This window comes from Lissotriton helveticus, chromosome 1_1 (genome assembly GCF_964261635.1).
Source record: "Lissotriton helveticus chromosome 1_1, aLisHel1.1, whole genome shotgun sequence".
In the NCBI taxonomy this organism is placed as follows: domain Eukaryota; kingdom Metazoa; phylum Chordata; class Amphibia; order Caudata; family Salamandridae; genus Lissotriton; species Lissotriton helveticus.
In genome coordinates, this window is record NC_136057.1 from 152,928,330 (window position 1) to 153,216,687 (window position 288,358).

At 46.4% G+C, this 288,358-nt stretch overlaps 1 protein-coding gene across 4 annotated transcripts; it reads right to left on the reverse strand.

Moving 5' to 3' along the window:
- Positions 1-1,579: 1,579 nt before the first annotated feature.
- CORO1B (coronin 1B) lies at positions 1,580-221,150 on the reverse strand. Of its 4 annotated transcripts, none has more exons than XM_078659251.1 (11): positions 220,812-221,150; positions 164,877-165,079; positions 118,469-118,591; positions 118,257-118,386; positions 93,589-93,770; positions 92,336-92,455; positions 69,273-69,377; positions 21,585-21,730; positions 19,296-19,353; positions 18,809-19,069; positions 1,580-3,643 (listed from the first exon to the last, which is right to left on the reverse strand). In XM_078659251.1, exons 2-11 carry the CDS (start codon positions 165,075-165,077, stop codon positions 3,518-3,520), a joined length of 1,452 nt encoding a protein of 483 aa, XP_078515377.1. In that variant the 5' UTR covers positions 165,078-165,079; positions 220,812-221,150; the 3' UTR covers positions 1,580-3,517. The 4 variants fall into 4 exon arrangements, with proteins under 4 accessions (XP_078515377.1, XP_078515385.1, XP_078515378.1 ...); XM_078659259.1 differs by lacking the exon at positions 220,812-221,150 and adding an exon at positions 218,931-219,070; XM_078659252.1 differs by lacking the exon at positions 220,812-221,150 and adding an exon at positions 188,850-189,293.
- Positions 221,151-288,358: the final 67,208 nt, after the last annotated feature.

Here is a 288,358-nt window from a genome sequence, read left to right on the forward strand (position 1 = left end):
ATTCCAACACATCATTCCTTCACTGCGGTTCTAGGATTTGTTTGAATTAGTAGAAGTTAAATCCTCTTGCATGCCAGTCTTGTCATTGGTTTCTTTGATGATAGAATTGTTACCACATTGCTTGATCATGTCCTCAATATCAGCAAAATGATTTTTAATCTCATTCGTCTTGCAACAGCTTTGCTAACACTTTACTCTAAGAAACGGATTGGATCAGAACCTCCATTGGTTCAGCAAATTCAAGATGATTTTTTTAGAGCACTCCTTACTCTGTGAAGTGTTGGATTTGACGTTGACTGTCAATGTCACAGTTCAATTGGCAGTAGTAAGGTGGACCATGTAAACAAATTGCCCATGTGCCACTTGTTTTCCTGCCCTTTAATTAAGTATTTTATGTTCTTTTCTCTCTATAATATAATTGAGCTTTTAACTAAGAATAATACTGCTCTCATTTGTAACAGAATCTAAAGTATTGAGGAACGAACCAGGGGTAGAAGCGGGAAAACCTTTTTGTTGGTCAACAAGATTAACAATGCCTTGAGGAGTTGACGAACTAGAAATAATTATAGCCAGAATATCTGATGCTCGTTTAAATGTGCAGGCAGGAGGGACATTGGTATCAACCTTCAAGATTTTAAGATAAGTAGAGATTTGGGGAACTGATAGAACAGCGGTACCTATACAGTCTCAGATTTTGCCTTTCTGACACTTTAAAGTTGCTTTATGGGATTTCTTAGGTCTGTGCTGCATTCAAACCCCTATACTAAGAATATCAAACTGAGAGCTTGTAGGTCTGAAGAGAAAAAACTTAATTTTCACCTTACTAAACACTTTGCCATATGTAATCATTGATCAAGCCTGATACCATACCTGTAAAGGATATCTTGCTTGCAGAGGCGAGATCGGTCGTGGGATGAAACAACTCTCCTTTTTGGCACAGTTCAGAATAACCACGGAGACTCCTCATTTAGGAGAGGCCAGCCAGTGTAGCTGACAGCTGTGCTCATCCAGGATTGACCAATTTAAATCTGTAAATTTTCAGAAAGTGATATCCACCATCAAGGCGGATACTATAACTACATGCAAAACCTCACTGGCAGCAATCTGGCAAGGTGGTCTCGGTGACCACATAATGGCATTTAACCCATATTGCCGCCCACTCTCTAATCTGGCAGTTCTGGGTCACAATCAAGAGTGAAAGAAGGGCAGGGAAATAAGAGCAAGAAACAAAAAGGAATTAATCTTAAATAATCTATACTGATGGTAATACTAAAAGCAGAGTACACTGCCATCACCCTTACAATGATTCCATTGCATGCTGCAACTTTCTCCAAGAAGTTCTGATACTTTTGAACCATCCACTAGCTTGGGAAGCTGTGCGTCAGGTCAACTCAGCCGGCTGCTGTCTCCACCATTTGCTCCAGGCTGTATTCAATTTATTTAGTCAGCAAACATCTTCATCTCGAAAAGGGATCTAAACAGGGACATACAGGATTGTATTTCTCTTAAGGAAAACTACTAGGTTGGTGTCTCCACTGCTGACCCAGGATATAAGTAACAAAATAAAAACCAACACATCTTTTAATATAAAGAGGTTTATTTTCCCAGAATTCTTTGCAGTTAGTTCAAAAGCAATGTACAACCTGCACGTCCTTTATCCCTGATGCTTACCTAAAAATTATATTTCAATATATATAAATTTATATATAAAATGAAAAGACTCATCCCAAAATCTTGTAATATTGAGTGCTATATTTGCAACCACTTCCACATACCCATCTATCCTGAAAATGCTTGTACCCACAGCTCTGCTGGGATTCAAATTTACTTGTACCCAACAGCAGTTAGGGACCCCCCATATCAAACACCAAAACTCTCATTCGCCCACCTCCAACAATCGCTGCACTACCTCCTTCTGGTAGCCTGCTAGATTAACAGCCACTGAATTAGAGTAAGAAAGGTAAGGGAAGATGTCATGTACTAGGTATTGTGCTGCATGGCTGCATGTGCTTCATGGCTTGGCGGCAATGCAGTCTGAGGGCATCACAATGACTGCTTGAGTGGGGAAAAGCAAAAGATTACTTGTTCTGCAATGGTACCATGCCACACGCCCACTGTAAACAACCGTTCTGCATAAAGGGTAGAATTGGGTACTGAAATTTCTACACTCTACGTTTGAAGAGGCTACACACAAAGAACTGCGCATTAAAAGAGGAGTGAGCAAATCACTGTGTTCTCCCTGGCACACTGGGTCTAAAGAGTGGGCAAAGCAAACAACCTTTTGCTCCATTTTAGAACATCTTGGCAACTAGTGGTACCTCTGCTAGGTGAGCATCAGAAACAGGAGCAGTGGAAAGGTAATATTGAGAGTGAGCTCAGCCAGCAACCTCTGTACAAAGAGAGGGTGGGCACAACTGGGTAACATCCAGTCATGTGAATACTGATGGGGGCTACCAAGCTAGGGTCCTTGACTAAAATATTTCTCCCGCTACACAGGAATCAGTGCCAGGACAACAATTCATATTTGGCAGTGTGTCTAAAGATGGTCACCACGCTGAGGGCATCAGAGGCTTGGGAAAGAGGACAAGATGGATGTCCTTTCCAATCACCCAGTGAGGTTTGAGCTGAAAGCAACTGTTAGAACGGCAAGGACTCAAAAACTTACTCTGTGGGCAACTGATACTACCCAATAATATTCTAACTACCTTCCCCACACCTAAAAAATGGAATAATACAATGCACTTTATCCCTTACTGTTCACCGGTCCCTTCGACTCAAAATGAACTGTTCCCTCATCTACAAGGCAACCAAAAACAGCAGGCGGGCCCAGGTCTGGCTTACAGGAAATCCCTTCAGAAAGCCAAGAATCTGAAAGCCTAATATGGCATGGCAGTTAGTTATGTTACGGTCAAGAGCCTGACTGTCCCTGTCCAACGGGCCTGTTGGAAGCTCTCTCCCCTCCTCCCACCCTTTTAATAGGCCAGTCTACCGTAATGTTAGGGTGGCAGCCGTTAGAAGCTTCAGCAAACAGTGCTATGTATACCAAAGGACCAAAAAAGAAAAATTAGAAATCATTCACTGCGCAGGACCTAGGAGCTCACTTGCACAGACTGTCATCTATAGTGAAGCAAACATTCCCTTTCAACCAGCAGACACATCCGTTTAAGTTTTACAAACAAGGGTGCACCTCCGCACACCTGAAGAGCCCCTGCCGACAAGCTGCTGCAAACACCTCAACAGGAAGGCTCCTCACAGTTCATGAGCTGAAAGAGACCAGCAGCAGTCATCTGTCACCTCCAGGGCCTTTTAAAATACACAGGGGTGGAATGTAGGGAAACACATGAAAACCTGCATGTGACGTCACTGGTCCCCCGGACGAGGAATGCATATCATTGAATACACTTTGGTTGTACATGATTTCCATAGAATGCGTGTAAGATTATAAGTCCAGGGACTATCCGTTTTTTTGTTTTTTCTTCTTTTCTGTAGAAAACGAGAAGGAGCGGGCTTGGGGGCTCTAAGCGTCTCCGTTCTGGATCTTACTGATTTGTTCCTCCAGCTGCTCGATGCGCTGGCCCTGCTGCTTCACGAGCAGCTTTAGAGACTTCACCTCTTTCAGAACTTCATCCAGCCGGTCGCCGTCCTGTACAGATGGGCAGGAAAAGAACAATGCAGAGAAGGATATGAATTTAACTGGAAGTGAAAATGAAGTAAGGAAAGGGAGTATAGAAGTGAGAAAGGAGCGGAAAAGTGGGAGGACCAAAATAGGGGGATAGGATTATTTGTGGGAGAAGAAGCGAGGGGAATTGAGAAAAGGAGCTGAGAGAAAATGGGCAAAACTAAAATCAAGGAAAAGAATGAAAAAGTGGAAATGAGGAAGGAGTGGAATTGTGGGAATGAGGGGGAAGACAGCAAGAAAAAGAATTGGATATCAGAGGAAAAGTGACAGGAGTCAAACAAATGTTTGAGAGGAAAAAGGTGGCGTGAGGACAGGAGACAGGAAAAAAATAGTAGATTATTATTTGAGAACGGACATAAAGTTGGCGATAAGACAACAAGGGAAAGAAAGGGGTAACTGAGTATGGTCGAAAGAGGTGCCCCAGAGGGAAAGGGGGCAAGTCAGACGGGGGAACTGATTGAATAAAAGACAAAAACTAGGAAAGGAGGGGCACAAGATGTAATGATTACCGGTCACCCTGGCTCAGCTGGGTATGTTTGAAAGAGCCACATTCTTGGGCTTTTTGATTCCTTTTGGCCAGATCCAAAAGCCACATAAGGAAATTATTACTTACCCTGTAAGCATATGTTTGTGGCATGTAGTGCAGTAGATTTACATGATGTTAAAGCGCCTGTTATCTAGTGCTGGGTCGGACATGTGTAGCTTTTTTTGTGTGAAGAAGTAGTAGTCTGAGTCACGAGGTATGCTTACTCCACCTATTACTGGTAAGGCATATGGACATCGGCTCCATAGTTAGATTGTTTCAACGTAAGAAGGGTGAGATAGAGATACAGAAATAGAAGTTTATACTACAAGTAAAAAAGAAATGCCTTTGTAACGACCAAAGGTCTCTGGAGAGGAAGGTGAAAGCATGTGAATCTACAACACGACATGCCATGAACAGATTCTTGTAGGGTAAGTAACATTTTCCGTTCATGGTATAAGAAGATGTAGATACACATGCAATGCACAGACTGTAAAGCAGATCTTCCCCATCAGTTGCAAGCCCAGAGGACATTTCAGAGGACTGAAAGTGTATGGAGCACAAATTAGCCAACTTTAGATTGTTGGCATGCCAGGACATCCACACAGTAATGCTTGGTGAAAGAAGCTCCCTTTCTGTGAGTAGAGTTGGGCCTGGGAGGGCTAGGCAGAGACTGTTTGGCTTCAGCGTAACAGTTCTGGATACATTTGACCAGTCTGGATACATTTGACCAACCATGTGCTATTACCACCTTAGTCTTTATGTGGCTTGGAAAAAGAGACTTCGAATTATTGTGTCTTACAGAAGGACTCGGTCAATGTAATACACGAGGTCCCCTTTGACATATAGTGTGTGAAGAGCCCTCTCTGTCACGGATTCTGGATGTGGGAGGAAAACTGGGAGTTTTACAGTTTGATTGGGGTAGAAATAGGAGACCACCTTGAGGAGAAATGCGTTTTTTGCCCTAAGGACTACCATATATGCATGAACCTGGAATAAGGGTTCTTGAAAGATTCAATGCCGTCTAAGGGTTGAAGTTCACTGCTGTGTAAGGAAGGTGATAGCCACTAGGAGAAGGCTACTGTGCAGAAAAGATAATGAAAAGGGCATGAGTGAAGTGGTTTGAAAGTAGGGCCCATAAGTCTGCTGCGAACTATGTTCAGACTCCACATAGAGGCAGGTGGCACCCTGAGTGGTGTTACTCTTTTCAGTCCCTTCGTGAACGACTAAATGGCTGTTACTTTAAAGAGTGAAGAGTGTTCTTTCTTCTGAAGATAGGCAGCAACGATGACCAAGTGAAGTCTAATGGAGACTTAGGCAAGGCCTGGCTTATGCAGGTGAAGCAGATAAACAAAATCTTAGACTGATGCACTGAGAGGGTTGATGTGCTGGGAGTGCAGTAGTGCAAAAATCGTTTCCATTTAGCTGCATAGGCCTGAATGCTTTCTTGAGAATGATCATACATTCTGACTTCAGGAGCCAATTAGCGAGATTTAGTTACTTGGGGTTCGGGTGCCTGAGCATACTCTGGCTCTGCGCGAGACGTTCTGACCAGTTGGGCAGGTTTTCGCCATGTTTGCTGAAGCCTCTGAATCATGAATGGATGAAGCAGAAGAGGCAGAAAGGCGTATTCAAATATCCCTGACCATTTCTTCCATAGTGTGTTACCTATGGACTGTGGGTATGGGTACCTGGAGATTAGGCTTAGTCATATAGCGTTTTCGGCAGTAGGAGAGGTCTATGTTGGGGAACCCGCACCAAAGACATACGGGAGGAGGACTTATGGGTAGAGTTCCAACTCGTGGACCTGTTGCTGCATCCTGATGACTAGGTCTGCAAGGTTGTCTACTCCCAGTAGAAAGTCTGCTAGTAGAAGAACATTGTGGTGGATTGCCCATCGCCAAATGCCCAATGACAATGCAGACAACTGTTGTGATGTGAGTGAGTGCCACCCTGAACCTACTGTAGGTAACACATGGTAGTCGTTTTATCTATCAAAATGAGAACACTTCGTGCTGAACATGAATGAGGAACGACCGGAGGGCTAGCTGGATGGCCATCAGCTCCATGTAGTTGATGCGGAGACACCATTGATGGAATGTCCACGTGCCTTGCGGTCAGGTTTTTGAAGTGTTCTCCCCACCTGTCGAGTAAAGCGTCTGTTGTGATGGTCTTCTTCGGGACTGGGTTGAGGAAGGGCTGGCTGCATGCAAGGACAGCGAGGGGGGAAGCTGCAGCTCACCATTAGATCCTACCAGCAACCCTCTGCTTATGACCACTGTGCAACAAAGCACCGCTGCAACTGGTGCATGTGTAACTTGACCACCCTCGACCTGAAGGATGCCTGCTTACACATCCCAATCCATTCTGCAAATAGCCAGTACCTCCGGTTTGTGCTAAGTGGTCAGCATTACCATTTGAAAGTGCTGACATGGGGTCGAGTTCCACCTTGTTGGAGCAGGATGGGGGGCTCCTGGTCGTCTGATCATGCCAACGAGAGGCCTTTGGGTGTCGAACGCTCTGGGGCAGACGCAGGTTTTTGCAAGTCGTGCGCCAAATGCTTTTTGGAGCTGAAGGATTCTTTAGCGCTGAAGCAGGTTTTGTGTCGGCTTGAAAAAGGTGGTGTTGGTGCCTATAGCCGGGGCTGGAGATGCTCTTTCGGCACCAGTGCTTGGCTCTGACTCAACTCGGAGGCCTTTGTTTGGTGCCAGCCATAGCGGACCAGAAGTCTGAGCATGGAGTTCAGGGCTCGTTTCCGGATCCGCTCAAGAGCTGTGTTCGTTCTGTTGGTGCCAGTGTGGAGGTAGAGTGGGTGTCATACTCACAGTCAATGTCTTCTCTTGAACAAGAGGCAGTTCCCCTGCCTCGGAGTAAGAGTGAGAGCTCGGTCTCTGGTTGTGGCTCTACCTCAGTATCTTGGTTCCCGAAGAGATAAGGGGTGTCATATTCCGGATGGTGCGCGGTGGTAAATCGAGCTTGGTGCAAGTCTCGACGGTTCTGCAGCATCTTTCGGATAGGAAGGTAAGATATGCAGCACAGGATGCCTTAATGTGCTCCAGGGAAAGACACAATTTAGAGATCCGATGGTGATCTGTCCAGGGGTATTTCGAATGAGACTGTGGACAGTACTGGAAAGAGGTTCTTTACATTATGGAGTCTACATTCTCAGTGGAAGAAGCAGAGTAGAATGTACTGGGAAGGGATAAGTGCCCCATGGGAGGGTGTGGTGGTGTAAGGAACTTGGCTGTTTAAGTTGGCAGTGTGACGAAGCAGAAGATTGTTTATGCGGATCGGACGGAAGAACCAAGAGGGAACGGTGCCATACAGCAGGGTGCAATGACCCGGAGCTCACAGGATGCAAGTCCAAACCAAATGGAGGAAAAAAACAATCTAACACAGGATCCGAGGATCATGCGCATTACCAGGAATATGTGGAGTCACCATACCTCATGACCTGAAGACGTTTTTGAATATAAACAAGTTGCACAAATCAGAGCCAACACTAGGTGGTATAACTATGCACAGCATTTGTATCTACAGCTACACTTGCCGCGAACAAATCATTGTCAAAATATTGCGGGTCTGTATTTAGCTTAAAAATCCTGTTTGTTCAGATGCCAGGATTACATTCTTGGCAAGCCTTTGTGGTGTGCGAGCAGTGCATCTTGTGAACCATCTTATGGACGAGCAGCCTACACATTGAAGCTACCAAGTTGGAGAACTGGTGACTTCTGTGTCATGATTTTTCCATTTAGCAGCTTCAGAGTGCTTCAAACTTTCGCACTGCAGCTTGGACAACACAGAAACCAGCGTCAGCATCAAGACTGATGTCCTTAGTAAATGTCAGAACCGATGCCCAAGTGTAAGCCCTGTGGTACTCTTCCCAATCACGCAGAGGTGCTTCCTTGCCGTGTGCGGTGTGTGCTAAGGGATAGGCTGGGGGCCTACGGGCAGCGATATGCTGTACATTCTTAGATGTAAAATGAGATGTTTGGCTTCGGAATTGACTTTCCATGAAGTGATGGACCAAAGGAAGCAATACATTGAAAGGTGTTTATGTCCTTTGTATGATCCACATAGTATCTCACCACAAGTCTCGTACCAACTATATGCAAAGTATGTTCCAGTCACAGGTTTGACACATTAAAAACTAATGTCAGAGGTAGCCTGCTTAAGAGGGAACAGGGAGTCTATGAACAATCTTATTCTTATGGCAAACCACAAAGCTTTTCCTAACAATAAAGCATGCATTTCACTAAGTTAATCAGTGGAAATAATGACGAAACAAAAGCATCTTACCAAAAAAAAAAAAAAAAAAAAAAAAAAAGGAATTTAAAATCATTTCTGGATAGATTAGGATGGAAATTTCCTTTACATACCCTCCAAACGCAAATACTTTACTGGTACAGGTTAAGGAGAATTATCAGGTTACCGACGATTGTGGAAATGCAGGAAATTGTGCACACCCTAATCTGTAACCCAAGGATTACGCTGATCACTGTTGCGCTGACAAGGCCAGCTCCTATACTCAATGGGGTATGAATAAGCGTTAGTACCCCAACTAGCTACGACTGGAGTAAGAATATTAAATGTACTAAATCAGAGTAATAGTGGTTGGTGAAGGCCAAGTTCCAGAGAAAAGTTAAGGTTAATAAAGTAACAATTCATTCAAGCATATACTTCTGAGGCAAAAATAGAACATTCAGCCAGATAGCCTCACTCCAAGCAATCAACACCTCAAATACTGCCGGAATCTAGCAACTACCTTTAGCTCAACCCAAACCAAAACAAAAATCCGACTACTCGCCAAGAACGACAAGCAGTCACTAGTCCAAATCTGGTTAAACAGTCCCCAATTTCACCCTATACAAAGTCTCTAAGATTCAATCTGAACACTATTCACATCCTGTATGAATACATCACCAAGAAAACCTATGAGGCCTGGTACCAAAAAGAGGGTGAGATAATTTCTCCCAGAAAACCACTACAGAACCGCTGTTCAAGTCCTTGTACTATTGCATCGGGATTCTGGAAACACTCTGCTCCAAAGCCTTATTGACTCCACTTTGGTCGCTCTTAAGAGCATCCTACATGCCTTATTAGGGGACTGAAGAAATATGATCACGTCACACCCTCCCTGATGGAACTCCAGTGGCTTACTTTGACCGCCCTCGTCATCTTCCAAACTTGCGGTTTCATTTACAAAACCATCATGAACAGTACAATTTGCACACCTGCCTATCTGACTGACAAGCTCACCAACTCTGGTGGTTTTCGGCAGCCGGGTCACCATGGAATGAACATAAGTCCAGAAATGTAAAATCCTTCTCCATTTGTAGACCCAGGTTCTTGAACATCATCCTTGTATCCATCAGGGATAAACAAACGTAAGTTTCACCATGCGCACTTACGGAGTTTAAAAATGTACAAAGCATAGGACCAGAGATGGAGCGGACAATGGAAAATGATAACCTTGTTTCCTAATATTTGTCCAGCAGCAAGCTTCTACATATTTAAACTTAACTGTAACTTGGACAAGGGTTTATTATTTTTTTAAGTTTAAAAAAAATATTTGACCAAAGTACTTTTCAAACCAATGGTTGCTACTTATTCACCTATATTCTATCATTCGGCGTATGGATTTTGCCCTTGATTCTTGGTAGCCAGTTTGGTGTTTCTGGCAAGCTTCCTGGACATGCTACAGACATCTGACAAAATCTGAGCAGGACAGAAGTGCCAACATCGGCATAAGAAAAATGCTACTTACCACAGTATGCATCTGTTCTTGGTATGTAGAGCTGTAGAATCTCATGCTATTCATAGATCGCCATCTAGTGTTCGGTACGGATGTTTGCACATTGTTTCTGCTCGAAGAAGTCTTTCCAGTCACAAGATAGGGGACTCCTCCTTTAGGTGATAGTGCGCATGGGCATCGGCTCCATCCTTAGATTGTTTTACCGTAAAGGGTGATGATGGAGTTAGTAAGAGTAGTAAAAGAGATGTCCATGTATCTTGTATCCAAGTAAGATAGTACTGCAACAGGTATAGGAACCCGAGGAGGCAGGTGGGCGCATGAGATTCTACAGCTCTACATGCCAAGAACAGATGCATACTGTGGTAAGTAGCATTTTCAGTTCGAGGCATGTGAGCTGTAGATCACATGCTATGCATAGACTATATAGCGGTTACATCCCAAAGCGGTGGCTAACCTGTAGCTGTTGCAGTTGTTTGGAATAGGGTACGTAAAACTGCCTGGCCCACACTAGCCTGTTGTCTTAGTAACACATCTATGCAATAGTGTTTTGTAAAGGTGTGTGGTGTAGACCATGTTGCAGCTTTGCAGATGTCATCTATGGGAATATTTCCTAAAAATGCCATAAAGGCCCCTAGTTTGCGAGTGGAATGCGCTCTAGGGGGAATTGTTAATGTGCATTTAGCCTTAATGTAGCATATTTGAATGCACTTAACTATCCAACTTGCAATACCCGATTTTGATATTGGATTGCCTTTATGTGGTGGAGCAAAGGCAACAAAAAGTTGCTTTGTTTTCCTAAAAGGTTTTGTTCTTTCAATGTAATACAGTAATGCTCTTTTGACATCTAATGTGTGAAGAGAATGTTCTGCCTCAACAGATTGGTTGATAGGAATTAGTCCTAATAAGAGTTAGTCCTAAGGACCACTTTGATTTGATGCATTTGTAAAAATGGCTCTTCTATGGTTAGTGCCTGAAGCTCACCCACTCTTCTCAGAGATGTGATGGCTATGAGGAAGGCTACTTTCCAAGTGAGAAATTGCAGTTCACATTTGTGCAATGGTTTAAAAGGTGAACCAATGAGCCTTGTAAGAACTATGTTTGAGATTGCACACTGAAGCAGGAGGAAATCCGCGAGGAATGATTCTTCTAAGTCCTTCCATAAATGCTTTATTAGCCGGCACTCTAAAAAGAGACAAATGCTGTCTGTTTTGTAGATATGCAGCTATTGCAGCTAGATGCAAGCATATGGATGGGTAAGGATTGATTTGATTGTTGTTACAGTAAACGACTATCCGCTTCGCTGCATAGCAAGCTCTTGTGGTAGGGCGCCTATCCTCTTTTATAATATTGATGCAGTCAGGCGGAAGATTAATATGATCAAACTCTAGGACTTCAGGTGCCAGATTGCAATGTTGAGATGACTGGGATCTGGATGTCTTATCTCTCCATGGTTCTGAGTGAGAAGATAACTTCAATAGGGTTGTGAACCAGGGTTGACAGGCCCATGTGGGAGCAACTAGGATTAGTGTCAAGGACTGCTATCTGAGCTTCTAAACCACCAATAGAATGAGTGGGAGAGGCGGAAACGCGTAAGCAAATATCCCTGACCAATTCATCCACAGCGCATTGCCTTTGGACAATGGGTGTGTATACCTGGATGCGAAGTTTGGGCATTTTGCGTCAAGGTGGGTGGCAAACAGATCTATTTGTGGAAAGAATGGGAGAAGGACTCGAGAGTGAAGTTCCCATTCATGGATCTGTTGTCGTCGATGACTGAGCAAATCTGCAATCTGGTTGTTTACTCCTGGAAGTTGTTTTGCAAGAAGATATATTTTTTACGGTATGGCCCATTCCAGATGGTCTGGGCTAGCTGTGAGAGCTGGAGAGAGTGTGTTCTCCCCGGTTTTGTATGTAGTACATTGCTGTCATGAGGTCTGTGCGAATCAGGAAAACTTTGTCTATCAGGTAAAGTTGAAAGGCTTTCAATGCTAGAAAAATTGCAGCAGTTCTAGATGATTTATGTGGATTTGCTTTTGCTGCAGAGTCCACATACCCTGAATGGTATGTTTTTGAAGATGAGCTCCCCAACCAGTGAGTGATGCGTCTGCTGTTAGGACTATCTGTGGAACCGGGTCGACGAATGGCCGCCCCTTGGAAAGGTTTTGTATGTTCCACCACTGCAGAGAGCGAGGAGTGCGGTCATCCACCAACACTAGATCTGATAACTGACCTTGAGCCTGGTTCCACTGACGTGCTAAGCATTCTTGTAAGGGACGAATTTGGAGTCTTGCATAAAGAACGATTAGAATGCAAGATGCCATAATTCCTAGCAATTGCATGAACACCCGAGCTGGTAATGAGTGCTGAGGCTGAAACTGCGCTATTAGAGTTTGCATGTTGCGTATTCTGACTGGGTTGGGATATGCTAGAGCTTTTTGAGCGTTTATTGTGGCTCCCAGGTACACTTGAGTGTTGGATGGTTGGAGATGCGATTTGGAGAGGTTTACTGTCGACCCCAGTTCGAGAAGCAGTTGGACTGTTTTTAGAGTGTGTATTATGCAGCTCTGTTGCGAGCTGGCTTTTATTAGCCAATCGTCTAGGCAGGGGAAGTCGTGTATGTGCGATCTTCTTAGATGAGCCACGACTACTGCTAGACACTTGGTGAAAACCCTGGGTGCTGTAGTTATTCCAAATGGGAGAACCTTGAATTGATAATGTGTCCGTCAACCACAAACCTGAGGTATTTCCAGTGAGCAGGGTGCATGGGAATATGGAAATATGAGTCCTTTAAGTCCAAGTTGGACAAAAAGTTTCCTTGCTGAAGGAGTGGGAGCACTTGTTGGAGTGGTCCGACTGAATGTACTGATTTAGTTCTCGGAGGTCTAGTATAGCCCTGAGAGAGCCGTCCTTTTTGGGAATTAAAAAATACAGGGAGTATACCCCAGTCCCTTGGTATTGTAATGGGTCTGGTTCTATAGCGTGCTTTTCCAAGAGAGAGAGAACCTCCTGCTTTAGGAGGGTGAGATGCTCTGGTGAAATTACATGTGATCTTGGAAGGATATTTGGGGGGAGTGTCTAAACTCCAGGCAGTAACCATACTGGATAATTTCTAGTACCCACTTGTCTGAGGTGATTGAATTCCAGACAGGCAGGAATTGAAAGAGTCGCCCCCTGACCGGAGTGGAATGATCGGGGGATAACGGAAGGAAGTCGCCTCTTGAAGAGGGGGATTGATTATTGCCCTTGTAAGAGGAGGAGGGATTTTCAGTGGACACCGTTTTTGAACCACATCTGTAAAAGGAGCAATGAAAGGACCCCTTAGTGGCAGGTAACTGCAAAGCCCCCCCATGGACTTTGCGACCTCAGTGTCTTTCTTCATCTTTTCCGTCGAGGTATCAGCAGCTGGACCTTATCGAACAGTTGATTAAGGATGGAGGTTTGCACCTCAGGCTTGAAGCCCGATATTCTTGGCCAAGCATATCTGCGTAATGGTATGCTGGTGTTGACTGCAAAAGCTGCTGTGTCTGCTGCATCTAGGGCACACCTAATGGATGTATTCGTAATAAGTTTACCTTCCTGAATAAGGTCATTAGCCTGAGGTTTGTATTCATCAGGTAAATGTAGTACGAGTTTTTCTAACTCATCGTAATGAGCCCTATCAGTGATTTGCTGTCTTTAAAGCCACTCTTTTTCCCGAGGCATTGATTAGCTTAGACTCCTAATCAGGAGGAGGGGCCCCACCTGTGGTTTGTGAGTTAGCTCTCTTGCGAGTGTTGGAGACTACAAGAGAGTCTAAGGGCAGCTGGCCTCTGTTGTAAACCAGGTCAGTAGGAGCGGGTTTGTATTTTTTGTCCACTCTAGGTGTAATTATCCTGGATCTTACAGGGTCTTTAAATACCTCATCCGTGTGCTTTAACATGCCTGTGAGCATTGGTACGGTGTGAGTAGCTCTTTGGGAAGAAGTGTTTCAACAAGGAAATCCTCTTCTAAAGGCTCTTTTATGGAGCTCCACCCCATGATATTGAGCGGCCCTATTAAGGAGCTCAATGTACCCGATGTTGTCGTCAGGTGGGGAGGGTCTGGAGGGACACAAATAAGGGTCATTTCATGTGATTGGGTCGGTTTGATAATCGTCCCAAGGATCAGTGTCCTGTTACCTATCCTGATCCTCATCCCTATCCCCATCTCCTTCATCGTGTGGGTCAGGCGAAAGTGGTGGTGGTGAATTTGCTGGTGAAATGAGAAAGTTAGGATCAATGGGAGAAAGAAGTGGAATATAAGGAAGAGAAGGGTTAGTACCCACACTTTTCCTTATCAGAGGAATGTGATAGTCCTCTGATAGGTCAATTTTTCGTTTCTTTGGAAGAGTGGCATGAATATGCCCTGTTTGAGGGTTAATTACCAGTTTCTTCTGCTTCGGATCCGAAGGCAGCACAAAGGACCGAGGTTCTTTAGTGGGAGAGTGTTTCTCCTTATGAGTTGGTTTCGGCATCGAAGGTTTCGGTTCCAAGCCTTTCAGTGTCGATGAATTAGACTTGTGTTTTGGCGCCGAAGGTGTTTGTGTGGCAACGGAGTGGGGCTGGCTCGAACCAGAGCCGGAAGGCTTGTCTTTTTCTTTCAGTGCCGGGCCTGAGGGCGGGGCGTCAAGCTTTTTGGCGGTGTCAACCTTGGCCTGAGGGCAGAGGAGGGACCGGAACCTTTGTCTTATATTGAGGGGGCAAAGAGGTATCTTTACTCACGGTACGCTGACCCGGAGTAATCTGTTCATCTTCTTACATGTCGGAGGTAGCTTCAGACACAGAGATAAGTTCTTCTTCCTGCTCGGCTTCTTGAGGTTGATGTTCAGTATCGGAATCTTCGCCGAAGAGGTCTGGTGCAGAGCTGCTCTGGTGTTGCATTTCGTGTCGTCGAGCTAGACGGTCACAAAGAGTTTTTTTCCAATCGAAACTATCGACATGCGGCGCAGTCATTCTCGTCGTGTTTCGGGGACAAGCAGAGGTTGCACACTTCGTGCAAGTCGGTGCGTGGAGACTTAGCATGACACCCCGGACATAGCTTGAATGGAGTCAGTTCCATCGACTGCTAGTGCGGTCGGCCCGGGTAGGCCCAAAGGCCTGCCACGAGTTTCCAGATTGAAGGTTTTCTGAAGTAAGACAAAGTGCGTCGGATGGGGAACCACAATCGATAACAATACTGTGGAGGGTAGTGGATTGCGCTTTAAAGGGGTCCAAAAACGGTACCGTACCTGGAGTGCAGCAATACACATCTGAACCCGATGGCGGAAAAAACTATCTAAGGATGGAGTTGATGCCCCTGCGCACTATCACCTAAAGGGAAGTCACCTACCTTGTGACTGGAAAGACTTCTTCGAACAAAAACAAAGGGCAAACATCCGGACCCAACACTAGATGGCAATCTATGGATAGCATGTGATCTACAGCTCACATGCCTCGAACACAATTTTTGTTTGCACTGCTTCCCAGAACGAAGAATGACACTGAAAAGAATAGGTAACCGTCTTGAGACTGATGTACTGAAATCTCCTCCCAGAGACTTGTTTGTAGTTTTGCATCCTCAACTCTGCCACAGGAGTAAACAACTTGTGAAAGGAATCACACAGAACATGACGATGCAACTCCCAGCCTGCAAGGATGTGACTTTGCCATCCACAGGATGACTGTGGGTTTCTGACCGATTTTATGCCATCAAGAGAACCTGGCTATATACTCTCCAAAACTAAAGCTTTGTGCTCTTTTTACATGGACAATATGTATTCCATGCCAAAATAGAATGCTGGGCTGTGTTACTGCCTCCCGCCATCAGCACCAGTTTCCCATGACTTACTGTGCTGAACAGCAAATTCAGTTGTTCAGTTATAGATGAGATGTCCTGGGATTCTGAAAGCGCTCAGCATAACACAGCATTCCCATTGCCGAATTGTATTAGTAGCTGGAGAAAGTCAGCATCTAACTGCGAAAAACAACCTTATCTTAGCCAAATTTCTAAAACGTCTGTTTAATGATTCTTCAGAGATTTGTGCAGGTAACAGGCGGACACAATCGGCAAATGGACACAAAAAATGTAGGAAGTCGCTGCCCAGAGCTTTAACACACCGCACTTCTGACCACGTGTTCCTACACTGGATACATTGCAACAATATCCAGAACATGAACTAAAAAGGCAGTGTTTTCTGTTGGTTGAAATTTTACATATTCACCAGGAAGTCTTTTGGACACGAAGCCGGAGTGGTGGCTTTGAATTTGGCCAGTGATCAAGGAAGAGTCCAAACACATTACTTCAACTAATAAATACTCATGGTTGAGAGGAAAGCTCTGTCGTTCTTTGGAACTAAACAGCAATGGGTGTTCACTACAGCTTAAAGATGGTGATGGGTTCAACCGCTCCTTTTGGAAATAAGAGAAAGAAGAACCTCTCCAAGATGGGAAAGCTCACACGCTGCTATGTCGAATAGAAGAAAGAGAAGGGTCGAAGTCCAACTGGACACAGGCCTTCCCTTCCAGCTCCCATTGGTCAGTAGTTGTGCCTCCTAAAGCAAAGGCTTGAAACTACTCTTCCTCTCCAAGGATATTGCATTAAGAAAGCGCAGGAGAAAGATCGGGGGCACATGCAAGAGGTAGATCCTTAGGCCAATATGCTTTATGGCTGTGTGGCATTTGAAAGAGAAAAGCGATAACTGAAGTGCTCCCAACACCTTGACAGTTACATCAAAAAGCAAGCCAATGTGGCACATTTGGTAAATGAATTAGCATGACACTCAATGGAGAAGCTGCAAAATACCAGACCAAGTGGAGTATTGTTCTCTCTCACTGCATTAGTTTAGTTTAATAGTTTATAAAGCGCTCACCTCACCCTGGGGCATCGCGGCGCTATCCAAAACAAGACAACCTACCTAAAGGGGAAGATACGAAAATACTCCAAGTTAAAATAAATAAGCTTTCAACTGTTTCCTAAAGCAGTTGTAGCTCGTAGTACGAAGTCCCAGCGGAAGTTGGTTCCAGTACTTGGGTGCCAGGTACGAGAAGGCTTTTCCTCCCGTCCTGACCAGTCGAATACGCGAGGACTGTAGCAAATGCTGAGTTGTTGATCTCAGATGCCTACTTGGGGTATATTTCTGTATTTTGTTCCGTAGGTACACTGGGCCAATCTCATTGACTGCATTGAAGGTCAGGCAACAGATCTTAAGGAATGATCTCTTTTTTACTGTCAGCCAATGAAGTTTCCTCAACAGTGGCGCTGAAGGAGAACCCGCCGGTTGGTTGAGGATCATTCTGGCGGCTGTGTTCTGCACCACCTGTAGCATGGCCAGAAGCGTCTCCCCGACTTCCGCCAGTAGGGCATTTCTATAGTCCAATCATGAGGTGACCATTGCTTGAACTAGGGTTCTCCGATGATGGAGCGGAATGTAAGGTAATATTTTCCTCACAAGTCGGAGGTCGTAATAACATGAGCTTGTAATTGCCGAGACTTGGCCTTTCATATTTAAAGCTTGATCCAGCTTTAGTCCCAGACTTTTCACTGTCCCTTTGGGTGATGGTGCAGTCCCTAACTCTTGTGGCCACCAATCATCTGACCAGACGTCTGTTGCTTTGCCTAATAACATCAGTTCGGTCTTATCCGGGTTCAACTGGAGATAATTTGCAGTCATCCAGTTCGCGATGGTAAGCATCCCCTTGGCAAAGCGAGTTTTGTCTAGAGTGGGATTCGATCCGATGTTAAAGATCAGCTGTGTATCGTCTGCATTTTAGAGTATTGAAATTTCTATTTGGGAGAACAGAGATTCTGCTAGAAGCAACTTGGGCAATGGATGCTGAACAATGGAGTTAGGGGTGAAGCCACAAAAACACCCACAGTTTAGGATATGTATTCACTAGGAGGGGAGCATCACGACAATTGTTGTCAATAATCTGTAATATCCCACAATTCTTTAGGGCAGCAAAATTGTGGAGCTGTCAAGAAGCCTGGCTTAAAGAATGAGCCATTCGCCATAATGAAGTTTTATGAAGTTCTAAGGCTAGTCCAATTGCAAAGGATCAACAAAACTAAATCTCTTCCCTGCTGGATGGAATTTAGAGGCTGGGGCAGGATAATAACTCATTGCGTGGGTGTCCTTGAAATGGGAACCATTGCAAGCTTTGGGAAAGGGAAAGCCAACTGTGATGCAGAGAGGACTCAAAACACATTCTGGGGTTGTCAAGTGGAGAAGCACACCTTCTATGTAGAAAACTGATATCACACAGACAGCTCGCAGCCGAGCAAAACTCTCCATGCACATGAGTAGGATCTTACATTATTCAACCAAGATTGGTACAAAAGCAATCAAACCTATTAGCCAGAATTACACACACTCAACCAATTTCATGATAACAATACCACAATGTGGGTCCTAAAATGGTTTTATTATAGACATACACGCACTCGGACCGCAGGAGACATAGGCAAACCTATTGATGAAGAAATTTATGTTGATTGTTCGAAGAGAAAATGAGGAGTTGCAGGGTGGCGGTGATAGCTATTGGAGTACGTCTACATTAGGCAAAACACCTTCGAAAAACCTTGAGGACTGTCAAGCCAGTAACAAAGCAATCCTGTCAGGGCCTTAAAAACAGGAGGAGTAGGGGTTTCCAAAGATACCTTTGGAACCTGGCTCCAGACAACAAACAGGGTGACCTGTTAGGCAACTATAAATATTGTTTACAAACATTTCGGATTATATTAGAGAGGGGAAAGGGGACAGAAGGTTGGCATAGAAGGTATTATGGAAGGAAAGAAAATAGAAAGAACAAGCAAGTAGACAGAAGAGATTGCATGGCAAATGCAAAGGTTTCCCTACCACATGGATGGCAGGGGCGGTAATACTTGGCACAGAGGCGTGCGCAGTCGGTGCCGCCAGCTTCCCTCCAGCAGCAGGCCGGTTCTCGTGCAGCACGTTTTTCTTGTTGACCTTCAAGTCACGCTGTTTTGTTGGCACGTAGCCCTCCCGCAAGGAGATTAGGATGGGGTCAGCATCTTTGCCTGCCACCCACTCTTCAGCCTCCATTGCAGGCTCAGGACCAGCTGTGTCCGGGTACAAGTCATCCTGGAACAGATCGGACTATGGAAGAAGCACAAGATGAGAGTAAGGAAAAGGCAGCAGGCACCCCAGAAGTCATTCATCCCTTTATCAAAATAATCGCTGAACTAAGAGCGGTGAAAAGGGAGTACAACGTTTTGAGGGACACCACCAAATGACAGGCATGCAAGATGCAATGTACTACTAGCAGCACACGAGTGAAGAGAAGCTATGAGCTAAGGAAATGATTTAGCCATCTTTAGCCTACCTTTCTTGGCACGGTCATTGTGACGGGCTCGCACTTCCGCTCGTGGAGCTTGTAAAACCTGCATACAGATGAGAGAGACACAGTGAGACATGTAGAGATGGATGAAATGGAAATACTGTGGGAGACAAATGGAGCAGAAGAAGTAAAGCAATATATTACAGAAGAACCAGATAGGCGGAACGTGAAGGAACTGAGAAAAGGGAAACAGCAAAGGAACTAGAGAAACAAGAGGCAAAATGGCAAAGAATGATAAAGAATGATAAGGACATCAGTATGCAATGCTTAAAGAAATTATGTAAATGAAGAGAAAGTGGAAACCTTATGGCTAGAGGAAAGTGAATCTGGTGAAGAAACAGTGTAGGGGGTTTAAAGGATCTTCTTCTGCACACTGTCCTTGTAGTTTCCGAGGGGACAGAGCCTTAGGTTCTCATAATAGATCTCCCAAAGAAAAGGAGCTCCAAACGGGGCCTTCTGGGCACGGGTGGCCCTGCACCCACTAGCACCATACAATGGACCCCTGGAGCAACCAACCTGAGATGGAAGTCACCAGATGAATACCTGGCATAAGCACCAGCTCCTGAGACTCCTCTCGCCTCTGGAAATATCTGGTTTGATAAAAATACACCAGAAGTGTGGGATAGGGGCACCATCTACAAACCTTGGACAGCTTAAGAACTAGATGGACGGTATTTGTATAGATAAGTGAACAATGCAACAGTCCCCTTGTATTAATGTGTGCAAACACATTCACGATCCAAATGGGATACTTGCTTCTCAGACTTTCTATGTTCCAAGTTTACCGGATGTGCTTGTGTAGCACACAGAGCGGAGCAATGAGCACTCTTCCTTGTGCAAGGCTCGGTCTACATAGGCAGTCTGATCCAGAAAAAGGCCAAACTTGCTTGCTGAGGTCAAAAATCAATTGGGTTTTCATCAGTTGCTCAATCGGTCTCTGTTGCCTTATTGAACTCAACAACTGTCAGTCGATTTCCACACTCCAAAAAACAGCTTCACATGCTTAGTCTTTACCAGACTTCACAGGATTTTTTTTAGGGGCAGTTCAAGTGAGCCCTCACACAAGGCATCCATGCCCACATCACACCCAATCTGAAGAAGCTACACTGGTTACCGATTCAGAAGAGATGCCAGTTCAAGATGCTTATCAACGCATACAAGGCCCTGCACTACGAAGGACCAGCATACCTCAACAAACGCCTGACCTTCCACCAACCGACCAGACACCTACAATCTGCCTGCCTCTTCCTCACAGACACCCTAGGATCCCATGAACCAAGAGCGGAGTACTCTTCTTCTCACACCTGGCGGCCAAAGCTTGGAACAACCTTCCTCTACACCTCAGGATGCTCATCCCTCCTGCAATTCAGGAAAGGACGGAAGACCTGGTTGTTCGAATGTACCAATCACGAAGCAGCATCTACCAAGTCCAGCGCCGTGAGACCCTCATAGGAGATGTGTTGTGCTTTATAAATAACTGATTGATTGATGCTCAGGTCTCTCGACTCGGACTTTTACCTATAGGTTCCAGGCGGAGCATCTGTCCAACAGCTGGCATCGCACAACAGGTCACTGTTCATGCTAACCCTCCGCAGGGACCACTGTGCCCTCAGGCTGCATACTCTTCTATCACTGAGAGCTACACCAATCACTGGCCTCCCTAGAGGCACCCAGCTCCAGCATCCTCGCTCTTTCACCGAGCAGCCAGTGAAAAAAACTGGCTGTACCAATCAGAGGTAAAATCAACTCTTCCTTCTAAACATATAACACTCAGAATTAAAGTCTGCCACCCCATAGCAAATCTTTATTCTATATGCATGTACGTTTAGGTTTGTGGCTCCATACAGAAGTGTCTCCTTCACATCTATAGGGCCCACAAACGAGCTGGACTACCCGTAATGAGCCAGTATTAGAAAATACACACAAATTAATACATACATTATTAAACAAGAATGGAATCCACTGAATCGAGGACAAGATGGCCAAGCTGGTTTCACCCAAGCAACTGTTTAAGCAAATGTAAACATTGAACAGTAAGAAATATCAATATAGGCAATATTTAGAGCCATATCCAGAACACGCGGCTGTAGGAGCAGTATGGTGCCTCTCTCTGTAAGGGTGTAATTACAGCAGCACTCCCAGATTGAGCATAGAAATCGCAGCATTTGGCCAGGTTCTCCCCATGGACCAAGAAGCATTTCAAGTCAGCAGGGGTCACTAACAACACTGCAAGATGACAGAATGCGCTTCAGGGAGTAGCAAGAAAGGCCTTACCTGGCAATCTCGCACTTGTTGACATCAAGGCCTCTCTTGGGCATGAAGCCCATTCCCCGCTGTGGCTCTTTGCTGCCATAGGTGCTGAGAAAGTGAATATACGGGGATTCGTCAGTCACCTCAAAGTACCGAATGCTGGAGTCACCCTGGAGGAAGCAGGAGGAAAAACAGGGTGAATCTTGTACACGAGCTAATCCTCTTCTTCTGCCTCTGCCATCAGTCACCATGAACCACAGCAACCTTGGTCCTCTACAGTGTAACCTGTAGCCTCACAGACACATTGAATTCAATTTAAACTTTACTACAATACGTCTGAACATTATACTATAGTGGCCTTTTCAGTTCTCCACACTAGCAGGGAGTGGTAAGAGGCCTGCTTAAATAGGTCTAATTCCCAGCCACATTACAGCAGCTATATTTCCATCATATGTCTTATTTTCTAATACATTTCAGGGGTACACATGTAAAAAAAAATCAGTAACCATAGTTTTACAGCCTTCATATGTAACAGGGCCATATGCTGCGCCGAATTTTGTAATCTATTAGTTGACTCATACTAAGGTTTTGTGGATTTCCGAGATGCAAGCCTTTAATAACCTACTAGTACATCTACCTGAAGTCCAAACTCCTCCTCATGTAGCTGCAAGCTCATTTTTGCATTTTAACACAACATAAATTCTTGTATAAGGAAAAGCAGTATGGCAATGTGTAACAGTGTTTTGCAACATCTACACCTCACCGGGAGGTTGGACGGGTCACATGAATTTACAAGACTCTTAAACTGCAGACATTGACATTTTAACTCACCCAACTCAAATAAACTACCACGCAAGATTTCTTTGGCACTGCAAACCCTAATATAGATTCAAATACTGTGCATCAACTTAAAAGCAGCGTTCTTCCATCTAAAGCAGAGGTGAGTGTGAAGGTTCACAGTACCATCTGGAAGTCTGCTGCCTCACTTGCCTGGCTAGCAACAGAGTTATGCCTTAAAATGTTATGAATGGAACTCCATTTGGCTGTCTTACCTACATTTTGTTGAGATCTGTTAAATGAGACACCTATGGTTGCTATTTGTTGTTGTTTATTATTTTTGTGTGAGCTAGCTGGTAATATGTCCGAATTCAGCTTTCTGCCAACCAGTCAACATTCTTTATTGCTTCATCATTAAGCCATACAATAGCACATATAATTTTTCTTATGTGCATTCAAATTACGTGCATCTGCTATAACATTATATAAAAAGTATACATTTCAATTAGAAACTAGATACTATATGCAGACATCCACCATTCCAATTAAAAGTAGCATTAGTCTACCTCTATATACACAATACAACAACATCCATATTCTGTTAGTAGAATTTCACCATCCATCTTTACATTGCCTCAAACAGCTGATTCATGTTTGTCCTGCTTACAATACATGTATGCCATTAATTTAATTTGGGGATGCATAATGAAAAAGATCTAATATCAATCCAGCGATTTTACCACGGTTTGGCAACAGACTAACAGTCAATATATATTAAAAGGTAGTAATAAATTGCACATGCAAATATAGTACAATCATTTCCTATTACCAGCAATAATTTAGGAACTCTGGCAACCATGCTATCATTAATAACAATCTTGCACAATATTTGTACCTTTGGCAGTGCTTCAAATGGAAAAAAATAAGTGCAGGTACTCACCAAAAGGAGCGGTGGACTGGGGGGTGGGATGTAGGGGGGACTAGGGGCAGAGCTAGGGGCGGGCTAGGTTTTCAACCGTTCCAAACTTTCTATGCAAGAAATCCAAGTGCAAAGTAAACAAGCATTTGCAATGCATTAGGTCTCGCATTTACGAGAGTTTAAGCTATTGGCATTGTAAGTGACAATGCCTATTATTTTTGTTTTTTAAAACCTAAATAAAATGCATTGTTAATTACAATTCTAATAGCTTAAACTCGCGTAAATACAAGACCTATTGCATTGCAAATGCTCGTTTCTGTTTGTATTTAGAACCTTTTTCCTCCATCCCGAGGCTGCATTTTGGAATTCACATGGGGGAACAAATGAAAGGAAGGCGAGGAGAGGGTAAGGGTGATATTTCAAAGGCATGGTTTTCTGCAAGTGAGAAGAAGCTAGACAGAAAGAGGGAATAAGAGGAAACAAGTAAAAGTGAGCAGTAGAAAGAGAAAGTTTGTGGAAAAGTTATTATAGAGGAAAGGGATAAGAAAAAAAGTAAATATGACAGTTAAATAAATGTGACTGTAGAAATATATGTAAGAAAGAGAGAGATCGAGAGAGAGCCAAAGAAAGGAGTAGTGTGCGGTGTAACATACATTTAGTAATTGCAAAAGAAAATGAGATTGAGGAAATTAGAGACAAGAAAAAAGAAATAATAGTGAGAATAGAACAGAGGGAATGTCTGAAAGTATTAAAAGGAAAGGTGCGGAAGATGACCAGAAAAGAGGGTGTAGGGAAAAGCGCAAAGGAGTGATTTGCAAAGCGAGGGATCTAAGAAGAAAGAGAGGAAGAGGAATGGCGAAGAGGCTGATGGCGGCAGTGGGATGTCAGGAGGGCTGCGGCATGCCTTTGTCCTTGATGAATGAAGCTTACTTCTTTGGGTTTTACATTTAAAATATACATTTATTTTTCCTTATTGATTTTGAATAAATTCTCCTTATAGAGACAAGGAAGTGGATCTATTATTCTACAAGTACATGGTATAAATAAAACATACATCAAGGACAAGTTCTAATCTCCAAGCAATACTGAAAACAGAATCTGCAAATGATACACAATTAACATCACGTTGACTAATAGCAAAACTTTCAAACACACACTTGCAGCCACAAACCCAGTCGTCACACATGCTACCATACACACACATAGCCGCATGTTAACTCTTATACATACATATAAATCAAACACAAGCAGTCTCACGCCCACCTGTTATGAAACTATCAATCACACGCACGGCCACACGTCCATTCGTTAATGAGCTGCCGTAAAAACATAGCCACTATAGTCACTAACACACATACTGCTAGAAACACAAAAACACACAAAAACAGCCACAAATGCAATCATCATAAAAAACGTCCCATATACATACATAGCCATATGTTCACTTCTCATACATGCTGACACACACACCACCCACCTATAAACACACACACACACACACACACACACTGTTTCTGTCACTATTGGGCATAAAAGTGAGTTATTCGCTGTCCTGTTCTACAGCAGGGCTCTGCCCTAGGACGTTCCCGAGTACTCCCCTTAGGCTTTAGGATTTGGAGGGGGAAGCTGTGACACCCTCTCTACCCACACCTCACATGCAGGGAATGTCACCTATTAAATATAATTTTAGGATTATGTTTGCTTCCTGCCATACACACACACCGTGTCTTGCCACAGCCGACGAATTTCAACATTGACAGTCCACAAAGTAACGTTTCTGTAACCTAAGAGTGCGTGCAGTTTCGGAAGGCACAATAATAGGTTAAGTAAATGAGCTGTAAAGTGGATAAGACAATTCCATCAAATATAATAATTGGAAAGCCTTGGTGCCACCACGCAGTGCTTGCTCATTTTAGGGGTCGGTGTGTGTAGGACAGTTAGTTTTGCACTGCAGGGCTTTCGTATGCATGTGAAAGTCACTACAAGCACTGTAAATAAGCGCTACATGTAAATGCAATTCAAATCCGTGAGTGCTGGGGGGTGGTCAATGACGTGAGTGAGATCCAAGAGCAGATCATAGGTTTCGGGGAAGAATATAGTTTTCAGGCAAGAAAAGCACATTTGTGTTGATTGTGGAAATAATACCTTTGCAAACAATGGCTTTGCAAATGGCTTGCGATCCTTGTCATTGAATACTTTTTCTGTCCTAAGATCAATAACTTTGACATTTGTGCTTATAGCTACTCTACTGTGTCCTTCTTTTATACCAGTTCCTCCTTTCAAAATACGTGGCTAATTAAAAAAATGTAAAAAGCCTACCTGTTGTGCTGTTCGGTAACTTTGCCCTACGGCTCTGAGAATATTTGCTGCAAGAACAAGCAGGAGCCGGCTCGGGCGCAGCACTTCTTCCAGAGACGTGCGCGTCCACAGAGCTGAGTCGGCTCGTGCACAGGCCAGTAGATGCTCGTGCACAGCTCTAGACTCCCTTGCCAGTGAACACGGCGACTATAGAACTCGCTGGCGGGAGCGCTTCGCGCTCCAACGCCAGCTCGACCTAAAAAAACAGAAGTATCTGTCCTATGGTTATGGCCCTAATAATCATTTATAAAGCATTTACTAATAAGGGTATGTTTAAAACCGTCTCTGAATGTTGCCATCAAAGCTAAACATGCTGGAAGTTTTAGAAACCCTTACTTATAATGACAAAGGAGAACTACGAGTCCCAGCATGCAAAAGCATAACCAGCCAAAATCTAGAACTGTCAATGTCTAAAGCATTCCATGGAGCTGCCTGGCGCATTTGGGTTAAACATGGTTTCCCATGTGAAACATGCGGTTTAAATGCATCAAACCAAAAAAAAATTGTGTTGCCTTTAAAGTGTTTTTTTGTTTGAGGGTAATCATAAAATTGGCGGCAAGTGTAGGGATTTACATTCAAGTAAAATGCCTAATTTAAATTGCTGATGAACACTCCTGTACAGTAATTTAAAACAAAGGCATGCTAAAAAGCTGTACTGCCCTGAAGAATGCGCCCCACACCCTAGTCCATTCGTTTTATGGTGATATCATCTCCTACTGTGCAGGATCAAAGGGTAAACAAAAGACACTGCCGCCCCACCACTGCTAGAAGAGTTGCAGAGAAGCACGACAAGATTGCTGTGTCCTGGTAACAAGAGCTGCTGTCCTGCTGCTCTTGTGCGATCTCAGCTCAGGATTGGAGAATCAGAGCAGCTCGTGTGAAAAGTGCTGCTGAGGCTCGAGAAAATGAGGAGCACCACCTGTGTCTAGGCAAGGTCCCCATGAGTACCGGTACTCTCCTTGACCTAAAATTAAAAAGGGCCGGTATGCAGTACCGGTGAGTACCGGTCCATTTAAAGCACTGACGTTTGGTAGTATCTAAGAGGAGCATTTAGCTGTTAAGGACGAGAACCCTCAATCACCCGAAGGTAACATGCTTTATCGTAGGGCTCCCTCCTCATACAAGGACTGTAAGGTACCTTGCATGGGTTACAACTCCCGAATGCACTGGGAGGAGCGGAGGTGTTTTAGATCAGCAGGATGGTAATGTTAGGGAGAGAGGGGCAGAGTGCAAAAAGAAAATAATAGTGGTTTAAAACTATCTCCAGGTGGGCAAACTATAACTTTAGTCAGATGCCCCCATTGGATAGGACTTACAAATATAGGAGGACAGGGGTTAACCACTACCCTATCTCAGTGGGTCAACATGTGTCAGCCCCTTAATGATTACCTAAAGTTCATGGGCATTTGACAGGACCAGAGATAAGCGGTCACTCTGCCTTCATAGTAAAATCAAATACCGGCCATACATTCAACTCAGTGGTTTACTGGGTGAATTATTCTTATCTTCAGTTTCACTTACGGAATCGATGTAGAAGGGCCTACTCTATTCTCGAGATATCAGTCCCCATCAACGTATAAAGAGCTGTTGTAATCTGAAAATCATCTCCGTATGTGGGCTATAAATATATGGTCGCCTTGTAATTCCATACCAGTCCAATCCAATATAGCACTGGTTTTATTGGTGCCAGACCAAAAATTGGTGTTAGGCCAAGTTCCATATAAAGTGCTGACAAAGGGGCACGAGGTCCCAACCTTAGCGGTGCACACAAAACAATTTCTGCCACTTGCAGCGGGTCAGGATTATCAATACCCCAAAGCACAGCCCAAGAGATCACAGCTGTTAACGATTTATGCTTATATATCTGGGAGTATGGTACTAATACTCTCAGCACCTTCTTTTGGCCTGAATTTCAATGCCACCCAAGATGACTATAATGACACTATTCTGGCCTTCGATATCTGGGCCTTCCGGCTAAAATTTTCCGTAAATCGTATCTCCAGATGTACATGCACAATGCGGTTGTCCTTTACCAAGAACTTCCTTCTTAATCCGGAGGGACGATCCTGCTGCCATACATTTAATCTGACTGCTGTTGATGGGGAGGGCCTTATCACTACAATAATCAGTAAAGATGTTTACAAATCTGTGCATCGTTTTCTAATTTTGGCCAATAAAACCACATTATCTGCCAATAGAAAAATCAGAACCTTCTGGCCAACTATTATGGGGACAACAACAGATGGTCATTTACATTATTTAGGAAATGTCTGAAAAGTAAAGGCACTAAAACACATCCCTGGTGTACACCTTTTTTCTACCAGGAATACTTTATTACATTGGCCAGTCAGTTCATACCCAACATTAGCCGTGTTGTCAGTATGAAGAGCCGTTATTACTTGTGTAATAGAATCCTCTATTAAATAGAGTAGAATGGGGACCCCCTCTCAAAATGATTTCAGGTCAGGGAGTGGAGGGGAAGAGAAATACCAAAACAGCTGAGAGACTCCCTCTTGACCTATAAGTACTTTTATCACGGGAAATACCTCTTAACCATAGGGCATACACAAAACATATCTGCACTTATTTTTGGAATTTACTCATTTATTTCATTTTTCTGTAAAAAACTTTTTTTCATTTCTTTATGTCTTTTTTTCTATATACAAAAGTTATTAGATGTGCATTATTCAAAAAACTCCTAGAAGATATTATATCAACACACTAAAGCCATCAATATATATCTAGAACATAAGTTACACAAATTCATATATTCCAAAAACAAAATCAATTCTGCTAAACCAGGTAGAGAGCCACACCACACAATCATACATACATTCTAAACATACAACCCATCAAAAGCAAACACTAAACATCCTGTCGCATTGTGTCTGTTGTCAAATATGTGACCGAAGTCATTTGATCTAAATATGAAGAAAATGGTCGACGCGTTTCGGTGGAAGAACAGTAGGGAACACCTTCATCAGGACCAGCCAGAAACAATTCAATATAGGATCTCCAGACCTGGATTTTGAGTCTTTTTAATACACATTATATCCGTCACACAGCAGTGAATATTTCATTTTACGTAGGAACATGAAGACAGTCCTATTCCTATTGGGTTTGACCTCATCTCAGCATCGATCTGAATAGTTACTGAACCCTGAATGTACTTGGTATAGAGGGAGACTTTGTTCATACTCTTCTTATCAGAGGGCAAAGGAGTTTATTACTTCAAATGTTGCACAAAAAGCAGATCGGGGCCGACTTATTCCGACTCCTTTAGGAAAAGCTTACTCTTCATGTGTAGTATGGAGGGGACGCCACACTTTCTACTTGGAGGCAGATCATCTCAGCATCATGTGACTCTGGGCAATAGCTCACTTAATCTCCCCAACGGCCCCCAGCGCCTTGAGACCCTTATGGGTGATTAGTTTGCGCTTTACAAATACCAGGTTAAGCGATATCCTAACGTGGCTAGGTCCTTCACAGATCTTAATGACATCGGGGGAGAGTTTCAGGCCTGTGCGCCCAAGAACCTGAAGGAGGTGCCTCCTGATAGAGCGCGAAATATTCTGGGAACAGAAGCTAGGTCCCGAGAGGAGGATCTCAGGGTTCTAGGTGGTGCATATTGGGCTACTCTCCTGCTGAGGTAGCGCACCGCTCCCATGAACAGCCCTGATCACTGTGGGCTTTGAAAAACATTAGAAGATCAATGGAATGACTGACTTAAAACTCTGAAACTACCTTTGTTAAGTCTTTGAAACTGGCTCTGAGGAACACCAGGTTCTTGTGAAAGTGTGAGACAGGCTTCTGATTTTGAAAAGTCTGCAAATTACTTACCTGACTAGAAGTGATAGTTCTTAAATAAAATAACCAGCCCAAGCCAACTCACTCAGTGTTCATTTACGCATTAACTTAGTGGACAGTCATTAGGTTGGTCCAGCATTCAGACAGATTCCAATCTCGGGCTGAGATCTTCCTAGTGGGAACATTATCCGAAGATAGTCTTAGAAGGATGTACATAAATAAATATGCCTTCTATTTAACATACAGCCTTCCAAGTGGACCTTCAGAAGTGTATGCTAAACTCTTGCCTCCTAAATCTAGTGCATTTTGCAAACTTTTCTGCCAGTGGCGAGGCAATAATCAAATTGTAAGACATCTATCTTTAATGGGGTTCAGCAGCTTTGTGCAAATTTAAAATATCCTCAGCTCCAAGACTTCAGAAGCCAGGCAGCGAAGCTTAGTGACCAACGTTATAACAATGAGCATCGTTGTTGTGGCAAGAATGTCTAACTTTCCTAGCCACTTGTAGGGATGTGAGTCTAGAGGACAAATTTCAAAGGGGAAGCCATAACTGAAGGGCAAATGTGAGTCAGACTTGTGAAGGGCATAACCTTTGGTCAGGCAGCCAGGCTGGCATCCTGAGCAGGGAGGGAAAACCTGTCACCAAACCAGTTTTTCAAGGGGAGTGTAGACCCCAAGGAGCCACATCTAGTGGATGGGCTAGAGAGCTCCACACACCAAGAGAAAAGCCTGTTCATATTGGAAGTGGGTCAAATAGTGCACTCTGGGATAGCTAGATGCCACACTTTCGAGGAAGTCGTCACCAAGTTGGTGGAATAATCGGTGGGAACTGGTAGTCCATAGGTTAATTAAGATGCTCTCTCCCACAAGGTTGTAACTGGTATAAAATTGGCATCCCTGGCACCCACACCTCAGATTACTGCTGGAACAAACAAAGACAGAAGGGCTGCAGCTGCTGAGAGGTTGCACCAAGACGGACAGCACCTGCTGCACCCTAGCACTCGCAAGGAGGATCGGACGAGCTTTTATGGATGTGGAGACAGACTCAAATGACTGAACCAACTCCAGCTTCCAAAGAAAGCAGAGTGTCTTCAAGGACTAGCTGGCTAGATCAGTTAAGCTACAGGACTATAAAAGATTAAACTAAAGGAGACTGCTTGAGAGTGTCCAACTGTTCTGTTGCTGGGCTTGTCTGGTCAACACTTGTGCATACTGGGAGATTGAGTCCAGACACGTGACTAGTGGTCAAAGTGGACTCCCCCGCCTTGCATTGCTGAAGGAAGCAGAAGAAACTACAAGGAAACTGCTGTAAAGTCAGTCGACCAGTGCCTATTTGCCCTACACTGAATCAGACTGGAGCATCATGGGATACCAAGTATTGAGGCAGGAGGCGACTCTGATGTATGTAGAGCCAACGGTTGGCCCCCAATGGATTCTAGGTACCTGTATCCCATGCATCAGGACCACTTCCACTGACTTCTATGTGGTCTGAAAGGAGGACAAGGAAACGGACTAGTGACTGTTCATGATAACAGGTAACTTTCTCTGGTCCTGTGGAATCGCCCTGGTAGGCTCCCTATCGGACTTAGTCAGTCACAGTAGTGGCTAAGGGCATTTCCAGTCCTTAGGGTTGTGACTAACTGTAGGAAGGTTGATCCCTGACTATGGTTGCCCCCAACTTTTTGCCTGATGTTTTGCTGGTTTTCTGACTTAGTTGACCTGAGCTCAGGCCCACTGCTCTCTCTGTAAAATGGATTCCATGTACCTTAGGTACATATCTAAATTGGATACTGAGTCACCTTATCAGTCCCTGTACAGTGTACCTTAGGTACCCAGGGCATAGGTGTACCCAGGGCCTACCAGGGGCTGCAGCATGTATTATGCCACCCCTGGCTGGCCATCCAAATCTGACACAACTGGCTGCTTGACAGCTGGGGCAAGGTGGTGTAATCACCCTTTGCTTTAGATATAGTATACCTATATCTAACCCTAAAATGGACACACAGATCTCCTATCAGTCACTCCTATGGCAGGCCTTAACAATCCTGAAGGCAGAGTGCTTGGAATCGTGTGAGATGGTGCTCTGGCATGAGCTGAGCCTGTCTGCGGCTTTCGGGATCCATCCCTTAGCCGTTTCCATGATATCGCATACCATATACTCTTAAGTGCATTATAATCCTCGCGGTTATGTGCCAACTCTGGTATCGCTTTATCAAAACATGTCGAGTAAGGTGTCATACGAATTGGAATACTAACCCCTCGCCAATTCTGGCGACGGGGTTAGCATTCCACCCTTCTAGAGGGACACGACATGTATGTAACCCCTAACCCCGGTTAAAGTCAGACAGAGCCTTAGCATCCACAAAATGGATGCTGCCACCGAGACACAAGTCTGCCCTCCTGCTGCTGGGAGTCCTCCCAGAGCAGGAGATAAGGACAAAGGGTTTCCTGCCAGGGGCGGTGCCAGCACCGTCCCAGACAGGGTTTTGTGTATTGTAGGTAGGCAGGGCTTTAGAGGAAGGTGACTGCACGTGGCACCCCGGTGCTCACTGTGCATAGGCTGGCTGGAACCAGTTCCAGGGTCACTCCAGACCCTGTGCTGGGGAAAAGCCCGCCAAGGAAGTGGGTGTAACCACCCCCCTCCTAGTCCCACCCATAGGGCAGGACTTAGTCGCGTGCCAGCCCCTTTTTACAGGATAAAGGTAGAGACTGGCCCCCTTCCAAATCAGATCATCTTTGAATCCTGAAACTACTTTCTGCGAAAGGAACTCAAGACTTCTTCCCAAGATTTCTCCCTTGTGACTAAGGAGTAGTCACCCTGCATCCGCAGGCACCATCTAAGAACACTGCGGTCTGCTGTAAGTCCTTCCTCCGGAATCCGACTGCCCAGCTCGACGAGAACCGGCTCCCCTGGCACCTCTGACCTCTACCCACCTCTACAGCCCAGCTGAGAACCGTGGGTGCGACGAGACCTCAAGGGACCGGCCATCTTCAAGACTGCACGACTTCTTTCCAGCAAGCCCGCCGAGTAATTTCCTGGTGAGTGCTTTGGGGTCCGAGAAGCCCCCACCCTGAGCAGCTCCAGCTCCGAAGTGCAGCCCCCCAGCATCTCCACGATCTGCGTGGGGCCCTTCTGCTTTCCGCTGCTCACCGCGTTGTTTGGCTACTAGCCCGTTGGCTTGTGGCCTTCCTGACGACGCCCGACGACATTTCTGCTGCTGGTCTGGTTGCTCCAGACTGGCCCTTGCTCCCTTCCCGAAGAGGAGCACCCTGGACCCTCCTGGTCCACTCAAGACGCCATTTTGAGTCCACCGCGTGGGCTTGAATTAGCCAAGGCTTGTTGCCCAATCCTGGGTAACTTCGACGCCAACGACTTCATCCTTCGTGGGACAGCTCGCACCTCCATCCTGGTCGCCGACAACGCCTCCTGGTCCGAGAGACTGCAGAGCCCAGCAGCGCCCACTCACCTGACTGCGGTGACTTCGCCCGGTGCCATCCTGGTGCCCACTTAATCACTGGCTAGTGATTCAAGAACTTGGTCCCCTCTGCTTTCAGGTTTTCTTCTTCCTTGATCCAGGCTTGGATCCATCGAACTTTTCTTCACTGGTCGCCTGCCAGCAACTTCTTCCTTCCAGGCTCCTGGTCCGGCAACGAGATCCCCGACGTCTTTTCAGACCTATGCAGCTGCAGCCCCTGGGCTAGGTAACTTCGGCACTCCGGTGTCCCAGCATAGCCTCACTATCCAAGGGTCAGGATCCACTGTCATTTTCTCCCTACCAGGTCGGGTTCGCCCGTGAACACTAACTTTGTGAATTCTAGCTTCCATAGACTTTGTCCCGCATCCCGCGTGAGAGTGCACACTCTGCACCCGAGTCCCCTAGGCCTCCTAGTAGTAATCTAACGATTCCCTAGTCCAGTCCTAGCGATTCCAAAGCCTATTAGAACTGTTACTTACCTGCTAGTAATTCGCATTCCACTTTTAGCGTATATGGTTTTTCGTGCCCCTCGGGCAGTTGTGTAACGTGCTAACTTAAAAGTATTTTCGTAAGAGTTTTGTTGTGTGCTTAGCACCCTGTCCTCATAAAGAGTACAGGGTTGTTGTGATTCTAATAAATACATTGTTTATTTTCATAACACTTGTGTGGTGTCCTTTCACTGGGTGTTCAAGGGGTAATGTGATGGTAAAACAGCTGGCTTAACACGCCCTCTAGAGTCTTAGCCTTAGACTGCTCGTATCCATGCTACTAGGATAGCTGGTCTATAAGGTTGACTTACAACCAATCATCAATAAGGGTTGTTTGGACTGATATATAGTGATCACTAAAATAGTGAACACTGCACATCAGGCCAACTTCTCACATTGGTGAGCAGCGGTTGGGATTTGAGCTTGCTGTTGTTTTACCACACATGCCCTAAGAATATCTTGTGAAAGATCACATAAGTACTAAAGGTACATATAACTTAGCTTAGAATACTCTGAGTTCTACTGAACCAGCTGTTGTAGCTCCTAGGGCCTAGCACACCCTAAACTACAACTCTAGCAAGGGATCAGTAGGCAAACATATAGTGTAGGTAAGTGCACCACTTACACCTCACTAGAAAAGCATGTCGACTCAGGGGGACTCTACTGAGACTCCCCTGGTCAGTGTTGACCCTCCACAGGTCACTTCAAGATATGCAGCTCTCAATTTTCAGGAGATGAGACAACTCTGTGTCTCCAGGAAACTGAAGCAGGGGTCTAACCCCACCCTTCCCTTTCTGATAGGTCTCTTAGAGACATATGATGCCAGAAAGCTCTCTCAGTTACATGAGAGCATGCCAGCCTTAGAGGGAACCTCTGGGGATCCAGACCTCCCCAACACTGATTCAGCAGTTGAGGAGGAGGATGAGGAGGTACTCTCTGGGGATGAGGTAGACAAGGGTCTTGAGGTAGTCAGAAGGCTAACTAGGACCAACTTAGACTTACTTGGGCTAGGATCTGGGGGCCCCCCAGTACTAACCCGAAGTGGGCCTAACCTTGGAGTTAGGAGAGATAGATCTCTTTCTAGGGACTCCAATAGATCTCTGCACTCTAATGCCTCTTCTCAGGGGAGAAGGAATCCTCCACAGAGGAGATTTACTTCCCCTCAGAGAAGGGAGCATGAGGCTAGGATGAGACAAGCTGAACTGAGGATTGAAAGGGAAGAAATTGCCCTGGCCAAAGAGAAGCTTGCCCTGGCAAGAGAGCAGCAGATGAGTGGGCTAGCTCCCACTGGTGGCAGCAATCTCCCAAGAGATAGAGAGAAGGGTTTAGATACTAAACACCTGACTAAAATAGTGCCCCCCTTTAAGCAAGGGGATGATATCCAGAAATGGATGGCTGCTCTGGAGAGGGCCTGCACTGTGCAGGGCATTCCCCAGAGTCAGTGGGCAGCTATACTGTGGCTCTCCTTTGATGGTAAAGGTAGAGATAAGCTCCTCACTACAAGAGTGGAGGATGCTAACAATTACCAGGTCCTGAAAAATGCACTGGTTGATGGGTTTGGTTTAACCACTGAGCAGTACAGGTTGCTGTTCAGAGACACCCAGAAAACTCAGTCTCAGGACTGGTCTGACTTTGTTGATTGTGCCACTAAGGCTTTGGAAGGCTGGCTACTGGGTAGTAAGGTTACTGATTTCAAGGGATTGTATAATCTAATTATGAGAGAGAGAGTCTTAAATAATTGTCAGAACCAGTTATTACACCAGCACCTGGTAGACTCTGATCTGACCTCTCCACAAGAATTGGGTAAGAGGGCAGACAAATGGGTCAGAACCAGGATTAGGCCCAAGAACCAAGGTGGTGACCAGAAAAAGGAATCAACCAAGCCTCAAGAGAAGGGTGGGAATAAATCTACAGATCAAACCCCATCAGGGCCCCAAAAATCCTCTGAGGGGGGTGGGTCCCAAAATCCTTCCAACAACCAGAAGAAACCTTATTGTTATCCCTGTAAACAGGTGGGTCATTTAAAAACTGACAGCAGTTGCCCAAAGAATAACAATAAGGAAAACATACCCCCAAGTAACATTCCCAAACCTCCTGTTACTACTAGTAGTAATCCCCCAGGTGGTGGGAGTGCCCCCGAGAATTTGGGTGCATTTACTTTGGGAGTTCCTGGGGACTCTGGCCTAACCAGGTCCCCTGACTTAGATACTCTTGTCTGTGAGACTGGCATGGGGTTTGCCAACTTCACAACTTGTCCCAACACTTTGGGCAAGTACAGACAGGAGCCCCTCATCAATGGTATAAAAGTTGAGGCCTATAGAGATACAGGGGCTAGCATCACTATGGTGACAGAGTCTAGTCCCCTCAAGGCAACTTTTACCTGGTGCCACATACCAGGTGACCAATATTGATGGAGTGCAGAGAGATCATCCCATGGCAGTGGTCAATCTCAGCTGGGGAGGTGTCACTGGCCACAAGAGAGTGGCAGTGTCACCAAACTTGCCTGTAGATTGCCTACTGGGGAATGATTTAGAGCTCTCAGCCTGGGCTGAAGTAGAGCAAGAAACCCATTCTAGAATGGTAAACATCCATGGTAAGGTTAGTGGGGCAGTGGTAGCCACAGCCCCAGTCCAAGATATCCTCCCTGGACAGGTCAGGAGGGTTGTGCCAGTCACAACCCAATCTCAGACAACTTCCTTCCCAGAACAGGTTGTCAAGGCTGTCATGGTAACAGCCCACACCCAAACTGAGCCCCCTCCTGAAAAGGTTGGGAGAGTTGTGATGGCCACAGCTCAAACTCAGACAGATGATAGTGTTGTGAAGCCTGAAACTATGGATCACTCCACTCAGACAGAGAGCATTGAGGAGGAAGAGAAATCTCCCTCCCACCAGACTTTAGGAACAGATCAGCCTCCTCAGGGAACTGATCTGACCCCTTGTGAAGCAACTGCCACAGAGGTAGTCAGGCCTAGCCTGGCAGAACCCCTGATGTCAGTGGACCCTTCCAAGGTGGGACCCAGTCTGGAGCAGGTAACCTGCCCCTCTCTACCCTGCCTCAGTCAGCCCAGGGCTGTAGAGGTCAGGGAGGCCAGTGTTGGACCCCAAAGGGCCCCCTGTCCAAAAGAATTTCCCAATCAGCAGATTAAGGGCACTGAAGCTAGTAGTCCTAGCCAAGTGAAAATAAAACACACTCCTGAGGGATCCCCCTTAAAATTAGTTAGGGACCTCCCACAGATGGACACTGTTGGGCACAGCCAAACTTGGGACCTGAGGGCCCCAGACCTGACCTGTCCCTCCAGTAAGCCAAACAGAGGGACCCAACCTCCAGCTGTAGGTAGCCAGAGGTTGACCCTGAGAGCCCAAAACAACTCAGTCTTGGAAAGAAAGGCCTCTATGGTGGATGATGATTGGAGGAAGCTGAGCCCAAAGTTAGTGGAGCCTCACTTCAGTACTCCATTTCAGCACCAGCCTTTTTCTTTGACAAAACACACCACAGGTAGAGATTCCCTATGGTGGAGACCCTCAGACACCCTTAGGGTGAGGGATTGCTTAGTGGACCATGACATAGGGGGTAACCATGCCAGTGCTGGTACTTCCTTAAATGGCCACTTAGGCAATATAGGCTTACCTGGACAAGGATAGCCTTATCTCCTTTCGTTTGGGGGGGGGTTATGTAGGAAGGTTGATCCCTGACTATGGTTGCCCCCAACTTTTTGCCTGGTGTTTTGCTGGTTTTCTGACTTAGTTGACCTGAGGCCCTGCTATTCAGGACCTCAGGCCCACTGCTCTCTCTGTAAAATGGATTCCATGTACCTTAGGTACATATCTAAATTGGATACTGAGTCACCTTATCAGTCCCTGTACAGTGTACCTTAGGTACCCAGGGCATAGGTGTACCCAGGGCCTACCAGGGGCTGCAGCATGTATTATGCCACCCCTGGCTGGCCATCCAAATCTGACACAACTGGCTGCTTGACAGCTGGGGCAAGGTGGTGTAATCACCCTTTGCTTTAGATATAGTATACCTATATCTAACCCTAAAATGGACACACAGATCTCCTATCAGTCACTCCTATGGCAGGCCTTAACAATCCTGAAGGCAGAGTGCTTGGAATCGTGTGAGATGGTGCTCTGGCATGAGCTGAGCCTGTCTGCGGCTTTCGGGATCCATCCCTTAGCCGTTTCCATGATATCGCATACCATATACTCTTAAGTGCATTATAATCCTCGCGGTTATGTGCCAACTCTGGTATCGCTTTATCAAAACATGTCGAGTAAGGTGTCATACGAATTGGAATACTAACCCCTCGCCAATTCTGGCGACGGGGTTAGCATTCCACCCTTCTAGAGGGACACGACATGTATGTAACCCCTAACCCCGGTTAAAGTCAGACAGAGCCTTAGCATCCACAAAATGGATGCTGCCACCGAGACACAAGTCTGCCCTCCTGCTGCTGGGAGTCCTCCCAGAGCAGGAGATAAGGACAAAGGGTTTCCTGCCAGGGGCGGTGCCAGCACCGTCCCAGACAGGGTTTTGTGTATTGTAGGTAGGCAGGGCTTTAGAGGAAGGTGACTGCACGTGGCACCCCGGTGCTCACTGTGCATAGGCTGGCTGGAACCAGTTCCAGGGTCACTCCAGACCCTGTGCTGGGGAAAAGCCCGCCAAGGAAGTGGGTGTAACCACCCCCCTCCTAGTCCCACCCATAGGGCAGGACTTAGTCGCGTGCCAGCCCCTTTTTACAGGATAAAGGTAGAGACTGGCCCCCTTCCAAATCAGATCATCTTTGAATCCTGAAACTACTTTCTGCGAAAGGAACTCAAGACTTCTTCCCAAGATTTCTCCCTTGTGACTAAGGAGTAGTCACCCTGCATCCGCAGGCACCATCTAAGAACACTGCGGTCTGCTGTAAGTCCTTCCTCCGGAATCCGACTGCCCAGCTCGACGAGAACCGGCTCCCCTGGCACCTCTGACCTCTACCCACCTCTACAGCCCAGCTGAGAACCGTGGGTGCGACGAGACCTCAAGGGACCGGCCATCTTCAAGACTGCACGACTTCTTTCCAGCAAGCCCGCCGAGTAATTTCCTGGTGAGTGCTTTGGGGTCCGAGAAGCCCCCACCCTGAGCAGCTCCAGCTCCGAAGTGCAGCCCCCCAGCATCTCCACGATCTGCGTGGGGCCCTTCTGCTTTCCGCTGCTCACCGCGTTGTTTGGCTACTAGCCCGTTGGCTTGTGGCCTTCCTGACGACGCCCGACGACATTTCTGCTGCTGGTCTGGTTGCTCCAGACTGGCCCTTGCTCCCTTCCCGAAGAGGAGCACCCTGGACCCTCCTGGTCCACTCAAGACGCCATTTTGAGTCCACCGCGTGGGCTTGAATTAGCCAAGGCTTGTTGCCCAATCCTGGGTAACTTCGACGCCAACGACTTCATCCTTCGTGGGACAGCTCGCACCTCCATCCTGGTCGCCGACAACGCCTCCTGGTCCGAGAGACTGCAGAGCCCAGCAGCGCCCACTCACCTGACTGCGGTGACTTCGCCCGGTGCCATCCTGGTGCCCACTTAATCACTGGCTAGTGATTCAAGAACTTGGTCCCCTCTGCTTTCAGGTTTTCTTCTTCCTTGATCCAGGCTTGGATCCATCGAACTTTTCTTCACTGGTCGCCTGCCAGCAACTTCTTCCTTCCAGGCTCCTGGTCCGGCAACGAGATCCCCGACGTCTTTTCAGACCTATGCAGCTGCAGCCCCTGGGCTAGGTAACTTCGGCACTCCGGTGTCCCAGCATAGCCTCACTATCCAAGGGTCAGGATCCACTGTCATTTTCTCCCTACCAGGTCGGGTTCGCCCGTGAACACTAACTTTGTGAATTCTAGCTTCCATAGACTTTGTCCCGCATCCCGCGTGAGAGTGCACACTCTGCACCCGAGTCCCCTAGGCCTCCTAGTAGTAATCTAACGATTCCCTAGTCCAGTCCTAGCGATTCCAAAGCCTATTAGAACTGTTACTTACCTGCTAGTAATTCGCATTCCACTTTTAGCGTATATGGTTTTTCGTGCCCCTCGGGCAGTTGTGTAACGTGCTAACTTAAAAGTATTTTCGTAAGAGTTTTGTTGTGTGCTTAGCACCCTGTCCTCATAAAGAGTACAGGGTTGTTGTGATTCTAATAAATACATTGTTTATTTTCATAACACTTGTGTGGTGTCCTTTCACTGGGTGTTCAAGGGGTAATGTGATGGTAAAACAGCTGGCTTAACACGCCCTCTAGAGTCTTAGCCTTAGACTGCTCGTATCCATGCTACTAGGATAGCTGGTCTATAAGGTTGACTTACAACCAATCATCAATAAGGGTTGTTTGGACTGATATATAGTGATCACTAAAATAGTGAACACTGCACATCAGGCCAACTTCTCACACTAACTCTAAACCGCGACCCCATAAGATCATGATTTATTGCATCCATTGGACCGAGTTCACCGCATTTTACTTACCGCTGAAAAATCATATTTCCAGGTTCCTGTTATTAGATTTTTGTCGTTCTAGTGTCTATTTAAAGCTAAAAACACAATCTATGTTTATAAATTGGTGTTACATTTTTATATATGATGTAAGTATTACATAGATAAGGTATTATTTTGATTTAGGATAGCACAATTATATGTAAATATCCACGATGCTAGGAAGACTAAGATTTAGATACTTGACCCAATAGGCTTCATTGTTTTTTAATTTCGAATTTAATTGACTAATTGTTAATGGGTGAGGCTACGGTATTTAAAAACTGAGCTCTCAGGCCTCTTACGATCTGGAGATGAACAGGTAAGCTGGTGTCTCTCGCAGTTGATGAAGAGTGTGAAGTTTGCAGCAGTATAGTGCATCTTTAGTATAAGCGATATAATGTGAAATATGGTATACAGTTTGATCGGCATGGGCTACAGTTCATAACAGCTAAATTGACGTATTTGGCAGTTGAGGAAGATGAGCATTTAGTTTCCTGTAGGATAGAGTATCTTTAGTATAAGGAAGAGAACAAGACTTGTGCTATATAGCTTGGTCGTTATGGAATTGTGTAATTTCCTCCTCCTTCAAATTCACTGTTACATTTTTCTGGCTTATTTTGCACATTTTTTTCGTTTTTGTGAGTAATTAAATATTGAACTATTTCAGAGAGACCTGTTGGCGTCGAACCTATGGGCAGGAATCTAGAGCGAAATGTTGTTAGTTAACAAGAACATACGACTATGACTTTACAAGTTAACACAAATACAGTTTTGTTATACATTTCTTTATATCTCAATTTTGACTGCAAGAATTAAGAGACAATTGACAGCATTTTAGAATAAGGGCTCAACAACGTGTAGTATCACTTAAACACAAAATAAGTTATAGCGTAAATAGGTAATTTCAGTTATAATTTGAAAAAATAGTTAATGAGAAAATAGTCATGTTGGAGGAGACTCCCACTTAGTAATTAGTAATAAATGTAATGGTTTATTGTAATTTTAAACAATATAACAGACTTCTTTTCAAATTATTATTAATCTATTTCAAATATTTAATTCTATGTTTAGATAACACGGAAGAATGAATCGTGGTTACTAGAGAAATTGGAATTTGGAAACATAAAAGATTTACTTGTTTTCTAACACTTGAAGGTACTCCTAGATGTGCAATACTATGTATGTGTATTAATACATAAAAGATCTAAGAGAAACAATAAAAGGTTAATGAACAACTACATATAAAGAGGTAACCCCGCCATATAATTGCAATATTTTCCCATATACTGGCTCAATATAAACTATATATTTGAAACTTTGAACTTTAGTCCACAGCATCAATGTACCATCTTTCTGAGCAAATAGACTTAACTCCCTAGAGCTAGCATAATATGATATGGTGGACAAAAATATGGACCCTAGATGAGCTTAAAATTTCGTTAATTCATGTCTCCCACTCTCTCTATACAAGTCCTGATTGCAATTTGAGAATAAATAGGAGGAAATTGTTTAATATAAAAAGTTATATGGTATGGACATCGAAAAAGTGTTGGATAAGAAAGTTATTGCTTAGAAGAGGCTAATGTAAAATACGATGGACTGTGTTGCACTATATTCCTATGAATCTAACTTGTCAAAAACAGAGTAGTTTAATTTCCCAATGGTCACCGAATTTTGTTCCCCTCTTTCTTTCCTCTGCCCAAAAAGTACAAGATTTGTATTTTGAGTTTCATATTTTCTGTCTTTTTAAATTGTGTATTTAGAAAAATTAGGTTGTACACATATATCGTTTTTTGTAGTTTTATTTTATAGTTTTTAATTTATAGTTTTTGATTCTTTTGACTTGTGTTAGAATTTGGACTTCAGCTTTTATGACTGTTTGATTTAGAAGTATACGAAGTATTGTCATATCATATTTTCTTTTGTTTAGGAATATTTTGTGCTAGTATGTAATGTCGACAGTCAGAGAACACATTTTATGTTTTTTGTGCAAACAGCCTTGAAGAAGCAAACAACTTGCGGAACACGTGTTGGCTTGGCCTTGGAAGTCATGCTCTGTAATGAAGAATTTTGATCAAATGTTAGAAATGAAGAAGCTGTGAAATGAAGACTTTACATGGACTTTTGCATTGCAACGTGTCTCCTTCTCAGTACAATAACTAAAGTTTGTCTATATGGATCATTGCCGGTGAGGAAAAAAGGGATATGAGAATTAGCGCTGGGCTAAGTTTCTACTTTACATTTGTGAACTATATTATATAACATGGTGCGGTCTCACAACCACACCACACATAATAAGCCGCTTACCTACATTGGTGAAGAAAGTTTTCAATTTTTTGGGGAGGGTCTTAGGATTTTGAGAACTCACTGTATAATCCCTATCGATCTAACATCTAATTCTAATGGAGTTAAGCAGCTGTAGAAGTTGACACAACCAAATGGTAACAAGCATTTGCAAAGCCAATAAGTGTATCTCACTATTTTAGAAGTGACAGTGCTTCTTTGCGGTCATGCCTGTGCATGTGGTTACATGCATAGGTCTGTGGCTGAATGAGAATCAGTCATCAGTTGGATGAACTAGTGAAAACATGGACGGATGAATGAGTGAGTGCCAGCGCATCAATAAATAATTACCGTGAAATATATCCATTGCAAAGTTGAGGTAGGAATTTACCTGCTGCAATGGGAGAACATTAGGCAATGAATAAACAACAATAATGCTGAAGACTAAAAGTATGTTCAAAGCCCAGAGAGGAAAAGCAGACACTGTGTGATCTAGGTGGTCATCTAGTGTGAAATACTAAACTTCGTTGATACCCGTTTTAAAATGAGTGACACTACCTCCAATAAGTTCTGTTTATATCCACAGGGCACCTGGGCAGTCATCTACGATGCCATCTGCTAGGGTGTGCCACCTATAAACCCACTTAACAGAACAGTGCCTACATTGATGTGAAAAGGGTACCTTGCCAGGGGCACAAAAATACCCTAAGAAGAACTTTCTTCCCATGCAAATGAACATTGGAAACTTTTCAAAGCTTGTTATAGGGCACCATACTATTGTCACCTCTTCAGGCTCACTCAGACAGAGGTACACTGCCGTACTGGAGAAATTAATCCAATTGACAATAGAATCCTGCCTGATAGGCCGAAGGAGTTTTGGCATTGTGAAAGCCACACCACCACTGGCCTATGAGCATGGTGCCCCTACAATGCATGGTACCAATGTATCTAATACTCAGTCTTTGTCTGCACACAGTCAAATATTTAGGGGGAAAAAAAGTTATTCCACACCTAACAGGTAAACAACGGAGAAGAGACACCAACATATTTTTGTTTAATATCAGCCTTCTCAAAACCTACATCAAGGACATTTCTATTGGCCGGGAACTATGTAGGGTACTGGCTACATATAAATGGTGACCTTTGAAACCAAGAGCAAGACTTCTAATCTGGGCTTCTATGCCAGACAGAACCATGTACTCTTGGACACATTATTGTTTTAGCCAGTTGGTCAGTTAACTAATTTTTCAACAGTGGTAGGCACCAAGAATTTCGCTGTCCATGAACAGTAATACAGAGGATATTTACATGTGAACATACATTTTAAATGATAAAAAAACACAACATATCCTGTACATCTACAGCAGGTACTGAAGTAAAAACATAGCTAAGACGACACTGAAAGCAGGCGTATATGACAGCAGCCTGCTGGTTCGAGGACAGGGATGGTGCTTCTTTTCACACAAGTGCCCATTCACACCAGCACACTTACACTCCAGTAATATGCACGATGCTGTGCAAATCTGCTTTAGTATTCTGGTGGGGTAAAGATATACAGACAGTCTCTGCGCCACAGCTTTTATGGAATTCAACTTAGGAACATAGTCATTATTTCCTACAAAGGGGAGGGTGGTGGGTGCAATAGAAATTGAGAAACATCAGCATTTCACTGTGCAAAGCGTCATCTGGAAGCTATCTGCAGCTGCAAAAGAATATAGCAATCTTCTCAAACTGTGTGGAATTTGGCATTTTGTTAAGCTGTAGACAGTTTACCTCCATCCAACTGAAGGAGAAAAGGAGGCAAGTTCTGGGATGACTCCGTTCGAGGAAGACCGAGAAGACGTATAACTTAAGAAGGGTGGCGCTCAAGGGCGAGTACCGAGTGGCTGAACACCTCAGCTGTAGAAAGCTCAGCCAACAAAAAGGGCTGAATCACAAGGCTTTCTAGTGAAGGATGTTCGGACTGGAATGGCGGCTCCCCTGGGCATATCCTTCTTGCGATCAGGCAGTTGACCGGAGTAAAAATTATGGTTTGGTCAAGTAGCCAACATGGGGTCTTAAAGAGCTTCATTAAATGCCAACTTTTTAATTTTTTTTATTATTATTATATTTGTTAGGGCGCACAAATCATCCTGGAGGGGTTCTCTCGGCGTTGAGTCCATAAAATGCAGGTCACAGTTCCATTAGAAGATTAAAGATCAAGGGCAGTTTAGGCATCAGAAAGCTTCTAAAAGGGGCAAGATGGCCGCTAGTGCACTGTAGAGTAAGTCGCATTTACTCCCTCTCCCGACCGGGAGAATGAAGAAGGATTATTATCTAACTGACTCAAATCTAGAAGTCCTGGGGGACTGAGCGAGGTAAAAGCTCTTTTCAATGGAACCGACTGACAAGACAGTTGTGCTTTGTAAACGTATGCAATGACACCCACATAGCCACCTGATAAATGTTTCGCATTCCAGAACAGATGTAACACCCTTAGCTCTGGTGGAAGGAGGCTGCAAGGCCCCTGTAGGCTGCTTCTTTCCCGGTGCTTAGCAGATAGTTATACAAGAACAATCAATCAGCAGAGCATCCCCTTTTGTATAGGCTTCCTCCGGAGAAACCCACAAAGAGTTGATTGTTCACTGATGTTCTTTTGTGTGATCAATATAAAAGCTTAGTGCCCTCTTTGGATGCTAACAATGAAGTCGCCCTTCCTCCTTAGAGGGATGATGTGAGGCAAACAATGACAGACGGGCGATAGCCTGTCCAACATGCAATGGAGTGACCAATTTCAACAGCTAGGAAGCTCGGGTCCTCAACATCAACTAATCTGGGAAGAATGTACTATAAGGTGGGTCAATAGAAACAACTTATCTTATCAGGCTTATCTCTTCCACCACACTCTTTAAAAATGAAGTAAAAACTATCCTCATGGCTAAATACACCTGAAATATTATCTTGACCACTGTTAGTACTCTACACCGATCTATACTACATGTTTGACCCTTTTTGATTATTTGTATGAACTGTCTTATTACTCACATGTTTGGCTTTGTAGCCACCTATTTGTACCATTCTGTACTCATGTCATGTTGGGCTTAGTTGCCACCTATTTGTATTAATTGACCTATTGATTTATCTGTTAACCATGCTCCCTCATGTACTTCTCTTTGTAAAGCGCTCTGATATCTGCAAGGATCTTGTCCGCGCTATATAAAACTTTCAAAATAAAAAAATAAATAAAATAAAAATAAATAAATAAATAAAGGCGGAGATGTGGCTGGTTTACAGGATAATACAGAAACTCCTAAAGAATACCGGATACAAAAATCCTCATCTTCAACAGCAAGTGTATACTGCGTGCACGACTTTGAAGGAGTGCTGGAAGCGTGTATACGGCGGCGTGAAGATAATGTCTCAGCGTACAAGACACGAGAAGGACAAGGATAGAGAGAAGCTCTTGCCGACAGTAAATGGCGCGAGTCAAGCACTGAGTGATAGCTCCCGGACCGGGACTATACCGAAAATGCCACTACCATACAAAAGATCAACACCCGCTTTGAGTGCGACTCAGAAAGCACAGCAGCGGAAAGCAGAAAAGGAAAAGAAAATAGGCTTAAAAGCAACACAAGCCGCAGCAGTACACAATGAAACACTCCAAGTAACGCAGAGTTTAAATAAAGACAATGCCAGGAGCGTACGGAGTATTGGTGGGACGGCAACCAAGGACGCCAGAGATGCAAACCTCAGACAGCCTACCTTGACAGAGACATTTAACATGAAGATATCGACTGGGGCTACAGTCAGACCCCCTGTGAGCCGCTCTCCCATGGGCGACGCCGAGTTCGATGCGGGAGGAGTGAAGGCCGTCCTCGAGGACGTCGGCGTCGGGATTGCTAAGCAACCAGGAAGAGCCGCGGTGAACGATACGCTTCCCGCGGGAATAGACGGAGCGGCAGAGAACCCAGAGAGCCGGAATATGAAGCAGTCGGCTATTGGTATGAACACCACGGAGATAACGGTGATGGGTGAGACGGAGGAGAACTTGCAAGGCACAACCCAGACCGGGAAAATATAGAACCGGAGCTCGGACCAACTAGTGACTGGCATGCCCCCTGGGAATTCAGCCGAGTTTGAGGAGACGGAGTCTGCGGGGACGGAGATTGGGAGGTTATCGGAGGTAGGTTGCGATGCCATCGCAGGGGCTGAAGGTATGAATAACGCCCAGATGATGGATGCATTGTTACAGGTAGAGGCAGAATTAAATAATGATGTAAGGCAGAAGCAGTGTGCAAAATGGGGGAGTCTCGCAAGTCTGGACACTCAGAGAGAACGTGAAGGGGATAAGTTTTACTCAGTTAATGAGGGGTCGGACTCCTCTAGTGAGGAGAAGGAAGATATAGAGACTACTAATATAAGCTTGAATGCCGAGGAAAGCAGTGGCTCTAAGGATATAAGCACTCAGAGAAGAAGGAAATCTGCAGCAAAACGAGGCTCTCTAGTAAATAGATGAGGAGAGTGGAGCCGCACAGCAAGCTACATTGGACCTGCTGGTCGATATGTTAAAACAAATACAGGGGGAAGCCAGGGCAGAGAGCCGTAGAGCAAGGCATAACACTAAAACAATACAGGCTTCTTCTATAAGAAAAATGAATAAAAAATATGAAGAGGTCAAGGAGAGCATAGTGCTGGTGGAGGAATGAACAGGAAGGCTCGAGGATGAGGTAACGGACTGGCAGGTGTTTAAGATGGAGCAGACAAAAGTCGTTGAGGATCTGCAGTGGAAAATCGAGGACTTTGAAAATCGCCAGCGCCGTAACAACGGAGACATCTTGGACTGGAGGAAGGGGTAGAGGGGCAGGATGCAAGAGGGTATGTCATTAAGTTATTGAAAGGAGCATTTCCGGAAGCACAGTGGCAGTGGGAGGTAGAGGTCCAAAGGGAACACAGGTTTCCACTAACAATAAAAAAGAAACGAGGTGGGAATCAGGATACTCTGCCAAGAGCCATGCTGATCTTTTTTGGCAATTTCTTGGCAAGACTAGAAATCATGGAAAAAGCCAGACCAGATTCTAAGAAAACCTTTGAGGGGGTCACGTTCTTTGCGAGACCGGACTTTTGTCATGTGACTGTGGAGAGGCGGTGGCGCCTCAGGCAATTAATTGCTCCTTTTCGCCTACAAGGTGCAGAGGCATACTTAATGTTCCCGGCGAAATTGAAGGTTATCACTGGAGGATATACTAGAATGTTTTTTTCAGAAGTAAAGGCGAGGGAATATCTAGAAGAGTTGACTGAACAACGTAGGGGGAAAAAATAACAGTAAAAGAGTGATGTATTGGATTTAAAATCTGCTGATAGAATCAGGAAAGCTACGGGGAGGAGAGGGAGGGCGATACTACAACGCGAGCAGTCACACATAGGTCATGTATGACCTATTTGCCTGTGAAAGTGGCGGGAGGGGGAGGGATGACTGTGGGAGGGCAGGGGGGGACTAGGAGGGGAGAAGGTTTGGTGATGGTTGGGTGGAGAAAACAGCACAAAATGATAAAATACATAAAGAAGAGGAAGCATGGGTATATATAATGAAAGAAGAGAGTTTTAAGATGGCAGGCAGTATGGAAAATCCTTGTAAATATACATGGCGTTAAGGGTGGCCTCTCTGAACATATGCGGATTGAATAACGGAGGGAAAAGGCAGAAGGCTGCAGCTATGCTAAGGAGGTTAAGGCTGGACGTGATATGCCTCCAAGAGACTCATATTGTGGGGAAGGACAAATTCATGTTGGAGCAGATGGGGTATGATGTTCTTGCTCATACAAATCAGGATAGTAGGACAAGAGGAGTAGCTATCTTAGCTAAGAAAGGGGCTGTCAAAATAAAAAGAAAAAAGGAGGATCAGGAGGGGAGATGGGTAATAGTGGAAGTGGAAACATCCGCTGGGCACTTCACAATTGTTTCTATTTATGGCTCTACTGATGATGAACCAGAAGTTTTTGAATATTTAGATTTGGAACTCGCATTGTGGCCAGAGCCTGTAATATGTTGTGGGGATTTTAATATCAATGGTTTGCATGGGCTGGGAGTTACGGGCGGGGGAGGGTATGCTGGGAGGAAAAGGAAAACTTGTAATGCGATAAATAACTTAGTGGAACAAAATGCACTGGTAGATGTGTGGGCTAATAACAATCCGCTAGGGACAGGGAGTACTTATTACTCAGCGCCACATAGGATGGTCGCCAGGCTGGATTTTTTTCTTCTGTCAAGTTCTAAGATAAATGGCGCCCAGATAGAGCGGCTGCCAAGGATTATATCAGATCATAATCCGTTGGTGTTAAGCCTCCCGCTGGCTATCAGAGACAGGGTAAAACAGTATACCTGGTCATTTGAGAGAAGGCTTTTAAAAGAAGGATACCTTAAATCGGATGCAGAAATGGATTGTACAGTTTTGGGTGATCAATAGGGGGTCCGCTCCAGCTAATATGGTCTGGGATGCGTTCAAGGCCGGAATTAGGGGGGAAATCTTGAGCTACACATTACAGAGGAATAAGAAGGAGAAAATCAAGATGGATATGTGGCTGAAGGAATTGGAGAGGCTAGAAGAACGTTTAACCCAGGCACTGCTAAATCATGAAGCAATAGAGGGGTTTTTGCTGGAAATAGAATTAAACAAAGCAGAAGCAGGGGAAAGCTCGGCACAGAAGGCGGCGGGGAACTTCCTGGCTAAGAAAGAAAAGTGCTATGAATATAATGAGAGAGTAGGCCACCTATTGGCAATCCGAATCAGACAAAAATTAGTAGCAGGAGAAATCAAGGAAATTAGAGATAGCACAGGCATAATTGTAGATAAGGTGGAAGAGGTACAGGAGGTATTTAGAGAATTTTATGGGAATTTATATGCACAGGGTTTAAACAATATAGGACTGGGAATTATGGAGTACTTGGCAGGAGTACCACACAACAGGTTACATGAGGAGGAGAAAGAGAAGTTAGATCTCCCTTTAACTTTACAGGAACTAAGAGTAGCAGTGACTAATCTCCCCGCTGGGAAAGCTACAGGGCCGGATCAAATACCGGCAGAGTTTTATAAAACATTCTGGGACACAGTGGGGGAGGATATGTTGGAGACTTTTAGACAGGCGCAGATGAGTAGGTTCGCGCCACCGTCTTGGGCAGGGGCAGATATAGTGGTGATACTGAAGAAAGATAAATCCCCATTAGTACCTGGGTCCTACAGACCAATCACCCTTTTAAATGCGGACACAAAAATCTTTTCTAAAGCATTGGCACAGAGATTAAGCAGGGTTATAGAGGGGTTAGTCAGTAAAACACAGCATGGATTCATTCCTGGAAAGGGGACCACCCAGCATACTAGACAACTGATCATTTTAGATGCTGCGGAGGTTGCCAGGGATCCTGTCGCGGCCATATTTCTCGACGCAGAGAAGGCTTTTGACAGGGTCTCCTGGGACTATTTGTGGAAGGTTATGGAGTGGTTTGGAATAGGCGAGGGTTACATCAGGGCAATTCAGGTCCTATATGAGAAGCCGACAGCGAGGGTGAGAATTAATAAGAGCTATACAAGGGCAATACAGATAAGACGTGGGACCAGGCAGGGTTGTCCCGTTTCACCCTTGCTGTTCGCTTTATATTTGGATCCCATGCTAAGAAGATTAGTTTGTAATAATAATATCCCCCCGGTCAGGTCGCACGACATGGATTATAACTTATTCGCCTATGCAGATGACGTGGCGCTCATTATTCCGGAACCAGGGAGGGCTATAATTGAGATAGAACAGGAGGCTATGAATTTCGGGGCAGTATCAGGGTATCTGATTAACAAAGGGAAGACTCAGATAGTTCAGAACAGATACACAACACACCAAGATGCTAGAGTAGTCCCTGAGGCGTTATATCTTGGGATTAGGGTGACAGCGGACTTAGATACCCTAGTAGGGGTGAATATGGAACCATTATTAGCTAAAGTTAAAAAGAATACTGAAAGGATTCACAATTTACATTTGACACTAATGGGACGCATAAATGTGATCAAGATGGTCACATTCCCGAAATTTCTTTATATCTTTAGAGCCATCCCTCTTCTTTTTGATAAGAGTTGGTTTAGTAGGCTGGAAGTAATTCTTAATAGACTGATTTGGGCACAAGGGAAGACCAGGAGAGCCTATAGATACATGACACTCTCTAGGGAAAAAGGGGGATGGGGGGCCCCAGACTTTAAACTTTATTATTGGGCCGCGGCCATGCAATATTTTCAAGGGCTGATAGGTGGTAGGGGAGAGACACAAAGGGATGACAGATCTACCTTCACAAATGTATATGGAGTACTGATAGGGGGGGAAGCTGAGAACGCTTTTTTAAATGTGATTGATTATAGTTATTATAAACACACCAGGTTCAAGACTCTAAGAGCGGCCTATAACATTTGGAAGGCGGTAACTAAAAAGCTTGGAATGGGGAGATACAGTAGATGTACTCGACTGTTAAATAACCATTCACTCCCGGGGGACATCTTTAGGGATGCAACTATGAGGGTTTGGGACACTAAGGGTATCAAGAAGATCGGAGATTTAATGGACATGGAGGGGGAGATATTACAATTCCAGGAGTTACAAAATAAATTTGAAATACCTACTAATAGTTTCTTTAAGTATCTACAGGTGAGAAGCTATTTGGTAAATAAAAAGGGAAGTCCTACAGGGTTTAACCATTGTAGAATATTGGATTACTTAGAACGGAGTAAGCATTGTACAATCCGACAGCTGTATGTAGAACTGTGTGCCCTTAAAAGCGACGACAGGGATAAACATGCTAGTAAGTGGGTGGAGAAAGTGGGGTCTAGCCTGGATGGATTTCAGATGTCTTTGGATTTAGGAAGTTCAGTTCAGTGTTCAGCAACGTTGCAATCACAGCATTACAAAACAGTGTATTCCTTCTATCATACCCCGGCTAGAATTGCACAGTGGGGAGGGATGTCAGGAATAACCTGTCCACGTTGTGATGCAAGTAACGCTGACATAGTACATGTTTGCGCAATGCCCACAACTACACACTCTGAAGGGAGCAATTGAGGAATTTTTGGAGGGCTCATTGGGGATCAAGATCAAAATGTCTGATGAATTAATAATGTTGGGGGTGACGGCAGGGGCAGAGGAATCCCATATAGAATTTTTGTTTATGACAGCTGCTGTCTTTCGGATCGGTATTGCGAGGGCATGGCTGGACAGGATACCTCCAACATTTCAAATCTGGGTAGCAAGATTATTGTCCACGTATAATTTGGAGAAAGCGATATACGACAGGAAGGGCAGAAGGGCAAAAATACGGGGAGGGAAGATATGGCAACCCATTGCTCGGTGGAAAGCTGGCCAGAATGGTTAGGATGCGGGGTGAAAAACTGCATGCATTATTGGAAAATGTAGTTTGCTTCTCTTTATTTTGTACTGCTTGAAAGTATTTTGTATTCTGTGTTTTGGGTTTTGCTTACTTGTGCTGTAACATGTACTGGGGTGAAAATATAAAAAAGAAAACAAAAAAAAAAAAAGATTAAAGATCAAACAACCATGTTTTCAGAAGTTTCTTGAAAAGGATTAGGTCTGAACAAGAGCGAAGGGGCAAGGGTAGCTGATTCCAGTATTTGGGGGCCAAGAAAGAAAAGAAGCTGCCACCATATCAGGCTTTATGGATAAGTTTAGGGCATAGTAGTAGTAGTAGTAGTAGCAGCTCGCTGAATTAGAGCCGACGTGCCAGTATATAGGGCTGCGGTTTATTTTTAAGATAATATGGTCCCGTCCCATGTAGTGATTTAAAAAACAAAAGTTTAAAGAGCGCACTTTTTTTTTTACTGGGAAGCCAATGAAGGAAGCATAACACAGGTGCAGATGGAGATCGTGGAGGAAGATTACAGACTAGGCAGGCTGCCCTGTTCTGTGCCACCTTAAGTCTGGAGAAAAGGCCTTCATTCATTCCGACCATAAGGGAATTCACATAGTCCAGGCAGCTCACTATTAACGCCTGGATCACGGTTTTCCTAACATTCTGAGGAAACCAATGAAAAGCCTTCCTAAGCATGCGCATCAGACCAAAACAGGTTACAGAGATGGATTTGACATGTTTGTTCATAGAGAATTTGTCATCTAAAAAGATGCCCAAATTTTGAACCAATTTGAGAGGTGTCGGGGGTGATCCAAGTTTGGCTGGCCACCAGTCAGTGGACTAGATTGAATGTGCCTTCTCAAGAAGTAGGACCTCCGTCTTACTAGAGTTGAGCGGAAGGAGGTTAGGAACCATCCATGATGCAATTTTTAACATACAGTGTTGGAATTTGACTTTGGTAAGTTCCGGATTAGAATCCATGGTGATGACCAGTTGTGTGTCATCAACATATGTGATTGTGTCACAGCCGCACGACCTCATAAGCCTGGCAAGGGGAGCCACATATATGTTAAAGAGAGTAGGGTTCAAAATAGATCCCTATGGCCCGGCACCCCTTTGTCCAGGGCCATGGATTTTGAGAGATAAGAATCCATATCTACACTACAAGTTCATTCTGATAAAAAGATTTCCACCCATTTCAAAGCTTTGCAGCTAACACCAATCTCCTCCAATCTTCGAATTCGAGTTGGGTGGGAGATGGTACCAAAAGCAGCTGATAGATCAAGGAGAACCAGCACAGCCGAATTCCCCATATCTAGCATGAGTCTGATTGTGTCGGTAACCTCCATTAGGGATGACTCCGTGCTAGGACATGCACAGAAGCCTGACTGGCAGGGGTCCAACTGAGAGTTGGGTTCCAAAAAAGACACCAATAGGTGGTTTACCAGTGACTCTGAAACTTTCACAATGAGAAGGAGCAATGCTATAGGCCTATAATTTTGCTAATCTGTAATGACGTGTAGCTTAGATTACTTTGTAGTAAATGCATCAGGTATTTTAGACTGTCCTTTCTTTTGTGATCTTCTTTGAGAGGTTTTCTTTAAGGCACCATTCTCTTTCATTTTGCTGTGTAACATTTTCTTGTTGTTTTTTTGGCTTCTCTTAGTACTGCCATTGTACTTTCTAGTAGTTTGAGGTGTGCAAATTCTAGGTCCTCAGGAGCCATGCAGCTAGGCGTAGGCTCTCGGGTTCTTGGTCAAGTACCTTTCTGTTTTGCACTGTTAATAGGTCTTTTCTTTTTGTAAGCCTGTGCACTGTTCCCTGTGTTATCTCATTTGTCTGGCCCACTGCGGGGCAATGAGAATCATTGTCATGTGGCTTATCTTGCATTTGTTGATCATTTTGTGGAGTAGTGGTATTGGGGGGGAAAGCGTAAGCAAATCTCCCTGACCAGTCTATCCATAGAGCATTCCCTAGGGCCTGCTTGCAAGGTTGCCTGGATTCGAAGTGTTCTTTTTTTGCATGGTGATTTGCAAATAGGTCAATTTGCGGAATCCCCAATTTCCTAATATTTTGTGCAGTTCCGATTGATTCAGTTCCCATTCGTGGGATGCGGACGTCTGTTTTCTCAGTCTGCCTGCCTCTACATTGTCCTTTCCCAGAAAGTGTACTGCAATTAGGTTTATAGTCTTTGGGATTGCCCATTTCCGTAGTTGTTGAACTAGCATTGAGAGTGCTAAAGACTGTGTTCCTCCTTGTTTGTTTATGTAAAACACAGTGGTTGTGTTGTGTTTGTATCAACACTTTCTTTCCGTAAAGCTCATTCTGAAAGGCTTTTAAGGCTAGAAACACTGTTTTTTAGCTCCAGGAAATTGATGTATTTTACCGCATCTTCCTGCTTCCACAATCCCCTTACCTTGAGACTGTTCATATGTGCTCCTCATTCTATTTTGGGAAGCATCAGTTGTCATGGCTACTGTTGGAGTTGGTTGTGTGAAAACTCATCCCCGTGCTATGTTTGTTTTGATCCACCATGCCATCTCCTGATGAACTGTTTGTGTGACAATCACTAGATCCTCCCAACTCCCTGTTGCTTGTGACCATTGCTCTTGAAGCCTTTCCTGGAATGGTCTCATGTGCAAGCAAATGTTGGGGGATTAAATGAATGCATTTACCCAGTAAAATGGAACCTAGAAGAAACTTTAGGAGGGTTACTGACCTTTCCCTCGCCCCTCTAATTCAGAAAGCCGCTATTGATTCAGCCAAAGATGTCGATATTGCTGCTTCCGAGCTAACAAATGCCACTACAGCAGCGGTAAATGTGCTGGCTCCTGTAACCCTTCGATACTCTGCCAGAAAGAGACCATCAGCCCGTGGTTTTCAGAGCCTTTAAGGCTCTTAAGGCAGGGGTGTAGGAAGCAGGAAAGGCTTTGGCGGGTGAGCTGGAACCCACAAGAGAGGGAAAAGCACAAATCTCTTCTTAAGGAGTATAAGGCGGAGGTTATTAAGGTGAAGCAAGAATACTTCGCCCATTTAACGACCACTCTTACCTCCCCGAGAGAACTCTTTAAGATAGTTGATTCATTGTGCACTTTACAGATGCCTGATCCCATAGTGTGTTCACAAGACCTCTGTGATAAAATCGCAGGATATTTTCACACAAAAATAGCGGATATTTACTCGCCCCTTGAAGTACAGAAGGCCTCAATGTCCCCTCCCCCTCCCAGTTCGGTCTTCTCTCCCCCTGATGCTGATGCCCCGACTACTACAGTGAGGCTGTCTGTGTTTCCACCGCTTTCCCTGCAGGAACTTGACTTGCTTTTAAGCAAGATGAGGTCAGGGTCTCCTTTAGACCCCTGTCCTCTCAAAGTTCTCAAGGACTGGAGAGATACCCTGCTGCCTCCGCTTCTGGATATTATGAACAGGGCAATGCAGGATGGTATTTTCCCCTCCCAGTGGAAGAGTGCTGTGGTCAAGCCCCTCCTTAAGAAGCCTACATTAGACCCGAGGTACTTAAAAACTTTCGCCCCATTTCTTTGCTCCCAGCACCAGCAAAAATGCTGGAGACCCATCTAAACCAGCATTTGGAGGCGTTTCTGGATTCCTCGGGTCTTCTAGATCAGTCCCAACACGGTTTCAGGAGAGGCCATAGCACGGAGTCGGCCCTTACGATAGTGCTTAACAACATCCGCACTGTGGTCGATCAGGGCCACACCTCCCTTCTGGTCCTATTAGACCTGACAGCCGCCTTCGATACCCTGGCTCCCTCGGTTCTTACATCTCGTCTAAGGGAGTTAGGGGTAGAGGGCGTGGCCTTGAGTTTATTGGCCTCTTTCCTGGATCAGAGGGAGCAGAGGGTCAAGCTGGGAAAATATCTATCTCCACCCACACCTGTGCAATGTGGGGTTCCACAAGGGTCGGCATTAAGTCCGACCCTGTTCAACATCTATGTGGCCCCACTTGCCAGGCTTGTGAGATCGTTTGGGATGGAGGTAGTCTCCTACGCCGACGACATCCAGATCTTGGTGTCCCTTTCTCACTCGGTGAACTCTTCCGTTCTTAACTTTAGAAACTGCATGGAGGCGGTTTCTAAGTGGATGATTTACAATTCACTAAAGTTGAATGGGGAGAAGACCGAGATTCTGGTTTTCGGCGGGAACACTAGCATCTGGTCGGCCGAATGGTGGCCCCCCTCGCTGGGAGTCTGCCCCACACCAACAGATTCTGCGAGGAACTTGGGAGTGATGATCGATCCTGTTCTCTCAATGGCACAGCAGGTTAATAGGACAGTTGCTACCTGTTGGGGCATTATTAAAATTCTTCGGAAAATTAAACATTACCTGTCCCCTCAGGCTCGTAAGCAGGTTGTCGTTGCACTTGTCGCTTCGCGACTTGATTATTGCAACGCTCTGTATGCAGGCGTTAATAAAGCCCTGGTGCAGCGCCTTCAGACTGTCCAGAATGCGGCGGCTAAATTTGTACTGGATGCCCCAAGACTCTCTCCTGCCACGGCTGCTAGGAAAAGCCTGCATTGGCTTCCTTTTGAGTCTAGGATCGCCTTCAAGACTCTTTGCTTGACCTATGGGGCACTCTCTGGCAAGGGGGCTGGTGGGGTGAGGAAATGGTTGCTTCCTTACTCACCGGGCAAAGACCTCCGCTCCTCAACTAAGATCTTGCTGGTGGTGCCTCGTGTTCGAAGAAGTAAATGGGGTGGGAGGGCGTTTTCCACGGTAGCCCCCAAGCTATGGAACAGCCTCCCCCTAGAAATTAAATCCAAACTGTCTGTCCTGAAGTTCCGGAAAGCTCTTAAAACGTGGCTATTCTCAAAGGCGTACCCGTAGTGCTGGTTACCTGGTCATTTTGATTGTTTTTATGATAGGCGCCTTGATGCCTTTGGGCTTAGTAGCGCGTTATAAGATTTATTTCATTTCATGAAGCCATCATTCCTAGAATCTTCCTCACTGTCAGAGCTTGCCCCTTGTGGTACAGATGCGTCTCCTGCAGCAGTGCCAATGTTCTCTACTCGCTTGGGAACACCTTCCCTACTATAGTGTTGATCTGTACGTCTAAGAACACCTTCTGTTCTGGCTCTGGCGACGACTTGTCCCAGTGTATTGAAAATACGAGTTGAACCAGTGTGTCTATCACTTGTTGTATATGCTGTTTGCAGATACTGTATGAGTTTGCTCTTATTAACTAGTCGTCCAGGTATGGGTATACATGAATCCCCTGCCTTCTTAGATGTGCGGCTACTGCCGCTATGCATTTTGTGAAAACTCTTTGTGCTGATTTTAGGCCGAATACTAGGACTTTGAATTGGTAGTGTGTTTTGTTGACGGTAGTGTGTTTTGTTGACCACAAACCTTAATATGTTTTTGTGCTTTCTGTTGATTGGGACGTGCAAGTATGCATCCTTTAAGTCTATGGTTGTCATGTAGTCTCCTTTTTGCAATGGAGGTATAGTTTCTTGCAACGTTGTCATTTTGAATATTTGTGTTTTTATGAATTTGTTGAGAAACCTTAGGTCTAGTATTGGACGCAATGTTCCGTCAACTTTTGGTATTAGGAAGTACGTTGAGTAAATGCTGTAGTTCCTTTCCCCTTGTGGTATCTCTTCTATCGCCTCTTTGGATAGAAGTTCTTGCACCTCCTATGGTAATTGGGTTAATTATTTTTCCGAATGTTTATTTTTGTTTGTTTTTTTGTTTGGAGGATGCTTTGTCAGTTCTATGCAGTAACCGTACTGTAATATGTTTAATATCCGTTTGTCTGAATTGATATCTCTCCATTTGTGGAGGAAGTATTTTAACCCGCCTCCAACTGGTGTAGCATGTAGGAGGAACTGTTTGTTTAAAGGATGAAGTCTTTTTTCTGATATAGTCTTTGGGGGCCCATGCATTGATGTTTTTGGTGAGTGGCCCACTGTTGCAATGCAGCCACTTTGCTGTGGTCTGTGGTCCTCCTGGTTGTATTTTCCCTCTTCCCTGAGGGCGCCCTCGAAAGGATTGTCTTCCCTGTTGGAATTGGCAATTGGGCTGCTGTCCTTGGCTTACCGCTTGGTAAGTTTGCTGATATGTTTCGTGTGAGGCTGTGGGTTGATGGTTACCTCTGCCTGCTAGTCTCCTTGAGGGTGTGCCTCTACGCATGCCTCTAAATTTAAGTGCTCCCATAGACCTTGCTGTTTCATTGTCTTTTTTCAGTTGATTCAGCTTTTCATCTACGACGCTACCAAACAGCTGTTCCCCATTGAACAGGGAGTTTAGTATGTTATTTTGCACTTCTGGCTTGAAACCTCATATTCTCAGACATGCATGTCTTCTCTCGGTAATGCCGATCATCATCTGTCTGCTAGGTATGTCTGCAGCGTCTAGGGCAGATTTTAAACATGTGTTTGCCATGTTCTTTCCCTCTTCCACTAAGTGGTTTGCCCTTCTTTGGAACTGTTCAGGGAGGTGTTTAAGTAGTTCTCCAACCTCTTCCTAATGCTGATGTGTGCCTGTTTATCAATGCAATTGAGTTTGCAACGCGCCACTGAATTGCTGCACTCCTCTCGACCTTTCTCCCCACAAGGTCCATACTCTTGCTCTCCTTGTCTGGTGGTGGTCCAACATTGGCACCTTTCCTAGCTGTAGACGTAATGATAGAGTCAGCTGGCACCGACCCTTTGATGTACAGTGGGTCCTTTGAAGAATGTTTGTATTTCTTCTCACCTCTTAGTGCGACTGCCTTGCAAGTGACAGGCTCTTTAAATGTCTCTTTCCCTTGATCCAGTATACTTGATAGCATGTGTAGAAACTGGCTCCTTGATTGTGTAGGAAGTAACATTTCTAGTAAAATCATTGTTGTGGCTTTTCCTCTTCATGTTGCACTCCATATGGGTCTGCTGCTCTCTTTATGACTAGTTTGTACATCCCAATGTCATTTGGTGGTGAAGGCCTCGAAGGATATGCGTCTACCGCCTCTTCTGGGGATTCTGGGTCAAGAACCTGCCATTGCAGGTCTTGAGCCTCCAAACCCACATATGTTAGTGCTTCATTGTCACCTTCCTCCTCGAAGAATTCAATTTCTTCTTCTCCGTCAAGCGGAGTCATTGGCAGCTGCCATTCTAGCGTTGCAAAATATTCGCCATCTCTGCCTCTATCCTCTTTTTCTCGATCTCGGATGTGCGAGTTTCGGCATCGAGACCCTCTGCCTTTCTCTTAGTGCTTGACGACGCCGACACTGTCGTCAAAGGCCGTTTCGGCCTCTCTCGTTTCGACGTTGAGGCGTCTCTTTCATGAAAGTCTTTTGACGTCCTTGATTTTTTCAAGAGTTTTCAGCATCACAGAGTCTTTGTCTAAGGATCCGACTGATTGTTTCTCTTTGGAGGCGGCTGCAGTCGATGACTGTTTGGACGCCGAGGCGCCTTTCGAGGTCTTTGAGACATTTTTTCATGTCTCATCCTGTCTTTTTGAGGTTGACGGCTCTCTTACCTCCTTCAAAGTCTTCTTATTGACCTCTACGACAGACATCTGTGTCCTCGTCCACTTCAGGGCCTTTGGCGATGTTGTCCTCCTCTTTGATGGAAAGGCCCAGATCTCGAAGCGACGGTGCTGGCCCCTGGGCCTGCATGTTGTAGTTGGCCCTTCTCTGTCTCTTGCACCCTCAAGGTCTTTGGGGTGAAGTCTGAGCATGCGTTGCAATCTTCACTTTGGTGATCCAATGGCATGCAAAAGTTGCAGACTGGATGCTGATCTTTTTGAGCGTTCTTAAGACAATTGTTGCAGAATTGGAAAGGTGTCTTGTCCATTACTGTGCATAGGGAGCCCCCTGCATGTGCATTCTCGTGTCGTTAAAGTTCCCTACTTTTCCCCTCTTCGGCGCTCTCTGGCTCGTTGGATGGGAGTCTGGTACGTCGAATAGCCTTTTTACGCTGTTTTGAATAATTTTTACCTATTTTCGTCGATTCTGCTCTTCAAATATCTGGAGCTCCTTCCGTATCGATCCAGACTCAACAGGCGGAAAAAAAGAATCCGAAAATGGCGAGCAAAGGTGGGAACTTACGGAGGAAGCACATCGATGTCACAGGAGGACACCAAATGGTGGTATGTCGACACCCATCAACAAAAAAAAGAAAGAAATACAACAATTCCGGACCCAACCACTAGATGGCGGAATAATGCACAGCATGTGAATCCAGAAAAGATTTACGCTGCAAAACCTAAAATTCCTACAAGACTATTGTAGTTCATCTGGCTCATGGTCCGTGCCAAGCAGTGCATAAAGTAAATTGTGTCTTTCTTGGAACTATCCTCCAATTGATATTGTGCCTCCCATCTAGACTTATGTATTGGTGAGACCCTGAGACACTGAAGTTGCCTGATCAGAGGTCAGCAATTGTGCCATAGGGGCAATTGGCATCTGCAGTGAGGGTCTTGGATGGGCCGGTGCCAGGGTAGACGTTGATTGGACCACTGGCGCTGATAGGAGTAGCATAAAGGCTATGAATGGCACTAAGAGAAAGCCCACTAGCGGAGGGTGGAACACTATATTGCATCACAAAAGGACCCAGGGTGTCAAAGGTGCTCCAGAGGAGACCATAGCACACCTGAATATCTCGAACATGGCGCTGAGATAAGGTGCCGGATCAGATTCCTGTGCCACAAAGCCTAGGTACGGCTGGGGAGGAACTTGACTAGTCTTAGAGCTGGCGAGAGGCGCTAGTACGGACACTTGGGCCTCTCGGTGTGCTGGCTCCTGTGGCAAGGGAGACTCGATCAATTTTGTCACGGACAAATAACGAGAGAGGCCTGGAGGACTTATTTCACTTGAGTTTACTCCCACGCCTCCTCTTCTTCTTCTTCTTGCGCTTTTGGTGGGAGGATCTGGAGATTCAATGACACCAGAGACCTCGAGTGGGGCTGCAACTGTGCCAATCTGTATTATCCTCTGTCCCGGCCATAAAAAGCTTAGCCTTTCTCTTTTTAATGGCCTTTGGATGCATGCTCTGGCACAACCCGCAGGATCTGGTGTCCTGGTCATGATAATTGCCCCTCACATGTGCCATAAGGCTTAAACCCTGACCTCTAGGGAGGGGAAAAGTTGTTGCACTTCAAACTTTTTGGGAACATGAACGATAGAAAGTGCTGAATGGAGACCTTGTGAGGCAAAAGAACAAGTTACTTACCTTCGGTAACGCTTTTTCTGGTAGATACAATATCTGCCTGTGGATTCCTCACTTTGTGAATATCCCCTTGCGTCAGCAACATTCGGAAATTCTTTTCGTAGCCTCGCGCCGACGTGGACGTCATAGAGACACGGCATCGCACGCGACTCTGCTGACGTCACCGACGCCTATAATAGGCCCACGCCGGCGTGATGACATCAGTTCCGCCCTTTTTTCCGTGCCATCGAGGCACACGGATGGACCAATGACAGTAGAAATGTACACAGTATACACAGTACACAATAATCAAGGTAAAACACACAGTGTAAAGCAAATGCAGGAAAGCAATTGAAACATTACCTTGACAACAAAATAAATAAATATTACATTACAGTAACTCTGGTATAGAAGAGTGGACAACGGGGAGGCGGGTGGGTCAGTGAGGAAAAAGAAAAAGCGTTACCGAAGGCAAGTAACTTGTTCTTCTGATAGATACATCTGCCGTGTGGATTCCTCACCTTGTGAATAGAGTCCCACAGCAGTCCCCACTCCCGGAGGAGGGTGTCCACTCTTCTAGACCAGGAAATCCTGGAGAACAGAGCGTCCGAAGTGACCGTCCCTCCTCACCTCGGAATCCAAGCAGTAATGCTTCGCGAAAGTGTGGAGGGAAGACCAAGTCGCGGCTCTGCAAATATCCTCTACAGGAACACCTCTAGCCAATGCCGAGGTTGAAGACTTAGCTCTTGTAGAATGAGCCCTTATACCCTCTGGTGGTTCCTTACCAGCCAAAGAGTAGCAGATCTTTATACACAATACGATCCATCTTGACAAGGTTCTCTTGTGGACAGCTCTTCCTCTCTTGCAGCCAGCAAACCCAACGAAGAGCTGATCATCCAAACGACAGTCTTTAGTTCTGTCCAAGTAAAAAGACACCGCCCTCTTAGGGTCCAGACGGTGTAACCTCTCCTCCTCCTTGGAAGGATGTGGGGGAGGATAAAGGGTAGGGAGGGTAATGGATTGACCAAGGTGGAAAGGAGTAACCACCTTAGGAAGAAAAGCAGCCCTGGTCCTAAGAACCATCCGATCAACATGAATGGTCAAGAAAGGGGGCTTGGAACTAAGAGCCTGAAGCTCACTTACCCTCCTTGCAGAGGTTATTGCAACGAGGAAGACTGTCTTAAGAGTCAAAAGCCTCAGAGGACATTTGTGAAGAGGCTCAAAGGGAGCACCCATCAGAAAAGTCAAGACAAGATTTAAGTCCCACTGAGGCACAATAAAAGGAGTAGGAGGGAACCTATTTGTGAGGCCCTTCAAAAACCTTAAAACTACAGGAGACTTGAAAAGAGAAGGTTGGTCAGGCAAACAGAGAAATGCCGACAACGCAGAAAGATAACCCCTAACAGTGGCAACAGCAAGCCCTTGCTGCGCCAGAGAAAGGGCAAACTGGAGAACATCAGACAAATGGGCTCTCAAAGGGTCAATAGAATTCCCTCCACACCAAGTGACAAATTTCGACCATCTATAAGAATAGATGGACTTAGTGGAGTCACGACTGGCCGACAAGATGACATCCACCACATCAGGCGGGAGAGAAAAAGAATTCAGGTTGCCCCGTTCAATCTCCAGGCATGAAGGTGCAATGTCTGGAGGTGGGGGTGTTGAACCTGCCCCTCCATCTGAGAGAGGAGGTCTGCCCTGAGAGGGAGACGGAGCGGTGGGTGGGAGGAGAGGTGGAGAAGATCTGTATACCACACCCTTCTTGGCCAGTCCGCGGCGACCAATATGACTTGGGCCCTGTCTTGGCGAATCTTCCTCAGTACCCGAGGAATCAAAGGTATGGGAGGAAACGCGTAAAGGAGTTGATTTCCCAACTCAACTGAAACGCGTCCCCCAAGGCTCCTTGCATCGATACTGGAGACTGCAGGAAGACAGGCAGTGAGCATTCTCGCGAGTGGCGAACAGGTCCACCCGAGGAGTCCCCCACATCTGAAAGATGTCGTGAACCACCTCCGGGTGAAGCCTCCACTCGTGGTCGGCAGAGAACTGCCGACTGAGACGGTCTGCACGAACGTTCAGAACCCCGGCCAGATGATTTGCCATCAGACAAATCTGATGGTCCTGAACCCAGGACCAGAGGCGCAGAGCCTCTCTGCAGAGACACTGCGACCCCACTCCTCCCTGTTTGTTGATGTACCACATCGCGGTCGTGTTGTCCGTCAGGACCTGAACCGAACGACCGTGAAGGGAAGAAGGCCTTGAGCGCCAAACATATCGCCCGCAATTCTAGAAGGTTGATGTGAAGCAACCTTTCCTCTGGAGACCAAAGACCCTTGACCTCCAGATCCCCCAGATAAGCACCCCACCCTAGAGTGGACGCATCCGTTATCACTGTGGCCACCGATGGAGGTAATTGGAAAGGCTTCCCTTGAGACAGATTGCCTTCCACGCCCCACCAAGATAGATCCGCCGCAGCTTCTCTGGAGATCCTCACTGACTCCCCGAGATCTCCGTTGTGCTGATACCACTGCCTGCGGAGGCACCACTGGAGCGCCCTCATGTGCCAGCGTGCATGGTTGACCAACATAATGCATGAAGCCATCAAACAGAGCAGGCGAAGGACCTTCAGGACTGGAGCGACCGCTCCATTGTAAAATAAAGGAATCATTTCCTGTATGTCGCGAATCCTTTGAGGAGGTGGGAATGCACGACATACAGTTGTGTCCAGTACAGCACCTATGAACAGGTTGCGCTGGGAGGGCACCAGGTGAGACTTGGGTACATTTATCGAAAAACCCAACCTGTACAACAACTGGGTTGTCTCTCGCAGATGATGGAGCACTATCTCTGACGACTCTGCTTTGATCAGCCAGTCGTCTAAATAAGGGAATACTGGAATCCCTGATCTTCTGAGATGCGCCGCCACCACTGCCATCACCTTGGTGAAGACTCGAGGCGCAGTAGTAAGTCCAAACGGAAGGACCGCAAACTGATAGTGCTGCGATCCCACCGTAAAACGGAGATACTTCCTGTGCGACTTCAGGATTGGGATGTGAAAGTACACATCCTGTAAGTCGAGTGACACCATCCAGTCTTCTTCTAGCAGCGCTTGAAGAACCTGAGCAAGGGTGAGCATCTTGAATTTCTCCTGTTTCAGAAAGATTCAAGATCCTGAGATCCAGGATTGGACGAAGTCTGCCATCCTTCTTTGGAATCAGGAAATACCTGGAGTAGCATCCCTGACCCCTTTCCTGCTCTGGGACCACCTCTATCGCACCCTTTCTTAACAGAGTCTGCACTTCCTCCTGTAGAAGCAACAGGTGTTCCTCGGTGCAAAAACCTTGGCAAGGCGGGTAATTGGGAGAGAATTCCCGAAATGGAAGGGCATACCCATTTTCTACAAGATTGAGAACCCAAAGATCTGATGTAACCGATTCCCAATCCTGTAGAAAATGGGTAAGCCGACCCCCCCCCCCCCACCGGACCCACATGATCCTGAATGGCGGATCTAGGACTGCTTTTCTGGGGCAGGAGGGTTGGAGGAAGTGGAGGAGGAAGAGGCTTGACGCCCACGAGGATGTGCTCTCTGTTTTCCCCTGTATGATCTGTACATGGAATTTTGCTGCTGCTGCTGTTGTTGCTGCTGCTGCTGACCTTGTCGGTAATTCCGAAAGGAAGAGCGACCAAAACCCCTGAATCTCTTGTTGGTCGAAGAGCCTCTTATCTGAAGACCTAAAGACTTAGCAGTTGCCCTACTGTCCTTAAATCTCTCAAGGGCTGCATCAGCCTTCTTCCCAAAGAGGCCAGACCCATCAAAGGGAAGATCCAATAAAGTTGCTTGAACATCCGCCGAAAAGTCCGAGGATTTTAACCAAGCAGACCTTCTAGTAGCAACAGCAGTGCCCATGATGCGCGCCACAGAGTCAGCAGTGTCCAGACCACTTTGTATAACTTGGCGAGCTGCTGCCTGTGCGTCTGAGATCACCTCCTCAAAGTCCTTCCTGTTGGCATCAGGAACCTTAGGAGTAAGAACACGCAAAGAATCCATAAGGGCATGCACATATCTCCCTATCAGACAAGTGGCATTTGTTGACTTTAATGCCATACTTGCAGAGGAGAAGGTCTTTTTAGCAACCTGATCTTGTTTCTTTGCCTCCTTTTCACATGGAACCTGGGGAAAGGCACTTACATTCTTCTTAGAACATGCAGCTTGAATGACCAGGCTCTCCGGCGAAGGATGAGAGGTCAAAAAAACAGGGTCCTCAGGAGCAACCCTGTACCTCCTGGCCACACTCTTAGAAACCGCAGGAGCTGACAATGGTTTCTTCCATACTTCCAAAATGGGTTCTGTCAAGGCATCATTGAATGGAAGTAAAGGTTCCACTACTGAATTTGGAGAATGTAAGACCTCAGTTAGAATATTGGATTTAAATTCCACAGTCGGCAAAGTTAATTGAAGGAGATCAGCAGCCTTCCTCATAACTAAATGATAAGGTTGAACATCCTTAGAAGGCGTACCAGAGCCTGAGGGCAACCCCCACTCTGGAGAGAAATCCAGACTTCCTGTGTCAGCCAACTCCTCAAAACAATCCTCATCCAATTCACCTTCCTCCATATCAGAATGTGAATCCAAGTACCTCCGTTCTTCCAAAAGGCGTTGAGCCTCCCTTCTGGATCTCTCCTTCACACATTTTGCTACCGGATCCACCATCGGCTCCGACGGATTCGGGATCGACGTCGGTATCGAACTCGATGGTTCAATGGGATGTACCTGAGGACGACTTGGAGCGGGCGACGTCGGAATCGGCGTCGATGGCCTCGGTGGAGCCGGAAACTGCCAAGGCGGCATCGGAGCCTGCATATAAGGCATAAACGGAGCCGGAGGGTAGGAGTGAGGAACTCCTAAATTGAAAGCCAGAGGACCCATGGGACCCAAAGGTGCACCAGAGGGGTACCACGCCCTTGAGAAGCCGCCATACATAGCGTTCAGAAACGCAGATGTGTCCTGGCCTGGGGTTGGAAAGGGCGGCTGAAAACCTTCAGGCTGATCTTGAGAAGTGTTCGGATTCAGCTCTTCGACAGGCACGGAATCCATATCCTCCTGAACCTCTTCCTCTTCTCGGGCCGGGGACGGCGCCGGATCCGGAGCCGGAGACTGCACTCGCGACTCCGAAGGTGAGGCCTCACCTTCAGGTTCAGAGACATCAAGAGTAACCACCTTAGAACGTACCGTGACCTTGACCCCGACTCCTTACCGGAACGATGTCGGGACTCATGTCTCCTCTTCTTATGCTTCTTCTTCGATTTCGAAGCATGATCTGAATTCGACTTCGAGGATGATCCTTCACGAGATCCAGACCTCGACCTTCGAGAACGAGATCGACGATTTCTCTTTCCCAGCTTTCAGTCTTGCCACCAGGAGTTTTGCTTCTCTCTCCCTCAGGGCCTTCGGATTCATCTTCCGACATGAAGAACAATCATCTACATCATGGTCAGAACTCAAACACCAGATGCAGTCATTGTGTGGGTCGGTTATAGACATAATTTTACCGCACTCCCTGCAGGGCTTGAAGCCGGTCTTCTTCGAAGACCTCGTCGAAGAAATTGGATATAGAGAAGCAGACAAAGGCAACAAAAAGGCAACAAAGTACCAGTTGGCTACTGAGATTCCCGATAACCGTTAGCGTCGACGACGCGGAAAAAAGGGAACTGATGTCATCACGCCGGCGTGGGCCTATTATAGGCGTCGGTGACATCAGCGGAGTCGCGTGCAATGCCGTGTCTCTATGACGTCCAAGTCCACGTCGGCGCGAGGCTACGAAAAGAATTTCCGAATGTTGCTGACGCAAGGGGATATTCACAAGGTGAAGAATCCACACGGCAGATGTATCTATCAGAAAGGGAAATTATGTTGGTATAACATACGGGGGGAATTTTATGGGCTCAGCAATGTCACTACGGGCATCAAAGTGGGGCGTCTCATACTGTCGGAGAAGAGCTATGGAACATTTTCTGAACCAGTCTAGCACCTACAAGTATTTAAGATGTGATAGTCTGCAGGTAGAACAATCAGAACATTAAAATGTAATGTCAGTTTTTCAAACAGAGCTTCAAATGTGACTGGCGACATCAAAAGATTTGCCTATAAATAATGAGGATCTATTGGAGTGACTATCAAAGAGCTATAGCAAAACTGGCAACTCGCCATACAGCTCAATAGCTATGAATATGCAAACCGCAAGAAGATTGGAAAAATTATTTATAGAAAAGCATCCAAAAGATTCCCAGTTTAAGAGTATCAACTCTTCACTGTTGATTGTGCCTAGGTCTGGCCCTTATTCTACTAAATGCTTTCACTAATAAAACAAAAATCATTAATTAGGTTTGTGACTGTGTCTGGCTGAAGAAACTGCATTAAAATTCTTTACTTTAAATACTTTAACCCGTTTGCTACTGCCGACGGGCAACGGCCGTCGCGAGCACTACCTCGGTAGTGCTGCGCACGTCCGTTGACCGAGGCGGCCCCGCCCACTTAATAGAACGTTCCGCACTGGCGTGGAACGTTCAGAGCAGCAAACTGGTTAAAAGAACTATGTGCAGATTACAAGAAGACTCTATGGCTTAACTATTGTTACTGCCAAATACAGAACTGAGCACAAAGAAGAAATCCGAACATAAGTCATTAAAACAAGTCACTTCATGATAGACTTTGCAGTCCGCTAAATACAAGAACAGTAAATGTTTTTAAGGCATGTACACGAGAGGAACCTAGAAAAAACATTAAGCAGAGCTAAAAAGAAGGAATTTTTAAGATTCAGGAGTCTTTACATCATTTTTTAGGCAGTTTGAAGAAGTCTGGCATGCAATCGATAAGCAGCAATCAATCTGTTGACTTTGCCATCTCTGCAAGGAAGCAACTGAACACATATATTGTTTATGCAGCAACTTATTAGAATTAAGGAAGCATCAAAAACTAATGTTAAGCTCAAACTCAGGAACTAGAAAAGACAATTGATCTGTGTTTTAAGTGACTATCAAATGAAGATATTGTCTATATAATTACATTTTTAGGGCCGGAGGAGCAATAATACAACATTTGACAGAAGAGTGAAATTAAATCCTTGTTGTAAACTAATGTTGATGTTTTGAACGATGTTATAATGATATAACTAACAATACGTATGGTATATGTTTTTAATAAAACTCATACAATAAAGTGGCATTGAATGAAAACAGGTAGGTTGAGCTACACTGTGCCTATACTCACCTGTGATTGTAAAGGCACTTTCACCTATCAGAGTGACTGTTCAAAAGTTAAGACTTAATTGAAGCCATGTCCACAGCATCATTTGGGCACTGAACAAGTGGACCTGCAACCGCACAAGCTGAGGAACTTTGTCACAAACCATTAACAAATTTGGATCATAGGACTGACATCACTTATTCATGTTGGCCTAACTGGCAATGGCTATGCCTTGAAAATAGGTTTGAAAGTAAATTCTACGCCTGGCGTTCAGCCTAGTAAAGAACAGTTTCACCTAGTAGAGAAGAGGCCGCAAGGTTGAATGTTCCAAAGACTACACAAGCGTCAATTATAAAGGATACAGATAATTTCTGACTTCTAGGGAGTAGGATAACAGATGCATTTTCCTGCCAAAGGTGGAAGTACACTTCCCCTCGGTGATACAAATTAAAAAAGGGGCTGTCAAAGGCAGCCCATCAAGAGAAGTTTCAAACCAATATAAGTATTTACTCTGGCTCCTTCTTTCCTTCCAGTATTAATAACTTAATGGCAGGTCATAGGTGCATGTTTTCTGATACCTGTAGGTACCCTTTAAGGCACTGGTAGAGGAATGAAGGGTGCTTGCAGAGTTACCTGCCTCACGTTCCGGTGAGTGGGGCAGTGGGATGGGGGAGCTTGGGGAAAGGGGGAATATGCTGGGAGTTCGGTCAAGAGTCTGGTTAGAATGTGGTTGCTACTGATGCCAAATTCTTCTACAATATGATTAAAGGGGTTTAGGCCTCCCTAGAAACGACCTCATAATGTAAAACCAGGCCAGTGCAACATGAAAGGAGGCACAGGGTCCGACGTGGTCGCTGGGCACTCTGCACAGAATGGAACTACCACTTGCTGACGTCTCATTCAATTTACCTCTTCCATATTAGGCTCTAATTTTATATAGGCACAGCAGGTCTCTTATTTGTCTCACTTTCTTTTTCCTCACTCCGCGCCTTCACTCCTGTTCTGTGTTTTCTCTCAGATCATGCCTGCTCTATCCAGCCCCATACTCACCTACTGCTAAGCCATGCCTTTGCCATTCGGTTTCTCTCCATCTGTCTGAAGTCTTCCTCTCACACACTCGCTCTGTGGTCTGACACACAAATTCTCTTTCGCTGGTCCCTCTGTCTCCGTGGCATCTCACACTGTTTTTGAGGAGTCGGAGCCAGCCGCGGCCAGGGCCCTTTGTGCAAAGAGCCACATGGGAATACAACCCTCTCCACTGAGTGGTCTGCAGACCTGGTCCTCTCCCACCCACTAGAGAGACACTTTACTTGGATCAATACTCTGCCAATGAAGATACATTAGACTCTAGTTACCTTCCCGCATACGTAGATCACGCCTGTGTCCGGGTCATAGAATGGGAGGAGTGCACCGTTACTCGAATCAAGCTCCTGAAGGCCCATCGGCTCATCCAGGTTGTCCTGTAAGGAGAGGCCAGTCAAGTCATTTTGCAATCGAAAACCAACAGTTTAGTTTACAAGTTATACATTTGCATGCATGGCTTACTTTCGCCACAGAACATAAAGCGTGCCATTCACCATCAGATCCAGTCCCAAGAGATCAAAAGAATCAGGTTATTTGTAGAACAGCTTCCACAGGGACACAGTGGAATATAAAACACACAGGGCTTCAAACACAATGAAGGATAATCCAGCACACAACTAACTGCCTGGGCAGAGTATTATTTTACCTATCACATAGTACTGAAACCGCAGAGAAACAGGCAGGTGTCCACACACTGGATACAGAGAAACAGGCAGGCATCCACACACTGAATACAGAGAAACAGGCAGGCGTCCACACACTAAATATAGAACAAACATTTGTCAAAAATCAATTCCAATTTCTAATACAACACGAAGGCTCAATTAAAGTAGCAAAGCGAATGTATTTATTTATGAGTGAGTCTTGATGATATTTTTCTGCTTTTCAGAAGTATAACACAATATAAACATGACATGCACCCAATACATACAACAGTGTTACGTGGCAGATCGAGAATAAGAAACCCTAAGTAAGACAGAAGCGACAATCTCTCCAATCGGTTTTGCATGAACAAATGGAGAAGAGATTACAGAGGCAAGTAAGTGTAATAAGAAGTCCCTTCTTGAACATCACGTGAGAGTATTTTAATCTATTTAGAGTATGAGGCAATCATTTAACAAGATATATCTCCAATAATGTAGCCACAAATCAGTTTCTTAATGTTTGACCTCTACATAGTGATCTAGTACACCCAGACCATGCAAGGATCATCTAGTTGTGCTACTTTCCTCAGCAATCAACCTCTCCCTTTCTACCCATTTGGATAAATCCGCCATCCATAGTCTTTGGGAGTCTGAGCAAGTAAAGTTGCAGGTGAGCTTGCTATGTCCAGGCAACAACCCAAGCAAGCATAGTTTATCCCTTCTCGCCAGCCTCTAATGCATCAATGCACCCAAATGGGCCACCACATCATCTTAAAATTGCCTCACAACCCCACTACATGTGCCCATAATCAGCTCCAGTTGTGACACGCTGGAGTCATGGCCGGATCCATGAAATGAACTATTGAATGGGTGACACATGCCCTCATCAAGCTCTTGCACCTATAAATAATAAGGTCAGCATACAAAGTTCCCTCTTAGCAAGGAGCCCGGGGACACTCAGTGCACGTTTAGCTTTCGCCTGCAGCTTGAAATACCCCCTGAGATCCAGCACCATCACACATTTAAAATGTTCCTCCTCAACTGCGGATCTCTACAAAAACACTCCCTGGAGATTAAGATGCGCCTGGAAGACGAGGACCCAGATGCTCTATTCCGGACGGAAACATGGCTACATAATGATTTGGTACCTGATCTGGTATAAACTCTGCCCACAGGCTTTACTAATAAGCGGAATGACCGCAGCATAAACTCTGCCCGAGGGTTTTACTATGAAGCAGAATGACCGCGATAAAAAGAAAGGAGGAAGCATTGCCATAATGCATAAAAACCCAAATGTAGGGTTGAACCCAATATCATTCTGGAAGGCGAAAGTCTTTCTTTTAACATGGCACGATCTTCCACCCACTCCTTTGCCGGAGTCCTCATTTACCGCAGTCCAGGAGGGTACGTTCAATTTCTTAAATCCTTTCCTAAGGTGGCAGCTACATTAGTGGGCATGTCCCCCAATACCACCCTTATGGGGGACTTCAAACTACATTTTGCTGATCCTAATAAGGCGGATGCATCAGAGGATCTTTTAACTATTCAACTTGCTCAAAATGTCATAGGCCCCACACACAAGAAAGGCCTTACACAAGACCCCGATTTCAGTAACCATACCGAAATGTCGGCGAGCGATCCTATCCGCATCCCCTGGTCGGACCACTTCCTGATCCCCTTCCGCATGACCCCTTTACACGGGAACCCCGAGCATTTAAGCCATCAAGAGGAAAGCATACCCTTGCGCTAAACTTCCTGTAGACTCTTGGATCATAGCTCTTGATAATATTTAACCTAAAGCCAATTTAAATCTCACGCAGCCTTGGAAAACTTTACTCATTGAATTGAGTCCTCACTTGATAAGGTCGCCCCAGCTGAACTCGGCCACAAAATTAGAGAGAAAAGGACTCCATGGTACTCCCCCGTATTGAGAGTACTTAAACAGACATGCAAAAGACTGGAGCGGGAATGGAGGAAAGACCATAATGACCTAAGCAAACTAAAACATAGAGAATCTATAAAAATCCATCAAAAGGAAATAAACGTAGCGCAGACCAGTTACTACAAAGGCATCATTACCTCTGGCACTAATACTCCCAGGGAAATTTTTCGCGCTGCGGAGGATATCCTAGTGCTCCTAAAAAATGAACTAGCCCTTGAGGCCTCCCCAGAACAGAGTAATGCACTGGCAGATTTCTGTCAGGGAAAAATTGAAAAGCTTTATGCCGCATTCCCTAGCTCCCCCCGCCCCAGTGACCTATCAATGAATGTGCCTGTACACCATCTAGAACACGTGCTTAAGGAATTCGCAGCTCTGAATCTGGATAAGCTGACAGAAATGTTTTCACAAATAAAATCATGCTCCCCTCTAGAGCCAGCCCCTCCACATATCCTACATAAAGCAGGAAACGTGACCCTTTCTACTATTTTGTAAATTGTAAATCTTTCCACCTCCACAGGATCAGTCCCTGGTCCATGGAAACTTACCATAGTCACGGTCTTATTGAAAAAACCTAGTCTAGACCTAGATGAGCTTGTGTGAGAAAGTGCCATCTTTCTTGCATTGGTATGCCCCCACTTTTTTCTGAACTGCTGATGTGCTTTGACTGAGTGTGCCCTGGGTCCCTGCCAATCAGGTACCCAGGGCCTGTGTTCCTTCCCTAAAAAGAAAAGCTATGCTGAAACAAAATACTCAATTGCATCTCTGGCCACCTGTCAGCCCCTAGTAAATGGTACCCTAGTTACACAGGGCATGGTGACCAGAGAAGACCCCTGAGAGCTGCAGCACTTATTGTGCCACCCTCAGGGGCCCTGTACCCTGGCACTCACACACTGCCTTTGCAAGCTGAGTGCCTGAGTACAGAACTAAACCAAGAGTCGACATGGCACACATCCCTGTATGCCATGCCCACAGAACCCACTACCCTGGCATACTTCAGTCACCCCTCTAGCTGGGTGCCCTATGCCAGAGGTGAGGGCACAGGTGCATGAGCCCTGTGCCCCTACAGTACACAGGGCCATTCCTGGGCACCGTAAGTGCAGTGATGCCATTTAAGAGTATATGGTGCTGGGAGGTTGTCACTACGAACTCCACAGCACCATAATGGCTGCACTGAAGACTGACAAGTTTGGTACCAAACTTCAGCACATTAAACCCGCACTGATGCCAGTGTGGGATTCAATGTAAGATGCACGAGAGGGCATCTTAGAGATGCCCACCAAAACCTGAACCTACAATCCACGTCTGGGCTGAGTGGCTGCATAGGCTGCCACACAGCAGACATGTTGCTGGACCCCTGGGTGGAGAGCCCCCCGCTCTCCTGGGCCTGCAACAATGCACATCCTGGGCGAAGTGCCATGTCTCCTCCCCCAGGATGGACGGGGGAAGCTTCAAAGGCATACCGCCTCTGAGAGCTTCTCTAGACCATTTGCTGTACCCTGCAACTGGCCCCCCACCCATTCTACCCCGACTCTGGCGGGAAGACTGGCGGGAAAAACTACGTCAGGAAGGAGGGTGTGCCAACCTCTGCCAACTCCACCCCTCAGATGGGAGAGGCGAGGTGAAGCACAACCCCGGGCTCCGGCCATCTTATAGAGGGGGAGCCCTGCCCAATCCCAGCTAGGCTCCTTCCCCCATCCCACAGGAGAGGAGCAGACTAGGGGGTGTCCTCACCCCAGGACAGGGACCCATTGGTCCCTGCCCTTGCCCTACCTGTAACGCCCCTAAATTTAGTATTTAGGGGCTCCCTGAACCTTCCTTCCTCAGATCCCGATAGCAAAAAAAGAAAGAAGATCAAGAAGAAGACCCGCCGCACAGCTGCTAACAACAGGACAACAACAACTGACTTGGCCCCAGACCTACCGGCCTGTTGATCCTGAAACCTGCTCCTGCCTAATCCCGGCGACCTCCGCGGACAGCAACCTTGGGACACCCAGAGGACCTGCCTTCCTTGGCCCTCTCGAAGATTGGGACTCCCATCAGCAGAGGCTCTGCTGCAACAACCCACCTGGTGCTCACCAGGAAGCTCCGAACCAGTCCACTCTGCACCAGCCGAGCCCGGGCCAGGCCAACCTGAACAAAGACCACGAGGACGTCCCCCCGGTGACTGGGACCTGATGTCCAGTGCCCAAAGAACCTGATGTCCAGTGCCCAAAGACCCTCCTCGACGAACCAGCCGACGCCTGCAGACTCAGAACCAGGGGCCACCCCAACCGCGACCAGCCGAGGGTAAGCTTTTCCGACCCCCAAAGACACCCCTGCACCCGGCACACCCTTGTGCCTCCCTTTGGGGTACCTACCTGTGCTCCATCATCCCAACTTACCTCTTGAAGTGCTGTTCGCCCTTGGAGAGTCACCTTCCCCGAGCCTGCAGCCTTTGTTCCTTTTACAAGATCCTCATTGGATAACACTGAGCGCCCGACGGCTCAAAAGCACCCTACACCCACCCGCCCGAGTGCCGCTGGCTGTGACCCCTTGGCCCTCCCTATCCTACTTCCCCCGGTTAGAAATGGGATTTCCGGTTGGCTAAGGCTTGCGCCAAAGTCAGGCAGAAACCACCATTCCTACGTCAGGGCAAGGGAGTTACACTCCTCTCCTGCGCCAAGACCCTCTCAGTCTCTAGCTTTTGTTGCTCAAGGGCCAACATCCTAAGACTCAACTCATGAGCCCATAATGCCATTTTCTCCTCTAAGGCTAACTTCCTATTCTCCTCTGGGGTCAGAGAAAGGGATGAGGCACTGCCTCCGCTACTTGACCCAGCAAGGGACTCCCTATCTATGGTGTCTTCTCTATCTGCTGGTGCCCATGCAGTGTCATCTTCTTCCTCCTCTTCAGGGCTCCCCACAGATCCACCACCCCCCTGGTGTGAGACCCGGGCCCTCTCCTCACTGTGCTCACATTCCCAGTCATCCTTCTGCCATTGTGTTAGGTTTTCCCTAAGCTGGGACTGGGAGTCTCTGACTCATTCACTGCGATGTCTCTCTTCGCAAAATTCTCTCAACTCAGCATAAAAAGACCCCAGACATTAAAAGCAGACTCCATCTTGGCAGGATGCTCACAGACACGTGCATCACAGGGGACTTAACTGTCAGAGCTGAAGCAAGAGCACAAAATTTACAAAGAATTCAGCGAGCTCCCTATCCCAGAGAACTCACACTCACTTGTCCAGTGCAACACACCATTCATCCCCCCCCCCCGGACTGGTAAGGCAGTTTTTACCACCCCTGATTTCTCAACCTGACCACATGTGACACAGGTACCAATCTCTACGAGCGTGGCGGGGAACAAATGTACTGGACACTATTACGTTGCTACCACTGGATCCCACCCTCTGTTGAATCCAGAAAATTCAAAATGCACTTAGGGGATAGAAACCACCCTGAGCTAGTGACACCTAACTCACAGTGCACAAGAAACACATTTCCAAAGAAATGACATTCAGAACAATTTAGAAACCATAATCCCCAAAATGTGATTTATCAAAAAATGCAGAGTTTTGTGGTGCAGCCAACTGCCACTGCGGTACAGCGCAAACACAAATCCGGATCCCTTCCGCTGCCTACCAATGCTAGAAATGTGATTTCCGGTTGGCTAAGGCTTGCGCCAAAGTCAGGCAGAAACCACCATTCCTACATCAGGGCAAGGGAGTTACACGCCAAAGATAACCCCTGCTCACCCTCTAGGCAACGTGGCGCGAGCAGTAAGGCTTATCCCGGAGGCTATGTAAGTTAAGTGTTTGCACGCGCACCCAGCAACAACACCCAAGGCCCACCACAAAGGAAACTCCACACAAGGTTATATGTAAAAATAGCCTTTGTATTATAGCAAACACATCAGATAAACACACACTTTACCATGTGCCAACAGGCACGGGCAGAAGTTACAGGGGATATATGTACAGGACAGGGCCATATGGACCACTGTCAGGATTATGCACTTTTAGACTTAGAATATTGTTAGAATTAGCACTTGGTAGAATTAGAATACTTGTAGGAATAACACTTAGCACATACAACACTTGTAGCATCAAATAAAAAGTAGAGCACACCACCAGTAATCACTGGTAAGAGGTAAGTACCACCTACGCAACCCTAACCCCCTTAGGAGAATGTTACGCAGGGAACCAGGACCTCACTAGCACCACCTGTACTAGGAAGAACAACCACCTAAGCATCACAATACATTTAGGGGTATAGGCATAAGAACATTACATATGATGCATCACAACATTCAGAGGTGTAGGGAAAAACACATGATGCATAAACATACATTCAGCGGTGTAGGGAAAAGCACATGACGCATTAAAAACACATTCAGAGGTGCAGCAAAGAACAATTGCGCATTAAACACATAAGCCAGCAACATGTAACTGTCCCCAGGCCAACTGACCTCTCTGGGGCTAGGACGCCCTGTGTCCCAAATGTCAGGGCAGGCTGCAGGCAGCCAAAGAAGAAATGCGCCAGGCCTAAACGTAGCAGCCGCCCACTAAGTGCTGGGCAGCTGTAGAACCGATGGGGCCAACGTTGGAGCCTCGTGGGCTCAAGAACCAACACTGCGGGCTGGGACCCTCGGGGTCTGAAGAAACAATTGTGGTGCCCTGGTGCCTCTCAGAGCTCGTAAACAAATATGCCGCCAAGAGCCTCTGCGGCCCGAATTACTAATGCCCCTGAGTCTCTAGGGGCTCTAAAACAAATCTTGTCCCGTCGTTGGGAGTCCCCCCTCTGGGGACTCGAAATCAGCAAATGCCTGGTGCAGGTGGAGCTTCGGGCTGTAACTACAATAATGCCCCCGGGATTGTTGTTGGAGCCTTGACAGGCTCTGAAGACTAAAAATGCTGCCCCAGAACAATGGAGCGGCTCTCTGCCATCCCGGGCCGCTCTAGAACAATTGCTGAGCCCCCAGACGCCCACACTCACCGGGCTGCTGTGGCGGGGGCTCCTAGTCGTTCCCGCGCTGCTCCTCCCCACCCCGTACACAGGAAAGCTCCCGCTCCTCGGGTCTCTCCCTCCGCACTTCGCCCGGCCCCTCTTCTGGGTCCGGGGCTTCCCTCGAGGCTGCGTCCTGTGGAGGCGGGATGGGCTCCCGTCCTGCTTCTGCTCCTTCTCCGGGGTCTCGCCTTCAACGGTGACTCTCGCGGTGCAGGAGCGCAAGGTGGGCTCCCGTCTGCTTCCTGTTGTCCCGTAGTCCCGCCCCCGGCCTGCCTGATTTCCTCAATGCAGCAGCAGTACGGGGTGGGCTCCCGTGAACACACTTAAGTCCCTAGCGGGGTGGGCACCCGCTAGGGGTATTGGACGGCACAAGTGCGGCAATGAGCGGGGTAATGCCGGGTGGACACCGGCTGCAAACAGAAAGCGCTCCCAAGCGCTAGGGGGGTATTTACAGCGCTCCCAAGCGGTAGTGGCAAAATAAAGCACTCCCAAGCGCTGGTGGCAAAATAAAGCGCTCCCAAGTGCTAGGGGGAAACTCAGCCACAAGTCCAGGCAAAGTCCTTAGGAAGGTAGGCAGGGGGGCAAGGCTGGGCCCTCCAGGCAGGAAGGCAGTCCTAGTGGCGGTCCTCCTGGCGCCCAGCAGCAGCAGGCTCCCCTCTTCAGATCAGGAACAGAGAACCTTTTGTAAGGGGACACAGACCCTTTTTCTACAGTGAATTCCTTTGTCTCAGGGTGCAGGGGGGGGGGGGAAACCAGTCGCAGCTGGTTTTGGAGCACTTTGTTTTCCTCAGCCACCCTTTCCTTTCACTGGCCAGGCTAGGGACATTAGACGCACCACAGGGGGCGGAGCCAGCATAGTGTGGGGAAAGCCCAGCCCTATTCAGGTCCTCACATCACTCTTGCTAATCTCAACACTCACCACCGGGGCATACCCATCATGAATCATGGAGCCAGGCTCACCAGCCAGCTCCAGCCAATCACAAGCCAGACACAAATTACACAAACATGCCAACTTCTAGAAGTGGCACTTCCACAATCACGCCGCATACATCATTGCGCAGCATTTAATAACACGAGTCCGCACATACCAAACTCGAGCCTGCACTCCCCACACATCAGGAACTACCAGGGACACATACATTCCCCATGCATTCCTATGGGAGGGCAGGCCAACCTCATCACACGCACTCAGAGTGCGCACGCACTTTCCACTGGGACACAGAAAAAGTGCGCAGAAACCATAAATCACTATCACCAGGTCACATACCAAAAGCAAAAAGTTCAGGGGTGAAACTGCCAGAAAGGCCAAGTCCAACACCCCCCCTTGCCCTGAGCAAGTGACCAGGAGCCCAGCTCCCAGAGCCACGTGGGCTGCTAGCCAGCAGCCACCAACCGTAGACCCCCTTTCCCTCATTGGATAACATTGGGCCTACCTACCTCTGCACCCGGCCGCCCCTGTGCCGCTGGGACTGAACTAACTGTACTCACCTGACCATGGGGGCCCCCTGAGTCTATGCCCAGAACCCTAAATTCACCAACCAAGTACTCACCTGGAAACCCGTAATTCACTTACCTGCCACTGGATAACATTGACCCATTTTGACTCGAATATTTTCTAAGTGTGAAGGTTTGAAAAACGAAAATATTCCTATAAAATCAGCCAAAGTCCGAATTCGAAAGTACTCACCTGTGATCAGGAGAGAAGCCAGTGCTGTACCTTTCAGCCCAGTACTGAACCGCAAAAGTAATCCCTAGCGGGTTTACTAGTAACCTGTATTTTCTCCATAGGAACCCATTGTCTGCTTTTCTATGAAATTTCTTCTGTCTACTTTTGAAAATTGCAGATATTCTTTAAAAATGGTACAAAATACTGAAACGCAATTACCTACCTGTTTTGAGTTCAGCCCCCAGTGCTGGCCCTAGGAGACTAGTGCTGGATTACAAAAGTAACACGATCGTACTTAACCTGCAACCTGAATTTCCTCCCATTGAACAACATTGTCAGAAGTACATTGAAAAGTTTCTAAGTGTGAACTTTTAAAACAGCTTTATATTCATGAAAATTCATCACAATAACTAAAATGTTTTTGGTAATCTGGTTTCAACTTAGACCCCAGGACTGAATCTAAGATCTAGTCCTGGAACTACCAAAGTAATCCATAAAGTAATCAACTGTACTTGCCTGTGAAAAACCCATTGAGCTCAATGCTGGAGTGTGTTTCTTACTAGCTATCCTGTAATAATTGTGTGCACAAACTTTATTGCTCCTCTGCAAAGTATTTACATGAGTACTCATAACTTGAAAAGTATATTTTTAGAACTGTTGGTTCTAAAAATAAAACCACTATATATGAGGATATAATAACAATTGGCCAGGAATGCAGTTCTTGAGTGTGTGAAACCTTTTGCTGACTGAGTGTGTACAACAAATGATTTACACTGTCCTCTGGTACTGCCTTACTGCTCGACCAAGCTACCACTTTGGAGAGTAAGGTCAGTTCTGACATTAACCTCTGTTATACCTTTGGGGATTGTGGACTCTGTACACACTGTACTTCATTATTGTCCAGTATATACAGAGCCACTTTCTCACAGCTAGGCAACTATCGCCAAATTTCGCTGCTGCTGGCCATTGTAAAAAGTTTAGAAGAACATGTTCTCTCTTCTCTCCAATTTCTTGGAAACCCATGACTGCCTGCATACCACAGACTATGTTCCGTCCTAAACACGGAACCAAAACTGCTCTTCTTGCTGTGGTCGAGAACTCTATAAACAAATCCTAGATGAAGGAGGAGCAATTGCCATCATCCTCCTGGATCAAAGCTCAGCCTTCGACACAGTTAACTTTGCCATCTTAGTCTAGAGATTCAGGAGGCTAGGGATCCAAGATGAGGTGATCCCCTGGATATAATCTTACCTAGACAACAAAACCTTCCAGTTTTTTTCAGGGGACGCAATATCTAGGAGACTAGAGATCAGCTGCAGTCGCGCAGGGATCCTCGCTGAGCCCCACAGTATTTAATGTGTTTATGCGGCCACTCGCTGATATCATCCTGCCTCACAGGATTAAGATCGTCACCTATGCAGATGACACACAGCTGGTCATAACTCTTAATGGTCCCTGCAAATTCCCCTCTGATTTCGAAACATGTCTGGAGAAAGTGGCCTCTTGGATGGAGCACTCGTGTCTCAAGCTTAACAGAGGCAAACCCAAAACTCATGCTCCTAGGCAACCACTCCAGCATGGACCTAAATCAGATATGGCCCAAGTGCCTAGGCCTCCCCCCTAACCCAGGATAAAAATTCTGGGTGTCTGGTTAGACATTTCTCTCAAGTTTAACCACCAAGCAGTGAAGGTGACAGGGGCCTGCTTTGGTACACTCAGACTATTCCGAAAGGTCCTCCTGCTCCTTCCAATGGCTGCAAAAAGAATCCGGATTCAGGCCCTGGTCCTATCACGATTGGAATATGGCAACTCCCTCTACTTGGAGGCTCACAAAGCAACATTACGGAAGCTCCAAGTCGCTCAGAACTGTGGGATCAAGATGCTATTCGGGATTCCAAAACCCACTCAGCCAAGCCAGTCCTAAAAACTCTACACTGGCTGCCAATCCCCGAAAGAGTGAAATTCAAGGCCCTCTGCGTTGCTCATAAGACTAGGAGCAACGATTAACAAATCCCTCCTCAGCCCCTATCGTCCTAAGAAGGACCTGAGACCTAGTCTCAATCGCCCTAAGAAGGACCTGAGACCTAGTCTCAATCTTGCAGTCATCCCCAAAATCAGGAGGACAAGAAACGGAAGAAGATCCTTTTCCTACAATGTGGCGCAGCTTTGGAACACACTACCCCCACACCTCTGCTTTGAACCCCATCTCCTTACATTTCGAAACTTCTAAAAACAGTGTTATTCCAACAATCGGCCCAATAACCTCACCCGTTTCTATGTTCAGTCACCTGCGCAGGGACGCCCGAGGGTAGCTATGCGATCTACAAATGCTTAATAATAATAACAACTGATAACTATTACCTATTACTTTGTGTGTTTACATGCCTTCAGCCACTGTGCATCAGTAGTATGCTTTCCTAGCTCCATTTCTTTCTTTTCTCCATTAATGGATGTGGTTGAAGCGAATAGGATGAAAATCGAATTCCTGAGGTCAGTGATTTGACAGCAGTAATTGTCCCTGGTGTTTTGGGGAATAAAGGCCAGAGCCTGTGCTTCTACGCTTGGGAATTGAAGAAGGGCACCCATAAGGCTACGATGGTTCCTGAAGGCATCATATGGTACAAATCCATCTTCAATATATTCGTTCTAAAATTGTGAAACTTTTCCTTCCAGATAATTGTTTTGCCAGATCCCCTGCAAAGATGCAGTTGTGATCCAATGGGAGTTGTTTCATGAACAGAACTCTGCCCTTTTAGATAAAGAAACATCTCTCCAAATCATCTGCACATAACACCACAAAAGAAAATAGTTTAAACTCATTGAAGTCACAAGCAATTTGTGCAGCTGCATCAAAACCAGTTTCATTTGATTTGACCCTTGGATGCTTTCCGCATACCGAGATTAGCAATAGGTCACTGAATCTCATCTGGATGGTAAAGCTGCAGGAACAACCCTACATTACTCTCAATCAGTATCCTCCTCAGACCACCTGGTGAGGACCTGCAGATCCATAAAAAGAGATCTTGTGGCAAAGCATGCTCTGCTCAGGTTTCCAGCCCGAGCTGAATCCCTGGGGTCAATTAGAGATCAAGTAACCTTTAGAAAAGGCTGAAAATAAGGCTTCCCTCTCAAACAGAGAGGGACAGGAGTTGGCCTAACGGCTAGGGTGGTCGACCTTAAATCTGGGGAACCGGGTTCGAGTCTCAGCAAGGACGCACAACATCCTGTGATTCTGGGCAAATCACCTAATCTCCCTTCGGGTCAAGTTCACGCTAAATAAAACTCAGTTAAAAAAAACTTTTTTAAGCCCCAATAACCAAGACTTCAACGTATCTTGTGCACTGGAGTTATATGAAATCAAATTGTAAATACCTAAAAGACCTGCTTTTTATTTCCTTCTCTTACTAAGAGATTTAACAAATTTGGATTTCCTATTCAGGCTTACTTTTTGTTGCAATCTATTTCAATGTGTTCGCTTCTCTTCCAACCCCCACAAAACACAACTATAATTTATATCCATTTTCTCGCTTTTCTTGCCTCTCTTCATACTATAAATCTTGTATTGTTAATACTAACATGCTGCTCCTTCTTTACAGTCTCGGTCTAGTCTTTGAGATACATCTTAACCACTCCCTTCTGCTCAGAAGACTTTATCATCAACAGAGCACACCACTGCTGCTGGTCTTCCCTTCTCATTCACCTGAATCCCTTTGCAGACATTAATGAAGCAATGATATCACCCTTGGCCAGTACTGGTCCAGCACTTGCACCCCAACTCTCTCAAGTTCTTCCTCTCTGGCTGAACAGTTAACCGCTACATTTCTGACCTTCCTCACCGCTCTGTTGGGCATGTTTCAGAAGGAATGCGTTACTTACCTGTAACAGCAGTTATCCAGGATTGGTGTCTTTCATAGATTCACATGCCTGAATCATTCCCCGTCGTCGAGATGGGAGCCCCGGTAATATAAAAGTAATGTCCTATAGACATACATAGAGAAAAGTAGGCCTAAAGGCCTTGCCTTAGTAGCCTATCTATATCCTTTTGTAAAAAGGACCAAATTCCTGAAGGTAGCCAATCAGCTACCACCTCCCTCTAGAACCTTCCTGCCAGGAGCCTCAGTCTCTCAGATTTTCGTACGCACCAAGCTAGGTAGACGTAGTGAATGTTCTGGAGTGAGAGATGAGTACTTCCTGGGGAGGTGGGAGGGTTGCATGTGAATCTATGAAAGACACCAATACTGGATAACTGCTGTTACAGGTAAGTAACGCATTCCTTATCCAGTATTATGGGTGTCTTTCATAGATTCACATGCCTGAATCAGAATAGCAAGCAATACATTATGCACATTTGCGATGGAACATAAGAATTAGTCTGAGATAAAACATATCATACGACTATATACCATCAGTAACACAAGTAATAAGTAATAAATGTGCATACCATTGCAGGACGGTGGGAAGAAGGAAGGCTCATCTCAGTGGAATAGATGGCGAAGTACAGCCTGGCCCACGGCTGCATCCTGCAACAGTTCTGTATCCAGGCAGTAGTGCCTGGTAAATGTATGCGGCGATTTCCAGGTCGCTGCTCTGCAAATGTCCAGAATCGGTACTCCAGCGAATAGTGCTGCCGATGTGGACACAGCTCTTGTGGAATGCGCTCGGACTGTGGAATGTAATGGACGTCCGGCTTTGTCATGGCAAAAGGTAATTGCCGCTGATATCCATCGGGAAATGCTTTGCTTAGAGAGTGGCATGCCTTTTCTAGGTCTGCTGAAGGCAATGAAAAGTTGATTTGTTTTTCTGAAATGTTTCGTTTTGTCCAGGTAAAATTTTAGACATCTCTTGAGGTCTAAAGAATGGAGGGATTTTTCAGCCACAGTACTGGGGTTTGGGAAGAATGAGCGAAGTACAAGTGGTTCATTGAGATGGAAGTCCGAGGGGACTTTCGGAATGAAGCGAGGATTAGTTCTTAAAATGACTCTGTCCTCTCTGAATTGCATGAAAGGATCTTGTATAGAAAGCGCTTGTAGTTCACTGACCCTCCTTGCTGATGTTAAGGCCAAAAGAAGAGCAGTTTTCCAAGATATGTATTTGAGATCAGCCCTATGTATGGGCTCAAATGGATGTTTCATCAATTGGTTGAGTACTATATTAAGGTGCCATGTTGGTGGTACACGTCTTGGCCTTGGAAAAGATCTATAGAGTCCTTTAAGAAATTGCTTTATCAGCCTGTTGGACCATAGTGAGGGACCTCTCGAAGTTCTTGTAAAGCGCGAGATTGCCGCTAGATGAACTCTAATGGAGGCATGTGCAAGCCCTGTTTGCGCCAGATGTAGTAAATACGGAAGTATTTGCTCCGGCGTGATTCTGAAAGGATGGATATTGTTGTCTGAACACCTAATACAAAAGCGTTTCCATTTCAAGGAATAAGTTTTGTTTGTACTGACAGCCCTTGCTTTGGCTAGGACCTCCTTGCACTCCTGCGGGATGTTTAGGTGACAGAATTCTCTGTACTCAGGAGCCATGCTGATAATCTGAGAGATTTCAGATTCGGGTGGAGTACCTGGCCTCTGGACATTGAGAGAAGAGTTTGGTGTTGACGTAGTTGGATCGATGGTCGAACAGACAGGCGAAGTAGGTCCGTGAACCAATGTTGTCTCGGCCAGTATGGGGCAATGAGAATCAAGGTGCAGTGTTCCACTTTCATTTTCCGAATGACTCTGGTTATTAGGGGAAATGGCGGAAATGCGTACGCAAACACGTTGCGCCATGCGATGGAAAATGCATTTCCTAGTGACCTCGGTTGGGGATGCCAGCTTGCGAAGCTGTGGCATTTGGCGTTCTCCCTGGTGGCAAAGAGGTCTATGTGTGGTGTTCCCCATGCCGAGAAGATGTCGTTGAGAACTTGTTGGTCCAGTTCCCATTCGTGGGACAGTGACCGCTGTCTGCTGAGAGCGTCTGCTATTACGTTGTCTTTTCCTGGGACATATTCCGCTGTCAATGTAATGTTGTTGAGCAGTAGCCAGTTCCAGATTTTTTGCGATTCTCGAGACAGTGTCAGAGAATGCGTCCCTCCCTGCTTGTTCAAGTAGTGCATTGTGGTTGTGTTGTCCGTGCGCACAAGCACTGCTGAGTTTTTGATGCGAGGGAGGAATGCTTGGAGAGAGTGAAGAACTGCTCTCAGTTCTAGGAGGTTGATATGTAGGGTTTTTCCCTGTCCGTCCATTTGCCACTGATTTGCAGATCCTGAAGAACTGCACCCCATCCCTCCAGAGAAGCGTCTGTTGTTATGACGTGTGGAGTTGCTGGTATCAAGAACGTTAGACCTTTGGATAAGTTCTTGTTCATCGTCCACCACAGCAAAGCCTTGGTTATTTGTCGAGTGATGACTATGTGATCCTCGAAAGAGCCTGTACATTGGATCCACTGTTTGTTCAGAGCCTCCTGAAGGGGGCGCATTCTGAGTCGACAGTGAGGGATTAGCAGAATGCAAGAAGACATCATCCCTAGAAGGGATTTGAACGTTCGGACTTTGATGGACTTTTTGGGAGACACTGCGGTAGCCAGAGCCATCAGTTTGTGTTTTCTTTCTTGAGATGGGAAGGCTTTGGATGAAATGGTGTTTAGAGTTGCCCCCAGGAATGTTATAATTCTGGTGGGTTGCAAGGTTGATTTCTCGTAGTTGAGAGTTAAACCTAGGAGCTGGAAAATATCGAGACAGGCGGTTGAAGACAGCTGTGCGTCTGTGAGAGATGGTCCTTTCACCAGCCAGTCGTCTAGGTAGGGGAAGACCTGGTGATTCTGCTGTCTTAGAAAAGCTGCCACTGGAGCCAGGCATTTCGTAAAAATGCGTGGTGCTGATTTGAGGCCAAATGGTAGGACACAGAATTGGTAGTGTTGACCTGCCACCTCGAAGGCGATGGTGTATTGGGATATGGTAATATGCGTCTTGCAGGTCCAAAGACGTCATATAGACTCCCTCCTCTAAGGATCCTAAGATTTCCTGGATTGTCACCATTCGAAACGATTGGCTCTTTAGGAAGACATTGAGTGCCCTGAGATCGAGAATGGGCCTCCATTTCTTCTTTTTCTGCTGAATTAAGAAGAAGCGGGAATAAAATCCCTTCCCTTTCTGGGCGGATGGAACTCGTTCTATTGCTCCCTTCTTCAGCATGGAAGAGATTTCTTGTAGGAGCAAGCGAAGGCGCTTGTGTGGAAGTTTGCGAGGAGGAGTTAACGGTGGGATTGAGTTGAATTCCAATGTGTGGCCATGCTGGATTAATTGGAGAACCCACCGATCCGTCGTTATCGATCTCCAGTTGTGGAGGAAATGTGTCAATTTTCCTCCAATCTTGAGAGGACACGACGGTGTGGGGAGTGTCTGCTGAAATAGTTCATTGTCGTCCGCCGGTCGTTCTCTTCTGGGATTTACCCCTGAAGTTCGCTCTCCCGAAGGAGGTCTGACGATCTTGTTGTTGCTGTCGCTGCTGATATTGTGAGCGATTTTGGTTGTCGGAGTAAGAGGATCTTCCTTGATAGGATCCTCTGTATGTTGGTTGACCTCGTCCTCTGTTCCCACGAAAGGACTGAGTTTTAAATTGTAAAGTCCCGAGAGCTCTTGCAGTGTCCGTGTCTTTCTTGATCGTCTGCAAGGCTTCATCTATCTTTGCACCGAATAGATGTTGTCCGTCATAGGGCATGTCCAAAACTTTGGTTTGGACCTCTTGACGGAAGGACGTTGCTTTGAGCCATCCTGGTCTGCGCAAGACAGCTGCGCCTGCTAGCTGTCTAAAGCCTGTCATGGCGACATCCACAGTTGAATCAATGATCTCCGATGCGGACATCTGTCCTTCTTTAAGGAGTGACTGGACTTCATCTTTTCAATCTTCCGGTATATCTGTTAGATACGGAACTATATCTTCCCATAATTGTCTATTGTATCTGCCTGGCAGAGCAATGGCGTTGGCCACCTTTACAGTCATGGCAGACGTTGTGGAGAATCGTTTGCCGATGCCATCTAATTTTCTGCCTTCTTTGTCTGGTGGTGCTGAGAGTGGCGAGGATGGATTTCTGGAATTCTTTTGAGCGGCTTGGGTGACTACTGAGTCAGGCTTGGGATGCGTATTAAGGCAAGTAGGTGCAGATGTTGGTGCCTTATACTTTTTATCAAGTCTCGGCACCACTATAGATACAGAAGCAGGCGTTTGCATGAGTTGCTGACCCTGTTCCCAGATGTAATCTATTATGGGAATTGACCTCGCCGATTTCTTTATAGGATCTTTAAAGTCATAAAGAAAACAATCGGTTTCCTTTGATTCCATGGTCATGTGGAATCTAATGGCCGCTCTCTCAATTAAATTGTGGAATCCGCCGATATCCACTGGTGGAGAGTCTGAAGTGTTGGGTTCCGGCGTGGCTGGTGAACGAGCGACGTAATCCTCTCCGTCTCTGTGTTGGGAGAGGTCGTCTCTAACCTCTCCTTCTTCAGGAACATCTTCTTCTTCGTCAGAAGATTGAATGTTATGCACCGCTTCACTATCCTGCGTCATAACCAAAGGTGGTGGTCGTGATCTAGGGGAGTGGTGCGGTCTGGATGACTCGTGAGGCTTCTCTTTGGACGAGGCAGCTGGTAATTCTGGGAATCGTTTCTTGTAGTCTGTGATCAAGAATTGCAAGTCAGAGACTATTTCAGCCGGCAGGCATATCATCGGAGTGACTCGAGTATGTTCCTGTATCTGCGTAGTTTCTTCCGTAAAGATGACATCATCTCCGTCATCGTCAGTACTCTGGCATTTGACATTGAGATCTGATGGACTTGTAGCTTGTTCGAAGTGGTCATCATCAGATTCATCAGTTTGAAGTAAGCAGGCTGGAGGTAGTTTTTGAACCCTACTGGGTGATGTCAATGCTGGTGTAATGGGCAGTTTGGTAATCATTTTAGATGGTATCAACTCCGCTTTTTTCCATGGTGTCGACGATGTCGTCGTCGACGATGAGGTCGTCGACGGTAATGAAGATCGTTTGTCTGGCGTCGACGAGACTTTCGTCGTCGTCGCTGTCGTCGGCGATGTGATCGTCGATGGTGTGGTCGTCGTCGTCGACGGTAACCTCGCCGTCGAAGATGTTCTCGTCGACGATGTACTTTTAGTCGTCGACGGTACCTTCGTCGTCGGTGGTGACTTCTGCGTCGACGGTACTCTCGTCGACGACACACCGGATGTCGACGGAATCTTCGTCGACGGTGAAGGCGTCGTCGACTTTTGTTTTATCGTCGTCATCGACGTCGTCGACGGTGATGTCGACGAAGCTTTAACAAATGACTGCTGCTTTTTTATCAATACAATTGACGACAGTGGCTTACCCATCGTCGACGATTGGGTGGTCGTCGTCGTGGAAGCAAAGGCGGACGACGCCATCGTCGTAACTGTCGTCGTCGACGTGGAGACATATGTCGTTTTTCTTGAAGAAAACGTCGACGCTGTCGTCGACGAAGACTGCGATGGCTTTTTGAAAGTTGCTGGTTCCTTCCCAGACGTGTCTGATCTTACCTCCGAAGACTTAGAAGTAGTCTTTTTGTGAGGGACGTCTGAATGGCTAGGGGAGGCCTCCCTTGGCCTTTTCAAAGACAGTTTTGAAGAAACTGAAGCCATTTCACTGCCCTCCGAGGACAGCACATCATCATCTCTGGTTTTAAGTCTGTTTAACCAGAGGAGCAGTCTTCCTTCTCTATCCTTGAGAGTTTTGGTAGAGAAAGTTCTACAAATCCTACATTCCTTGACAGAATGATCTGGATAAAGACAGTAGAGACAAGTCTCATGTTTGTCATCAATGTGCAGTCTCTTCTTGCCACAAGAGGAACAGGCTCTAAATAGTCCTTTCTTCTGTTGTTCAGCCATAGTTGAGGTGAATAATCCAAGGTTTTAGTGGAAAAAATGAGAAATTCAAGAAACCTGAGGAGAGCTCAGGTGGGGACTCCCTAGCACAACGTGCGGTAGAAAATCTGAGAGACTGAGGCTCCTGGCAGGAAGGTTCTAGAGGGAGGTGGTAGCTGATTGGCTACCTTCAGGAATTTGGTCCTTTTTACAAAAGGATATGGATAGGCTACTAAGGCAAGGCCTTTAGGCCTACTTTTCTCTATGTATGTCTATAGGACATTACTTTTATATTACCGGGGCTCCCATCTCGACGACGGGGAATGATTCAGGCATGTGAATCTATGAAAGACACCCATAATACTGGATAATGTTCTTGCTATACACAATCCCCTCTGTTTGAAACGTCATTGTCTACAAACACAGACCACATGTATGTAAGAGCACCCAAATGATCTGCACTCTTATCACCCCTATTACAGATCAACATTCCTGAGAGCATGGCAACGATCCAAAAGTGGGACACCAACGACCTCCATAAAAACTGAGCTGGCCCTAATCTCCTTTCCCCTTAACACATCTGACTATCGCCCTTAACCAGGGAATCAGAGTCCAATTCAACACAGTAGTAAGAAGTCTTCCCCACTTCGGTACTCCTCAACAATGAAAATGTTCAACCAAACCTCTCATGTCCCTCGACCAAAACACTGTTCATGGCGTGGCTCCAAATCATTTCTTCAATTGCTTCTTTTGATTAATCTGGCAACACTTTAACCAAATTCGAAACCATCCTATCCTACCTCTAACTTAAAAGCAGGGTAGCTCTCAATACCTAGTGGGTCCTCCTGAAACTACTCAATCCCATCAACAAACAAGCATTTGCAATGCAATGGGTCTCGCATTAGGAAAGTTTGAGCTATTGGTATTGTAAATGGCAAAGTTTTTATTTATGTTTTTTTTTTTTAAATAGCTAAATTAATAGCTTTGTCATTTACAATGCCAATAGTTATAACTTTCGCAAATGTGATACCTATAGCATTTGTAATGCAATATGTTTTGTATTTACATGACTTAGATGGCATCCCAGAAGCGCAACGGATCTCTTAATCCAGTGTGTTTCCTTGCGTGATAGTGTGGTGTTCATGTCAATGCCTGTCAATGGTTGAATGCATTCAAGTATATCATTAAGATAACGTCATGACGAGGCAGTACTTGTAAATGGCGCACTATCACAGGGCTTGACACTTTGTAGCACTATAGATTGCAGTTGTATAATCGACCTCTGAAAGGCATACATACAGCTGTCAGACGAAGGTTCTGAACCCACTGAGCTATCTTACTGGCCTGGTCATTCCAAGCACCCGAGGATGGCAGAAAGGAGGCGGAAGGGGAGAGGGGAAATACAGGACGAAGGAATGTCAGAGGGGAGGGGAGGTCAGTCTGGCATGGCGTCAGTCGGAATAAAGCAGCGACACGTGCAGTTTGCTCCCAGTAAAAGCTTGGCGGATTTAACCCCTTTCCTCGGGACCACAGCATTTCACAAATCTCGCAGCGATAAAGAGTGGGCGCCTTTGAATCTAGAAGGCCGTGGAAACGCAGAGAAGCTGAAGGATGCGCTGCCTGTGTGGGCTGGCAGCAACATGAAGCAGACAATGTATCTTAGGCGAATCGACTGCAGCGCTGCTTTTTTATGCATTAAAGAAAAGTGAAAAGGGATTGTTTCTCCAGAGCTAAAGATCACAGCTCCACAGTCCCCCGTGCTCAAAAGGTGCCTCGGCCAAGCGGCCCCAACACGTCACATCAATTGCCTCTTCCGTTTGGTAAAGCGTCTATTATGGTGCGCGCAGTAAACAAGAGCCTCAAAGACAGCTCATATGGCTAATGCACCTGCTACGAGGCTCTGTAGGCAAGCCGTTCGTCACAGGTCTATCACAATCCTAAGGCAACTCCGTAAATTAATGGACTTGCAGCAGAGATGGATTCAGTAAATTAATGGACTTTTCATTGATTAATGAATCCGGCCGCGGCGGCCCGGCCGGCCTCCCTACCTCCACAGTCCCCCGTGCTCAAAAGGTGCCTCGGCTAAGCGGCCCCAACACGTCACATCAATTGCCTCTTCCGTTTGGTAAAGCGTCTATTATGGTGCGCGCAGTAAACAAGAGCCTCAAAGACAGCTCATATGGCTAATGCACCTGCTACGAGGCTCTGTAGACAAGCCGTTCGTCACAGGTCTATCACAATCCTAAGGCAACTCCGTAAATTAATGGACTTGCAGCAGAGATGGATTCAGTAAATTAATGGACTTTTCATTGATTAATGAATCCGGCCGCGGCGGCCCGGCCGGCCTCCCTACCTCGTTACCAAAAGCTCACCGCGTCAAATTAAAGCTGTCCTGAAAAGGAGGAGGGGAAAAAATAATATTCACAAGATGAAAAACAAGCCGTGAGCGTGCACTCTCCCGAACTTCCGGTCTTGGGATGTGCACGCTCACGGCAGTCGTGGGGCGGGACTTCCGACTTTGCGAGAAGCCCGCGCCCACAGAGTGGATGGCAGCAGAAGTAAGGAGAGGCGGTTGAGGCGGTAAGTGGGGCTTGGCACCTGTGTGTGAGCGTGTGTGTATGCAGTGTGTGTGTGTGTGTGTGCGATGGCGGCGGGGGGAGGGTCTTTGTATGTGGGCTGTGTATGTGTGTGAGCGTGCGTGTGTGTATGTGTCTTGGAGTCTGTGTGTATGCGTGTGTGACTGTGGGGGGGGGGGGAGGGGTTGCCTGTCTGGGTGCCTGTGTGTCTGTGTAAGTGCGTGTGTGCGTGTGCGCGCGCGTGTGTGTGTGTGTGTGTCTGTGTGCATGCATGCGCGTTAGGCTGGGAGTATGGGAGGGAAGTGCACGGCGCGGCGCAGGACGGAACGTGCGCGTTCGCGCACACGAATCCAGGGAAAAAAGCTCGTACACCCTCTTGTCCTCCTTCCCCCCCAGACTGATCGCTATACGTCTCCAGCTGGACACATGCATCCGCTTGCGGATGCATTGCCAGCGAGACCCAAAAAAGCAACAAAATGTCACCTTCTACCTCCAAGACAACCTATTTACACTCGCGCTTGAACTCTGCGCTCAGTTTCCCACGACCACCTGGCAAACCATAAAACCACCTTTGCACCACCCCTGTTCAGTGCACACTCTTGGAAAGCTCCCATGTACTAGTGTGCTCGTTGTCTGGACTCAGAACCATTAAAGATCCCAAAACCCAACAAAGACAGTCGCTGCTCCAGGAGGGCACCTGGGCAAGATTACAAAAACATAACTGATGTCTGTGTCGTGTCAGTTCTGTATAAAAAAACGTATCCCCAAGTCACTACTAACTGCAAAATGGCTGGGTCTTACCTCCAGGAAATGAGTGCTGCGTTTCTGCAGAAATGCTACCGCAACAATCAATGAGCCTAATAACAATGAAACACTTTTGGACTCTCTTTCCATTTCATTGTTTGTCTGTTAACACCCAAACTTTGAGATGCTCTTCCAGTCTTTGCCCATTTTGTTCCAACTCATACTTATTTCAATCCTGTTTGAAAGTTCACTTCTTTGCATTGCCCTTTCCTAAAAAATGCCCTGTCCTGCCACAGGTGAGTTTCAGGCTTGGTATCCCAATATGGCTTTGAATTATAGTAATTCTGCTACTCTATGCACTATGCTTTGGAGAAGCGTTGGTTTGTTGCCAAGTAGATTACACCAGCCTCTGCAAATACCTCAGAGCGTTAACAAGAGAAGCAATGCTAGGCAGTTGACAATACGAGAAGGCGTAAACATGCTAAAACCCTCTGCTGATTCTCAGAGGCACCTCCACACCCTACTCCCTCATCCTCAGCGTTCTTAATAAGTCTCGGGAGCCAGAGGGAAAGACCTACAAGATTACAGTGCCAACTTGACACATCTAATCTCTAATTATTTATCCAGATGTCCATGCACAAAATAGTAAACTGTAAGGGTAACCCAGTGACTTGAAGGGGCCAAAGGGTGATATAGTGCTATACAGACCATTAATATTGGAAAACAATGAAGAGAAGCCACAGAATGCCTTTCTAGTGTCCAGGTGCATTCCTCTTAAGGACATGGAAAGGCTTCTAGCAGCATCATAGTTCTGGTTGAGAGTTTTCAGCTGATATTTTAAGAGGAACTGTGAATCTACCCCATGCACGTGCTGAAAAAGAAGCGATAAGGTAAAAAGAATCGTACCGGGTCCCAGAGTGCCAGCTGCCGCTCACTCATGCGGCTAAAGCCAGTGGTGAAGACCTTGCCATCAGACATGAAGATCGCTCTCATGGGCCGGGCTCCATCATGGGCCCTTTCCTTCTCCTGTAAGCAGAGAATGACAACTTCATTATTTTAAAGACCTGTATCGAAAAATAATGCTATTTCACAGAATCAGAAATCAACAAAGGACACAGAATGCAACACTTTAAAAGCTAAGGAGCAGTGCACTACTTGCAGTAGAAAGATAGATTTTAAGGGAGCATGTCCCGCTGAAATACAGCGCCGTGGAGGATTAACTGTTCTTGGCTCAGTCTGTACCTCCCTCTCTTCTGCAAATGTCAGTGACTGCCACTATATTTATAGTACTGGTCCGAACTTTCACACAAAAAAAGTTTCTTTTGGATTGTTTCACTATAGCACTTTAGATCGGATCACTGCTCTGAGCAGACTATTAAAAATGAGTGGACCACACCCTTTCTGCTGTGACAATTTTATTAATAACTCAAGAGGCAAGTCAGTTAGGGCAGACGCTATGTGAACAGAGGAGATGGGCTGTGCAGACGCTATGAGAACAGAGGAGATGAGCTGTGCAGACGCTATGAGAACAGAGGAGATGGGCTGTTCAGACGCTATGAGAACAGAGGAGATGGGCTGTGCAGAGGCTATGTGAACAGAGGAGATGGGCTGGGCAGACGCTATGTGAACAGAGGAGATGGGCTGGGCAGACGCTATGTGAACAGAGGAAATGGGCTGGGCAGACGCTATGTGAACAGAGGAGATGGGCTGGGCAGACGCTATGTGAACAGAGGAGATGGGCTGGGCAGACGCTATGTGAACACAGGAGATGGGCTGGGCAGACGCCATGTGAACACAGGAGATGGGCATGGCAGACGCTATGTGAACAGAGGAGATGGGCTGGGCAGACGCTATGTGAACACAGGAGATGGGCTGGGCAGACGCCATGTGAACACAGGAGATGGGCATGGCAGACGCTATGTGAACAGAGGAGATGGGCTGGGCAGACGCTATGTGAACACAGGAGATGGGCTGGGCAGACGCCATATGAACAGAGGAGAGGGGCTGAGCTTAAGGTACTTGGTAAAGAGGAGTGGGAGGGAGTAGGGAACGGGCAGGACAGGACCCAAGCCAATACAGCCTCCCTGGATGAATGAGTGAGTGAGCGAGTTTGTATTCCCCAGGACGCTATGCAGAAGGTAAGCTTTGTTCATACACACCGCCACAACCATCTCACGGCGGGGATCAATGATGCGCACGCTCTTGTCCTTGCAAGACGTGCAAAAGAGGCTTCCATTGCGGTTCCAGCAAGCATTGTAAATGAGGTCTGGGTGTTGGTCCTCCATCCGATACAACTCCTCTGCAGTGCCCACGTTCCAGATAATCACCACATTATCACAGCCTGTGGAACAAGAGTGGAGATCAACCAGGACAGTGAAGACCAGCAGAAAAAAGGAGGACAAGCAGAAAACAGAGGGGGGGGGTGTAAAAAGAAGCATAGAAATGGAGAAAGAGCAGTGTATAGCAAACAGCAAGATTCAAATTAACACCCATGGGTCATACTCCTAATTAAGGGGGTCCCAGAAAAAATGGCCCTTCCGGCTCAACCAAGACCCTGTGCAGAATCTACTACCGAGATCAAAATACTGCACCAGAACAGGACGCACAGTCACAGAGGGGAACGAGGCAGAAAAGCAGAAATTGTACGTCGATTGAAGGGGGAGAGCCAATACTAGAGAAAGAGAAGAAAGCTGCATTATTGAATGAGAGACAGGTCTGACAAGTCAGGGTAGACAATAGACTAGTGCAATGCTTTATGCGTGCAATGTTCAATGAAACAGACTACTGTATAGCTGTACATCTGCCATGTCCTATGAAATAGACTAGTGCAAAGCTGTACAAATGCAATGCTCGATCAAAGACTAGTGTAAAGCTGTACAAACAAATTCAATGTCCTATGAAATAGACCAGTGCAAAGCTGTACAAATGCAATGTTCGATGAAACAGACTACTGTATAGCTGTGACCTGTTCTCAGGACACCCCCGCGCCGTACGGCCACCAGCTGTGTGTGTGCCCCCCGCCTCGCTGCTGCCCGCAGCCTCGCTGTGTCTGCCTCTCTGCTCCCTGCCCCTCCGCCGCTTCTAGCGTGCGTGTGTTGTTGCCAACTGTATTTAACTTTTATTTTATCCTTTGCTAACTGTTTATTCCTTTTTGTATCTCCCCGCCCCTCCGCCGCTTCCAGCGTGCGTGTGTTTTTGCCAACTGTATTTAAGTGCTATTTCTTTCCTTTTGTAACTTTTATTTCCTTTTTATCTCGTCTCTGCTGTCCCCTGCACGCTGTTGTGTAGGCTTCGTTGTTGTTCCCCTGTGCCCACCCCGCTCCCCGCCGCCGTCCAAGCGGCCACGCCCCCTTTTCGTTCTGTGCCCTCCCCGCTCCCGCCTCCCAGTTGCTCCTCCCTCCCACTTCGCCATAAATGGCGACCGCACATACGCGCAGCGGTCACGTGCAGCGGTCGCGCCGAAGGCGTGCCAAAGGCAAGCCCGGACGGATACAAGATCACCCGGAAGGACCGCGTCAACCAGACGGGAGGAGGCATTGCCATCGTACACAAGAACACCATCCGCATCTCGACCAACTCCGACGACACCTTCACCGCTGCCGAACACCTGCACTTCCAGATACACACTGACCCCAAGACCACCCTCCGAGGCACCCTCATCTACAGACCCCCGGGACCACGCACACAATTCAGCGAAGACATCGCAGACTTCGTCAGCCCGCACGCCCTGCCCTCCGCCGACTACATCCTCCTAGGGGACCTCAACTTCCACCTGGAGAACAACAACGACAGAAACACCACCGCCCTGCTGGACAACCTCGCCAACTTCGGACTCAAGCAACTGGTGAACACTCCCACCCACTACACCGGCCACACGCTTGACCCAGTCTTCTCATCCAGCAAGCACATCTCCTTCAGCCACGCCACCGGACTCCACTGGACCGACCACAGCTGCGTCCGCTTCAGCTTCAGAAAAACTGCGACCCACCACCACCCGCAACAGGTCCCCCGCCGGAGCTGGAGCAAGATCACCGCCGAGCAACTCACCGCCTCCCTCAGGACCCCAACGAAGCAGCCAGCAACCTCACCAAGTGGCTGACCGCCTGCGCCGACGACATCGCACCACTAAAGAACCCCCCCCCCCAGCAGACCCGCCAGCAAGAAAACCCCCTGGTTCACCGGCGAACTCAAGGAATCCAAGAAGAACTGCCGCACCCTGGAGAAAGACTGGCGACTCAACCAAACCACAGACAACATGACCGCCCTCAAGCACGCCGCCCGCAAACACCATCAGCTGATCCGCGCCACCAAGAAGTCGGCACTCAAAGAACGACTGGACAACAACGCCCACGACAGCATGGAACTTTTCAGCATCGTCAAAGAGTTCTCCAACCCCAGCGCCGGAAACAACGACATCACCCCCTCGCAAGACCTCTGCAACTCACTCGCCGCGTTCCTCCACCGCAAGATCGCCGACATACACAACAGCTTCAACGCACAGACAACGCACCCTATCACCGAACCAACGCCCGCCACCACCACCCTCTGCAACTGGACTCCGATCAGCACCGAAGACACCACCCGCACGATGAACTCCATCCACTCCGGATCACCAACCGACCCCTGCCCACACCACGTCTTCAACAAAGCAGACGCCATCATCGCACCCCATCTCCGGAACATCATCAACTCCTCCTTCCACACCGCCACCTTCCCGGAAAGCTGGCAGCACCCCGAGCTGACCGCCCTCCTGAAGAAACCAACGGCGGACCCCACCGACCTCAAGAACTACCGTCCCATCTCGCTCCTTCCCTTTCCGGCCAAAGTCATCGAGAAGACCGTCAACAGACAGCTTGCCGCCTTCCTCGAGACGAACGGATCCCTCGACCCCTCGCAGTCCGGGTTCCAGGCCAACTACAGCACCCAGACCGCCCTAATCGCAGCCACCGACGACATCAGAACCCTGATCGACAACGGGGAAACAACGGCCCTCATCCTCCTGGACCTCTCTGCGGCGTTCGACACCGTCTGCCACCGCACCCTAGTGAAGCGCCTCAGCAACATCGGGATCCGAGAGAAAGCACTGGAGTGAATCATCTCGTTCCTCGCCGGAAGAACCCAGCGAGTCCGCCTCCCCCCGTTCAGATCAGAGGCCACCGAAGTCATCTGCGGCGTACCACAAGGATCTTCCCACAGCCCAACTTCAACGTCTACATGAGCCCCCTTCGCAGCCATCGCACGCCAACACAACCTCAACATCATCTCCTACGCCGACGACACCCAGCTGATCCTCTCCCTCACCAACGACACCACCACCGCCGCCAGAGCCAACCTACACGAAGGGATGAAAGACGTCGCCGACTGGATGAGGAACAGCCACCTCAAACTGAACTCAGACAAAACGGAAGTCCTCATCCTGGGATCATCACCCTCCGCCTGGGACGACTCCTGGTGGCCCCCGGCCCTGGGCACCGCTCCCAAGCCAACAGACCACGCACGCAACCTGGGCTTCATCCTGGACTTCTCCCTGTCGATGACCAGACAAGTCAACACCGTCTCATCTTCATGCTTCAACACCCTGCGCATGCTCCGCAAGATCTTCCGATGGATCCCCACTGAAACCAGGAAGACCGTCACCCAGGCACTCGTCACCAGCCGCCTGGACTACGGGAACACCCTCTACGCCGGAACCACAGCCAAACTTCAAAAAAGACTCCAGCGCATCCAGAACGCCTCCGCACGACTCATCCTGGACATCCCACGACACAGCCACATCACCGGACACCTGAGAGACCTGCACTGGCTCCCCGTCAGCAAGAGGATCACGTTCAGACTCCTCACCCACGCACACAAGGCTCTCCACGACATGGGCCCCAAGTACCTCAACGACCGCATGACCATCTACACGCCCACCTGCCAGCTACGATCGACCAGCCACGCCCTCGCCACCATACCACGCATCTGCAAAGCCACCGCCGGAGGAAGATCCTTCTCCTACCTGGCAGCCAAGACCTGGAACACCCTCCCCACCCACCTTCGGCGAACCCAGGACCATCTCTCCTTCAGAAGGCAGCTCAAGACCTGGCTGTTCGAGCAGTAGCGGTCCCCCTCCCCCAGCGCCTTGAGACCCCCCGGGTGAGTAGCGCGCTTTATAAATGCCGTGATTGATTGATTGATTGATACATGTGCTATGTCCTATGAGAGAAGTTAGTGTAAAGCTGTACAAATGCATTATTCGAAGAAACAGACCACTGTATAGCTGTAGCAAAGCAATGTCCAGTGAAACAGTGTAAAACTGTACACATGCAATGCCCTATGAAACAGACTAGTGTAAAGCTGTACACACGCACCTGTTCAATGAAACAGTGTAAAGCTGTACACATGCAATGTTCGATGAAACAGACTAGTGTAAAACTGTACACATGCAATGCCCTATGAAACAGACTAGTGTAAAGCTGTACACATGCAATGCCCTATGAAACCGACTAATGTAAAGCTGTACACATTGTTAAGGATTGCATTTTGTATTTTGGCAGCCATTTTAGGTAGCCATGTGCTCGCCATGTGCGGTTTCCCTCTTAAGAGCCTTGCACATGCTCAGAAGGGCCTAGCTAGTAGAATGCACCTGCTCCTCTTATACAACTGTCAGGCTATTCTTGCTGCTGTATGGAGAAGTAACTCTCCTCCCACTTTGTTGAGCAAGCAGATCTTGCATGCCCATATTAGTCATTTTGCATGCTTACATGTGGCAGGACCTCCCCTTGGTCTTATGCTGACTATGTAACCCTAAGCATATATATGGCCTTTGTTTTCTGTACTCCTTAGACTGCCTCATTCATTTGCTAAGGCTTCTGTGTGACGTAGTCTCCCTCATTTGAGGTTATTAAAGAGGTTACTTTTATATTACAGCTTCTGTGCCAATTTCTTTCTTTGGTGGTTTAAAAGGACCAAGTATCAGTGAGAACCCTGAGAAGGTTTCCATTTTCTTCAAATGGCGCCCAACGTGGGGCTCATTAGAGAAGTGGCTATCTAAGGGAGTGATCTTGTCAGGAGACTGAAATCTACTGAGGAGGACAGGACAGGATTCTACTAAGGAGATACTCTATGCACGGAGTTTCTGGGGATTCTCTGTCTCTGCAGCCCAGTATATTTCTGATCTTCCACATGTTTACCACTCCTGACTGAGAACCTTTGTGGCGTGAGTATTCTAAAAACGACCGTTAGGTCATTCAGCACTTGGCAGTTAGAATTTGGACACCAAGTGAATGGTAAGTGTTGTTTTGATGCAACACTTGCTGTTTTGATGCCTGGGATTGGTAAGGTAGTTTAGTAACACTTACTGTGGCTTTGGATTTGTAGGATTGGCCAATATTTGTATTTGGAATTTGTAATATATAAATTGCATTTTATGTAGGAAGGTAATGAGGAGACTTTTCTCTGTTTTGAATTGATTTGAATGGCACACAGTACAAGAGTACCTTAAGTGCTACTTTGGTTATAATACTGCATATTCTGCACTATTTTTGGCATGCCGGTTTCAAGCACACTTCGAAGATTGTGTTGCTTTTTGGAGGTACCATAGTGAGATGTGAATTAAATTAGCGGCTCCCCTGAGGGAATACCTAAATAGGTTTAGGTATAAAAAAAAACACGTCTTCCTTGGTGACTCTGTACCACAATGGAATTAAAATATGACAATAATACAAACAAGGATCCTTTTCTGCGCACTTTTATAAATGGAGATATGCAGAGCGATTTGTTGGTGTTCTGCCAGACAAATATAGTGAATTGAGTGTATTTTGGCTTCTTGGAAATAAAACAGTCTGTTGGGCTGTTTTTTTTGCGGTATTTTGGAATACTATTGAGAAGCGCTTCTTGTAAATATGACTTACAACTAATATTTACAAATGGTTTGGTTTAAGTACAGTCTGTGGGATGTCCTTTGTTACTGTCTTAAGTGTTGATCTGTGGGTTAAATATGTGTTTAAATGTCTATGTGGTTTGTGGTTTCACATTAGTGGTACTTCTGTGAGTAAATAGCGATTGCGCTCTTTGTGAAATAATGGCTAGCCTTAAGCGCGCTGTATTATGTGTTCCGAGTGTATGACCCCTTCTGTATATGTCTGGAATGAGCTCAATGTATTTGTTTGTGTTTTCTTGCTGTCCATTATGCAAAATGTCATTTAATTAATATTAAATAAAAATAATAAAAATCCAGAAATGAACCATATGATATGCTAAATAACTACATGTTACCATTAAATTGATAAGAGTAAGCAATTATGCACATGTACAAACTGCTAATGCTTAAAAGATCAAATTAGAATTCACATTGAATAGGAATAAAAAAGGCCTAAAAAAAAAATATATGTGTTTGGCAAAAAATAAACAATTATAAAATGTAATGTTACTACATTTTTCTTAGATACATTGTGTTAGATATAAACAGGCAAACACATCATCTGAGTAAATTGGATGTTGCTGAACTAAACACATATTATAGAACATGCATTAAAATGCCTCGGTTTTAAATCGACTGTCACTGTGCTTACATTTCAACCCCAAAAAAAAGCTTCCCAAAAGCTGTGTTTTAACTGCCCTGAGAAACAGCCGTTTTGATTGTAGGCCATGGAGAGACAGGACTGTTGACTCAGCTAGGATTTTTTTCAGTGCAAACATTGTGTAAAACCCTGCATTTCAGACTGCTGTTTTAAAAAGTTACAAAAATCAGGTTCATTATTTTGGATAACAGGAAAACATTTAAAGTAGGGATTTTCTTTCTTAATGCCTTTTTACATAAACATATCCGTGGTTCTGATGTTAAATAACGAATAGTTTTCTTACCTGTCAGTGTAGTTTTGCAGCTTGAAGATCTTTCTGGATTCACTATGCTGTGCATTATTCCGCGGTCTTGTGGTTGGGTCCGGATTCGTAGTCTTTTCTTTGTTTTTTGTTTTTTTTCTTAGCCCAGGTGGGCGTCGGCGTCACACCCCCTTGGGTGTATTTCCGGTGACGTCGGCATGCTTCCTGCGGAAGCTCCCACTCTTGGGCCCATCTTCGGGTTCTTTTTTTCCGTGTTTCTTTCGTTTCCGAAGTAATGGCAATGTTCTATTTAGTTGGTATTTTACCGCTTTGTACTTTTAAAGTCCTTTCTTTAGTTAACCACCTCTTCTCTCTCCAGCCTCATCTTTCTGGCGGAGGTGGGTGGGTTCGCTAGTGAATCCAGAAAGATCTTCAAGCTGCAAAACTACACCGACAGGTAAGAAAACTATTCGTTTTGCAGCGTGAATCTTTCTGGATTCACTATGCTGTGCATAGATTTTGTAGCGGTTTCTCATCTCTGTGGCGGCTGGGTGGAAGATGAGCGTTGGGTGTTGAATATGTGCTGTAGCACCTTCTGTCCAACTTGAGCTTCCTTGTTCATTTGTATGTCCACACAGTAGTGCTTCGTGAACGTGTGCACCGAAGCCCATGTTGCCGCCAGGCATATGTCCTCTATGGGTGTGTTAGCCAGGAAGGCTATTGTAGCGCCCTTCTTCCTGGTGGAGTGGGCATGTGTCCCCTCTGCCAGTTCTTGTCCTGCACGCTTGTGGCAGAGTTGAATTGTCTGTGCGATTCATCGTGCAATGGTCTTTTTGGTTACAGCTTTCCCCATGAAGCTGTTTGCGAATGACACAAAAAACTGTTTTGTTTTCCTGTGTCCCTTTGTCCTTTCAATGTAGTGCATGACTGCCCTTCTGGCGTCCAGGGTGTGGCTTGTTGTCGGTTTTTGGAAACAAACTCGGAATCTGTATAGACTGGTTCATGTGAAATTTGGATACCACCTTCGGCATGAAGTGTGGGTCAGTCCTCATCACAACTCTATCATTGTGTATTTGTATGTAGGGTTCTTGTAGCGTCAGCGCTTGAAGCTCGCTTACTCTGCGTAAGGACGTTATTGCAACCAGGAATGCTGTTTTCATAGTTAGCATCTTTAGGGAGGCCTTGTGAAGTGGTTCAAAGGGCTCTTTCATGAGTTCCGTTAGGACTGTGTTCAAGTTCCATGCAGGTGGTGGCACCCGCTTGGGTGGTGCGATCCTTTTCGCTCCTTCTAGGAATCTCTTCACCACCTGTGATGTGAAGAAGCTCCTGCACGTTTCTCCCCTTGTGTAGGCGACTATCGCTGCCAAGTGAACTCTTAAAGAGGATGAGCTAAGGTTCTTCTCCGGCAAGTGCGTCAGGTACCTTAGCACTGTGGAGTCCCTCTTCAATTTATTGTGGAGTCTTTCCTGTCTGCACCATATAGTGAATCTTTTCCATTTCGCAACGTAGCACTTCCGAGTGCTGGGCCTTCGTGCCTCCCGAAGTACCCTCAGGGTGCTTTCTGGTAGTCTCAAATGTGCGAACTCTATGTCCTCAGGAGCCACGCTACTAGGCTCATGCTCTCTGGCTCTGGATGTAGTACCTCTCCGTTCTGCATGGAGAGTAGGTCTTTCCTCCTGCTGAATCTGTGGGGTGCACACTGTGTCATCTCCATGATCTGCGAGTACCATGTCTGCCTCGCCCACTGTGGTGCGACCAGTATCAGTGTCATGTTGCTCGCTCTGCACTTGCTCAGCACTCTGTGCATCAGTGGTATCGGGGGAAAGGCGTAAGCAAATGTCCTTGACCAATCTATCCATAGGGCATTCCCCAGTGACCCCTCCTCGGGCTGCCTGGATGCGAAGTTTTGGCATTTTGCATTCTGGCGTGTGGCAAATAGGTCCACCGATGGTGTCCCCCATCTGTCGAACAGGTACCTTGTCTCCTGAGCATTGAGCTCCCACTCGTGGGATGCCGATGTCTGCCTGCTGAGCCAATCGGCTTGTATGTTGTCCTTCCCTGGTAGGTGTATGGCTAGCAGGTCTATCTTGAGAGGCATGGCCCATCTCCATATCTCCTGCGCCAGCGTTGAAAGCGGGGCTGACTGTGTGCCCCCCTGCTTGTTGATGTAGAACATCGCAGTGGTGTTGTCTGTTTGTATCAACACCTTGTGTTTGTACAGTCTTGTTTGAAAGGCTTTCAGTGCAAGGAAGATTGTCTTCAGTTCTAGGTAATTGATGTGCTTTGCCGCATCTGTTGGCGTCCACAGTCCCCTCACCTTGAGCTCCTCCATGTGAGCGCCCCATCCCTTCAGGGATGCGTCTGTGGTGATGGTCACTGTTGGCGTTGGGGGCGTTAGAGGCTTTCCCCTTATGTTCTCCATGGTCCACCATGCCATCTCCTTCTGCACTGCGTGCGTTACAACCACTAGATCCTCCCAACCGCCTGTAGCTTGTGACCATTGCTCCTGTAGCCATTCTTGAATGGGTCTCATGTGGAGTCGTACATTTGGTAGCAGGTGGATGCATGATGCCATCATGCCCATGATCTTGCTCGCAGTCCTCACTGTCCGAGCTTGCCCCTTCCGGTAGAGGAGAGTTTCCTTCACCAGCGCCCTCGCCCTCTTCTCGCTAGGGAACACCTTGCCCTGTAAGGTGTTGATCTGTGCTCCCAGGAAGATCTTGACCTGTTCCGGCTCCATTGATGATTCCTTCCAATGGATGGAGAACCCCAGGCTTGTGAGCGTGCTCGTCACTGTATGTGCGTGCTGCTTGCATTTTTGGTACGAGTTTGCTTTCACCAGCCAGTCGTCCAGGTAAGGGTATACGTGTATTCCTTGCCTTCGTAGGTGCGCTGCGACAGCTGCGAGGCACTTTGTGAAAACACTTGGTGCTGATTTTAGTCCGAAGGCCAGTGTCGTGAACTGGTAGTGGCTTCCTCCAATGGTGAACCTGAGCATGTGTTTGTGCTTTCTGTTCATTGGGATGTGCAGGTAGGCGTCTTTGAGGTCTATTGTGACCATGAAGTCCCCGGTCTGCAATTGTGGGAGCACCTCTTGCAGGGAGGTCATTTTGAATTTTTGCGTTCTTATGAATTTGTTCAGGAACCGTAAGTCCAGAATGGGTCTCATTGTCTCGTCTACCTTTGGTACCAGGAAGTACGTTGAGTATATTCCTGTGTTTCTCTCCTTGAAGGGTACCCGTTCTATGGCCTGCTTCCGCAGGAGTTCCTTTGCCTCCTCCTGAAGACACTGCAGCTGCTTGCTTGCTAGAGTTTTTCTTTTTGGTTTTCTGCTTGTTGGCCTCCCCTCCAACTCTATGCAGTATCCGAATTGGATAATGTTGAGGATCCATTTGTCTAATGTGATTTCTCTCCACTCTCGGAGGTAAAATCTTAATCTTCCTCCCACTGGTGTCATGTGGTCGTAGGTGTCTAGTTTGTCTTGACCCATCTGTACGTGCTGCCCCCTGGGATCTTTTTTGTGGGCGGGCACACGGAGTTTTTTGAAGTCACTTAGAGGTGGGCTGCTGCCCCCCTCTTCTATTTTGTCCCCGTCCATTTCTCCCTCGAAAGGACTGGCCTCTTTGTTGGTACTGCCAGGACTGCTTCTGCTGACCATGCTGAGCCTGCGAGTCTGCCTGGTGAGTTTGCTGGAAAGCCTGGTGTGATGTACCTGGCTGGTTTCCGCCTCTCCCGCCGGGCCTCCGTGACGGGGTGCCCCTCTTGTTCCCTCTGAACTGCAATGCTCCCATGGATCTTGCTGTTTCGTTATCTTTTTTCAGTTGACTGAGCGTTTCATCAACTGTTGTTCCGAAAAGCGTGTTTGCCGTTGAACGGTGTGTTCAGGATGCTGTGTTGCACCTCCGGTTTGAAACCTGAGATCCTGAGCCAGGCGTGCCTCTTTTCCGTGACGCCCATCATCATGAGCCTGCTGGCGGTGTCTGCCCCATCCAGGGCCGTCTTAAGGCAAGAGTTTGCCGCGTTTTTTCCCTCTTCAACCAGCTTTTCGGCCTTCTGCCTGGCATCCTGGGGCAGGTCCTTCACCAACTGCCCCAGCCCCTCCATGATCTGGTACATGTGCCTGTTTATCAGGGTGTTGGAATTAGCCATGCGCCAGTGGGTCACGGCATTCCGTTCGATCCTTCTGCCCACCAGATCCATCCTTTTGCTCTCCTTATCCGGTGGCGGGCCCGAGGTAGTGGGTACGTTAGCCCTCCTCCTTGCTGTGGCCGTGATAATGGAGTCTGCGGAGACCGTGCCCTGAATGTAGGCCGGGTCCTTTGTGGAATGCTGGTACTTCTTCTCAGTTCTGGGAGTTACTGCCTTGCATGTTGCGGGCTCCCTGAATGCTTCCTTCCCCTGAGCCAAGACGCTTTCGAGCATTGGAAGGAACTGGCTCCTCGTTTGTGTTGGGAGCAATGTTTCTAGAAGGAAGTCTGCTTTCTGCTTCTCTTCGTCGAGCTTGAGCTTGAAAGCTGCTGCGGCAGATTGTATCACCGAGTTGTAGGCCACGATGTCGTCCGGCGGCGAGGGCCTCGAGGGGTAAGTGTCGACCACCTCCTCCGGGCTGTCGGTGTCGACATCTATGTAATCTACCTCCTGTAGGTCAGAGGGTGCCGACTCTGTGTCCGTCCTGCTTTCCTCCTCCTCCCCATAGTTGTAACTATCGTAGGGATTCTCGTACTCCTCCTGGTCGTCGATCACCTCGACGTCCTGGTCTTGTTCCTCGGCGACTTCGGCGATCTCATCCTCCTCCTCGACCGCCTCCACCACCGGTGGCTTGGTCTTGTGAGGGATCGTGAAGGCTTTCATCTTTGCATCGAAATCTTTCTTCCGCTGCATGATGTTCTCCATTTCGGCCTCGAGGCGCCTTCTCTTCTTCTCCATCTCGGCCGCGTGTTCCGCGTCGGATGGGTCGGCCGTTCTTTTCGGCGGATGGCTCGTCGCCGTGCCTTTCGGTGTCGAAGTTTTCGACATCGACGTCGAACCAGATTTTGGGTCTGTGGTCGTCGTCGTCAGTTTTGGGTCTTTCTCCCTCGGCGTCGATCGATCCTTTTCGTGGACGATTTTCGACGTTTTCTGCTGATCAGCAGCTCTCGGCGCCGGGGACTCCTTCTCGGAGGATCCGCTGGGCCTGGGAGTAGTCGCGGACGCCGCCTTTTTTGGCGTCGGCGCTTTCGGGGTCTTGCCCTCGATTTTTCTAGACTCAGAGTCTCTCGGGTTCCTGGGGGCCGAAGAGTCTCCTACCTTGTCAGAAGTCTTCGTGTAATCGGTCTCTACGACCGTGTAGCTGTCGTCTTCGGCGGCAGCGTTGTCTTCTTCCTCGGAGGACATCCCCAGCTCGTAGAGGGACGGAGTCGGGGCCTTCCCCTGCAGGGTGGCGTGTGCTACCCTCTGCCTCTCTCTCACACGAAGGGTCTTCGGGGCGAAGGCGGAACAGGCGTTGCAGTCTCCGTTTTCGTGGTTCACCGGTAGGCAAAGGTTGCATACCGGGTGCTGGTCCTTCTGCGCGTACTTGTGGTGGCAGTTACGGCAGAACTTGAACGGCGTGTTGTCCATCATCGAGCGTCCAGGGCCTCTCTGGTCGCGTGTTCGTCGACGGTCGTCGATGATCTCGATGAAAAACGCCTTCTCCTTGCTGACTTTTCGTCGATGAAGTCCCCTGGAGTCTTCAGATGACTTCTCCTCGTCTTTTCTGTATTTTCTTTCTTCTTTCTCCAAAAATGTCTGGAGCCCAAACGGGAACGATCCAGACCCGACCGCGGAAAAAAAGAATCTGAAGATGGCGCCCAAGAGTGGGAGCTTCCGCAGGAAGCATGCCGACGTCACCGGAAACACACCCAAGGGGGTGTGACGCCGACGCCCACCTGGGCTAAGAAAAAAACCCAAAAAAAACAAAGAAAAGACTACGAATCCGGACCCAACCACAAGACCGCGGAATAATGCACAGCATAGTGAATCCAGAAAGATTCACGCTGCAAAATGATTGTTCTTCTGTGCTTAGGCTTATGAATGAATGCGTCTAAACATGATAGGAAAAAGCCAGCTTCATTCCTTGCCTATGTGGAATTATCAAAATGATTGGTTTAAAAAAAAAATTAAAAAAAAATTAGTATGGAGAAAAAAAATTATTACAAAAATAAGCGCTTTTAAATTCGTTTTTTAATATTTATAAAGCGTAATGCTCATACTGTGACCTCTAGCATCAAAATAAAATGTAAGTTGTGTTGTACCGCATAATGAGGAAATTTGCATATGAAATATCACTGCGCAGGCGTAAAAACTCATTTTTATAAGGGTATATATGATATATTTCTAATTTCTAATTCCTGGGCTATCTAGAGAACACTCTGGGGATTCCTATTATTCAGATAAATTATAGGATATTCATTTTTAAGTGCCCCAAATGTCAAATTCGAAATTGGGCAAAATTCACTAATTTAAAAAGCAATTCTGCCATTCTGAGCAAGTGCTTTCCAGCTTTCTGTATCTAGGATGACTTTGAATTGGGACAGCCGCATGGGAACCCTTGCACACAGAATAGGACAGCTGGGAAGGGTTAAATGTCAGTTCTATATTTAGAAGCCTGGCAGGGCTCCCAGAGCAAGGTTTGCGTTGCCATTTTGACCTCTGAAACTTTTTGAAAGATGACAGGGGAGAAAAGGAGTTTTACTTTTTTTGGTAATAGCAAGCACTTTATGCACTCATGTGATAGAAAACTATTTCATGGTATATGTGCACGTTGATTAACAGAAAGCTTTTGCCATTTTTATACAGCACTAATGCTTTTAGTCCGAGGAGTACTGTAAAAAAAAGCTGAGGCAATGAAATTTAGTTTGACTTCATGTGCCCTCATGTTTCACTTGTGCATTTGCTAAAAGGATTGGGGTTTGGGTATTCATGTTTTTTTAGCCCTCTCAAAAGTGCTATGTACCTCCTATAACTTTGTTTATGCCCAGTTGCTACAAATAGGGGTTGATGGTGTTGACAGAAGTGAAACCTGTTTCAGGTTTCCTACTGTCAAAATAGGGTAAGGAGGTTGGCTCCTCTACAAATTAAGGGAAGGTAAAATGTCCAATGAAACAGTGTAAACCTATACACATGCACTGTTCAATGAAAAAGACTAGTGTAAAGCTGTACACATGTACTGTTCTATGAAACAGACTAGTGTAAAGCTGTACGCATGCACCTATTCAATGAAACAGTGTAAAGCTGTACACATGCACTGTTCGATGAAAAAGACTAGTGTAAAGTTGTACACATGCACTGTTCTACGAAACAGACTAGTGTAAAGCTGTTCACATGCACCTGTTCGATGAAACAGACGAGTGTAAAGCTGTACACATACACCTGTTCAATGAAAAAGACTAGTGTAAAGCTGTACACATGCACCTATTCAATGAAACAGTGTAAAGCTGTACACATGCACTGTTCGATGAAACAGACCAGTGTAAAGCTTTACACATGCACCTATTCAATGAAAGTGTAAAGCTGTACACATGCACTTTTATATGAAACAGAGTAGTGTAAAGCTGTACACATACAATGTTCGATGAAACAGACTAGTGTAAAGCTGTACACATGCAATGTTCGATGAAACAGACTAGTGTAAAGCTGTACACATGCAATGTTCGATGAAACAGACTACTGTATAGCGGTACATGTGCTATGTCCTATGAGACAAGTTAGTGTAAAGTCGTACAAATGCAATGTTCCATGAAAAAGACTACTGTATAGCTGTAGGAAAGCAATGTCCAATGAAACAATGTAAAGCTGTACACATGCACTGTTCTATGAAACAGACTGGTGTAAAGCTGTACACATGCACTGTTCTATGCAACAGACTAGTGTAAAGCTGTACACACGCAATGTTGCTACAAATAGGGGTTGATAGTGTTGACAGAAGTGAAACCTCTTTCAGGTAGTTTTTTATTAGCTAGTCTGTGTAAATGAACAGACAGTCCTCATTAGAGCTGATGCTGCATAGTTTGGATCATGAAAAGTAGAACGCAGGAAAGATGCCCATGTGATCCATAGCAAAAACATTTGAAGGAAATATTGTTTTATAGATCAGAACTCCTGTTAAATTAGCAGTTTTAGATTTTTTCTGCTGCTCCTATAACATGAGAGCATGGTCCTAAGCGTACAGTGTAGGTGTTTTTATTAAGAAGAATCATTTTAGAAGTGTCTGCAGTCCTGTACAAGTAGTTTAAAATCTATAAGTAAAAGTACACAGGAATACACCAATGTAAGGATTTAGGAAATGTCTGTGTTGTGTTTCTCTTTTTCTCTGAGTTTAGTAGATGAATATAGACTTCCTTGGCTGCTTGGGATTGGGTGATTTATTACTCTTGTCAGTTCACCAAAGAGTTCCTTTTATACTTGCCAATAGGTCCAGGCTGTTGTTTTTTTTACTCTCACATAGATAGATTGAAGTGGTTCTTGGCTGCCTTGCTAATATATGAGGCTTCCCAAGACTAGGAAGTATTCTGAGACTATCCTTTCTGTTGATACTTTTTTTGTGCCTTGTCTAAAGACCTTCTGTTCTGTCCACCAATAGATATTTGCTGCCTTACAACCATTGCCAGAGGGGCCCACACATCAGATTCAGCCTGGGGAGTCAGTGTCAGCACCAGTCCAGCTTGAAGCCAAAGTGAAGGTAACCAGCACAGGCATTGCTGGCAACTAGGACCTCAGTGAAGGCGGAAGCCCTGGGATAAAGTGTGTACCCCTGCCACTGTCTTGGGCGAAAGACGGGGTCACAAACCAGAAAGGAGAAATTGTGGATTAAGTTGTTGATGCCCAGCTGAGAGTCACAGACCGACCAGAACGGCGAGGAGGCTTTGCTTGAGGTGACCCCTTTTGAAACAAGGGTTGCTTCAGAGATCCTAGCATCAGGCCTCTGAATCCTGGTCCTAAAGCGAATGCAAGTTTGCTCCTTTGTTTGTTGGTCAAGAGATACCTGAGCACACTAGATGCAAATGTGTGGCCCCAATGAATGAGCAGTGCGCCAGCAGAGCAATATAGGAGTTAGGGAAGGACTTGAGTTTAGGGTACAGGTGCAGTGTCTTTGGTGCCTGTTAGATTGAAGTGAAGGAAACTGGTGCACTGTCTGAGACACTGGACAGGATCGCTAATAGCGTTTGCCCTGGTGGGTGACTGCCCTATCCTGAAAAAAGAGACTTTTTCCTTGAAATTGGGCTGTGATTCTTAAGTTGCGAGTTGTGCAGCTCCACCGTGGAAACAAGAGCCTGCCTGTGAGGCTCAAACTGTCACAGGGAGAAGACTCCCCTTTGGATTGGTTGTACAGCGGCTTCAATTTCCCCAAGGACTACTTCTTTTTGTCAATAATGTACCCCTTTGAATGTCCCGTTTTTGAGGAGGAGCAGCCCTTTGCAGCTCTTTGTACTAATTCTTATGGCCCTGTGTGGTGCTCCTGGTCCCTTGGAGCCAGGATTGTTTTAGTAATAATCTGTTTAGTTGCTTTAATATTTGCATTAGTACTATTTATTATGCACGAAAAAAAAAATTCTGAGCAATTGAAAAATTTGACTTTGCCCTTTCCTTGAATGTATTAAATTGATGTTCTAGCCCTCATAAAAGGATAATGGACAAGTAGCCCTGAAAATGTTTTTACTAGATGGTTTTAGGATTTGCTTAGGGTTGTGAAAAATTATAATTCTGTTCGTAATAGTGGTCATTACTCTCTCCTGCTATTTGTATGTTAATTATGACCTGATGCTTTGTTCCCTTTGTATTCCTGCGTATACCTCCTATATACCCGCTTAATTAAATGTTTAGAATGGAAAATGCCCACCTAGCAATGAATTAGGATATTGATAAAATTATGAAAATTAATCTGAAAATATTTTCTGTGTTCCTACAGGATCATAGGAATGCCTTTAGCTCATGCTAAAAGGATTGCTGTTAAAGATTGCAGGGATTTGTTAGCATGAGCTGAAAGCCATTTTGTATTTTGGGAGCCATTTTTTAAAAATTCTTTTTATTATGAATAAAACAAACAAGGCAATAAAAGCAGTACAGCTGGATATGTGCTCTGGGAGGAGGGAACGTATGCTACAGTTAATACAAATCATCAGTGCAAGGGGGGGGGGGGAGGAGCAGGGGGAAATCAGAGTTGCATTACATTGCGGCCTAAACAACATTAGGAATGTCGGGTCAGGGGGAAAGAGGAACATCTGGAGTATCAGCGAGGGGTGGTGTACATATAACCCCCGGTAGGAATTCCATTGGCCCTAGAGTTTGCCCCACTTCTTTGGTCTGCTTCGTGCCACATACACCGTCTTCTCTCTAAACATACACCAGTCCATGTTCTCCTTCAATGCCAGGACCGTAGGCGGTCTCTGGGAACCCCACAACTGCGCAATGTCTCTCTTGGCCACCATATTCCCAAGGGTCGCCCACTGAGTCTGCGCCACATCATAATCAGTTGGTTCCCAAACATTCAACAGACAACTCCTGGCTTCAGGCAACAGCGCAACACCCGTGACCTCCTCCATCACAGCATGCACTCGATTCCAAAACACTACCACTTCCGGGCATTCCCAAATGATATGGAGGAAAGTACCAACTGAACCACAGCCACGTTTGCACAACCCATCCACAGAATAACTCATACGAATCAGGCGGGGGCCAGTCACATAAACCCTTCATCTGATTTGGAATACAACGCCCTTTTATAGTCTCCACCCGGCAGAAGCCACCTATCCATCTCGAACGCAGGATTTAACGCAGGACCGTACATTCCATGGTTGATCGCTCCCAGCTGAGGGGCCCAATAGTATCGCCTAATATCCGGAAGTGCGATACCGCCATCATACCAGGGAAGCGTCTGTTTGGCGAGGGCAATCCGCGAACGCCCATCCCATATCAACCGCCTCTGCAAACTCTCCACCTCCCGGAAATAGTTCGCCGGGATAACATCAAACGTGTTCTGTAGCGCGTATAGAAACCGCGGCAAGGACATCATTTTAAAAAGAGCTGCGCGCCAGAGGGGGGACAATGGCAGTCTGCGCCAGGCCACTACGTCAGATTTTAACCGTTTGAGCGGAGGAAGCAGATTACGATCGTAACGGACCTCGGGGTCTAACGTAATAAAGACCCCGAAATATTTAAATCCCACCTGCATGGGGCAACCGCGCGGCAAAGAGTGAGTGTCGCCCGAAAGTACGTAGACACAAGACTTGGCCCAATTAATCACGAGGTCTGAGTTCCTTCCGAACGAGTTCAACACATCAAACAATACAATTAACGACTTACGAGGCGTCGTGAGATACAACAAGATGTCGTCTGCATAGAGTGATATTCGATCCTCAAATTCAGGGGTCCACTGAATACCCCTCATCGATGGCTCCCATCGCAGGGGTTCCAAGGCGAGGGCAAAAAGAAGCGGGGACAAAGGACACCCCTGCCGCGTGCCCCTCCCGAGAACAAAGGACGGAGAAACCCGACCATTCACCACAATCTGAGCCAGCGTTGCCACATACAAAAGTTTCACCCACCCTATGAAACCAGGACCAAAACCAAACTTTTCAAGGGCGGCCCAGAGATACGGCCATTCCACTGTATCAAAGGCCATCGTAGCGTCCAAGGAAGCCAAGATGGCCGGTTCACGCAGTGACGCGGCTCTCACGAGAACGCCATGCAAGCGCCGCAAGTTCAATGCTGTATTACGATGTGGAATGAAACCAGTTTGATCCGGATGGATCAGGTCACTGATAACTGTTATCAAGCGGTTTGCCAGCAATTTTGCAAGGATCTTGGGCTCCGCATTTAGAAGCGAAATAGGCCTATAAGATGCTTAGCGGTCCCGCGGCTTCCCTTCCTTGTGAATCACCACAATGGTCGCAAGTCGCTGATCACGGGGGAGGGAGCCGATGTCTCGCGATTCCAGGAACATATCACGAAGATACGGCGCCATTTTGTCAGGACGCAGCTTGTAAAGCTCGATGGGGAGACCATTAGGGCCCATAGCTTTTCCCGAACGGACAGAACGAATAGCGAGTGCCACCTCGTCAACCGAAAGTGCTGCGTCCATCAGGTCCCTATCTAAATCCGACAAGCGAGGCAACGCAATATCTCGTAACAGCAGATGTGAATCCTCCTCTAGTCTATCGGAGACTGGGGAATACACATTTCGAAAATGTTCAGCAAAACATTCAACAATCTCAACAGGGTCAGTCACTCGCACTCCATCAGCTCTTTCAATCACAGGAACCACACGACTCGCCCTCTCCTTTCTGTCTAACCAAGCAATCAGTTTTCCAGCCTTGTCTCCCACATCATATAGCCGTCCCTGTTGCTCTCTACTCATGACGCTAGCAGCGTCCGTCACCAATGCCCTATAATCAAGTTGTCTGAGATTGAGGACATGGACCCTATCATGGGTAATACACAATTCCAAATCTCTTTCCAACTCAGCTATTTCAGTCTTGAGGCGGACCACTGCCTCATTTTCGCTTTTCTTGGCACCAGCGATTAACGATAGCGCTTGCCCACGGATGACCGTCTTGAAAGCCTCCCACAGTGAAACAGAAGAGGACACAGATCCTTCATTCTCAGCAAAATACAGATCCAGAGACCTGACCAAGTCTGCCCGGGTTTTGGGATTGCGGAGATACCAAGGATTAATCAGGGCCACTCGGCCCTCAGCCCCCATCCTCGTGTCGATCGAAAGCCACAGTGGGGAGTGATCTGAAATACCCCGAGCCAGGCGCCTAACTTCCCTAACTGACGAGGCCTGTGCTGCTGGCATCAAGACATAGTCAAGTCTAGAGAGACTACCATGAGCACCAGAGTGGAAGGTGTATTGAGACTGTACCGGATGCAGTAGCCTCCAGCAATCTACCAGTCCCAGCGTCTCCAGAAACCCACTCAGCCAAGACTGTGATCCCATAAGGTCTCTGGGGGGGGGGGGCTGGGGTAGCGGTCCTCCCTGCCTGAGACGACAGAATTGAAATCTCCACCCATCACCAGAACGTCATCTGGAAGTCCCAGAACTACTCTCCCCAAATCAGCAAAAGTCGTAGTCTGTAGACCAGGAGGGACGTATACAGAAAGCAGTGAAACAGTATTCCCCTCCCACCTACCAGTGAGAGCAGCATAGCGCCCCCTGTCATCGAGGATTATGTCATCTACCTCCAGGGGGAGGGAGTTCTTAACTAGAATACCCACCCCTCTAGAACCAGTAGTGAATCCGGAGTGTGCAGCAAGACGATATCCTCGCCGATTCATAGCGTGGCATGTGTTTCCGATTAGATGGGTCTCTTGCAGTAACACTACATCATGGGAGAGGCGTCTCAGTAATTGCAACACCACCCCACGTTTTATCCTATCCCCCAACCCGTTAACATTCCAACACAGTATCTTCAACCCCCTACCCCCCATCCCAGAAGAGAATGCAGAACCCACCCCACAGCGAACACAAAACCCCGATCTATAGGTAAAACCATACGTTGCCTTGAGAAAAAATAAAACATACCCAAACCCCCCATCCCCCAATAGACACCCGATGCAACCCCCCCACCCTGCACCCCTGCGTTAGACTCAAAAGCCACCCCAACTTGCAGTGTGCCTGTCGCCCCAACATTAACTAGTCTACAAAAAGAAACCCGGAGGACGAAAGAGTCCCATTCCCCCCGCCACTCCTGGGTCTCCCACCATAAGTAACGTAAATGTATAAGTCATCGAACCACAGCTGCAAGTTATGTACAATGTCCGGAAACTAGGAACCACTGCTCATTCTTGCTCCAACGGGCCACCCCCGGCTCCTGCAGAATGTTCCGAACAATCACGCTGCGTAGGCAATGTGTCAAGCCAGTCACTCACTCTCTCAGGGCGGTCAAAGGAAAACGTCCGATCCTTGTATTCAACACGTAGCCGAGTTGGGAAGAGCATCGCGTATTTCATACCCATGTCCCTCAGTCGTCGCTTCACCCCCTGAAATTCCATCCTTTGCTACGGAACGAACTGGATGAAGTCTGGGTAGAAGCTCACAGTAGTGTTTTCGAACTTCGTGGGGCCGCCCACCCTCGATGGCTGCAGGATAGCATCTCTATCCCTGAAGTTGAAAATTCTGGCGATAATAGGACGCGGAGGGGCACCCTGCTTCGGCTTCCCACCCGGCACTCGATGCGCACATTCCACCGCAAAGAAGTTGGAAGTCCACCCTGATCAAATTGACATCGATCGCCACAGTGTCAAGCTTAAGGGCCAGAGCCTCGTATTGCTGGCCAATGGAGATCTTCATACTGGCAATGGCGCCCATGACGTCTTGTAGAGTCAAATCATCCGACTCGGCTGAACCGTCACCTGCCTCTACCAGAGTCCTACTCGCACCACCGGGGGTCCCTTTAGGATGGGTATAGCGATCCATAACATTCGATTGAATAGTACCCCCCCGGTGAATGGTCTTGGTCTTTCGCCTCTCGCCATCGGGTTTGCCCGCCATAGTGGATGTTGCGCCCCAGAGGGCCCTTTGAGACCTGGTTAAAATGGCACCACACGATGCACCCGACGAGTTTTCCAAAAGCAAATTTCAGGAGGATATCACCACGATCATAAACACTCTTCCATTGGCATACGATAGAGTTGCGGGGCCCGGCTGCACCCCGGGGCTAGAGCGGTCTTGAGATAGGAGGAGGCGGAGGGACCAAAAACGAAACCGAAAGTCAACTCCAAGGTGGTGAACAGAGCCCCGCAGGCCGTTGTTGTTGACCTACTGCCTGGGCACCATAATGACTCGAGCCCGGGGTAGCTCCGTGGAGCGGGCCACAAAAGTTCAGATTATCGTAGTTGCGGTTCCCGGAGTCCAAATCGATTTCTGAAAGCAGCTATTATATCAGCTGGGTTGCGTCCTCAATAACCCGTCTGCGTAATCAGGATAAAGTTCAGGATAGATGCAGGAGGTGGCAAGGGTCCCGGGAGCCCCGTGCTCACGCGGCCATCTCGGATGCGCGCGAAGCTCATCCCCCCTTGGCCGTCATTTTAGGTAGCCATGTGCTGTTTCCCTCTTCAGAGCCTTGCACATGCTCAGAAGGGCCTAGCTAGTAGAATGCACCTGCTCTTCTTATACAGCTGTCAGGCTATTCTTGCTGCTGTATGGAGAAGTAACTCTCCTCCCACTTTGTTGAGCAAGCAGATCTTGCATGCCCATATTAGTCATTTTGCATGCTTACATGTGCCAAGACCTTCCCTTGGTTTTATGCGGACTATGTAACCCTAAGCATATATAAGGCCTCTGTTTTCTGTACTCCTTAGACTGCCTCATTAATTTGCTAAGGCTTCTGTGTGACGTAGTCTCCCTCATGTGAGGTTATTAAAGATGTTACTTTTATATTACAGCTTCAGTGCCAATTTCTTTCTTTGTTGGTTTAAAAGGACCAAGTATCAGTGAGACCCATGAGAAGGTTTCTATTTTCTTCAACATGCAATGTCCTATGAAAGAGACTAGTGTAAAGCTGTACAAATGCAATGTCCTATGAAACAGACTAGTGTAAATCTGTACACATGCAATGCCGTATGAAACAGACCAGTGTAAAGCTGTACACATGCAATGCCGTATGAAACAGACTAGTGTAAAGCTGTACACATTCACCTGTTCAATGAAACAGACTAGTGTAAAACTGTACACATGCACCTGTTCAATTAAACAGTGTAAAGCTGTACACATGCACTGTTCTACGAAACAGACTAATATAAAGCTGTACACATGCACTGTCCTATGAAACAGACTGGTGTAAAGCTGTACACATGCACTGTTCTACGAAACAGACTAATATAAAGCTGTACACATGCACTGTCCTATGAAACAGACTTGAGTAAAGCTGTACACATGCACTGTTCGATGAAACAGACTAGTGTAAAGCTGTACACATGCACTGTTCGATGAAACAGACTGGTGTAAAGCTGTACACATGCACTGTCCTATGAAACAGACTGGTGTAAAGCTGTACACATGCACCTATTCAATGAAACAGTGTAAAGCTGTACACGTGCACTGTTCGATGAAACAGACTAGTGTAAAGCTGTACGCATGCACCTATTCAATGAAACAGTGTAAAGTTGTACACATGCACTTTTCTATAAACCAGACTAGTGTAAAGCTGTACACATGCACTGTTCAAAGAAAAAGAGTAGTGTAAAGCTGTTCACATGCACCTGTTCGATGAAACAGACTAGTGTAAAGCTGTACACATACACCTGTTCAATAATAAAGACTAGTGTAAAGCTGTACACATGCACTGTTCTATGAAACAGACTGGTGTAAAGCTGTACACATGCACTGTCCTATGAAACAGACTGGTGTAAAGCTGTACACATGCACCTATTCAATGAAACAGTGTAAAGCTGTACACGTGCACTGTTCGATGAAACAGACTAGTGTAAAGCTGTACGCATGCACCTATTTACTGAAACAGTATAAAGTTGTACACATGCACTTTTCTATAAACCAGACTAGTGTAAAGCTGTACACATGCACTGTTCGGTGAAAAAGACTAGTGTAAAGCTGTACACATGCACTGTTCTATGAATCAGACTAGTGTAAAGCTGTACACATGCACTGTTCTATGAAACAGACTAGTGTAAAGCTGTACACATGCACTGTCCTATGAAACAGACTGGTGTAAAGCTGTACACATGCAATGTGCGATGAAACACACTAGTGTAAAGCTGTACACATGCACTGTTCGATGAAACAGACTAGTGTAAAGATGTACACAAGCAATGTTCGATGAAACAGACTGGTGTAAAGCTGTACATGTGCACTGCTATGAAACAGACTGGTGTAAAGCCGATACATGCAATGTTCTCTTAAATAGACTAGTGCAAAGCTGTACGCATGCCATGTTAGATGAAAATGTATAGCTGTACATGTGCCATGTCCTATAAAATAGACTAGTGCAAAGTTGTACAAATGCAATGTTTGATGAAACAGACTAGTGTAAAGCTTTACACATTGCAATGTTCTATGAAACAGACTAGTGTATAGCTGTACAAGTGCCGTGTCCTACAAAACAGACTAGTGCAAAGCTGTACACATGCAATGTTCAATGTAAGAGACTAGTGTACAACTATACACATGCAATATTCGATGTTAGAGACTGTATGCATGCAATGTTAGATGAAACTATATAGCTGTACATGTGCCATGTCCTATGGAACAGACTAGTGTAAAGTTTTAGATGTGTAATGTTCTATGAAATAGACTAGTTCAAAGTTGTACAAATACACTGTCCTATGAAACAGACTGGTGTAAAGCTGTACACATGCAATGTTGAATGAAACACACTAGTGTAAAGCTGAACACATGCAATGTTTGATTAAATAGACTAGTGCAAAGGTGTACGCATGCAATGTTCGATGAAACAGATTATATAGCTGTACATGTGCCATGTCCTACGGAACAGACTAGTGTAAAGCTGTACACATGCAATGCCCTCTGAAACAGACTAGTGTAAAGCTGTACATGTGCCATGGACTGATGGAACAGACTACTGTGAAGCTGTACAAATGTAATATTCGATGAAAGACTAGTGTAAAGATGTACACATGTAATGCCCTATGAAACAGACTAGCGTAAAGCTGTACAAATGCAATGTTCGGTGAAAGACAAGTGTAATGCTGTACATGTGCCATGTCCTATGGAACAGACTAGTGTAAAACTGTACACATGCAATGCCCTATGAAACAGACTAGTGTAAAGCTGTACACGTGCAATGTTCGATGAAAGACTAGTGCAAAGTTGTACACATGGAAAGTTCTATGATACGGACTAGTGTAATGCAATGTCCGATTAGTAAAAAGCTGTTCAAAAGCAAAGTTCTATTAAATAGACAAGTGTAAAACTGTTCACATGCACTGTTCGATGAACGAGACTAGCGTAAAGCTGAACAGATGCAATGTACGATGAAAGATTAGTGTAAAGCTGAACACAAGCAATGTGAAGACAGAGCGTCTTACTCACCTGCGCTCAGGAGCACATTCCGTGCTGTCGGGTGCCAGGTTATGATGCCCACCCGTTTGGAGTGGCCTTCAAGAGTGACCACTGGGTCAGTCAGTGGTGCCACAAGGCCGTTCTCAGGAATCTGCCACACCTGGGGACAGAAGATGGCAGTGTTACACCCCTAATGTCACACATGGAGGCCACTATGGAGCTGCACACTGGTCACAACTTACCATGACGCTACAGTCTTCTGAGGCGCTGGCAATAACCTCATCATTGTGTGGGCACCAGTCAATGTCCAGGACGGGCCCAGTGTGACCACACACAGTGGGGTAAGACTTGTCAATGCGGCCAGTCTGGGAGAGAGAGACAGAGAGAGAGAGAGAGAGAGAGAGAGAGAAAGAGAAAATGATTACATGGTTGAGAACATCGCTTTGCACCACTACAGGTGGGTGACTCACGTGTTAGTTACAGCAACATACAGGCTCCTAACTGTACAGGCTCAGAGGATAGAGATGGCTGAGCACAAGACAGGGTGGGTGCAGGCGTTGGCTAAGGGCACACACACCTCTAGCTTTGGAGACACGCAGGGGATCGGCAGAGCACATTGCTTTTACAGTGGATTGGCACAGGCCTCTAGGGCAGGAAGTGCTTAGGCGGTAGAAATGGTTATTCAGAGTCGGTAACTGCCAGTACTGAACGGTCTCAGGAGATACAGAATCCTTCACCTTTATTGTGGACTGACATCTCTAGGTCAGGATGGGCTCAGGAGCTGGCAATGGGCACACAGTTCCTATCACCTTGAGTACAGGCTCAGCAGGGAGATGGATAAAGAGCCTTTCACCTTTGCAGTGGACAGACTTCTCCCTAGGACTGGATGGGCTGAGGCATTAGTCCATTCACAGCCTGCCGGCTCTAGGAATAATACATGGCTAAGGAGAGTGGCTCGGGTATAGAGGAGGTAAGGAGTGTTTAGGACGGAGTAGTCCGAAAGACATGTAAATATTTTGCCTGTTGAAATAGACAGTCTCAGGTGGTGGAGGGCATTGGCGGCTCTTGCGAACCAGCATCTGCAGCCGGTGCTGGACTTGTTTGACGCAGGATGGGTCACATTCACAGAGGTGTGAGCCTCCCACCTAAATGACACAAACACATGGAGGGTGGACTGGAGAAGGTCTGGAGAAGGTCATTATTTTTCTTCTGTCTCTCTAGACACGTCTAACTTGCTGATGCGTGCATTGTTCTGGTAAATAGATCCTTTTGACAAGCTAGTTTTACAAAGAACGTTAATGTTATTCCATTAACAGGAGATGCTGCTATTTGCATCTGAAAGCCTAACTCTGACTCCCGTGACTAGCTACACGAAAGAAAGGCAGAAACAACATATTCTTTGCATTTTACAACTCTGTGCTTTGGCACTACAGCACAGAATAATATCATAATTTATTTCAGCCAACAGCATGTTTTATTTCAGCACCAATAATTTTGCTTTTAAAAGTTTTTTGGGATCAAAATCCCAGCATGCAAAGCAGTGTTGACTTAAATGACAAAATTGGTTGGAGGTTTTCTACATGAGGAGGAGCCACTTGTCAGCTATCTTTAGAAATTTTACATAATAGCCTACTCCATTTCACAAAATGTTTGATTCACACGCAAAACCAAAAGTAAACTCTGCTCACATTTTGGGACGGTTACTTTTTACTCACATAACGCACTAAAACAAGCATTGAAAATGGAGATGGGAACAGGTTTACACCGAGTGACACAACAAAGGTACAACATGGACAGCCACAGCGCAACCTTTTCTAACACAAACAATAAGTTATGGAAGGTAGCAACAGCAGAAAGAAAACGCATAATTATTTCACACATAGGACTGGCACAACACAGGTAGCTAGCGCACTAAAGAGTGAGTGAGAGGTGCTAAAAGACTATTGTACACTATTTGTAAACAGACAAACATTCAGGAAGTACAAAACTTCTTTAATAAATAGCCAAAGCCCTTTTGGATTTACCATACCTTCATGTTCTCATTTAAGATGAACCCCCACCTACCCAATGTAGTATGCTTAATCAGCGGGTTCCATGAATTGCACTGGGACACTTTGAAGAGTACTTGAGTCCACTGGGTGTAGTCTCCTAGTTATTTGGCTCCCTAGTTTGGGAGAGGTTATGTCACTTATGTCAACATTTATTTTCTCCTTTTGTTATGTGATCAGTTAGACCTGTATTACAATACTAGGTGGGTAAGCTTCAAATGTTTTTTACTGGTGTCTCTCTACCACAAGATTAACACAGAAGGCCAAGCAATGGACACTTCTATTTTCTGTCGACTTCTTTTAGTTTTTGAATATTGCCCCTGTGGTGTAAAGTGTCTTTCCAAGGAATACAGGTATCTCACATCAAATATTTCTCAACAAGCTCGCCAACATCTACAAAAATTTCAAACCCCAGCCCAAGGCCACCGACTTCTTCATGCAACACACCAACCCCACTACCACAGACATCCGACTAAGCAAATGGAGCCAGTTCACCCCACGGGAGAAAGCAACCATCATGAACTCGGTCCATTCTTGGGACCCAACCGACCCATGTCTTACCACATCTTCGACCTAGCTGAAGCTAGAATCAGCCACATATTCACCACTTTAACACCTCAATTGCCACAGCCACCTTCCCAGAGGACTGGAAACATGCAGAAGTCAACACCCTACTAAAGAATCCATTGGTAGACCCCAGCGAATTCAAAAACTACCGACCAATCTCCCTGCTCCATCAAGCAACAACTCTCCTCACATCCGGAACGGAACCTCCCACTCGACTCCTCTCAATCAGGATTCCGCAGCAACCACAGCACTGAGACAGCCCTCACTGCAGCTACCGACAATATGAGAGCACTATTCAACTTGAGAAAGAGACTGCAGGTCTGATCCTCCTAGACCTCTTGACAGCCTTCGATACGGTCTCCCACCACACACTCATCACAAGGTTGCACACGACAGGCATCCAAGGAGCCACTATCAGATAGATCACCTTTCCTCACCAGAAGAACGCAAAACGTCTGCCTTTCCCCCTTCTCCTCCGTACCCAAGTAAATCATCTGTGGAGTACCCCAAGGATACTCACTGGATCAGCCACACCCTTTTCAACACTTATATGACACCTCTGCCCAGCATCGCCAAAACCCACTGACTCAACATCATATCCTATGCCAAAGACACACAACTCATCCCGTCTCTCTCTGAAAACACCACCAAGACCAACTTCCACAACTGCATGACAAATGCTGCCAACTGGATGAAGGACAACTGCCAAAAGCTCAACAAGGACAAGACCGAGGTAATGATTTTCGGAAATAAAATCCCCCCATGGGACGCATCCTTGTGACCCTCAGAACTCTGACCTACTCCTACACCCGCTGACCAAGCTAGGCATCATTATGGAAAACAAGCTAACCATGACGGCTCAGGTCAACTCTGACTCTTCCTCCTGCTGCTTCAACCTCCTCATGCTTTGTCAGATATGCAAATGGCTACCCCAAAGCTCAAGGCGCACCATCACCAAGGCCCTCATCTCCAGCCGACTATACAGCAACGGTCTCTACGCAGGGATCACAGCTCACCTCCTACAATAACTACAGACCATGCAGAACGCAGCAGCCAAACTTGTCCTCGATCTGGCTCCCTATACAGAAAAGATGGCATTTCAAGCTCCTGACCCCCAAATACAAGACCCTTCACAACTGCAGACCATCCTGCTTGAACCACCACCTGAACTTTCATCAGCCCACCAGACAAGTCTGCGTCCCTTTCTCTAACCCTCACCTCCCGCATCCAACATAGCAGATGCGGAGGGCGCATCTTCACCTACCTAGCAGCAAAAGGCATGTAAAGAGCTAATATTTTATTTACGGTCCTCCCATCTCTTCTAGTGTTCTGAAAGTCCCTGAAGAAATGGCTATTTGACTAATTAACTGGACCCTGCTAGTGTCAGGATACTCTCATGGGGACAAGCAGCACTCCACAAATCTATTGATTGATTGAAATATTGAGAAAAAAACCTCTGCTTCATAGGACATGTTCAGCAGCCTAAGAAGGGGAGGGGTGATGGGGCAGACTTTGCAACAGACTTCTGGCAAGGTTGTCAGTATGCAGCATGTTTACCAGGACGAGTAATTGTCAGTGCAGTTTGCGCTATGAAAGAGACCGTGCCCATACTGCCAAGCTACACTCGCAACTGAATGGGTGTGGGTAGTGGAAGTGCATAGACCTTGAGACCACAAACTACATGGCCAACAGCAAAGCACCTCCTGCTTCACTGCTAGCACCAAAGCGGCAGAGGTAGTGAGGCGGTGTCTGCCGAGTCCCATCATTTGCAGCAGCTCCATCTGTTTTGCATCCTGTGCAAAAAAACAGTACCATGGAAGCTTAAGGAAACAGTTCTTGGCCCAGCTTGTATATCCCTCTCTTCTGCATATGTCAAAATCCTAACTTTTTCTTTTTAAAAATGTATTCTGGATTGTTTCGCTTTAGCACCTTGGATCATATCACCGCTCTGAGTGGCCTTTATTAAAAGTAGTGAACCACACTCTTTCTGCTGTGACAATTTTAGTAAACTCAAGAGGCAAGTCAGTTGACTTGTTTCCTCCTATGTAATCATTTTAATTTGAAAGATGGAACAACATTATGGTCTATCAAACCATGCACAAGTGAGGTTGTTGTACAGCATGCATCTTGGGCTATTTTAAAGGTGCTCTCAAATGTGATCAAGGAAAAGGAGTACCTAGGATCACACTGTATGGTCAAGATTGGAAGCTGGGATTGAAATCAAGTTACCCTAAATAGACATTGCACAATTCAGGTCCTGGATGGATATTGCATGTTTCCCCCTTCTGTCCTGATGAAAATGTTATTAGTGACACAAGATGCCCCCCAGTTGTCTTATGCTACCTATTCAAGGCCCTAGCTGTGTTTATAAATGGAGCAACATTATGAACATGTAAACCATATACAAGAGAGGTTTTTGTATAGTGCACATTTGCATTAAATTATATCAAGTTGCTGTTAAAGTGATGATCACTAAAAAAGAAGCAGTGTGAAGAAAAGGTCACATACTTTGGTCAAGCTGTGAAGTTGTGACTGAAACCAGAATCACTGGGTCAGGACCCCACAACTAGTTTTGCCCTGGATTAAACACAAGATTCTGAATGGCCGCAGCAGGTCATGAAAGTGCATTCAAATTATCCATAGTTCTTTATGAGATGGGGGAAAAAGCAGTGGAAACACCCCTCTTTATAGAAAAGCCACACCGTGGGCAGAAACATTGCAAGCTTCTTTCCTGCAGAGGACAGGTACAGCTAGGGTAGAATCAGCACAAGCAGGCATTACCCGTGCAAGCTTCTCTCCTGGAGAGGACAGGTACAGCTAGGGTAGAATCAGCACACGCAGGCATTACCCGCACAAGCTTCTCTCCTGCAGAGGACAGGTACAGCTAGGGTAGAATCAGCACAAGCAGGCATTACCCGCGAAAGCATCCCTCCTGCAGAGGACAGGTACAGCTAGGGTAGATTCAGCACAAGCAGGCATTACCCGCGCAAGCTTCTCTCCTGCAGAGGACAGGTACAGCTAGGGTAGAAACAGCCCAAGCAGGCTTCTCTCCAGCAGAGGACAGGTACAGCTGGGGTAGAATCAGCACAAGTAGGCATTACCCCGGCAAGCTTCTCCCCTGCAGGAGACAGGTACAGCTAGGGTAGAAACAGCCCAAGCAGGCTTCTCTCCTGCAGAGGACAGGTACAGCTAGGGTAAAGTCCACATTTGTAAAGCGCACAATCACCCGTAAGGGTCTCTAGGCGCTGGGGGCCGTCTGGAAGATTAAGCGAGCTATTGCCCAGAGTCACATGGTGCTGGGCAAACCTGCCGCCGAAGCCGGGGATCGAACCGTGGTCCCCCGATTCCAGCGTCAGTCGCCCTGGCCGCGGCGCCACACCTCTAGAATCAGCACAAGCAGGCATTACCCCGGCAAGCTTCTCTCCTGCAGAGGACAGGTACAGCTAGGGTAGAATCAGCACAAGCAGGCATTACCCCGGCAAGCTTCTCTCCTGCAGAGGACAGGTACAGCTAGGGTAGAATCAGCACAAGCAGGCATTACCTGTGCAAGCTTCTCTCCTGCAGAGGACAGGTACAGCTAGGGTAGAATCTGCACAAGCAGGCATTACCCCGGCAAGCTTCTCTCCTGCAGAGGACAGGTACAGCTAGGGTAGAATCAGCACAAGCAGGCATTACCCGCGAAAGCATCCCTCCTGCAGAGGACAGGTACAACTAGGGTAGAATCAGCACAAGCAGGCATTACCCATGCAAGCTTCTCCCCTGCAGGAGACAGGTACAGCTAGGGTAGAAACATCCCAAGCAGGCTTCTCTCCAGCAGAGGACAGGTACAGCTAGGGTAGAATCAGCACAAGCAGGCATTACCCCAGCAAGCTTCTCCCCTGCAGGAGACAGGTACAGCTAGGGTAGAAACAGCCCAAGCAAGCTTCTCTCCTGCAGAGGACAGGTACAGCTAGGGTAGAATCAGCACAAGCAGGCATTACCCGCGCAAGCTTCTCTCCTGCAGAGGACAGGTACAGCTAGGGTAGAAACAGCCCAAGCAGGCTTCTCTCCAGCAGAGGACAGGTACAGCTAGGGTAGAATCAGCACAAGCAGGCATTACCCCGGCAAGCTTCTCCCCTGCAGGAGACAGGTACAGCTAGGGTAGAAACAGCCCAAGCAGGCTTCTCTCCTGCAGAGGACAGGTACAGCTAGGGTAGAATCAGCACAAGCAGGCATTACCTGTGCAAGCTTCTCTCCTGCAGAGGACAGGTACAGCTAGGGCAGCAGAAGCACAAGCAGGCTTTACCCGTGCATGCATCCCTCCTGCAGAGGTCACATACTGCTAGGGCACCAGAAGCACACGCAGGCATTACCCGCACAAGCTTCTCTCCTGCAGAGGACAGGTACAGCTAGGGTAGAATCGGCACAAGCAGGCATTACCTGTGCAAGCTTCTCTCCTGCAGAGGAAAGGTACTGCTAGGGTAGAATCAGCACAAGCAGGCATTACTTGCAGCACAAGCAGGCATTACTTGCAGCACAAGCAGGCATTACTCGCGCAAGCTTCTCGCCTGCAGGAGGCAGGTACAGCTAGGGCACCAGAAGCACAAGGAGACATTACCCGTGCAAGCATCCCTCCTGCAGAGGACAGGTACAGCTAGGGTAGAATCAGCACAAGCAGGCTTTACCAGCGCAAGCATCCCTCCTGTAGAGGACAGGTACAGCTAGGATAGCAGGCATTACCCGTGCATGCAACCCTCCTGCAGAGGGCAAGTACTGCTAGGGTAGCAGAAGCACAAGCAGGCACAAATCGGTTAACAGAAGTGCAAGCTTTAGTTTTCCTCAATAAATAGGGAAAGCATGGCAACAGCAAAGAAAGATCCCCACTCTCCGCACAGTCTTTCCTTTCTTCAGAAAAGATTCGTGTCTACTACTGGCTGGACAAAAACCACAGCTCTCAACCTGTGGAAAAGTAAATTTTGCCATGTTCTGTGTCCCTACGTGTTCCCCATCTTATGTTATGTGTGCATGATTAAGATGCATATGTATTCCCCATGTTCGATTAAAGACGCAATTATAGTTGTGTCCATCTCTAGTATGCCAGTTTCCAGTTCTCGTGAAAGCTACGAGTATTAGGCCTATGTAAGGTTACGTTGCCACGTTTCTCAGTGTGCACGTTATTTCATTGTAAAGTCCCCGTTTCTAGGCCTCAAAAGGGCCCGGACACCAGATTCAGCTCCTGTCTCCTGAGCCCTCGCTGAGGAGCGATACAGCCCCCACCTGTATTCCTGACCCTTCACTTACTTCCTGCCTCACAGTGCCCGGTTCAGCCTGGCTCTGCCTGCTAGTCTGCCAAGAGTATGTTATGATTCTAGTTATCAGTCCAGCCCTCCTTCTCTGCATTCCTAAACTACTGAATCGCATCAATAGTTTCCGTCATCGTCTAGCCTTTACGTCTCCATGTAAGAGAAATACTGTATTTATGGTCATTTAATATTCTTCATCACGCACTACATGTAGAATAATGCATGCACCAGTCTTAGAGTCTGTTAGCCTTTACCCCGATAACTTTTGGATTCTATCGACATGTTCTCTAAACATCAGATACTAGATAGTGTTTAGGTACATGTCGCCCTGACTCTCCAGACTTTCGTCTCTGCTCCTAGCACAGAGTTCATAGCCCCCAGCTTCTCCTAGTGACACGTCATTGTCAGTTTGCGCGCACCATTAGGTTAGAGGTCCCGGCTCCTTAGGTAGCCCCCTCCATGTTTCCGCCCCATTTATGACATATTCTGTTACGTTTACATCACATGTCTATGTATACGCCTCCTGTTACACCCACTTTCACCCTTATCTTTCGCGACTGCTATTGACCACACCCACTGCTCCACCTATTGTATGTATTGTAATGCAACTGTTTTAGTATATATGCTTGTGTACTGTTATTAAAGTTAGCGCGCTCATCCCAGATCCAGCCCCGGCAGCTGCCGGGCTCTGCCATCCTATTCCTGTGCAGGTTGTCCTGTTCCTGTCCTTTATGCTGTATTAAACCTGCAAACTCCTACTACCTCGAATCTTGACTCTTATTTATTGAGCTATCTGTTATTGCTATGTCCAGTCAAACCTAGATCCGGTATTATTTATTTATATACCACATAATGGCGCCCGAACAGGGACTTGCCCTTTCCCCACGCGCCGGTGAAGCCACGTATGCCCCCTGACCCTCTGCAGCCGTGACGGAACCATACCGGCCACGTGCAGATATTTCTGCTTCAAGTATCCCTCAGACCCACGGAGGAGACGGAGGTTGCGGTCCAGCATCCAGACGAGGCGGTGGAGGAACGCGGCGAGTCCCGACCAGAGCCCAAGCCGAGAGTCCAAGGTCCGAGGTATCCGGAGGCCCACCCGTAACAGAAGTCCGAAGTCCGTCTGTCCGGCGTCAAAGCAGTCCAGTCCAGTCCGAGGCCTTCCGTTCTTGCTGCCCGGTGAGTACCGTTGCTAGGGTAGTATCTAGACAGGGTCAATCTAATTGTCCCTGGTCCGTGGGGTTTGGTGGTACACAGATCCCAAAACGAAGTGTCCACTTCGGTGGATACGGGTCCTGACGTGTCTCTTTATGAGACCGGTAAGTTTCGTACTGTTTTAGCAGTGCATCTAGTTTCTGTTCTAGTCAGTTCTGTTCTCGAGAAAATTCATGTATTCTGTTTTCCGTATTCCAGGTAGTATTTTGTCAGAACTGTTATTTTAAATGTTCTTCATGTATTTTAATGTCGTGGTATGAGAGTGGTGTAATTATCGTGTTCATTTTGTATTGTATTGTGTCTAGATTACAGTTCAGTTATGCCTTTATTTTCTAAACTACGTCAGTTAAAAACCAGAAAAGGTCTGTTAGAAGCAGCAGTTCCTGTCCCGCCTAGGGACAGTCCAGGTCATTTTATGTATCAGAAGCATGGCATAAGTGCCATATTATATCTAGATTTATGGGTAGAGTACACCAAAGAGTTAGAAGAAAAGTATAGATGGCCCGTATCAGGTACGTGGGATGCCGAGTGCATCATGCGAGTAGAAGAAGCATTATGGAAAAAGAAAGCCAGACAGTCACAGAAAGATGCCATCGAGTTATGGCGCAAAGAATCTCATAAAAGAACCGAACAAGAAATCAGAAAGTCAGAATTAAGTAAAGAATCCTTAGAACGAGCCCAAGAAAGGGAATTAATCGAGATAGGTGAACGAGTTAAAACCGAACAGTCAGACAGACAGAGAAATGCCCTCATTAAGGGTATGTATCCTCTTCTTGCCGAGGGCTTGCCAAAAGCGACCCCGGAGGCATCCAGTAATTTTCCGCCACCATTAGTTCCGACCAAGCTACGTCACAAACCGACCGCAGCTGATATTTTCATCTCGTCCTACTTGGACGACACGGTTCCAGAATATGCAAATCCTGTTCCGCCAGCTCCTGTAAATAATGTAAATCCTGCTCCTCCAGACACCGGAGTACCTGCTACGGTACCCCCGGTCCAGCCTACATTGCAATTTCCCGCCGCGCTAGTACGAAGAGTATCAGTCGACGATTCCAGTTTAGGGGCCGCAGGAGGAGGTCCTCCTGGTACCCCGCCACCACACCAACGAGTAACGTTAGTCGAGTTACATGAATGTGCGTTACAGCGTACGCCCAAATATAAGTCCGTTGCAGATATCCGACGAGCTCTTACTGAATGCCGCTATGATCCAGTCGCAGGTGATGATAGTACGGTTATATATTCCATACGTGTAAGACGGGTGACCGGGTATTTGGACACCCTACCGAATATGAAAGAAGATCTAGACAGAATATATTGTTTCATCCGTACAGGGGATGATCCAGAAAGTATTGGCGAAGCCATGTCTCAGAGGAAAGCTGAGATCCAGCTCATGATATTAAAGTTTCTGATTAATTGTTTAATAAGGGAACAAGATTATCCGACCAAAGATCCGGCCGAAATGAGAACACTAACAAGGTGGAGTGATAATATAGCCGAGGGTAAGCACAGAACTATCAGTAGTATAGAGAGTATGTACAAGAGAATTCGTAAGGAAATAATAAAGTTACACGAACAACGTAAAGCAGCACAAGTAAGCGAGAAAGAGAATGACTCTTCTACTGAAGAGGTAGATGACGAGAATCCCGCCAGAATAGCGTATGTAGGAAAATCTAGATTTCCAGACCGCCATTTACGCCTAGAACACAAGTCAGTTTTTCATCACCCAGCACCAGAACAAGGTTCTCTAGAACAAGTATTTCAAGCTATCGATCATATTCTGAAATCACGAATCGGTTATAGTAAGTTAAGTACTATGCATGAACAAGAACTAGCCCGATCAGCAGTCCGATGGATTACTGATTCTACCACTTTTCCAGACGAAATAGTGGCACAAATGGTTCTGAAATTGCCCCCAGCCGAGCAACGACTAGTGGGTATGTATATGATTCAGCACCTCATCACATTGTATGAGGGTCAACATTCTGATCCAGGTCCGTTACACGATGTCCTGAACGAGTTACTCCAGTATAGATGGAAAGGTTTAGGTACCGATTTAATTAGTGTCATTCTAGAACAGCGCCACAAATATAGAACGTTCCTGAACCCGCATTTTGTTCATGTTTCACCTCCAGAAAGTAAACCGTTTTACATAGATAGACAGAATCCGTTACGAGAAGTACACCCAGTCAGGACAGCAGATGGTGAAATGCAAAGAGTATTTGTTTACACCCCGATTACAAAGATGGAACTCTTAGAAATGAAGAAATGAATTCCCTGTCATGACAAAGATCCAGCAGGGTTCCACCGAGAATTAAAAGACATGCTCCGTATGGGAGAATACACGTATCCAGATATTATTAAAATGCTAAAGGTCCTGTTGCCCGCAGGGGTATACGAGAAACTCAAGGAAAAGGAATGGGAGGTGGGAGAGAAAAAGATCGATTGGGCAGTTCTAGAAGCTGAAGATAAGATACGAGTACCAGGTACCGGTCTTGGAGAGAAATGTAAAGAATTACCTGAATTGTTAATACAAGTTTTGCCCAGATTATTAGCCACTAAAAAGGAAGACTGGGATGCAATCTCAGCCTGTAAACAGAAACAAGACGAAGACACTAGTGATTTTTATTCTAGATTTGAGAAATGCTTTATTATAAACAGTGGCTTGAAGACGAGTAGCGAGTCATACCCTCATCTTTTTGTTACTAAATTAGTCGAGAATTCAAGTCCACAAGTTAAGAACCGAGTTTTGAAAGTCGAAAGTACATGGCAAGCTAATACCCCGTCCCAAATGTTACAGATGGTTCAGTATCACCAGAATAGAATCAGAGAAGAGCAAGATCATGAGAGAAAACGTATGAAAGACACGAAAATGAAAGTACTAGTTGCACAATCTGTTCCACAAGACAGTCAGAAGAGGGGTCCGAATCAAGCCAGTCATCCTGCAGCTCCCGTTAAAGGGACATGCAATTATTGTAAACAGCCAGGTCATTTCATAAACGAGTGTGCAGTCCTGAAACACAATATAGCTACTGGTAAGACTAAAGAAAGACCACGTCCGCCTAGACAAGAACAAGTTTCACAGACTTCTCAGCCACAGAATGCACAACAGACAGTTCCAGCACCGCAGCCTATTGCTGCAACACAGCATGTTACACAGCAGATGTACCAGTATGCACAGTCTGAGTATCCAGAGTATCAGCCATATTCATGAAACAGCCTAGAGAGGGAGGTAGGCTTGCCTCTCATCGAAATTCCTGTAGATCAAGAAGGTCCCTATGTTCATAGTCAAGTACTAGGGAAAGACAGAAAGTTTCTTATTGATACAGGGGCAAGTAGGACCACCATCAGTCACGCCGAAGTTCCAGGGGCTCCGCTCTCAGGCTCTAGAAATGTTTCCCTTGGATTTTCAGGAAAGCCTATTGTAAACGAGATATCTAAGCCAGTTACTCTAGAAGTAGGTCCATTGTCCCGCACTACTGATCTGTTACTTACGAAGTCGTGTCCAGAAAATGTGTTAGGTATTAAGACACTGAAAGAATTAGGTGCAGTTATTTGCTGTTCCCCCGAGGGAATACGACTGTTTCTACGTGACTTCAAGGGTCACTATGTATTACGAGATTTTGATCCAAGATTGTCCAATGTTCCGCAGCATCTATGGGCGCAAGGTCCAACTGATGTCGGTTTCATGCAAATCACACCCCATCGTGTGACTCTCAAACCAGGTGTAGTGTTACCACGAATCAGACAGTACAGATTGCCACCTGAGGCTGTAGCAGCCTTATCCAAAATTATTGGACGAGCTCATGGCTCAAGGAGAAGTTGTAGAAACTGACTCCAATGTATGTAATTCTCCGATCATTCCAGTCATGAAACGTACTGATCCAAATGCACCCCCAGTATATCGATTAGTGATTGACCTTCGAGAACTCAATAAATGTATTATTCCCCAGTACCCAGTTGTCCCAGATATCTCTTCCCTATTGACAGCCATTGATTCCGAAGCCTCATTTTTTACAGTCATAGACCTCAAGAACGCGTTTTTCAGTGTCCCCATTCATCCAGACAGCCAGTTTCTTTTCGGATTTTGTTTAAATGGAAGGAGCTATAAATTCACACTAGCTCCTCAAGGTTTCACAGAAAGTCCTAGTATTTACAGTCAAGCACTTAAGAGACAACTAGACAACATTCACATGCCAACAGACACTGCCCTGCTCCAGTATGTCGATGATCTACTGATCACAGCCCGTTCTGAACGTGCTTGCGAGCGAGCATCACTTAGTCTTGTATTTTCTTGCCGAGATGGGGCACAAGGTGTCCCCTTCGAAGCTTCAATTCTGTGTCCAGCAAGTGATCTACTTAGGCCACTTACTGTCCAAGTGGGGTAGGCAGTTGACACCAGACCGTATCCAGTTAATAGCGAGTCTTCCTCAGCCCAAGACACAGAAGGAGGTACGTGCTTTTATCGGCCTTACTTCTTACTGCAGACAATGGATTCCTCAGTATGCATTTCTAGCTAAACCACTGATACAGTTAACGACACAGGAGGCAGCCCTATCGACTGTCCTCCCTTGGACATCTGAACATACACTTAGTTTCAATGAGTTGAAGAAAGCCTTATGCCAAGCTCCAGTTCTAGCTACACCGAACTACAGTAAGCCTTTTACACTTTGTCACAGAACGCGAAGGTACAGCATTATCTGTTCTCACACAAGATCAAGCAGGACAATACAAGCCCTGTGCTTATTTTTCGAGCACATTAGATCCTGTAGCCCAGGCTCTGCCTGCGTGCCTCAAGTCAGTTGCAGCCACAGCACTAGCTAACAGACAAAGTGATTCCATAGTATTAGGACATTCCTTGACAGTACAAGTTCCACACTCCGTGGAAGTTCTTTTAAATCGAACACAGACTCAGCACTTGACAATTGCACGTTTAACAGGTTATGAACTGACACTGTTCCAGCCACACATAGAAATCAGACGCTGCAACGTTCTAAATCCTGCTACACTGTTACCGTCAGTTATTTCAACTCCTGCCACACACGACTGTGTGGAAGTAGTTAATATTATGACAAAGCCAAGACAAGATCTGACAGATATTCCATTACCAGATCCCGACCTGACACTTTATGTGGATGGTTCATGTATGAGAACAAGTACAGGAGAACTAGTAGCCGCGTATGCAGTGACTACTGACACTGAAGTTATAGAAACACACCGTATTGACACCCTAGTTGCTCTGACACAAGCCTGCATACACGCCAAGAACCTGAAAGTTAATGTTTATACAGATTCACGCTACGCATTCGGAGTCGTACACGACTTTGGAGTACTCTGGCAGGAGAGAGGTTTCATGACTTCTCATGGAACCAAGATTCAGCATGGTCTCCTTATTCAAGCTCTGTTAGATGCCATACACTTACCGACATCTATTGCTATCATGAAGTGCAAAGCACATACGAAAGTTACTGACATTATTTCTCAAGGTAATGATCTAGCAGATCGCACAGCCAAGCTTACAGCACAGACTCCAGACATTTCAGTTAATCCGACACAGACACATACTCCAGCTCCGACTACCTGTATGACAGTTAAGGACCCTACTCAAGATGTCATAGATATCCAGTTACATGCTACTCCCGATGAAATCAAGAAATGGTCCGAACAAGGAGGGGTCCAGACAGATCAGGGTTGGGTAACGAAGGGTAGAGCCACATGGTTTCTCCCCGACTCTATGGTTCAAGTCATTATCAATACCGCACATAGTCCAGCACATTTAGGAGAAAAAGCTATGTTAGACAGTATCCAGAACATTTGGTTCAACAAGCATTTACGAGCTGCAGCCAAGCAGAAAGTCCGTACCTGTATGATATGTTGCCAGTTCAATCCAGGTAAAAGTGTCCCGGTGGAACAAGGTGGATTCCAGCCCCCTGACCACCCTTTTGAAGTCCTCCAGATGGATTATATTCAGATGGAGCGATGTCGAGGTTTCAAGTATGTCCTTGTAGTTGTATGCGCTTTGTCCAGGTGGACAGAGGCATATCCAGTTCCAGATTACACAGCCGCGACCACTGCCAAGCAGTTGGTTCATGAATTCTTCCCCCGCTACGGACTCCCTAGGGTCGTATATTCTGATAACGGCCAGCCATTCTCATCTGAGCTCATGAAACACATCTCCCTTTTGTTAGGGTACCGGTGGAAGTTCCATTGTGTACGCCATCCTGAAGCAGCCGGTCTCGTAGAGAGACATAACCAGACCCTGAAAATCCGCATTGCCAAAATATGTAAAGAGAAAGGTGTGGACTGGCTAGTAGCTCTGCCAGTCGCTCTGTTTTATACGCGCATGGTCGCACATTCCAGATCAGGTCTGTCCCCGTACGAGGTCGTATTCGGCCGCCCCCCTAATATGTGGGGTACACCTAGACCCCGAAGTATTACCGATGTTTCAAGTAATATGCTGACAGATTACCTAGCTTCCTTGATGTCTGCCCTACACTCTTGTCGTTCACAGGTTTCTGCCGCATTTCCAGACAATACCGAGGTGGCACCGCATGACATCGTTCCCGGAAGTTTGGTCCTTGTGAGGAACTTTGATCGTTCAAGTCCGCTGGAGCCTCGCTGGAAGGAGCCAAAACAGGTCCTCCTGGCCACCCGTACTGCCGTCAAGCTGGAAGGCAGGAAGGGCTGGGTCCACCTGTCTCACGTGAAAAAGTTTTATGGATTAAAGACTGTTTCCAAGAACATTTCCGAGGATTTTAAGGATTGCCAAAGTACTATTCTTAAGGACTGTCCCGCAAAAGACAATGATACAAATCCCTCCCTGTTAGAGAAAACTCCGCAACAGGAGTATAAGCTAAAATTAAGGTCTAGTAAAATAAGTCAGCCAGTTTGATTGTCTAAGTCCTCCCCTAGGTGAAACGGTTAGACCGGTTTCTGACATGTATAAAATAGACCCCCATAGTGAGAGAGTTAGTCAAAACTCAATCCGATGTATCGTTTTTCTAAGTTTCATATTGTTTTTCAGCCTCATGATTACCTGCACAGGTTATGCATTTTATTTGTGTTTTCCAGTTTCTCATGTAAATAAGTCTTCTATTGTTACAGTAGAGCACACGTTTAGTGATCTGCCTCCTCATGAACTATCTTATCGTCTTGCTATGCGTAATAATTCCTTTATCCGCATGTTACATTATTCACACCAGACCAGCAATGCCACTAATTGTTGGGTGTGTGGTCGACTCCCCCCTTTCCAGACACCGAAGGGAGTTCTGCCACTGTTTCCTTATCCATTTTCACATAATGGTTCGTGTGGAGCATGGTCCACGTTAACGTCATCCTCAACAGATATGTCTTTTCTTAACAGTACATGTTTTCCAGACAAGCAAGGTCTTCCCCACAGAACAGGGTTAGATCTAGAAAATGAAGTTTATAATTTAGGTAATTATTCTTCGAATTTTATGGTCCTGAATGTTCAGTCTGATACTACTCCAGACTTCCTTGCTATGTCAGTATTACCAGTCAAAGGCGAATTATGTGTCCAAAAGAATGGTTCCGTACATGTAGGACATAGTGATTGTACTACTATTGTCAAGTATAGTGACAGTGGGAAATCTATTTTTAAAGCTTCACGTCATTCTTATTTTGTTTGTGGTCAGACCGCATATGTTCGTCTGCCCCTCGATTGGGAGGGAACCTGTTACATTGCCTTCCTACTGCCACCAGTTTTTCTAGCCCCACCTGACTACCATAGGAATTCCCACCTAGTACATACTAGACACAAAAGAGACCTCCCGATTGTCGATTATACTGAAACTGCTCTAGAACAATATATAGATATCAATAAAGGTGTATTTCCCTATTTAGGTACTGTTGTGAATAGTAAACTGATACGTAGATTAACCAGAACACTCGAAGCAGTAGTGATTGAGACTACTTCTGCTCTAGGTAATTTAACCGAGGAGCAATCCTTTATGAGAATTGTCGTGCTCCAGAATCGTCTCGTCCTTGACGTCATACTGGCCGATAGGGGCGGGGCATGTAGAGTCATCGGATCTAGTTGCTGCATTTTCATTCCTAATAACGCGCCGTCTGTTTATTCAGCTATAACCAGACTCCATAAAATTGCCCATATGTTACACCAAGATCCAGGCACCTGGACATGGTCCGGTTGGTTCTGGAATATGATTTCCGCCTGGGGATGGAAAGTATTGTCCTTTCTAGGTATTGCAGTAGCGATCATATTCAGTTGCTGCCTCTGTATACAATGTGGCCCTGCGATTTGTGGCATTTGTGCTACCTCTTGTATTCCTAGTCCCAAGTCCCGTTCTAAATCCCATTCCAAGAAAATTCGAGACGAGCAAATGATACTGTATGAAATGATAGATGGTATCATGAATATTGATGTTTCCTGATGGAAACGTAGTGACAAGGAGGGAATGTGGAAAAGTAAATTTTGCCATGTTCTGTGTCCCTACGTGTTCCCCATCTTATGTTATGTGTGCATGATTAAGATGCATATGTATTCCCCATGTTCGATTAAAGACGCAATTATAGTTGTGTCCATCTCTAGTATGCCAGCTTCCAGTTCTCGTGAAAGCTACGAGTATTAGGCCTATGTAAGGTTACGTTGCCACGTTTCTCAGTGTGCACGTTATTTCATTGTAAAGTCCCCGTTTCTAGGCCTCAAAAGGGCCCGGACACCAGATTCAGCTCCTGTCTCCTGAGCCCTCGCTGAGGAGCGATACAGCCCCCACCTGTATTCCTGACCCTTCACTTACTTCCTGCCTCACAGTGCCCGGTTCAGCCTGGCTCTGCCTGCTAGTCTGCCAAGAGTATGTTATGATTCTAGTTATCAGTCCAGCCCTCCTTCTCTGCATTCCTAAACTACTGAATCGCATCAATAGTTTCCGTCATCGTCTAGCCTTTACGTCTCCATGTAAGAGAAATACTGTATTTATGGTCATTTAATATTCTTCATCACGCACTACATGTAGAATAATGCATGCACCAGTCTTAGAGTCTGTTAGCCTTTACCCCGATAACTTTTGGATTCTATCGACATGTTCTCTAAACATCAGATACTAGATAGTGTTTAGGTACATGTCGCCCTGACTCTCCAGACTTTCGTCTCTGCTCCTAGCACAGAGTTCATAGCCCCCAGCTTCTCCTAGTGACACGTCATTGTCAGTTTGCGCGCACCATTAGGTTAGAGGTCCCGGCTCCTTAGGTAGCCCCCTCCATGTTTCCGCCCCATTTATGACATATTCTGTTACGTTTACATCACATGTCTATGTATACGCCTCCTGTTACACCCACTTTCACCCTTATCTTTCGCGACTGCTATTGACCACACCCACTGCTCCGCCTATTGTATGTATTGTAATGCAACTGTTTTAGTATATATGCTTGTGTACTGTTATTAAAGTTAGCGCGCTCATCCCAGATCCAGCCCCGGCAGCTGCCGGGCTCTGCCATCCTATTCCTGTGCAGGTTGTCCTGTTCCTGTCCTTTATGCTGTATTAAACCTGCAAACTCCTACTACCTCGAATCTTGACTCTTATTTATTGAGCTATCTGTTATTGCTATGTCCAGTCAAACCTAGATCCGGTATTATTTATTTATATACCATGCCTAGTTCAGTTTCACATACTGAAGGAGCGGGATTAGACACGGTTTAATGTCTGAAAGGCTGTCATAGGCTCAGGGAGCGGTGACAGACGAGGCGGATGCAGCTGCAGCAAAGATAACTGCGCGCTGGAGCCTAGGGAGTAAGAGGGTGACCAAGTGGCAGCCACAGTCGGTTGTAGTGTAACAGAGACTGGAACACTAAAGGCAAAGACATGACACGCCCTTCCCTCTCGTATATACAGCACCGGCTCACCTGCTGGCAGACACCATGAAGCCATGGGACTGCCAGGACTCCCAAAGCACGCCACTGACGCCAAAGTCATTTGTAAGACACGGGCCCCATCCAGTGGCCACATTGGAGAACACACCTAGATACAGACTAAAAACAGAACAAAACCGCAGAAGTCTTACAACAATGAAAAAAGATTCCACTGGCTGTGACCACAACATACACTAGGGGAGGTGCTCCTCACCCCCCACCCTCCAAAGGAGAGGACGCCCAGGGAAGCACTGCAGCACTGGATATAAAAGCAAGGAGCTTTAATATGCTATGGAATGGGTGTATGTGTGACACCCCTACAACTGAAGAACTTGGAAGGGATGGGGTATTGGGGCTTCATCCTGGCCCTCTGAACCCTTGCTATTCCAGGTCCAAAACCCATAACCAGGTCTGATAATATGCCTCAATGTGGCCTTCAGCAGTCTCGGATCCATTACTGAACAGAGAAGAGAGTAGACCGAGGCCAACAACTCCCCACCTCAAGGATTTCACAGCGAAATGTAGGGGATTTCGGCACCTAGAGTTGCTCAAGCAGTGAACCTGGTCCCCCCGCTGCTGAGACTGATCTGATCTTCCAGTGCTGACCACCACCGCCAGCCTCGTCATACGGCCCTGTATGTGCATGCATACTGTGCACTGTTACATCCTCACCTTCCATCCTATACTGGAAGAAAACAGTTTTTAGGTATTGCCTAGGCAACGCTTGCGCTGTCTCTTTGGCTCCTGTCCCTGTCCTTTGTAAATGGTGGCTTTTTAATGGTCAATAGGCTTAGTAGCCCCTCCTTAGTACCGCCTGGTCTCTTCTTGGAACCTCCCATGATGACACCCCCCTGTTCCATGTGTTGTTACTCCCCAGCTGTTAATTACAGACTCAGAGCAGTATATTCTTAAAGGGCTTCAGACAGGACACGCTTTGTCCTAAGCAAGTTTGGCAGGGATTACTTTATTCACTAGCCCAGCTCACATTAATGGGAGACCGTCTATAAATTTCCCTTCATCAGCTCTACACAGAGTACAACCTAATCCAGCATTAATATAATAATTCTTTTGTCACATTTCAAAGCAACTAATTGTATATATGGACACAGCTATTTCAATGTACTCATGGTACAGTCTTGCATGCAATGCATTATAGGTAAGGTGGGTTTACCACATCTTCTGCAGGGTGCAGTACCATATGTGGCCAAAAGAGGTCCCACAGGAACACTATTGTTGCTACTACACGTGTCCTGAGGACAGGAACTGCAGAGTTTTGCTGATAAACTGGGAGTAGGAACCTTAAAAATGTAATTAGGAGATAGTAGACTAGTTTAAACCCTAAGGAGAATCTGCCTGGAACAGAGGAGGAAAGAGGAGTCCTGCCTGCTGCTACCGGACAGCACAAGGAGGGGTCTCCAGCTCTACCTTGAACCTCTGCACCAGCAGTTTGCACCAGGACTGGTTATGTGAGCCTCCTGCTGACCTACAGGGCTAAGAAGCCAGGGTGCTGCAAGAGAACCCTCCTGCCAGACTATGGAACGTTTGTGACCCAGGGCGTCAGAGGTCCTAGGGACGGAGGAAACTGGTGCCTAGTAATGGATGTGGAGAAGTGTGGCTCACTGGTTAGAGCGGCAGACTCTGGCCCGGACCAGGGTTCAATTCCCGTCGCGGCAGGGTCTTGGGCTCAATGTCCTTGGACCCGATAATTCTCTCGCCTCGGTGCCTACTCTAATCATGGGTCCCACTCTGCAACTCTGGGCAATAGCTTGCTTAATCTCCACACCGGCCCTACCGCTAGGATGCCTGGCTTCACCTTGGGGTGCCCAGGAGTGGGCACCTCACAGGAACAGGCCAGGATGGGTTCCTCAGCGGCACAGCGCGGGGACACACTGGCTAGTGTAACCAGGCGCTTTATAAGCTCAGTATTTCTTTTTTAGTAGAAAACCAAAAGGATCTCCTCCTACATTGGACACCCTCAAATGGAGTCCAAGGCACGAGTCGTGAAGGTCTGACGACTCCACTTCAAGTTAGCAGAGATATCGAAGTGATGGGTAAATGTTTCATTCCTGGAGGACGGGGAAGCTATCCCTCATGGGTAGTACCAAAGTTATACTCCTAGAAGAGAGGGATAACCTGACAAGACAGTCTAAATCTGAGACTTTGGCGTAACTGGTTTTCCAGCTCGAGACTTATTTAGTGGCAGCTTCAGGTTACAGCGAGATTGCTTAACCAATTTATCAGCATTTACTGAGTCCTGCCTGAAGAAATCTTCCTCAGCCCAAACTGAAAACTTTCAGCTGGACCAGCCACCAACCTTTACCCGGCTGCAGACTCCCCTAGGTTTGCCCCAGGAAATGCCTGGGTCCCCACCAGCACTCTGCATGGAAGACGTTGACATTTTGCAGTTCTGGATTTCACGCATGAGAACAATGAGTGAATTAGGGTGTTTTTTGTTTTCCTTATAACTCGTGATCATTTTTCCAATGTTACTGGTTTTTCTGACAACTGCTTATTAATTTGGTCTTTTTTTTTTACTAAAATGGCTTGGACATTTTGAAGTATGAGCTCAAAGGAAGGCCACGTCACATTTGCCAAGCTGCAGTGGGTGAGCCCAGATTTCCGCAACGAAACCAAGTGGCTGGCAGTGTCCCCATGTGTGACAGGAAAAGACGCGTCAACCTTCTGTTTCTGGACCGCATAGGTCTGATGGCGCTGGCCTCCTGGGTGCAGCATGTGAACCATTATCACCGATGCAAGCCTTTGGCTAGCATTTTCAGGAAACCTTACAATAATCATGATTATGACTGATGCTGCAGAAGCCTCTACCAGGGCGCAGCTTGTGTTCTCGATAGTGATCGAGGAATCATTAAATTTCTTAAAATCCAGTTAAACAATTAATCGGCTTAAAAAAAAGCCCTAGGTCAGCTTGCCAATATAGGATTAAGCATGTGTCGAGTCTTTGAAACTGTTAGATAAAAAAAAAAGACAGACATGTATGGCAAAATGTGTATATCAAATCATTGGAAACGAATAAAAATACACTGTAAATATGTATTTCTCTCTCGACTCTTCGCAATATTACTCATTATTTTGTATTCCGTGAAACTATTGAAAATATATGCATATGATCTTTGTGTGACTTATATTAAGTTATACAAACATCCTTCTTACACACAGCTCGCAAGTGTGCCAGGCTCCAGGCCTTGCAGGAGCACAATAGTATTGTATTAAGACTGTCACCTCTGTGTCGCTGTTTCTACTCAGATTCCCTCCACACCAACAGACAGATGTTCCTACTCAATTGCTAATAACGGGTATTTCTGAGGACCCCCCTTCCATGGATCAACACCCTAATCCTGAGAGTGGCGGGTGACGGTGGAAGCAATCTGAAGTGAAACCTTACACTTAGGTGAAGACAAAAAGCCAACTGTTTGGACTTTTCCTCAGACTAGGCTGGATGGCAAATTACTCCTTTCACTAAACTATGTAACTAAGGGACACCCGTTTTGCTGTTAGCGCTCTGTTGGACTCGCGCTCACCTGCTGCCCTTGTTGAAGAAGCTCGCCGCACCCGCTCCGCGGGTGCCGCTTCGTCTTGGGACTTGTGCCGACTCTGCCTGTTGTCGTGGGGGCACTTTGGATTGGACTGTGGGACCAGCAAGGCTACAGGGCTGCGAGCGTGCAGGGACTACCTGACCCAGGTGTCCCTGCGAGACCAGGCCCACCTTCCGGTCCGCTCTCCCTGTAGCTGCGCCCCCCGCCCATCGTCGGGCCGTTAAAATCACCTGGAGCAGCCCCTGACCCTTGGGACACCCGTTTTGCTGTTAGCGCTCTGTTGGACTCGCGCTCACCTGCTGCCCTTGTTGAAGAAGCTCGCCGCACCCACTCCGCGGGTGCCGCTTCGTCTTGGGACTTGTGCAGACTCTGCCTGTTGTCGTGGGGGCACTTTGGATTGGACTGTGGGACCAGCAAGGCTACAGGGCTGCGAGCGTGCAGGGACTACCTGACCCAGGTGTCCCTGCGAGACCGAGCCCACCTTCCGGTCCGCTCTCCCTGTAGCTCCGCCCCCCGCCCTTTACCAACTACTATAAACAGTGTTTGTTTCCCGCAGCGCGGGACGCAGCTCGGGGCGAAGACTGGGCTAAGAGCGGGCCGTTTGAGGCCGTTCGAGGTCGGAGAGGTCTGGGCTGGGCCATATCCCTTGGGTTTTTATATTAACTTTGTTTGTACTTGCGTTAATTCCTTTGTGCCTTTGTTCCCTGTTGTTTTTATGATGTGTTCACGGGGCAGTCGTAGCAAAACTGCCAAAGGCCTTAATAAACCCAGTGGGACCCTGGATGACTTCCTCACGAAGACCAATTTGGCCATCGATGCGGAAATCAATAAAATGCAGCACAGGGTTTCCCTAGAATTAGACGCTGCGCGTAAATTGTCTCTAGATATTGCTTTTTCCAAGAAATCATCCCTAGGAAAGCTGGCCTTAGCACTAAACCCGAGCGTATATCTGGTCCTTGTCCCCTGCTTGCAGTGGCTGATATACACCACCCGCCACCCACTTTTCCTCCCGAGCAAGCTAAGGAATCTATTCTAACCTCTATGGAGGAGCCTGTACCACCTACTTATGTGGCTGGGATAAGCTCTCCAGTAAAAATTGTTATGCCCAAGATTGCTGTTAATGCTAGAAAGGTTGCCCTACAGCGGAAAAAAAGTCTGGCTAGGTCTATTTTTGCTCGCAAAAAGGCTAACATTGCGAGATCCCAGTTTTTTAATAGTCGACGACCGTTGGGCACACTTGGGTTTGGGGAAGTAAAAGATAAAACCATCACAGCTTCACTAGGCAGTGACATCAGCCTTGTTCCAAGTGGTGTTGAGTTTGATCCCCCGGTGGTAATTTTCCAAGACAAGAATAAGGAAGGGCCAAATGAGGGTAGATTGAGTGTGGGAGAGGGGGATAGGAGGGGGGACGAGGAATTCTTACAAACTGTTTGGGACACACTTAAAAAGCTACTTACCCCCCTGGAACTTAGACTTTCCAGAATGGAAAACCATTTGCTAGAAATGGATAGGACTATAGTCACATTGGCTAGCTTTAGTCTTAAGCAAATGGAAGCTAGGCTCTCACAGGGTGAGGGTTCAATTTCCCAGCCATTAGAGTCAGATCCCCCGGCCCCCCTACCCCCAAGACCTAAACCTGTACCAAAACCTCACACAATAGTTGGGGATAGCGCTATTACCACTTCTAATCCTAGCGTCTGTCTCCCGTCCCAGGATTCATTACCACCCAAACCCAGACAACAAGCTTGCCCTGCCAAAAATACAACACTATCTAATGCTAGGGCTCAAACTAGTTCTCAACGAAATGTAGCACGTTTTAAACCCAGGCCTCAATCTGTTGTACAACAGCCTAACCAATTGACTAACAAGAATTTGCCATCCTTAGAATCTAGCCGACCGAATTTTCGTGGTGGTTACATCGATCTACCACCAGAGGACAGTCCATATGTCATCGTATTAGCTGGTGTACCTACTCTTGACCCACAAACAAAAGAGAACCTTTGGTCTCTTAAAAATAAGGTCACTCACTGGCTAAACAAGAATAGACAGCTACCTAGTCACCAAAGAAGTCAGGTTTTAATGGTGCGAAGAGTACCATGGGTTGGACCCACTCGCAAATCCATTACTGGTGACTGTATAGTGGTGTAATTTGCTGACCCCCACACAGCACAGCATCTTTGTTTATGGGCCCCTTGTGAAGACGACCATTCAGTCGTTGTTAGACCTCTCACTTTTTTCTATCCTCCTCGACGGCAGCTTGAAATGGGAGGGTCTTGGACGACAATCCAAAAGCCCATGCACAGAGGAATTGGGAATGGTGGGCTTATCCAGAGAACCAGGTGGCAAGGTGTTCCTACATCAAATATGTTTGGCTGCTTGGATGAGGTCGATTGGCAAAACTCTGGAATACCCTGCCCCCTGCCATCCAATCCGCCACGTCAGAAGCCAGCTTTAGGAAACTCCTAAAAACTTGGCTTTTTACGCAATAAATCCTGTTCTCCCTCCTGATTACCCACTCTTGTTGTAGGACTCGCTAGCGCCGGGACACCTCTCCAGAGGTAGCTGTTCGCGCTTAACAAGTTTCTGTATTATTATTATTATTATTATTATTATTGACTTGGGGGGGGTGGATTCTTTAAAACATCCAGTAGATCTCATTCCGCCCCCCCAGGCACTACCCAGTATGGCTTGTTCCATGTCGCCTTCAGGCCCACGATTAACACTGGACATTGTTTATAATTCAGTTCCGGCTGAGTTAAGAGTTCTGGGACAATCTGAGACTCCTGGCCCTAGTAATCCAGTTAATGAAATTAAAATGGCCTCTTGGAACATAGCAGGTTTAAGGGGTCGCCTGGATAACGATGATTGGGTTGATTACATTACTACACATGATATCATCGCTTTTCAGGAAACCTGGTCAGTTGATCCCCTGTATAGAGTAGGCTTCTTGAATTTTTATAAACCTGCATTGCAGGGCCCTAGGGGTAGGGCTTCGGGTGGTTTAACCATATGGATAAAAAACTTACTTGGTTTCAGCGTTAGGGAAATCCTGGTGAAGAACCCTGATCTCCTTTGTTTATCCTTAAGCAAGGAGAATTGTAAGGATATTGTTCTAATTAATATTTATGCCCGAGGTTGTCAGGGTGGTAAAAAGCAACCTATCCTTAATGACTTGGAAGACCTCCTATATGAGCACAAAAGAGACCAGCTCGTTTTAGTGGCCGGTGGCCTGAACTGCTCATTCGAACCCATCCTGAACTTTGTTGAGGACGTAGGGATGGATGATGATATAGTCTGGAATATTCCCGGCTAGCAATAACTAAGGGAGTCAGGGGTACGGAGGCTGCTCTCCACTGGCTTGGACTCTGCCTGGAATGGGGGTTCCGGGCGGTGAACGGCCGTAGCCTATCTGACAAGGCGGGCAAACCAACATTTAATAATGGGTCTAGTGCGAGTCGCATCGACTACATATTGGTCAACATTGATTCCTGGGATACCGTAGTGGATATGGCAATAGAAACAAGGCCAGAGAGCGACCACAATCCACTTTCACTTGTACTTAAGGTCCCGGGTCTAGGGCTCCCCCTGGCAGAAACAACCTGTATCACATCAGACCTAGTCTTGAGTGACAACAGAAGACGGGTCAAATGGTCGAGGGTCATAGCTGATCAGGAGCTTGTCTGTCAAATAGAAGAACTGGTCCTAGATACTAGAGATAAGATGAGTGCATTACCACCTAATGACAAGGCAAAGCCCATTATTGTTGATCTCCACGAGGCATGTTTTGTGGCCATTAGGGAACTGCTCACTAGGCCATGTAGAAAACAGAAAGTGAAGCAACCCAAAGATTGGTATAACAAAAATTGTAGAGAAGCCCACAGCATTTTAATTGCTGCTGTTTAATCTAGAAACACTCCAGACATTAGGATAGCGAGACAGGCCTACAAACATATCATTTGGGAAGCTAAAAGGGAATGGGATGATTCGTACTGGCTTGAACTTCTTAAAGCCTGTGAGTCGTCCAACCAAATTAAGTTTTGGGAGTTAGTCAGATGGGGCAGGGGCTCCGATTCACTTACACCTGAAAATCATGTTTCCGCTGCTAATTGGGTGGAATTTTTTTCCTCTCAATTTCAAGATCCTAATATTGTCCAGCTGTCAGGTGAGTCCGTAGTAAGGACCATACCAGTAATTTATGGGGATAGGCTTACCTTTTGTACCTCGGATACTGAACACGCCTTAGGCTTAATCCAGTCTGGGAAAGCCCCAGGTATAGATGCAGTACCAGCAGACCTTTTTAAACTGAATTTAGAACTGTGGATCCCTTACATAACAACTTTAGCAAATTCTATTGCAGCAGGGGCAAGGGTACCACAATCCTGGAAAGGGGCTGAAATACTTCCAGTCTACAAGAAAGGGGATCGATCTTCACCGAAAAACTATCGCCCCATTAGCCTGATTGATACCATACAGAAAGTGGTATCAAGAATGGCCCTAGCTAGAATACAGGGGTGGATTGAGCAGAACAATATACTCTCCCCCATGCAAGCAGGGTTCAGATCAGGCACCAGCACCCTAGATCAGGTGTTTCGTCTAACCATGCTGTATTGGAAGGTGGTCTTTTTGGGTGGAGGTGTCATTTACGCCGCCTTTGTCGATCTTAGGTCGGCATTCGACTTGGTTCCCAGGGCTAAACTTTGGGATGCCCTTAGACTCATGGGCCTTCCACCTGAACTATTAGAGCTGGTTAGGCGCTTACATGAGGATAACTTTGCCCGTGTAAGATGGGGGAAGCAGGGTCAGGTGACCGCTAGCTTCCCTGTCGAACGGGGGGTTCGGCAGGGTTGCGTGCTGGCCCCTACCCTGTTTCTACTGTTTATTAATCGGGTGGTTGCTTTCTTTAGCGAAACACAAATAGACGCTCCCACCCTGGGGGGATCAAAGTACCCCATGTTAATATTCGCCGATGATACCCTGCTCCTCTCTAAGACCCGGAGTGGCTTACAAGCAGCTCTAAATAGATTTGCAAAATTTTGCACAGAAAATGACCTTCAGATTAATGCTGAAAAAACTAAATTTATGGTTTTTAACAAAAATAAACAAATCAAAAGTTCATTTTTATTAGGAGGTGTCCCAATCGAACAGGTCAAAGTCATGACCTATTTGGGCGTGACCCTTGACCATCAACTTACTTGGAACCCCCAGTTGGAGGTTTTAATTCTTAAATTTGTTCGCCTCACAGGATGCTTGCTGAAGGAACAGAAAAAAACCTTGACCAAACGCATTACACCTGCGTTAAAAATCTATGAGGCCAAGGTTAATGCAGCTACCCTGTATGGCGCGGACATATGGGGCTACAAAGGCTTGTCAGCACTAACCATAGCACAGAACAGGTTTTTTCGGAACTTAGTGGGGCTACATCAATCGACACCCATAAAACCATTGCTTTTGGACTTAGGCTGCAGACCCCTGGATGAGATGGCACAGTATCTTCTTGTTGCTCTTTGGCGACGCCTCTGGAAGACCCAAGAGCTTAGTCTTTTCGCTCACGAACTGGGCGAGATTAGATCATTGTGGGGTGCCCAGAAAATTCCTTGGTTGCGGGAGGTCAAACAAATTTTGTATTCTATGGGCCTCCCTGAATTATGGCTACATCCCGAATGTTCTGGGTTCCCTTCTAAAGCGGAATTTAAAGAGCTATTTTGGGCTGCAAAGAAATCTGCACTGGTCTCCCTCTCATCAGAAAATAGCCTAACGGGTCTGTTTTAAACACACAAGATAATACCGTCCCTTGAGCCCTATTGGGATTTGATATACAAAACCCTTGACCGTAAGTTGTATCATCAGTTTCGGGTGGGCACTTTGCCGATCAATTCCTTTACTGCAAAGTGGGCAAAGAACTCAAGCATTAAATGCCCTTATTGTCCTGACCAGGTTGAAACTATTGGTCATCTGTTTTTTGCTTGCCCAGCATATCGATTGCCCCGACTAAAATGGTTGAGACCAATTTGTAAAACTTTAAATTGTGATGGGAATCGTACAGCCCTGTTGAAATTACGTGACATGCGTACTGAAAAATCTGTGATCTGTGTTGCTAAATTTTTGGGGTGGATGTGGCTGATTCGCGCAAAGATATTGTAACCCTCTTTTGATTAACTTGTCTTTCAATGTTTGTATATTGCCTGATGGCAATTTTTTTTTATACCTGGGGTTCCACTGTAAAATGTAAAAATGTTGATATGTTGAAAATGTTTTTATTCTGTGGTCTTTTATGAATTTTATTCGAAATAAAGACTAAATGAACTGAACTGAACTAAGGGAATTATACATTTGCCTGTTAGGCATCATGTAGAATTACATTGAAATGCATGTGTTTTGATATATTTATATCATTCTACGACCCATACAAACAAATGTATAATTCAGCAATCAAAAACAGCACAGAGCGATTCACATAACCTTCAGCAATTGAACCTTTTTTACAGCACTGTATATGTCCTTGCACCTTGTTAAGGTGCAGAAGGATTAGTTACTTACCTGTAATCCTAGTTCTCTTCCAGGGGTATCCTCATCAAAGTCATAAGCATTAGAATATTCCCGGCCATGCGCGGGACCTCGGGAACACCATATTATATGTGCCCCACACAATTATATATATATATATATATATATATATATATATATATATAAGCAATTGCAGCCTAATTAACACTAGAGCTGAATCATGCTGTAAAGAATTTCCACCATACATGAATAACATGCATTAGAAACATGAGAAACAACAACAAAGTTTGTTTAGAAACGGTTTTAATGCTCAGAAAGCAGTAGCAATTCTCATAAAACACTAAAAGCATAGAAAGCTCCCAGGCTGCAAATACACAGTCTAAAAAGACTGAAAAGCTAACCTGTAGCTGCATACCAATAATCTGACAACGTGCCTTTAAGGCACTCCTAACCCAAGCTTCCCATCATGCCTGAGGGGTGACAGTTAGGTCAGTTGTTCTTTGCGGAGACTGAATAAACCATGGAACAAAGAGGTTAACAATATCTCCAAAGTATAGTAGACTTTTGCCCGGGGAGGCAGGAGGGTTGCTTAAGACTTTGATGAGGATACCCCTGGAAGAGAACTAGGATTACAGGTAAGTAACTAATCCTTCTCTTCCAGGGGATCCTCATCAATAGTCATAAGCATTAGAATAGAATAGCGAGCCTCACCTCATCTCCCTGCGGGCAAAGGAAAACACAGAAAACGTGATTAGTAAGCTTAGAAAAAACCAAGCTAGGATAGAACAAAAAACTATCCAAACAGATTCCTCAAGGAGGCTTGGCCTACTTGAGCATCAGCCCTGGAATCAGATTCTAGGCAGTAGTGCCTCGTAAAGGTATGAACTGATTTCCAGGTGACAGCCTTGCAAATCTCTGACATTGGGACGTCATGTAAGAAAGCAACTGTGGCTGCTTTCCCCCAAGTGGAATGTGCCTTAGGAGGTAAAGGTAAGGGCCTTTTCACCAGCTGGTAAGCTAAGGTAATGCAGGACACAATCCATCTCGAAATGGATCTCTTGGCGGCCGGGAAGCCTGTTCTCATGGCGCCATAATTGACAAATAATTGATCTGTCTTCCTAATGCCCTTGGTACTTTCCAGGTAGAACCTAAGCACCCTCTTAAGGTCTAAGGAATGAAGCGACCGCTCAGCCGGGGTCGCTGGATTAGGGAAAAAAGATGGCAGGGAAATGGACTGATTGATATGGAAATCAGACCCCACCTTAGGGAGAAAAGAAGGATGCGCCCTCAAGACTACTCTGTTATGGTGGAAAACAGTGTAAGGCTCATTGGTACACAGTGCTTGGATCTCGCTTACTCTGCGCGCAGATGTAATGGCTACCAGAAAAGCGGCCTTCCAAGACAAATGCTGTAAAGAAGCTCTGTGGATTGGCTCAAAAGGAGGGCCCATCAACTTTGATAACACCAGGTTCAACTTCCACGGATGAGAAGGGTTTAGAACAGGGAGATAGACTTTCTTCAACCCCTGTAAGAAGTCCTTGACCACCTGCATCTGAAAAAACAAAAGGCTGACTAGGTGACTTCCTGTAAGTTGTAATGGCAGATAAATGCACTCTGATAGAAGCATACTTTAAACCAGATCTTGCTAAGTACAGAAGGTAAGGGAGAATGACATCCTCCTGCCCCTTCGTTGGATCAAAGTGATGCTCTCTACACCACAGAAAAAACCTCTTCCACTTAAACGCGTAAGACGTTCTTGTGGAGGGTCTTTTAGCTTCTTTTAAAATGTGCATGCAATCAGGAGGCAGTTTTAAATGTCCGTATTGCAGGACCTCAGGAGCCATGCTGTCAAGTTCAGTGAGGGAAGGTTGGGGTGCAGAATCCTCCCTCCCATCTTGGTCAGCAGGTCCGGCCTGCAAGGTAGTCTCCTGTGTGGAAGTACCGACAGATGAAGAAGGTCCGGGTACCACCACTGCCGTGGCCACACTGGAGCTATCAGAATCATGGTCATGTTGGATCGGAGTAGCTTGGACATCACCTTCGGGATCAGGGGCAGAGGAGGAAAGGCGTAGGCAAATGTCCCTGACCAGTCCATCAAAAGAGCATTCCCCCTTGTCCCTGGACGGTGGAATCCGGACGCAAAGGTGTGGCATTTCGTGTTCTCTTCGTCCGCGAATAAATCTATATCCGGATGACCCCAACGATGGAAAAGATCTGCCACCACCTCGTCGTGTAGCACCCAGTCTGGCTGATCTTTGAAGTGCCTGCTGAGTGAGACTGCCTTGACATTTAGCTCTCCTGGAAGATGCACCCCCACCACCGAGGGGTTTCGGGCGAGCAGCCAGTGCCAGATCGCTTGTGACTCCAGGGAGAGAGGACGCGACCGAGTCCCACTCTGCTTGTTCAGGTAGAACATGGTCGTCGCATTGTCGGTTTGGAGCAGGACCGAATCGGACTCTATTGCTGGCAGGAAAGCCTTTAGAGCTAGATGGACTGCTCGTAGCTTCAGCATGTTGATGTGGTAGGTCCCTTCTTTTGCTGACCACCGCCCTTGTATCTGAAAGCACCCCATGTGTGCCCCCCAGCCTTGCAGAGACGCGTCTGTCACCACCGATTGTGCTGATAGTGGCTGGTGAAAAGGGACTCCCACCATCAGATTCCGCTGCTGAGCCCACCATGAAAGGGAGAATCTTGCCGCCTGGGAGAGAGATATCGGATCCTCCCAACGACCTGTTGACTGATCCCACTGGTCCTCCAGCGTCTGCTGCAAAGGACGCATCCTCAGCCTGGCGTTGGGAATGAGAAAGATGGTGGATGCCATCGATCCTAGCAGGGATGCCACCTGCCGGACTGTCGGATTCTGCACTTGGTGCAGAAGCCTGCACCTCTGCTTCATGGAAGACAGTTTCTCCTCCAAAGGATATGCCCTTCCCACGCTTGCGTCCAGAACGGAGCCGAGGTAGTGGATAGACTGGGTGGGTTGCTGCACTGACTTCTCCATGTTGACATGCAGCCCGAGGTCGTGCAGCTGTTGCAGACAAAACTGGAAGTCGCTCCTCACTTGCAGTGGGGATTGACCTTTCAGCAGCCAGTCGTCAAAGTATGGATAGACGAAGAGACCTTTTCTGTGAAGAAAAGCTGCCACCACCGCCATGCATTTGGTTAAGACTCGAGGAGCCGACTTCAGTCCGAAGGGCAAGACCTTGTATTGATAATGTTTGTGGCCGACCACAAACCGCAGGTACTTCCGATGACGTTTTGCAATGGAGATGTGGAAGTACGCATCTTGGAGGTCCACCGAACACATCCAATCGCCTGCTTGCAGATGTGGACATATTTGGTGAAGGGCCAATATGCGAAACTTCTCCCCGATTATGACCCTGTTCAGAAGTTGAAGGTCCAGGATTGGTCGAAACTTGTCCCCCTGATCTTTTTTGGGGACAAGAAAATATCTGGAGTAAACTCCTTTTCCTCTTTGAGAGGGTGGAACCTCCTCTATTGCTTGCTTTTGGAGACGAGCTCTCACCCCTTTTCGAAGCAGCTTTAACTGATGAGGACAAAACTTCTTTGGTGGAATGTCCTTTGGAAGCGCACGGAAACTTAGCGCATATCCATTGCGTAGTATATTCAGCACCCAGCGATCTCCTGTGATGCTGGCCAACTCTGCTAGATGTTGAGAAGCACTTCCTCCCACTGGAGTGGGCAATGGCAGCGGAGGAAGCCACTGTTCATGACTTTCCACCTCTCGCTGTGGTAGAGGACTGTTGTTGGTGAACACCTCTACCTCTGTTGGACTTTCCTCCTCGAAACTGGGGTTTCCCCTGGTTCCTGTTCTGGGACCACTGAGGGGTTTGAACCCTCTGTTGAGGCCCATTGCGCTGGTTGGATTTGTAGCGGTGCTTAAACTCCTTCTCCAACCCAACCGCCTTGACAGTGTCCAACTCGGTTTTCATCCTAGTCATCTCTTCGTCAGCGTGCGTGCCGAAGAGAGAGGAACCAGAGAATGGAAGGTTTAAGATGCATTGCTGAGCATCGGGTTTAAGGCCTGTCAAGCGTAACCAAGACGACCTTCTGGCGCATATTCCATGCGCATATGAATGCGCCGAAAGCACTGCGCCGTCCGCCGCCGTGCTAATCATCTGGTTCGCCACCAGACAGCTCTCTGTCAGGGTCTCTTCAAAGTCTTTCTGGTCTTCTTTTGGCAGTTTAGATTTGAAGCACTCCATGGAATCCCATAAGGCTCTATCATATCTGCCTAAAAGTGCGGCCGCACTGGAGACCTTCAGTGTAGAAGTGGCAGAGTTGCAGACCTTGCGACCCCACGAGTCCTGGGATCTGCTGTCCTTATCTGGAGGAACTGAAGAGGTAGCAGTGACCTCATGTGTCTTACGTGCTGCTGCTACGATCACCGAGTCTACAGGGGGATCAGACTTAAAGACCAGGTCAGAGGTAGCGGGCTTGTATTTCTTTTGGATGCGAGCCGGCACCGCCTTTATGGTCGCTGGAGACCGGAATATGTCCATGACAGGTTCCACAATCCCTGGAACCAATGGGCGAGACGCAGACTTCTGGTGAAGCGTCTCAAAAATCACTGTCGTGGTGTCCTAGGGGACAGACATTGCAATGTTGATTTTCTGAGCTCTATAAACAAAGAGAGGAGGACCCCACACAGACTTGTAAGGGACTGGGGGGGAAGAGATTACCGTCAAAAAGCAGAAACGTCCCAATTGAAAAATGGATATCTGAAAGTATATCCAAGTTCAGTATTGCTACTGAGGGTATATAACTATAGACAGCATGCCCAAAAAATATAGGCGGGAAAGGCAAAGATATCACAGGACATGGGGACAAAAGTTCATTAGGTGTGTATCAGGCTAAAACAATATCTGGGGCAAATCACAACACAGAATAATTCAGGCTAAAAACATTTTTGGCTTCTATACAACATAATTTTTTAATTATGTTGTATAGAAGCCAAAAATGTTTTTAACATGAGTAATAATTGCTCAAATTGAACATGTTTTTTAATTTGTTTTTTTAAAATTGTGTACATGAATTATATTGATTGTGCGAATTGTTTTTTGAAAATAAAAATTTCATTGATACAAGAGTTTTACCATACATGTGTTACTATATGCCCTATATATGTTTATAGCCTGAATTATTCTGTGTTGTGATTTGCCCCAGATATTGTTTTAGCCTGATACACACCTAATGAACTTTTGTCCCCCATGTCCTGTGATATCTTTGCCTTTCCCGCCTATATTTTTTGGGCATGCTGTCTATAGTTATATACCCTCAGTAGCAATACTGAACTTGGATATACTTTCAGATATCCATTTTTCAATTGGGACGTTTCTGCTTTTTGACGATTTTCTGAGCTCCCCTCTGCAGGACATCATGGTACGTATTAATGTTATCAATCGGCGAGACCCTAGAGATAGGGCTATCCGGAAGAGTGGTCAGAGGAGGTAGAAGAAGTAGACGGTGTTCTCCTACTTCTGCGATGAGCACTGTGCCTCCTATCCCGTGCTCTGTTTGGGCGGTCCTTCCTTCTGGGGGAACAGGACCTAGCAGGCCTCCTCACAGGTGATCTCTCAGCTTGGACTCTGTGCCTGGGAGGGCTGTGTCTATCCGCTTCTTCAACCAGTCTATGAAGAGGAGACGTGTGCATAGGACTGGCATACTCCTGCATCCGCCTCGTTGCCCCTGAATCCCGCCAGTGATGTAATGGCAGATTCCAAATCGGGAACAACCGCACCTCAGTAGAAGAAGGCTACGTCCATCGCAAAGGTGACTTGCGTCCAGTGTTTCTAGCCTCTGGAGAGGCTGACTCTGAAGAAGCTCGCATGGACGAACGCGAGGATGAGTGGCGGGATGTTGACTCCGTCACTAGAATCACCGATCCTTCTCTGGATCTCTCTGAAGTGGGCCTCGACGTCGGTCGGGAGTCCCTCGACGTCGAACCGTCCTTCGTCGACTCTTGTCGCATCGACGTCGGGTGCTGTGACGTTGAAAACCTCGAAGGCGAGTGATGCCGGTGAGACGCTGATGAAGATCGGTGATCTCTCGACGTCGAACGGTGATGTGCAGCCGACGACGGAGCGTTTCTTTCTCTCGACGCCGAATGTTGCTGGGACGACGGCGGAGCAGCCAATCTCGACATCGAGGGTCTACGCGACGAAGGCGGAGGGGTATTGGGCACCCTCGACGCCGAACGCCGACGAGACGACGACGGAGATCTCATCCTCAACGCCGATCGACGCCTGGTTGTGGACGGCGGAGGACTCTGGGCTCTCGACATCGATCGATGTATCTGCGACGACGGAGGTGAGCCTGCCCTCGACGCCGAACGTCGTGACGACGACGGCGGAGAGTCTCTGCTCCTCGACGCCGATCGTCGCCGGCATGACGATGGCGGAGGTGTCACACTTCTCTACGCCGATCGTCACCTGGTTGACGGTGGCAGAGGTGTGATGCTCCTCGACGCAGATTGTCGCCGGGTTGACGACGGCGGAGGGCTCTTGTTCCTAGACACCGATCGTCGCCGGGTTGACGACGGCGGAGGATCTTGAATTCTCGACGTCGACGACGTACCTAAATCTCTTCTTTAAGATGGCGAGCCCGCTGTCGAAGGTCGTTTCTTTAGATAAATGACCCACCGGTAGTTCTTTTCTCAGCGCCGAGCCCGACGCTGAAGCTGAAGGGTGTGAAGTCTTGTCCTTAGCAGGTGTTCTAGACCTCTTGGAGCCATTCTTTACCGGAGACCTTCCTCTGAATGAACTGTGTGCCGGCCATAGATGTGAATTCTCTCCCTGTCCTTCAGAGTTCTTCCTGACATGGTTTTGCAGTGAGGACAGGTCCTTGGATCATGTTCTTCAGGTAGACAAAGTATACAGACTTCATGGTTGTCTGTCTTGGCCTTCTTTTTACCACAAGAAGGACAGGCATCAAAAAGAGAAGGCATTGTAAGGTAGAAAATGCCCAAAAAACTGTCAATAAAAGACAGATTCTTACTTGACAAGATGTAAAACGTCGAAGTAAGACAAAAAAGTTGTGAAAAATGAAGTGAATTTCTGACAGAAATCAGAAATGAGTGGAGCTGCGTTACCAGGATCCTTCCTGAAGGAGCCGGAAAGAACAACTGACCTAACTGTCACCCCTGAGGCATGATGGGAAGCTGGGGGTCAGGAGTGAATTAAAGGCACGGTGTCAGTTTATTGCTATGCCGCTACAGGTTAGCTTTTCAGTCTTTTTAGACTGTATTTGCAATGCAGCCAGGGAGCTTCCTATGCTTTCAGTGTTTATTAGAATTTATATTGCTTTCTGAGCATTAAAACAGTTTCTAAACAAACGTTGTTGTTGTTTCTCATGCATGTTATTCATGTATGGTGGAAATTCTTTACAGCATGATTCAGCTCTAGTGTTTATTAGGCTGCAAATATATATATATATATATATATATATATATATATATATATATATATATATATATATATATATATATATATATATATATATATATATATATCGACAGGCGAATAAAGATTTGAATGCCGTAAAATTGGTCCGTGCTTGGTGTATCTGTGCCAGCTGTGATTGCGATGCGCGGAATATACTTTGGTTGTCGATATATATATATATATATATATATATATATATATCTCCAACAAAGTTGCCTGTCAAAAAGAAGGGAGCCTCTCACGGAGATAAAATTCGCCACTTTTATTCAGTGCAGAAAGCAGCATGTAGAAAACCAAGACTGACAGCAAAATGAAGTCCTGCCTGACGCGTTTCATGCGGGAAGCATTTCATCAGAGGCACTGGACTGTGCTCAGGATAGCCCGGCGATTTCTGGTACCACTTTTAACTTCCTGAAGTACACGCCCTTTGGGCGCGGCCACTCCCGTGGCTTGATGGTACTTGTGGTACCGTCTTTCGCTAATACGCTGCCATGACTTGTCCTGAATGTTCCAAATTAAATCCACAGTGGGTAGTGCAGCTAAGTTCACTTACATGCTGCTCTTTTTGTTCTTCACAGAACCGGCATCTCCTTTCCTTGGCAAAGCGTCATTTGGGCGTCTCTGCAGGAGGGCTGTAAACAGCCCCGTGGCTCCACTTCACGGCTCAGGCATGCCGCAAATCAATCTAACAAAGTTGCCTGTCAAAAAGAAGGGAGCCTCTCACGGAGATAAAATTCGCCACTTTTATTCAGTGCAGAAAGCAGCATGTAGAAAACCAAGACTGACAGCAAAATGAAGTCCTGCCTGACGCGTTTCATGCGGGAAGCATTTCATCAGAGGCACTGGACTGTGCTCAGGATAGCCCGGCGATTTCTGGTACCACTTTTAACTTCCTGAAGTACACGCCCTTTGGGCGCGGCCACTCCCGTGGCTTGATGGTACTTGTGGTACCGTCTTTCGCTAATACGCTGCCATGACTTGTCCTGAATGTTCCAAATTAAATCCACAGTGGGTAGTGCAGCTAAGTTCACTTACATGCTGCTCTTTTTGTTCTTCACAGAACCGGCATCTCCTTTCCTTGGCAAAGCGTCATTTGGGCGTCTCTGCAGGAGGGCTGTAAACAGCCCCGTGGCTCCACTTCACGGCTCAGGCATGCCGCAAATCAATCTAACAAAGTTGCCTGTCAAAAAGAAGGGAGCCTCTCACGGAGATAAAATTCGCCACTTTTATTCAGTGCAGAAAGCAGCATGTAGAAAACCAAGACTGACAGCAAAATGAAGTCCTGCCTGACGCGTTTCATGCGGGAAGCATTTCATCAGAGGCACTGGACTGTGCTCAGGATAGCCCGGCGATTTCTGGTACCACTTTTAACTTCCTGAAGTACACGCCCTTTGGGCGCGGCCACTCCCGTGGCTTGATGGTACTTGTGGTACCGTCTTTCGCTAATACGCTGCCATGACTTGTCCTGAATGTTCCAAATTAAATCCACAGTGGGTAGTGCAGCTAAGTTCACTTACATGCTGCTCTTTTTGTTCTTCACAGAACCGGCATCTCCTTTCCTTGGCAAAGCGTCATTTGGGCGTCTCTGCAGGAGGGCTGTAAACAGCCCCGGGGCTCCACTTCACGGCTCAGGCATGCCGCAAATCAATCCAACAAAGTTGCCTGTCAAAAAGAAGGGAGCCTCTCACGGAGATAAAATTCGCCACTTTTATTCAGTGCAGAAAGCAGCATGTAGAAAACCAAGACTGACAGCAAAATGAAGTCCTGCCTGACGCGTTTCATGCGGGAAGCATTTCATCAGAGGCACTGGACTGTGCTCAGAATAGCCCGGCGATTTCTGGCTAAAAGTGGCGAATTTTATCTCCGTGAGAGGCTCCCTTCTTTTTGACAGGCAACTTTGTTGGATTGATTTGCGGCATGCCTGAGCCGTGAAGTGGAGCCCCGGGGCTGTTTACAGCCCTCCTGCAGAGACGCCAAAATGACGCTTTGCCAAGGAAAGGAGATGCCGGTTCTGTGAAGAACAAAAAGAGCAGCATGTAAGTGAACTTAGCTGCACTACCCACTGTGGATTTAATTTGGAACATTCAGGACAAGTCATGGCAGCGTATTAGCGAAAGACGGTACCACAAGTACCATCAAGCCACGGGAGTGGCCGCGCCCAAAGGGCGTGTACTTCAGGAAGTTAAAAGTGGTACCAGAAATCGCCGGGCTATCCTGAGCACAGTCCAGTGCCTCTGATGAAATGCTTCCCGCATGAAACGCGTCAGGCAGGACTTCATTTTGCTGTCAGTCTTGGTTTTCTACATGCTGCTTTCTGCACTGAATAAAAGTGGCGAATTTTATCTCCGTGAGAGGCTCCCTTCTTTTTGACAGGCAACTTTGTTGGATTGATTTGCGGCATATGCCTGAGCCGTGAAGTGAAGCCCCGGGGCTGTTTACAGCCCTCCTGCAGAGACGCCCAAATGACGCTTTGCCAAGGAAAGGAGATGCCGGTTCTGTGAAGAACAAAAAGAGCAGCATGTAAGTGAACTTAGCTGCACTACCCACTGTGGATTTAATTTGGAACATTCAGGACAAGTCATGGCAGCGTATTAGCGAAAGACGGTACCACAAGTACTATCAAGCCACGGGAGTGGCCGCGCCCAAAGGGCGTGTACTTCAGGAAGTTAAAAGTGGTACCAGAAATCGCCGGGCTATCCTGAGCACAGTCCAGTGCCTCTGATGAAATGCTTCCCGCATGAAACGCGTCAGGCAGGACTTCATTTTGCTGTCAGTCTTGGTTTTCTACATGCTGCTTTCTGCACTGAATAAAAGTGGCGAATTTTATCTCCGTGAGAGGCTCCCTTCTTTTTGACAGGCAACTTTGTTGGAGATAGATAGATAGATAGATAGATAGATAGATAGATAGATAGATAGATAGATAGATAGATAGATAGATAGATAGATAGATAGATATATATATATATATATATGAAATATTCTAATGCTTATGACTATTGTTGAGGATTCCCTGGAAGAGAACCATTAATGCCCTTCATAAGCACTCACAATGCATCTCAATCTTACCTTACTGACAGGCAGAACCATTAAAGCCCTGCATCAGCACTCACAGTATATCTCACTCTTACCTTACTGACATGCAGAACCATTAAAGTCCTGCATCAGCACTCACAATATATCTCACTCTTACCTTACTGACATGCAGAACCATTAAAGTCCTGCATCAGTGCACACAATGCACCCCACTCTTACCTTACTGACAGGCAGAACCATTAAAGCCCTGCATCAGTGCACACAATGCACCCCACTCTTACCTTACTGACAGGCAGAACCATTAAAGCCCTGCATCAGTGCACACAATGCACCCCACTCTTACCTTACTGACAGGCAGAACCATTAAAGCCCTGCATCAGCACTCGCAATTTATCTCACTCTTACCTTACTGACATGCAGAACCATTAAAGCCCTGCATCAGCACTCACAATATATCTCACTCTTACCTTACTGACATGCAGAACCATTAAAGTCCTGCATCAGTGCACACAATGCACCCCACTCTTACCTTACTGACAGGCAGAACCATTAAAGCCCTGCATCAGTGCACACAATGCACCCCACTCTTACCTTACTGACAGGCAGAACCATTAAAGCCCTGCATCAGCACTCGCAATTTATCTCACTCTTACCTTACTGACATGCAGAACCATTAAAGCCCAGTATCAGCACTCACAATGCCCCTCACTCTTACCTTACTGACATGCAGAACCATTAAAGTCCTGCATCAGTGCACACAATGCACCCCACTCTTACCTTACTGACAGGCAGAACCATTAAAGTCCTGCATCAGTGCACACAATGCACCCCACTCTTACCTTACTGACATGCAGAACCATTAAAGCCCTGCATCAGCACTCACAATATATCTCACTCTTACCTTACTGACATGCAGAACCATTAAAGCCCTGCATCAGTGCACACAATGCACCCCACTCTTACCTTACTGACAGGCAGAACCATTAAAGCCCTGCATCAGCACTCACAATATATCTCACTCTTACCTTACTGACATGCAGAACCATTAAATCCCTGCAACAGCACACACAATGCACTTCACGCTTACCTTTAAACCATTAAAGCTGTGCATCAGCACACACAATGCACCTCTTACCTTCCTGGGATGCAGAACAGTTAACGCCCTTATCAGCACAAACAATGTACCTCACTCTTACCATACTGAGATGGAGGACCATTAACCCCTTCCATGCTACAGCGATTTTCCCCCTGTGCTGAAACATCGCGAGTGGATGGGTTTATGACGGCCCCCAGCCGTCATCAGCACACGAGCACCGTAGTGCATGACGGATGGGGGCCGTCATCAGCATGCAAGGGGTTAAAGCCCTGCCTCAGCACACACAATGCACCTCACTCTTACCATACTGCGATGGAAAACCATTAATGCCCTGTCTCAGCACACACAATGCACCTCACTCTCACCATCATGGGATGCAGAACCATTAACGCCCTTCATCAGCACACACAATGCACCTCACTCTTACCATACTGAGATGGAGAACAATTAAAGCCCTGTCTCAGCACACACAATGCACCTCACTCTTACCTTCCTGGGATGCAGAGTTATTAACGCCCTTCAGCACACACAATGCACCTCACTCTTACCATACTGAGATGCACAACCATTAAAGCCCTGCATCAGCACACACAATGTACATCACTCTTACCATACTGAGATGGAGAACAATTAAAGCCCTGCATCAGCACACGCAATGCACCTCACTCTTACCATACTGAGATGGAGAACCATTAAAGCCCTGCAATAGCACACACAATGCACCTCACTCTTACCTTCCTGAAATGCAGAACCATTAAAGCCCTGCATCAGCAAACACAATGCACCTCGCTATCACCTTCCTGGGATCAGGAACCATTACAGCCCTGCATCAGTACACTCAATGCACCTCACTCACCTTCCTCAGATGCAGAACTATTAAAGCTGTGCAACAGCAAACACAATGCACCTCACTCTTACCTTCCTCAGAGGCAGAAACATTAAAGTTGTGCATCAGCACACACAATGCACATCACTCTCACCTTCCTGGGATCGAGAACCATTAAAGCCCCGCATCAGTGTACACAATGCACCTGACTCTTACCTTTCTGATATGCAGAAGCATTAAAGCCCTGCATCAGCACACAATGCACCTCACTCTTACCATACTGAGATGGAGAACCATTAAAACCCTGCAACAGCACACAATGCACCTCACTTTTACCATACTGAGATGGAGAACCATTAAAACCCTGCAACAGCACACACAATGCACCTCACTCTTACCATACTGAGATGGAGAACCTTTACAGCCCTGCATCAGCACACACAATGCACCTCACTCTTACCATACTGAGATGGAGAACCATTAAAGCCCTGCATCAGACCACACACTGCACCTCACTCTTACCTTACTGACATGCAGAACCATTAAAGCCCTGCAACAGCACACACTGTGCACCTCACTCTTGCCATACTGAGATGGAGAACCAATAAAGCCCTGCATCAGCACACAATGCACCTCACTTTTACCATACTGAGATGGAGAACCTTTAAAGCCCTGCAACAGCACACGCAATGCACCTCACTCTTACCATCCTGAGATGGAGAACCTTTACAGCCCTGCATCAGCACACACAACGCAACTCACTCTTACCATACTGAGATGGAGAACCATTAAAGCTCTGCATCAGCACACACAATGCACCTCACTCTTACCTTGCTGAGAGGCAGGACCATGAAAGCCCTGCATCAGCACACACAACGCACCGCACTCTTACCATACTGAGATGGAGAACCATTAAAGCCCAGCATCAGCACACGCAATGCACCTCACTCTTACCATACTGAGATGGAAAACCATTAAAGCTCTGCATCAGCACACAATGCACCTCACTCTTACCATACTGAGATGGAAAACCATTAAAGCTCTGCATCAGCACACAATGCACCTCACTCTTACCATACTGAGATGGAGAACCATTAAAGCTCTGCATTAGCACACAATGCACCTCACTCTTACCATACTGAGATGGAAAACCATTAAAGCCCTGCATCAGAACACACAATGCACCTCACTCTTACCATACTGAGATGGAAAACCATTAAAGCTCTGCATCAGCACACAATGCACCTCACTCTTACCATACTGAGATGGAGAACCATTAAAGCCCAGCATCAGCACACACAATGCACCTCACTCTTACCATACTGAGATGGAAAACCATTAAAGCTCTGCATCAGCACACAATGCACCTCACTCTTACCATACTGAGATGGAGAACCATTAAAGCTCTGCATTAGCACACAATGCACCTCACTCTTACCATACTGAGATGGAAAACCATTAAAGCTCTGCATCAGCACACAGAATGCACCTCACGCCTACCATACTGAGATGGAGAACCATTAAAGCCCTGCAACAGCACACACAATGCACCTCAATCTTACCATACTGAGATGGAAAACCATTAAAGCCCTGCATCAGCACACACAATGCACCTCACTCTTACCATACTGAGATGGAAAACCATTAAAGCCCTGCATCAGCACACACAATACACCTCACTCTTACCATACTGAGATGGAAAACCATTAAAGCTCTGCATCAGCACACAATGCAACTCACTCTTACCATATTGAGATGAAGAACCATTAAAGCTCTGCATAAGCACACACAATGCCCCTCACTCTTACCATACTGAGATGGAGAACCATTAAAGCTCTGCATCAGCACACACAATGCACCTCACTCTTACCTTGCTGAGAGGCAGGACCATGAAAGCCCTGCAACAGCACACACAATGCACCTCAATCTTACCATACTGAGATGGAAAACCATTAAAGCTCTGCATCAGCACACAATGCACCTCACTCTTACCATACTGAGATGGAGAACCATTAAAGCTCTGCATCAGCACACAATGCACCTCACTCTTACCATATTGAGATGAAGAACCATTAAAGCTCTGCATCAGCACACAATGCACCTCACTAACCATACTGAGATGGAGAACCATTAAGGCCATGCATCAGCACACACAATGCACCTCACTCTTACCATACTGAGATGGAGAACCATTAAAGCCCTGCATCAGCACACACAATGCCCCTCACTCTTACCATACTGAGATGGAGAACCATTAAAGACCTGCAACAGCACACACAATGCACCTCACTCTTACCATACTGAGATGAGAACCATTAAAGCCCTGCATCAGCACACACAATGCACCTCACTTATACCATACTGAGATGGAGAACCATTAAAGCCCTGCAACAGCACACACAATGCACCTCACTCTTACCATACTGAGATGGAGAACCATTAAAGCCCTGCATCAGCACACACAATGCACCTCACTTATACCATACTGAGATGGAGAACCATTAAAGCCCTGCAACAGCACACACAATGCCCCTCACTCTTACCATACTGAGATGGAGAACCATTAAAGCCCTGCAACAGCACACACAATGCACCTCACTTATACCATACTGAGATGGAGAACCATTAAAGCCCTGCAACAGCACACACAATGCACCTCACTCTTACCATATTGAGATGAAGAACCATTAAAGCTCTGCATCAGCACAAAATGCACCACACTAACTATACTGCGATGGAGAACCATTAAAGCCCTGCATCAGCACACACAATGCACTTCACTCTTACCATACTGAGATGGAGAACCATTAAAGCCCTGCATCAGCACACACAATGCACCTCACTCTTACCATACTGAGATGGAGAACCATTAAAGCCCTGCATCAGCACACACAATGCCCCTCACTCTTACCATACTGAGATGGAGAACCATTAAAGCCCTGTATCGGCACACACAATGCACCTCACGCTTACCATACTGAGATGGAGAACCATTAAAGCTCTGCAACACCACACAATGCACCTCACTCTTACCATACTGAGATGGAGAACCATTAAAGCCCTGCAACAGCACACACAATGCACCTCACTCTTGCCATACTGAGATTGAGAACCATTAAAGCCCTGCATCAACACACACAATGCACCTCACTCTTACCATACTGAGATTGAGAACCATTAAAGCCCTGCATCAGCACACACAATGCACCTCACTCTTACCTTGCTGAGAGGCAGGAACATGAAAGCCCTGCATCAGCACACACAATGCACCTCACTCTTACCTTGCTGAGAGGCAGGACCATGAAAGCCCTGCATCAGCACACACAATGCACCTCACGCTTACCATACTGAGATGGAGAACCATTAAAGCCCTGCAACAGCACACACAATGCACCTCAATCTTACCATACTGAGATGGAGAACCATTAAAGCCCTGCATCAGCACACACAATGCACATCACTCTTACCATACTGAGATGGAGAACCATTAAAGCCCTGCATCAGCACACACAATGCACCTCACTCTTACCATACTGAGATGGAAAACCATTAAAGCTCTGCATCAGCACACAATGCACCTCACTCTTACCATACTGAGATGGAGAACCATTAAAGCTGTGCATTAGCACACAATGCACCTCACTCTTACCATACTGAGATGGAAAACCATTAAAGCTCTGCTTCAGCACACAGAATGCACCTCACGCCTACCATACTGAGATGGAAAACCATTAAAGCCCTGCATCAGCACACACAATGCACCTCACTCTTACCATACTGAGATGGAAAACCATTAAAGCCCTGCAACAGCACACAATGCACCTCACTCTTACCATACTGAGATGGAGAACCATTAAAGCCCTGCATCAGCACACACAATACACCTCACTCTTACCTTACTGACAGGCAGAACCATTAAAGCCCTGCATCAGCACACACAATACACCTCACTCTTACCATACTGAGATGGAAAACCATTAAAGCTCTGCATCAGCACACAATGCCCCTCACTCTTACCATACTGAGATGGAGAACCATTAAAGCCCTGCATCAGCACACACAATGCACCTCACTCTTACCATACTGAGATGGAGAACCATTAAAGCCCTGCATCAGCACACACAATACACCTCACTCTTACCATACTGAGATGGAAAACCATTAAAGCTCTGCATCAGCACACAATGCCCCTCACTCTTACCATACTGAGATGGAGAACCATTAAAGCTCTGCATCAGCACACAGAATGCACCTCATGCTTACCATACTGAGATGGAGAACCATTAAAGCCCTGCAACAGCACACACAATGCACCTCACTCTTACCATACTGAGATGGAGAACCATTAAAGCCCTGCAACAGCACACAATGCACCTCACTCTTACCATACTGAGATGGAGAACCATTAAAGCCCTGCAACAGCACACAATGCACCTCACTCTTACCATACTGAGATGGAGAACCATTAACGCCCAGCATCAGCACACACAATGCACCTCACTCTTACCATACTGAGATGGAAAACCATTAAAGCTCTGCATCAGCACACAATGCACCTCACTCTTACCATACTGAGATGGAGAACCATTAAAGCTCTGCATCAGCACACAGAATGCACCTCATGCTTACCATACTGAGATGGAGAACCATTAAAGCCCTGCAACAGCACACACAATGCACCTCACTCTTACCATACTGAGATGGAGAACCATTAAAGCCCTGCAACAGCACACAATGCACCTCACTTTTACCATACTGAGATGGAGAACCATTAAAGCCCTGCAACAGCACACAATGCACCTCACTCTTACCATACTGAGATGGAAAACCATTAAAGCTCTGCATCAGCACACAATGCACCTCACTCTTACCATACTGAGATGGAGAACCATTAAAGCTCTGCATCAGCACACAGAATGCACCTCATGCTTACCATACTGAGATGGAGAACCATTAAAGCCCTGCAACAGCACACACAATGCACCTCACTCTTACCATACTGAGATGGAGAACCATTAAAGCCCTGCAACAGCACACAATGCACCTCACTTTTACCATACTGAGATGGAGAACCATTAACGCCCTGCAACAGCACACACAATGCACCTCACTCTTGCCATACTGAGATTGAGAACCATTAAAGCCCTGCATCAGCACACACAATGCACCTCACTCTTACCTTGCTGAGAGGCAGGACCATGAAAGCCCCCCCTCCGCTGGCCTCTATGATGATGGCGACAAACTTGGGGTTGACTGCACAGAAGGTGCTGTCCCAGGTGACCCTGGACACACGGATATCATCATAACACTGGTCGTTCTTCACTGCCTGCCCAAAGACGTGGCGGAATTTACTCTGACGCACCACCTTCCGGAAGGACATTGCTGTAGGGAAACAATACAGAATGGATGGTCACGCAATGAGGCAAAGAGAGCAGAGACGGAGATTAAAAATGAGAAAGATGGGAAGGGCTGAGACGGACATATTCAGGACATATTCATGGGAAAAAGAAAGGGGAAGAAGAGACGAAATGAGGAATGGAAAGAAGTCAGTCAGTGAGCAGATACATATAGAGAAGCAGAACTGCAGAGGGAAATGTGTGAAAAGAAGAAGCAGACAGGGGAGAAGCAATGAGAGTGGAAACAGGCACAAAAAGGGATACAGAATGAGAGCAATCAGAACAAACTGCAGAGGGAGTGGTGCAGACACTATAGAGATGCTAAGCAGGCAGGGGAAGGATGGAAAAACAGCTACTGGAGGGACAACAAAACATTCAAAGCAGAACATGGGATGTACAGACGAAAAGCAGTACAGATAAGCGCAAACTGATGAAGAAACAAAGGAGGAAGAGGCAGAACTGATGAGAAAAATGGACAACATAAGTGTTTCATGAGGCAGAGAAGAACAGACAGGAGGGAGAGAGATTAGACACTGCACAGAATAAGGGGTTGACAGGATAAGAGGCAGAAATGGAACAGCACAGGTATTAAAAATAGGCAGACTATGGACGGAGGCAACTCCTGTGTAGAGAGAGGTAACCAAAGGTAAAGCATGCTGGAGTGCGGGAGACAGGGAAAAACAGAGTGTGCTTACAAGAGGATGAAGGAAAGATCTAAACAATGATAGTAAGAAAGGAATTGCAAACAGAAGAGATGGGCCAGCTGGCTAGCAGGGGCTGGAGGAGAAGGATAGCGCGAGAGTCACACCCGGGGTATGCAAGAGGAGAGCTAGGCATCCTCTGTGGGAAGAGGACAGACAAAGGAGAGCAGGGGGGCCTGCAGAGGAATGGGGCATGCAGGAAGAGAGCTGGGCAACCTCTGGGGGAAGAGGATAGACAAAGGAGAGCAGGGGGGCCTGCAGAGGAAGGGGGCATGCAGGAAAAGAGCTGGGCAACCTCTGGGGGAAGGGGATAGAAAGAGGCGAGTAGGGGGGCCTGCAGAGGAAGGGGGTATGCAGGAAGAGAGCTGGGCAACCTCTGGGGGAAGGGGATAGACAAAGGAGAGCAGGGGGGCCTGCAGAGGAAGGGGGCATGCAGGAAAAGAGCTGGGCAACCTCTGGGGGAAGGGGATAGAAAGAGGCGAGTAGGGGGGCCTGCAGAGGAAGGGGGTATGCAGGAAGAGAGCTGGGCAACCTCTGGGGGAAGGGGATAGAAAGAGGCGAGTAGGGGGGCCTGCAGAGGAAGGGGGTATTCAGTAAGAGAGCTGGGCAACCTCTGGGGGAAGGGGATAGAAAGAGGCGAGTAGGGGGGCCTGCAGAGGAAGGGGGTATTCAGTAAGAGAGCTGGGCAACCTCTGGGGGAAGGGGATAGAAAGAGGCGAGTAGGGGGGCCTGCAGAGGAAGGGGGCATGCAGGAAAAGAGCTGGGCAACCTCTGGGGGAAGGGGATAGAAAGAGGCGAGTAGGGGGGCCTGCAGAGGAAGGGGGTATGCAGGAAAAGAGCTGGGCAACCTCTGGGGGAAGGGGATAGAAAGAGGCGAGTAGGGGGGCCTGCAGAGGAAGGGGGTATGCAGGAAGAGAGCTGGGCAACCTCTGGGGGAAGGGGATAGAAAGAGGCGAGTAGGGGGGCCTGCAGAGGAAGGGGGTATGCAGTAAGAGAGCTGGGCAACCTCTGGGGGAAGGGGATAGAAAGAGGCGAGTAGGGGGGGCCTGCAGAGGAAGGGGGCATGCAGGAAAAGAGCTGGGCAGCCTCTGGGGGAAGGGGATAGAAAGAGGCGAGTAGGGGGGCCTGCAGAGGAAGGGGGTATGCGGTAAGAGAGCTGGGCAACCTCTGGGGGAAGGGGATAGAAAGAGGCGAGTAGGGGGGCCTGCAGAGGAAGGGGGTATGCAGGAAGAGAGCTGGGCAACCTCTGGGGGAAGGGGATAGAAAGAGGCGAGTAGGGGGGGCCTGCAGAGGAAGGGGGTATTCAGTAAGAGAGCTGGGCAACCTCTGGGGGAAGGGGATAGAAAGAGGCGAGTAGGGGGGCCTGCAGAGGAAGGGGGTATTCAGTAAGAGAGCTGGGCAACCTCTGGGGGAAGGGGATAAAAAGAGGCGAGTAGGGGGGCCTGCAGAGGAAGGGGGTATTCAGTAAGAGAGCTGGGCAACCTCTGGGGGAAGGGGATAGAAAGAGGCGAGTAGGGGGACCTGCAGAGGGAGGGGGCATGCAGGAAGAGAGCTGGGCAACCTCTGGGGGAAGAGGATAGACAAAGGAGAGCAGGGGGGCCTGCAGAGGAAGGGGGTATGCAGTAAGAGAGCTGGGCAACCTCTGGGGGAAGGGGATAGAAAGAGGCGAGTAGGGGGGCCTGCAGAGGAAGGGGGTATTCAGTAAGAGAGCTGGGCAACCTCTGGGGGAAGGGGATAAAAAGAGGCGAGTAGGGGGGCCTGCAGAGGAAGGGGGTATGCAGGAAGAGAGCTGGGCAACCTCTGGGGGAAGGGGATAGAAAGAGGCGAGTAGGGGGGCCTGCAGAGGAAGGGGGTATTCAGTAAGAGAGCTGGGCAACCTCTGGGGGAAGGGGATAGAAAGAGGCGAGTAGGGGGGCCTGCAGAGGAAGGGGGTATTCAGTAAGAGAGCTGGGCAACCTCTGGGGGAAGGGGATAAAAAGAGGCGAGTAGGGGGGCCTGCAGAGGAAGGGGGTATTCAGTAAGAGAGCTGGGCAACCTCTGGGGGAAGGGGATAGAAAGAGGCGAGTAGGGGGGCCTGCAGAGGAAGGGGGTATGCAGTAAGAGAGCTGGGCAACCTCTGGGGGAAGGGGATAGAAAGAGGCGAGTAGGGGGGCCTGCAGAGGAAGGGGGTATGCAGTAAGAGAGCTGGGCAACCTCTGGGGGAAGGGGATAGAAAGAGGCGAGTAGGGGGGCCTGCAGAGGAAGGGGGTATGCAGTAAGAGAGCTGGGCAACCTCTGGGGGAAGGGGATAGAAAGAGGCGAGTAGGGGGGCCTGCAGAGGAAGGGGGTATTCAGTAAGAGAGCTGGGCAACCTCTGGGGGAAGGGGATAGAAAGAGGCGAGTAGGGGGGCCTGCAGAGGAAGGGGGTATGCAGTAAGAGAGCTGGGCAACCTCTGGGGGAAGGGGATAGAAAGAGGCGAGTAGGGGGGCCTGCAGAGGAAGGGGGTATGCAGTAAGAGAGCTGGGCAACCTCTGGGGGAAGGGGATAGAAAGAGGCGAGTAGGGGGGCCTGCAGAGGAAGGGGGTATGCAGGAAGAGAGCTGGGCAACCTCTGGGGGAAGGGGATAGAAAGAGGCGAGTAGGGGGGCCTGCAGAGGAAGGGGGTATGCAGGAAGAGAGCTGGGCAACCTCTGGGGGAAGGGGATAGAAAGAGGCGAGTAGGGGGGCCTGCAGAGGAAGGGGGTATGCAGTAAGAGAGCTGGGCAACCTCTGGGGGAAGGGGATAGAAAGAGGCGAGTAGGGGGGACTGCAGAGGAAGGGGGCATGCAGTAAGAGAGCTGGGCAACCTCTGGGGGAAGGGGATAGAAAGAGGCGAGTAGGGGGGCCTGCAGAGGAAGGGGGTATGCAGTAAGAGCTGGGCAACCTCTGGGGGAAGGGGATAGAAAGAGGCGAGTAGGGGGACCTGCAGAGGGAGGGGGCATGCAGGAAGAGAGCTGGGCAACCTCTGGGGGAAGAGGATAGACAAAGGAGAGCAGGGGGACCTGCAGAGGGAGGGGGCAGGCGGGAAGGGAGCTGGGCAACCTCTGGGGGGGGGGAGGATAGACAGGGGAGAGCAGGGGGACCTGCAGAGGGAGGGGGCATGCAGGAAGAGAGCTGGGCAGCCTCTGGGGGAAGAGGATGGACAAAGGAGAGCAGGGGGACCTGCAGAGGGAGGGGGCATGCGGGAAGGGAGCTGGGCAACCTCTGGGGGGAGAGGATAGACAGGGGAGAGCAGGGGGACCTGCAGAGGGAGGGGGCATGCAGGAAGAGAGCTGGGCAGCCTCTGGGGGAAGAGGATGGACAAAGGAGAGCAGGGGGACCTGCAGAGGGAGGGGGCATGCGGGAAGGGAGCTGGGCAACCTCTGGGGGGAGAGGATAGACAGGGGAGAGCAGGGGGACCTGCAGAGGAAGGGGGCATGCAGGAAGAGAGCTGGGCAACCGCTGGGGGAAGAGGACTGACCGAGAAGATCAGAGGTACTTGCTAAGGAAGGGGCATGCAGAAAAGAGAGCTGGGCTACCTGTGGAAGAATAGGATGGACGGAGGAGAGAGAGAGAGAGGGTGTTTGAAGAGGGAGGGGGACACACAGTAGCTACCTGTGGAGGAAAGGAACAAACAGGAGAGGGCAGGACTGTAGAAGAGAGTTAAGCACGTACACGTTTCTTCATGGAAGGTAAGGGTGCGTTTTAGAGGAGCTATTAACATGGAATCCACTCACTTTATACCCTGCCCTGAGCAAAGTCTGACCAAAGAAGCCTTCAGCAAACAAAAGGAAGCTTGCATTTCAAAATTAGAATGGTGTGAAACTGACAACATTTATTGCTATATGGTTTTTTGAGCACAAAGACTTCCTGAACCACAGCCCTTCAATCACAAAGGCCATATCTCCAAGAAACAGCAGTATCCTGAGCAGGGCATGTGGTAAGATCATGCAGACACGAAGCGACAGAAATAAATGCACAGTGGTAAGGTCACGCAAGATGCCCAGTGACATGAACATAAATGGACAGTGTGACCGTACCAAAGTATGCAGCATGTCTGGAAAGGAAAGATTGGTATAACTCTAGAGTGCATCACCAACTGCAAGGAGTGTGCCCAGGAGAAAGGCTTGCATAAGCTAGGGTGGGCCAACATCTGCATAGAGGATTCTCATAAAGGACAGGCTGGTATGATCTGCCCAGAGGAAGCACTTGAAGGTCTGGCTGGTACAATGCTATGGTGGTAAGCATCTGCTAGAAAGCGGTCTGGCACGGACAGACTCGTGTAACACTAGGGTGGTTCACTACCTGCATGGAAGACACCAGGAGGGGGGAGAGAGGAGGGGGAGAGAGAGGGAGGGGGAGAGAGAGGGGGGGGAAGAGAGAGGGGGGGGAAGAGAGAGGGGGGGGAAGAGAGAGGGGGGGAAGAGAGAGGGGGGGGAAGAGAGAGGGGGGGGAAGAGAGAGGGGGGGAAGAGAGAGGGGGGGAAGAGAGAGGGGGGAAGAGAGGGGGGGGAAGAGAGGGGGGGGAAGAGAGAGGGGGAAAGAGAGAGGGGGAGAGAGAGGGGAAGAGAGAGGGGGAAGGAGAGAGGGGGAAGAGAGAGGGGAGAGAGAGGGGAGAGAGAGGGGGGAGAGAGAGGGAGAGAGAGGGGGAGGGAGAGGGGAAGGGAGAGGGGAAGGGAGAGGGGAAGGGAGAGGGGAAGGGGAGAGGGAAGGGAGAGGGGAAGGGAGAGGGAAGGGAGAGGGGAAGGGAGAGGGGAAGGGGAGAGGGGAAGGGAGAGGGGAAGGGAGAGGGGAAGGGAGAGGGAAGGGAGGGAGAGAGAGGGGGGAAGAGAGAGAGGGAGAGAGAGAGGAGGAGAGAGGAGGAGAGGGAGAGAGAGAGGGGGAGAGGGGGAGAGGGGGAGAGGGGGGGAGGGGGAGAGGGGGGAGAAGGGGAGAAGGGAGAGGGGGAGAGGGGGAGAAGGGGAGAGGGGGAGAGGGGAGAGGGGGAGAGGGGGAGAGGGGAGGGGGAGAGGGGGAGAGGGGGAGGAGGGGGAGCTATAACACAAAGATGGTTCACCACCTGCACGGAAGACGCCGGGGGGGGGGGTTGGGGGGGGGTCGAGGCCGCTATAACACCAGGGTTTTCACCACCTGCATGGAAGACACCAGGGGGAGAGAAAGAGAGAGAGAGGCCGCTATAATCCTAGGGTGGTTCACCACCTGCATGGAGGACGCCGGGGAAAGAGAAGCCGCTATAACACTAGTGTGGTACACCACCTGCATGGAGGACGCCGGGGAAAGAGAAGCCGCTATAACACTAGGGTGGTACACCACCTGCATGGAGGACGCCGGGGAGAGCGAAGCCGTTATAACACTAGGGTGGTACACCACCTGCATGGAGGACGCCGGGGAAAGAGAAGCCGCTATAACACGAGGGATGTACACCACCTGCATGGAGGACGCCGGGGAGAGCGAAGCAGTTATGCTAGGGTGGTTCACCACCTGCATGGAGTACGCCGGAGAGAGAAAAACCGCTATAATGCAAAGATGGTTCACCACCTGCACGGAGGACGCTGGGGGGAGGGAAGCTGCTATAACACTAGGGTGGTACATCACCTGCATGGAAGACACCAGGGGGAGAGAAAGAGAGGCTGCTATAACACAAAGATGGTTCACCACCTGCATGGAAGACGCCGGGGAGAGAGAGGCCGCTATAATCCTAGGGTGGTTCATCACCTGCATGGAGGACGCTGGGGACAGCGAAGCCGCTATAACACTAGGGTGGTTCACCACCTGCATGGAGGACGCCGGGGAGAGCGAAGCCGCTATAACACTAGGGTGGTACACCACCTGCATGGAGGACGCCGGGGAGAGCGAAGCCGCTATAACACTAGGGCGGTACACCACCTGCATGGAGGACGCTGGGGACAGCGAAGCCGCTATAACACTACGGCGATACACCACCTGCATGGAGGACGCCGGGGAGAGCGAAGCCGCTATAACACTAGGGTGGTACACCACCTGCATGGAGGACGCCGGGGAGAGCGAAGCCGTTATAACACTAGGGTGGTACACCACCTGCATGGAGGACGCCGGGGAAAGAGAAGCCGCTATAACACGAGGGATGTACACCACCTGCATAGAGGACGCCGGGGAGAGCGAAGCAGTTATGCTAGGGTGGTTCACCACCTGCATGGAGTACGCCGGAGAGAGAAAAACCGCTATAATGCAAAGATGGTTCACCACCTGCACGGAGGACGCTGGGGGGAGGGAAGCTGCTATAACACTAGGGTGGTACATCACCTGCATGGAAGACACCAGGGGGAGAGAAAGAGAGAGGCTGCTATAACACAAAGATGGTTCACCACCTGCATGGAAGACGCCGGGGAGAGAGAGGCCGCTATAATCCTAGGGTGGTTCATCACCTGCATGGAGGACGCTGGGGACAGCGAAGCCGCTATAACACTACGGCGATACACCACCTGCATGGAGGACGCCGGGGAGAGCGAAGCCGCTATAACACTAGGGTGGTACACCACCTGCATGGAGGACGCCGGGGAGAGCGAAGCCGCTATAACACTAGGGCGGTACACCACCTGCATGGAGGACGCTGGGGAGAGAGAAGCCGCTTTAACACTAGGGTGGTTCACCACCTGCATGGAAGACGCCGGCGAGAGAGAAGCCGCTTTAACACTAGGGTGGTTCACCACCTGCATGGAGGACGCCGGGGAGAGCAAAGCCGTTATGCTAGGGTGGTTCACCACCTGCATGGAGGACACCGGAGAAAGAAAAACCGCTATAACACAAAGATGGTTCACCACCTGCATGGAGGATGCCGCCGGATAGAGAGAGGCTGCTATAACACTAGGTCAGGTGCACATAGGGTGCTCAGGAGGGGAAGGTGGTATAATGCTAGGGTGGGTCATCACCAGCAAGGAGGATTCTCTGGAGAAACAAGCTGCTATAGCGCTATGATGAGTAAACATCTGCATGAAAAATGCCTACGAGAGACAGGGTAGTATAACCCAAGGGTGAAGCACAACAAGTGTGGTATGTAAATACCTGTTTGAAGGATTCCCAGGAGGGACAGGCTGGTCAGCGGATGGCCAGAAGGTACCGGCTGGTATAGGACCAGGATGGGCATATGGTGGTCACCCAGGAAGGACAGGCTGGACAATCACTTGGGCTGTTCCCGTATGGCCAGAAGGAGCCTGCTGGCATATGCCTAGGGTGGGTAACTATACATATGGATATCACGCAGGAGGAACAGACTGGTCAACCACTGGGGGTACTTCATGTAACTGTGTGCTGCATGCCTGGGATATGCAGCCCACTCGAACCCTATTATAGGCCACTAGCTGAACCACACCTGGCACAGTAGACTATCACAAGATGGAAGCCGAATGTCTCGTCCACACTAGACGAGTGGGGCGGGAGACCTGCTTCCACAACAGTAATGGTCTGAGCATTTCTCCCACCTCCTGCCTTTCACTAGTCCCCTTCCAGTCCATGGTTATTGGCCTTGCCTCTCCTGGGGTATCTTGGAGAGAAGTACACTGCGACCTCTGGGCCAGCTGTGCTGCACTCAATGGCTGGAGGTAGGGGAGCATTACAGCTGCTCGCAGGAAGGTTCAGCACTACTTGCACCAAGACGGGGAGCAGCAAGTACGAGGTGCAGTAGCAGGGATTGATGGGCCTTACTCATCGGCTCCATTCTCAAGCTCCTGCAGGAGATGGCTCTGATCCTCTATACAGCCTTGGCCAGCTATTTACAGGCAGACACTGAGGTAACGTTGCAATGTCTCAGGGTAGATGGGCAGGGGAGGGAGACAGGCTGTAATACATTTTTAGATAAAGGAGGAGGATGTGTAGTAAACTTGTGCTTTGTAGTAAACGTTTTCTCCTCCCATCATAGGCCCACTGTAACCCTACACTTGGAAGGAAGGCTAGGGCGGGTAGAGAACGCTCCAGGTGAGCGCTCAGCCTCACGTGCTGCAATGCCAACTCTACAACGTGCACTAGGACCCTGGGGAATCAGACCAGTCCTGTATGTGGACCACCAGGACAAACACAGCGGATATGGGTTAGGTGAGGGCCAGGGCACCCAGAGCCCCACTGGGAAGCATCTGTAGGGACCACTGGAAATCCCATCAAACCTGCGAGAGTTTGAGCAGCAAACGGCAAGGGCCTACTGTGCTCTAACGAATCAGTGGATTAGGCTTTGAGGGTCTACTACCGCCGCAAAGTGAACCGCCATGAAAACTCTAGCGCCTGGAAACCCTCACGGGTGGCAAGCAGCGCTCTACCAATCCATCTTCCATGACATCCGAACCCACAGCCTCAGGCGCCGTCTCTGCAGAGAGTTAAGTGGAAAACTTGCTGCATCAACACAAACTGCAGCTCTTATGCCACAGCCAGGTGCACACAGAAGGCCCCTGCAGGGCGATGAACCAAGTGTGTGGACACAGAATGTCTGCTTCTCAGCGGAGGGCATTCACGGGACGGGCGCCTACATCTGTCTGCGGAGCACAGCCACACCCAAGTCCTGAAGCACCCCCAGGGAAGCAGGCAGGCCGCTGAAGGCGATCAGTAGAGGGCAGACGCTGCCCTCCAGAGCTCTGACCTGTCCCAGCCTCTGTCGACAGCCACCGTCGGCTCCGGCCCAGCAGACCCGCAGAGCAGTAGGCGCAGGCAGACCCTGGAGCGGGCGAGGACTGACTGCGTAGAATGTCCCCGCCCTCTGGACAGGTGCGCACATCCGGAAGCCCTGGAAGGCAGCGAGGCTGCAGCTCCCAAGGGCCGGAGGCAGCCTGCGCGGCGAGGCACCTGCACACAACACGTCAACACAAACAAAACAAAAATACAAGAAGAGCCGGCGAGAACTGAGCCAGACTCAGAGCGGGTGCCAGCCTGGTGCCCGAGGAAGGGGCAGACAGGACAGACAGAACCCAAGGGGGACAAGGATACAGGCAGGACAGACGGGGTCCAAGGGAGGCAGCGATACAGACAGGAGAGACAGAGCCCAGGGAAACAAACAGGGCAGACAGAGCCCAGGGGAGGCAGGGAAACAAACAGGGCAGACAGAGCCCAGGGGAGGCAGGGAAACAAACAGGGCAGACAGAGCCCAGGGGAGACAGGGAAACAAACAGGGCAGACAGAGCCCAGGGGAGACAGGGAAACAGACAGGGCACAGGGGAGGCAACAAAAAAACAAACAGGGCAGACCGAGCCCTGGGGAGGCAGGGAGACAACAGGGCAGACAGGGCCCAGGGAGACAGGGAAACAAACAGGGCAGACAGAGCTCAGGGGAGGCAGGGAAACAAACAGGGCAGACAGAGCCCTGGGGAGGCAGGGAAACATACATGGCAGACAGAGCCAAGACAACATTTTGATTGCTCCTAAGGACAAGGGAAAGTACAACAGTGTTATGGGAACCGTTTTGAGGAGGTTGGGGGAGGCAGCAGTTGTTGCAATATGAATAAGTGCGATTCTGAGAAGGATACCATACAATATATGTTGACGTTTGACACCGTGTGTCATGTACAACTTCTGTCGCGGTTGAGGTCTTTTGGTATCAGAGGTACAGCCCTGGCTTGGCTTGCATCATTCCTGCAGGGCAGGACACAAAGAGTCCAACTGGGGGACATGCTTTCCACCTCCGCGCCTATTACCTGCGGGGTCCCACAGGGTTCTGCTTTGTCGCCCCTGCTCTTTAACATCTATCTGCAGCCTTTGATTGCCCTCCTGAATAGGATGGACTGTCTAGTCTATAACTACGCTGATGACACCCAGATCATTATCCGGCTTGAGGAAGGGCCAGGAGCGTCTACCAGGCTACAGGACATACTTAAGGCCACGGTTAATTGGATGTCTAAAAACTCCCTAAAAATTAACCCGGAGAAGACGGAAGTGTTGCCCATTTCCATCACGGGCAACCCCTGGAACGAGAGTTTCTGGCCGGCAGAGCTGGGTGTACCACCGAAACCAGCGGTAGCAGTCAAAAGTTTGGGTCTGCACCTGGATGGGAAACTATCCATGGATAAACAGGTTACGTCTGTAGTAGGTACCTGCATTGGTTTAATGCGGCAACTGAGGAAAATATCGGCACTGCTATCGTTCTCTACCCTGAAACAGGTGGTTTCAGCGACCATCTTGGCCAGATTGGACTATGGTAACTCCCTGTACATAGGGCTACCCCAGCGGTTGCTGGATAAGCTACAGGGGGTTATGAACGACGCGGCCAGGTTGATCTATAAGAAACCCAGGATGACCCATTCATCCCCGCTGATGCAGGAGCTTCATTGGCTCCCAATTCGGCAGAGAGTAGTTTTCAAGGGACTGTGCATAGTGCATAAGACGCTGTACGGAAAAGCACCAAAATATCTTAAGTCCAGAATTTCACTCTATACTCCGAGCAGGACTTTACGCTCTTCGGATGCTTCTCTTCTATCCCAACCCCGATTCAGACTGGCCACGGTGGGGGGACGTGCTTTTTCTAAAACACTCCCGGCTCTGTGGAATAAATTGACCCCAGATCTAAGGAAGGAGCGTAATTTGATGACTTTTAGGAAAAAGCTAAAAACTGTTTTATTTAAACAGGCATGGAGCAGCCACTAAGCGCCCACCAAGATTAAGTAAAATGCTCAGCCCCACTGGTTAATTTGGACAACCAGCGCTTAGAGGCCCCGGTGGCTATAACGCGCGATACAAATCAAATAAATAAATAAATAAATATGGGACAGGTTTTACGCGATACCATAACAAAGGCGCCCACACTGGAGTCAAGTGACCAGGCTTCCTCTTTTCTGGGCGTGTGCGAGTTTTACGCCAAATTCATAAGAAATTTTGCATCCAAAACTGTTAATTTGCGTTAACTACTGAAGAAAGGGAGTGAATTACTCTGGGATGAAAAGTGTCAAAATTAATTTCTCTCACTGAAAACGGGTATAGTTTCTGCTGAAGTACTCCCACAGTTCGTTTCTACAGAAGATAATATTATAGTGGATGCGAGCAACGGGAATTTAGGTGCAAACCGGTCATAATAAATGGTGCTGTCGAGAAAACTATTGGATGTGCATCTAGACCGTTGAGAAAGAATTAAAACATTTTCTAAGTTATTAAGAAGGAACTACTAGCTTATTGTTGGGGCTGTTGAGAGGTTACAATGTTTCCTTTGGGGTAAACATTTTTTGTTAAAAACCGATCACAACCCTTTAGTCAACATCCTCAACAGTGTAGTCATTAAGGACCATACCCCTGGATTGCAAGGTTGAGCTCGAAGTTGTTGCAAAACAATTTTCATGTTGAGCATGTGGCAGGTGGTAAGAACATCAGAGCCATTTCCCAAGGAATTGTCTTTGGAGAGCGACAGCATGGTAATGTGCGGTGATCAATTTGTGCGGCCTACACCTTTGAGAGTAAAGATTTATTATGCGGCGCTCATGAAGTGCATTTAGGACAAACTATAACAAAAAAAAAGAAAAGGTCACAATATTGGTGGCCTAGTATGGATCAAGATGTAATTGAAATGGTTCAGCGGAGTGTCATTTGTTCCAACAATGACGAAACTATGAAGACCGCACCTGTGCCTTTACAACCCACTGATATACCAGATGGTGGTGAGATAGGAACAGCAAAAGGTGGACCTCTGAACTCACGGCCAGGGACGTGCTCGCTCCCGCTACAGCTCCGCCACTGCCCTGTGCAGGGCTCAGTGCAGGCAGGGGTTCGAGCCCTGGTCCAAATTAAAATGTGCTGGTTTTCAGAATAATTTTGCTGCATTACAGTGCCCCTCATTACTACTGTTTTTGTCCTTATTGTGCCTTCTAGTTGCTATTGTGTCTTTTGTTTTGCCCATTTGTGCCCTCCTGTAAGTTTTCGCACTCTCCCCCCGCTGCTGCCCCAGTGACCCCGCCACCCGGCCGATCTCCGCTCCCGCCTCCCACCTATGCCTCGCTCCCGCCTCCCACCTATGCCTCCCTCCCCCTCTCCTATTTAAAGGTGGCCACGCCGTGAGCACCAAAGGCCAGCCCGTCTGCGTCCGTCCACGACCCAACCGTGCCCACGCCAGGAACCCTGAATCTCCAACCATCCACTACTACGACGACTCAGCTACCCTCCTCGCACTCAATCCCGGGAGGAACAACAACTGCCAGATATCGACGCCGAGCACCACCCATGTACAGTTCTCCTGGCGTCACTGTCGCCAGACCTTCAGCACACCAAGCAATCCGTAACCCAGAGGTGCATCATCCTCAACGTGCGCTCCCCGCCAAGACACGCCGTTGAGATCTGGGACATCCTTGACTCCCCATCACCAGACGTCTCTTTTACAGAAACCTGGACCAACACCTCCTTCGTCCCAGACATCACCACCGCCATCTCCGAGGCATACAAGATCCAGAGAAAAGGCCGCCCAGGAGGAGGACTCTCCAGCGATCCATACCAGTCCAAGGACCACACTTCGCAGCACGCTCGCTTACAGAACACCCCCCCTCACCCCCCCCTCCGGACCTCGCGCCTCGTTCACCACGGCCATCGGCGATCTCATCTCACTCCACGCCATCCCCTCCTTCATGGAATACATACTAATTGGAGACCCGAAATTCCACCTCCACAACCCAAACTCCACCACCCTCCTGGACATCCTCGCCAACATTGACCTGAAACAACTCGTAACCGCGCCCACCCACAAGGCAAGACACACCATCGGCCCATCTTCGTAGAAGGGAACAGCATTCCTTTCAGCCAGACCACGCAACCCTCCTGGACCGGCCACCACTGCGTACACTTCAACGACAACAAACCCACCACCCCCAAACCTGAACTGCGCCCTCCAAGAAGGAACTGGAGCAAATTCACTGAGGAGCAACTCAACTCCGCCTTCAACCACAATGCCCCCACCACCTCGACCGACGCCAACCTCGCAGCCAAAGAACTCCACAGATGGCTCTCCAACTGCTCAGACGAGCTCATACCCCTACGCAACTCCGACAGACTGTGCCCCAGGAAGGCCACCAGGTTCGCCACCAACCTTCAAGTATCCAGACGCACCTGCAGATGCCTCGAGAAGAACTGGAGAAACAGTAAAACACCAGAAGACCGCACCACCTGCAAGAACTCCATGACAGAATACCACCAATGCATCATATCCACCAAAAGGACCTTCATCCAAAACAAGATCCTCGCCAACTCCAGCAACTCCAATGAACTCTTCAGCGTCGTCCAGGATTTCACCAAACCCCCTAGCGAAACCACGGACATCACCCCCACCCAGGACCTCTGCAACAAGCTAGGATCCTATTTCCATCTGAAAATCAAGAGACTCTGCAACCACCTTCAACAACCATACACCTGCCTCCGAAACCACCTCCCTCCCTAGCAACGCCAGCCAGCCCATGTTCTCCTCCTGGACCCCAGTCACCAGCAAAGACACCTCCTCGACAATGAAAGGCATCCACTCAGGGGCCCCCATGGACCCCTGCCCACAGCACATCTACCACAGAGCTGCCACTGCCATTGCTCCAGAACTACGACGCACCTTCAACACCACCTTCGAGACCAACACCTTTCCCAACGACTGGAAACGCGCAGAAGTCAGACCCCTGCTCAAGAAACCCTCAGCAGACCCCACAGACCGCAAGAACTACTGACCCATCTCCCTCCTCCCCTTCGCGGCCAGTCACCGAGAAGATAGTCAATGCCCAGCTAACAAAATTCATCAAAGAAAACTCCATACTCGACCCCTACCAATTCGGATTCCACAGCAACCACAGCACCGAGAACGCTCAAAACGCCACCACAGACGACATTCGCACCCTCCTCAACCAAGGACACACTGCGGCCATAATCAGACTCGACCTCTCTGCAACGTTTGACATAGTCTGCCACCGCAAACTCATCGCTAGACTCCACAACGCAGGCATACAGGGAACAGCCCTCGACTGGATCCGCTCCTTCCTCACCAGCAGAACCCAAAGGATCAGACTGCCACCCTTACTCTCCGAACCCACGGAGATCAACCACGAAGTACCTCAAGGATCATCGCTCAGCCCCACGCTCTTCAACATCTACATGGCCCCCTCGCCGCAATCGTCAGACAGCACACACTCAGCATAGTATCCTATGCCGACGACACCCAGCTCATCCTCTCCCTCACCAAGGACCACATCACCACCCGACTCAACTTTCAGGAAGGTATGAAAGACGTTGCATCTTGGATGAGCAAAAGATGCCTGTAGCTCAACTCGGAGAAGACCGAGGTCCTCATCCTTGTACCCTCCCTGAAGATCTTCAGGAAGACACTCAAGACCTGGCTCTTTGACTGAGCGGAGTTGCTCACCCCCACCCAGCGCCTTGAGACCCTCACGGGTGAGTAGCGTGCTTAAAACTCCCCGATTGATAGAAAGGTGGTGAAGATTCGGTTACTGGAAGGTCTTTCCATGCAGCTGAGTGTACCCACACTGCTTCATCATGGCGGTGTTTCTCAACCTTCCGATGTTGCCAAAAATTATGTTCTTACCAGATGCAAAAGTGGTAGGCACATCATGAAGCCGGTGTGTTACCGGTAATCTATATATAGTGTGGTGGAATTTTTTTTGCAGTTATCAGTTTTGGTTTCTTTTTACTGTCAAACTTATATGACAAGTTTCAATTTGAACCAATGAAAGAAACTTGTTTAACCCATTTACATTTGGATCTCGATATACTAGGTAAAGTGCTATCTTAAAGTTCTATTTTAGTTTGTTGTTTTATATGAAGAAGGGAGATGCTGTGATTATGTCATCTTGCTCACAGCGTCTGGGAATTCTATGTTCCACAGAATGCCGAATTCTAATGATTGCAGCTGTTCCATTTCTGGCAGTTGCCCCGACGTTGCTGGGGTTGTGGCATGCAAATGCATATCTCCTGCTATGAACTGCTGGGATTCTTTCTTTTGCGTTCCACACAAGCACATGCATTCATTGACACAAGCAACAGGAATACAGGTAGCCATACACATGCACCACTTTACACACAGCCCAGTACAGGCAGGCGGACATACATAGCACACATGAGAGACATACATACCTACCCAACCGCCAAGTTTCCTCAGGCCACATGTGAAACCTCCAACCACTTCTGTAATCTTGGCCAACAACATTTTACCTGCTGGAGTTTTAACCCGTTCCGTGCTCGTGACGGAACCACTCCTTCACGAGCCATGGGTGCGCTGTGCTAATGACGGAGTGGTTCCGTCACGCCGAGGCCGCTCTGCCCACGCTGCATCAATTCAGCGCATGTGCGGCTGAATTGATGAGCGGGCGGAGCCGTGACGGAACCACTCCGTCATTAGCACAGCGCACCCCGTGGCTCGTGACGGAGTGGTTCCGTCAAGAGCATGGCGGCGCAGCGCGACCCCCCCTTCCCATCCCAGCGCCGTGGCGGAATTACCACCGCGGCCAAGGGGTTAAACACCTACGTGTATAGGACCTCAACCACATGCCCCAGTTCTCAACTGAAATGCCAAAAAAGGTTTCTTCGCCAGACATCCATCTCCAAACCTATTTAGAAGAAATTGTAAATGAGCAGAAACATTGAATCGAAAATAACCTCTTAAATCAAATACAAAGGTTGAGTACATCATCACTAAATGCTGAACACAGACGAAGAGGCTCATTCAACCGAACTTGGAGTGTCTCAGGGCAATCTGAGCAGCTGGGGAAGGGGCCGAAGCTGGAAGCGATGACGATTGAAGGGAATCTATTAAACGTCATCAAAGCATTGCACTGAGTCACACAAAGCAACAGACCCGGCGACCCCTAGGGATGTGCACAGGGCTGACGCTGAATGGATTCAATCTGTCACTGGCAGATCACTGCATTTGTCAGCAGTGAGCTTTCAACTCACCGAGCCATCCTGCAGGCCAAAAAGCAGCCTTGAGCCAGAGGCGCAACTAGAGTCAAATTTCGGGGGGAGGGCTAATAAAAATTAAAAAGCGAGGGTGGGGCTAATTCTTCCAGCAATAGCAGAGTGGAGATGCAGGGGCTCTAAGAAGGGGTGAAAGAACAACAAAGCCTCGTGTTGTGACCTACACTCCGGTGTCCCTGCGAGGACACCATAATTGTTTATGCATTCTTGTGTCCCTGCGCGGACACCGGTCCACCTGTGCTGTTATCAGCTGTCAACAGGCCACTTTGACAGTTGACAGCTGAGGACTCACGGAGCAACCACGTACCTTACGCTCCGCTTCCAAGAGGCCTGTGTTGGTGAATTTATTAAAGAACTTGCTTGATCAAAACCTACAAGTCTGCAGAGTTCTTTACAAAAAAAAAAAAAGAATACACTGTGTAAGCATACGAAAATAAGAATTTTACAGGAAATCTACAAGTATTCGCAACTTCTACTGAGGCAAACTAAGAAAAATCTACAAAATTACAAATTAAATAAATTACATGGAGGAAAAAAAAAAGTCAGTCAGCTTGTATGCTTTGCGTGTATCTGTGCTTTAAGGAATGTGTAAAATTAACGTATAACCAGTATTGTGTACACAGTGCGTTAATCTGGGACAATATTGTATCTCTTTTTTTCTTTAACGATTCTTTATTGAAGTTTTTTACAGAGACCCTCCCTCCCCCTATTCCCACCCCCCCCTCCGGTCACATTTGACAGGTAGTTTGAAAGAGAGAAGAAGAAAAGAAATCGAAAGCAGGAGAATATGAAGAAAAAGAAAAAAAAAAAAAAAAGAAAAGAAAGCGGAGTACATTTCTTTACAACATAGTCAGATATCAGCGAGAGATTAACTCGTAGTAAAGTCACAATCGTTTCAGAATATTAGATGTTGCACTTTACGATTCAGTGTGTTACATCCACTGTATAAGGGGACGCCAGATTGAGGCCTTTTTTTTTTTTCTTCTTCACCCCCTTCCTCCGATATATAGCTATTTCTAGGCTATAAGTAGCTAATAGTCTTACCCGCCACATTTGAAAGGTTGGAGGATTTGGATCCAGCCAGCTAGATGCTAAACATATTCCGAAGACAGCCATGGAGACAAAAATGAGTCCCTGTATTTCCTTTGGCCTGAGAACTCCGTCGATTCCTAACATTATTTCTGCTATTGATATTTCTATTGTTGTGTTCCAGACTCCGGAGAGAAATTTAGAGATTTCACGTCTGATGAGGCCTAGTGAGGCCTAGTGTGTCGCATGTGGCAAATATATGCATTATGTCGGCTTCATGTGATGCACATCTTGGACACTGGGTACCTTTACCTGTACTCCATTTAGCTATTTGATATGGTGTATAATAAAGTTGGAAGAAGGTTTTATAATATTGTGCTTGTAGCTTGGGGGACATTAGTAGTGTTTGTGATAGCTGGTATGCCAGTTAGACTGAATCTTCATTTATGTCCAATTTGTTTTGCCATTTGAGGATATGTTTATCCATATCGTCCGGCAGTGAAGAAGCTAGGTTGTTATAGATTTCCCATATTTTGGCTGTGTTATTACGGATAACAGCCTCGATCGTCTGGATTTTATGGAACTCTGCATTGCCACCCCCCTTTTTCATAAAAAAATCTCTAATTTGCAAATATTTGAAAAAATCTCTATGTTCTAGCCCATACTCATTCTTCAATTCTTCGAATGATTTAAAGCCGGTTGGTGAAAAGAGGGCACCACATCGGGTGATCCCTGTATTAGCCCATCTTTTCATACATGTGTCCGAGAATATCTCTGGAAGGTTGTGATTTCGACAGAGGCTTGTGTAGTGGGAATACCTTCCAATTCCGAGGAGTTTACGTATGTTTTTCCATGCGTTGTATATGCCTGCGAGTGTTTTAAAGCAAACTTTTTAAAAATGATTGTCATAGGTCAATCGCCATAGATGTTCTCCTGCTTCGGATCCTAGGAGGAGTTCTTGTGGAGTTGGAACCCCCCCTTCTTGTATCAGATGCCTATTTGGTGTCAGTAAGGCCTTACCATATTTCAAGAGTGTAGCCCACCAATATATCTTGAGGTTTGGGACAGCGAGGCCCCCTCTATCTCTGGGGAGCTAGATATACCTGTAAGCTCTGCGTGATCTTTGATATCCCCAAATGAATTGAGAAAATAATTTGTCTATTTCTTTGAAGATTTGCTGGTCTAAATTTAAGCAGATGGTCCTCAAAAAGTATAAAAATTTTGGTAGAAAGATCATTTTGATGACGTTACATCTACCTATTAGGGTGAGATGTAGATTATGTAGTTTACTGAGATTTTTTGTGGTTTCTTTCAGAAATGGATTCATATTGATTTTTACTAGATGGTGTAGGTTAGAGGTGATATATTCCCAACTATTCTTTTGTCTCTGTAGTTTGTGTTTTTATTAATAATTATCTGTGTTTTGCCCCAGTTTAATTTGTACCCTGAGATTTCTCCAAAGCGCATAGCTTCTTCTTCCATCATTTTGACTGCTACACTGGGATTACTTGTGGTGATCGCGATGTCATCAGCGTATGCCAGGGTTTTGGTGTTTCCATTTGGAGTTTTAATAGGTAATATGCTCTGATTGGTCTCCAATTTGCGAATAAATGGGTCTATAAATATCCCAAACAGTAGGGGAGAGCACGTCCCTCTAGTCACGTCACTCTTGCACGAAATTCCGCCGTTTATCATTACCACGGCTTCAGGGTTGTGGTATAAAATACGGATGGCATTTATAAATTGATCGCCGATTCCACTCTTTGACATGGCTGTCCATAAGTATTGCCAGGAGACCCCATCAAACGCTTTTTCAGCGTCCAAGAGTATAAGCGCCATAGGGTCTCCTGCAACTTCTGCTACGTCAAAGAGTGTGATTACCCTTTGAACGTGATCCGTCGTGGATCTACCGGGGACAAATCAGTGTTGTCGAGGTGATATGATCTTGTGGATGATTGGAGCTAATCAGGTGGCTAACATTTTACAGTAGATTTTAGAGTCACAATTAATTAATGCGATCGGGCGATAGGATCCTAGTTCGGTTGGGTCCTTGTTTTTCTTTGGGAAGACCACGATTTTAGCCCGTGCCCATGATTTTGGTGGTTTACCCACTAGAAATACTTGAGTCATTAGAGCCGTTAAAATTCCTTTAAGTGATTTGTTAAATTTAACATAAAATTCAGCGGGTATACCATATAATCCTGCTGCTTTCCCCCGGGCTAGACTGTTTATGGATAATACAATTTCAATCCACTGAGGTATTGCCGCTAGATTATCTTAGTCTATTTGTGGAAGTTGGGGCATCGAAGCTTGATCTAAGTATTCCATGATTAGTTCTTGAGCCTTGTCGGTCTCTTTATATACATTTTGGTAATATGTCCGGAATTCTGATCTGATCTCTTCTGCGTCTTGTCTAAGATGATTATTTTGATCTTTGATCTCTTTAATTGTGTTTGCGGTGTATTGTTGCCTTGTGCGGATAGCCAGATGGTGCCCAATTTGCTCACTTAATTCATATGCCTTCTCTTTATACATTGTGGCTTTACCGATTGCTTTTTCCACAAATATTTCCGTTATTCTGTTTCTTGCAATAGCCACCTTTTGTAATGCAATTTCTGTATTTAGACCCCCTTCGACTGTTCTAATAAGCCCTTTTTCTGCTTCTGCTAGTTTCCCCATGTAATTCTGTTATTTTTTGTTTTGCTTCTTGATTATTTCTGATAGAAAATCGGAGTGTTTCGCCCCTAATTCCGGCTTTGAGTGTGTCCCATACCACTTCTATCGGTGCACTACCCAGGTTGTCTTCCAGGAATTCTGGTATCCACTTCTCTATCAGTTGACAATATTTCTCATTTAATAATAAAGCCCTTTCAAATGTCCAGCTGTTTTGATCTTGTTGAATTTTGTCGATATCGACGTTTAAAATTAATGGATTGTGGTCTGATAGGACCCTGGGTAACTTCTCTATATGACACTTAGTTATTGTGGTATGGGAAGCCAATATATAGTCTAATCTGGCAAATTTCAGATGGGGATGAGAGAAGAACGTATACCCTGTTTTTTGGGGGTGCTTATATTGCCAACAGTCGGTTAGCCCCTGTGTGTTACACAGCACCTGAAATGCTCTGAAGACCTTGGGTTTCCTGCCCTGGTATTTAAAGTTGGGGCCCGAGGACCTATCAGAGGGTAGGTTTAGATTAAAGTCCCCACACATGACTATTGGCAGTGGCCAGTGTGTTAACTCATTAGAGATATATTCTAGCAGATCTGGATCATCTGTGACACATCTGTAAATGGAGCAGATAGTTAGTCTCTTTCCAGGCCCGTAATTACATTCTGCTAATGCCCATCTCCCAAATTTGTCAGCTGCAGATCGAGTAAACTGGAACCCTCTATGTGTTGCCAAGATAGCCACCCCACATGTCTTAGTTGCTTGTGTTGTAGCTGTTATCAATTTATACCCTAGTGTTTGCAATAGATGGTGTTGAGACCCTTCCACATGAGTCTCTTGAAGACAGATGATGCTGGCCCCGGTTGACCTAAGGCCTATTGCGACATTTTGCCTTTTTCGGTTGCTCCCTTGTAGAGGACTCTTAGGCGTGCTGGGTTTTGCAGATACACAGTCGCTACAATTTGCTCAAATAGAGTGAAGAGTTGCCGCATCTTCCACGGGCGTTCCACCGTTGCATGTGAGAAATCTGGACGTGCGAAAAAAGTGAATCCTTTGTATACTCTTTTGTTTGTCGGTCTGGCAATGTCATAAATAGCCTCTCGTAGGAGAAAGTTCCCGAAATAAACCAATATAGCCCTTGGGTATTGATTTACCTTGTGAGCGTGTTTTGGGAGCGTTAAGGGGAAGCGATGAGCGTGTTGGATTTCTCTATCCATTTCCCAGGATTGGAGTTCGGGGAGGGCTGATTTTAAGAGGTTGGATATGAAGCCCTTTGGGTAGTTGCCCTCTGCGCCTTCTGGGATTCCGAGAATACGCAGGTTGTTTCTTCTGCCTCTATTTTCTAGGTCTTCGACTTTTGCCATTAGGTCTTTGATGATACCCGCCTGCTCCTTTCCCCGAGTTTGGAGGTTGGTGACATCAGACTCAAGGTTTTCTGTGCGTGTTTCGACCGAGACCATTCTGTCTGCGATCTCCGAGCAGGTGTTGCCCACTTTTTGGATAGCGCCTTGCAATTTTTGTATTGCTGCGTGATTCCTCTGGCTGTCCGTTTTAACATCTGTATGGAAATTGTGATGTAGTTGAGTACTTCGCTCAGTGATGGCTCTGTAGACATTTCTGGATTACCACGATCTCTATTTGGATTTTTGGATTCCCCTTCGGTAAACCCTTTATTCTGCTGTTTACATTCTAGTTCTCCTGTTGCTTTCGGGGTTGAGCTTTTCCGTATATGCTTAGTTCTTTCTTTTACTTGCTCTGTGTTGCTCCCCGGATCCGTGGTTTCATCATATGTTGGTTTGTGTGATCTTCTGTGCTTTGTCCTCTTTTTTCCACTCTTTTCTTTGGGGTTGTGTCTTGTCCTGGTTCGTTTAATTCCTTTATGCCTGTATGGTCAGACACCTCCAAAGTTGTTACATCGGGTTTTTGATCGTCGCTTATTTCGCTTGTCCCAGCTGTCTCGCTGGAAATTGAGACTCCGGTTTCATAGATGTCTGAGTCGGATTCCTCAGAGGATTCTTCGTTCTCTGATTTTGGCATTTTCCCGATGGAGGTGGTTTGTGTCATGGAAGAGAGATGGTTGAATTCCTGAGTATCCATTGTGCAGACACTTTCTTTTCCCGAGAGCTGTTTTCGTTGAGCCGGGTCTGAAGTTGTTTTTACCCCGATGCTGGGTTGCTCTGCGCTTGTGCATGCGTTCATGCTGGTTCCATTTATTTGGCCATTTTGCCTCCTTTGTGCCTCCGTTATTATTTGGGGTCTCTTGTTGCCCTCGTTTTCAGTGTTGTCTTCTTTGGCCTTGGACCCTCTAGTTTCGGGTCGTCTCTGCATGTTATTTGTTTTCTGAGAGGTATGTGCTGTTTGTTGTTTCGACGTGTTTTCGTTGCTCTGCACTTATAGTGTGTTTTTAGTTGCTGGTACTTCATCTTGGGTTGCTTGAGCCTCTGGGGTTTCTTGCATCTCTTTCTGGGCGCAGTTTTGATCCATTATTTGTTCACACAGTCTCTGGTTACCTGCCACCCCCTGCGTCTGGGCCGCCGCCGCTGCCCGTACTGGTTTTAACTTCGTGATTGCCGCAGTTATAGTTAAGGTATACAGCTTGAATGAGCTCTGCTCCGCTGTCCCTTATGGTAGTCCTTGTTGCTACCTGGTCTCTTTTGACCGTTTTTTTTAAAGGGTTTATCGTGGGTTTGACCTCTTCTTTGAGTTTCCACAGATAGATTTTAGGGCATGAGTATTTGACTGAAGAGCCTTAATTATATATACCTTTGTTGAAATATTGATATTGACTCCCGCACCCCCTGTCTGAGGCTCTGCAGGTGCCCCCAGCTTCAGTGATCCTTAGCGATCCTGGCAAGCCTCAGTATAATATTATGTTTTTTGTTTTGGGTCTTGTACTTTGAACGTGCTTGAACGTGCTTTGAATGTGCTTTGAATGTGCTTTAAATGCTTGGATTTTGCCTGCTGCTGATTTGTTTTCTACTTTCTACCTTCTGTTTTTTTTTCCTCCCCTCCCCCCCCTCTCGTAGCCTCTCATAGCCTCTCTGCCGATTATTGCAGCGCTGGCCACTCTGTTGAGCCGGCTACAGCGCTTCTCTGTCAGCAATTAAAGCGTCTGTTCTGCAGTGCCGGTCGTGCTGCACGCGCGCGTTTGACAACTGGAGGCGGCGCGGTTCTTAAAGCTTGAAACCCCCGGTGTTCCAATGACGAGATGAGGCGAGAAGGCAGAAGGCTCAGAAGGCTCAGAAGGCTCAGAAGGCTCAGAAGGATGCAGGCAGGCAGCGCAATAGCAGCGGCGGTGGATGACAGTGAAGGGCGGTGGTGAGAGGCAGTGTAAGATGGCTGGATCGGGTGGGTGCGTGGGTGATAGACGGAGACGGAGCAGGTAGGTAGAGCAAATGAAGCACAGTCAGATTAACGTTCACAGGGTGCACAGCATTCGGCAGCTTTATGTTGCTTATATTACATTACTCACGTTACGGTGATGCTCTGATCGGCTCAGGTCGGCTCAGGTCAGCTCAGTGTGATGTAACCAGCATATATCAACATCGACACTCCGATGCAAGTTTTCAGGCTAAGAGGCTCCTAGAATCCGTGAAATTGAATAAATGAATGCCAGATTGCCTGCCGTGCACAAGCACAACTCTGGTGTTATCTTCGCAGGAAATGACGGTTGGCACCAGACCCGTTGGTCCACTAGACTTTGTCCACCTTGGGCCTTCTCAGAATTATCGGTTTACTTGGAGACAGATGCTGAAGCTACGGCAGACCAGTAGGCTATTATTCTCGGCAGGCTCAATTCGTTGTGAAGGTTCGGGCTCCGGCTGCTCATCGATATACTGGGGCATAATCCACTGTTTAACTCAGGACTCACGGAGCGAGGTTTGATGCGACTGCTCACACCGACGCCATCTTGCCTCTGGGGACAATATTGTATCTCATTGATTACAACGCAGAAGCCTCTACTTAACAAAAAACATCTACCGGAGCTATTGTGCGACTGGAATAACATCAATTTAAAAGCTGCGCATTATATATAAGAAAATCCAAGAGTATGGTTACAAGCTTCAAAAACAATCGACGTTTGACATTTCAGTCAGCTAAATTAAAAGAGAAGCTCCTCAGCACTCTATAACATCAACGGTTCTTCTACAGTGTCGGTTAAACGGACTACAATACCTTCAACGGATGCAACCAACCATCAGCAGCCTCCGTCGTCATCATCATCATCAGCTGAAGCATCAAGCAACACAGACAATGTAGTCGCGCCAGCAGCTATTTTGAAGGAAATAATTCAACTGTCTAGTTTATTGGTGACGTGAAACGCACGTTCACTGAGCTCCATCTTGAGAACAGGGCTAAGTTTTACATCATTTCTCGAAATAACGGAGGGTGATAATTTATACAAAAACATTCCGAGCGCTCTGCATGCCGCTACAAAACCACATTAAGATATTGTGTTACACGCTGCAAAATTGATCATCTATACAAAAACCATCCGAGCGCCCTACATACTGCTTATTAACAACATGTAAGGTACTGTGTTACACGCTGCAAAAGTTATACCCACATATTCCTAACGGTTCATAAAAATCAGACGGCTCATATAAACGAGCAAATTAAAAAACTCATGAACGAGCAAATTAAAAAACACGCTCATATATAAAAAAACAGATAGCAATAGTTACCGGTAGGCACAGGTTAGAGCACTTCCTCAACAAACAAAATCTTACAATAAGCTTGTCCACACAGACTTTCATCCATCAAATTCAAGCATACTTCTCACTTGTCATGGCGTCAGGGTGTGTGTCGAACCTTTCACCTCCTGAAACATTCTTGCGAGCTGGGTGCGAAGCCTCACTCAAATGGGAGGAGTGGAGAGAGTACTTCATGAATTATGTTTCCACTTTGGAGTACGATGAGGAGTTGAAAGCAGAAAAAAAAATAAAAAATGCAATGCATTGTACCGGCGCAGGCGTAGTAATAAAGGTTTATAATACTATAAACAAGAAAGCGAGAGCTGAAAATGAAGGTGATGCATTTCTAAATGCTATAGATGACCTCAACACATTACAAACCCACAGTCTGCATGGGTGTGGATAGGTATAAATTCTTCCACAGAAAACCGGGAAAGGAAGAATCAATCGATCGATCGATCGATGACTAGGTATCTGCGCTAAAAAAACCTTGCCCACAATTGCCGTTTTGAAGGTCAACACAACAAATTGATAAGAGACCAGATAGTAATGCAATGGTCAAATTCAAATAGCCCCTACAAAATATCATAGACATTGCGAGAAAAGCTGAGCTAACCGGCTGATGCGCAACGGCCGCCCTGACAGAGAAAAAAGAGAAGAAAGAGGGGGACACGGTTGGTAAGGTGACAGAGCAGAAACCGAATCCTAGACAAACCTGGAACAAAACAAGTGCTAAGCCTACATACAACAAATCTTAGTCTAGCAACAAAGGGCGTCGCTACAGGTGTGGGAACATGTCCCATATGGCAGATGACTTGAAGTGTCCAGCACGCAGAGTAAGGTGTTCATATTGTCATAGTCATAGGACATTTCCTCAAAGCATGCAAAAACTAAACACACGTTCACTCAAAATGGTGTATGAAGGCAAAGATATTTACCAAAACATGGCTTTAAAAGACATCAATATGTTTGTGTTGAACATAGACGAACAAATGGATAGTCGATGGAACTTGTACCACCAAGACAAAAAAAACGGTATTCAATAGAACCATTGGGGGCGTTGACATCAGTATTGTTGTTAACTCTGGTTCACCATATACAATCGTAAATAGAAAAGTCTGGGAAGAGATGTTCAAACCCAGCATAGGTGAACTTGATAAGTCTGAATCAGGTCATTTGTAGGTGACCCCATTGAGGTATGTGGTTTCAGAGAACTAAGCTTGGCATACAAGGGGAGAGAGTCTACAGGAAAATTATGTGTGTCTAAAGTGGGTCCCTCTGTACCTGGGGTGATGGACCAGGGCAATCTTGGAATAATTCTCGACCCAAGCAACGTGGACTATGCCAAAACCTTATGGAGTAAATACCCTTGAGTATTTAGTGTGGAGGTGGGTGCTCTCAAAGGGTAGCAACATAGGATCAAGGTTAAGCTGTTTGCTAATCCTGTGGTACATAAAACGAGAAACCTCCCATTTTCCATAAACGATGAGGTAAAGGCACAACTGGACAAACTTCTGGAAGATGGCATCATCGAAAAGGTTGAAACTTCGGAGTGTGAAGCACTAGCCTACGTGTGGGCCTTGGAACATTTTAGACAATTTGTTGGGGCAACAGAGTCACCATATGCATGGATCACAAGCCTCTAACGACAGTATTCACCACAAAGGGGCTGTATGCAGCTTCACCAAGATTAGCTAGGCTATCTGTGCGTTTGTTTGAGATAAAACATTCAATATGTGCTAGGGGTGAAACATGTTATGGCTGACTTTTTGAGCAGAATGCCTGTAGAACCAACTGACAGTGACCAAATGACCGCGACTGAAGAGTCATACATATCCAATGTGCTTGAAAATTTTAACGGCATCTCAAGGGAGGAATGGCTCACTGTGCAGGGCAAGGACATTGTTTTAGGACAGGTCATAACAATGCTAACCAAAGGGTGGTCTTGCAAGAACAAATTACCAGAACCATTACGGCACTTTTGGGAAGTTAAGAATGAGCTATCCTGAGAAGATGGTTTGAAGAGTAGGAAGAGAGGAGGAAGAGTGGTACCACCAGCAGCCTTAGAATGAAAATACTTAACTTGTGTCACGAGGGCCATTCAGGCATAGGAAAGACAAAAAACAGGGTCAAAAACAACTACTGGTGGCCCGCATTAGTTTAGCAGTAGAGAGTATGATCCGGGATTGCACCCTTTGCCTCAATTCTGAAAAAACACAGGTCACATTCAGATCTCTGCTGCCCTCCATTCCTTGCCCATCCATGCCATGGGAGAGGATTGGTGTGGCTATCATGGGACCTTTATCAGAACGCTTGGAGCAGTGGTATGTTATTGTCCTCATCAACCATTTTACCAAGTGGCCAGAGCTTAAATTTGTCAATAAGCCTGATGCCTTTGAGCATAGACAAATTTCTTGACAATGTATTCAGATGAGGGCCTTCCCAAACACAGTCAGTGACAACGGGGCACAATTCATGTCCGATATTTTTTAAAACTTGCATACAAAGGAACCAGATTGAGCATACAACCACTTCAGTTTACCACCCAGTGGGCAACGGTGCCGTTGAACGCTTTAACAGAGTCATCAAAGGTATAGTCCAGTTGGCCAACAGCATCAACCTTTGCTGGAAACAAGAGATACTAAAACACTTTGGGCTTATCGCATTACACCCAGCGACACCATAGGTCACAGCCCATTTGGACAATGGAGTCTCGCCCTGCATAAGTTCAAGGACAGTGTGGGTAGGGTTAAAGCTGCCAAAAGGGTAAACTAGTCAGCTGACCAAGTCAGAGAAAGGTTAGTGCTAGCACTGTCTAGTTGCAAGGCCAGGAACGACCTCAAGCATGGGTGTAACCCAGTGGAGCTCAAGGTAGGGGACACAGTCAAGGTCAAACAAGCATTGGAAATGCAATAGGTCTCGCAATAACGCGAGTCTGAACTATTAGCATTGTAAATGATAATGCCCTTTATTTTTGCGTTCTGGTTTTTGGAACATAAATAAAAGGCTGTGTCATTTACAAGGCCTATAGCTTAAATTTGCGTTAAAACGAGACCTATTGCATTGCAATGGTGGTGGTGCTGATGAGTTTTCTCTGAATCTGCACCCACAATCTGCACCCACAGTGGGTGAGTGGCGTTGCGCGTGGGTGAGTGGCGTTGCGCGTGGGTGAGTGGCGTTGCGCGTGGGTGAGTGGCGTTGCGCGTGGGTGAGTGGCGTTGCGCGTGGGTGAGTGGCGTTGCGCGTGCGTGAGTGGCGTTGCGCGTGCGTGGCGTTGCGCGTGCGTGAGTGGCGTTGCGCGTGCGTGCGTGGCGTTGCGCGTGCGTGGCGTTGCGCGTGCGTGAGTGGCGTTGCGCGTGCGTGAGTGGCGTTGCGCGTGGGTGAGTGGCGTTGCGCGTGGGTGAGTGGCGTTGCGCGTGGGTGAGTGGGGTTGCGTGGGTGAGTGGGGTTGCGTGGATGAGTGGGGTTGCGTGGATGAGTGGGGTTGCGTGGATGAGTGGGGTTGCGTGGATGAGTGGGGTTGCGTGGATGAGTGGGGTTGCGTGGGTGAGTGGGGTTGCTTGGGTGAGTGGGGTTGCGTGGATGAGTGGGGTTGCGTGGATGAGTGGGGTTGCGTGGATGAGTGGGGTTGCGTGGATGAGTTGCGTTGCGTGTGTGAGTGGTGTTGCTTGGGTGAGTGTGGTGTTGCGTGGATGATAGTGGGCTTGCGTGGGTGTGAGTGGCGTTGCGTGTCTGTAAGTGTTGCTGTGTGGGTGAAAGTGGCACAGAGCCTTTGATGTGGCCTGGCGCAGGAGAAATGCTGCTGCTGCTAATTAAATACAAGAGTGGCCGGGAAGCGGCCGGGAAACACAAGTAAGGCCTGCCACATAATTAGGGGAGGAGAAGCAGCACAGCACACGCTGGGAGAAGCCCTTTGATGTGCTGTGCGGCCGCGATGCGCGCTCTGTGCTGGGGGAGGGCCATTAGCCTAAACTCGCGGCAAGATCAAACGAAGGGTGGGAGGGACATTGAGGAACAGATGGCCATGAAAGTGTATGGGCCAAAAGCGCGTGCCTGTGGCCACGTGCACTTGAAGAAAACGCCACGAAAAAATGCGGTGGTTTGACAATCAGTTCGAGCACTTGAATTCTCGCCATTTCCCATTCCTTCGGAATGGTAAAGGCGAGACCTAAAAAAGTAAGGGGCAGCACAGATTCACTCCAACCCTATCTGTGTGCAAGGCGTACTGCAATTCGGCTCTATTGAGCGATGGAAGGGTTTGGCACTTCTCCGCCTGCAGACAGACCACTAAGTTCCCAGACGAGATCTCACCCTCTGATCACTCAAATGAGTTTCCCTCAAGTTACATACACAACAATGCACGGCAGTGTGTATCAGACTATGATTCGGACTATGAGCTTCCTACCCACAGCACCATTGCGCAGCCGATTTCTGCACCCTTGCATGCTTTATCCAATCGCGACACTACTGAAAGAGTCAGAAGACAGTTGCCTTCTACATCCTTGCATGTCACTCCTCTGCCCATGAGCAGTGCAGGTCCAAGGTTGTTGCCTCCGGTTAAACTTCCAGATTACATTTGTGAGTAGCCTTTCATGTTTGTTCCTAGACTTCCGTTTCTGTATTCTCCAGGGTATTTTGTCTTTCTCTCTCTTTCCATCTTTTGATCTATCCATCTAACTTTCTTGATCTCTCTCTCGTGCGCTCGCTCTCCCTTTTTCCCCCATCCATTCTTCTCCAAAGGGGGAGGATGTGTTGTGACCTACACTCCTGTGTCCCTGCAAGGACACTAATTGTTATGCATTCTTGTGTCCCTGCGCGGACACAGTACCACCTGTGCGGTCACTAGCTGTCAACTGGCCACTTTGACAGTTGACAGCTGATGACTCATGAAGCATCCTCGTTCTTTACGCTCCTCTTCCAAGGTGCCTGTGTTGGTGAATTTATTAAAGAACTTGCTTGATCAAAACCTACACGTCTGCAGAGTTCTTTACACCTCATTAACAAGTAAATGGTCTCTGAAGTGCGGCTGCAATATAAGACGGACGCCAGACCAGCCAGTCAACAGCAGCTCAAAAACGGTCTGTGTGTGTGCACGTGTGTAATATCAAAGGGGGGACACTGTTCCTACAAACGGGGTGCAAACAGTCACCCACGCCTTAGGGTGCAAATAGTCACCCGTGCACACAAGATAGAAAGGTGAAATGAAAAGAAAAAATGAAAAGAAAAAATGTCCCAGGTAAATGTGACCCACTAATAAAGTGGGACAAACATTTATTGTCCTGTGTTGCCCTCACACACCCCAAGAGGTGTCATGCTTCATCATCGGGCAGTTGCTCCTCGTAGGGCCGGCGCTGCAATCCCCTACGGGTCCCCCGAAGGGTCTCTTTATCGGAGATTTTTTCAGGACTGCCGGATGGTGCATGTGGGTGTGTGGGGTGTGGGTCCAGTGAAGGTACTAAAAGTGCGTGCAAGTATAGTGAGAATGTTTAATAAAGGGTAAATATGCAGCGAGTATCTATATTGTGTAAACCCTTTGCAGAAAAACTACTAAATAAAATATTGCCCCAAAGGCACACTATGTCTAAAGGTCATAGTGTGCGCGTGTGTGCCTGGGAAGCCGTCTCAGCCCGGGCTGACACACACGACGGAGTGGGGGGGATGAAGGCCTGAAGCCCTATGGACGTTGAGCACCAGCCTTGAGCCCTACCTAGAAAGATCTCGCCATGACAGAGGAGGTAAACAAATTAAACACTCTGGTCAGGGCTTTAAGCAGCAAAATATAAATCGGGCAACACGCTATGCGAAGCACAGACTTTTAGCTTATGAGTTTTAGGCCACGCCCTTAATTGCATTGGCCACGCCTCTTTGAGAGACCCCCGGGTTTTTTCATCCCGCTTAAGCCCCGACACCGGTATCTGCATATCTGACTGTTTGATAAGTGATTCAAAGTCATACCTTCTGGCGATGCTGCCTGGAAAGAAAACACGAAAACGGACAACTCAATGTGAGCACGACCAAGAGCCACTTCCAGTCCGATGCATTAATACCAAAAATGTTTAACAATTTTTAAACCACCTAGATAGCCCGCATAGATCGAACCAGATAAAAGCATACACGTCAATCCAAATATATTTTAAATACAATGTAAAAAATAACAAAAATACAAAACGGCTATGAGCAAGAGTTTAACAGAAAAGGACTGTGTTAAAAAGATAGTACCCAGTGAAAGGTCCAGAGTTTGAAAAGGCAACATCTAAAGCAAGGCTACTGCACATAGTTAGACTGTTGCAGAAAAAATATTTAGCAAAAAAAAAACGGAGCGCCAAACTCTGCTGCACCCCGACCACACGCCCTGGAAAATTAGGAACACAAGAAAAGCATACCATGGCACCTAAACGGGAGTGAAGTGGATATACGAGCTGCAGAAACTCAACAGCACCAACAACTCATGCCAGCAACATGCCACTTTCGAACCCAAGAACACCCTGGGCAAAATGTAACCCAGGACACCTAAGGAAATACACAAATAATAGGGAATAAAAAGCTCCCCTGCATTTCACGCTAAACAAAGTCAGTAAAGAGATAGACTGAGTGCCAACATGCCAGCTCTCCTGGCACAGTCCTAGGTGATGGAAAGCACTTACTGAAGCCCAAGCAGAGAGAGAAACCAGGGGTCAGGGAAATGGGCACACTGCAAGATCTCGGAAGGAATAGTTGGCCTTAGTGAAAACCCCGACAACCACAGGTCAACCCTAAAACCTCAAGACGAGGACCTTTCAGAAACGTGCAAGGAACCAAAACACTGGCGCACCCCAACACATGTTGGGGCGCTCTGAAGCAGGTTCAAGATAGGCACGGCTTCCCACAGCTGGGCCCTTCACTGAACTGCCGCCCTCAGACAATCTGACCCCAGCCTGACCCATTGCAGTCACACCTCAGAAACGGTGACTGAACCCAAGAGAAGTGAGACCCGAGGGGCTCCCCTCTCCCCGCCTCTGGTCACAGCTGTGGTCATGGCTCTTTCACTTCCCTACTCTCCTCCCTGCCGCTTAAATGTATATTTCTTAAAGTATAACTGGAGCTTTCCCCATCTAGGATGACACAAATGTGCAAGCAAGGCACAAGAAAGCCACCAAGGCTGATGAAAGCAGCTCTTCTGGCTACACCAGAGATATACCCCAAGACTTCAGATCTGGTATTTCAAGAAGGACACTTTTGCAGTCGCTCTTCTATCGGTCAATTCGGTTTGGCATGGGTGGCGGTCCAGTCCAGTCTTCTGCTGGTGTAGGCGCCTTGGAGAACCGCGTTCCTGTTCGGATTTCCTCAGGGCTGGTTCCACTGGGAGTACTGGCTTTCCTTTACCTAGCACTCATGCTAAGGTTTACAATACTAGTGCTATGTACTCCAAGCACCTGCACACAGGACGTAGCACCCACATCTCGATTCAGAAGATGTGTGCTGTGCACAGGTGCGCTCTTCTCCACCCCCCGATGGCCGGCTTCTCAGCAGCTTTGGTTTAAGCTCTTACCTTCTACTGAGTTGAAGGACAACTATGCAGTGGGGAATTTGGGGGCTGGAGATCGAAAGGATATGCTGATTCCAGGGGTATAGCTTTCTTTTCAGTCTAAAATGGTGTACAGCCTATCTATATATATAAAAACGTATGTATGTCTGTCTGTTTGTCCTTTATGCATTACTACACCATTCAACCGATCGCCATGAAACTTTGGGAAGTTGTTGAGTACACTCCCGCGAAGGTTTCTGGCATAAAAAGTTTTTTAAATATCGGCCCCCCAGGGCCCTCATAATCTTTCGAATACTGAATTTTTCAGTTTACGGAATACCAGACGAAGCGACAGTCCATCGATACTGTGATGAATCAAGACGAAGTTGTCAATTACCCAACGGAATTCTTGAATTCACTTGATTTGCCAGGTATGCCACCGCACATTTTAACATTGAAAATTGGCGTACCTATCATTCTTCTCCGAAACATCCATCCACCACGACTTTGCAACGGTACAAGGCTTTCGGTGAAAAAGTGATGAACAATGTCATTGAATCTACAATTTTCAATGGGGAAGATGTACTGTTGCCACGTATTCCAATGATCCCAACAGATATGCCTATTGAATTCAAACGTTTACAGTTTCCGGTGCGACTCGCTTTTGCAATGACCATCAACAAAGCACAAGGACAATCGCTGCAAGTGTGTGGACTAGATTTGGAGAATCCGTGCTTCTGACATGGACAACTGTATGTGGCCAGGTCACGCGTTGGAAAACATTCTGATTTATTCGTGTACGCACCAGACGGAAAAACAAAAAATATCGTGTATCCACAAGCACTTGAATAAATAAACAGAATTAAAACAACACTTTGAAATGTTTTCCATATTAAAATGAATAAGTTTCAATAAAAATGACAATGTAAATTGAATGTTATCATAACGAGTTTCCTTGAATTTCCTTTCTTCTGAGATCGCAGCAACGCGCGACGGGTAAGCTAGTTCTCTAATAAATCCCTACATTCGATCATTTGTTAAATGATTCCATCAAGCAGGTGCAGACTCAAAATGTCAACAGACAAAGCAACGACATCCCAACTCGAATATGTACGGCACCTCACATGCAAACCGCTCCATCAAGGTCTTGACGTTCCGGCCAAGTGCCCAACTGTTACTTGGTGGTGGAGGTCCATCAAACTTTTCAGGTTTACTACAACCAAAAGTAAACTCCCGCTTATCACCTCAGATGGTTCTAGTGGAAGCAATGCAATATGACCTCTAGTGATGTGCCCAGCGTCTCATCAGGACAAGGCAGTTCAAACCTTGGCATTTAAAATTATTAGAATCTGGCTTTGGACATCCAGCTGCCAAGAGCTGTTAACGCTAATTCTTATAAGACTACTCCCCTACGGTGAAACACATCTACATGGTCTCTGAGACAAAAGCCTTAATTCAATAGAGGTTAGACTACCTGGCCTCTCCAGTGAAAATGTTCCATTGACTTCAGCTGCTAAGTTGGTCACAAGACTTTCACGAAATGGCAATTCTTCATTAAGCTGTGCAATAAAAGACCCCTGCACTTCCAGCTTCTAGACTGGAGATGTATATGCCAGTTTGACAGTGGCGCTCTTCCAACAATGTCTTCTTGTACCTCATAAGAGAAAATCTGTTGAGACTAATTTGAAGAGTTTTAGAAAGTTATCGAAGACATCAGTTTTTAATTAAGAGCTCCTTTTCGTCTCCACCCAAGATTCTTCAGCTCTTCCTATATTATTTATGGCATTAGTTGTGGTTTAGCCGGCGCCCAGAAGCTCAGTGAACAAGGAATTTATCAAAATAAATATAAAGTACCATCACAATGAAGCCTAATTTAAGGAATGGCCCTACTGTGAGACATGCCCCTGGCATGGCACCACCGTTGCTATTGCTGGGGGGAGATGGCTAATCTTCATGCTGATGTGGCTGGTGAGAAAGCTGATGCTCGACTATTCTAATTTTTGTCGGGGTTCATAGATAAATCGCCCCTAAAACATGCCCGCTTTTTAAGTTACATTACACTAGCTGTTCACTGGACTGCCATCTGCTGGATGCCACCCAGTGCTTCTAACATCACGGGTTGGCTAGCTGGCACGATTACTATAGAACAGGAGAGGCCTACTGAGAACTGCCTGATGCAAGGTGCAGACTAGAGGATGTGTGGTTGGAATTTGGAGCTTACATAGACAACGAGCCTAACTAGCCAGCCTCTGCTTGACCAAGCTCTGTATTGTTCTCTTGTAGTCCATTGACTTAGGTTTACCTGTTGGCCATTTCACCACGCGCTGATCGGGTTTGATGACCCAATGGATGTGATCCAATTACCTTTGTATTGGCCAACTGCCATTTACTTGAAAAGCTCCGATCTCCAACATCTGCTTTGTTTCATGGTGCAATAGATACTCCTCGGAAAAGCTGATTAAGCTTTAGGTTGTTATGTGGTATTGTTAAATGATAAAATTCAAAATACATTAATTCCATGTCTGCAAATCAGCCTGCCTTTCATATCAAGTATTTCCTGTGCAATAGACATATGAGAAGTGAAAAGTAGTTCCTCAATGTAGCTTAACTCTCCCACCATGCCCATTGGTCTTTCTCCGGACTTCTGTGCTCCATGCTCCAGTTCTTGCGTCTTCTGTCATGCATCTCCAATGAGTAAACTTGCCCATTCTTCAAGTCCTGACCTGGTCGCTACGGCTTTGCAAATTCCCACCCTACAGCTCCAGCACATCATTCACAGGTTCAATAAACAAGAATTTGCTCTCCAATCGGCACTTAAACCAAGATTGCTTTTAATTCGTTTTGACCTTTAATTTGTACTTTCTTCCATCTGATATTTGGTTTTAAATTAAAATTCGGTAGACTGTAACTGTAGGGAGAGACGGTGTTTTCAGAAAGGGATTAATCACACATACTTCAAGAACTATAAGGACTTATCCATTCATGCAACCCTTAACAGTGGGGAGATTTGGACTCCTTTTTTTCTAACAAGTCTTCATTCTACTTACAGAATGTAGGAAAGTAACTAACAGAACTTAATTTTATACACGGATGGTACAGAGTAAAATGTCTTGCAGTTTCTACTTCATAAAGATCCCATTGTAGGCAAATTCTGCTTTCCTTGGGCTTCTGGTTTGATCCGGGATGACCACTCTCTATTTCCACTCAGTCTGTATTTAATCCGCATAATTATTGATTAACATGTTGGATCACAGTAGCATAGTATTTTAGTATGTTGCGTAGTCTAGGTTGTCTCTTCTTAGTAATATGTTTAAGTACTTTAAGGATGCTGAGAAATACCAGTTTCTGTAGGTTTTCATATTGTAATATGGTCGTGATGCTAAAAGGTGGAGAGGTGGTGGAGCTCTTGGATATCTGATTCTAGAAATTATTTAGTGGAATTAGTAATTTGGATCACTCTACTTTTGTGACATCAGTGTGTAGAGGTGAACTTCTGGTGACGTGAGCAGCAGAGGGAATAATTCAGTTCTGCTCTGAATTGATGTTTTTGGCAGTTCTCTGCATTTGGAGAAATTGTTTACAGAAGTGGAGAAGTGCGGCTTCTGCACTTCACTTTTACACAGTTTCAGCAAGGAGTCGCATAGTTTAGGTGTGTACTGAGTGAAGTTGCCAACATAGCACCAGTCTACTGCATGATGTGAGGGAAATGAATGTGTTTTGTAGGGACTGGCTTAGATTATACCACCTAGGATGTGTGGAACACAGTCTATGCCAAAACCCCACTTCCCGCCAGATCTAGAGGCTCCTGCTAGCAAAGTTGAGCCTTTGTGACTTGAAGACCATTCCCTATTGTGAAGTGATGGTTAGGACATTCGTGGCTCGGGCACCCAACAGCAGCGACAAAAGCAGCTTCGGTGAGAAGCCGTAAGATATTCAAGTCACAAGCAGAAGGCTCAGGTAAAAAGACTAAACTCATTTGAGAGAATTCGTCCTCCAGTCTATACACTGGAATTATATTCAGCAAACTCAGGGTATTTATTTTTGTTACCTAATTTCCAAATTATGGGGTGTTTTAACACTTTGCCAGTTTTAACATAACTTTTCAAATAGACCATGGGAACATTTAAAAAACAGTAGCACGTGTTAAGGAAAGGACGCAGATTAGGTCACATTTGGAACTATGCGTTTCATTTCAAAATATAATTTCCCCATCATATCCACCTGTACTGGATTTTGTGTGCGTTGAGAAAAATATATTCTAGCTGGCTGTTCGCGGGTCTATAGGTTCAATGAACAACTTGCACTGGCTTCCAATCACAAATCGCATCAAATTCAAGGCTTTATGCATCGCCTACAAGGTCATTCACAACACAGGTCCAAACTTTCTGAAAAAAAAGCCCTCGGCGCCCACGTACCTAGCAGAAACCTATGATCCTCAACCGCCAATCTTCTCATGATCCCTCGTAACAACAAGGTCTCCTGGGGAGACAAAAGATTCACCGTCGCCACGGCCTGACTGTGGAACACCCTCCCTCAGCAAATTAAATCATGCTTATCGTTGCTGGCTTTCAGGAAGCTAATAAAGAACTGGCTCTTCACCCAATGAGCAGCACTCTGCCTCACTACCGCCTCTACTGTCCTCAGCGCCGCAGCCTTGATTTGGTTTCATTAGGAAAAAGAATATATACGATTAGTTGAAACAAAAAAATGCAAAGAAATAAGATTGCTAGCTTCTTCAAACGTGAAATTATATGGATCAGGAAAGTCAAGATACCCTCTCTGTGTTATGTTATGTTAAAAAATGTATTGAGCGCGACTAACAATACATTAGAGAGAGCGTGAGACAGAAACTAAATATAGGACTCAGTAAAGAGGAGGGTTTCTAGAAAAAATACTTGGTAAACTGGACATTATGTGCATTCACAGGATTCTTACACAAAGGTTTCATGGGACAGTGGTGGCCTTGCACCTGTAATCACACAAGCCACATCACACCCAAAAAGAGTAGTGAAGCAGTGGGATCAGTGGAGAGCATTTGATCATTGAAATTAAAAAAGGTAGGATAATTGGGTAGATTTCAGTTAGAAAAATATATTAAAATGAACATGCGGGTTGTGCAGACAAGTAACCACATGATTGTCCAGATGGTATATGAATCATGTAAATGATTTCAAGGACATAAATAGTTCTGGTGCAAAGCCAACAAGAACCAACAAAAGGAGCATAACTGTGTGCCAAATCCTGTCCAGGGGAGTTAGAAGTGAAGATGGTAGCAAAGGTAACCAAATATTATGCATGAATAAGGCAGAACAGCTTCCTGGGAAATGCTATGTTGCCAGTCGCCAAGAATATAGCTAGCCAAGAGGGAGACTTAGCAGACCTCTAGGACAGAAGAGGACAATAGAAGCACATTTACCAAGGCAGGGCTCCGAACTGGTAACCAATCAACACAAACACAGTCCGAATCTTCCTCGAATACGTGGGGGAGCCAACTTTGTATGAACAATTATTGAAGAACTGGTTCTTCAGCAAAGGCAGGTCGCCTTAGAAGAGAACATGACCAGCTGCAGAAGGCACAACAGCCACAGGAATCACTGGGACTACCGAATGAACATGGGCAGAAAAAGAGTGATGCAGAAAGAGAGAGAGAGATGGAGACCTATGTATGGCACAGCAGCCAGATATGGCACAGAGAAGAACAGCTCAGCCAAGCATTGAGGAGATAATTCTATCATCAAGTTTGGTGGTGGCTACGTGCTGGGTTGCAGTTTTCCTCGGCTCGCCGCAGCACTTAGTTGGTAAAATGATGACTAATAAGATGACTTACATGTCATCAAGTCTGTTTGAGGAACCACAGACTGCATTACAGAAGTTAACCTCCGAGTTGCTCACATGATTTTCTGTCTCTAAAACAAATACAGCAGGCTTAGGTTGTGCATTGTTGAAGGTTTAAAAGAGTTATAAAACCAAGACACTCTGGCCATAATCCTATAAATTGACCACAAACACGTACGCCAGGAAAATCCCGAAAACAGATCCTAAAATAACAAGGGTTAGGCTGACTAACAAACAGCAACAGAGGATGTCCTACTGCAGCAATTCAATGGGGCCTTACTCCGAGAGTGAAAAACTTGCAAAATGTTGACTGACGAGGGAGACGGAAAGGGAATACCACCATGGTAAAATATTTATTTGCAAAATATCGAAATCTCCATCCCACACCTGACCCAAGCAAGAACTCGTGCAACCGCTACAGATAAAATTGATTCCAGCAATGCTGCCTTTAAAGACACTGCCTCACACTCTTTCGCTAGGAGATCGAATTGCGGTAATTAAAATGACTATTCTGCCCAAATTGCTCTATCTTTCCGTTAATATCCCGATCAGATTAAATCATTGCATTGTTCAGTACTCTCCAATCTGCATTGCTCACGTTTGTATGGGGCGTTTGGGATGTCTTGGTAGAGCCCTTTGACCGAGGTGGCTTTGAGGTGCCGGATTTACGGCTTTATTATCTCTGCGCACAAGCGCAGTTTGCGCACTTCTGGCACTTTCCACAGCGTTTCCAACCTCACACTGCGATAGAGGAAACAAACCCTGCTCTTTGCACAGCGTGGGCATGGAGGGCCATAACCAAGAGATCCCAGCTTCCCTATCTGTATGCCCAGTCGCCGCCTACTGCTGCGCATCCAGACATATCGGCGGTGCAGGCGAAGCTTGCGTTAGGAGAGCTGGATGCTGCCGGAATTACCACCTTGGGGCACTTGTATACACAAGGGCAGTTTCGTACTTTACAGAACATACATGGGGATCGACGTCGCAGCTTTATGCTGGAGTTCGTTTATGTCCGGGTGCCACAGGCAGTTAGAGATATATATCTGGCATAAGCAGAGCCCAGGCCAATGCGAGCAATGCAGGCAGTGCTGGCTGTGGCAGAGACAAAAGGCCTAATTACTAAGCTATACAATGCTTCGCAAAGGGAAAATTAGCCCTGGGATCATCCCTCTTTTCTGAAATGGAGTGCAGTGCTGGGATCCGCATTCACGATAGAGCGGTTAGCGGTGGTAAACCTGCTGTGCACTAACTGGGCGCCTCACATCAAACTGCAACCTCCATATGATAAACGTTAAGTTTTTGCACCAATTGTACTATACTCCATTGCAATTACGTAAGTTTGGGCTGCGTGAGAATGCTAATTGTATGAGGTGCGGACAGGCAGATGCAGATTTTTTACACCTGGTGTGGACTTGTGCGGATGTGTTTGAGTTTTGGACTAAGGTGGTGAAGGCATTAGCGGATGTTGTTATGGAGCCCGTGCGTTGCACCCCGGATGTGTGTCTTCTAGGCTGCATTGGGAGTCTCAAGCCCTGCAACTGGAGACTTGTTGCAGTCTCGACCCTGCTGGCAAAAAGGGCTGTGGCATTGAATTGGGGTGCCAAATCTGTTCCAAATGTTAAGAAATGGATTCATGATTTACTCCACTGCAGGGAACAATTTGAGGCCTACGCTGAAGAAATACGGGAGGCTTCCCGGCCCAAAGATTTTTGGGCTCCACTCACTATATATCTGTTAAGTCACCCTGATCTGTGATTACTTACAGGCTGCCCTGTACCAAGACAAGACAATTACTGTTTCCGCAACTGTCTTCATTGCCATGGTCTACTGTGCAACACTCTACTTTCCTTGTGCTGCTCATGTCTCTTATATGGATGCAATTTCATTGCCATGCCGGGTTTGGGGTGAGACCTGGTTGTGTTGGGGTTTGGTACATCGACTGATGCATCACTATGTATTGTAATCTGTTTATTCAAAATCTAATAAACAACTTTTTTTTTAAAAAAGACACAGCCTCACAAAGTAAAAGAAACGGTGGACTGCCATCATTGGAGAACTGTAGTGCAACCTAACTAATTTGCAGCTTTGTGTCAACAATATCAGCAGAAACAGCAATACCACCCAAGTGCTTCTGCTCTCAGAGGCACCTGTTACCTTGGGTAGAAGTTTATGGGCCAGACAAATTTTTGATTGCCAGATGCAATAGTCGCCCTTTAATTAGGTTAATTCAAATGTCAAGGAGGACATATAATATGTATGAACACAGTATTGCTGCTTCATGGGGAATGCTCTGTTGCCAGTCACAATTATTGTGGCAAGCCAAGAAAACAATTTTGGGATGAAATTGTTCATTTGGGAGAAAGATCTTTTGGTGCCTTGAGGCACCCTACCTAGAGAGTTCTGGAAGTACCTGAACGGCTGTTACCTGACCTTCCAGCTACACCCAGGAGAACATCTGTTCAAGACATGGAGCAAAAACAAATACTTATGATGATTGCAATTTATGTTTATTAGCCAAGTGTAACCCAAGACTAATGAGGTCCTATCAAGTATTCAGCTCAGGGCCTTCTCCGGCTTCGGTATAACCATGCCTTGTGGCCGAAAGAACCTCAAGAGATATCATGTGCAGAAAAGCAATAACTTGAAAATAACTAGGTTTTCAGTTCTTTTCTAAACCATAAATGGTTCTCCGTAAGGCTGAGCTCCAGGAGTAACAGATTCCAGTGGGCTGCACCCTGATGCGAGAAGAAGTGACCTCCTGTTCTAGCTTTCTTTATTCAAATTGTTTTTGCTAAAGCTGGATCTCGGGATCTTAGGTTGCAAGATGGTTGATAAAATCCTACTCTGGCCTGTAGAATTTCAGGACCAGTGTTATACAAGGCCTTATGTGCATAGCAAAGGAATTTAAAACCAGCTCTTTTATGTATCAGTAGCAAAGCCTACTACTACCCCTATCGATCTATCTTGGAGCGATTAAAAGCGAGTGCCATTTTATATTCAGATCATGTCTACCTCTGAAAATAAGAGCTTTGTAAATACACAAGCAGCGAAGGGTCGTCAATGGACTAAAATTTGTGACACTCAGTAGAATGCAGCACTTGAATATCTTTCTACTCCTGAACAAAGTCACAAAGATCTGAATTTGAATGTATTAGTCTTCAATATCTGAATCACATCATCTTTCGATTGAGTTGCGCCAATATAAACACTTGGGCCCCACAGATCATCTCCTGTGGCGCCATGGTACAATGAACAGTTTGTGCTGCAAAATGCAGGAAAGGCTGTGGCGACCTGGGTACACTGCAATCCAGCATGTAGCCTACAACCTGTTACATTAGAGTCTATAAAACCATCATATAATTAATCATTATGCCTTCGCAATTCCAGCAACAGATAATTCCATTACAGAAGTCTTCAAAATTGTAAAAAAAAACATTTTGCCCACCACACCTTCTTGCACCTGTACCTTCATTTCAGTTACTTTATGATTCTTCCTCTCATATTAAATATAAAAATTCTCAAACCGTATCACTCTCCTGGTAAGGATGGCACTGGCATGCAATACTCTAGAAACGTTGTTAATAGCACAGTTACCTATCCTCACCAGCTTCCAGCCAGTTCACTTCAATGCTCGAAAAATGTCCATATGAGGGTGAAATCAGGCTCTTCTGTCGATCCCTGCCTAACACATCTTCCCGCTGGCATGTGATTCTGCTTTTCCAGAACTTCTATCCCTTATCAGTGCCTCACTAGAATAGGCTATGACCCCCTGGCACAATATATAGACGACAGCCATGATTGCCCCTTCGATGATAAAATCCAATCCTGACCCAACAATAAGAAGTAATTTACGCCGTATTTTAATCCTTCCCTAGCTTGCTAAAATTGTTCAAGGAGAAGTGACTATGCAATTGTCTTCTTTTAAAGACGGCAACAATATCCTGGATGCAACTCAAGGAGGGTTTTGGCTCTACGCGACATGAAGGCCTTACTCCTTGCAATCACAGATGATATTTGTATCTTACTTGATCAAGGAGGAAGCACAGCTCTTACCCTCTTAGAATTAAGTGCAGCTTTTGATACTACCTCCCTTGATCAGCTGCGACTGGCTTCACTTAATTGGATCCATAGGCAAATCACGGGTCAGATTCTTCCTCTCTAACCACAACAAAGCAGTCACCATGAAACCGTACTGCGCAAAATGTGAGCTCCTAATTTGTAGAGCTCTGTAGGGCGCATCACTGAGGCCCACCTTGTTTGACATGGCTAGGACTCCGCTTACGTGTCTCATACATCAGCACGATTTCTCAGTGATGCCGTATACAGTTGATACACAGATAATAGGTCTCATTTGCAAACAAATCCACGGCAACCCCTGAAAATTTCCAGAACTGTCTGCGGAGTGTAGCGTCCTGGAGGAAACAACATTCACTGACACTGAACAGTGATGAAACAGCTATTGCTCTTTCGACGGGTCTCTTTGATCGATCCTCCACTTGGTGGCCACTCGCGCTAGGCAATGTTCCAAGTGAGTCAGCTAAAAACCATTACATTATCTTTGATGTGGTTCTTTTCTTTAAGGAACAGCATAACACTATTAGAGCTACGTGCTTCTCTCATCTGTGTATACTACACAAAGCGATCCCATTATTTTCAATGATACATGGTGTTCAATGGTTGGAGGCACCATTTAGTCCAGGGACCAATTATCAGAACTCGTTATATCTGGGACTGCCAAAAATCTCTCCACCCCAGATACAGCTAATACAGACGCATGCATCCAGCTCCCAACTAAGACACCCCATTTTCGAATTCTCCTTATCAGAAGCAGCTCCATTGGTTGCCATTGCAGAAACGATTTATTTTTACAGACCGGTGCCTCTGCCAAAAGGCTTTTTACAACTCAGAAGTAAGTTTCACACCAAACCAGAATTTTCTGAACATACCTGCCGAAAACTGCACTCTTTATGCTTTCCGGTTAATATTTGCACACATGATCTGTGCAAGACTTCGGGACAGACCTTACTTCTACCTTGCCCCAAAGCTATGGAACTCTCTCCCTCTTAGCTTATGTTCAGAAGCCATGCACATGAAGGTTTCCAAAGGCTCAAGATCTGGCTTTTCTGCTAGCTTGCCCTGCTATTAACTTCCGAGCTCCGTAACACACAAAGAGTATGTGCCTTATAGGTTTTCATTCATTCAAGGTTGACTTTCACCGCACATGGCCATTCATCCCCCCTAACCTGACAACAGATCCGATAGGACCTGGAGATTAACTGACACTGTAAGCATTACATATATTTCCAAAAGAGACAAGCTGAGAAGGCACAGGGAGAAAAGAGGTATCTTCACTTTGAGGTCCAAGCGGGCTGATTGGATGACTCCGAGACTCAAATCTAGGCATGGGCGGTGAATTTTGCTCCGTTCGCAGAGATTTCTGCACTCTGCGGAGCTTGCAGGGTGCAGAAAACTCCGCTTTGTGAAGTGCAACGGAGTTTTTTCCCCGCTCGCGATCACGAACAGTAAGTTCGCAAGTGCGTGCTGCCGCTCAGGTAGAATTTCTACCCAAGCGGCAGGAATACGAGCCCAAACTGCAGTTCACACTGCACTCTGCCACTCGCGGAACTTTGCAGAGTTTTTTTTTTTAACTTCGTGGAGTTCAACGTAGCAAAACTCCACGAACTACACCCAGGCCTACTCAAATCCAAAGAACCTCAACCTGCAAAAGCTCTCCGCATCAGGTAGAGATCAAGATGATGGAGGTTTTGAAAGATTTCCAAAATGCATCTGGTAGGATTCAAAATCGAGTGATGGATGATCAGAAGCAAAGTACGAGTCTGCACTATAGAACTGTGGGCAAAGGCAGCCAACATTGGACGCTAGGGTGTGGAAAACAAATCACAGTAGTCAACATGTACTGTGCCATTACCTCCCTGAAAAACCTTGAGTCCAAATCTGTGTGTTGAAAAATGTTGAGAAGGCTTCTAAGTGCACTCATGAGAAGCGCGTAACTAGAAGATGTAGTCACAAGGGAAGTGCTTTCTCAATAAAGTAATTTTTCTGGAGTCCCTTCCACCCCAGTTACCAGTGAGGTTCTGAAGGTGGTTAATACGCCTACAAGTGCCAGCGCTCTCTATTCTGGAGAGGGTGCTTCTCTTGCTGGGGTACAGGATATGCCACGAGAAAGTTAATCTGTATGGCTATAGGGAAGAAGAGAGGTCAGATTTTGAAAGATGACTTCCCCGACTTGTGCCGCACTATACAAAAGGGAAGGCAAGATCTAAACTGAATAGACATGATCTTGCTCGGTCGTCATGCCTCATTATTGTTTCCTGCTCAGCTGAAAGCGGTTCACATGGTTAAAACGCCCTTCTTCTACTGCTCTTGGCAGCCTGTAAATACCTTGAGTCGCAGCTGAGACAAGCATTAGCAAAGCCAAAAGTTCTCACCTATGCGAGAGCTATTGGTTTTTCTAATGTCTTTCAGACATGTACAGAAGCGTGATAGTGCAGCTTGCCTAAAAGTAAAGTTAGAAAATAAGCGCCATGAAGCGTCAGGCACTGGTGCCACAACAAGGAGAAAGGGTGGGTAGGGGGGAAGAAGCAACACGGAGAAGGGGTGGTCTGTAGAAGTGAAAAGAAGCAACGCAGGGAAAGAAGCAACACGGGGAAGGAGTCACAAGCAACACGAAATAAGGAGAAGAAGCAACACAGACATGGGGGTCCGTGGGAGGAGTAAGAAGCAACACGAGATGGGATGGGGGGGAAAAGCAACACCGAAAAGGGGTGGGCGGACGGGGAACAAGCTACACAGAGAAGAAGTGGGTGGGAGGGGGAAGAAATAATAAGTCAATCACAGTGCGATCAGTGGACGGACACTAATCAAGAGGAAGCAATGTGTACTTTGACCGTGCTCCACAGAAAGAAAAAGAAGTTACACCCAACACACACTGGCCAATTAGGAGGCAGCACAGAAGAAGGACAATAAAGCAAACAAATGGTAAGTAGTGCGTGGGCTACAAGCCATTCACTGTAAACAATACCTTTCAGAGCAACAGCGCATACGTTGTGGGTAACGAGACATAAAAAAAACTAACGGAGCCTTGGACGCCGACCCAGTAGGCGTTTCAGCCTAGAACAGACTATGGTGGGTAGTCGCACCTATCTGTCTGAACCTTATTACCATGTACTGCTTTGAAAATTAGTGAATATCGGTTATTGTTTTGAATCATGCCTTCATGCTTTTTTTGTACCGCTAGGCGTTAGGATATTGTACTTGTATTGTCCCACTCCCCTTACCACCCGCATGCTGGTCTCTGTATTTGGTGTTTAAAATTAGGGATAATTTAACAATGTTGTCTCCAAGTGTTATTGTAGTAAATAGAAAGTCCTTGAGCCAGGTGTATAAACAGGATAGATTTATTTAAGTTCAGTTCTTCAAGATAAGATAGATGGAAATGTAAAACCCCACCAGGAGCGACGTCCCTGTCGGACACCACCAGAGTAATGAAAGTCACTTATAAACAGTTATATTTTATAATGTAGGAGTATGGCGAACTGTAGGGCTACGTACAGTATGATTAGATCTAATGTACACAAATGTTTTATATGTAATATTGGGCTCCATTTAATTTTCAAGGAATAAAAACACTGAAATCTGTGCCGATTCCTGGGGCAGTGAGTAGCATTTACAAACGGTGGTACTCTTCCATTACAAATCAGAACGCTTCTGGAATCCTGCTGTTTACCAGGCTCGGAATGAGCTATACCCTCGTGGAAAGCTCACTTCCTACCTCTGCCTGTACCAATGCCTAGCAGAGAACACAATCTATGGGCACCACCTAAGCATGTTAGCATCACCCTGACAAGTCTGGGCGCATGGCGCACACTTCATGAGCAGTGGAGCATTTCAGGACCTGTGGGGGTGAGGGCCACCCTCCCACAGCAGGATTTCAGCCAAGTCTGTCTACAAAAATGAAATCCACCTCTGTCGAGCCAATGTTTGTTTACTGGAGTGTCAAGTAAATGTTTTGTTTGCTTTGTACTTTTCCTCTGCAGGTCACGTTTTACACTGCATTGTTAATTCGTGATTTAGATGCTTTTTGAGAAGTTCAAGGGTGTTACTCGAGTGCTTTTAATACCACTGTTCAAATGTACTCAAACCCATCCAACCTCTGGCCTCGCCTGCATACAGTGGTACACCCAATGGCCGGATCCTTGTCTACAACTCTGCTGGGACGCAGGGTGTGCTGTTCATGTCACTGTTGAAGAGTTCGGGCTGCCTGAACCTCTGAAACCAGCACGGCCCTGTGTGTCCTCGGTTTCAGGCCCCTGCAAGGTCTCAAAGTGGAACTTCGACCTTGGGCCCCTGACCTTCTTGACACTTTGAGGGTACAGATTGGAGGGATGCTGGTTTGGCTCGGCTTTGGGAACCCCCAAACACATCCCACTTTGAGAGATTTTGCAGTATTATTTAAAGACACGAGCACGAGACCGACGTTGGTGTCATTTCTGTACTAAACAAGTATTTGATGCGGAGACTAAACATGTTTTCTCCTCTTTCCATGCGATTGCTCTCGATTCCTCCTTAGACCCCCGCCCACACACACGTTAGCTCAGTGTGTTATAACGGAGCTCGTTTCCCAGGTGCGCCCGCGGTGGGAATGTGAGGGTACTCGTACCCCAAGACTCCTGGCTGGGGGCTGGTCCTCCGCAGTGTTCACACCAAGATCTACGCTCGGCAAATGACACCGAGCAAGGAATTCCCTCTTTGCGGGGAAAGATATCTTTCCCATGTTTTGCTAATATGATTTATTCTAAAATGAATCACAACGTGTAAAGTACAGGCGAAATATATTCGGAATCTATTTTCACATTTAAAACGTAAAAAGAGAAACAAAGAACACTATTCTTTGTGTACATGTGCACATGTGCCATACTTTATGACAGTGGTCTCCGAGGCCTGGACAGGCACACACAGCACTGGGAAGGTACTGTGCTTAAGCGGTGTAAAAGAGACTGTTGTACAGTGCATGGTGTGTTGCGTTGAATTGTTTCACAATAGCAAGATAATCTACTTCCGGGTCATGCTGGGGCATAAAAATGGAAGTCGTTTCAAAGTGGTCTGCCAAAGTAACAGAGGTATAAACGCAGTGACTTACAAACTTCTGAGCTCCGCTCCAAAAATAAATAACTAATGCCCATGAAGCTGTGCCATATGGTCAGAGACACTGGGACCTGATTCCATTTCCACTGCGTTTTCCATGTAAGTATAATGTAACCCCCCAACACACATAATAAAAAAATAAACACAAAAAGCACCACATCTGGAACTGTTCGTGGGCAGTTACTTTGCAAACATTAGCTAGTCACCTCTGAATTGCAGAATTCAGTTGTGAGTCTAGTATTAATGAGGTGACATTTCCCTCCAGACACCATTAACGTATGCTTGCAAAATATTACGGCCGCAGAAACGGATGCATTATGCCTCATAATTTGCCTCGTTTACATTATATATAGTGAATCCTGACGAATAATTTGGCGGTTGTAGGTCGCATATTTCCACGGCCCTCCGTACGAGGAACCTTGGTCATAACATAGCACAATTTATATTTTAGCTTTTTAGAGCACGGTCGTTGTTACCCTGCAGCGCCTTATGTGATAACACAGGTCTCGGTTCTGTATCTTCACCCTATGTCCGTGGAAAGTTCCTCTGATGATGCAGAGCTCAGATTCTCCGAGTGGGGTTGGTGGACAGGACCTAACACAAAGGAAATGGGTTTCCTAGAGAAATGAGTGGTCTCGCTACTACAGTGCAGTTGTAAGCGCTCCCTGAAAGACAGACAGCCTAGAAGGTCAATTAGAAGGGGGGGAGGGGGTTTCAGCATCGCATTGTTTCTTCCAGCCACGTCTACAAGGGCCTAGATAGAGGATGCTGAACCGGAGGAGCTGTATAGACCTGTGGTGGGAGCCTAGCTTCTGAAAGAATCCAAAACGCGGTCCTTGTCAGCTTTTGTTTATGAGGCAGAGAATCCAAAATACATTTTCTGCTCTCACTCGGGGCAAGCGCACGTACTTCAAAGCAAATGGTGGGCTATCGAAATGCCTCAGATGGAGGCAGTCTTGCCTTGGTTGCAGAACCTTCATTTACTGGGTGGAAACATCCAGCCAAAGAAGCTCCCCCGAGTTCCACTCAGTTGCAGGAGTGTACCTATGTCTAGAGTGCATGAACCACAGGTTGGAAACTTGGAAATCACATCGGAGGCCCAGATTCTTTACATGTGGGAAGCTTGGGAGTTTAACGCAGTTAACTACATGTAACCTCGGTCACATATTTCCATGCAGGAGTGGGGAAGTAGTCTCTCTAAAAGGTAATAAGTTGTGTACCACAGGCTCAGGTAATGTTCTCTTATAACCTTGTGGGTTGGGGCCTCTACATCTAATCATGGATGAAGCCGCAGCAAGTGGAGGGGTGGACCACCCAACCATCTACAGCTGGAAAAAAAGATTTGACGGTCTGAATCACCTTTATTTTCTGCAACTTCATATAGGCTGTCATGGGTACACAATTATTTATTTAGAAGTTTTCTATAGCGCTGGCCAGACCCGAGGGAATCGGAGCGCTTTACAAAGGATGGAGAGAAGACAAGTACAGAACGATAAAGCAAAATTGAATCATACGTGTTCAGAGATTAAAAATTGTGTTGAGCACCTAAGGTGCGACGTTGAGGTAGAGATCAGACGATCAGGGTGCGCTGTTGAGGTAGAGCTTAAGGTGGTTCGTTGCTAGCCAGTCTTGGACTTCTCTGAGAATGTTGTTGAGTCTTAGAATGTCATTAAACGAGGAGGTTTCCAGGTAGATTTGGGTATCATCTGCATTGAGATGGAAAGGGATGTTGTTTTTTTTTAGTATGGTGGTGAGGGGTGCCATATATATGTTGAACAGTTGAGGGGATAGAACGGATCCTTGGGGACACCTCTGGTCACGGAGAGAGGGTCGGATGTGAAGGATTTGATTTTAACTCTTTGGAAGCGATTCTGAAAGAAGAAGAAGGAGAACCATTGAAGGACCACCTCGTCGGCACCTACCCGCTCTTTGAGGACCTTGATGAGCAGCCTGTGGTCTACCGTGTCAAAGGCTGCTGACAGTTCTAGGAGGATGAGTAGGCAACAATGGTCTGAATCAAGGGAGTTGCGGATGTCATCCACAATGTTGAGGATTGCAGTTTCGGTTCTATAGCCTTTTCTAAAGCCTGATTGGTGATGGTCTAGTAGATTCATATTGTCAATCTGTTTGTTCAGTTGGCGAAGCACCCAAACAACAAGGAACGGCACAAGGGGGTTTAGAGAGCAACACAGGCTGTGTCCCCATAAAAAAACGATTCACAACACTATAGGAACCCTGGGTCTACAAGAAAGGGAAAAGTTGATGCTAATGCTGTGTCCCTTTCACAGGATAGTTTCCCTCACCCACCCGAGGGTGGCATGCTTCATCATAGGGCAGTCTCCTCGCACTATTAACCTAGTCATAGTGCGTCCTACAAACCCCTCACTGAGAGGGAGGAGCTCAGGAATGTTTTTTTTGTTAAGAGGGAAACCGTGCCATAAAAGGGACACCCCATTAGCATCAGCTTTTTCCTTTCTTGTAGACCCAGGGTTCCTATTGTGTTGTGAATCGATTCTCATGGGTATTCATAAAATAGGCGAAAGAGAGGAGAGTGAGTTTGTTGAGAGACAAGAAAGCACTGGAAGAGAGGGGTTTCAGAAAAGACAGGCTAGGATATCATCAGGTGGGATAGAAAGGTCATACTGGGCCTCAGAGGAAGTCAATAAGAGTTTAATGCGTTTAGAAAATCATTTTTATTTTTAAAAGATACTGGAGACGCACAACGATAACAGAGAACAGTACAATATTAGGGACTGGGTAGTTTTAAACGCATATTACAACGTGAAACTTAGGTCTGCATTTTTCCATTAATGGAAAACATGATGTGAAAGTGTCTCTCCTTAATATATGAAGTGGCGCCTAAAAAGTGGATTAGGGCTACTATCTTAGCAGGTTAAATTCGGTCTGAGGCCTTGTACTTAACTCAAAGCCAAGCGGACAGGGTAGTTTAGAGATTTAATTGGAAAATGTGCCAGGCCTTTTCTGCAGCAGTGAGGTGTGCCGCACGCGTGTGTGTAGAATAGACACTAAAGAAAAGATTAACATTCTGAAAGTATAAATAAAAAATGTTTAAAAAGGAAAAAAATTACAAGATATGTTTACCCACTTGCAAAGTTCAAAAGGGCTTGAACTACACAGGAAATCTTCCGTGGGGCTCTTGGTCCAACCTTCTTGGGCAAATGTGCTGATTTCGTAATGCTTTTAGAGGAATACGAGCGAGTCTAAAACCAGATACATACCACTTCCTCAGGCTCGGTGATATGCTGGTCAGGCAGAATTTCTAACCACTGCTAGGACACTAGCGGGAGCCCCTGAAGGACAGCCCTGTGGAGAGAATCTCTTTCAGTGTGCCCCTTGCTTCTAAGAATTCAAAGCTAAGCTCTCCGCACACAAATATGCCACAGCCATCATCCACAGACTGGCAAACAAGATTCATCAAAGGACACAAGACCACGGACTTGATTATCCTGGTGATACAGCTATGTTTGTCACTGCTGAGGAGAGTATTTCCCGTAGCCGGAGGCAGCACAGAGGAGCATTCCAGGAGCCCACCAGTCTCTTGGTGAACCATTCCCACAGCATCAGTGGGCAGGTTATCTAGAACCCATGTGGCAAGAAAGCTAGTATGGCAGGAGCACTTCTCTCAACAAAAGGAGACTGGACCTACTTCTAGATGCTGACCCATCAGTCTGACCCAACTGTGTGCCTGGTATTAGATGTGGAAAATGCCTTTGATACTATTGGATGGCAATATATGTTTGATATACATAGGAGATTGGGTTGGGGTGTGTAACGTTCTGGCGGGTCAGAATATTGCAACTAAGGCGGATGTCAAAGGTAAAATTTGGCACCATAAAAATAAACAAATAAATCGCATGGGGAGCCTACTTGCACCTTAGTTAGTTGCCCTAGCAATGAAGCCGATGGCTGCCACACTTCAAAAACTAGGGCAGGGATGGGGCATCCGCTTAGAATCCCACAGTCTCGCTACATGCAGATAATTTGAAAATATAAAACAGAGCTATCCGTGCCAGCACCATTACAGATTAAGCATTCTTTTCAGTAGTATCTTGCGTTCAGTTAGTAGAATGGGACAGATCAATAAAATGTGTGTCAGGCTTTCTTCATGTAAATGGCATAGTCTGCACTTGTTATCCTGTGGTTTCGGTTGCCATTTCGGGATGTATTCCAATGTTCAACATAAGCCAAATCGTAGGTGAAATAACTTATTTTTATACAAAGATCCAAGTAATGTTGTTAAATAGATCTGTGGACGAGGTTGCTTGTAAGAATCAATAATTGTCCTAGCGTGACTTCTTTTACTGAATTCTACTTTGTCTTTATGCCACGTCCTTCGTATTTGTTTATTAATTACGTTCTTAGAGGAGAACCTTCGTAGTGACATATGTAACGAGAAAACCTTTTTGTGTTAATTTTTGGTTATTCAAACCAAATTCAAGTTTAATCTGAGAAGATGGCGCATTCTGGGGAAGATTAAACAGAATCCGGAAAACCTTATTTTGTGCGGAGTTGAGAAAAGCCCCAAACTTTCCTGGGAACGCTACTATGTCACATTTTGCACAGTTTATACTACAAATTCTAGCATCTGAAAAATCCGTTTTTTAAGTAAGACGAAATGGTGGGAAACCGGATCTTGAATAGCAGCAGGTGCAGAGTTACTGTGGCTACTTTAAAGCTTCCTATAGGCCAGGGGAATAAGGCCAAAATTCAATGGGTCACCCATCGACTGGGTGGCCACGGGCAATCAGAGCAAGGCGTATGGACACGCTTGCCATCAAGGATAAATTGCTGAAACTACTTCTGCATACGTTTACATTGTCCAGAGACTATAATCCATTACTGGGAATAGATTTGAAGAGCACTGAGAACTGCACCACAGGTTGTCACATATGCCCCTGTGATATCACTGAAGATCCTTCCCAGCTCCAGGGACTCCTAAAAGGGCTTCAGAATCGTGGTGAAAATCAGAAATGAATTTCACAGGTGACCAACTTATCCCACTGGATATACTAGGGTGTGGGTTGCACGCAGGGCAGTTTGACACATTTGCATCTCAGCCTTGCACTCCACTCACTCTGGGGCATAACAAACACAGAGCTCCAAGCTCACTCCCTAGTACAGACGCTATGAGCACCTTTGGTAATGGAAAAAGTTTCAATGTCATGGCTCAGGAGCTCGATTCACTCCCATGCTGGTAACCCAGTGGGTCTGGTGAGAGGCAAACGGGAGACATATATAGGCCGTGCTCCTGGAAAGAATGTGAGAAACGGTTAGCTTATCCGTACAAAATCTCCTGCAACGCCAAGCTCCAATATGTACAGTTTTAACATCCTACACAAGACGTCCTGGAGGGGACGACAAACACGTTCTGGGATTTTCTGGTTAACTGTTGTGGGACATTACTGGTGAGAAATCAGCGAGAAGCTATAATCCATTGCTTGTCAGCCTAGAGAGCTGCATCCTGGGCCTTTACCAGCGTCCAATGGCTTGCAAAGTTGAGACAATGTTTGTAGATCTAGTCTTCCTGATAGCCAGAATATCCATTACAATGCAAGGTACAATCTCACCCTAGGATAACACCTTGATATGAGACAGTTTTGAGCTGTGCACAAGTTGAGTATGTCACCCTTTATAGAGAGGCTAGAGGCCTCACAAAATACTTCATTCTAGATCTACCGGAGAATGTATTATTTGCCTACAAGGATGATATCAGGGATGACAAAATCAAATTTGTTCTGTTCATTAAATTCCACTTGACACACATGGCATATATAACAAATAAGTTGGTATGGCAGGTGTCTTTTTCTCAACATATAGCAATGCATGTTGAATTTCCCAAATGTCACAATTTTATCTTTGGCAAGGAAGGGTTTCTTGCTGAGAGGGTATTCAACATAGGTACCCTAAAGCCATATGCCACCCTGAACAATCAACTAACCGCCTGGTTAGGTTAATTGATTTTTACTTTATTACTCACACGGATTACAATAAAAATAACAGAGTAGATTTACTAGTATGTATACATGTTATCAAAACAGATAAAATATACCATATGGTTTAAGATTATAAGATATGAAATATGAGTAAGATTAGCTAGCACAAGACCCTCAAATTTTATAGGCATGGTCTAAGAATTTCAATATTTTCACAATAAATCAATTAACTGTAAGCATAAAACATTACTTGACAGCCGCTGGGGTGCATCTTATTTTTGCATACTTAAAAATCAGGCGTAAATATAGTTTCCTTAAATTCAAAAGTTGTGGGCAAGTGCACAGTATATGCATTAGGCTTTCCATTAACCTCCCAGTGAACTGCCCACCTGTTTGCGTACCTGAAGGGCAGAAAATGGAAGTAGTAACAGCTCTACCAGGCTCTGGTGGCTTAGTGGACTAATGCGTCCACTGTAGGGTCCTATGTTCAACCTCATGGCCACAGGTTCAAATCTCGGTGGGTCTACTCAGCCTTTCATCCCTTTAAGGTCAATAAAATGAGAACCATTGAGTTGGGTAAAAATAAACAGCGGTTAATCAGCCCCGAGACACCCTTGGGTGAATGTGCGCTCTACAGATACACGTTAGGTTACGTTCTACATGCTTCCTGCAGGTATCACAAGTCAACAGTATCTAGTTCATTAAGAGGTTCTATCTGAACCTGTAATAACAGGGATGCAAGCACATCACCTATAAAATATACTACTACCAGAGTAGACTAACTTAGGCTAGTACGCTTGATCACAGAAGTGCCTACACTGCCAACAATACTTCACTAAACCAGGATACTGAAGGTTGTATTCAGGCCTGTGAAAGACAGAGTACAGTAGGGGTGCTGGACAGTTTTTGAAGTCAAACATAAGCTCCAGCCATGACTTTCAGGGAGAATATCTTTGCACACACCAATCACAAGCGTGCCCGCGGAGAAATCATCAAAGATTGTTTTTCACACTATATGAATGAGGTTGAGATATAGGATGCCACATATGAGGTAACATTATGGGAAACTCGATCAGACTATGGGAGGCATGATGAACTATCCAGACACCCAATAACTGTTAAGACAAAAGGCAGGACGTAGTCCCTTCTGTGACCTGAACCCTCACCAGCCATGCACTGGATTCTGGTACTTATTGTTTTGTTCCTCCCCGTTTAATAAATGTTCGGTGATACATATTAGAACATAAGGCAAACAAAAAACACCTGGGTAAACTATTCACGTCAGACATGAACTAAAGCTCTTCAAAATAGTGGGGTTGAGAGCACGCGAAGAAGGATAAAGCAGAGCAAGTAAGAAGGTGGAGATTCAAAGTAGGAAAATCATGCCAGACATGGACCGAGAGAAATACAAAGTCTACTGAATAATCAAGCTGGGCAGACACGCGGAGGAGCACAGAGCAGACAACTGGGAGCAGTGCATATATAAACCATGAAAAGGGGGCGAAAACGTAAAATGGGGGTGGGGGGGTTACAGCAAGCACGTGGATGAATAACAAAATCGGAGTCAATCATGGGCCTGGAAAGATTGACAAGTACCAGGAGACCCATCACTCCACCCTTCTCTATATCTCTCCCCACTTGCTGCTCCTGACCACTCCCCTTTATCACCCCACCTCTAAGCTCTACCATGCATTTGTATTTATTTATGTAGCGCTTATTACCCCCGACAAGGCCCCCAATCCGACATATTCCACACTCAGATACCTTATCGCCAGAACACCACCATACTCTGGTGCACCCAATTTGCCATCAAATTGCATGTGACCTTACGGTCGTATAGCTCCACCACCGCCACCATCTTAGACCTGGCGTTTCAGAAACCCCCCACTAATCTATACATGAATTTACCTTTTTTACAGGGGTCTCTGCTCTTAAGAGGCATTTGATAGTGGACTCCTCCCAATAACTGCCCTCTCGCCCAGCACCGCACCCCATCATACACACCAGAGCAAGGCTTCCGGGCAGATTCCAACAGCCCGGGGAGCGCCGGTGACAATCTGTGCAGTTCATAGAGCCTTTCGGTGCATAAACAATGACAACATGATCAGACTGAGCCCAGAGGCCACATGTTGAAAACACACAAAGATGTACAGTTAAATGTGACATACATTATTTTAACAGTCGTGTGGGGGAGAATGCGGTTTTAAAAGTTGTAGGAAACTTTTGGTTTGCAAAGGGGGCAAGGAGTGGCATAGGGCCCTTCTCCCCACATTTTCACTTACTTCCGTCTGTTCCTGTCCCGGGTGGGGTGCTGCTGAAGTTAGGAGGAGGGAGTGGCGGGCACTCAGGGACTACGTCAGGCTCTGCTTCCTGAGAGAGCTGCTGGGAGCCCCACCGGTGCTGGCGAGGGGGCTGCTCGGCTGCTGCTGATGAGGGGGCGCTGGAGGTCCCCGCTTGTGGTGCCGAGGGGGGCTGCAGGGGTGGGGATCCTCAGACAGGCAGGCGGGCCCCTCCCAGCGATGGCCACCTTGGCTAGGAAGCAAGAGATGAGGAAGTGGCTACGTCTCCAGCAGCAGGCGGGGAGAGAGGAATGTGCCTGCAGGGGAGGCTGGGCCTGCCGTGGGAGGGGCGGGCGGCGAGAGGTAGGACCAGGCGGAGGGGGCAAGCTCAGGCGGGGGAAACTGGCGTATGAGAGGCCAGGCCCGGGGAATGACAGAGGAGAAGGGGCAGGATCAGGGAAATGTCCAGGCAGTCTGGGGAGGAGGTCCAGGCAGACGCCAGGCAAAGCAGCAATCTGAGGAAGGACAGGCCAAAGGGGGGCGCGTTGGAGAGGAGGGCGGTCCAGAGAAGGGAGGCAGGCTGGCTGGGGAGGGACACATGCCAGGGCAGGCCCAGGCAGACTGCGGGCCTGTGATGTGTGCACCGGGCATTGCACAGACCTGCCCTTAAGCAATAACTCATCCACCCCCCTCAGCCTTTTGAAGGGGTGGGCGAAGGCAGGACCAACAGCGAAACTGCCAAGGGTTGTTCATTATTGTAACTCAGCTGTGGAAGGGATGTGTATATGACATCTTTTTTAAACGATTTACAACGGACGCCGTGTAAACGCAGCAACGGTTCAACAAGAACGCATGACACTACGCTCCCCATGATGCATGCAGGAAGCACTGCCGGGGGCTTGAAGGCGTGACCCGGAAGTGCCTGACCGGAAGAGGATGGTGCCGCGCCTTTCTGTCTTAGCGTGACGTCTCGTGCTCCTCCCCAGCGCCTGCAGCGCGCGCTGGCTTGTTGCGCGGTGACAGGCCTGTGGGGCTGAGAGCCGGGCTGGGGCCAGTGTGGGCACGGCGGGTTTCAGAGCTGACAAGGTTTCAGATTGCTTATGTGTGACATTCAGCTACTATTTGTATTTATTTATTTAATGCGGATTTTCTATAGCGCGAACATTACCCGAAGGTGTCAGAGCGCTTAACAAAAGAACAAGTTGCCATACATAAGGATTTAAGATTACATGAGTTACATAAAAGATACAAACAAGAACATTTTTTGCAAATGTACAAGTTGTAAAGTCACACAGGGAAGAGATACAAATAGAAAAAAATGCAACTGTAAAAGTTGTAAAGTCACTCAAGGAAGAGATACAAATGGATAAACTCTAAGAATCACATAGGAATGGTAGAGTACAAAGGTCTACTACATATATACAAATAGTAGATTTTCTCAGGATTCCATTTTACCAGCGATTAGGCTTGTACAAGTATATATCGCATATTTACACAGTGAAAAGAGAAATACATTTTTAAAAAAATTTAAAATAAAAAAGGGTAGAGAGCGGTATGTGGCGGAGAAGAGTTGGAGGCTGAGATTGGTGAGAGGAGAGAGGGGTACCTGAGGGGGAGAAAGAGATAATGCAGTCCAGCGTAAGAGAAATGTCTGAAGGTCAGCAGGATGGAATCCAAGGGACCAAAGGAAAGAACAAGAATCAACAAAATGGCGGACCCGCGTCGTGGGCATCGATGCAAACCATCTCAATATGGCAAGGTGCACCCAGGGCAAGAGCGACAACAGTAGAGGGTCCCAAAATGGCGGGGTACAGACGAGTTACAGTCCAAAAGTTGCGAGGGCCAAGTCCAAAGAAAACCAGGGAGCCGACCCAACGGAGGAAGAACAAGAGGGGAAAAGGAGCTAGACAGTCAAAAGGAGGAGCATCTTCAGTATTTGCACCTCCTTTCACCACTGCTGTACACACATGATCCCTGGTCTAAATGCTCCCATGCTCCTGTACTGGGCACCACAGCCGAGGTCTGACACCCGTTGCCGTGCGGGGATGCAGAGAAACAATAAATCAAACCGAGATTTCAATAATCTGAACAGTCTCACTTGCTGGCGAGAGAGATGGTTAGTAATCGTTTTGGCAGCAAAGACAGTTGATGGGTGATGCAAGCAGCAGTGGCATAGCTGGCAAGGTTTCAGATTGCTTATATGTGACGTTTTCATAATTTCAGTCTATTTATGAGTGACATTCAACAACTATTGGTGACACTTTTCTTGCAAGCAAAATCAACCAATGAAGACATGGGAAACATATAAATATCAGAAATTACACCAGTTTGAGCAACAAGAAGCTAGAAGATCATCTTAAAACTGCAGCAAACTACCAGAAACGGATGTGCTGTAACTTCGCAGGAGGGCCACATAGTGATAAATGAATGCCACATTGCTGGTTTATTGAAGTAAAAGAGCTTGTGAAGAAGTGCACCACAGTTGCAGACTCTGGACTCTAACTTTGGTCTCCAGGGCATCTCTATTGAGTATGAAGAGCAAACCCTGAAATCTTGAGTGTGTGGGAAGAGATGTCCATATGGGTTACTTGCACTGACCCAGCTATTTGTCTGCTGTCATATTCTTCCAAGCTTATTTTGTGGCACTCCTGTCCATGTTTGTGTTCTCTACAATTCGAGAACTGCTGTACATACACCACTAACGTCCGTGACAAATCACGGACAGGTCAAGTTACATACAAAGGAGCAGAATGGAGAGACGGGAGGAGGAAATACAATGGAAAGAGACGGGGTAAATGAAAGAATGAGCGCAGCAAGGAATGGCAGAAAAATATAATAAAGTAAATGAAATTAGTGTAGTAATTTTCAGAGCTTGAAAACGGCAGCAAATAATGAGAGAAAGGGCAAAACAACATGAATTAAAAGTCAATTATAGATACATATACCAAGGTTAAGAGATGGAAAAAGATGATGGCGAAGAAAACACAAAGGGAACCGAGCTAGAGAACAGAAAATAATGGCAAAATGAAACAGCAAAAAGAGATACAAATCACATATAATACAAATACATGAAATGAGAGATTACAGACAAGGAAACCATGTTTAAAAGAGAGAAAAGGGAAACGAAAGAACATAGCAAGTGAAAAATATTATAAATCAAAGTTGGAGGTTGAAATGTGAGTGGGAAACCACAGTTAGTTTGATGCAAATATTGGAGACTGCTGTAGGCACTAGGTCACCAATACCCGGACGGTTAGTTCACTGGAGGTTATTATAGACTATAGATTTGTATATCTTGAGAATCACACGTTCTAATACTAGCCAGAGTGTTCAGTGGAGTGCTTAAAACATTTTTCTTTTTGCAACTCTAGGATGCAAGGACGTGGGGCCCGAAAATCACAGGTTTTAATACCAACTAGAGTGCTTAGTGGGGTAATTCCCCTATCACAGCGATGTTGGTGCAACTTTGGACCGCAGGGCTTTAGAGCCTGCAAATCACAGGTTCTAATACCAACCAGAGTGCTTTGTGGGGCAGTGTACCTAGGACAGAGATCTAGCTCACAGAGGGGTGTCCTGTCAATCTTGCCTACCATGCCCAACGCCTGGAGTCTGACTGGACTCCGCTACAACCCGCGGCAGAACCTCGAACCCTGTAACTGCTCTTCATTCAGGGTTGTGATTTAAAGATGCTGACACGTTCACGCAGGTACTACCTCTGCTGCTCGTCGCTTTCTGTTCCCCAAAAGGGCACAGATATGATTGCAGATATGTATTATTCTCCCTTCTCCCTGGCTCTTACACATTTGTCTACTGTGCCAAGAAGTCTGCTCTACCTGATATGTGAACAAGCATAAGAGCAAGCTTAAGTGCTTATCTAAAGCCGGCCCAGACTCCAGTGCCCAAAGATGTGCATTCCCCAAAGCCAACAGGTGTCACTCCCACTGCAGACCTAAAGCTGCAGCAGCAAATACTGACACACAGATGCATTTTAAACAACAGAGCAAACCTCAGCCTCAGAAAGCACAGTTATTTCACACTGCAGATCCATATATCAGGCAACACGTATCGTACTGGTGTTGCTTTCAATAACACTTGTCAAAATCAATTCACAGCAAACAAGTTTATAAACGCCAACTATTTAACCATTAAGCCTTCTTTTTAGGATAATTTCAGAAACCATGATTCTGCAATTCAATCACTACCATGCGTGTTGCACTACAAACGAACCAGAGTGTTCCGTGAGGCTGCCAGGTGACAATCTTACCTGAAATCAATAGCTTGTAACAGGAAAGCACAGCTTTGGAACCTCACATCGGGACTCGGATGCCGCTGTTGAATGGGCGGGGTGGGTCGTTGGAATCGATCCTCCGCTTTAAGGGACTGACCTCAACTTTTCCAGACTGCAATGAATGCAGTAACTATAGCTGTAACCATAGACTGAGGCTCTCCAAAAAGTAATTGAAATTAGAAAACCAAGGAGATTTGCGCAGTGAGCGACCTTTACCATGTCAGCAATCACCATGATGGTACCGGGCGGGTTCAACCACGTCGCAGCCTGGAGTATTTATTAATTTATGCGCAGGCTGAGGCAGCACTCGAATCACTGTCTCTCTTAGCCTCGAGTCTCCCTCCGCTTCTGACGACCTCACTTCGTGTGTTCCAGGACGTGAGGTCACATCCGAATAATCCTCCCCACCGCGGCGCCATGGCACAGCCGTAAGCAACCTCTGCTGAGCTGAGGGCAGGTCCCGCCCGGGTCCGTCAAGTCTAATCTGGCAGTGAGTGTCAGTCAGTGATTGAGAGGCGCGCTGCGGATGGGACGGTGAATTAAATGCGGCGTGCAGATTGTAACATTGTAGCATTCTCAGCCAGAGCTGAGCAGACAGATCTTTAACTGTTTATTAACTGTCTGAGCCAGCTGCTGGCAAGCGAGTCTGCAGCGGGGAGCAACTGACCCGCACACAGCTGTCACCGTCGCACGCTCTAGCACCCTGGCGTAGGCGAGTTTCAGAGTAGTATTAAAAATGTGTGTCAATGCATTTCAGTGTGGTGAAGCGGGACACCACACTGAAATGTGTTAGAGTCACAACTGATGCGTGATACTTGGCAGGACTGCTCAGTGGCCTCCTGGTCAGGGCCCTGGCATTTATTATTTTACAAATTAAGCACTGCCTTCCTCATTTAAAGTAGGGGTCACCTAAATTAGTTCCCCAGTTTAAAACCCTGTCCCCCTCAGTAGCCAGCACAACACTGTCACGTCTATGGTAGAGGAACTTTAGGAAGGCAAATTAGTCTATTTAGGGAAAGGGTGCCAAAGCTGCTCTTCCTGCCCGCGATTGCCATGAAAGGCCTGATGGTCGCAGGCAGGAAAAAACACAATTAATGCCCTCTATGCACTTGGAGACAACCTTTCAGTGTATCAAGTGCATTGACTCTAAAACAACAAAATGCTGACCAGGTCGGAAATACAGTTTGCCTAAAGTGCTCTTGAAGAGAAGCCTTTTCATAAACTCCCTGAACAGCAGGTATGATGGGGCTTGCCTGGTGTTAGGGATAAGCTCTTCCATGTTCAGAACAAGTGTGATGCAAGAGGCCGGCACAGTACAAGAATATTTTTCTACGGGCAGTTATTGGCACAAAAATAGCGCTCCATTGTATGCACTAGTCATTAGGCACGTGCCATGCTCCGGACACTGAGGGCGCTCACGTAACTCCAAGCAGCCACAGGAACATGTGATAGATAGCAAGGAGGCAGGCGAGCAAAGAAACCCATGATACTACCACCGGCACGGTGGTAGCAGTATTGCTCACATTCACACTGTCAGGAGTCCGCAGACCATCAGTAACAGCTCGAGCAGTACGACAGTCCCAACCTCAGTTGCTGTGCAGCACTAGAATCACGAAAAAGATGCTGCTGCCAGGTCAGCACACCGTATGTGTTCCATATCGAAACCGAATGTTTCACTTCTGAATACGGGAGACTCTACTGTCATTGTGAAAAAAAAAAAATGTGTACGTTAGGATGGTATCTTAAACCATTTGCAAATTACTAAAGAAACTAATATGCTTGAATAAGAAAACTTTATAAAATCTGTGGTGACAATTGAATCAAACTTCAGCATTTGTATGAATTATTCACAGCTGTTACAATTGATCCTTATATGGTTTATTAGTTTTCTTTAGTAATAGGAAATATTTTTTCCTTTTTATTAGGTCCCTGTAAATTTTCTTTATATATTTTTTCCTTTTTATGTAGGTATATATATGTGTGTGTCTTTTTAAAGAACAAAGATTACAGTCTACTATAGACCATATGGTCTGAATACTGTTGCCTAGCCAGGTTATTTGAATATTATGTATTGTATGCACCATGACATATATGCTTTTTAACAATGAATAAATTTGTACTTTTTAGATTTGTTATCTTTTTTGTTTACATCCCTCTTGTCCACTGTAAATTAATTGTTTTGGAGTGAGTTGTGTATTAATGGTGTGACGAGTAAATATCAATCCAAAGTGGTTTCTTTTATGACCTTGGCCATATGAAATCATGACAGTCTAGATATATAAAACGTACCTGTCCCAATGGGTGGGATAATCCTCGCCTCCGTGTCCTTAATAGAATCTAAAATACTTGTTGCAATATGCTAGAACATTTTCTATTCTATCAGGACCAGAGGCTCCGATTATGCTGGTTCAAAACTCACCAACAAACATAGAGGATGCATGCACAAATAGGTTTCTAATAAAAAATCTTAAATATGCAATCAGACGACAAGTCTGCAGCTCTAAGAATGTCCTCTAATCTAGAGCCCACAACAAAGGGTTTGGAGGCCCTAGCACCTCTGTTAGAATGAGCCCCATACATAGAAATGTCAAACCTTGCTTCAGACATGACCCAGAGAACCAAACGTGCCAAGGTAGCAGCTGACACAGGGTGGAAAGGCTTCTGGATCGCCAGAAGCAAGGGGCCCAAGGGGTCAGCCCTATGTGTCAAGTTACGTTCCTCATAAACCTTTAAACATTTTTCTACACATAGTTTGCCATTGTGAGGAAAAGCAGGGTAATCAATGGAGTGCGACATAGTAACCTAAGTCTGTTAGCTGGTGGCAAACCCGGCGTTAGGACCGGCAGTGCACACAGTTGTTTCTTCTCAACATCCCAGTGTGGATGCCGAGTGGATCCTGTGGACGTGCCGCAGGGACACCCGTGAGAATTTTCATACCAATAACAACCAGGCAGCCTGATGTCACAGAATCAAGGCTTAGTTTTGTTGCAAGGGGACCTACACCTTCCTGGTCCCATGTTTTTTTTTTTAACCATTGACCAGTAACTGCCTGCAGGCAACTTTAACCAGCATACTGACTTCCTATTCCCCCTTTTTAACCTCTTCATCCATTAGGACACTGCACCTTACTGGGTCCACACCTGCCGGTACACGTTGTTACATATTGCTGACCCGAACTGGATGAGTTGTATTACGTGCTCCACACACAATGTGTTTATTTGACAGCTACTGTTACTTTAGAAATTTTAGAACGCCTTACGCATGGTCACAGACACTTGAGTATGAAGCATGCATGTTTGCGCACGTTTGAATTGCAGTGCTACACCATCATTGTTGAATTGTAGATGATTGATGTATGACTCACTAACTATTATGATCCTTCTTTTTACAGGTAATGGTGTAGATCTACAGGTACCACTTTTAGGGTGCTGTATTGGTGGTCACTAATTGTTTCACTAAACAGACCACCACCAAAAAGTGTAGATTGATCACACATCGGTCCTGAAGAGTTGCCGTCTACCTGACACAAGGCAAGAAACATGTTGGCCTGATTTTCTAGCGCAAAACCCTGCAACCTTAGAACAGGTGTGCACGCATTATTGTTTTTAATCAGGATAGTGACCACATTCATTAAAGTTGTTTTGGGTGGACCACTAATTCCTGTTTTAGCCCCACACATTTCACATTTATACAACTACACTCACTAGGGCCCTCCCTTGCACTGCACTAAACGGCTAAAATAAAAAAAGATCTCCGCCAAGAAGGCCCCATCACAGGTGCCGATCGGGTATTGCGAGCTCGGCGATGACGGTTGCGGACTTGGCGAGAGGTCCATGTGGTCTGTAGATGAGGGTGTCGCGTAGCGTGGTCCTGGGGCTGGTCTGGATCCGGAAGTGGCTTTGAAGAACCCTGTAGTGAAGTGGACCTGGGGAAATTGCTTGAATCGAAGACGCTAGCAACCCCATAATCCTGGCTAGGGATCTAAAAGATACCATCTGTTTCGACAACGTCGTCTTCAGTTCCCTCTTGATGGTTTTCACCTTCGCAGGAGGGAGAAGTGATTATGATGACAGGGAGTCTATCTGAAAACCCAGGAAGCCTACCTGATGAGCATTCTTTGGGAGACTTCTCCCAATGAAAGTTAAAGTCCCCCATAACCATCAATCTTTTATGACCTGACCGAAAGTCGTGTACCAATTCCACAAAGGAGTCCATGAAATCTGGTGAGGTACGTGGGGGTCGGTAAATCAGGAGTATTACCAAGCATTCAGCACCAGCATGGAATTTAACCCCAAGCACCTCAGCACCCTCCAGACTCTCTGCACAAATTCTTTCTGCTTTCAAGCAGCTGTTGTATAAGAATGCAACTCCTCTTCCTTTCATAAGACTTGCTCGGTTTTTGCAAATGGCTGACAAATTAGCAGGTAGAGAGGCCACCAGATCGGGAGTGGAAGACTCCTCAAGCCAAGTTTCAGTAAATCCCATGATATCTAGTTCCCCCTCCTGTAATACTGAAAAGATCTCTAAGTTATGTTTTTGCAGAGAGCGAGTATTAAGTAGCGCAAAATTAAGGCTCTCTGCGGGATCCCTTCTGTTACTCACACGGCTCCGGAGGGTGTGGTAGGGTTTAAACAATCCTTCCCGTCGTAGATCCATGGTGATTTCATGGCTAAGCTGTATATTACCATGATTCAAAGTCAGAAGCTCGACCCTGGTATATGCCATGCAGGGGCCAGGGGTTTTGGCCCCTGGTCCCGGCAGGTCGCGGACGGGAACAGACGCGCTTGCCTCTGGCACGCCCACTGTGCGCGCGCGTTGTGCGCTTGCATTGACAGGTTTAAGTAGCTGACGATCGTGGCCGCCTTGCCACTAGAACGCTCCCCAAAATGGCGCCCGCAAATGTCCCTTCCAACCCTTAAGATGGTGCTGAAGAGTTAGGTAGGGAATCTAAGAGTCCCGCTAAAGCAACAGGTGAGTGGGGTAATCTTTTATGGTGCAAGTATGCAAAAAAAATAAGTAAAAAGAGCAACATGTAGCGATAAAACTTTTTTAAAAAAAACATTGATTGCGCTAATTAAAAGCGGTAGTGCGTGTTTCCAATGGCCTTAATAGCAGAGTGGTACCTTGTTCTAGACCTGGCCCGCCTGCAATGACCGCCTTAAGTTGCTGACGATCGTGGCCGCCTCTCCACTAGAACGCTCCCCAAAATGGCGCCCGCAAATGTCCCTTCCGACCCCTAAGATGGCGCTGAAGAGTTAGGTAGGGAATCTAAGAGTCCCGCTAAAGCAGCAGGTGAGTGGGGTAATCTTTTATGGAGCAAGTATGCGAAAAAATACAGCCAAAAGAGCAACATGTAGCAATAAAACTTTTTTTAAAAAAACATTGATTGCGCTAATGAAAAGCGGTAGTGCGTGTTTCCAATGGCCTCAATAGCAGAGTGGTACCTTGTTCTAGACCTGGCCCGCCTGCAATGACCGCCTTAAGTAGCTGACGATCGTGGCCGCCTCGCCACTAGAACGCTCCTCAAAATGGCACCCGCAAATGTCCCTTCCTACCCCTAAGATGGCGCTGAAGAGTTAGGTAGGGAATCTAAGAGTCCCGCTAAAGCAGCAGGTGAGTGGGGTAATGTTTTATGGTGCAAGTATGCGAAAAAATACTTGCAGCTGGGAAAACAACTACAAGGACAAAAGTGAAAATGTAAGAAATAAACAAGAAGGAAAGAAAACGAGAGGGCGCAACACACTCCGGTACCTAACACGAAGGGAAATAGACCGCGACAAGGTCTGTAGGGACAATCGTGCAAGGAGCGCTGATCGGGGAAAAGAAATATATCAACCTTGGCAGCATTGCAGCAAGTCATCGGACTCGCCGGAGAGATTAATGAATCAATCAGCACAATAAAGCAGTACAGTAATGCGGTATAATATATACAGAATGTTTCTCACTTACAGATATGCAAAATAGAGAGGCACTTATCTTGACTGCAGAGCTGCAAAGAAAGAGGCAGAAAGATGGTGCCTCTCTATTTTGTACACTGTTGATTGGTGGTCTGATAGAGGCGTGGTTCAAAGACTCGTGTGAAATGTAATGTACTTCATGTTTACTCTTTTTTTATTGGCTGCTTTGATTTTGAGTAGTAAAGATTAAGAACCATAATCAGTGCCTCCGACTGCCATAGCATTACATTACACAGGTTGGTAGGCACAGGGAGATTAAGTGATTTGCCCAGAATCTCAGGATGTTGAGCCCACTCTGAGGCTAGAACCTGCTCCCCAGCAGCATGCATGTGAAACTTCAGAATTCAGCGATGAATGACTTCCATGTATAACTTACATATGTGCCAACATTTTAGAAGAGGAAAGTGGGAGATAAAAAAAATAATTAATCAGGAGAATGTATTTCACCCCCTGTCTTCTATTGATGCCTGTATAAGGTATTTTGGAATTTATGGAACCACGCAACCTCCGCACCATCCTCAACTCCTCGCTGTCTATGAACCGCCAAATTAATACTGTATCGTCCTCCTGCTTCCACATACTGCGCCTGCTCAGAAAGATCTTCAAATGGATCCCCACCGAGTACTGGATAATGGTCACCCAGGTTCTCGTCAGCTGCAAGCTTGACTATGGCAACATACTTTGTGCCGGCATGACCGAAAATCTTCAAAATAAATTGATTGTTGCTCATCCAGAACGCCTCGGCCAGATTCATCCTGGACATCCCCCACCCAAGCCACATCTCCGGTCACCTAAGAGACCTCCACTGGCTCTTGATAAACAAAAGAATTACCTTCAAGCTCCTCATGAATGCCTAAAAAGCCCTCCACAACCCCAGACCCGAATACCTCAACCACCACCTGGCCACTATCCCGCTGATCTGCTAGAACTCGGCTAGAGGAAGATTCTTCTGCCCCGCTGTGAAGACTTGAAATACCCTACCTCTGCACCTCAGGCAATCAGCGTCACTGGCTCAATTCAAGAAGGACCTCAAGACTTGGCTCTTCGACTGAACTGTAATACCCCCATCCTCCAGACCCTCAAGGGTGATTAGTCACGATCTATAAGAACCCTGATTAATTAATTGATATCCATTTTAGTTAGATTTTATGACCCACCCAGAAAAGCTGAAGAATTTGCTCAGTTCTTTCAGACTAAAGTGAGATCTACTGAATTAGTCACTGGTAATCAATCCTGAAAACCTTCCTAAGCACACCTACCCTGATGTAAATATAATTGTTCCCCTTGCCGGTCAGCACTGTCTTCCATCATCATCTGGGTGGATTGGGAAAATGCATAGTTTCTCATTTATTCCAATAGACAAAGAGGCATGACTGTTCCACGAAGAGAGTCAAACATTGATACCATAGCCTGCTCGCACTTGTCTCCTAAAATAAAACAGGTGACCCTCTGAGTATTGTAACCCTTTTACTGCCCCTTTGTTTCTCAGCATGTTGGCGGGGTTCCAGACAAGAGTTGACAGACATGGTTGATAGCTGGCATACCTGTGTAGTGGCAAGGGACACTGCAAAGATGATATTATTTTACCTGTCTGAACTCTTGCTGATGGTACAGCATTAAATAGGAGGACCCTGTGACATATCTCCTCACCAAGCATATATGGCAAACTCAGAGGGTCAAATTCTTTCTGTTGGTCTACTGACTCGGCCAGGGCCTCCCAGTGCAGATGTATTTGCATAGTTCCTTCAAAAACCCAGAAGCGGTGTCTCAGGCTCAGTGAGTGATTAAAACCGTTCTGATGTTGGTTTAAGAAGTGTAACAAAGTCAGCAATAATGGATATAGACATCTTGCTAATATTTAGCTCCTTATATTGTTTTCTGTATTCATCATGGACAAGAGCGTCTTTGAGGCACCTTCCAAAAGTTATGCTGTGGTTCAAATTGAGATATAATAACAGTTTCCCAAGTTGACTTTGGAAAGCCTTCCAAGTACAGCACTGTTTAGTACATGATAACCTACCTGCAGGCAGGGCCACTGGAATTATGCAATTGTGCGGCAGCAGCGTTTTTCACATAAGTATAGATTTGCTGCTTTTGCCATGTAATGCATTCTCTGATTCATAATTTACCCTTTTCAACAAAAAAAATTTCCTAGCTCAATTGGTTCAAAAGATATTAAACACGCAAGCAACTCATGTTCCTGAGCAGTTGAAGGCGCTGGCAAAGGTTGACTGGTTACCTTTCTTTTGCTTATTGCTATATTTTTGTGTTAAACTGGTACTAATAAGTTGCAGTCAATGCCCAGGAAGTGTTAACAAGTGTAAAACGGACAAAATAATGAAGTATCATAAAATGTCCCTCATTATGCTGAATAATTTGCCTTTTTTCCTGCACAATTTACTCAACCCTGCCACATATTTGGGCCCTTCCTTGACACAAAATTCCAGTGGCCCAGAGGAAGTGGGTGGAGCAGAGGGAAGTGGGTGGAGCCTTTGACAAACATTTGAGCACCTCTACTTCATTTTTTTTACAAATTAAGCACTGCACTTCTCGTTAATTTCCGTTACCTGGAAGATGTAAAGAGACACCTTCAGAGCTCTGAATCTGTCCTGAGGCATAGCAAGAGACACCTTCTTTCATTATAATTTATGAATAGTGGTCAGAAGATCTGCCTTCGGAACCCCAAAATGTGTGTGTGTATAAAAAAGCATACAGTGTGTCACTGTCTCCTGACCACTCGGCTTGCATGTACAATTGCCAGTACTGGTTGTGCTATTTGCCAGTGTTTGGTGTATGACACCACGAGTAAAATTCCAAGCCTAAATTTCAGATACAGGGCTCGTTTTGCCTCAGGAACTAAGATACTTAGATAAGGTTTTTACGAAACTGAGGGTTTGATGGCCAGATGTGATTGTTGTTGGTGCTCCCCCAACAACCGGGCCTTCGGGGCACTTTTGTAATCCATGTGAAGGTTCTTGATGTCAAGACTGATTTGCATATGGCTGAGTCTGAACTGGGGTGACAAAATGAAATAAAGAACGATGATGGATCCAACGCAGATCTGTGACTGGGGTTGAGCGTCCATCATCGCCTTGTGTTTGCAAGGTTCTTGATGCTGTCATTGTGCTTGGATTGATCTAAAAGTCTAGGCATCTGAAATGTTTTAAAGTTGTGGCAACATGGTTCAACCAGGAGAGTTTGTTCAGCCCTTTGCTTTCAAGGATGTCTACAAGGGCTTTTTTGTAGCGGGTCAGGTTCTTGTTTGTTTATAGCCTGGCCCAATATAGTGCTGGCGTGATAGAAATTGATGGAGCTATGTATACAATGCCCAATTCTGTCTTGAAGGCCACCATCGGTGTGCTGGGTCCAAGATGTAGCATCCAGCATGCAAAAATATTCTCCACCACTTGCATGGTCTATATATCTTGAAGCCCCATATCTCAGCTTTGTAACAGCCAGCCAACATTGCTTTGACTTGCTTGAGAGAGTTTCACCTAAATTTGCTTGAGAGAGCTTCAGCCAAATTTACTTGCAAATCATATGATTGCAACAGTGCTTTGGCTCCATGCACCTTTTGGACATTTGGGCATACCACAACTGTTTGTCATCAAACCTGATGCCAAAGCAATCTAAATGTTTCACTCCATTTTTGCGCCATCAATCTTGAAGGTTGATTTTAATTTCCTTGGTGGTCTTTGGATCATAATTTTATTTTTTGTTGGTGTTGATATTCAGTTTTTTGTTGGAGCAATATTTATTGAAATCATGAAAGAGCTAGTGTATTGATTGTTCTCTCTGGGACACGATTACTGCATCATCAGCAAAATGTAGTAGAGAGATTTAAATTTTCCCTATCCGGGGCCATCTAGGTCCAAAACCTGTAGTGTTTTGCCAATGCCATTTATGGAGAGGTTGAAGAGCTGGGGTGCAAGCACACAGCTCTGTCACACTCCTTGTTGGATATCTATCTCTGGGGTGCACTCTGGTACAGGCTTTGTAGGGTGGATGTTAGTTTTCTAGGGGCGTACTGTGCTAAAGCGGTCCACAGGCGATGCCTGTCCACTGAGGTAAATGCTGTTGATAAATCGATGAAGGCTATAAATAGTGGGAACTTCTTGATCGCTGTATATTTTAGTCTTTCAGAAACCAGCTTGAAAATTGGGCGAAATCCTTTTCCACCCAATCCTGAAGATGGTTTAACAAGTATATCCTGTAGATTTTCCCTGCAGTGTCAAAAAGAGAAATTGGCTAGTATTTGGCAGGGTCTTTGCGGCTTCCTTTTTTTGTAGATGAGAATTATAATTGCCTTTTTTCCAAGAGGATGGTACTTCCTAATGACTCCAGATGGTTTTGAATCCGCTCATCAGGGTGAGAACCTAGGTGGATAGATTATTTCCAAAGACATCTGTTGGGACTTAACCTGCCCGAGTGCTTACCTCAGCTTCTGACTTAAGATCACTATTCGAACTTCATCCTCTGTGAATTTTGGGCATTTGAGACAAAGGTCTGGCGTAGCAAAGAGGATTTATGCATTGGTGACATCTTCACATATAACACTGGTCCGCAGGAGTGCAACTGTAGAGGCTGGTTGAAGTGTGTCGTTTATGCCACTTTCCTTTTTTGTTTTCATGTTTGGTTTATGGTCACATTCATACAGAAAAGTAAAATGATTTGTCTATTCAATGCAATAAATCTCTGATTTCACGTTTTTTGGGGGGGCCGTCGCCCCTCCATCTGCTCCAATTCCAGAAGTTTGTTGTATCATTCTCTCTGGTCACAAGCTCCAGCAAATCCCAGGCTTTGTTTTTTAATTGGGCCGTTTTAGTTTTAATTGGATACTTAAAAAAAAACTTTATTTCATATTGGCAAACATGCTACGCAAACAAATGATGGACGGAATGCTGAATAAATCATACATTCACCCCAGTCAATAGATCTGGGTTAAATCCATCGTTCTTTTGCTCACCATGCCACCCCAGTTTAGACCCAGCCATATGCAAATCAGTCATGACCCTGTGCCTCATGGGAACAGTCCAGACCGAACTGCTAAGCCAGAGCCTCCCTGGACCAGAAGCAAGCATCTTGGGACCGGTTTCTGGTTGTGCTTAGATTGGTCTAAAGGTCTGGGCATCGGAAATGTTTTAAAGTTGTGGCAACATGGTGCAACCAGGAGAGTTTGTTCAGCCCTTTGCTTTCAAGGATGTCTACCAGAGCTTTTTTGTTGCAGGTCAGGTTCTTGTTTGTTCATAGCATGCCCCAATATAGTGTTGGCTTGATAGAAATTGATGAGGCTATCTATACAATGCCCAGTTCTGTCTTGAGGGCATCAGCCAGGCTAGCTTGAATCCAGTGGCACAGTGAGCAAGGGACCCATGTCTGGGCATACCCATCTCACTTAGGGTGAAAAGTGCTACGCAAACAAATGATGGACGGAATGCTGAATAAATCATACATTCACCCCCAGTCAATATGGGTATGCCCAGACGTGGGTCCCGTGCTCTCCATGCCACTGTAATCAAGTTATCCCAGCTGAAGAGGGGTGAAACCCCGAAACCGGTCCTAGGATGCTTGTTTCCAGTCCCGGGAGGACCTGGCTTGGCAGTTCGGGCTAGACTGTTCCCATGAGGCACAGGGTCAAGACTGATTTGCATATGGCTGGGTTCAAACTGGAATGGCATGGTGAGCAAAAAAACAATGGACTTAGGCCCAGATTCCTGCAATGGGGTGAATGTATGACATTGTTCTGCATTATGTCCATCAACTGTTGTTTTTGCATTTGTAACCCCGAGTGGTACGGGTATGCCCAGACGTGGGTCCCATGCTCTCCATGTCACTGGAATCAAGCTATCCTGGCTGAAGAGGGGTGAAACCCCGAAACCGGTCCTAGGATGCTTGTTTCTAGTTCAGGGAGGACCTAGCTTGGCAGTACGGGCTGGACTGTTCCCATGAGGCACAGGGTCAAGACTGATTTACATATGGCTGGGTTCAAATTGGAATGGCATGGTGAGCAAAAAAACGATAGATTTAGGCCCAGATCTCTGCACTGGGGTGAATGTATGACATTGTTCTGCATTATGTCCATCAACTGTTGTTTTTGCATTTGTCAACCCGAGTGGTACGGGTATGCCCAGACGTGGGTCCCGTGCTCTCCATGTCACTGGAATCAAGCTATCCTGGCTGAAGAGGGGTGAAACCCCGAAACCGGTCTTAGGATGCTTGTTTCCAGTTCAGGGAGGACCTGGCTTGGCAGTACGGGCTGGACTGTTCCCATGAGGCACAGGGTCAAGACTGATTTACATATGGCTGGGTTCAAATTGGAATGGCATGGTGAGCAAAAAAACGATGGATTTAGGCCCAGATCTCTGCACTGGGGTGAATGTATGACATTCTTCTGCATTATGTCCATCAACTGTTGTTTTTGCGTTTGTCACCCCGAGTGGTACGGGTATGCCCAGACATGGGTCCCGTGCTCTCCATGTCACTGGAATCAAGCTATCCTGGCTGAAGAGGGGTGAAACCCCAAAACCGGTCCTAGGATGCTTGTTTCCAGTCCAGGGAGGACCTGGCTAGGCAGTTCGGGCTGGACTGTTCCCATGAGGCACAGGGTCAAGGCTGATTTGCATATGGCTGGGTTCAAACTGGAATGGCGTAGTGAGCAAAAAAACTATGGATTTAGGCCCAGATCTCTGCACTGGGGTGAATGTATGACATTGTTCTGCATTATGTCCATCAACTGTTGTTTTTGCATTTGTCACCCCGAGTGGTACGGGTATGCCCAGACATGGATCCTGTGCTCTCCATGTCATTGGAAATAAGCTATCCTGGCTGAAGAGGGGTGAAACCCCAAAACCTGTCCTAGGATGCTTGTTTCCAGTCCAGGGAGGGCCTGGCTTGGCAGTTTGGGCTGGACTGTTCCCATGAGGCACAGGGTCAAGACTGATTTGCATATTGTTGGGTTCAAACTGGCATGGCATGGTGAGCAAAAAAACAATGGATTTAGGCCCAGATTCCTGCATTGGGGTGAATGTATGACATTGTTCTGCATTCTGTCCATCAACTGTTGGTTTTGCATTTGTCACCCCGAGTGGTACGGGTATGCCCAGACGTGGGTCCTGTGCTCTCCATGCCACTGGAATCAAGCTATCCTGGCTGAAGAGGGGTGAAACCCCGAAACCGGTCCCAGGATGCTTGTTTCCAGTCCAGGGAGGACCTGGCTTGGCAGTTTGGTCTGGACTGTCCCCATGAGGCACAGGGTCAAGACTGATTTGCATATGGCTGGGTTCAAACTGGAATGGCATGGTGAGCAAAAAACGATGGATTTAGGCCCAGATCTTTGCACTGGGGTCAATGTAGACATTGTTCTGCATTCTGTCCATCAACTGTTGTTTTTGCACTTTTTGCAAACATGGACAGTTAGACAATAGATTATGATATTGCCAGCACAAAGAGAATGAAAATCAGCTAATACCGTTACAGCACAGGTACATAGCAAGTACAATTTAGGGGAGAGGAGTTGGCGTAATGGCTAGGGCAGCTGATCTCAAATCTGGGGAACCGGGTTCGAGTCTCGCCAAGGACGCGCAACATCCTGTGATTCTGTGCAAATCACTTAATCTCCCTGTGCCTTACAAAAAAAATGAATGTGTCCTTAAAATAATAATAACAAGACCCGCTGGTATTCTTGAGTAACTTTATTAGCATGGGTAAATGCAACCGACAGCCATAACCCACTGAGAGAAATGACAGTTGGCACAGGGAGGGCAGCTTAGAACTCTCAAGGCATTCTAGGAGCGTTCTAACGAGAAGTGGAGGAAGAAACCAAGGGTAGAAAGACAAAAGAAGGAAGTCAGGATACAACACATCTCCTTCCCTAGGGGGCATAAGAGAAAAGGAGAGAGAGAGAAGAGGTGCAGAGGAGCAACAATATTAATACATATAATAGTCTCTATGCCAAAAGGGTTTGTGATGTACATTTCTCAGAGACTCCCTTACATTAGGAGCGTCATTTCTGTTGTTTACATTGACTCTTTGTTCACACATAGAATCAGGTACACCTTCGCTGTTATCCTTGACAATTCTGTTGGTGCTCAACGATTGCCGACCATTAAGTAATACTACATTTTTGAACACCTTGCATATCACCTTTCTGTCTGAGAACTTAGTACAATCTGAAAGTACCGACCTGGGTAATTTTACCCTTACAACATCTTCTTCCTCCCACACTTTTACTGGACTTTGTATTTCACAATTGTATCTGTCCACATATTTCCTTTGGTGTTCATGTACTCTTTAATAATTTTCCTTCTATTGACCTCTTCCTTCTTTATCCCAACCAACCACATGGGACTTAGTTTGGTGCCTGATTCCCTACCTTTAAGGGACTTGAACGGTGATACTCCAGTGATGGAGTAAGGGGTGACAAGGTAAGACCAGATCATTTAATCTAGTGCTTTCCTCACATTGGTTCCATTGCTTACATTGAGCTGAACACAATCCTTGATCATGCGGTTGATGCGTTCAACAAGTCCATTTGCCCTTGGGCAATACAATGCTGTTTGTAAATGGGTGACTGAAAATTTGTGCAAGAATTCTTTCATGAGTGTTGAGATGTATTGGACACCATGGTCTGTAACTATGGTCTGAGGTTCTCCTTCAGTGCGGAGTACTTCTTGCAGAAATGAAATGACTGTGCTAGTGATGACATTGTCCACTATCTTGATAATGATCTATTTAGAGTGGTAGCCTACTAGGGTGAGTATGAATCTTCCCCCTAGTCCCTTCACATTTAGAGGACCAATGATATCCATGGCTAATTTGTTCCAAGTAATGGATGGAACATCCACTGTGGAAATGTGGCTCTTACTAACATGTTTGCTCTTGTCGCTCACAGCAAATGGTAAACACTATCTTATACTTTTCTTAACCATGGCGTCCATGCTTGGCCACCAATAATGGAGACGGATTTTGTTCTTCATAATACTACATCCTAAATGGCCCCAATGTGCCAAACTTACAATTTTCTCTCTCAAACTCTCCGGAGGTACAAGTTTGTTTCCTCTGTAAAGATTTTGCTCACGGAAGTGTAGTTCGTTTTGTACTTCCCAAAACCCATCCTCACCATTCTTGAGATCTGAGCACTTACTTGGCCAGCAATTCAATATCAGTTGTTTAAATCTGGGAGATGCTTAATCATTTTGCATACTCATCTCCCATTTCCTGTTTGCTTATTCCTTCAGTTACGTTCGCCACTATGAACTCATCTACAACATTACTCTCTGGTTCCTTGTTCTCCAAGGGAAGTCTGGACAGACAATCGGCTGCCTGATTGAATTGTCCAGGTATGTATACGATCTTAAAATTAAACCCTTCAAGACCAAGGAATCATCTTGAGATCCTGGGTGTAGTTCTTTCTATATTTTTCACAGAGCACACACTTACTAAGGGCTTGTGATCCGTCCTTATACTAATGTGATAAATATTGCACACAGTAAAAATCGACACTAAGGTGACATCATCATGAGTGTTTGGGGAATAACATGCAGATTTTGATACTTACCACACTAAAGTCCACATGCTCTGGCATATTTCCCCCAACTGATATCACCATGCTTGTCTTGCCAATATAATCATAATTCCATCGGGCCACTCGTAGCAAGTGCCATTAACACATAACACCTCTGTCTAAATATTGCTGTGGCCAGAAGCAGCAGGCCTTTATACTGGAAGTCCCGACACTGGGTTATAGGTTGAGAGTCAGGCCGAATACTTATAGTCCCTAAACTATGTTGCGGCGATCCGAGATCCAGCACCTTAGTAGAATATAGCCATTGAGGTTGGTGACTAATAGATCTGTTGCTAGGCCCTCAGGTTCTTCGCTTTTTTAGATGGTGAACGGATTCCTTGGTGGTGGCTGTCACAGATTTATGGAACTAGTGTGGTCCTTACTTCTCAAGGAGATTAAAAGACACTTAGGTTCTCGTTCGTGAGTAATCCGGATTCAGCCATTAACAGAAGTTACGGACCGCATTGGTATTACAAAGTGAGTGGGAAAACCGCAACTCCAACAAGATGGAGAATTGTGCAGATCGAAAATGAAGACAAATGACAAAATACTGCAGAAGTTGGGTGCAGAAGTACCGATTCCCACAGTATTTCCCCATTTCTTAGGTGCCAACTAGTGAATGCACAGATGTCCCGTACCCACTGATCTCCACAGTGGGAGAGTTTTGAAGTGCCTTCTTTGGGTCATTCAAGGCGTTTTTGGCTTTACTGTCTACACCAGAAGGTGTATCTTTTCCTTACAACTCCTTTCCTCAATGCATGTCCACAAATAGAGACTACAGAATACATATTAAACAAATATCGGAAAACATGAATTGGGCAGTAACATCCAGGCAGCATTGCCTCTATTGGTAGATCAGGAGGAAGGCATTACCTGGAGCTTGGAGGTATCCCCAAGTAGAAAGGACTCTGAGCTGCATGCTTAAAGGAATCAAGGGTTCAACACCACCAAAATAAGCTCAGCAGCCCATGGGATTTTGACCTATTAGAAACTATGGGCCCGATTCACAGAACTAACTTAAGACAAAATCCTAAACTTACTACCATTTTTGTATTCACAGAAGGCACTTACTCATTTTGGTATTCACAGAAGACACTTACTCATTTCGGTATTCACAGAAGTTAGGAGTCCTAACTTTAGGACTCCTAAATGCCTTCTGTGAATACCAAAAGTCTTAAAATTAGAATTTTTCTTAATTTAGTAGTAGTAAAGTTAGGGCTCCTAACTTTAGGACTCCTAAATAGCTTCTGTGAATACCGAAAGTTTTAAAATTAGGATTTTTCTCAATTTAGTAATAGTAAAGTTAGGATTCCTAACTTTAGGACTCCTAAATACCTTCTGTGAATACCGAAAGTCTTAAAATTAGGATTTTTCTCAATTTAGTAGTAGTAAAGTTAGGACGCCTAACTTTAGGACTCCTAAATACCTTCTGTGAATACCGAAAGTCTTAAAATTAGGATTTTTCTCAATTTAGTAGTAGTAAAGTTAGGGCTCCTAAATGCCTTCTGTGAATACCAAAATGAGTATGTGCCTTCTGTGAATACCAAAGTGGTAGTAAGTTTAGGATTTTGTCTTAACTTAGTTCTGTGAATCGGGCCCTTGGCATTCCAAAGTGTGGTTGCACCCATTGATATTCCCTAGCCCTTTTCATCCTTACTCGGGGCCCGCAACTTTGAAGACGCAGGCCCTCAATACCAGTTGGCCATTATCACATGCGATAAATATTGCACACAGTAAAAACCAACACCGAGGTGCCATCATCATGAGTGTTTGGGGAATAACATGCAGATTTTGATACTTACCACACTTAAGTCCACATGCTCTGGCATGTACCCTGCATATTTCCCCCAACTGATATCACCATGCTTGTCTTACCGATATAATCATAATTGCAATATGTGCAGTAACAGGGGATACAGCACATATTGAATTTTATCGGGCCACTCGTAGCAAGCGCCATGGACACATAACACCTCTGTCTATATATTGCTGTGGCCAGCAGCAGCAGGCCTTTGTGCCGGAAGTCCAGACACTGGGTTATAGGTTGACCTCCCAGTCGTCTTCTATTTTTACTACTACCTTCCTACTCTTTCTGCTTGCTACTGTCTTGTAGTGAAGAACTTTTATTTTGTTTTTACTCTAGATTGAAAATCAGTGATGCAGTGCAGGGGTGTGTGATATCCTTAAAAATTGAACTTTATTACAAGTGGCTGAGGGCTGCTTGTGCTGTTTGCCCTCTGGGCGTGGTGTTTATTTAGAATAAAGCTTCACCTGATAACTAAACCATGAGGGAAGTGACTCATAGAAGCAACAACAGCACAGTCTGAGAACAAGCAGACTGTGGGCACTCTACCCGCAGGTCTATTGTCTGGCCTGGAGCTAACTCTGGAGGATTCCTATACGTTTAATGTCTGACTGTCATATCTTTCACGCTCTACCCTCTAAGGAGTTTTATATATATATATATACCTTATGCAAAAACAAAGCAGAGAACTCTGGGTAGTTCCCAACTTTAGGTACAGAGCAGTTCCTGTATAGAGCACCACCCTACAACACCAGCGACACTCTGAATCTGCTCACCTCAAATGTCTGTTTTTCTAGCAATTTGATTCAGTATAAAATTAGCACTGTGCCATTAGTATGTATGTATATAAATATATATATATATATATATATATATATATATATATATATATATATATATATATATACACACACACACACACACACACATACATATTATGTAGATAACATATATATATATATAGATGTATATATGATATACTTGTTATATATAAATAGACGCAATTATATATACACGCAAACGTTCTCACCAAAAGTCATATTGTAACCCATGTTATGAAAAACCTCATAAATTCACTGAAAAAACCTTCGTTGAAGGGCTGTTATTTTTGCACCTTAAAATACAAAGTCTACTCAAATGTACAAATTCTGGTTAGTTTTAGAACCATAACATTCAACCAGGGCACTGCTCATGACCTCACACATGACATTGGAAAGGGCATAATAGGTGACAGCAGTGCTGGCACATCATGTGACTTCACAAATTGAATGTATTGCATTACCATGTTCCATCACATATAGGGTTACATACAGTTTAACTGTGGCAGAATCACTGACAGCCAGCACTGGATGGTACCTGTACTCCTGCCCTGAGGTACCCCTGCTTCTGACCACAGCTTGACTGCAGCCTGGGGTGTTTCTTCCTAGCTGTGACATCATGTAGCAGGCACTTGCATGTAGGGCTGCAGCACATCTGTGCAGAAGATGTGGCATGCATTACAGTTGCCTCAAAGGCTAACCTATCTGCTGCCGTAGGCGCAGAGTCGGGCTGAGTAGTAGGCACCCTTCTCAAAACTCCCTTAATAGCCACCATCTCTTGGACATTACAGTTTCTCTCCAGTAAAATACTCTTATCCATATTTCTCAATAAACTCTCAGAGTAAACATGGTTCTCCAGTGGGAACACAGCTCAAGCTCTTGGTTCTGATGCTGCCCAGATGGTCTCAGCCCTTCAGGTGAACTGATCATTGCGCCATCAGTTTCTAAACATTTATTGATCCACTGTTTTACATTCAAGAACCCAAACCAGACATTCTTTTTGTCACAAAAGATGACTTCATGAGGCCTTAGCGCTAGATCTGGTGTTCGCTCTTCATGTCACTGCCCCCAGCAAAAGTGGGCGGGACTAGTATCCCACCTGCCTTACATGCTCACTTCCTGATGTCACAAATATCTTTCTTAGTATCAGCAAACCTTGAGTTCCTAACTTTTCATTACACTTTTCTACTACTTGTCACTGGGTGATAGGCACCGGCTCATTGTATTGTAATTGCATTTATATAGAGCTTGCTACTCCTGACGAGGCGTTGAAGCATTTTTTCGGCGAGTAGCATGCTACTCCGGAACCCAAAAGAATTAGTGGTGACTTAGTATAGTGAAATATGAAATTAATTTGAATGGTGGGTATTTTGGTCTGTTATTTGGAATGAGAAGGATAGTGGAGGGAAAGAAGAGGCAAAGGTTTGCATTTATATTGCACTTGGTTCCCCCGATGAGGTGTTGAAGCACTTTTCGGTGAGTAGCATGCTATTAGATGTGAAAACTATGCACTTACCATACATAATGACTGAAGGAGCATTAGACTTATCTGCTTTCTGTCCCTTGGCTGCCAGCAGACAGATATGAAGTTATTGACAGTCTCAGTGTAAACACAAGAAAGAAGGAGGCTTAATGCATAAGGAGTTCACCTTTCGCTACTTGCTGAGACAATCTGCAAAAATGCCTTTTCGTTGCTTTTCCTCAGGACAGCAAGCTAGTTCCCTAGTCAAGAATAGTGTACGGCTACTTTTAGCCGATGATGTGCAAATAGGGATAATCTTCATGATATTTATAATTAGTCATTGGAGAGCTTAATAGTGTGCTTGCTGAAAGGTTATTTATGGTGGAAGTCCCCCACTGAGTCAGGCATGCCTCCTCACACTGCAATGAACTCATTCAGAATAGTGGTAGAAACTGCAGCAGTTAACCATGATATTTATCAAATCTGAAACGAGCCGAAAGAACCAAAGCATACATGGCCTATATACAGTGCTTTAAGTGGACAAAAATAAGTGCAGGTACTCATCAAAAGGAGGGATGGACTGGGGGTGGAGTTTGGGGCGGGCATAAGGGCGGCACTAAAGGTGGAACAAGGGGCGGGGCTACGTTTTTGACATTTTCAAGCTTTTTATGCAAGAAACCTCCATTGTTCGAATACCAGATGTATTGCTCCATTCGTTTTTTACACTAATAACTATTCATATAGCACTTACCAATCAGTGTTTATTACTACACCAAGTAACCCTTTTTCAGCAACTTCAAACAATTAAATGTTTTAGGAAAAAACCAGTAAGATTCTATATATATATGCCTTGTTGTTCAATGCAGGTCCTTGCTGCAGCGGCACAATTAACTAAGATATATGCCAAGGATGTTAACTTGTGAGCTACAGGGAAGACAAGGATCTATGCAACAAAAGCTGCATCCCACTTAGCCATCTACATAAATAAAAAAATACAAAATCTCTGATCTACATGTTGCAAGCTATGCTTTCCAGCAGGCACAATGACCCTCTATGCAATTTTATGGTGAGTGAATTACCCACCAGAGTTATTTATTTTATTGCTACTCATGGTGTCCCAATCTTACCTACTCAAGAGAAAGGTCCCGGCTTCCTGATTCTTAGGCATATTGAAAATACCCACCGCAAACAATAATATTTCTTTTAATGGAAAAAATGCTTGTATGAGTTTTGTAGATGCATACTATCAAGTATTTTTAACTTTTACATAGTGCTGAACATTTTGTCTTGTGATAAATGTACTGGCGAATTTGTGTTAAAAAGTCTAATGACAGCAGTTTATAGCAAATTCTGCTACAGGAGCGTCATTGCAGCCCTGTGTTACCGTGAACAATACCTTTCACACCTTCCCCCATTAGGATTTACAGCCGCCTGTCTTCGCCCGCTGTGTAAGAACAAAGGATAAACTAACCTCCGTGAAGCCACACCTCTGCTCTGATGACTTCCAGAGTAAAACATGCAGATCTGTGTACCGGTGACAAGAGCGGCTGTCTTTTGCCCACCCCAGGCTTCCATCGAGACTAAAAGTTGAAAGTGCTGCCGAGGTGATCGATGAACGAGCGACATCTGCTTCAAAGCCTCGTGAGTACCGGTACTCTCCTTGTTCAAGGAAAAGTGCCGGTACTCAATGGTGGAAAATGAAAAAGTGCAGATACTCAGTACCGGTGAGCACCGGCCCATTTAAAGCATTGCCTATATAGGGGAAGACAGAGGACACAGACAAACGACTAACAGTGGTGTACCCTTGATAGGTAGCAAGAATGAATGTAAATGTAAATCCGTATTTGTAAAGCGCAAACTACTCACCTTTACGGGCCTCAAGGCGCTGGGGGCTGTCGTGGAAATTAAGTGAGCTATTGTCCAGAGCCACATGGTGCTGAGCTGAGCTGCCGCAGGAGCCGCGGATTGAACCGTGAGCCCTGTGATCTGAAGTCAGCTGCCCTGGCCGCTGCACCACACCTCTCCACTGAAAAGAACAAGACTTAGGTTTATAGCTCATTTGTATGCGACAAGTGGGCAAAAATGATTGACATGGAACCACGCAGAACGGTCAATGCCACACACAAAGATCACCTGGCTCGGGACGCCCAGCATACTTGCAACTAGTCACTGTATTCCATGGGGGGTGCAAATGCCTCATTTACTTGTAAAAAAGAGGTAACCCAGAAGTGCCATGTGAGTTACAGGCTGTCTTCATTTACATGCAGCAGTTGAAGTGTAAAAGTGTGAGGACTCTAATACTTAAGTGCTGTGGGTTAGTGAGTTTGGAGACGGGATCAGAGAGGTAGCTTAAACATATCAATTCTGCATTTTGTTGTTTTCATCCTTCAGTTAACTGCACATGAAACACGCACGCATTAAGTGAAAAATAAATTAAAGTGTAACTAATAGATGAGAAATGTACCCTTGAGTTATGAAGACTCAGGGGCATATTTACAAAGGGATATCGCCACCAGAATGTTACTTTTAGTGACGTCCTGGTGGCGATACTCCCTTCTTTACAAATCTGTGCATCCTGTGAGCCAGCTGTCCTTTTTTCTGCCCGAGTAATAATCCTAGGTGATTTAGCATTTGGGCAGGTTTTCCTTCATGTTCAATGGTTCAGACCCTGTTATAAACCTCAGGCTTTTAGGGCTGTTCCACTCTCAGATATTTTGATTGTCTGGCTGTGTTCTTGGCTTCACCTATGTAATATCAGTCCTAGCCAAGCATCCCACAGAGAGATTTCAAGACTATCTCTCTTTGTTTTACCAATCTGCCTTCTAGTTTCTGGCTGGTGCTCGACTAATGAAAGATATCCAGAGTAAGTTAATGTTAACTTAATTGGTTGTGTCTTAAATAGTGAGTGTACTATTAAGCAACAACACCCCAGGATGTCCAACTGGACCATTTTAACAATAAATTGGTATGAGTCCGTAATCAAGTTGCTCTACGATGGCTTTCTTGTTGGAGGAAGCACCTGACCAGACGGTTAGAACAGTGATGGCTACTCTTACACAATATAAGCATATAAAGCAGTGTACGTGGAGCTTATGAAGCAAGCCTCAAAATACTCAAAAGAACATTTTACTATTGTCAAGTGACTATCTCATCAGCTAACTCTGTCACTCTGGAACAAAATAGCAGAATTTGTAACAAACTTCTGGTCAAATGTCCGGAAGGTCTACATTCTCGGTTGTTAATAGAAACTATCCCTAAACCTTCTTCTTTTTTTTTTTTGAATTTTTGAATTTTTTATTTTCTAGCCAGCATTCCAACCTCCTCCATTCAGTCAGACTTTGCACCAGTAGCTATAAAAAGGCAATGTGTGCCCACTTTTAAAGAGACCTACATTTGACTCCAATGATCCAACCAAAATTAGACCCATTTCACAACTGCCTCTTGAAGCTAAGCTGGTTGAAAAACAGTCGATCAGGGATCATATTGAATCTGCAGATTCTCTTGACTCAAGAATGGCGACCAACTTGGACTTGGTTCCTCTGGTCTGTCAAAATCTAACATTTTTAGGTTTCAGCAGACCAAAGAATCCAAGTCCATGTTGGTCGCCAATTTTTGAATCTTTTTTTTCATGGCCTATAAGTCAGTAGCGTCAACTTTAATTCCCAAGCCTCCACATCATTGGATGTATTCATTCCACGCAAGTTCATGACGTATGAAGATCGACTCAGTCTGCTCCTTGGCACTCTTCACAAATGCCACATTTTATTGTAAAAATCTTGAATGTCCTTGGCGCTCTACTTATGCTGCCACAGATCAACTGATTTATTTAGCAAACATTTAAAATCGACCAGGCCTGCTTGCGACTGCATTTGCAATGAACAAGCCGCTAACAGGAGCAAAGATGTTCTGAAATCGAGAAGTTCTCAACTTTGTCAGCCTGAAGTCCCACCATCATCCTCTTGCTTAGTCTTTGCTCTAATCTGTCTAACTTCTTCCATAACAGACCTGTGGACATCCGGCAAGCCCTCAAACCCTCCTCAGAATCAGTCAGCATTACTACATCCAAGGTTCAGAAATCTTATCACGACTCAGAAGCCACTTCTACCACCATTATTCAGTAAGTCACTGTACACTCTAAACATTTTTATGCTCTCTCATCAATCCACTGGACTCATACCTGGTGAGAATCATAAAAAATGGTCCCACTCAGATATCTCAATCAATCAATCAATCGGGATTTGTATAGCACAGCTATTCACTCGCAAGATATATGAGGTATATCTCCTCAATTTACTATCCTCTACCATTGTACCTACCATCTGGAAGAAATCTTTGTCATTCCCTTGCCTAAATAAATCTATACGGGTCTAACTACAGACCCATTTCTTTTTTACTTGTGCCTTCTAAAGTTCTTGAAAGCCTTGTCAACTCTCAATTGTCTAATTCTTTACAATCACTGGCCTGCCTCCGTCTTGGCCAGTTTTGCTTTATACCATCGTAGGACACTGAGACAGTCGCGGTAGTAGTTCAAACTGACACCCACCTGCATCTTGATGCTGGTAGCAAAGCCGACCTGATGCTCCCTGATCTTTTGCCTGTGTTTGTCATGGTTCTTCCTGTCAGGCTCAGGGGGATTAGTGTGGGCAGCCAGGCCAAGTGAAGTCTTTGACTGGTTTTCCGCTTTCTTCAATGACCGCGCTCAAGAGGGAATACTTCCTCCTTTCCAATAGGAATTCAGAACCGTTTATTGTGGGGTGTCACATCGATTTGCTCCCAGCCCCAAACTTTTTAACCTTTTTATGTCCCCATTCACAGCATTCATTCTTTCACAGGGTTTTAATTTGTTTTGCTACTTGGATGAGGCTCAGTTAATTCTCAGAGTAGATGCGGATACTGCCTTCTGCAATCATGTTTCAAAGCTTGATTGTGTGGCATTGCCTCCTGGATGAATCACAATTCTTTCAGATTAAATTCCTTCGGCTTGGCATACTAACTAATCACTTTCTGATCTAGTCCCTTCCCCTGCTCCTCTCTCATTTGCTCATAGTTTCGGATGCATCATTTATGCTCTTTAGATAACAACACAGATGTGCAACAGGGTTTCAATTCAAGTTTGAATTCATGTGTAAATGATGATGGCCCCTCTTCCAGGAATCCATGCCCCGATTCTACTGGATTTAACTCACATTCTGAAACCATAATCCCCAACATATGTGAACCTTAGTGTTCACATACATTCACTATGATTGAACCTAGATGCTTTTATACCAATGTAACCCATCCTATCATTTGATTGTCACCCAATCAAAATTCAAAGACTTTATTAGATTTTAATTGATATATTATCATTTGTGTTTAACTAATTCGTAGACATGATTTATTGGTGTATTATCAGATTCTGTTTTATAGGTTTATCTTTGAATATGTTAAAAGAAAGTGTGATATGCATTATGCCACAAGATGGACATGACACAGCCCTCAAGTAGGAAGCAGTCAAATACGAGTGATAGTAAGGCCTACCCATGGGTCTGCAAGCCCCTCTGTGTTCTTGCAAGCAGGCAATATGCCTTTGGCAATAACAGAGCCACACGCAAGATACAAACCAAAAATGTATTTTGCCTTTTTAACGAGTGGAGATTTCCATTGTGTGCATAGGGAGTTTTTCATCGATTACATGAAAGCCAGCAAATTGTGGTATACGTAAGTGCTATGATTTCTCTGGGCCCGATTCACAGAATGAACTTAAGACTCAATCCTAAACTTACTACTATTTTGGTATTCACAGAATGCACTTACTACTTTTGGCATTCACAGAATGAACTTAATACTTTTGGTATTCACAGAAGTTAGGATTTTGTCTTAAGTTTGTCTTAAGACAGACTTAAGACAGACTTAAGACAGACTTAAGTCAGACTTAAGACAAAATCCTAACTTCTGTGAATACCAAAAGTAGTAAGTTCATTATGTGAATGCCAAAAGTAGTAAGTGCATTCTGTGAATACCAAAATAGTAGTAAGTTTAGGATTGAGTCTTAAGTTCATTCTGTGAATCGGGCCCTCTTTTTGGTGAGTTGCTGTTTTGTCTACCTTATTTTAATACTAGTGTTCATCATACCATGTACAGTTCAACCTCTCTCTCCTTTGCTCCCTGAGCGCAGTGGCGTAGCAAGGTCAGGTGATACCCGGTGCAGAAAATTACTTGTCACCCCCGCCCACATTGAAATCATTAAAATAAGTTACAGATATTTTTGCCATTTTGTCTCCCCCCTCAGTGGTGACACCCCGGGGGATCCCGCATCCACCGCACCCCCTTCCTACGCCACTAGTGCATGGATTATCACCCTGTTGGTACTTTCCATTGCCCCTGTGCACCACTTGGTTTACCCCTGCAGTGTTGAGCACCCTTCTGTCACTCAAACTGCGGACGAGATTCCTGGTGGCTATTGAGGACATACACTTACCTTAACAACTTACCACACTGCGGAGTATGATTACTTCACTAGGTTTCTTTGCAAGATGGTGATCTTGTGATCATAAACCTTCTAAGGACTATAGCACTGCAAGAGGAAGTAAACTGTTTCCGTACCGTGAAAACCAGTCAATGCTTTGCACTTCATGCTACTACAATGGTGCATCATAGGTCTGATACCAAAACTGTCCAATGCTGGTGCTTAATCCAGGCAGAATCCAGGCAACAAATCACACGTTATAGAGAGTAAATGTCAGTGTTCAGACATTTACAAAAAGAAGATGATCAGAAAAGCAGCAAAGAAATAGGAAAGGGAGCTACATAGAGAGCTGAAACCCTCTGGTAGGAGAAAGAAGGCTCGCCTTCGCAGGAATGATGTGTGCGAGGGATCTTAAGAGGGAACACAGAAGCAGATGTCTGTACATAGAAGGGTGTAGAGGCTAAGGTTTCTGGGGAGAGAACATGGGCCTTTGGAATTTATGTGGGGTGGACCAGAGGGAGGGTTTAATGGGGTGTCCTTCTCAGTTAGGAGTAACTGGATCCTGGGAAGGTGGAGAGAGAGAGATTCTTTTACTGAACTCAAGACTGAGATAAGACACACTATTCTAGACTATTTGAAGTCTATTAAAAAATATATTTGGTAAACCCACATAGAAAGCATGGCCCTAGTACACGTGAGAGAAGGTGGTAGCTTGAATAATGGCAACCTTCTGGCTGAAGAAAAGGAAGAATTTTCAAAAGAATTATCCAGAGGGGAAAGCAATTGGAGGCCTCCTTGTTAACTTAAGCTGTAAAACTGACCACGGTGACATACCTTAGAGTCCAGAGAGGCACTGCAAGATGAAAAGGAGGAAGGGAGACTGGCCGTGTCCTGCCCGTCAGACAGACTCTATCCAGCTCAGGGCAGGAAAGATGACCTCCAGCTGCGGATGCCCGGGCATGCCAGTGGATGATCGACAGTTTCCAGAGCTGCCAATAGATCCACAAGCAAGGACACCAGCATTATCTGAGCCTTGGATTCTATGACCCTGAGCATTGACAATGACAGTCTCTGTGCCATGAGCTGAACAGAACCCAGACTGGACTCTGTCAAGCGTTGGCATTTCTTCAAGAAAGGGAAACAGGGGCAAATTCACAGACTTTGCCTGAATTTTATCTCATAAATGCAGAAGTGAGATGAAGGTCATGTTTTTGAGATCAGTACAAGCAGTATTGGCTTATTTCAACAGAGATTTGCTGGTGGCTTGTTTATGACAGGTGGGACGATGCAGCAACCTAGGGGAGATTACGATTACTCCTGCAGAAGAAGCAACAGACTTGGGGACTTTCTTGAGATTGGTAGTAGGTCAGAGGTCACGTCTGGATCCGTATTTAATGGAGGTAAGTCCTTTAGTGATCTTTTCATCAGTCAAGAGTGCAAAATGGTCAAAGTATGGATCAGAAAGCATTTGGTGAGAATTTGGTGCCATGGTTCAATCTTGGAACAAAAGAAGATAGATTCCTTCTCTAATCAAGCTTTGGAGAGGAACCCGCTTGTTGCTCGGGAACAGGACTACTAAGCTGCGGGCTTTAGAAATGTTAGGGGCACAGCAGACCCTTTCACATATATGATGGTAAAGGCTAATAGCAGAAAATATAAGTTTCAGATGGATTGCCCCTGTAGATAAATATGCATGTTTGGCTAAGAGATTGCAGGTTTTCGGCTAATTCTGATCCGCCTTTCAGGCGGTCTTGGCACCAACTTAAGAAGAGACCCAAGGGGGACGAGATCTTTAAATGGGATATTTTAAATGCAGCAGGATACCAATGGGAGTCAATAGTCATTCATTAGGCTGTGTGATGCTTACGATAGAAGATAGGATTTGTGGATGATAAATAGAGTGGCTACGGTGACGAAGATAATCTAGACCACTGGCAAACATTAGAAGCAGAAGACGGTGGGGATGGGAAATGCAGTCAAAAAATTATTTTCAGTAGACTAGTATAGCAATCATGAAATCGAGACCATCTATGTGGTATGACACCAAAACAGATACTATACATTTTAAAATTATCATATTATTGAAATGTTCTTCAGTGTCTAATACAAAATATGAAGAGTTGTACCTTATGTGAGGGTAACACTCACAATGGTATTCTAGTTAAATTGTGTGTAAAGTTGGTGGTGTATTGTTTGATTTTAACAATGTCAAGAACAATATTTTGATGGTAAAAATATTAGTACAGAAGAGAAGAGCTGGAATATAAATTTGATGACACTGGGTGGGCTACATTTCATGTTGGTGGTTACAGCTTTGCAGTGGAGGTTGTCGAGGTGACAGGATCGACGCGCAACAGCAGTAGCGCATGACATGTTAACAACGCAGGAGACATTCCTTCTCATATAATCTTTGTGATGCCTCCTCACTGTGATGACCTCACCCCCAGAAGCTATTGTCAGATCCTGTCTGTGGATTCCAAAGCAACCTGACTGGTTTTCATGGCCTGAGGACTAACCGTGTGAGTGACAAGGACATGTCCTGAACTCCCTTTTTGCATCTCCAGCTCTCTCCTCTGTTTACTAGCTCTCTGTGACAAGCTTGATAGATTCTTTCAAGATGAGATGGAAATGATCTTCCCTGTCATTAAAGGTTCCTTCTCTGCTGTCCAGCCTACATTGTTTCCCCAAGCAGAGAACTGGGAGAGGTCCAGATCGGATTGGTTTCTCTTGGTCCTGAAACAGGCGCACAAATAGATCTCTGGCCGGCGCCACCCGGTGAGCTTTAGCACCGTCCATTTCTAGCAGGGTAGCTCAGATGATTTATGACAGTCTAGGGCAGGGTTCTCCAATGTCAGTCCTGGTGGGCTGTATCCATGTCAGATTTTTAGCATATCCACATTTAGATAAATGTAGTTATCATGAACATCTGGCATGGATCTGACCCTCCAGGACCAACATTGGAGAACCCTGGTCTAGGATGTGGGCTTGTCCCTTACCTTTGGAAAATAAGTGCTCCGTCTCTTTTCCTCAGAAGGCTGAGCCTTGAGCCCACTCAAGATGCAAAGACCTTGCCGCCTGCCTTGGGGAATACCATGGACAAACTGGTGGCTGAACAGTTATCTGTTTATCTGGAAGAACCCAAGACACTCGATCTATGGCATCTGGAGATGCCCCATCTGGACATCCAGTGCTCCGTCTCTGCCGGGTTAGGCTTAAAAGAGTTGGATGACATCCACCAGCGTGCCACTGAGAGACAGTCAGACATGGTAGAGGGCTCAGATGCCAATGTTAGTGCTACCAGTGGTACAGACATGTCTAAAGACGAGCTGGGTACCATCAGCGTACATCCAGACTTGGAACACACCTTCATTCCAAAATTTGATACCTAAATCGAGGAACAGCAATACGTGCAATCTCCAGACAATTGAAAACCATCGTAGATTCTTCAAGAATATCAAAACCATCTTATCCTGTTTGCTTTTTCCAGCCCTCTTTTAGCACAGATATTTTTCTCTATTTCCTTCACCCTGATAGCCTTCTCCCTTCAGTACTAGGAATCCTTGTAAGTAGCAATGCACTAAATCAAATACATTAATAAAATATTTGCTGATCTCACAGGTCACTTCTTTGTCTGCACTAATGTGTCCCAGAGAGACCACAAGAAGAGCGGTGCAACGGCTGTCATTATTTCATATCTTCCCTGCATGCAACTTCCTGCACCACTGGAAGGAGACAGACACCGGGTCGTTGGAACACGGTACTCTCCACACAATATTCACACTTGCGCTACACTGTAGAACCCCAGAATGTATGTATGTGGTATTTCAATTGCATGAACCTAGCAAAAATGCAATGGAGCACTGTATAAAGTAAGGGGCAAGAATAAAGTCAACGAGGGATAGAAGAGGCAGCTGGGTTGTAGATGGTTGATGTATTGTGCTGTTGTATTCTTTAAAGAGGTACTTCTTCAACTCTTTCCTAAATTGGAGCAGTATCTGGACGGTCCTAACGGATATGGGGATGCTGTTCCAGATTCTAGGTGAGTAGATTGAAAAGGCCTGCTGGCTTGTTTTTAAATGTTTAAACTTCTTAGTCTGCAGTCAGATGGTGGCCTGGCTGTGGGTGTGCCGAGAACCACCAGAGATGGTGAGTTTGTCTGCAAGGTAAGCAGGGACGCTGGTAGGAATGGCTTTGTAAATGATGCATATGGTTTTGGTGATGATGTAGGATGGCAATAGGAGCCAATGGAGTTCTATCAGGGTGGGGGTGATGAGATCATATTTATTTGGCCCCAGTGAGACATGCTGCATGCAGCATGTAGGATGCCCCTAAGGAGTGCAAGTATAGAGTCTGGAGACTCATCAGGCACACACTTGAAGGCTGGCTGGCCCTGTGTGTTCATGTGGTAGAGGACTGGGCATCTGCATCAGCATCCGCGACAAAGCCCTTGAATGAATCCTCTCCTTCCTCATCAGCTGAACACTGAGAGTTATTGTTTTTATTATTATTATTATTAAAATTCGTATCGCGCAACAAATCATCCCTACAAGGATCTCTCTGCGCTTTTGGCGGCACAGTACTGGTGGCTAGGACAGAGTTGCAGATTTAGAACAGCCAGGTTTTTAACTGCTTCTTGAACTGGCCCAAACTGGTGCAGGCGCGCAGTTCATCCGGCAGACAGTTCCAGCGAAGGGGGGCTAGATTAGAGAATGCGCGCCCTCCCATTTTGGCTTTCCTGATTTTACACGGACGAAGCAGATTCTGATTGCTGGATCTTAGTGAGCGGACAGGTACATAGGCTATTATCTTCCTCCTTAAGTAGACCGGTCAGTCCCCTGCAGTGCTCTAAACACCATCATCAGGAGCTTGAACACTGCTCTGTTCCTCAAAGGCAACCAGTGCAGCTGTTGCAAAAGAGGACGAGAGGGGGTACGCGCTGGTTTATTAAGGACCAGTCCTGCCGCTGTATTTTGCACTACTTGTAGCCTAGTTGCTAGGTCCCCCTTGATTCCTACTATCAGTGAGTTACCATAATCTAGTCTACTAACTAGTAGTGCCTGTACTAAGGTCTTTCTGGCCTCCAAAGGGATCCAAGGGAAATTTTTCTTCAGCATCCGCATGATGCCAAAGCAAGTGCCTGATACTGATTTCACATGTTCCTCCAGCGATAGCTTGTTGTCAATCAGTATACCCAGGATCTGTGCCTGTATGGTTGGGTTGGGTGCCTCACCCAGTTCCATCAGCCACCAGTCTGAGGACCATAGCTCCGTGGCCTTCCCAAACAGGAGGATCTCCGTTTTATTGGAGTTTAGCTGCAAGATATTCTCGCTCATCCAGGTGGCAATTTTCAGCTTGCAGACCTTGAACTTTGCTCTAGTTTCCGCTGGATCCGATATTGTCTCGAAGCTACAAGATCTAATAATGGTAACCAGCGGAGCCATATAGATGTTGAATAAAGTGGGACTTAAGATAGAGCCCTGCGGCACCCCCTTGAAGTTAGACTTCCACCGTTCCACTGTGATCCCACAGAGATCAGCTGCGGAGTGCCTCAGGGCTCCTGCCTGGGCCCCACTCTCTTCAACATCTACATGGCCCCGTTTGCTGCCATTTTCAGGAACCGTGGACTCAACATCATCTCCTATGCCGACGGCACCCAGCTGATCCTCTCCCTCACTGTGGGTACAGTCGCAAAGAGCAACTTTCATGATGGGATGAAGGCTGTTGCCACCTGTATGAAGAACAGCTGCCTCAAGCTTAACTCGGTGAACACCGAAGTCTTCATCATGGGCTCCACTCCCTCCGCCTGGGATAACAACTGGTGGCCTGCAACACTTGGAACCTGCCTCCCACACCCACAGACCACGTGCGGAACCTCTGCATCATCCTGGACTCCTCGCTTACCGTGAGATGGCAAATCAATGCCATCTCATCATTCTGTTTCCACACGCAATGCCAGCTCTGAAAGATCTTCAAGTGGATCCCCACTGAGCCCAGAAAAACACTCATCAGCAGCAGAATCAATTACAGCAATGCACTCTAAGATGGCATCGCCCAGAAACTCCTCAAGAAACTGCAGAACATTCAGAACACCTCTGCCAGACTCATCCTCAACATCCCCTGCTGCAGCCACATCACCGGCCACTTGAGAGACCTCCACTGGCTCCCAGTCAGCAAAAGAGTCAATTTAAGCTCTTCACACATGCCTAGAAAGCCCTCCACAACACAGACCTGCCTACCTTATCCAATGCCTCGTATTCTAAGCACCTACCAGAGACCTCCGCCCTGCCCAACTGACCCTGGCTACCGTCCCACATATCTGCAAGACTATGACCGGAGGAAGATCCTTCTCCTACCTCGCAGCAAAGACCTGGAACACCCTCCCTCTCTACCTCAGGCAATCACCATCACTGTCTCAATTCAGGATGGACCTCACGACCTGGCTCTTCGCCTAAACCTAAGCACCTTCAACAGACCAGCAGTTCTCCCCCCCCAGCACTTTGAGACCCTTATGGGTGAGTAATAGAACTCTACAAGCCACCTGATTGATAGACAGATCACTTAAATACAAAGGGCCTCATTTATGAGAAATGACGCATCGCTGCGTGAAAGCAGTGATGCGTCACTTCTCAGTGCGCCCTCCTTGCAACATGATGGATGCATCATATTTACAGTATGACGCATCATGTCACAAGGAGTTACTGATATGTCAGTATTTCTGACGTATCTGTAGGCGTAAAAGTGACACATTGCTGGAGTGTGTCACAAAAGTAGCGCAACTCCAGCAATGTGTCCTTTCACATGGGATAAGCTCCATGTGAAAGGGCCTGCGTCAGTCTTACGCCTACTGTGAGGCAGGCGTAAGAAATTGACGCATTTGTGTCCTAGAAGTGGCGCAGTGAAATCTCGTAGATTTCACTGCATCACTTCTACGAGACTTACTTGCGTCAAAACGCCCACCCTGCATACATTATACCTGATGCAGGTATAATGTAGCGCAGGGGTTTACAAAGTGATGCATCTGCTTAGATGCGTCACTTTGTTAATAGGGCGCGACAGGAGGCATGTTTTACGCCGGGTCACAAAAAGGGACGCAACGGAAGCGCAAAACCGTCGCAAGTCCTCATAAATAAGGCCCAAAGCATTTAAGCAGCATGGTCAATGCTGTCATTCAAACCAAGAGGCTATCTCTCAGCACCTGTGCTGGTTTCCAGGCCAAGCACATAACTCCTAAATGTTACATGCAAATCTGCAGCCAGTCCAGCCATTTTAAAGGACTTAATGCAGCATAAACCCACTTCTATGAACTTGAAATATTGTCAGAAATGGTAAAGGAGGAACAGAGAGATGAATAAATCTCCCAGGATCAGACCAGGTGTTCACTTTGGGATGCCTAGATGAACCCGTCCTGAACCAGTCCCTAGGTCAGGTCTTCTCGGGCACAGCAGTCTACACCAAGAGAGGTTTCTCCTCCCTCTCAAGGGAGCAAGGGGTGCTGCACCCCCCCCACCCCCAGGTAAGATTTCAGACAGAGAATAAGCATCTTAAGGCCTGTTCATTTTTGTACCTTCTCTCAAAGTTTTCTTTACGTTTTCAAAAAACTTGAACCTAGTCACACTCTGTAGGCTGCAGGCATGTGTGAACAGAGAAGTGTAGAGCATGTGGAAGATTTGCTAACAAACTAGTAAATAAAACAGTGTGTTAGCTTGATAAAGTGAACTTTACAAGTGTTTCCAAAGCTCTCAGAAGCACTTGAACTACATGTAAAGCACATTGACTCTGTGCCCAATTCACAAAATCATTTGTCATGTGTAAATTGAACACACATAGTGGGTCCAATGTAAGTTGCCTGTCGGAGGTCTAGTGCTTCCCAAACTCTACACACTCTTAGGGACTGGAAATAAAACACATTATTGCCTCAGGCTAGTTTTTGGCTATAGAAATCTGGCTGACACCACTTCTGTCATTTCACATATTTGCTAGCCTCTCTCACTTAGAACAAGCACCACTGTCACCCAATGTCCAGTGCCACACACTGGCACTCACGAAGAAAGTTTATGCCCACATGTTGTCCATTATACAACCTAGTATTGGTGGGCGCTTGTCTCGATGCACTGTCGTGCTCCACTAGAGCACTTGTGCTACACAGAGACTTGGCACACAAGAACCTCGCTGCGGCCCTAGAGCGGCTGCTCAGGCGTATAATGCCGCCTCGATCAAATATTGCTTGATTTGATTTGATACTTATATAGCGCAGCATTCACCCGAAGGCTTCAAGGCACTAGAGAAAGGCCATACATACCACGGCGTCTATTAAAAAAGCGAGAGAACTCCAGCTCACCGTTTGACTGTGAACAGCCAGGTTTTAAGGGTTTTTCTAAACAAGGGCAGAAGAGGGGTGGATCTAAGAGCAAGGGGTAGGGAGTTACAGAGTTTGCTCGCTGCCACTGAGAATGCCCTATTCCCCCACTTCCTCTTCTTGGTACCAATAGTTGCTTTTGTAGTGAGGAGCGTAGTAGTCTGCTGGGAGAATGCCATTTGAACATGTCGGATATTCTGGTAGTAGCTGTTAGTCTATAAAGTGGGCATTCAGTGAACAGACTTCCTATAGTATCCTTGGTAGATGTTTTACATCAATAGGTCTTTAGTGGGAGCCACTCAGCTTGGTAAGCAAGGGAGCCCTCTGAATCACGGGGTACTGAGGGCTACTGAAGGCACCTTCGACACCGCTGAGCTCAAGAATCGCCTCCATAGAGGCCAGTCCGTAGACCGAATTTGCAATTGACCAGCCTTTTCAGCTGCATCTTCGCCTCTGACATTTTGATGGTTCTTCAGCCATGCACATCCCTGCTTCAGAGTTATGGTGGTGTGTAGGGTAAGGACTTGGCTCTACTGCATATGGACAACGTTATTTTTCTTTGACTTGCTCCTTTTCGGCACATTAATGATGGGTGACTGCCTGGCTCTGTACTTCAGCTCTCTGTACACTACATCTGCCCACACTAGAGTTGTAGGTTTGCCTGTTAGACGTCCTGGTGCCTGAATGGATGTTATTTCACCAGAATGTACAGGTTATCTTGGATTCCCTAATGTGTCACAGGAAGTGACCTCCCTTGACCCTTGCCTTTCTTCCAATCACACAGGGTGACAATTCACCTGTTGACCTTTATTGTATCACATGTGATCTTACTAAAGAAAAATATACATCAGCTACTTTAATATTAATGAAACACTATATGGATTCTTCACTGTCCAGAGCACAGGCAAGACACTGGCAACCCAGAGGGGAGTAATGCTTACCGCAGCAAACAGCTAAACACAAGTCAAATACCAGTTCACACACACCACCATCCAAACGCCAACCACACAACGGGCCACTTCCCGCAACAACAAAAACATCGCTGGTGTCTAGTGGGTGCATTCCTGCTGCGCGATCATGGTCCCACCCACGATCCCGCAGCAGGAATGCACTGCAGCAGGACACCAGAAAAATGAAAAAAACTATTTTCTTTCCCCCAGTGTCTCTCTGCCCTCTCGATACCTCCCGGGAGCACACATCCTACCTTCCTTCTGGACTTGCTGAAAGTAAATAGCTTCCAGCACATCCATGGCATGTTTTGATGGCATCGGCCCACCGTGCGCACCCTGACATCATCAGGTTTCCTGGGGAGGTGTCGAGGGTGGCAGTAGAAGCACTTCCACTGCCATCTATAATTGGGCCATGAGGCGGGAGTGCTGTAAGGGGAGCATCAGCACTACCCCAGTCGGGGTTGAGGAAGTGTCTGGCACATCCTTATCACCCAAGGAGTTAAGCAAAGAACATTTTCCCTATATCACCCTGAGGTAAATGGCACAGTCGAAAGGCTTAATAGAGCTGTAAAGGAATGTGTCCAATTGGAGTTTAGTGCTGGAAGAATGAAGGTTTGAGGAGATTTTTGTACGCTTACACTTTTTCTCCACACTCAACGACAGGAAAAGTACCTTATAAGTTGTTTAGGAGAAAGATGACTAACACAGAGTTATCTCCTGAGTGGTTGCATTGGGGCGAAAACAGCAGTGTTAAACGGGAGTAACTGGTGGGTGATATTGCAAAAGAATTGAGATATGTGGAAAATTAGAAGTTAAACAGTGATGTCAAGAAGAGTGTGGCTCAATTCAATTTCAATTTGGGAGATTCAGTTATGATTAAGAAACCTGTGAAGTCAAGAGATATTTCCAAGTTTTCAAAGAAATATGAACCTGTTTCATAATGCCATTAAAGTAGAATATGGGAGGGCCTGGAAACTCAATAGAGTGGTGGTGTACAAAGAAAATGTTTCATTGCAAAGGTTGTGCTTTTACCCTTGTTCTTGCATTTCTTGTATCTCTTTCATTTTTCAAAATTTTATATATTCTGTACATATCTTATGTTTACTTTTCTTATGCATATGTTTTTTGTATATTCTTTTCTTTGTAAAGGAAGGGGAGGGTGGTATCTTAGGAATGTGTATTAGCTGGAATGTTGGTGACTTTCAGGCAGATGCATCAATATTGCTTTTTGCGATTCCTTAATTGCGAAAAATAAGGAATCGCAATTAAGGAATTGCAAAATGCAATGCATCAACAAATCGCTAAATAAATTGAGATTTCTTAAAAATTGCGAGTCGCAATTAAGGAATACCTCCCCATTCATTCCGATGGGCCTAGAGGCCCATAGAAATTAATGGGAAGACATTCTCAATTTGCGAATGCGATTTCAAGGGTGCAGGGGTGTCCAAAGGACACCCTGTTGCACCCCTGAAATCAATCTGTGCACATATGTTGTGCACACACATGCCCTAAGGGCATGTGTGTGCACAACATGAAACTTTGAAAAATGCACAAAAGTGCATTTTTCAAAGTTTTCGCAAATAACCATGAGGTTCAACTTCATGGTAATTTACTCCTCCTAATTGCGAAATCACATTTTTTAAAAGTTTCATGCATTGCATTTAAGGAATCGCAAAATGCGATTCCTTAAATGCAATCGCAATTTGAGAATTCGCAAATATTTGCGAATTCTCAAATTGCGAGGGCCTTCACCCTTCATGCATTCCAAAAGCAGATTTTGCAATCGCAAACGGATGATTTTTGCGATTCGCACCGTTTGCGATCGCAAAATCCTTTGATGCATATGCCTAATAGAGTGTTGGGACATTCCAGGTTAGTGATGATCTGACCATAGTTCCATTGGAGTCAGTCGATGCTGGACCCGGCTGATACCTTACCGGTGGATGGGGTGCTCTTGAATAAGGGACCTGCTTGGATGTTCCTGGAGTCTATACTTTGAACTGGAAAAATACAGCGCTGAATCATCAGGTGAAACTGCAGCGAAAATTAATACATTACTTTGAGATTCAAACTTGCAATTATCGATTCTCTGGTAAATCGTCAATCCTCAGGGGAACCTCAGATCCCACCAGTAATATCTGTAAAACTCTAACTCCTGGGGTGCGAGAGAGCAAAGTTACTGGGACGGGGTACAACCTGTGAACCTCGCAATAAGGTCCTTAGTGGGTTGCTTGCACAATTGCTACTTCGGTGTCTTGCTGCATGGACATAAGTTCACCAACATGTCTTGTGTAGGCGAATTGACATCACACACATTTTGAACGTGATGGCATAATAGAGTCCACCCCTTGACCCACCTTCAACGTAGAGGTGGGCGAGCGAACAAATTAACAGAGCGAGGCGAGCAAGGGCCAAGCCTTGGGGGTGGCTTGGCTCTTGAGCCGGTGCACGAGCCGAGCCTTGAAAATGTTTGCCATGTAAATCATACAAGACGAATCAAATAAAAATGATATAATCTCTTCAAAATTCAAAAAGTGTATTACTTTAACATGGAAGTTTCAACATTAATACGTCACATTATTGCACTGCACTAAGAAAGTACTTATTACAAGTGATAGGTTTGAAACATCAACTTAGAACCATTCCTGCCCCTACCCTCACCCACCACAGTGCCATTAGTGAGCTATAATGCTAGACAGATGTCATGTTAACACTGTAAGTGGCCCAGATACTTATAGATAAAGTAACCTTACAGTCTATTAAACACGGTAGGTTTTTGTACAGCTGGTAGTATGAACTCACACATTTGAAGGTGCTTTTGTATGTGATAATGAAGAAAAAAGAGCATCTGTAACATAAAATATTTGTCTAAGATCAATCAGTTTGGTTAAAGCAGGGAAGCCACAATTAATCCAGGATTCCTGGTTTCAAATTGTAAAATCAGCCACTAAATGTGTATCTGTTTGTCTCTACTTTTAACCCAAATGTTATTGCTTTCTTTTCACTTCTTTATGTATAAGACTAGAGCGAGGGGAGCAGGTGCAAACCACCTGAAACCTCGGCTCGTTATGGGCTCCAGGCTCCGAGGGGACTTTGAGTTCAGCCAGAGCCAGTCTTCAGGCTCGAACCTGGCTCGAGCTTTCAGTGGTTCGCCCACCTCTAAGTTAAAGAACAGGGAATTTAACGCAACATTGAGTCCTGCTTACCTTCTCTTCATGCCTTCATAACCTCTAAGACCAGGGTTAGTAAGAGGAGTTGTCAAAAAAGGAAATCCCCTTTGGGCAATTGCAATCACATATACTCAATCCATAGCATAACTCTAATCAAAGAACCTTAATTCACACAATGTGATGAACAAAGAGGAAATGTAAAAATTATATAAAAAAATGTATACAGTTTATTCAAACAGATATTAAAAACATTAGAGGCTTTCTAGGAGCACATGATCCAAGCCTATCATAGGTACAATATTGTTTAAAACAGTATAAAACACATTGGAACAAAACAAAACAAAACAGAATAAAATGGGAATAGCACTAAGGAAAAGTAGTTCCTATTACACAAAGGGAAATATCCAGAGATCAATTCTGATCAATATTTCAATTCTCCGTCAGAATTATTGTCTCCAGAGACTTAGAGTAATTATCCCTTGCTTGAGCATCAACGCGTTTCGGTGGGCAAATTAATAAATAGCCAACACCTTCTTCAGGAAAACATTATATTCATTCCCATTAAAACATCATGTATCTGTAAGGAAAAGGTAAAAATAGACACATTTTACTAAACAAGTTCCAAAAACACATACATCATATAATTTATATAACCTCCATGTTCAGACCAAATAATTGCTTCACAGTGTAGTACATAACCAGCAACAATCAAAATATGATTCAATCTCAAAATAACATTCATATATAGCACATAGGAGGTACATAGGAGGCACTTTTTCCCCCACCCAGGGCCGGACTTGGAACCACAACCGGCCCTGGCAAAGTGCTTGGCCGCCCGCCCTCCCCCACCCCGGTTTTCGGCCGATTTTGGTAGAGGGCCGAAAAACGGCCCTGTAACAAAAACGGCCCCCAGGGGCCCAAAACCAACCCCCACCCGTGTGGCGCAATGGGGGATTGCCTGGTGCCCGCTATGGCCAGTCCGACCCTGACCCCACCCCGCCCCCAAAGCCCTTCCTTAAAAAAATAAAACGTACTGAGGCTGGTGCCATATTCCTGGGTCGTTTTTACACCCCTTAAGTTCAACGGCAGTTCCTAGCCTCAGAAAACGAGTTGGAAATCTATTTACAGCAGTTTTCAGCTTGTTTTCCCAGCCACCGTGTGATATTGGCTCCTTACCGGGTGACCCTGTGATGGGGAAGCCGATATCATGTCACGTGGTGGCAGAGTATGTGTTGGCAGGTCTGGTGTTGGGCTACGACCTGCACCCTGCTAGCACAGACACTTCAGAAACAGCTGGCTAGGACAGTTTACTGCCAGCCTCCTCTGTCACTTCCTTGGCAGCCGCTGAACCGAGCATCTTGAGGTGGGAGCCTCACACTTTAAAAATGGCAGAGCCTTCCAGCCTGCCCTTATCTGCCAGGACTCCTCCGAAGAAGAGGGTCACCTTGACTTTACTAGCTGAGAGAGAGAATTCACAGTCTGCTAGCAATGCAGTGACCCTTGAGAAGCTGCAACCCCAGGCTGATACTGCTAATTAGCAGTTGCAACAACAACAGGCCTGAATTGTACGCTCATTGTCACGTGATACATGTAGGTGAAATAACCAAGCTAACAGAGAGGCAACTAAATGATGGTTATTCCTTTGATTTACCCACGTGGAAGTGTCACTCAAAATGTCACACATTTGGCAGTAGAATGTCACTCATAGCACACAGAAATCATAAAAATATCACATATAAGCATTCTGAAAACTGGGCAGCTATGAAGACATCCGGTAAAAATGGCTGACTTTCTCACGCCTGAAATTGCCCCCACCCTCATTTAGTATAGGGCGAGAGGTTGTGGCATAACAGCCTGAGTTGCCGATTTGGGAACTGGGGATCCAGGTTCGCGTGTCGGCAGCAGCTCAACATCCTGTGATTCTGGGCAAATCAATTAGGGCCATATTTATGACCTGGCTTGAGTGACGCAAACCTAAAGTCATGTTTTTGAAGCCATGCAAAGCCAGTCTTCAAAAACATGGAGTAATGTAACGCAGAACACATTGCTGTGTTGCAGTACTCTGCATTCTGCAGCACACATAGAAAGAGGAAAAAGCCTCTCAGGATTGTTTTTGTGCAGGATGGTACCCCTTCCTGCACAAAAACAATTCTGCATGCAATGCAGGCACCCTTGAACCATGGTGCAAGGGAGCCTGCATTGACGCTAGGTTGTCAAAACGGCACCAGCACAAGAGGAATAGGCCTGGAATGCGCCTTATTGGATACATACGGCGCATTCCTGCTCTTTCCCTGTGACGCAGCGGTTGCCCTGCTCTACTAGGGTAGGCCCTGAGTCTCCATGTGCCTGATTGCTTCCTTGTGTAATGTAACCGGTGCTCATATAAAGCGCTCCAATACCTTCGGGTCGAGTTCGTGCTATATAAAGCTAAGACAATCTTCTGGCGCCCTCTAGTGGAATATTTCCAAACATCATCTACTTAAAAATAATCTCAGTAAAACAAGTAGGAGAAAAGAGAACTGAGAAGAGAGGTAAAGAGGCTGAAAACTTCAGACAGGTCTCTTATCCCAGGACTGCAGCACGAAGTGTGAATGGCCTGCTTACACATTTTATAGTTGAACACTCATACATAGCGTCGGATGGGGATCACAATTCGGCCCAGGCACTCCCAAAAAGTGCCTCATGTGCCCTGATCATGACCTTTCTACAAACACGTTTGGTTTGCCTCATTTGACTCATTTTTAGAGAAATGTTTGGTAATTAGGCATTTTAAAACTTATAACCAGTAACATTGGGGAAAAGTAGGAACACTGCATATTGGCCGAGCGGGCGAGGTGAAACAAAATGGTCTAAAGGCCGCAACTTCAGATCTAGCTACGGGTAATCCCTGTTCTGGTTATTTTTTCAGCATAAGTCGAATTTTAATATCCTGGCTGGTATGCAAATGAAGAAAATCACTGAAAGCCGGTATTTTTTTTTGCCTGATCAGTATGTCGCCAACGCACTTTAAAATGTGTTCTAAAGCTGCCTTCATTGTCGGTGACTGTTCGTTAAACTAAACAAAGGCAGAAAAGCCATGGTAACAAGGAATATGGACTTTTATATAGAGTCACCTTTAATTATCATTGTCAAGCCTTTGCAGAATCTTAAAGCATGTACATATCGACGGTTATTTTTTTTTTAACCTTTAAATAGCATCAAAATGGCCTAAACCAATTGAGATATGTGCACTAGCGGCATAACACAAGTTAAAATCCATTTTTATTTTAGGCCCTGGAGATTATTTGATTTGCCCAGACTCGCAGGCTGTTGAGACGACATTGGGATTTGAACATACTTTCCTAGTGTCAGAGTCGGAGCAGAGTTTTGGGCACCGGCACTCTTTCTTTTACAAATTAAGCACTAAACACTACAGCCCAGCACACACATCTCTGACAGTACAAACACCTTACCTGTAATCGACAACGTAGGGCCTGATTTAGGCTTTGGCAGACGGGTTAATCGTCACAACTGCAGCGGACACTTGATCCGCCTTTTTACAATTGCATGATATCTTACAGCACTTTTAATAGGGTGGGTGGGAAATCACGTTTCTAACCATGCACATAATCTGCAAACCTACCTGGAACACAAAGTCTCCTGGTTTCACTCCCTAAAACCCCAGTATCTCTCCGAACACTGTCACACCTCCTAGAGAAGCCTGTAGAACCAACATCACTTCTCCAACAAAACCATCCACCTGCCACCCGGGGCAGCCACAGCCCTGTAGGTGCTCAGTATCCAGACCCTGCGGATGGAAGTCACAACACTAGGCGCTAGATCTTCCGGCTACAAGCAGTGTCAGGAAAAGAAGGTGGGACCTGGAAACTAAGATGCTTCCTTCGTCTCCATTTTCAATTATTTATTTTGGTGTGTTGCATCATGCCACCATCCTGTCACTTAAAATCGGTGCCCAGAGAGTTGCCAGATATTTCTGCTTCCCATGTTACCGACCACCAGCACCTACCTGGAGGAAATGGCCCATGAAAAACTGTGCGGCAGGTCTCAGATGTGCCCAAAGTTCTGTGCAACATCCACTGAGCATCTTACTGCACATTTTTTAGAACAAAAGTACCTCTCACGTGCAAACGCACCCTAAACCAGAAGCGAACATTATTTGTGCCCAGGTCTTTTTCTCAATCGATATTACAGCCCACCTCAGAAGAAGGCCTTAGGTCCAAGGAGGGAACTCATACACTCATGATACTCATTCTTTGACTGAGTGTTGACTCGCAGCCTCCCTAGAGACAGCCAGAGAACTCAGATAACCCGGTGCGATTTCACCTTTCCCGAGCTGTATAATTAGAGAGGTTGAAAGTGTGTCTTTGGTGTCTATCCTTACTTACGGTGGCAGTTCCACCTGACAGCCCGAAGGACAAATGCCATAACAGAGACGGCAACCGAGACAACACACAAACAGTTTGTTGACAGAGGAACGTGAGGTCACTTTGGAACAATGTTAGTTGGTCTAGCACTGGAAGCATCTGTGAGTGGGGGGTCAGGGAGCAGGTGCATGAGAGATAGAGAGACAGAGAGAGAGAGACAGAGGGAGAGAGAGAGAGAGAGAGAGAGAGAGAGAGAGAGAGAGAGAGAGTCCCTTTCAGCTTCAGTCATATGCATACCTGCCAACTTACAAATTGATGCCACCATGTGAGGAGGAGGTGGGGCCTTGGAACAGGCGGGGCATCCTTCCAAGAGCTACTTAACCACGCTGCCCTTACCAAGTCCCCCCACCACCACCCGTCTCTTACAGAGAAATTATACCAAAGGGTGGTTGAGGCTGTCGGCGATGTCTTGATGTGTTTTCACACCTTTTAATGGACATCTGCTGCTTACAGCCTCCGAAAACGAGCTGAAAACTGAGCCGTACTGGCCGTAGCAGACATCAGGCGTTTCCCCGGGAGGCTGGAAGGATGGGGGGCATTTTTAACAGTGGTGGGGGCTGGTTTTGTTACTGGGGGCCGGTTTTGCAGCAAAGTTGCAATATCATACCCCAGCAGTGCTTTAAGTTTTCGCCCCCCTACACCTGCCTTAAAGGGCTGGTCCAACACACTTGCTAGGGCTGCTATGTGTCCCCAGTCCGGCCCTGGCTGAAAATCCACTGTTTACAGTGATTTTAAGATCGTTTTCCCTGCCACCGTGTGATTTCAGCTTCTCACCGGTGACCGCGTGAAGGGAGCTGACACACGGTGGCACACAGTGGCACACGGTGTGAGTGGGCAGGTCGGCATATGATTGTTTGAAAAGCTCAGTTTTCAGCAGTTTCATGAACAGTAGGCAGTCCAGCTGTACTCACATGTTGGTCTCTGTATTCTCAGGGACCCTTCCTGTGTTTTAACTTGGAGGTTAATTAGGGGTAGCCATAGGTAGTAGCCGTAGCTCCTGGCTTGCCTCTTGGCACTCCTGGTACTCCTCTTACTAACTCTAATAAAAGAGAGAGGGACCCAACAACCAAAGGGGTAGGGTACCGTAAAGGCAAATGTCAAAAAAATGAAATCCCCTTTGGGCAATTGCAATCACATATACTCAATCCATAGCATAACTCTAATCAAAAAAACTTAATTCACACAATGTGATGAACAAAGAGGAAATGTAAAAGTGATATTAAAAAATATATACAGTTTATTCAAACAGATATTAAAAACATTAGAGGCTTTCTAGGAGCACATGATCCAAACCTATCATAGGTACAATATTGTTTAAAACAGTATAAAACACATTGGCACAAAACAAAACAGAATAAAATGGGAATAGCACTAAGGCCAACAATCAATAGAACAAATAAACATAAACATAAACAAAAAAACTGTCTAGTTTTCTTTAACCCCTTCATGCGGCGCACGTTCAGCAGACGTCGCGTGCACTACCTCGGTAGTGCTGCGCATGTCCGCTGAACGTTCCGGCCCCGCCCGCGCAATAGAACGTTCGGCGCAGCGGAGGGGTTAATAAAATTTGACGATCATGATACTTCATGTACAGTTTTTTCCCTCCATTTTTTCCCCCTTTTTTTGGAGTAGAGGGAAAGTATCCAGCAAAACTAAATTATAATAACAGTCTCATCTAGCAGCATCACATAGAAAACTAGACTGGTATTTTGTTTATTTGCTCTATTGATTGTTGACAAGAGTTTCCTATTTGGAAGCCCTTCCTGGCACTGCATGCTAGTTGTGCAATATTAGTCTTATATTTCTCAGTATAAATATCATCAGTTCTTTTATTATTAATAGGTTGTTTATGCACTTTAGACTATGTAGTCTGCTGTTTATGTCCATGCTCAGTTTTTTCGCACTTCAGTAGTATCTTTGAAAAAGCAATTTGACATGCTAAACAGCATATAACAAATTCACAAAAAGAATTTTTTTAATAACATTAGGTAATGAGAGAGCTGATGATTTTGGGGTCCCCCCTAACCTAGGGGGAGCACCTAGCAGATGCCTTGAACACAAAGAGCATAAACAAAAAGCACATTTTGTTGAACTTCAGTGGTGATCCCATCATTTTAGGACCACCCCAAGCACAGTTATTGGCAAAAAACAATCCCAACCAAAGGCCCTGCAAAGCATTATGGGACAAGATTAGCAGTGGCAGTGAATATTATAGTATCTAATATCAAAATAAGTCTACAAAGAGCTGCAGTTCCACTGGTCGTCCCTAGATGTCCCTCACAAGTCAAATGCAAAGCATTGAAATTATTCTTGCATCAAGCTGCAGTTCCACTGGTCGTCCCTAGATGTCCCTCACAAGTCAAATGCAAAACCATTGAAACCCTTTCATCAAGCATTTGCATTTGACTCGTGAGGGACATCTAGGGACGACCAGTGGAACTGCAGCTCTTTGTAGAATTCTTTTGATATTGTATACTATATAATATTCACTGCTCACTGCTAATCTCATCCCATAATGCTTTGCAGGGCCTTTGGTTGGAAATGTTTTTTTGCCAATAACTGTGTTTGGGTTTGTCCTAAGAGGATGGGACCACAACTAAATTGTTCAATAAGATGTGCTTTTTTGTTTTCAAGGCATCTGTTTGGTACTCTCCCTAGGTTAGGGAGGATCCCAAAATCATCACATCTCCCACTGCTTGCCAAGTTATCAGTTTCCCCATTGTGAAAGTACTATATGCACTTTAGCATATAAAGATAGAAAAGCTTATGAATCATATCAGGTTATGAACAGTATAAATATGCATGGTTCGTATGCTGCATTTGAATTATGCTGCATTTGAATGAGGTGTAACTGAGGTATGTCAGCTTAGACAATGAGCATGCAGTATTTTAACCACCAGGAATATTTTCTAATACTGCAGTTGTCTGCTAAGAAGGATAATGTGTTGGATGCTACATACGTGGGATGTGGTCTATATTCCAATAATATGGAAGCATACCATAAAACTAGGAATTAATTAGCATGGTTTTTGATAAAAAAGTTTCCGGGTTTTCAAGGGACCGTGAGAGAGTATGAGAACTAATTAAACTCTGCTGCAAATATAACAAATTGACAAGTATAATGGAGACTGTCATAATGAAATTCATAATGCATGCTGGCTTCTCTTGGTTATAATGCAATTATAGAATGCTATTTTCTTTACATAAAACAAAGATGTTGTGCTTGAAAGGAATTGAGAGTAATGTGTGGCTCTGCCATGAACCATCGTCTGTACAAATTATGAAATGTAAAATTTGTTTTGTGTTACCATTGGAGGTAGATTTATTCCACATTCTGATTCCCAATATAGGGAATGAGCTGATCTGTGTGGATCTATCTGGAGGCCCTAGCCCATGGTCTAGAATGTAATTACAACTATATGTTTATGTTTATTGATTTGTATAGCGCTGAATAACCCATGAGGGTATCTCGGCGCTTGAGACTAGACTGAATAACAAGATGAGAGGGTTAGAAGAGGTATGTTTTTAACATCTTTCTGAATTGGGCCAGATTAGAACAGGCCCTTAGATGAAACGGCAGACTATTCCAAAACACTGGAGCCAGGTATGAAAATGCTTTGCCTCCACTGCGCGCCTTTTTGATCCTCGGGGTGGTGATCAAAAGCTCCGTGCTGGATCTGAGTGAGCGCGTGGGGGAGTTGGGGGCCAGTTTACTAGTCAGATATATAGTCCCTTGCCCCCTGAGAGCTTTATGAATCATACAGCCTATTTTAAACTTTACTCTCTTTAGTATGGGGAGCCAGTGAAGTTGATTCAGGAGAGGTGCTGAGGGTGTTCTGGCTGGAGCGTCTACAGTGAGGCGAGCAGCAGTATTCTGGACTACCTGTAATCTCTTTATGGAGGCTCCGTTAGCTGAAAACAGGAGGGCATTACAGTAGTCTAGTCTACTAAGTACTAAAGCCTGCATCAGCGTTTTCTTAGTGGATGTGGGAAGAAGGGGGAAGATCCTGCGCAGAAGACCGAGGATGTAGAAACAAGAGCCCGCCGTGGTGTTCGCATGCGTCTCAAGGGTCAATTTGCGGTCGATTCTTACACCGAGATTTTTGACCGCTTCTTTGGGGGTGGGGGCAATGCCTAGTTCATCCGGCCATCAAGTAGGTGTCCAACGGGTTTCAGCTCCTCCAAACAACATGGGGGCATATTATCAAGGGGGTTTATCTCCGCTTTTTTGGCTTTAAAAGCCAAGAAAGCGGAGATAAATTTATCTCCCTATTACCTAGCTGTCGCTAACACCAGTTAGCGACAGCTAGTAGGAGATAGCGACCCTCTTGGGCCCCACTTTGCATGTCAGTGATATTTATCACTAATGACATGCAAAGTGGGCGTGCCAGAATGTTAGCGACTGGAAACAGTCGCTAACATCGCTATCTCCTATTACCAACTTTTGGAGATATTCGCGCTAAGCGCCAATATCTCCAAAAGCTAACACCTGCCCTGAGCAGTTCTTAGCCATGTTATCCAATGGGAGGTGGATAGCATGGCTAAGAGCATTAGCTTGGTAATGCATGAATATCGCTGACTTTTCAGCGATATTCATGCATTGCGGCCATTTTTTATCGCTTTTGCGATAAACCTTGGTAATACCAAGGTTTATCTGCGGTAAAAATCGCCGCAGCTCAGCGGTAAAATGTTGTCTCTAACCAAACAATAGCGATAATTATTGCTATTGCTTGGTAATATGCCCCATGATTTCCGATTTGCCAGCATTAAGTTGTAAGAAGTTGGTCTGCATCCAGGTGGCAATGGATTTCATGCCTTCAGAAAACCTAAGTTCGGTGTCAGGATTGTTTTTGTCAAATGTCAGGAGGAGCTGTGTGTCGTCTGCGTATGAAATGGGGGTGAATCCTAATGATCTCATCAATCTGGCCAAAGGGGAAACGTAAATGTTAAAAAGGGTAGGGCTGAGGCAGGAGCCCTGAGGGACCCCCTTGCTGACTTTTGTCACTCAGTCAAAAAGCTGGTGAGCCATTTTTGAGCCAGCCCTCCAACACCTATCTCCAGGAGTCTCTCCAGTAGGATCCGATGGGAGATTGTGTCGAATGCCGCTAATAGGTCAAGCAGCACAAGAAGTGCTGCCTGACCTTTGTCCATGGCCATATGAATGTTATCCATGACTTCAATAAGAGCGGATTCGGTGCTATGTTTGACTCTGAACCCCAATTGGGAAGTATCTAGCTATTGTGAAGATTCCAAGTACTCAGAAAGGTGTTTATTAATGTGTTTTTCAATTAGCTTGGTCTGTAAAGGAAGAAGGGATATTGGACGATAGTTACTAAGATCAGAGATAGGAGCTTTGAGGTTCTTACGTAAGGGTATGATTAGAGCATCTTTCCAAGTGGATGGGAGATAGCCACTGTTGAGGGAATTATTGAGAATGGAGCAGATAGGAGGAGCGAGCTGGGTAGCGAATTTGGTGGTAATCTTAGCGGGTATGATGTCCATAGGAGAGCCTGATTTGGTTTTGTCCAAAAGGGATATGACTTCCATGGGGCAGAGATGGGGGAAGGAGAGAAGCAGATTGGGAGTGTCCTGTGTATTAACTGTGTTGATCGTGTTGAGGGTGGAAATCGAGTTGGCCGAGATAATGTTTTGATAAATAGAATCTATTTTCTGGGTGAGATAAGTCGCAACATTATTGCAGAGCGCCTGAGAGGGTTATTCCGCCGTGTCGCATGCTTTGGGATTAGAGTAGGATTTAACTATTTTAAATAGGGTCTTAGAGTTGGAGCCAGCTTGCTCAAATTGCTGAGTAATGTAGATCTTTCGCGCTTTCTTGATGTTATTGTGGCATGCTGCTAAGGCGCTTTTATATCTGTCTCTGTCAGTGTCCTATGGAGTAGACGCCAAGTGCGTTCTAATTTCTTGCACTCCTTTTCGGCACGTGAATTGAATTGACACGCAAGGCCGGGGAGTACCAGTCGGAGGTTGTGAGTGTGTGGGCATAAGTGACTGGCTTAAGTGGTGCGGTGTTATCCAAGATGTTCGAGATGATGTTATTGAAGTGCAATAATTGTCGATCAACATTGAAGTGACAAGTGTCTGTATCCCAGGTCATGTGTGAATGTTATTTTGAGATTGAATCATGTTTTGATTGTTGCTGGTTATGTACTACACTGTGAAGCAATTATTTAGTCTGAACATAGAGGTTATGAAATTTATATGATGTATGTGTTTTTGGAACTTGTTTAGTAAAATGTGTCTATTTTTACCTTTTCCTTACAGATACATAATGTTTTAATGGGAATGAATATAACATTTTCCTGAAGAAGGTGTTGGCTATTTATTAATTTGCCCACCGAAACGAGTCGATGCTCAAACAAGGGATAATTACTCTAAGTCTGTGGAGACAATAATTCTGACGGAGAATTGAAATATTGATCAGAATTGATCTCTGGATGATTTTTGTATTTTTCTTTGTGTAATAGGAACAACTTTTCCTTAGTGCTATTCTCATTTTATTATGTTTTGTTTTGTTTTGTGCCAATGTGTTTAATACTGTTTTAAACAATATTTTACCTATGATAGGCTTGGATCATGTGCTCCTAGAAAGCCTCTAATGTTTTTAATATCTGTTTGAATAAACTGCATACATTTTTTAATATAATTTTTACATTTCTTCTTTGTTCATCACATTGTATGAATTAAGGTTCTTTGATTAGAGTTATGCTATGGATTGAGTATATGTGATTGCAATTGCCCAAAGGGGATTTCATTTTTTGACATTTGTCTTTACAGTACCCTACCCCTTTGGTTGTTGGGTCCCTCTCTTTTTTATTAGAGTTAGTAAGAGGAGTACCAGGAGTGCCAAGAGGCAAGCCAGGAGCTACGGCTACTACCTATGGCTACCCCTAATTATTCTCCAAGTTAAAACACAGGAAGTGTCCCTGAGAATACAGAGACCAACATGCGAGTACAGCTGGACTGCCTACTGTTCATGAAACTGCTGAAAACTGGGCTTTTCAAACAATCATATGCAGACTTGCCCACTCACACGGTGCCACCATGTGTCACACGATTTCAGCTCCCTTCACACGGTCACCGGTGAGAAACTGAAATCACACGGTGGCAGGGAAAACGATCTTAAAATCACTGTAAACAGTGGATTTTCAGCCAGGGCCGGACTGGGAACCCATAGCAGCCCTGGCAAGTGTGTTGGACCAGCCCTTTAAGGGGAGTGGGGGGGGGCGCAAACTTAAAGCACTGCTGGGGTATGATATTGCAACTTTGCTGCAAAACCGGCCCCCAGTAACAAAACCAGCCCCCACCGCTGTGAAAAATGCCCCCCATCCTTCCAGCCTCCCGGGGAAATGCCTGATGTCTGCTACGGCCAGTACGGCTCAGTTTTCAGCTCGTTTTCAGAGGCTGTAAGCAGCAGATGTCCATTAAAAGGTGTGAAAACACACCAAGACATCGCCGACAGCCTCAACCACCCTTTGTTATTATTTCTCTGTGAGAGACGGGTGGTGGTGGGGGGACTTAGTAAGGGCAGCGTGGTTAAGTAGCTCTTGGAAGGATGCCCCGCCTCTTCCAAGGCCCCTCCTCCTCCTCACATGGTGGCATCAATTTTGGAAGTTGGCAGGTATGCATATGACTGAAGCTGAAAGGGACTCTCTCTCTCTGTCTCTCTCTCTCTGTCTCTCTCTCTCTCTCATGCACCTGCTCCCTGACACCCCCCACTCAGATGCTTCCAGTGCTAGACCAATATAAAAGTAAAAGTAAAGTCCACATTTGTAAAGCGCACAATCACCCGTAAGGGTCTCTAGGCGCTGGGGGCCGTCGGGAAGATTAAGCGAGCTATTGCCCAGAGTCACATGGTGCTGGGCTACCCTGCCGCCGGAGCCGGGGATCGAACCGTGGTCCCCAGATTCCAGCGTCAGTCGCCCTGGCCGCGGCGCCACACCTCTCCCCTAATATACATTGTTCCAAAGTGACTTCATGTTCCACTGTCAACAAACTGTTTGTGTGTTGTCTCGGTAGCCGTCTCTGTTATGGTGCTTGTCATTCGGGCTGTTAGGTGGAACTGTCACAGTAAGTAAGGATAGACACTGAAGACACACTTTCAACCTCTCTAATTATACACCTGGGGAAAGGCGAAACTCGAAACCGGGTTATCCGAGTTCTCTGTCCGTCTCTAGGGAGGCCGCGAGTCAGCACTCAGTCAAAGAATGAGTATCATTAGTGTACGAGTTCCCGGAATCCAGGAAGCAGCCGGAGATACGAGTTGAAAATGTCAAGATCATGCTGATTACACAATCCAGGTGCAGCGCCAGAGACATTCTTTCTTGGAGGTGAAACAACGGCTCCGCCAGCTGGTTCTGAAATACTCCCTCCTTTTCCCAGCGCGGCTGCGAGTGGAGGCCCAGGACAAAACTCATTTCTTTAACACCCCTGAAGCGGTTGAGACGTGGCTGGACTCTAGTGTGGGTACGGATCCCAGCGCGACGACATTGGCGTCGCCCTTATGGCGCTTTCGAGGTCCTCGGCCAGGCGGCTGCGCAGAGAGACGGAAGTGGGCCCCCCAGCCGATCTTGTCCGCAGTGGGCGGCAGGAGGCCCTTCGGATGGTGGCGGAGATCAGCGGCTCCTTGGATACAGACGCCGCCTTGGAGGCTAGCCCACGTGAGATGCCCAGCGACGACGAACACATTTACGGATTGCCAGACTCGCAAGTGTCGATGGAATTACCGGATGTCACTCCGCAGAATGCTGATCTAATCCACTGATGATGGAATGGACTGTCCGGTATGCCTTACCTGTTTCCGAGAGTCACTACTGCTATGTTGCGCCTGCCCTGCACGGGGCACCTGTTGGGCACGGACAGTAGGGCTTTGACCCCTGGCTGATCCTTGTCTTCCACCGGATTGGCGCAGTGAGTATTATCCTGGGTGCCGAGACACTGGGAAAGCTCTGGATCAATTTGGTGATTGGGGAATTGTGCGATGGAGATGACCCTGCCCTAGGGGGTGGGTGATGTGACATGATTTGCTCCTAGGAGATACCTGGCTGCGAAGCACCACCCCAGGTGGGTCTCAGTCCCCTGCTCGAACGAGACATGGTTGTGCTTGGGCTGACTGGCATGAGACGCCTGTGTAGGGGGAGACGCCTTCTACTAGCTTATACAACACGCCTGTGACGGTCACGCCGAGTGCACAGTGACCCCCCTGGACTTAAGACTTCATTAGCTCATTAGAGTGTTTGGACGAAAACATGTTCTGCTGTCGACCTTTTGGCATTGTTTTGTTGTTTTACTTGTTTATAGCATTGGCTGATTTATTTCTCCCTTTTACTTTTTTTACACACGCCCTAAGTGTGCACTTAGGATTCAAGCAAGCCGGGCCGAAGACGGCTGTAATGCCAGAAACCGGTCCCCGGAAGCTTGTTTCCTTCCCAGTGTAAGAATTGGCTTTTGTAGTCTGGTCTGCCCTGTTCCCATGATGCACTGGGCCAGGGACAGACTAATTTGCATACAGCCAGGTTCTGAAACTGGGATGGTGCAATGAGCTAAAAAACGGTGTTGGATCTAGCCCTGATCTCTTGACTGGGTGAGAGTACTCTGCTTAATTCAGAGACTCTGTCCATCACCACCCCTTGTAGTAAATAATTTTGTCCACCCTAAGCGTGGAAGGGTATACTCAGATGTGAGTCCCTTGCTCATTGCACCATCAGGATTCAAGCAAGCCGGGCCGAAGACGGCTGTAATGCCAGAAACCGGTCCCCGGAAGCTTGTTTCCTTCCCAGTGTAAGAATTGGCTTTTGTAGTCTGGTCTGCCCTGTTCCCATGATGCACTGGGCCAGGGACAGACTAATTTGCATACAGCCAGGTTCTGAAACTGGGATGGTGCAATGAGCTAAAAAACGGTGTTGGATCTAGCCCTGATCTCTTGACTGGGTGAGAGTACTCTGCTTAATTCAGAGACTCTGTCCATCACCACCCCTTGTAGTAAATAATTTTGTCCACCCTAAGCGTGGAAGGGTATACTCAGATGTGAGTCCCTTGCTCATTGCACCATCAGGATTCAAGCAAGCCGGGCCGAAGACGGCTGTAATGCCAGAAACCGGTCCCCGGAAGCTTGTTTCCTTCCCAGTGTAAGAATTGGCTTTTGTAGTCTGGTCTGCCCTGTTCCCATGATGCACTGGGCCAGGGACAGACTAATTTGCATACAGCCAGGTTCTGAAACTGGGATGGTGCAATGAGCTAAAAAACGGTGTTGGATCTAGCCCTGATCTCTTGACTGGGTGAGAGTACTCTGCTTAATTCAGAGACTCTGTCCATCACCACCCCTTGTAGTAAATAATTTTGTCCACCCTAAGCGTGGAAGGGTATACTCAGATGTGAGTCCCTTGCTCATTGCACCATCAGGATTCAAGCAAGCCGGGCCGAAGACGGCTGTAATGCCAGAAACCGGTCCCCGGAAGCTTGTTTCCTTCCCAGTGTAAGAATTGGCTTTTGTAGTCTGGTCTGCCCTGTTCCCATGATGCACTGGGCCAGGGACAGACTAATTTGCATACAGCCAGGTTCTGAAACTGGGATGGTGCAATGAGCTAAAAAACGGTGTTGGATCTAGCCCTGATCTCTTGACTGGGTGAGAGTACTCTGCTTAATTCAGAGACTCTGTCCATCACCACCCCTTGTAGTAAATAATTTTGTCCACCCTAAGCGTGGAAGGGTATACTCAGATGTGAGTCCCTTGCTCATTGCACCATCAGGATTCAAGCAAGCCGGGCCGAAGACGGCTGTAATGCCAGAAACCGGTCCCCGGAAGCTTGTTTCCTTCCCAGTGTAAGAATTGGCTTTTGTAGTCTGGTCTGCCCTGTTCCCATGATGCACTGGGCCAGGGACAGACTAATTTGCATACAGCCAGGTTCTGAAACTGGGATGGTGCAATGAGCTAAAAAACGGTGTTGGATCTAGCCCTGATCTCTTGACTGGGTGAGAGTACTCTGCTTAATTCAGAGACTCTGTCCATCACCACCCCTTGTAGTAAATAATTTTGTCCACCCTAAGCGTGGAAGGGTATACTCAGATGTGAGTCCCTTGCTCATTGCACCATCAGGATTCAAGCAAGCCGGGCCGAAGACGGCTGTAATGCCAGAAACCGGTCCCCGGAAGCTTGTTTCCTTCCCAGTGTAAGAATTGGCTTTTGTAGTCTGGTCTGCCCTGTTCCCATGATGCACTGGGCCAGGGACAGACTAATTTGCATACAGCCAGGTTCTGAAACTGGGATGGTGCAATGAGCTAAAAAACGGTGTTGGATCTAGCCCTGATCTCTTGACTGGGTGAGAGTACTCTGCTTAATTCAGAGACTCTGTCCATCACCACCCCTTGTAGTAAATAATTTTGTCCACCCTAAGCGTGGAAGGGTATACTCAGATGTGAGTCCCTTGCTCATTGCACCATCAGGATTCAAGCAAGCCGGGCCGAAGACGGCTGTAATGCCAGAAACCGGTCCCCGGAAGCTTGTTTCCTTCCCAGTGTAAGAATTGGCTTTTGTAGTCTGGTCTGCCCTGTTCCCATGATGCACTGGGCCAGGGACAGACTAATTTGCATACAGCCAGGTTCTGAAACTGGGATGGTGCAATGAGCTAAAAAACGGTGTTGGATCTAGCCCTGATCTCTTGACTGGGTGAGAGTACTCTGCTTAATTCAGAGACTCTGTCCATCACCACCCCTTGTAGTAAATAATTTTGTCCACTCTAAGCGTGGAAGGGTATACTCAGATGTGAGTCCCTTGCTCATTGCACCATCAGGATTCAAGCAAGCCGGGCCGAAGACGGCTGTAATGCCAGAAACCGGTCCCCGGAAGCTTGTTTCCTTCCCAGTGTAAGAATTGGCTTTTGTAGTCTGGTCTGCCCTGTTCCCATGATGCACTGGGCCAGGGACAGACTAATTTGCATACAGCCAGGTTCTGAAACTGGGATGGTGCAATGAGCTAAAAAACGGTGTTGGATCTAGCCCTGATCTCTTGACTGGGTGAGAGTACTCTGCTTAATTCAGAGACTCTGTCCATCACCACCCCTTGTAGTAAATAACTAAGTGTGCACGCTGGCCTTCTGATGGTGACTGTGGATGTGTGGCTTAGCAGGATGAAGTGTTGGCTGTTGGTGGGGGGGGGGGGGGGGGGATGGAGAATTCCTGGAAGTGCTATGTCGGTGTTTAAAATATGCACGTGGAACGTGCGCGTCATGCACACGCCGTCACGCCGTTATCAAATCTATTCATATCTTAAGCGGCACCATGTGCATGTAGCCCTCTTGCAGGAAACTCATTTAACTGGACCAGAAACACAGACGTTGCACCTTAGATGGCGGGGGCAGTTGTATCCTACTGGGTACTCGGCCTATGCGCGAGGGGCGCTGATATGGGTGCGCCCCGGGGTCCCATTTGCACTTTCCCATTGCAGGGTGGATTCGGAGGGTAGATAAGTGGTCATCCACGGCAGGCTGGATGGCCGCCTGATCGTCCTTGCATCCCTTTATGCCCCCAACACTGAGCAAGGAGACTTCTTTATGCGGCTGTCGACAGTGCTGGTGCCCTGGCATGGTGTTCCCTTGGTGCTGGGAGGCGACTATAACTGTGTCTTGGATGTCGCCCTGGACCACTCCTTCCCGCCCTTAACCAGTGCACCGGTAACTGGGGCCATGAGGGCACTCACGGACTGAGCGTTACAGTGGGATCTACACGATGCCTGGTGGAGTCGTAATCCACACACTAAGGTTTACTCTTACTATTCAGGCGCACATACATTACATGTTAGGCTGGACAGATATATGCTGACTAGTGACCTGCTCCCCCATGTCACAGACACTTATTACATGGGCCGCACCCACTCCGCCCATAATCCTCACATTCTAGAATTAGCTTGGGAGTGCCCACGTCCTCCGGTGCCCACCTGGAGGCTCCAGCCTGATTTGCTACTGGTCGCCCCATTCCGTGATGTGCTCTCGACTCGTCTTTTACAATATTTTGATGAACATAACCACACTGCCTCCACCCCACTACTCGAATGGGACGCATTCAAAGTTGTCACGAGGGGTCACTGTCTGGGCACACAAGCAGGTATGCAGAAGCAAATAGACGGAGAGTTGACACGTATTGAGTCTAGCTTATTGCGAGAGGAACGGAAGGCGGTGGAGGGTGATGAGGGGCCATTGTTGGTGACCAGAGAAGCACATGCACGTCTGCTTGACAGGCTGAAAATTTGAACTACACGGCCCACTCGGCACGCACCCATCATTTAGGAGACAAACCAGGCAAACTATTGGCGTGGCTGATCAGACAAGACACCCGAACCAATCCAGTGACGTCAATTTGCACTAAGCACGGCACCACTGCGTACACAGAGAGAGCCATCCACGAAGCCTTTGTGGATCATTATGCGGACCTTTATCGGCCCCGATTGCAGGCTTCACCTGCTGATATAGCGGAGTATCTCTCTGCTCTACCCTTGCCTGAGATAGATGATACGCAACGCAGCGAGCTTGGCGCACCATTGACGTCCGAGGAACTGCGAGTAGCCATCTTTTCCCTCTCTAATGGTAAATCCCCGGGGCCTGATGGGCTACCCGCTGAGTTTCACTAAGCTTATTCTATCATCCTGATTCCGGAACTATTACGGATTTATGAGGCGGCCCACACTGAATGATGCCAACTTGATCTCTCTCCCGAAGACTGGCAGGGACGAGGCCCAGCTGGGATCGTATCGTCCGGTAGCCCTCCTTAACACGGATTATAAGATCCTGGCCTCCACGCTGGCCCAGCGTTTAGCTCCTCTAGTGCCTGCTCTTGTTCACACTGACTAAAATGGTTTTGTACCGGCCCGTAGCACCTCGTACAACATCCAACGGTTCTTTAGGGTGCAGAGATTTGCCACAACTCAATGGCCCCATTCAGGATGTCTAGTGCTCGACCTTGAGAAGGACATTCGACTCCGTAGAATGGCCCTACCTGGTGTCGGTGCTGCAGAAGTACGGCTTGGGCGATGATTACATCCATATGGTGTAGCTTCTGTATCAGCGGCCCACTGTCCGGGTCCGCACGGGGAAGCTGTTTTCTGACCCTATTTGAGTACGCAGGTGAACCCGGCAGGGATGCCCCCTGTCCCCTTTAATTTTCTCTCTGAAGATGGAACCTCTGGCGGCGCAGTTGCGGGCCTCTGGCGTGGATTGGGGTATCCCCCTAGCTGATGGCATGCACGCAGTATCGCTGTATGCTGACGACCTATTGCTCTATATCAGGGACCTCACTCGCTTCCCATTAGTGCTTACTGCCATCTTCCGCACCTTCAGAGAGATGTCCGGGCTCAGGGTCAACTGGGCTAAGTCTGGCGTGTATGCTTTTGATGCTGCCACACCAAAATGTGCAATCACAGTTCAGGATGAAAGGCTTGTCTGGTATTCAACCATGTTCCGTTACCTTGGGATACATATGTATCGAGACCTCACGGATGTGTTGGAGGGTAATTTAATAAGGGCAATTTCCTCCCTACGGGTGCAGATGACCTTCTGGAAGACTCTTTCTCTGAATGTGCCCAGCTGGGTTACTTTGATGAAAATGATAGCGCTGCCCAAATTGCTGTATTTTTATGCTAATCTCCCGGTCTATGTCCCCATGTGCATATTTCGCGAGCTAGAGACCTTAACCCGGAACCTGATCTGGAATACGGGACGCCCCAGAGTGGTTCTGAGGACGCTCTATGCCTCTACGGAGGCTGGGGGCCTGGCAGTTCCCAATCAGGAGCTTTATTACGTAGCAGTGCAGCTGCAGTGGGCAGCTAGCTGGTTGAGTGGGAAGAACCTGGAAGACACAGCCACGGATACCACTATGATGATGCTTACACAAATACACACACTGTTCCACCCTTTGGCCCAAACCCGCTGCCCAGCGCAGCTGCACTTAGCGGTAGCGCGTAGGTGCTATGCGAGGAGTCTGAAACTTACTAGATCCACGAGGCCGTACGCCCCGAACATGCCACTGCTGGGGACGCCCGGGGACGGCGATGTGCTTACAGAGGCAGTGCTGAATAGCTGGGTGCAGACTGGGGTGGACACTGTTGGGGACCTATTTGCCGAGGGGACATTGAGCCCGTTCGAGACACTGGTTACTGACACGGGCCTCCCAGCAGGACAGTTTCTAACACATGCAACAATTATGCGCAGACTGATACAGGCCTGGGGCGACCTTTCTGATGAACCACCAATCCATTTGTTGATACAATACTTGCATGTGATGGGGAACGGGTCTCATGTGGTGCACTGGCTGGTGCAGGCCCTCCATATCCACATACAATTGTCTTCCCAGCACTTGAGGGATAGGTGGGAGGTGGACAGGGGCCGGGAATGGACTGACAAGGAATGGGCGATGGTATTGGCTGGTGCTGCTAATATTCCACGCAATTCCCGTTTTAAGATTATCCAATTTTACATCATACACCGCGCATACTTATCCCCGGACAAGATTATTCGCTATTTCAGACTTACCACATCGGCATGCCCGAGATGTGGGCTAGTTGCTGCAGGCTTATTACACATGCTCTGGTCCTGCCTTCACTGCATGCTTACTGGCGAGCAGTGTCGGCCTCCATGGCTGCGGGTGTAGGTGGGGAACTGCAACACATATGGGAAACATGCTTATTGGGTCTCTGTAAACGGACGAAGGTGACTGGAGTCCCCAATAGATTTTGTGACCTTGGCTTGATAACGGCGAAGAGGCTCATCACTGAGCGTTGGAAGAACAGTGAACCCCCCCAGGCGGCACATTGGTGCAGCTCCTTTGATAATTGGGCAAGAGCTGAGAGTATAGCCTTGCACAGGGAGGAAACGGCGGGCTCCGTGCGTATCCCATAGCCCAGACCTGGGATGACACCTTGGCCGCTTTTCACCGGGCATGCCTTTAGCGTGGAATCACTTAGGCACACCCCCTCCTGGCTACACTCTTGGCTGTGGCGCTGGCACCAGACACGGCACAGTATTGTAATCCTGCATTTGGACCCCAGCGTGGATGAGGGCTCTGTCGGGGTATCCTGAACGCGCCCACACACCCAACCAGACATGTATAGCTCCCACTGTACTAGAGTGGAGGCAGTTGCTACTAATTTGCACCCCCCCCCCGTCCTGACTCCCCCCCCGGCTCCCTCCTCCCCCCCCTCTCTTGGACCATGCCGCCTGCATGTCCCCCCCTGCTTACCAGGATTGCCACATCATGCATTGTATATTCCATGTCAGCGATAGCACAACACACACACACACACAACTAGCCTCTCTTTTGTTACTTTGCTTCTGATTTTTTAAAATATTTTATGATGTTATTGTTTATCATGTTCTTGTTCAACAGTTCTGAACAACGAGTATAATGTTTTGAATGTCCAATAGCATACGCACTCCTTTGGGCCCGTCCCAATGACTGTATAAGTGGGTTCAGTTGTATTGATGCTATGACCTGGTGAAAAGTCGTGTTTCCTCCAGGAGCATGACAGAGAGCGCGCCTTTGTAGAGAAATCATCGGCTAATGATACACATGCCTAGGTAACTCATGATGCCATGTATGCACCGCACCTTTCTTGCCTCATATGTTCTTTAAGCCTACCGGCACCGTTGATGCAGTGGCATTGATTTACTTTGTATGCTGTTCTCCTTATCACCCTCATGTGACCATACCTTTTTCTGGCTGACTTCTCTTTTAGGTATATGTGCCTTAGGCCACACACCTGATTGGCAAATGTTGTCCGGCAAGTAATGATATTACAGCAAACTGTTGATGCCAACATATATAATTTTGTATGATCGTGATTTTTTTTTGCGATACGTCTACATTGTAAGTTTTTTGCTATGTTATGCAATATAAATGAGAAATGCAATAAAAGATATTAAAAAATTTTTTTTTTTAAATTGAGTGTACGAGTTCCCTCCTTGGACCTAAGGCCTTCTTCTGAGGTGGGCTGTAATATCGGCTCAGAAAAACACCCGGTGCAAATAATGTTTGCTCCTGGTTTAGGGGGTGTTTTTTGCACTCGATGGTTACTTTTGTACAAACAAAATGTGCAATAAGATGCTCAATTTTCCACAGAATTTTAAGCACATCTGAGTCCTACCGCACAGTTTTGCATGGGCCATTTCCTCCAGGTAGGGGCTGGTGGTCGGTGACATGGGAATGGGAAGCAGAAATGTCTGGCAACTCTCTGGGCACGATTTTAAGTGGCAGGATGTTGGCATGATGCAACACACCAAAATAAATATTTCAAAATGGAGAAGAAGGAAGCATCTTCGTTTCCAGTTTTCAGCTTCATTTCCTGCCACTACTTGCTGCCGGAAGATCTAGCGCCTAGTGCTGTGACTTCCACCCGCAGGGTCTGGATACTGAGCACCTACAGGGCTGTGGCTGCCCCAAGGTCAGGTGGATGGTTTTGTTGGGGAAGTGATGGCGGTTCTACTGGTTTCCCTGGGAGGAGTGATAGTGTTCGGAGAGATACTGGGGTTTTAGGGAGTGGAACCAGGAGAACTTGTGTTCCAGGTAGGTTTGCAGATGAAAGCCCTGATTAAAAACGTGACCTCCCACCCACCCTATTAAAAGTGCTGTAAGATATCATGCACTTTGGAAAAGGCGGATTAAGTGTCTGCCGCAGGTGTGACGATTAACCCATTTGCCAAACCCTAAATCAGGCCCTACGTTGTCGATTACAGGTAAGGTATTTGTTCTATGTCAGAGAGGTGTGTGTCGGGTTGTAGTGTTTTCAGTGCTTAATTTGTAAAAGAAAGAGTGCCGGTGCCCAAAACTCTGCTCAGAAGCCCACAGCTGGTGGTAATACATGCTTGCTTCTCCAATACTGAGGCTGCACAGTCTTAAATCCACTTCATGACTTTTAATTCAATACTAGACACTCCCTGCCCCTTTATTTAACTCTTGCCGGTTCCTACTTTCTCCCTTGATGATGTTTTTTTCCATCTTTCTCTTCCTCCGTCTTTCCATTTTGTTGTTTTTGTCTCTTTTCTTGGTAAACTGGTGCAGAAAAATGAGTGTCAGTGACCCTTACTGCCAACCAACGGCTCAAACTATACACTGGGGGGCGTATTTACTAATTTATCATGCAAAGCATGTCAGCAAAAACAGCTGCTGCGCTGTGTTACGTGAAAGGGAGACAGCAGAAATGGGCCATATCTACTAAGAGATGCTGCATGTCTGCTGCCTCCTAGCGCTAGCGCACTGTGTACTGCCCAGCACCAACACTTCCACCCTTGCACCATGGTGCAAGGGTGCCTGTGCTATAGGCAGGATTGTTTTTGTGCAGGAAGGAACACCTTCCTGCACAAAAACAATCCTTAAAGGCATTTTTGTCTTTCTATGCATGCTGCAGAATGCAGCACACATAGAAAGAGGAAGTAACGAGGAGAAATTAATATTTTTCTTCTCATTATGTCTGGTTCATGGAGGCATAGCACTTTGGTGCAATCCCAGATTGAATTACCTTAGTAAATCAGAGATAGCGTCAACATCCGTGAGTGGGTGCATGTGTACGACCATGCTCCAGCCATGAACCTCTTCTTTAACACAAAGTAACGCACGGCAGTGCATAATTCATTACTTTTGGGGAAAAATCCCATGCAAAGCCATGCAAATCTGACTTGGATGGCTTTGCAAATTTAAGCGAACATTTTGCGTTGCTGCTGAGCCAAAAAAGGGCTCAACCACAATACACAATGTTTGTTAATCTGGGCCTGGGTGTTTGAGGGGGCTTTGCATGAGTCTGTGTATGGAACTGTGTAATTGTAAGTGGTAGCTGATATAGTATGAGCACCGTCGGATTGGGAAGACGGACGGATGGGCATTGGGCGATGGGCTGGTGCTCAAGGGTCACCTGTGGGCCGTTCTTTTTTTAGGACCTCGGTCAACCGGCCCACAGAGCCCTATGGTCTTCCATGGCCCCCACAAGGCCAAGCCTGGAAGCAGTGCCTTTCGCTTGGCCCCTCGTGGCCCCCCATTCAGGTCATGGTGGGTGAGAAGGTTGGGCGGCAGGGAAGGGACTCGTTGAGGTCACTGGTGATTTTATGGCTGCTGTGCCTTCCTCACCCCCCCAACCCTCACTTTGCTAGAGCAGCAGACGCCCTGTGCTGTTCTTGACCCTCCCCTGTCTGGCCATTGCACTGAGGCTGTGATGGGCTGGTGAGTGGGTGAATAAGAGAAGACACCCTTAACCAGTGTTTTTTAAACATAATTTTTGATTGATTTTGTTGTTATATGTTGTTTTTAATTCTATGAAAACTGTGTGCTTTTGTGATATAAAATGTATTCGCACTAGGCACTGTATTAAGAATTGATTCTTTTTATAATTGGATTTCCTCTTTTAGAATAAAAGATCGATGAATTTTAATTTATTGTTTTATACCAAATCATTAATGCCTTGTGGTTCTACTACTAGATGGGATGCAATAGACAATACACAATTGGGGAATTAATATTGAATGTGTGAGTGATAGCAGTCTGTGAGCACATAGACACACTCGTGTCTATTTGAAAAACGATTCATAACCCAGGGAATATCTAATATTTTCACACTTGAATAAGAGAAGAGGCCTCCTTGAGGCCAGGTGTTCTCACCTCCGCCCCAGTGTCTTTCTGGCCTTGGTGGAGGTGTGTGTGTGTGTGTTCCCACTGCCCTTGTTGTGAAAACATCTTTTACAAAGAAAAACTAGAGAGGGTGTGGCATTGGGGTCAGAGCTGCCGACTCTGACACTAGGGGCCCGATTCATAGAACTAACTTAAGACAAAATCCTAAACTTACTATCATTTTGGTATTCACAGAAGGCTCTTACTCATTTTGGTATTCACAGAAAGCACTTACTCATTTCGGTATTCACAGAAGGCACTTACTCATTTCGGTATTCACAGAAGTTAGTAGTCCTAACTTTAGGACTCCTAAATGCCTTCTGTGAATACCGAAAGTCTTACAATTAGGATTTTTCTCAATTTAGTAGTAGTAAAGTTAGGACTCCTAACTTTAGGACTCCTAAATGCCTTCTGTGAATACCGAAAGTCTTAAAATTAGGATTTTTCTCAATTTAGTAGTAGTAAAGTTAGGGCTCCTAACTTTAGGACTCCTAAATGCCTTCTGTGAATACCAAAACTCTTAAAATTAGGATTTTTCTCAATTTAGTAGTAGTAAAGTTAGGACTCCTAACTTTAGGACTCCTAAATGCCTTCTGTGAATACCGAAACTCTTAAAATTAGGATTTTTCTCTATTTAGTAGTAGTAAAATTAGGA

Coding starts and splice junctions, on each gene's coding strand:
- CORO1B (XM_078659251.1), bottom strand. CDS start 165,077: ATGTCCTTCCGGAAGGTGGTGCGTCAGAGTAAATTCCGCCACGTCTTT. Junction 93,771..118,256: donor GAATGTGCTCCTGAGCGCAG/GTGAGTAAGACG, acceptor CTTGTTCCACAG/GCTGTGATAATGTGGTGATT. Junction 69,378..92,335: donor AGCTGGCACTCTGGGACCCG/GTACGATTCTTT, acceptor CTCTCCTTACAG/GACAACCTGGATGAGCCGAT.